The sequence below is a fragment of the Calliphora vicina genome, chromosome 1, assembly GCF_958450345.1.
Source record: "Calliphora vicina chromosome 1, idCalVici1.1, whole genome shotgun sequence".
NCBI classification, from domain to species: Eukaryota; Metazoa; Arthropoda; class Insecta; order Diptera; family Calliphoridae; genus Calliphora; species Calliphora vicina.
Window position 1 is genome coordinate 75,957,906 of NC_088780.1, and position 260,431 is coordinate 76,218,336.

At 32.0% G+C, this 260,431-nt stretch overlaps 2 protein-coding genes and 1 long non-coding RNA gene across 3 annotated transcripts; all 3 read left to right on the forward strand.

Moving 5' to 3' along the window:
* Nucleotides 1–9,006: 9,006 nt before the first annotated feature.
* Ent2 (Equilibrative nucleoside transporter 2) lies at nt 9,007–176,695 on the forward strand. The gene is made up of 7 exons (XM_065514981.1): nt 9,007–9,152; nt 67,344–67,483; nt 74,160–74,305; nt 90,822–91,054; nt 137,224–137,395; nt 176,102–176,399; nt 176,462–176,695. Exons 1-7 carry the CDS (start codon nt 9,030–9,032, stop codon nt 176,598–176,600), a joined length of 1,251 nt encoding a protein of 416 aa, XP_065371053.1. The 5' UTR covers nt 9,007–9,029; the 3' UTR covers nt 176,601–176,695.
* Nucleotides 176,696–186,857: 10,162 nt separating this feature from the next.
* Nucleotides 186,858–187,458, forward strand: LOC135949430 (uncharacterized). Its single transcript, XR_010575869.1, has 2 exons — nt 186,858–187,162; nt 187,225–187,458. It is a non-coding gene; the product is annotated as an uncharacterized LOC135949430 (long non-coding RNA).
* A 29,036-nt stretch (nt 187,459–216,494) lies between these two features.
* On the forward strand, nt 216,495–217,016 carry LOC135950596 (uncharacterized). Its single transcript, XM_065500129.1, has one exon. It carries the CDS (start codon nt 216,495–216,497, stop codon nt 217,014–217,016), a length of 522 nt encoding a protein of 173 aa, XP_065356201.1.
* The last annotated feature ends 43,415 nt before the right edge of the window (nt 217,017–260,431 follow it).

The window sequence follows — 260,431 nt, forward strand, 5'->3', positions numbered from 1 at the left end:
CACTTGAATTTCGCAAGGGGGACTTACATATAACGGGTCTTTTAAGATTTTTTGTTGCTCGCCATAATGAGTAATCCGATTGTGGGGTTGCGTCCAGGCTTTCTAAATATTTATTCAATGATTCCATTTTTCGAAATTCCAAGAGCTTTTTAAGTCTTTTTATACAATCTTTAAGCTTCGATTTTAGTTGGGGGGATCTGTGCAATTGCCACTCTCTTCGAAATCTTCTTTTTTCATTTAAGAGCCGTTCGACATCTGCAGAATTAATTCTATTATATCTGAATTTTCGGGGTGTTTGGGTAGCATGTTGAGCAGCCATTCTGAGATTTTTATCGAAATTGATAAGAGAGTGATCGATGTTTTCTGGTGTTCTTAGCGGTATGTTTTCCGAGCAATGTGTACTGAGATATTTTTTATATTTGAGCCAATTTATTCTTGTGCCTGCCATCGCTAAATTACCAGTCGGGGATACAATTTCTAGGGGGCTCAATAAAGTAATAATAGTGGGTGAGTGATCTGAAGATAGTTCCAGCGAGGATTCAATTTGAATCATTTCTCTAGGGATATTTTTCATCACGCTAAAATCAATAACATCCGGTATTTTTCGTGGGTCAGTAGGCCAGTAAGTAGGTTGGCCGCTCGAAAGCACATGCAAACCCATTTTAGAAATTGAGTCGAACAAAACACGACCTTTAGGGGTAATCAGTCGTGATCCCCAGAATGTGTGCTTAGCATTATAATCGCCAGCAGCCAGGAAACGGGGGCCTAGTGATTTAAAAAATCTATTATATTGACTTTCTGTAATTGAGAATCTTGGGGGTGAGTATATCGATGAAATCACTAAGTTTCGATGAAAATCTTCAAGACAGATTGTAGTAGCTTGAAGATAATCTTCGCAAAAATCACACATTAAGTAGTGTTTTATTCGAGCTTTTATTAAAATTGCCGAGCCTCCGCATGCTCTACCTCTGGGATCTTTGGTGTCATATATTACATATCCATTTATTCGAAAGGAACTTCTGGACGTCAAATGAGTTTCAGAAACCAGCATTACATCAATTTGTTGGTTTCTTAAAAAATATTCGAGTTCATTTTTGTGTTGGCGTATGCCGTTTGCATTCCAAAAACATATTCTTAGGCAGTTCATGGTCTGTTAAGCACAGCCTGCAATAACATTGATTGCATCTTAAGCATTTCTTGCATCATGTTACTCATTGAGTTTGTAAAGTTATTTACCGATTGCACAAGAGTTTCTATTGTAGATTCTAGTCGGGTAAAATTGAAAATTGGCGTTTGCTCTCTTACCTCTGGGTTCATATTTTCGTTTTGGGGTTGACGGACTTGCGGCTGAGTTTGGTTGTTTCTAAGTACATTTGCATATGTTACTTTGTTGTCATATGTCTGTTGCAACGGGGGGTAGTTCAAATTGATGTTATTTAATGGCTGAGCGGGGAAAATCTTTGGTTTCTGGCTTTGTGATTTTTTAACAATTGAGTAGACAGGACAACCCCTGTAGTTTGCTGTGTGGTTACCTCCGCAATTGCTGCATTTTTTTATTTTAGGATCGTCTTTAGATTTGTTACATTGGGATGTGTTATGCAACTCCCCGCAAATGACACATACTGGTGGCAATTTGCAATATGCCTTGGTGTGTCCATATTCTTGGCAATTCATACATTGAACGGGGCCAAATCGTTTGTGTGGTTCTTCTACCGTAATTTTACGATGCAATAAGTACTTCAAGTTATATATGGGATGTGTTTCATTTTTTTTCAGGTTTATGTCACCGGGTTCAAGTTCAACACGGAAGAGTGGTTGGGGTATTTTTTCGCGATTTCTAATATTTATCACATTTTTTGTCTTATAGCCTTTATCTTCTAAGCTTTGCTTTATTTCGAGTGGTTCAACATTACAGTCAATACCCTTTATTACAACTTGTAGACCCTTGCTTCCTTTCAGCTGATAAGTGTAAAAACTTTTCTTTTGAGTTTCAAAATATGTTACAACCTTTCTATAATCGTTTTCACTATTGACCTGTATTTTAGTTTCATGAATCGTGCCTTTCTTGATTGGGATTACGTAAAAAGAGTTCTCTCCTATTAATGAGATCAGGCTCTGAACCAGTGGATTCGAATTATTTTCTCTCAAGTAAATGGGGGGTGGTTTTGTAGAATGGATTTTATTTACTGGTTCATTAGTTTCACATTCCAGAATAGAAAAACGATTTTCATTGTTTAGTCTATGAGGTTCACTATCCTTATATAATTTGGCCAAGGGTGCCGCTTTCGAGGACTTGGGACTTCGTGCCCGTTTTAAAACTGTAATATACCGGTCCATTCCAACCTGTATTTGGGATTTATTTTCATTATTTAATGGTTGACTAATCTTGGGTACAGCGCCGCTTAATGGGTTAATTTTATTTGTAGTTAGTGTGGTGGAATTCATATCTGAAGCTGATATAGCTAGCATACTTTCAGGCATAGATAAAATATTTTTATTTTCTGATTGAGTTGAATTTTCTTTTGTTTGACAATCATTAGTTGTTGTCAATGCGGGGGGACAAGAACGAGCGCGGTTAACAGGTTTGGCTGTTAAAAACAAGTTGTCATCTATTCTTCTGTTTGTTTTGTTTATATTTTTTTCGTCTACATTAACTGTAACGTATGCATTTCTGCCGTTTACACTTAACCTTCGCTCACTGTTTTCGTTGAAGAGACTCATTTAAGAGTATTTGTAATTACTTTCGTTAACACTCTTGATCTTTATTTAATAGTCAATGCACAAAAAAGGTTCAAAAAAAGAAAAAAAAATATAAAGAATTTTTTTTTTTACTTATTTGTCTTTTAGTTGTTGTTTTGATTTTTTATTTAATAATATTATTAAAAAAAGCGTCCTTTCGCGTAAATAATAAACAGGTGATATTTATATTCCGATAGATACATTAAAATAACGAGTTAACTCGGAGTAAAAATAAACACGTCCGAACTGAACTAGAACTGAACTGATACTACTGAACTGATTAGTCTAACACCCACCTTAAAGTCCGATGTCCGTCTGGTTGGCTGTCCATGTAAACCTTGTGCGCAGAGTAAAGGTCGCAATTTTAAAGATATTTCGATCAAATTTGGTACATATTATTTTTTAGGCCCAAGGACCAAGACTATTGAAACTGGCTGAAATCTCCATTATTTCACCTAACCCCCATACAAATGTCCTTCCGAAATTTGATTTTATCGGTCATAAATGTTTAATTTATAAATGTATCTCCACAAATTGCGCTCCAAATAAGTTTTATATATACAAAATTCATGTCACCAAATTTTGTTATGATCGGTCCATAATTAGTCATAGCTCCCATAGAGACCCGCTTCCGAAAATCACTTTAACGTGCATAAATCGCTTAAAAATGTTGGTATACTCACAAAATTCAACATAGTAAACTTTCATATAGACATAAATTACACGACCTAATTTCATTGTGATCGGTCCATAATTAGTCATAGCTCCCATATAAGGCCCACTTCCGAAAATCACTCAAAAATATAAATTATTGAAATTTTGAAAGAAAAAGGTTTTTGCTCTTTTACTTAGTGTAGGGTATTATATGGTCGGGCTTGACCGACCATGCCTAACAATACGACACTTGTTAACATCAATTCAACTCAAGCTACCACACATAATAACTAGAGTTGGGTTTATTAGCTCAGTGAAGTGACCGCTCTTTTCAGCTCAGCTCACTGAAATGAACTAGGTCGCTCTTTTAGCTCATTAGCTCAGTATGTTGTATAATGACCATTTCATTTTGAGAATTGCTTGTAGTGAATTAAATCAATTATTTCTGTTGTTAGTTGTAAAAACACACATTCTTTTGACAATTAGAGATTTATGCGTGAAATAATTGATTAAAATTTTAAAAAATAAAATTGTATTTTATTTAAACTAATATTTTTGAGGAAAAAAGTGTTAATTTTTTATTATTTATAATTTCCGATGCTAACTAAATGTTTAGACAATATTTGTTAAGCAGAACATTCACTAACTATAAGGTATTATTTTACCACAAAATAATAAAATTACCAAAAAACTCAAGATATTAACTGGAATTTGAAAAAGGAAAAATATTTTGATGATCTGATAATTGTGATCCAAAATAAAAATGTGACAATAACTAAACCAAAATTAATATTGTTGCAATTTTTTTGGGTGTTTTCACATTTACATAATGTTAGTTATCAATTGGCAAAATATATATTTTTTACAACTTATATATATATGATCAACAAAATTTCTACTAAAAATACGAAAGAAAAATTGTTTTGTGATACAATTTGTATATTTTCAACATTAACTTAATTATTTTATGATATAACAATATATAAATAGAATTTCTGAATTTAAGGAATAAGATTTTATAAATCTAATATAGGGATAAACATTATACACTCCAGAAATGTGTTAAATATGAATATTATGCCCCAAATAAAAGTTGCTCCTAACCCTTTGTGGACCAAGGCTTTAAACCCTTGTAAAGGTTTTATTTTTTTATGAAATATTGAATGGGAACATGAAATAATTCACCCTTTTTCTGGGTGAATTATTTTTTTTTTGCCAATAGGCAAAAAAATATATTATTCCAAAGATGATAGTGTACTTCAAAGTACTTTTGGGCAAAAAGGGACAAAATAAGTTTTGTGTTCCATTTTGTAAGCTTATTATTGTTATGGTACTTATAAGTACGTCGGTCGACAAAGTCGAATACTATTTTCTAAAAATTATATAATATATGTCCAAATTTATCTTAAAAAGATAATTAAAGCATGTTCATTTTTATACTTATAACTCAAATCAGTCCGTATCTAACAAACACAAAATAGTTGACCAATCGTAATTTCAAAGAACAACTTATTTCGAATATTTATGTTACAAAACTAACTCCTAAATAATTATCGTTATGGCTTAACTAGAACATTTTATTTGTCGTTAACCTACCGACAAATTTCGTTATCTACCGACTATTTTTAACGAAAATAATCGGTAAAATTTAATTCGGAATATCTCTTAACGATAAATATTGTTAACTAACGAATTTTGATTACTTAACGAAGTACACTTAAAAAGTTACAGAATTGAGGTACAGTACTTTGTATTTTTTTAATTATGTGTTTTGTTAGATATAATCCCACTAATGTATTTTTGAAATAGTAATTTTTTACTAATTACATACTTTCAATTACAATTATTATTTTAACAATAACAATTATGTATTTCCCTTTTTCATTATTTTTTTTATGAAATTTACTTACAAACTGTAGCAATACTCTTTCTTTATTTCATTCTACATCACCATACCATAAATAAATTCACATTCATTCAATAGCACACATACAAAAATTCCTTCATGAAAACAAAAACAATTTGAATAACTCTAATAATTCTTGAAACAAAAATATATACGCGGCAGCATACGATCATATACATAACAAACCTACATTCGAATGATCGTTTTATTTTTGTTTTATTTTTGTAATGTCAGTGAGCGAAAGAATGTTACAGAATTGACGAGTAAAGTGAAACACGTGAAACATTGAAGATGACAAATGAATGTGCTTGTGCAGCTCTTTCATGAGTACTGAAAGAAACATGAGCATAAAACAAAACCGCTCAGTTGAATACGCTTAGTGCTGAGCTGAAAACGCTCAGTATGATGAATGATTCACTTCGCTCAGTTGAGTGAATAGCTCAATTGAACTAGGTCATTCATGAGCTACACAACTCTAATAATAACAGCAACATCAATAGTTATAGGCATGACATATTACAACACGGTTTTCGTGGCGCAATGACATGCTTTTTATGTTCGAAAATACAAATTAAAGCTTAAAGTCCCACCTATTCAACAAAGAAAAAATATTACAGAAACACTCATCCATTCAAAAGAAATACTCATTGATCCAAAATTTTTCACTGTGGCACGTACCATAGAGAACATAGAGCGGAAACTCGAAAAAACTCAAACAAAAAAATTACTCAAAAAAGTTACACATACGAGTGTTGTTTTTGTTTTCACATAGTTTTTTTTACTAATACATTCTCACCACTTAGGTTTTTGACAACTGAGTTAGGTCTTTTACAGGAGAGTTTCCGCTCTATGTGTTTTCTCTATGGCACGTACATTTTGTAAATAATATTCAAAACAAAAAATGAGTTGAGTGCAAAGCAATGGATTACTCATTGTGGGTGACAAATAGAGTCACTCATGCAGGGCTCTAGTATGTACATCTATTTCGTTCGCCTGAGACTTATCGTCATATGTAAACATGCACTTACATATTTACACTATAAAATAGTTTGATGTTTTTTTGTTTTTAATATATGGTGCATAATTGTTTTTTGCTTTTATATTAGAGATAACAATACACAGTGGTTTAGAAAAGTTTTATTTCGGAAATGATTTGGTAGCTTTTAAACCATATACAATCAAATAACTATAGCACTTTTCATTTATACTAATACATATATACCTTGGGCCTATTTCACTAAGCTACAAGTTCACAATTACAAGTGTTTTTGCCTGTAAAATTGTGAACATGTGAATAATTGTGTTTCTTCAAAATACAATTACATGTTTGTAGCTACAAGTGATTTTTACAAGTCAGAAGTCTACAAGTCATACTTCTACAAGTGGTTTTGTTTTACAAAACCAAATTTGTACTTGTAAACTTGTAGAAAAAAAGCTTAGGATCGACGGAGACCCTCAGAAAAATGTTTACAAGTTACAAGTGAATGATAAATTGAAGTAATTTTTGATTTTTAACTATTTTTTAATAAAAATTACCACCGAAATAAAATAATTATTTCGGTGGTACATTAAACATTTTTTGGGTTAGTTTCGGATTAAGCTGAATATTATTTTTTGGACGAATAATCTGTTTGGTTTAGGTCAGAGTCTAATATTTAACCTTCAGCAAATCCACAAACCTTGCACCCTTTTTAAATATTTAACGCTTTTTGGAAATTTGTATAGTATTTCAATATAATCATCATAAATCTTATTCTCAATATCACATTCGTCAGCACTTTCAACACCACATTTACCATTACTTTAGGTTATGTTTCAATTCCAAAGTATTGATATACATATTCTAGTAAAATCCAAGGTTTAAGCATAATGTCCATTTCCAAAAGTTTCTTACTACATTTGACACTTTATCCCATAAGTATTTTATTGCAATCACTTTCAATATTACTTCATTTTAAGATAACATTTTGATTATAATTATTTATTTTAACATAGCGCGGTATATTATTGTGTTGGATTCATAAAATAATATTATTGTTACTTTCAAAATAAAAATTGTCAATACAATTTCATATTGTAGTCTCAGTAGAGCAAGTTTTAGACGTCTGACATTTAAAAATGCGATTATTAAAACATATAGTATCTATATTAAAGAAATAGATAATAATAATTTAAATTTATATCTGCCTATTTAACATGTCTTGTTTTTAAATACGGAATAGTATAAGAGATTATTTCATTACAGGCATAAATTTAGAATTCAGAAATATTACAACCCATTATTCGTTATTCGAAAATGTTGATTTGTGTTGTATTGGTAATATAATTATGGCCTTTAGTATAAAATAATTGATAAACATTTTAAGTCAATCGAATAATGGGAAACCGTGTCAAAAATCTATTGAATGTTATAAAATTCATTAAATTTCTTTTATTTATACAAAAATTGCAATTTAAAGATATAAATCATAAATATCAGATAAAGGATTTTAAGCAATTTTCCACATTATATATTATCAAATTTACCGACCTACATTTCTGTTTGTAAAAATATTGTAAACAAATAATTTTGCATTAATGAATCAAAAAAAAAATAATACAAAAAATCAAGAAAGGCCTTAACATTTGCAAAAAGTGGCAATGTTTGTTTGTTTGGGAATGGTAAATAACTGACCTTTTACAAGTACTAGATATATTAGTGAAAATTTTATAAAAAAAATTTATTCTGAATTTTTTAAAATAAAAATATAATTTACGTAAACTTTGTTATACCAAACATAATAAAATGTTGGACATATGGAAATAGAGCAAAAGATTCATAAATCAATAGTTTGATTTTCATATTTACAAGTATGTACCAAAATTACAAAAACGGGGATACATTGTTAAAATAATAAGCGTCTCAATCAAATTTAGGAACTTAAAAAATGGACGTTTTTACATCATTCTCGTTTGACTTATAACTTTACGGTACCGTGAAATAGCTCCCAAATGAAATAACTCCCAATGAAATTATTCCCATCAAAAATTAAATAATTCCCAAATTTTACCCCAAAGGGAAAAATTAAATTACTCCAAATAATCGGCGGTTTCATAATTTTAAAAATATTAGTCCCAAAAAAGCAAAATAACTCCCAATGAAATAAATCCCAATAGAAATGAAATAATTCCCAATCCGAAGCAATTTATTTATGTAATCTAAAAAAAGGAACTACAAAAGTGAAATTATTCTTCGCTTACCAAAAATTTTTTGCATTGAGGACCTATGGCGTAGCGCAAAGTTTTACTCCTCTGGGATGTGTCAAAAACTGGCTTCACTGAGAAAATTTGTTTTGCATTTGGGAGTTATTTCACGATACCTATCTTTACAGTATTCTTTTTTGCAGATATTTTCAAGTACATACCTACTTTTTAAATACAAAAATTTTATAAAAATAAAGTTTTTCTAAACCACTATGCAATAGTTCTAATCTAAGTATATACAAGACCGTTTAAACTGATTGCAGCATGTTTTCTCGAATAGGACTGAATAAACATTTGTGATAAGTCATTGTGCCTAATAAATCTCATTTATTTCGTGTTTTACAATATCTATTATTAATGTTTATTATTTATTTGACTCTGTTAAGTAATATATCGCTTTTTAATGGAATTTACAATAGTTTTATTTAGTTTAAAGTTAACATTGTACATAATTAATAAAAAAAATCTTTATATTTTAGGATTGAAAATGGAAAAATTAAATGAGTGCTTTAAACCACCTAAAGACAAAATGAGAATAGTGTTTTTTATATTTTTAATTCATGGACTTGGAACTCTTATGCCCTGGAATATGTTTATAACAGCAAAAAGTGTAAGTAATCATAAGTATTGAACATATACATTAGGGTTTTTTCACGAAAAATCGTATAGCAGAAACGAAATCTATGGAAAATTCTAAGAAATTTTCGCCAAGAAACCATAGGTCTAAAATCAAATCCTATCTTGCGCATTTCGTAATTTTTCTGATTTTTTATTTTTTTATGTATTAAAAATCATATAAAATGTTTAGTTACTATTAAAGAAGAATTTTTCAATGGTTACAGTTCTCATTTCTTAGTAAAAAAAACTCATATTTAATAGTAATCACCCATTTCTTAACATTTTATTTGATTTTTAATACATAAAAACACCTTCCTTGGATAAAAGACGAAATGCGCAAGATAGGATTTGATTTTAGACCAATGGTTTCTTAAGGAAACTTTCTTAGAATTTTCCGTAGATTTCGTTTCTGCTGTACGATTTTTTACTTTTAAATCGTCCATACAAATCGGCCCAGCCTAATATACATATAATATATATATATGTATGTGTTGTGTTAATTAGTGGTATAACTGCAACCGTATCGGCGAAGGAAAAATGTTAAGAAATGCCGAAAAGTTTTTAAAAATAAATTGTTAAATATTTCTAAAATTAAAACCAAACTTGTGTTATATTACACTATGCGATTGTGAAATAAAAGTAGGTTAACCATCTGATAAATAAAATCGATGTTAGTTCGATTTAAATTTGTATGGCCCCTTGCACAGTGGTATAGAAAATTTTTTTGTTTGGAAATAATTCGGTATCTCGGGAACTATTCACAAGGTTGGAGCTGAGGTGTTTTCTAGTTAACTTACGTTTGTTCAGCTGTCTAGTGCTAATAGGGGCCAGTGCGTGTCCCCTCAAAGTTGGTCACCTCGGGTCTCATTTTTTTTTAAAAATCGCCAAAAATCTATTTATGATCGTAATGAGCTAATATTTAAAATATAAGATTAAGGTTCCTACGCTACAATATTCAGATTTGTTGTGATGCCCAAATTTGTTGCTAATTGAATTCTATTATATCCATATATTTTTTCGGTCTAGCAACAGATATTCGGTTGGCAAAGAAGCATTACGGTTGAAATAACCAACTTTTTTCACTCAACTCAAACCACAGCACGATGGGTTTTTGAGGCAAAAAGTCCTTTTTTCAAGTCAATCCTTTAAATAATAACGGAATTTTATATTTAACACTTTGAAACACTCAAATATTAAAAAATTAAAGTCAGGTGGCAACTCATGTCGACATGCCGCACAGTGGGAAATATCACCAATCTAGCTTATAAAAAATCGTATCTTTTGTACTATTGATCTGAGGAGTAAGAAATGTATGAAGCGATTGTAGCTAATAGAGTGATATTTAAATATATTGTATTTGTAGACACCCTGTTTCATTACAGGGTGCACCAAAAGGAAGATTTTAGTGGAAATTACAACTTTAAGTTCAAAATAAATCAGAATTTTTTGTTAAATAAAACTCAACTCAAATTTTGAAAAAAAACTCTTGTTTATGATGGGGTTTCGCGCGTTTTGAATTATTTAAAAATATGAATTTTCATTGAACATTTTTTAAAAAAACCTCTTGTTTATGATGGGGTTTCTCATGATTTGTTATCTGTATGAAACAAACAGCCTTATTAGACAGTAAAAGACCATAAAATATTGGAAAACCCTTAATTGCTTAAAAATCAGATGCACAATAATTTCACTGCCTGTATTAGAAATTAAAAATTTCCATTTGGGAATTTATATTAAAAACAAATTTTAGTTTTTTATTGTCGTTTCAATATAAATTCCTAAACGAAAATTTTTATTTTACTTTCAAAAAACAGTCAAAAAACCCATAAAAAACAAACACTTGAATATCGCCCACAAGATATATTTATTTAACCCTATTATTAGGGTGGGTCGATTCTTTTTCATAAAAAATCGTATAGCAGAAACGCATTCTACGGAAAATTCTAAGAATTTTTCCCCAAGAAACCATGGGTCTAAAATCAAATCCTATCTTGCGCATTTCGAATTTTATCCAAAAAAAAAACTATTGAAAAAAATATATATACTGAAATATTATTGAATAAAAGTCGAAATGCGCAAGAAAGGATTTCATTTTAGACCTATGGTTTCTTGAGGAAACTTTCTTAGAATTTTCCGTAGATTGCGTTTCTGATATACGATTTCTCACTTTTTTATCGTCCATATAATTCGACCCGGCCTACTATTTATATATGTAAATATCTCAATTTTAAACACTCCTATTGTACTATTGTGGTGGAATTAAGGACGGCTACACCAGTATCCATACTGGCTGAGTTTCCCTAACAATATGAATATATATAGGAAATTAAATGTATTATACAAGAAATTAAACGTATTTACAAATGTAAATAGTGCCAGGGTTCGTATAAAAATATTGGTGCCAGAGCCAGAGGGTTAAACAATTGCTTAAAAGTATACTTTGTGGCAGTCAATTTTTTGTCCAGACTTAATTTATTAGGTCTAGTTTCAAATTCAAAAATTTGTTTGGCGGCAATCAGAGGTACTTTTTTCTAATCCCTTTTCACATTAAGAAATTTTGTCAAAAATATACTTTTATCGGCCATTTTCACAATGTACGATTATTTCATTTTAACCGGAAAATTACCTAACTGTCGGTTTGTTTAACGGGGACCATTTAACCAACGGTTACCGATTTACGTTTCACCATCATTTGATTACTTAAACAAAGCATTCAGTAGAAAGTATGGCAATAATGCATACATTTGTTTACGAAAAATAGTGTAATGAAAGATTGAAATATAAAAAATTGTCTAAAATTTGTGTTTTATTAGTTGTATAATAAAAAAACGTATAAAACTCAAAACTATTAAGGTACCTAACTGTAAAATTTACAATATAATAGGTATTGCGCATTTTTAGCAAGAAACAAACTGAACAATAATTACTGAAAACCAACAAGGAAAAGTGTACATTTGTTGTTTGGTTTGTAAGTGAAATATCCGGTGGTATCTAGATCACCCCGTGCAAAATTTTCTTATCTTCGCTTTACACTTTTAAAAATTATAAATATTACAAAAATATAAATGTTTTTCCATGTTCTTTTATTTTATTTCATACAATTAAGATGCTAACCGGCGAAATTTGTTCGGTTATATTTAACAGCAACTTTGTTGTTAAATAGTGTCAATTAAGAATTAATCGTACATTGTGAAATTCAAATTAGCCTAACTTGCGGTTAAAGTTCACGTTAACTTTTAATCGTACATTGTGAGAATGGCCGTATATATTTAATTGCAAAAGGTATTACTAAAATCATTTTCACTACAACAAATCATATCCTCGTAATCTTTAGAACTTGTTTTATCCAAAAATAAAGTGTAGCTCAATAAAACTTTTGATAATACATTGGGTGAAACATGAAACCAAAATCCCTCATGAACGTACTACTTATTCATTGCATATATTTAGGGCCCTGTATTTTCATAATTAACATATCAATCGAAAAATGTTGAATGCATTTTTTAGTAGCAACTATCATAGAATTATTCTATGCCCAGCAAAAAGGAATCCAAAATAAGCATATTTCACAGCTTTAAAATTAACCTGATTTCATCGAATTAAATATGTGCAAACAATTGTGCACATAGATTTTAGAGCTGCTGAGAAGCAATAAAATCTTACAGACCCAGTGATTGCCTAACAAGAAGCGCTGATATTTTCTAAGTTCTTCACAACCTATACGAATAGCTTAATGTATACCTTCCAAAATCATTTTTGTAAGGCAATAATTTTAGGATGCAATTAATGTAGCAGTAGAAGATGCAGTAATCATATTTATTGCTTCCAAATCCAGAATATTTTTTGCTGGGTGCTATAGGTTTATAAATTTAAAAAAAAACAAGTAAGAGAGCTATATTCGGCTGTGTCGAATCTTATATACCCTTCACCAAATTATACTTTAAAATACATTTTTTTAAATATTTTTAGGTAAACAAAATTTAATTTTTTGAAATTGTTTTTTAATTTTTTTTAAAAAAAGTTTTTTCCAAATTTTTTTAAATTTTTTTTTTAGTTTTTTTTTTGGAAAAAAAATGTATGACAAAAAAAATTTTTGATGAAAAAAAAATTCGGGTTAAAAAATGTTTTTCCCGATTTTGACCCATTGTAGGTCCAACTTACTATAGCCTTATCTACATCGTTGCAATGGACTTTGAAATATCTATCATTGGATATCCATTTTGTCTATATTAATGACTTAGTAATCCAGATATAGATCAAAAATAGGTGAAAAATCGAGGTTGTCCCGGTTTTTTGCTCATATCTCCGTTATTTATGGACCGATTTTGCTGATTTTAAATCTGACAGAATTATTGAAGATTTGGATCCCGAAGATATCTGGGGTCTTCAGAAAATTGATTTCAACAGACAGACGGACATGGCTTAATCGACTCCGACTTTATAGGGTCGGAAATGAAAAATGTAGAAATTACAAACGGAATGACAAACTTATATATACCCTTCTCACGAAGATGAAGGGTATAAAATGACAAACTTATATATACCCTTCTCACGAAGGTGAAGGGTATAAAACAAATATTTTTTATAAGCTAGATTGGTAATTTTTCCCACAGTGTGCCGAGCTGCCAAGTTTTGCTTTGCTACATTTTCTGACATTCAATCATAATGAAACAACTAAGAAATTTTAGTCGTCAAACAAAAACTTTTAAAATTATAAACATTTTGTAAAATGGAAAACACTTGTAAATGTATGTAAATTAAAATGTTATTAAAAATTTCAAAAAAAGTTAGATGTGGTAAATATTTTTTTGTGTCAACATGCGTTGTCTTTTTTGTGAAGTTTTTGTTGTCGTCCATATATTCTTTGGAATATAAATAATTGTATCCGAGCGTATCCGTGAATCAATTTATATGTGGGGAAAGGTAATACTATATTTTTTTGGAAAAACGATCTTCAGTAATCTGCCGCTGTTCATAAAAATTTATTTCCAGATAGCGTATAACTTCAAAATTTGGATATTTATAATCTACACCTCCATAGTGGGGAGGGTATATTGGGTTAGTGCTGATTTTTATAAAGTGCAAAAATATTGTCCCAGCACCCACCTTATAGTACACCAATCTGCTCAGGATCACTTTCTGAGTCCATTAAGCGATGTCTGTCTGTCCGTCCGTCAGTACGCCTGTCCTTCTGTCAATGTAAACCTTGTAATCAAACTACAGGTTGCAATTTTAAAGATAATTCGATTGAATTTGGTTAGAATCGGTCCATTATTTCTCCTAGTCCTCATACGATTGCCCTATCTGAAAATAGTTAAGCTCTCATTAAAATCTTAGTTATGTTATATTAGATATCCAAACCAAATCGCACCACCAAATTTTGTGACAATCGGTCCTTAATTACACATAGCTCCCATATGAGGCCCAGTTCCGAAAATCACTCTAACCAGCATATATGTATCTCTTAAAAATGTGGGTATTCCATTAAAATTCAATACAAATAAGTTATATAGTGCCGGACTTAAATATTCACACAGCATACAGATTTATCTTTAATCTTCCATATTTTTTAAACGAAGGTCACAACTTTTGTACGGGTTTCAAAAACATATTTCTTTTCATATAATTTATTGAAATATATGGAAAAACTAAACATAAGTTGGCACATTTCAGAAAAAAAAATTAACTAATGTTTCGAAGTTCGATTTTAAGGGGACAAAAATATTCACACAGTTTCTTATTTTTAATAAGAAAATATTTTTCTTAATAGTTTAATATTTTGTGGAGTAGCCTATCTTTTCTATGACTTCTTTTAATCGTCTTGGCATTGAATCGACCAATTTTTGGTGACGTCAGCTCCAATATTTTGCCATTCTTGTGAAAGGACTTCTTTAAGTTGAGTCTTAATAATAATATGGTCCTTTCCTAGACGCCCGCCCAATTTATCCCACAGATGTTCTATGGGATTCATGTCAGGTGATTGCGGAGGAGTCGGGAGAATGTGGGGAACATGATGCACTATCCATATTGGACCTCATGGGCTGTGTGTTTGGGGTCATTGTACTGTTGAAAGTAGAAATGTTCCCAAGCTTTAACTTTAGAGCGCATTGTAGTAGGTTTTCTTTTAAAATATTAAGGTACACTGTTTGTCCATTGAACCGTCGATAAAAACTAAGTTTCCTACACCAGATGCAGCCATACAACCCCACAACATGACACCTCCTCCACCATGTTTGACAGTGTTTACTACATTGTTCTTTTCCAATTCAGTGTTTGGCCTTCTCCAAACTGTTACTCTGCCGTCCGATTGAAAAACTATTTTCTTATTAAAAATAAGAAACTGTGTGAATATGTTTGTCCCCTTAAAATCGAACTTCGAAACATTAGTTAATTTTTTTTTCTGAAATGTGCCACTAGGGTTTTTATCCCGGGAATTCCCGGGACAAATTTCCCGGGAATTTTGCCAATTTTTCACTACCCGATTCCCGGGATTTTTAGTCGGTATTCCCAGGTATTAAAAACTGACGAAACTACAAAGAAAACATGTTAGAACTCTATTTTTTTTTTTTAAAAAAGTGAAAAGTTTATTTTTTACAATTTTTCGTTTATATCTCGGCAACAATAGACCACTTATTATTATTATTATTTATTTGGGGGTTTTCGAATGAACATTTAAAAAAGCATATGGAAAGCTGCACGATCTAGAAATAAAGGTGAATAATCTTCAATGTCAAGATGGACCAGTGTGAATTATACCACAAACCTCTAGTAGAACAAAGTACCCTACTTTTGATGGCGGCACACCATTTGGTAATTTGAAGTATAGAATTGATTTTGGCCTTGAAAGGAAACACAGCAATAGTCCTTGGTAACAATGTCAGCTTTATAATGAGTGTGTTTTGCAGATGTTGTATTATAAAAATTCACCTTTGAATCCAATAATTTGGAAATTTTCGATATCAACATAAATTTTATCTCTTAACTATTATGAAATTTTTTTTAATTCATTTTGAAAATGACTAAAAGTTAAATAAAACTGAATGAAGAAAAAACATTTTAACTCAATTTGTAGTAGATTTGAATCAACAAAAATTTAATCATTCAAAGTTTAAATAAATAAAGTTATTAATTAACTTAATTAATTCAATTTAAATAAAGCCTTTGAAGGAAGCTAAAGAATTAGATATTGGGAATGGATTTATGAAATGAAAGGCTGACATTTTTTAATTACGGATTAAGATTTTAGTGAATTAAGCTCAAATTGAATTAATTACTACGAAGTTCTATATATAATGATTATAACACTAAGTTTGTATATGCAATTTTGCTATAATATCCATAGTTTACAGTATTATTATATATTATAGCCGGGTACCCGGGAATGTAGAGAAAAATTTTACCGCTTCCCGGGAATCAAAAAAGATTGGGAAATTAAAAACCATAGTGCCAACTTATGTTTAGTTTTTCCATATATTTCAATAAGTTATATGTAAATAAATATTTTTTTGAAATCCGTACGAAAGTTGTGGCCTTCGTTTAAAAAATATGGAAGATTAAAGATAAATCTGTATGCTGTGTGAATATTTAAGTCCGGCACTGTATATACAAAATTCATGTCACCAAATTTTATAACGATCGGTCCATAATAGTCATAGCTCCCATATAAGGACTACTTCCAAAAATCATTTTAGATTTCTTACATATGTTGGTATTCAAATAAAATTCAACATAAATAAGTTTCATATACATAGAAAACATGTCACCTAATTTTTGGGCGATAACTATGGTAGCTCCCATATACATTTTAAAATAAAATTGTTTATATTCATCTTCCAATTATCGCTTAATTTCAAGATCAGCCTATAGCCATGCATATATTTCCTAACACTTGAGGTGGGTGTGGCAGTAGGCGGATTGACTTGAAATGATTACTTAAGTCTTTGGTGAGCATTTATGTGACTTAATTGAAAGTCAGATACTTATTATTTTCCAGAGATCTTCAACCGCCTTTGCACTTTAATCCACCTACTGAAAATAAACATGGCACTGCCCGATTGACTTAAATTTTTTACTGAAGACTTAAAAACTCATTATTATCATATGTACGAAATTTGAAAGGTCTAGCTGTTTCCTGTGATTTATTGCATAAAAAACTGGTCATTGGCCCCATCGTGCACAGTAGAAAAATTCGGTTATTAAAATTGAATCAAATTTTATTTTTTCGTTCTTGAAGTAATTATTAACATTTCAACTTTTAAGGATATCCAAATTTAGAGAAAATAATAATGAAAGTGGTTTAAATTTGATTATCTACAAGATGATTTGAAATATTTCTCTTTCAAAACTAACTACGATTCTTCTATAGATGGTTTTTTAGATGTGGCGGGCCTTCAGAGGGTCGACCCCTTTTACATGTTACAACTTTGGATGCGTGTAACTATTTATAAGGACGAGATAACTGTTAGCAAGTTTTTTTTATTATATATTATTATATTTAGAATTTTATATAATACAGCTGATATTTCTAAAAAAACATAATAAGATCGAGCAAAATTAAAAAAAATAAATCAATAAACCTAAATATTTCTTCAACTAATAGGGACAACCTACACATGTAAGCTTATTTTTTGTAGATCTTCTCAAGGACTATTTATATATTAAGTTTCAGCTCATTCGGATCATAAATGAAAAAAAATTTGAGACCCGAGGTGACCAACTTTGAGGGGACACACGTTGGCCCACAAACAAACGTAAGTTAACTCGAAAACACGTCAGCTCTAACCATGTAACAATATATCCAATAGTATCTGTGATACCGAATTATTTCCAAAAAAAGTTTCTAAACCACTGTGCCTTGAGGTTGGGCTAATTTTTTTTAAAATATATAATGCAATTTTTAAACTTATGTCAACTGACATATTGCTCTTAAATAATTCTCGAAAATAGTTTATTTATTTAAAATATAACTTTTATATACCAACATAACATCAAATAGTCATATCAATAAATAATAAAACGTCTTTCGTCCCAAAAAACTCAGCGGTTATTTTAAAAATGTATATTGTTACTAAAATACAGAGTCGTGTTTATCAGCGTTGTCTGTTGACGTAATAGTTTCCGTGTTGGCATTAATTTGATGAAACTTGGTGCACACAACCAAGTTTCTGTGTTGACACTTATTTGGTGAAACTTGCTGCACACAACCCAAATATTAATCACAACAATTTTATTGAAATCGGACCATGTTTTCATCTACACTATTTCCAATTGTATTTCAGAAGTTTATAATTGTATTTCAAATATTTCCAATTGAATTTCAGAAATTTTTAATTTTTTTTCAGAATTTTCTAATTGTATTTCAGAATATTACAATAATATTTCAGAAGTTTCCATTTTATCTCTTATAGCTTAACAACAAATATATACGTATGTCAAATAAAAAAGAATTGTTTAAAATGCATTTAAATTTAAAAAATTAAAAAAGCGCTTTTTCGCTAGTTTTTGGTGAAAAAATTACTTTTTTTCTTTTTAAGTTATCTAAAAATTTTTAAGAAGATGTATAAGCAATTTATACTTTTTGAAAAGCTAAGGCCCTAATTTTATAAAACGCAACGCCTCCATTTTCTTTGCGTTGCATTAAATTACAGTTTGCAAATCACTGCGTTCAAGCAAGTGACTGTTCGCGTTGTAACATCTGATTCTTACGTTATTGTGATTGCAGTTGTTTGAAATTGTACATTTTATACAACGCAACGCTTACTTTTTTTGTCACTTTGATTGTCAAATTTAACGCTTCAATTTTCTTGGCGTTAGTGTAAAAAGTGGTCAAATATTCTTAAAAAAATAACAAATATTTAAACATTTTTAAATATAATTGTTTCTGAAATAAACATACTTATGTAACTACTTTAGGTCTGGACTAGCATCAAATGTCTGCCCAGTAACGCAATTATGTAAGTTTTTATATATTCCTACCGATGCACAGTGTGGTAGATCGCAAATCTAACTGGACAAAATTAATAATAATATAAAAAATTTATGACAATAAAATCACCATAGCCTTTTTAATCATAAACCAAAGTCATACAAAAAATACACTTCTCTTTGAAATCTTAATGTACCTGTTGATAACTACTGACTTTAAAGCTTAGTTTTTCCTAATCGGAGCTAAAAACCAAAAAAACAAAACATGAATTACAGTTCTCTATTGTATTGAGAAGCTCATTAAATGATCAGAAGGAATGTTGCCAGACATTTATTTTTTAATTTTGTCCAGCTAGATTTGTGATTTACCACAGTGTGCGATGTCGTTAAGTAACGAAAAATATCAGTTGCTCTAACAAATTTAATATTCAGTATTTGAAGTTAACGATTTCTCTTGGTAATACATATTAACGACGAATATAGTTAAAAATATAAATTTCAATATTTTTAAAATTAAAAAAATCATTTTTATTTATTAAAATGTTTAGTGTATTTTCGTATTGGTAGATAAAATTGTAGTCGTGTGAATAAATAATCGCATTTATATTTAAAAATCAAACACCAGCTCCCCCAAATACATATATTCGCTAAACCTACTGAAAACAGAAGAACAAGAGTTTTTTTTCTAAAAAATCCATATGTCTATGCCACCACAAGTGATCATTGATTCAGAATTTAGATATTTGTTGTTATAAGGACCGTCGAAAAATTCGGATGAATTTCCTTCTAAGAAAACGGTCTTAAAAACGATTTTTTAGCTTTTATATAAGTTTATACTCGTATCACATCGCTAAATAAATTGCTCACTAGGAAATTTGAATATAGGGATAAACATTATACACTACAGAAATGTGTTAAATAAGGATAATATGCCCCATATAAAAGTTGCTCTTAAAAGTCGAATACTATTTTTTAAAAGCAAATGATAATTAAGGCAAGTTAATTTGTATATTTAAAACTCAAATCAGTCTGTATCTAACGAACACAAAAAGGTTGACCAATCGTACTTTCAAATATTTATGTTACAAAACTAACTTCTTAACAATTATCGTTATGGCTTAACTAGAACATTTTATTTGTTGTTAACCTGACAAATGTCGTTATTTACCGACTATTTTTAACGAAAATAATCCGTATAATTCATTTCGGAGTATCTCTTAACGATAAGTATTGATAACTTATGAATTTTGATAACTTAACGAAAAAATTTTGTCGTTAAAAAGTTAGAGAATTCCGGTACTGAGCTTCCACATTTTTGGGATTTTTCAAAACATTCACGATTAAAAATATTGATGACATTTCCTCAGGATCTTGTGTTGATCAATTATTATACAATGATCGAGCTCGATTACTTGGTTTGGCGGTCATCAACTCTCATCACTTATGTACTCATAAATCTCTTATCATATCCTTATCAGGTTAAAATTCAATATAAATAATCCTTATACAGGTAAGCCTCGATTTACGTGGTACTTTATTTACGCGAATTCGGTATAACGCGAACTCAAATTAGCAACCATTTTTTCAAATACGCGATTTTTTTTACACGATTTTTATATAACGCGGCAAAAAACAACAAGAAACGAAAAAACACAAGCGAATAACAGATTTCTTTTTTGAAAACATCGTTAATTTTTATGAATTTTTTGTTATGTTTTCATCTCTTTTATGTATTAGAATATTTTGTTTTTTTAGTTGACATTTTTTCCTTAATTCTCGATAAGAAATAATTTTTTTAGTTGAGTTTTTTTTACTTTACTTTTGTTTTAAGTAAGTTTTTAAAAGTACAAATAAAATAAGTTTACTTAAAGTATATAGGTTAGGTTAGGAAGGGGTGTACACAATGTGCACTTCCACTCGGAGACCTTGAGGTCCATTGTGATTCTCTTCAAATAGGTTGACAAAGAGGATAGCCTTAGAGTAATATAAGAGACCAAAGTACCGCCTGTTGAAAAGAGAAAGGAAGAAAGAAAGATAGATCTTTTCACGGATTTGGAATCGCTGTAGAACGTCCCTTAAATAGCCACCCTATTCCCTTAATGAAACCTAGGATGTTGCTTAGTTTGCAGCCAGCAACACTACCAAGTTCGTCCAGAAATCTATTTCCTAGCCATCTATGTCTGTGACCCTGTAACCTAGGGCAGTTGCACATAATGTGCTCTACTGTCTCTAGTTCCTCTGCATCCCCACACACTCTACAGAAGTCCTGTGTGCCATTATCCTATTTACCCTTAAAGGCTCCAATTGAGCAATGGCCGGTTATCACTCCTACTAGAATCCTGAGATTATACCTATCCAACTCTATCAGTGTTCCATAAGGCATTGGACACTTTGCAATCTGACCTACTGCCCCAGGATTGATTTGTATAGTCGCGGAATTTTTCGTAAATTAACCTATAGTAGTAACAAATGGGTGGTTTAACATCCCGTTCCCTAGCATCATGATCCAGATCAGAGCCATGTCTAGCCAGTTCATCTGCTACCTCATTTCCCTGTATATAACAGTGCCCTGGTACCACTACAACACAATCTTACTGAGTAGTGTACCAATAGCTCCTCTAGAGCTCTCCTACAGTCTTTTACTAGGTTGGTGTGTATTAAATGACACTCCAGAGCCTTTAGTGCCGCCTGACTGTCTACGTATATTGTCACGGCAGCCCCTCTATCGACGTGTGCCTTTATCAACTCTGTGGCTTTCCATATCGCGAAGATCTCTGCCTGGAAGACGCTACACTCGTTAGAGAGTCTATATGAGCGCTTGATGTCATATTCGACCAAATATACCCCGGCCCCTGTACCAGAGTTCATCTTGGAACCGTCAGTGAAAACTGCGCACACATCACACATCAACAGTTGATCGGATCCAACCCACTTATCCCTAGTGGGGAACTTTACTGGGGGTGATGCACCGAAGCTAAAGGTCGCGATCTTATAGTCAGAGATTCCAGATGGAATAATGTCATAACCAATAAGACCTGTCTCATACAATATCATAGTGTGACCTATCCGCAAGGGTTTTCCCAAAGAAGACTCTGATAGTCTGAGTAAGTTCCTTGCTGCCACACTCTAAACATAGTTCTCAATGGGTAGTAGGTTTAGGATTATATCCAAGGCCGCCTGCTGGGTGCTACCTAAGGCACCTGTGATGCCCAGACATGCACACATTTGAGCTTTATTGAGTATAGCCCTGTAGCTACGTTTCCTCATTGCCTCCCACCATACTGTGCAACTATAAGTAATAATAGGTCTAACAACAGAAGTGTAGATCCAATTGACCATACTAGGTCGCAAGCCCCAGTTATTACCAATTGAGTTCCTGCATGTATAGTAGGCATTGAGGCCCTTTTTTAATCTCTCCTGCGTATTTATTTTCCATGACCGTTTATTGTCAAGGAAGGTTCCTAAATAGTTGGCTCCCCCTGATAAACTCAGCTCAACACCGTCTAATTTCGGCAAATTGAAGCTCTCTACCTTGTACTTCCTAGTAAATAACACCAATTCCGCCTTTGATGGGTTTACACCCAGCCCGTTAGTTTTCGCCCAGGACGAGAGATCGCCAGCGATTCCTGCATGATGTCACTGATAGTTGAGAGAAATTTTCCCTTGATCAGGATCACCACATCAACCGCATAGGCGACTATCTTCCTACCCTTAGATTAGAAGGTCCTAAGAATAGAATTAACCGCCAGTAACCACAAAAGAGGAGAAAGCATTCCACCTTGTGGTGTTCCTCTGGTAACCCGTCTTCTAATCACATCGTCCCCTAGGGTTGAGTTGATAATCCTGCTTTCCAGCTTTAAGATTATCCAACTCACTAGGAAGTCGTTAACCCTAAGTTCTACTAACGAGTCCCTAATTGCTTCTGTCCTAATGTTGTTAAAGGCGCCTTATATATCAAGAAACGCAGCTAAAGTATATTCCCTATGCTTCAGACTGTGCTCTATACAGCCGACCACCTCATGAAGCGCACTCTCAACAGACTTACCCTTGAGGTAGGCATGTTGAGCGTTGCTAATGAGGTGAGTATCTACATTGCTCCTTAGATGTAGATCTATCAGTCGTTCTAATGTCTTCAGAAGAAAAGACGATAGGCTAATATGTCTAAAATCCTTCGGTTTCGAGTGGCTGGCCTTACTGGCCTTAGGTATTAAGACAACCTTGACCTCCCTCCACCCGCACGGCAGATACTTCCTACTGAGACAACTCTTGAAGATATCCGCTAAAAGGAATAGTGCTGTGTCCGGGATGTTACATAGCATCGCTGAAAATACTCCATCCGGACCCGGTGATATGTACGGGTCGAAATTTCACCGCCCAGGCTAGTTTTTTTCCCTAGTGACTATTTCCTCAATTTGTCTAGAGTCATGACTAGTACCCACAGGCATATTAACCCAATGATCGTCAGCCCTAGTGCCTATACCTTCACATCACATGTTTCCGAGCTAGATTCCGTCCATGAGTTGTCAGCTCTTTGAATGTACCCTATGACCTTTGGGTCTTTGGATAAAATTCTCCGAAATCTTGACAGCTCATTGACGCTATCAACGGATTCACAATAATTCCTCCATGAACTCCGCTTCACTCTTTTCAGATCTCCCTTGTTATTATTGAAGCGCACCTTGTAGTTGTTCCAGTCTCCTTGTAATCCAGTGAGCTTCGTCCTATTAAAATATTTCCTAACCGTCGACCACTGAACTCGAAGTTCCTTAGTCCACCATTTTGGCTGTTACGCCTCCCGGGAAATTTTATTGGGCAGGATGATTCATAGCTCTCATTTAGTAAACGAGTGAACATGTTCACCGTATATTCCAAATTGGATGGTATCAGTTCACATGAAGTAGACTGTTCCAATCCAATACGAACCTTATCATAAGGATATCTAAATGGTACCCTTGCAGACGAGTTAAAATCCAAGGTGAAGGTAATCCTACTATGATCCGAAAAGGAACAGTCCGTGGATACCCTCCAATCTCTAACGATATTATCAAAGTATATATCGTCGGACGTAACTACATTTTTATTGTTTTTACAGGATACGTTATAAAATCAATAATAATAGAGTATTCTTGGCAATTGTTCAATCAATCAAAAACTCGATTTTGAATTTTTGTGTAGTTACGTCCGCTTTCATTTAAGGTAAGGATATGTATGTATGTACATATGTGTTTTCTATTTAACGCGATTTTTAGGTCCCAATTTATTTTTTTTTTGTTATATGACTGATGAATTGTTTTACGCGAAATAAAAAATTATTTGCACAACAAACAGCGTAAATGGAGGCCTACCTGTATACAGTATCGACATTTATGAAGATTGGTCATTTCAATTCCGAAAGAAAATAAATATCTAAAACATATTTATCATACATACTACAAATATTATCGGTACATATTTTTCCATACCTCCCATATAAAGTTCAATCCCAAAAATCACTAAAATACTCATAAATTGCTTACAAATATAGTTGTCAAGTTGAAATTCGATACAAAAAAATCGTAATTGGTCAATTTTACCTATATCAGTAATTTGTATCCGAGAATAATACTACGACATTTTTTAAATATCGGTCAAAATTTGCCTTAGCTTCTATATAAGGTCCACATAACACTCTTGTGAATATAATAATAAATAATAATAAGTACATAGAAATCGGGATACAATATTTTATGGCGACAGGCCCATAATAGGTCATGTGTCCACATAACACTCTTGTGAATATAATAATAAGTACATAGAAATCGGGATACACTATTTTATGGCGATAGGTCCATAATAGGTCATAGCTCCAAAATAAGTTCGATAAATACATTAACTTATGTGTGTTAATTTATTTTTCAAGAAGGCAGAAATCATACTGTAGGATTTATTGACTATCGGTCCATAATTATACATAGCTCCTATGGCACATGTGTAAAATTCAATAAACGGGAATACTTCTCGAAATCCTTTGATATAACCATATGCAAATTTCAGTCAGAATAAAAGCGTACTTTTGAAAGTTGTTTAAATATATTTGTATACCCTTTTGTATAGGGTTGCCAGTTTTATTTTTGCAAAAAGCGGGACAATTTAAAAAATTGGTGAAAAATGGCGGGATTTTCAAAACTTACGTGGGACGAAAGATAATAAATTATACCTCAGCTATCTTAACACGATCGGATTTCACTATTAAGTGCGAATGGTCTTGCATCATTGCAAATGCAAAATTTTAAAAAATTTTTGTGTATTTTGTTATTGGATTACGGTAAAATTTTGCATTTGCAATTATGCTGAACCATTTGCACTTAATAGGGATCTCCGCTACTGTATTTTCCGAAAATGTAAATTTACGAAATAAATGTGTAAATCTTATAATAGATTTAAATAAAAGAAAATTTCGTCCTGTATAAAAAATACGTAACATGTTTTGTTCGTTTGTTTGCTACTTTAACTTGATTTGGAGATTTGCCTTAAAAAAAATAAAAAAAATATATTGGAAAATATTGCGATCCAAAATAACTGCACATCTTTTGAGGCCAAGAACGAATCAAGCCAATATCAGATACTCTGTTCCAAAGTGAAGCGTATTGCAGAGAGAACGTTCTGCTTCAATCGAAACAAATAGAAGTCGAACGGGGCAACGTTTGGATTATAAAGCGGATGAGTCAAAACTTCCCAACCACTTTATTTTAAATGGTTTTTAACAGGTACTGCAGCATTTCAGACATAAAAAAATCGTCATTCAACGTGTTTCAGCTTCAATTCGTATGTCCCTGCTTTTGGCTGAATCCTGCTTCCTGCAAACGTTATGAGTTTTACAACTATCATTTGTTGAGTTTGACAACTATCTTCATTGAGTATCGCCTCCAATTCTTGGATATTTCAGTCGCGGACAACCAGCCAGACATAATGATTTTTAATTATTCGAGTCGATTGATCATTAATCAGTCGATTGATCGTTCAAAAAATAACTATTTTCTGAATAAATATTTGCTCACGGGAAATACATACATATCAGTTCCACTTAATTGTTTGATTTTTTTATTAATTTTTCGGGAATTACGAATCCCGAGCGGGACGCGGGATTTCATGACTAAAAGCGGGACATTCCCGCGAAAATCGGGACATTTGGCAACCCTACTTTTGAATACTCTTTTTCTTCACTTGTGGTGTATAAGAAAAATGTTGATTTAATGGATAATGAAAAGAAATTATTAAGTATATAAATTGTTAAACAGCACACGTTATTCATATTAAAAATGGCAAACTCTGTTGAAAATGTTAAGAATCCATTATAAATTGCTGAAATTGATAACATTTTTAAACATTTGAATACTCGAGCATGAGTTATTGAGAACTAAATCAAGTATGAACGATTATGGAAGGTACCAACAATTTGTATGTGCTTAAATTGCCTACATCTTCAACCTGTGTAGTTAATTTTGTCATAATATTCCTGCCAATTTTTTCGAACTGATTTTACTCATTTTCAACAGCAAACATTTCACATCATTAGTGTAATATAGGTATATATAAGGCAAAATTTATTTTTTACTGGCTATACAAGATTGAAAAGGGCTAAAATTCAGAATCGACTGGTGAAATCAGATTTGCAATATATTCAACCGTTTTTGCTCTACTTAAAAATGTGCTCAAAATGCGCGTCTTTAGGTGCATTGAACCACCACAAGGAGTGAAAATTTTCCAGAAAAATAATAATACCCGGAAATCAAATTTTTTAAATTAACTCTAGTATGTATATCCACTAAGCAGGGATTTTTGGGAATTTGAATGTTTTGTAGGTAAAAAAGGGTAAATTCGGTAGGATATCTTCTAAACTAATACATATACAAAAAAACTCAAAAATGCATCTTACTCCATTTTAAAAAAAATGCTGACAGGTGTTTCGTGTTTTTCGAAATATGGATCTTTTAAAGAAATTAACATAAACCAAAATTTTAAATCATATTTGGGACTTTTTGGAAATTCGAACGTAAGGTATAAAAATTGTGTTTATTTTTTCAATATAATTTTTTCTTGGGCATATTAACTCAGATTTGAATCGTTTGAGACATTTGGCAAAATGGAGTATTTTTAAATTTCACACTTGATCGAATGGTAATTTTTTAAATTATATAACTTTAAAAAGTTACAATTAGCTGATATGTATCTGAGTAAAGTTAGACTTAGGAATATTTATGTGCGAAAATGTGAGAACTGAACTTTAGGTACTTTTACGTTCTTCTAATAGTACCTTTTGTATTTTCTTTAATAATGGACCTAGAAATATGAAATTAAGTATGTACGCATCTGCTCAAAATAATAGATACACCAAAATTTATTTTTTAAAAACGAAAAAAAATAATGGTATATTGTAAAATTATAAAAAAAATTCAGTCGATTTTTATTTATAGTTAAAAGGAGAGTAAAAAACAAAAACAAAATATTTCATAATTAATAATAAATATTATAAAGTAAATTAAATTTCTTAAATTTCGAAAAATTTGGTGCTCATAATAATAGATACATTTTTAAAAATTCTTATTAAACAAAAGCTAATAAATTTTATCTTAAAAAAATTAGTTTATTATTAAAGTAAAGCTAGTATCCAGTATATCCACCTTTGTTTTGTAAAACTTTCTCCACTCTTCTGGGCATACTGGATATCAAGTTCTGACACTTCTCCAATGGAATCTCGTACCATATTTTTTGCGTTTTCTCCCATAAATCGTCTTTATTTTTGAAAACTTCCTTCGAAAGCCTTATCTTTAATTCACTCCACAAGTTTTATATTGGGTTTAAATCAGGGGATTGGCTGGGCCAGCTTAAAACAGGTACGTTATTCTCCAAGAACCAGTTTTTAACTAATCTTGAACTATGTTTTGGGTCGTTGTCCTGCTGGAATGTCCATATTAATGGCATATTTTCCGATGCATATGGAAGCCTTACGTTTTCCAATATGTCTCTATACCCACTAGCATTCATGGTATCTTCTATTCGGAATATCGGACCAACACCATTCCATGAAAAGCAACCCCAAACCATTATGTTTCCCCCGCCATGTTTTACCGTCTTTTTTGTAAATTTAACGTGGAATTCTTTTCCTTTTGGTCGGCGTACATTTCTTTGGCAGTCGTTTCCAAACAAATTTATTTTTGTTTCGTCGCTCCATAAAATATTTCTCCATTTTTTTTCGCCTTCACACCCGGACCATTGTAAGTGCTCTTTAGCAAATTCTAATCTTGTCTTGATATTTTTTTGGCGCATTAGTGGCACTTTTCTGGCAATTCTTCCCGGCAATTTAGCTTGTAAAAGACGACGACGAACTGTTTGTGGACTGATTTCGTTACATAGCTCCGCAGAAATAGCTTTCGATGATATGAAAGGGTCTTTTTTAACCATAAGGACGATCCGCCTATCTGTTTCTGGACTGGTTTTCTTTGGTCTACCGCGAGTTTCTCTTTTTTGTTTTTTAGATAAAGCATTTTGGACAAAATGTAAAGATCTTCCTATGCTCTTTGCTATTTCCCGTAATGATATTCCTTGATTTCTCATCGTTTGAACAATTTTTTTCTCATCTTCGGTACAATGATGATTTCGTCCCATTTTCTTCAAAAGAGTCCTATTTTTTATAAAATTGTTGCTAAAATTTAAATTATACTTACTGTTTCACGTAAATAGGAACAAAAAATTGCACAAAAAAAAAAATTGTATATAAACAAATTACAAATTACTGATGTGTATCTATTTTTATGAGCAAATAATTTTTTGTAATTCAAATAAATTCGTTTTTAAAAATCAACATGAAAGCAAATAGTTACCAGATTTTTGACTGACATGACATTGCCAGATAGAAATTTTAATAATATGATGTATTCTTAACGCTTGCGAGGAAATTTTCAATGTTACCGCCATTTAAATTTTTTCCAATTAGGTGTATCTATTATTTTGAGCAGATGTGTATATTAGAGTGACAGCCGATTTTTTTTTTAGATTTCAAAGAGTGCCGGGTGGAATATTGTGACACTAGGCCTAAATGTTAAGTGCTGAAAATTTGAGATAAAATCGGGCAACGATTTCTGGACGCGCATCGAGGTCAAAGTTTAGATATATGCAAAATTTTACTGTTAATATGGAATAAATAGGTGAAACTCGTTAACTTTCTGCATTGTTTTCTAGAAATGTGTAGATTTATTTATATTAATGAATATTACATTAAAATTTTTTTTTTGGAAATTAACCCTGTATCTCCTTTGGTTCAAAATGACCCAAAAACTGTATTATCGCCAAAATTAGAGAAAAATGCAAATTTTTCAGTTTTTGAAAAAATTTGCTACTAAATAAATACTTTTGCAATTGAATGCAAAAGAATCGTAATATGTACGTAATTATCGTTGTAATGAGATATAAATGACAAAATTTGATTAAAAAATTTTAAAGTTATTACAAATTCGCCAGACTATTAACGTGTTTCAGGCCACTTGAACAAAAAATTTAGGAAAAAAATTAAGATATTTCCAGAAAATTTAAAATAAAAGCTCATTTTTACTTAAAATATGTCCATATTTACTTGTATATGAGTTTTTGTCTTCGTAGGATACCGTTAACCTATACACAGGTATGGCCAAAAAAAATATTTTTTTTTAACGGCTGTTTCAAAACTCCATTTTCAAATTTTTAAAAATTTTGTTAAACAAATTTCAGATTTTTTCGATCATCACACTGGGGTTTATTGAGATCAAAATAGGGAATAAAAATATGAAAAAATTATGTCAATACCTCTTACAGTTTTTCCGTACCTGCGATTTAAATTTTGCGTTTTTCAAGAAAAACTATTTTTTTGTCCATATTTAGGCGAATGAGTCCAATTTCCTTACTGTTATAAATTTTAAGTAAAACCTATTCATAATATTATAGTCCTTAAAAATTTTTAAAAATTTGAAAATGGAGATTTGAAACAGACGTTAAAAAAATAATTTTGTTTGGCCATACCTGCGAATAGGTTAACGGTATCCTACGAAGACAAAAACTCATACACAAGTAAATATGGATATATTTTAAATAAAAATTAGATTTTATTTTAATTTTTCTCGAAATATGTTAATTTTTTTTAATAAATTTTTTGTTCAAGTGGCCTGAAACACGTTAATGGTCTGGCGAATTTGTAATAACTTTAACATTTTTTAACCAATTCTTGTCATTTATATCTCATTACAAAGATAATTACGTACAAATTTCGATTCTTTTGCATTCAATTGCAAATTTTTTCAGAATTTTGGCGATAATACAGTTTTTGGGTCATTTTGACCCAAAGGAGATGCAGGGTTAACTTCGAAAAAAAAATTTTTAATGTAATATTCATTAATATAAATAAATCTATACATTTCTAGAAAACAATGCAGAAATTTAACGAGTTTCACCTATTTATTCCATATAAATAGTAAAATTTTGCATATATCTGAACTTTGACCTCGATGCGCGTCCAGAAATCGTTGACCGATTTGGCTCAAATTTTCAGCACTTAACTTTTAGGCCTAGTGTCACAATATTCCACCCGGGACTCTTCAAAATTTTAACAACATTTTTTTTCCATACAACTGATTGTCGCTCTAATGTATATGGTTGCGAGTGATGAAGATTCCGAGGGGGAGACTTTGTGGTACTTTTTGAATACATTTTTAATAATGAAGCTTGAATCATGAAATTAGACACATATCATCCTTAATGAATAAGAATACGCCAAAAGTGTATTTAATGGTGTAAAAACTTGAATAATAAAACTAGAGTTTACGGGTTTGAGTGATTGTATGTCACTCTTTTGAATGTTAGTAAGACATTAATATATTTATTAAAATTAAAACCTTAAGAACTAAAAAGACAACTAATCTAGAAAATATGCATATGTGATAGCAGAGTACGGAAATAAACAAATCGAAACGTTTGCTATTGTTTTGTTTTGTTCTTTTCAGAGAGTAAAACAAAAACCAAACATAAACAATGAGAATGATTGTGCCATTTTGTTTTGTATTGTTTTTGCTCGTGAGCGCAAACTGTACATTAATATAAACGTACGTAGCTAGAAAAGAGTAAGAACAATATTGAAACATTCTGATAAAAAACGTTTAACAAACGTTTGGTAATTGATTTACTCATTATAATAGAGAACACAGTACAAAAAAAAAACAAAACGAATAAAAAATACGTTTCTCTATCTGTTTTGTACTCAAGTGTACGATTGTAACCATCATACAAAAATAGAAGGTAATCTCACTTTCACTTTTTGTTGCCATATTAACGTTCTGACGTTTACTGGAATTATGAAAAATCGTGCTACCATAATCATCCTTAAAATCCCTTTGTTTAAAATCAAATTTTGTATGCAAATTTTGCCTTAAAACATTGTTTAAATTTAATTTTTTTTTTATAAATACGGGTGTTAAACTAAAGAATTTCGTTTTTGAAATAATTATAAAATAAAAAAGAAAAAACTATTTGAAATAAAAAAAAAACACAAAAAGTTACTGCCTAAAGATTCAAAATTAAACATATGTTTAATTATCATAATGGAAAACGATGTAAAATATTGCATTTTTTGTTTTGCAACAAAATAAGATGAACATGTATAATATTGCTAAATCCGGCAAAGTCTGAGGTGGGACATCCCTCATAATATTCGTCTGCAAATTGGCCAAGAATACTTCTTCTGGCTCTATTTTGGCTCAAAAAATCAAGATTCGGGGAAATTCCGTTTCTCTTATTTATCGATTTTGTAAAAGTTGATTTCTTCAGACTTACGGTCAAACTCTCAGGCGGACATCGTCTCCCCTTATCCAGTAGTGGTCAAATTAATATACACTGGTGCATATTCCTATAAACGCACACTACTTTTTTTAAAAGATTGTAAAAATTAAACATGTACATTAGAGTGTCCCAAAAAATTTTTTTTTGTAATTTTGGAAGGCATACCTTATATTTTTTTATATATATAAAACTATTGTTAAATATGAAATTTTGTCTTTCTATCATGATTGCAACCCGTGCCAACTTGCGATTTAGTTTTGAGGTGCATTTACAAGGGGGAAATTCAATTTTTTCAGTTTTTGTAAAAATGTTGCCATTAAATAATTACTTTTGCAATTTAATTTAAAAGAATCGAAATTTGTACGCAATTGTCGTTATAATAAGATATAAAACACAAAAATTGGTTAACAAATGTTAAAGTTATTAAAAAATCGCCAGGCATTAACGTGTCTCATGCCACTAGAACAAGAAATGTAGAAACAAAATGAACATATTTTGAAAAATATTAAAATAAAAGCTCATTTTGACTTAAAATATATCCATATTTACTTGTATATGAGTTTTTGTCTTCTTAGGATACCATTAACTTATTCGCAGGTATGGCCAAAAAAAAATAATTTTTTTAAGGTAGTTTCAAAACTCCATTTTACTTAAAATAAAAGCTTATTTTTACTTAAAATATATCCATATTTACTTGTATATGAGTTTTTGTCTCCTTAGGATACCATTAACCTATTCGCAGGTATGACCAAAAAAAATAATTTTTTTAACGGCAGTTTCAAAACTCCATTTTAAAATTTTTAAAAATTTTGTTTAACAAATTTTAGAATTTTTTGATCATCATTTAGTGACAACATAATAGGGAATAAAAATGTGAAAAAAGTACCTACAGTTTTTCCATTTTTTAAGTAAAAGCCATTCAGAATATTATAGTCCAGGTAATTTTAAATATTTGAAATCGTGAAGGTCAAAGATAATTTTTTCAATATTTGGAATTTCTAAAGGAAAGATAGCGAAATGTTATATATTTTGTATGCCGATGTTTATGAAACTTAAGAAGAATATAACATGATGTCTAGTATTTATAATAACAGCACAAAAATTAAAATTAACCCTTAATAGCACTTGGGGCTAAAAAGACACTCAACTTTTAAAATCACGAAAAACTCATTCAATATGAATGGTGCTAACTTTAATGTTTTTCAGAGTTAAATAAACTCAATCAATCAAGTTATTTTTTAAATTTAATAAATCAAAAGTACACTAAAGGGTTAAAATCAATTTTATTATTCAAAAATCCTCAATAAAATATTAATTACGTTATTAAAGCAAAAATCAGGTATAAAAAAACTTGTTTACTTTCAAAAAGTACCGTTAAGTTGTCTCTCATTAAAAAAGTTAATTTTTGCTTTTGGATGAGAACAACAAAGATAGTATAACAAAAATACATAAACAAATTAAGTGCGTTTATAGGAATATGCACCAGTGTATGTATATTATAAAATTACAAAGCGAGGCAAACTTATGTAAAACCTTACTTATGGTGAAGGATATAATAAAACTTTTACATAATGCATTCTAAAATTTATAAAAGCTTATGTGTAATGTTTATTTCAACATGGACATAGATGTATGGATGAAGCTATATTATCTAAGAAGAATTTAAATGGTCGGTTACATGTTTCTGATTTGACAAAATCTGGTGGTTAACAAAATTTACAAAAGAAACAAATAATTTCATTAAATATGTATCTTTTAAGAATTAATATAAATTACACTATAAAATTAAACATTTCTTAAACGTTATTTCCCTTATTCCATATGTGGCATCGATTTTTTTTTTTGATTACAAAAAACAAATTTCAAATAATTCCAATAAACTTCAAAAATATTTTTGAATCATGATTGTAACGTCAAAGTTACAATCAGATATATGCAAAATTTTACATTTATATGGAATAAATAGGTGAAACTCGTTAACTTTCTGCATTGTTTTCTAGAAATATGTAGATTTATTTATATTAATGAATATAACATTAAAATTTTTTTTTGGAAATTAACCCTGTATCTCCTTTGAGTCAAAATGATCCAAAAACTGTATTATCTCCAAAATTTGAAAAAAATGAAAATTTTTCAGTTTTTGTAAAAAATTTGCTACTAAATAAATATTTTTGCAATTGAATGCAAAAGAATCGAAAAATATCCAATATCTCCTTTGAGTCAAAATGATCCAAAAACTGTATTATCTCCAAAATTTAAAAAAAAAAATGCAAATTTTTCAGTTTTTGTAAAAAAATTTCTACTAACTAAATACTTTTGCAATTGATGCAAAAGAATCGAAAAATTTTGTTAAACAAATTTCAGAATTTTTTGATCACATTGGGATTTATTGAGATAATAATAGGGAATAAAAATATGTAAAAATTATGTCAATACCTCTTACGGTTTTTCCGTAACTGCGATTTAAATTTTGCGATTTTCAATTAAAACTAATTTTTTGTTCATATTTTGGCGAATGAGCCCAATTTCTGTTATTAATTTTACGTAAAACCTGTTCAGAATATTATAGTCCGGGTAATTTTAAATATAGTCTGAAACTTCTACTAAAATCGGAAGACGTTAAATTTTCTCGGAATTTCTAATGAAAAGATAGCGAAATGTTATTTATTTTTGGGCCGATTTTGATGAAATTTAAGAAAAATATAACATGAAGTCTAGTATTTATAACAACAGCACAAAAATTTAAATCGCAGGTACGGAAAAACCAGGTACGATTTAAGGGTTATGCATTAAACACATTCAAGACAGCAGGCTACCAACTAAAATGCACACGTTTATATGAAGACGATTATTTTGACGACAGCACAGCTACACGGCCACACGACTACTCATGCCGATGTAGCCGAATTAGGTTATTTTCTATTTTTGACAATTACAAAACAGAAATAGTGTTGCTAATATAATAAAAAATGTAAATCAAATTAGTGCTTAAAAAATATATTTTTTTTTACTTAATTAAGAGAAGTTTCTGATAACCATATTGAAATAAATTAATAACAGGTACATAATTAATTATAATGCGGAGGCCTGCACTCTTCGTCACAATGTGATATAGTTGAGAATGGTCTCAGTAGGAAATATGGTAACTGCGGTGGAGATCATTCCTCTAATTATCGCGGATGCCCGGTCTACAAGGAGTTACTAAAAAGATTAAGAGAGAGGCAAAAGCTGTTGAGAGGTGAAATAGTTGAATCAACACCTACAAATTCGGTATCTACATCTAGACCACTAAGCTCTGGAGTAGATTTTTCAAATGATAAAATAAATGCGGCTCATCCAGTATCACAGGAAAATGGCCAGGGAGCTACAATTAATGCTGGAGCCAGCTCATACGCCAGTATTTTAAAAACGGGTTATCAAAAGCCAAAAGTCCCCCAAAATATGGGAGGGTTGGAAAACCTTATGCAAACACTTACTGAGAATATTTCATTTCATTTATTGTAATATTTAAAGCCACATTTGGCCAATTATACTAATACTAATATACATTCAATATCAATATTAATACTAAATATTACTAAGTTTAACAAATTCATATGCCTTAAAAAATAAATATGTATATACATTATCAAATAAATTTAAAGATATTAGAACTATGGCCCCCAGCCAAAAAAAAAAAAAGCAGTATAAAATATTTCCTCTCTTAATCAAAATATGACTTCATACAATACAAGAGCTTCTGAGAGCATAGAACCAAATGATTCAAATTCTATTAACAAGAAAATGAATTTTTTGAAGATATGTTTCTGGAATGCAAATGGTTTAAACCAGCACAAATCGGAAATTTCCCATTTTATGTTAAATAAAAGCATCGATGTGATGTTAATTTCGGAGACACATCTTACAAATAGATATAACTTTAATATATCAGGATACTCATTTTATTACACAAACCATCCGGATGGTAAGGCACATGGCGGTACCGGTATCATAATTAGAAACCGATTGAGTCACTATGCCCTAGATGCGTTTTCAAAGGATTATATGCAAGCAACATCTATTCGCCTTAAATACCCAGCTGGAGACTTAACTCTGAGCTCTATATATTGCCCACCACGTTTTTCGATGACCAATGAGAAATTTGAAGAATTCTTTATAACACTAGGAGATCGGTTTCTGGCATGTGGAGACTACAATGCCAAACATACATATTGGGGTTCGCGATTGGTAAATCCCAGAAGTAGACAGCTGTATAAAGCTCTAGTTGATCGCAAAAATTGCTTAGATTTTGTGTCTCCTGGACACCCAACTTATTGGCCAACTGATCCTAGAAAAATTCCTGATCTAATAGACTTCGCCATATGCAGAAATATTATTCGGAATGCAATATCCACAGAAATATCCTATGATCTATCTTCTGACCACTCTCCTGTAATTATTAATTATTGTGAGAGACCCAACATCCCAAGATTTCCTAAGGACTCTTTGTATTTTAAGACAAATTGGCTAAAATATAGGAAATATATCAGCAGTCATATCCACACAAATCCTAGTTTGCACTGTGAGGAAGACATAGATAGGACCGTCAATGACTTCACGTCATTGATTGTTTCGGCTCTGGAACACTCTAGGTGCCAGATCCCTCCAAAAACTAATACGCCTATTTCAAGTTCGGATATTGAAAGACTTCTTCTCGAAAAGAGAAGACTCAGAAGAGAATGGCAACATAATAGATCACCTGCTGCAAAGCAGAGGCTGTCCGCAGCAGTACGAAAACTGAAAAGAGCCCTTTATTTAGAAGAGGATCACATAAACGAAAATTATATTAAAAGTTTGACGAGTACAAAATACACAAATTTCTCTCTTTGGAAGGCAACGAGGAACATTAAGCCACCGGTAGAGGCACAAAGCGCTTTAAGAAAAGCTGACGGAACCTGGGCACGAAGTGCTATAGAAAAAGCCTCAGTATTTGCTGAACATTTAAGTGAAGTATTTCAACCCTTATTCTCCACGGCAAATGAGTTTGAACTAGAAGAACTGCCAGCGTCAACAATGGCTAATGCAGCCCAATTCGATATTAGTCCTGAGGATGTTAATAGAGTAATTAAAAATAAATTAGACTTGAAAAAATCACCGGGATTTGATTTAATAACGCCATCAATGATTAAGAACCTACCAAATGTGGCAATAATTGTGCTATCTATATTGTTTAATGCGATCTTGAAACTAGGAATTTATCCAAAAAATTGGAAAATTTATCAAATAATAATGATACCTAAACCGGGTAAAGATTTAACCCTGCCATCTTCTTATAGACCTATTAGCCTACGCTCTTGTTTGTCGAAGCTATTCGAGAAAATATTCCAGGAAAAGATAATACCTTTTTTGAATGATGGAAACATTATCCCAGTACACCAATTTGGTTTCCGTGAACATCATGGCACCATTGAACAGGTCAATCGTTTAACTGGAGAGATTAGAAAATCTTTTGAATTAAAGAAATATTGTTCTGTCGTCTTTTTAGACGTTGCTCAGGCTTTTGACAAGGTATGGCATAAGGGTCTAGTACATAAAATCAAATGTTTACTACCACTATGTACTCATAAATTGCTGGAGTCTTATTTATCGAATAGACTTTTCAGAGTAAAGTACAATGATTATGTGACGAGAGAATACAAGATTGGAGCTGGCGTTCCACAGGGAAGTGTACTAGGGCCTACGCTATATTTGATTTACATCTCCGACCTGCCTACGTGCGATAAACTAACAATTTCAACATTTGCTGATGATACCGCCATTATTAGCTCAGACGAAAACCCACTCATGGCATCTAGTCAATTACAGAATTACCTCGTACGTGTGGAGTCATGGTTGAAAAACTGGCGAATAAAGGTAAATGAGCTGAAAAGTAAACATGTTACGTTCGCTCTAAGGAGAGGAAATTGACCACCTGTCACACTCAACAACGTTAATATACCGCAGTCTGATTATGTCACCTACCTTGGTATTCATCTAGATAGACGGCTTATTTGGCGCCGGCACATAGAAACCAAGAGACTTCACATGAAGTTAAAAGCCTCTAGCTTTCATTGGTTAATCAGTGACCAATCAAAATTAAGCCTTGAATATAATGTCATCCTGTATAAGACCGTTTTAAAACCAATTTGGACATATGGAATTCAATAATGGGGAATGGCTAACAACATTGATTATTGATCTTATACAGAGGGCCCATTCTAAAATACTTAGGACCATGACGGGCGCACCATGGTACATAAGAAAGGAAAACACCCACAGAGACCTAGAAGTGACATTGGTAAAGGAAGAGTTCAAGAAAGTCCGTGAGAAATATATTGTGAAGCTGCGAAACCATCCCAATACGCTTGCAAGACAACTTGTGCAGACCCAAACCCGATCCAGGCTCCGTAGAGCTGATCTACCACCCCGCTAAGATGAGTGACAGTTTACCATTATGGCTCTCCTGCTGAAGAGCAAATAGTTTTAATTTTAGTTATAAGATTTAAATACTTATTGTAAGGTCAAAACAGACAGATTCAATAAATCAATAAAGCGTTAAAAAAAATATATATACATATATATTTTTTTTTAACGCAACAAGCAGCATCGATTTAAGCACAATGTTTGCGGCTATTATGGAAAAGATGGAAGGAATGCAAATGAAACTTCTGGAAACTATTAAAGTAAACAACGAGAAGCTTCTAGCTGAACTTCGAGTAAACAACGAGAAGCTGTTAACTGAAGTTAATGAAACTTTCAGAGTAGACAACGATAAACTTCTAACAGAACTTCAAGAATCTTCTAGAGCTACAGATAAGAAAATTCAGAAAGTGTCTGATGTTATTGACAACAGAGTGGATGGCATTGATAAAAAGGTGTCGGACTTGAATAACGTTCAATGTCAAGAAGTGGCAGTTGTAGAGGCTTTAAATGAGAAACAATGTTATAACTGTGGTGAAATTGGTCATATTCAGCGAAACTGTAGAGCACCAAGAAAGCGAACCAGATATGTTTCACCGCTAAGAAACAACCAGCAGTCGTATCAAGAAGCATTACAAGAACCACTTTTAAAAAGAGCTAGCACTGAGGGAGAGGATTTGGTATGGGCCCGTGAGGAAGTGGAGGATTATGGTTTGTTGGTGTTGGAACCAGCGGATGTGAGAAGTGGCCATGTAACAATGGAGGCTCTCGTTGAACAGTGCAACGACGGAATGGTTCCTGTTGGAGTGCTTGATCTGTCCCGCAGAGAAAAGATCACCAGGCCGGGTTCCAAGATGGGTGAAGGTGCTTCAGCAGAAAAAGAAATGCATGAACTCGTTCGGAGACGAATTAAAATTACAAATGACCAAGTGAAAACCAGATATAGCTCACAACGTAATAAGGGTTTGTCATCCAAATTAATGAATCACTGCAAAGGACCACATAGGGTAATTAAGAAATTGGACGACATGGTTTATAGAATACGGAAATGTGGAAGACCGATATCGGAAATTAAAGTTTAACATCTGAAACGACTAGCTGCATATGGGAGAAGTGAATCTATGCCTATTCGGGACGAACAGGCTTAAGCGGGGGGCAGTGTTACGAAATTGTACTTGAATTCAAATATAACGATTTTAACGGCTGATTTAAAAGTACCATAATGCTTTCAAGTAACAGTGCTGTAAAACTGTAACATATCTGTGGGTATTGTTAAATAAAAGCTTTCAGTTGATTTGATTGTAAGTTGGCAACGCTGTATTCGAGTTCGAATAATCAGTTAAAGAACATTGTAGAAAGTACACCACAGATGGCGTATGATCTAGAATATTCGAACTTTGACAGTTAAAGAGCTTTCTAGATGGTAATGCAGTGTTATAAATAGTGGCAGAGGTTGCAGTCGTTAGTGAGTTGATCAGAGACGCTTTTCGAAGAAACATCATCTAAGTGCCTTAAAGTGTGTTGTGTTTGTTTCAAGTAAATTCGTGTACATTATAAATTGTGTCTGTAATTCTGAGAATTTATAAACGTGTATAAAAAAAACATTGTGTGGCTATTTAATTCTGTTGTTGTTGTACATTTTAAAGAAATAAAGAGTTGTTACAATTTTCAAACTACTAAACGGCTTTTATTTGCAATCAAAAGTATCCGGTTTATTTAAAGGAAATAAACCAGCGTTTTGAAAAGGTTAAAACGTAACAATATGTTCTTCAGGATTCCATACAAGCATTCCACTTCAATAACGACCAAGCAACTATATTCACAGTAGTTATTTACTACATGAAAGAAGAAAACCTGGAACACAAAAGTATGGCAATCATATCCGACGATTTAAAACATGACACCGTTGCAGTTTATGAGTACCAGAAGATAATACTAAATTATCTAAAGTCAAAATTTACAGTAGAAAAGGTATACTACGTTTCGGACGGAGCTCGTCAACATTTTAAAAATCTTCGCAAATCTTACAGCTCGTGAAAAAGATTTTGGAATGCCAGCTGAGTGGCATTTTCATCCTACTGCTCATGGTAAAGGAGCATGTGATGGTATTGGAGCAAACCTCAAAAGAAATGCAGCGAAGTATAGCCTCCAGTGCTCTCATCAAGATCGCATCTTAGATGCGACTGCTTTATTCCATTGGGCAAAGAATTATTGTAAAGAAACTAAAATAGTTTTTAGTAGCAAAGAGGATCATGAGGAAACATTGAAAACACTAAAGAGCAGATTCGATGCTGCGGTAACAATCGATGGCACTGCTCAATACCATGCTTTCATACCGCTTGTCGATGGAAGACTCAAATTAAAAAAGTTTTCTGCATCTACTCAATGCGATTTCTTTCCAAAGCCAAAAAAGAAGCCAGCAGCGAAATCAGTAGCTGAATCTAATAACGCCAAGAAAGGATTGACAAAAAAAAGCAGCTAATAAAGGTGACAAATAAGGAGGATAAAAGTATGGATATTTGAAAATTTAAAAACTTCATAAATTAAGTGTAAAAATAGTTATTATATAAATTGATCTATTGTGATTAAGATTAAATTTTACTAAATTATTCATCTTTTTATTATTATTATTATATATTAAATTAATTATTATTACAAATAAATAACAAAATTAAATTATTCAACATTTCCATAGAAAAAAAGTGATTTTTATTCCTGAGGTTAACATATTATGGGTATTACAGTATCGAGGCTATGAAATTTTAGTTGTGTATGTTACATACCATCGGAAAGGCTAATGTGTCTAGTTTCTCTGCGTAAGTTTAATTTTAAAGGTTTACACACAAATATGAAAAAAATTAAAATAGTGCAAATTTAAAAACCTTTGTCTTGAGTTACAAAACATTTATTTTGATAGATATCCCACTCGCATCCCACTAAGCGACCAAAAAGGTTTTAAAGGAAAAGACCTAAGCTTTCTTTTGAGAAAAAAAAAATTAATAAAAAAAGAGTCCATTTTGGAAAAACAAAGTCAAAAAGTTTTTGATTTTTCAAAAAAAAGTAAAAAATTGTATGTCTTGAGTTACAAAACATTTTTTTTATAGATATCCCACTCGCATCCCACTAAGCGACAAAAAGGGTGTTAAAGGAAAACACATAAGCTTTCTTCTGAGCAAAAAAAAAATTAAAAAATGGGTCCATTTTTTTAAAAAAAGTCAACAAAGTTTTTGATTTTGCAAAAAAATTCAAAAATTTTAAATCTTGAGTTACAAAATATTTTTTTGATAGATATCCCACTCGCATCCCACTAAGCGACCATATAGGTCGCTTAGGAAAAGACCTAAGCTTTCTTAAAAAAATAAAAAAAAAAAATAAAAAGGACCCATTTTGAAAAAAAAAGTCAAAAATATTTTTGATTTAAAAAAAAATAATCAAAAATATTTTATTAAATTTTTTTAATTTTTTTTTCGAAAGATTGCATAAATAGCTATCTAAACTATTTGGGACACATTTTGCTAAGAACAATAGGTAATAAGTTATATGGATAAAAAAAAACACCTGTTTGGCCAAAATGTCAAATTTTTACCTCCTATAACTCAGAGAGTTCTTGACCGATCTTGTTGAAAAATGGTGTCCGAATTACTATCCAATAGAACTAACATTGGTGCAAATTTCATCGCGATCGGAAGACATCGATTTCAAAAGTTGGTTCACTTGACGTGAAATGCCCCATGTATATATTTTTAATCAAAATAATTGTTTCAATCTTAATTACATCGGAATTATGTACGGTTATTTTTATTAAAGTGGTACCACTGAATTATAAATCAGCTGTTTACTTTGTAGCTGTCGTCTTTAAAATAATGCAGTAGTTGCCACACGACTACAACTGCAGCCAGCAGAATTTGTGTTCGTGTAGTCGTGTAGCCTGTTGTCTTGAATGTGTTTAATTCATTAACGACTTCCGATTTTAGTAAAAGTTTCAGATTATATTTAAAATTACCCGGACTATAATATTCTGAACAGGTTTTACTTAAAATTAATAACAGTAAGGAAATTGGGCTCATTCGCCAAAATATGGACAAAAAATTAGTTTTTCTTGCAAATCGCAAAATTTAAATCGCAGGTACGGAAAACCGTAAGAGGTATTGACGTAATTTTTTCATATTTTTATTCCCTATTATGATCTCAATAAACCCCAGTGTGATGATCGAAAAAATCTGAAATTTGTTTACAAAATTTTTAAAAATTTGAAAATGGAGTTTTTAAACTGCCGTTAAAAAATTTAATTTTTTTGGTCATACCTGCGAATGGGTTAACGGTATCTTACGAAGACAAAAACTCATAAACAAGTAAATACGGATATATTTTAAATAAAAATTCGATTTTATTTTAATTTTTCTCCAAATATGTTAATTTTTTTTCCTAAATTTCTTGTTCAAGTGACATGAGACACGTTAATGGTCTGTCGAATTTTTAATAACTTTAACATTTTTTAACCAAATTTTGTCATTTATATCTCATTACAACTATAATTACGTACACATTTCGATTATTTTGCATTCAATTGGAAAAGTATTTAGTTAATGGCAAATTTTTTACAAAAACTGAAAAATTATCATTTTTTCAAATTTTGAAGATAATACAGTTTTTGGGTCATTTTGACTCAAAGGAGATACAGGGTTAATTTCAAAAAAAAAAAATTAATTTAATATTCATTAATATAAATAAATCTACATATTTCTAGAAAACAATGCAGAAAGTTAACGAGTTTCACCTATTTATTCCATATAAATAGTAATATTTTGCATGTATCTGAACTTTGACCTCGATGCGCGTCCAGAAATCATTGTCCGATTTGGCTCAAATTTTCAGCACTTAATTTTTAGGCCTAGTGTCACAATAAAATAAAAAAAAATCGGCTGTCACTCTAATACGCATGTGTAACAAAGAACATATTGTTACGAAATTGTACTTGAATTCAAATATAACGATTTTAACGGCTGATTTAAAAGTAGCCTAATGCTTTCAAATAACAGTGCTGTAATAGCAAACTGTAACATATCTGTGGGCATTATTAACATTGAATAAAAGCTTTCAGTTGACCATTGCTTGTAAGTTGGCAACGCTGTTTGCTGCAACCGTATATTCGAATTCCAATATTCAGTTAAAGAACATTGTAGAAAGTACATCACAGATGGCGTATGTATTAGAAATCTCTAGACAGTTAAAGATAAATCTAGAGTGCAGATGGCAGTGTTATAAATAGTGGCAGAGGTTGCAGTCGTTAGTCAGTTTATCAGAGACGCTTTTCGAATAAACATTGTAACGACGGAATTTCTCCTCAACATTGTCCAGGGTCGTTATTAGAATTTATTAAAAATAATAACACAGTATATTTTTTTTCATACTACGTTATAAACTTTTATTTAAACAAAATACATTATTTTATCTAAAACCGTACGCGGGGTGGGGAAACAACACTAATTGATCCATTTAGCAAAAAGGCAGGGCATACAAACTCTACCCAATTGTTAGGTAATAGTCAAACAAACATATTACCTAGCGATCAGCCCAAAACCAACTGATCTTGTTCTGTGGTTTGTGCCTGCCTTTTATACACATAGTACAATTACACAGCCACACACATACATACACACTGTTGACTACTAGTACTGTTTTATACAACTCTGTTGGTAGAGTATAATTAATAATTAATACATCGACACATAGATGGCGTAACAAATAAATTTAAATTAACGGATAATTAAATTGTAATTTTAAATTGTATTTTAGCAAAAGAGAAGATAATAAAATAAAATAAGACTAAAATAATTAAATGTGTGGGCCAAAATAAATGTGTGACTTTGCGTCCTCACATTCGGTTGGGTTGGATTTGTAGCCGGTACACGCTATGGTCATCAAAATCCGATGTATCTATGGCTGCGTTGATGAATCTTGTTTCGAATTGGGCCGTCTATGGTAAGCCCCGATGTACGTCGTGGTAAAATATAAATTATTGTTTTCGTGCGTTATATTTATAGTTGTTGTTTGCTGATTAGTGTCTGGCACAATGATGGTTTGTCGGACTGTGCACCGAAGAAATCTCTGTGTCCGTGGCACGTATGGTACATTTCTAGAGATAGAGGGTTGATAATAACATAGCTTCTTCTCAAATTCTCGCGAGTTGGTTGGAATTTCTTCAGCTTTCGAAAGCTGATGTTGACGGACCGATACTTGTTCTCCTATTTGCGGCTTCCATATACGACGTCTCAAGTTATAATGCCGTTTTTGATCCTGTGAAGCCTAGGCTAGATTACTTCTTACTATCCGAAAAATTTCCTTTAGTTGTACTGATCTCTCCTTTGGGTTTAGTGTTGGTGCTCCTGTGCCTATGGTTACTGTATCGTATAGTGTACTTGGTAACCGAGGTTCTCGACCTTGTACAATGTATGCAGGTGAATAACCGGTTTATTCAGAACAGCTTGCATTTATGGCTAAGGTGATTTCAGGAAGAAGTTCATCCCAAATGGTGTGTTTGTTCTTCGATAGCTGCGATATCATCGTTTTTATCGTTCTGTTGACGCGTTCCGTAGGATTTTGTTGTGGTGTGTAGTGTGCCGTTAATTGTTGCGTTACACCAATTTCTTCCAAGTATTTCTGAAACGCTCTACTCGTGAATTGTGAGCCATTATCCGTGATAGCTATTTTGGGAACTCCGAATCTAGATAATACACGTTCTCTGAATGCTTTTATTAGGTTTTCCGATGTTGCTTTCCGTAGGGGTATGATTTCCGTCCATTTTGAAAATCGATCGATGATAACGAGTAACATGGTATTTCCATGTTTAGTACGTGGTAATGGTCCAACAAAATCGAGACAAATGGTAGTCCATGGTTCCTCTGGTATTCTGACTAACATTTCTCCTGCTGGCTTTTGTTGGCTGATTTTATATTTTTGACACGATGAACATTTTCTCACATAACGACTGATGTCTCTGAATAGGCCTGGCCAATAGTAACGATTACAAACGCGATTTATTGTTTTCCGGATGCCGAGGTGGCCGGCTGTTGCGTCGTCATGATTTTCCTTCAAGACACGTTCTCTGAGATTCGTTCCCACACAAAGTTTCCATGGATGGCAATCTTCATCACATTGGTTTCTTGGAAAATGTCTGTAAAGAGAATTGTTTATGATTAAATAATCGGAGTATTTTTCGGGATTCTCTTTGACATCTTTAAATTTTCGCTTCAACCACGGGCATTCTGTTGTCTGTTCACTGGTTACCATACGTTGAAAAATGTCTAAAGGTTGTCGAGATAAAGCATCGGCAACCACATTTTGAGATCCTTTTCTATACTGGATTGTGAACTGGTATTGCTGGAGTTCTAAAGCCCAGCGGTCTGGTCTGCCTGTTGGTGATTCAATCGAATTTAACCATTTTAACGACAAATGGTCGGTGATTACAACAAATGTATATCCTTCCAAATACATTTTCATTTTACGTATTCCCCATACGATGGCGAGGCATTCCTTCTCTGTAGTTGTATAGTTTTTCTCCGCTTGATTTAAGTGACGACTTGCGTAGGCAATTACTCGTTCCGACCCGTCTATCTCCTGGGTGAGCACTGCTCCAAGTCCGTAATCGCTGGCATCGGTTTGTAGTTGAAACGTTTTCGAAAAATCTGGGCAAGCTAATATAGGGGATTCGGTGGGTTTGCATTTCAAGTCTCCGAATGCTTTTTGTTGTTCCGAACCCCACTTAAAATGTCTTCCCTTTTTCAATAAAAATGTTAATGGTTGTGAAATTTTTGCGAAGTCTGGAACAAAGCGTCTGTACCAGGAGGTGATTCACAGAAATCTTCGTACATCCTTCACATTTTTCGGGGTTGGTATTTTGATGATAGCTGCAATTTTGTCGGAATCGGTTTCGATACCTTCTCCGCACACGACATGACCAAGGTATTTAATTTCCCTTTTGAAGAACTCACATTTTTCGGAATTTACTACCAATTTTGATCTTCTTAATCGATGAAATACTTCTTTTAGCTGTTGAATATGTTGGTTAAAGGTACGACTCGTAACGATGATGTCGTCCAAATACGCGAATGCATGAGGTTCCATCTCTGCTCCAATAACGTAATCAAGGGTTCGTTGAAATGTGGCTGGCGCTGAATGTAGTCCGAATGGCATCACTCTCCATTGGTATAGACCACGGCCAGGTACGATGAATGCTGTATATTTTCTGCTCTTTTCAGCCATTGGTATCTGCCAATAACCGTTTTCCAAGTCGATACAGCTGATGTATTTTGCTTCTCTTAATCGGCCCAGAATATGATTAATACGCGGTAGAGGGTAAGCATCGGTGATGGAACGATTATTAAGTTGACGAAAATCCATACAAAGTCTCATGAGCCATTCTTCTTTTTGGCTAGCGTTATGGGAAGCTATATGGACTGGTAGAGGGTTCTATATATCCTTTTGCGAGTAATTTATTGATTTCCGTATCACTGTTTGACTGCATCGCCGGGTTGCGATTTGAGTATCTTATTTTTATGGGACGGTCATCCTTCATGACTATCTTATGCTCCGTTAGATTCGTAGGGCCGTGAATATCTCTAAATTTCTGCAATTCCTCTTCGATAAATGCATTAAATGTTTCTTGATTTTCTGCGTCTTTGTCATTATTAGTAGTCCTGTCTGTCATTGAAATGGATACACTTACCGGATTAGGTACAACTTGTGGTTCATCATGTTGGGTATGTGTTCCAGGTCAATGGTAGCGTTTATGGTTTTTACTCCAATTTTAATAATTACACTTAGAGCCAGTTTTTGACTTCGTATTTAAATATGAATTATATTTAAGTTCTATTTAAATACGAAAATGAGTTTCTCAGTGCTTTTTTAAATGATACTTAAATGGCCAACGTTGGTCATTTAAATTCTATTTAAGTTTCATAAACTACCATATGTTTTTGACAGCTGACTTTTGTTGTTTGGTTTTTCTTTCACTCTATTGTAGTAAAAAAAAAACCAAACAACAGCGTCTTGCTAAAAAAAAGCGTCTTGCAAAAACTACAATTCCGATGCGGGGCAATTGGAGCTTCTTTTGTGCATTTTCCTACCAATAATTTTATTGTTTAATAAACTTTTATTTCTTATTGGGCAAAATGTATCAATTTTTGTTTTGGTTGAACAGCTGTTTTAAGCAAAACTATCGATAAATTGTTGATATTTAGTAGTGCTACCATACTTTTATCTTATTTAAATAAGACAAATTATGTAGCACTGAAAAACTCAAACTATATTTAAATACAACTTAATTTTAAGTAAAAATTAACTAAATACGTATTTAAATGACAAGTCAAAAACTGGGCATTATTATTATCACATTACACTTATTATTATCACATCGCATTTTCTAGAATTTCTTCATTCCTAGAATTTTGGCTATGTTGACCAGATTGGTTTAAATTCCATTCGATGGAATTATAATTGTTGGGCGTTTGATTTGTCATCATCCGATGTTGTTCATATCGAGGGGGTTGAGGATTTATTGGTGGATTATTTGTCGTGGGTATTCTTTCGAAATCATCGGCGAGGGATAGTAGTTCCTTCAAGTTGGTAAAATCCCTCCGATTAATATACCACAAATAGTTGGGATGCGCGTTACGATAAATCCGCTCCAACTTTTGTTCCTCAGTCATATCTGCATGTCGCATTAAATTCTGCAGAGCCAGGACATAATCTTTAAAAGTTTCCCGAGATCGTTGACATCTTCTTCGGATATCATCTTCCAGCTTTTCAAAATATCTAGAAGTAAGGACAAATTTTAAAAAATCTGATTTGAAAGAGTCCCATGTGTTCCAATGTTTGTTGTTATTTCGGAACCATATCGATGCCTTTTCCTTACACAACTCTGGCATAGGTCTTGGTAAGAAATTTATCGAGACCGTATAGTTCTGACATTTCCTCTAGTCTTTCAATGAATATGAGGGGATCCTTTCCTCCATCATAACGTATACCCCATTTTCGAACTAACTCAATCATGTTGATTAATTGAGTTTCCCTATTTTCCACTTTATGTACGGTTGTATCGTATCCATCTGTTTTCCTGGCATTAATATTTGATGACGTGCCTGATTCCATTTTTAGTGGGCTCGATTCTCCGTTTATTAATAATTTGGGAGCTTTCGATGGTGACACTGTTGGATTTGGAGAGTTACCTGAGGAACTTTCATATTTTGCCTGCAATTCCAGTAAACGATGTAATTGGTCAGGAGAGTGTGGGCTACCAATAAATTGTGCCATCGCCTTCTCATCTCGTCCACGCTGCCAGCCGGTAGTAGGATACCAAGTCATCCTTGCGTAATGTGTAGGCGCAGGAAATTTTTAACATGATTGACAGTATTATTTTTCTTTTAAACAAAACCTTTCCGCGATGCTAAATTTATATATATTTTTATAATTTCCGAGCCAATTTATTTTTTTTTTTGATACGCGTTAAATATAAATTTATTTACATTTATGACGAACACGACATTAACATATGGGGCATTTCACGTCAAGTGAACCAACTTTTGAAATCGATGTCTTCCGATGAAATTTGCACCAATGTTAGTTCTATTGGATAGTAATTCGGACACCATTTTTCAACAAGATCGGTCAAGAACTCCCTGAGTTATAGGAGGTCAAAATTTGACATTTTGGCGAAACAGGTGTTTTTTTTATCCATATAACTTATTACCTATTGTTCTTAGCAAAATGTGTCCCAAATATTTTAGATAGCTATTTATGCAATCCTTCGAAAAAAAAATTAAAAAAATTTAATAAAATATTTTTGATTTTTTTTTTTAAATCAAAAATATTTTTGACTTTTTTTTCAAAATGGGCCCTTTTTATTATTTTTTTTAAGAAAGCTTAGGTCTTTTCCTAAGCGACCTATATGGTCGCTTAGTGGGATGCGAGTGGGATATCTATCAAAAAAAATATTTTGTAACTCAAGATTTAAAATTTTTGAATTTTTTTGATAAATCAAAAACTTTGTTGACTTTTTTTTAAAAAAATGGACCCATTTTTTAATTTTTTTTTGCTCAGAAGAAAGCTTATGTGTTTTCCTTTAACACCCTTTTTGTCGCTTAGTGGGATGCGAGTGGGATATCTATAAAAAAAATGTTTTGTAACTCAAGACATACAATTTTTTACTTTTTTTTGAAAAATCAAAAACCTTTTTGACTTTGTTTTTCCAAAATGGACTCTTTTTTTATTAATTTTTTTTTCTCAAAAGAAAGCTTAGGTCTTTTCCTTTAAAACCTTTTTGGTCGCTTAGTGGGATGCGAGTGGGATATCTATCAAAATAAATGTTTTGTAACTCAAGACAAATGTTTTTAAATTGATTTTTTTTTTTATATTTGTGTGTAAGTGTTTCTAAAACTTTAAAAATAAAAACCACAACAACTGACCGATAATAGCCACTGGAGGGGTGCAATATGAGGCCGACCGCTATTAATTTTCCACCCCCAAAATTCGTCTGAGTTTTGTATCTTGCGGCTTTTTTAGTCAATCCTAGAGGTAGTTTTCAGCGCACGTGATTTTCATTGTTAAAATATCAGGTGCCCCAGAAACAAATTTTTGGAATCAAGTGGAAATATTTTATGGCCCTTCTCCGAAGTACCAGTTTATTTATTATTTTATGACATTTGACTTTAAGAAGTGGGTGGAGAGGTAGAAGTTGACAGGTAGGTTATTTATATGGTGGTTTATTTTTATTATTATTTGTAACATTTGGTTAAACTAGGTACTTTAGTATGTAAGCCTTGACCCTAATAAAAGATTTTAGACTCATTCATTAAAACGTACTACCTATATGATCTTAAAAAACTATTTATTGTCATTCTGAAGACATACGGAAATCAGTTTTTTAGAAACAGCGTTAAAGTTAAGACGTGTGTTATTTACATAAATACTTACAAAATTCAAAATGTCTACGACTTCTAAAAAGGCTAAGGTTGAAAATGAAATTTATTCGTCTTTTTGTTTTAATCCCTTTAACAAAATGAAGCACATATCATCAGATATGCGAAATATTTCCGACGGCTTATTAAAAAAATTCCCTACGCTGTCAAAACGATTGAAAATTTGTGGATCATGCAGGAAAGAGCTCGGAAAGTTGAACGAATTACCGAATTTGAATAGTAATGAGCCTTGCGTTGAAGTTATTCCAGATGAAGACAAAAGTAATTCCGAGAATGAAGACAGAACTGTTGATGATGATGGTTATTCTAACTTTTCAAATTCAACGAATGAGTGTCGAAACCAATACCATAAGGATGCAGTAGAAGTTCTTGACAGTCGACTGACCGCTCTCACTGTGAACAGATCTCACAAGCGCTACCAATTGCATTGTTTGTTAAAATATACACACGTGTACAAAAATCGTTTAGTTTTCAATTATTCTCATAAAAAAAAATCGAATTGATTAAATATAGAAACATTAATCCGGATTAAAGCCTATAATAATTATAATGACTGAACCTCCGGATCGCGGTGGTACAGGACCACATATAAGTTTTGACCAAACCAAACAATTAACTATTCTTACACCCGGGGAAACATTTTTGATAATGGAAAGAATTGATAGTAGTGACAATCTTGCCAAAGTCTCACCCTTTTTAATAAAAAAGGTTATAGATTATGTTGCAGAAGGAGAGGTTCAACAATGTAAAAAGCTACTCAACGGTTCTATACTTATCCAAACAAAAAATTTTATTCAAGCTAATAAGTTAATAAAACTTATTGCACTATCTCCAGAAATAAAAGTAAACATAAGAGAACATCCTGGTCTCAATTACGCAAAGGGAATAATATATTCTAATGACTTACGTGGAATCAATGAAACCGAAATCTTAAACGAATTAAAAAGCCAAAATGTAACATATGTAAACAAAATACTAAAAAATGTTAATGGCAATTTAACTGAAACAGGGCTTATCATAATTACATTTGCTTCAACCAATCTTCCATCCGATATAGCCATCGGTTATGAAAAATGTAGAGTAAGAACTTACATTCCATTGCCGCTAAAATGCAAAAACTGTGTTCAATTCGGACATGCTGCTAAAGACTGTAAAAATGAAAAAACCTGCTCTAACTGCTCAAATACTTTCCACATTAGTGAAGAATTAAAAGAAAAATGCACAAATCCACCATCATGCATAAACTGTAAGAACTCCAATATAGAAGATTTTAACCACCCAACAAATGACAGAAGCTGCCCAATATTTCTAAAAGAAAAAGAAATTCAGGCCATCGCAACCTTAGAAAAAGTTGGGAAGAAGAAAGCTGCAGCTATATATAAACAACGTCATCCTCAGCAGAGTACACTTTACTCTACAGTAGCTAAATCTAACTTTGACAAACCCTCATCCTCCTCCTGTAATTCGGCACCATCAACAGACATCAAAAAACCACGATTTGTAAAAAACTATTCTGACATCATAATTCAGCATCTGAAATGGAAACTGACCAGATAAGTAACTCATCCCAAACACTAAAAGGAAATGACCCAATAATTTTACCAAAAAATGCGTCAAACAGATTGAAAAAACAAATAAAAGAGGCAACTCGAAAATCTAGCAGAATTATTAAAAAATAATTGAAACATGTCAAAATTTAAATACTCTTCGTGGGCTTATATGCGAAATCCTTTATCTTCCATATACATTGTATGGGAGATGGATAATTTCGAATATAAGCCCCCGTCTTATATTATCAAAACCATTCATAAATTCATTGTAAATATTTCACATCTATTTGCTCTTATAATTTATTCCATATCATTCTCATTGTTCATAATTCAATTCAAAATTAAAATGTGTAAATGCTGTAAATATTCTTCAAATTATATTCTCTTATATTTCACTCTCACAATGTTTTCTCTCTTTAAAGTAATAAATATTTCACGTTCTCAAGTAACGGCTGTTCTTAATGAATTTACGCATATTAAAAATGTAACTTCTATATTTAAAATTAATATTATAAACTTATACCAAATGTACATCAATATGTCAAATCATATCTACTTAAAAACTCATCTTTCTGGTTTATTAGTTTACTCACATTTATACATATTTATAAAATATTTCTCTTTAATCCGCTCTCTTATTTTAAGCTATTTAATTTCATCACAACTCATATACATATATATATTATTAAGGCTGTTCTTTTTTTGTTATTTAATGACATTAACTGTATATATAATCAAATTATTAAATATGCCAGTAAATTATAATGTCTTTTAACATAATACAATGGAATATGAACGGCTATCTAAATAATTTTAATGAACTACAAATTCTAATCAAATCATACAATCCAAAAGTAATTTGTATCCAAGAAACCCACATTCATTCTCTAACTAACTACCCCATTCCCATTAACTTTTCTATGTATGCTTCTAACACATCACTTACCAGGTATGGAGGAGTGGCAATACTGGTTCATAAATCTTTACAACAAAAGGAAATTAGGGTACCAATGGACTTTAACACGGTATGTGTTGAGATAACATCTAAAAGTAAATTTAAAATTTTTAGCTCGTATTTACCACCTTCGCCAAATTTTAATAGTAGAAATCTTGACAATGTTTTTACATCGAATACACAATCACTTGTTACAGGTGACTTTAATAGTCCACACAAAATTTGGGGCTCTAACTCCAACAGTCGTACTGGTACTATTTTGGCTAACTTTATCAACACATCTGATTTTGTCTTACTAAACGATAAATCTCCTACGCACCTGAACACTCATGGAACATTTTCACATATAGACATAACATTTTGCTCCCCAAGTCTAGCCTCCCAAGCGGAATGGAAAACAACAGACAATCTTTTTGGAAGTGACCATTTTCCGATAATTATTTCACTATTTCCTGCAAATATAGATTATAGGTCATTAATTAAGCCAAAATTCAACGTGAAAAACGCTAATTGGCCTAAATTTCAGAACTACTGCAATAGTTTCGAAACCAAGAGACCGTTATCTACAAATATTAATAGGGAAACAGCAAACATATGTAAAATAATAATAGAGGCAGCTAATATATCCATTCCTCAGTCCCGATATAGACAAAGAAAGGTCCCATGGTGGAATAGGGAATTAGAAGAACTTAAAGTAGAAAAGAATAGACTCTGGCATATTTTTAAAAGAAACATTAACCAAACCAATCTTCTGAACTATAAAAAATCAAATGCTTTGTATAAGAGGGCAATTAAAATAGCGAAAAGAGAGTCTATTTCTCTGTTCACGTCTACAATTAACCCAAATACCCCACTTGACAGAATATGGGCAAATATTCGTAACTTCACCGGATACAAAACAACACACAAAATACACTGCATATGTAAAATAGATAATCCGAATGTTATGATAAACGATAGAATGGAAATGGGACAGGAATTTGGCAGATTCCTGTCAGATAACTCCTCAGATTCAAACTTTTCGCATAACTTCAGAGCAAACAAACATAGCTCAATACAAAATTACACCCCAACTACAGCATGTCCAAGTGCACTTACAATAGAAGGCAATATAAACTTCACCGAACTCTCCTCAACCTTGGGTAATCTAAGGGGAAAAACTCAGGATTAGACAGGATTTCGTATCCAATGTTAAAAATGCTACCATATTCACTGAAACAAAGGGTTTTAAGCTTATTTAACAATATATTTCTAAATTATATTCCTCAACAATTCAAAAATAGTGTAATCATACCCATTCTTAAGCCCGGAACAGATAAGACTATGATAAAATCTTATCGTCCCATTTCTCTAAATCCCTGTTTATCTAAAGTTTTGGACAAAATTGTGGCTACTAGGTTATGGTGGTTTGTTAATACCAACAATCTACTGAGTAACCGACAATTTGGTTTCAAAAGGGGAAGCTCGACAACTGATAGTCTACTTTATGCAGACTATCAGATTGCAAATTGCCTCTCGTTACGGAAACATGCAACTGTAATCTCGCTAGACTTCGAACGAGCTTTTGACAAAATAGGGCTTCATCCAATACTGAATCAGCTTGCCGAGTGGAGAGTGGGACCTAATATTATTAGATATGTTATGAATTTCATGAGTAAGAGAAGAATAATTGTCCGTATAGACAATTGTTATTCGAAATCTTTTCCCCTACACAATGGAATCCCCCAGGGTTCGCCGTTATCTGTCATTCTTTTCGTAATCGCCTACAACAAACTATGTTCGGTCATATCACTACATAAGGAAATTGACTTTTGTGCCTATGCCGATGACTTTAATTTAATAATAAGAAGCGACAGAAGAAAAAGTTTTGTGCTGAACTTGGACGACCTCTTTAAAGATATAGGCGAATGGTGTGATGGATCTGGTGCCACACTCTCTTCTACAAAGTGTAAATATCTTCACGTTTGTAGATTAAAGGACTGCAATGTTAGGATACAAGCATCTAACATAGCAATAACTCGAGTTGACACACTAAGGATACTAGGAATTATGATAAATAAGAGCTACAGGTGGAATGATCATATAGACTATCTTACTTCTTCACTGACACAACGACTTAACATTGTAAAATGCTTGTCCAATTCGCGATTTAATTGTAACTCAGCCTCTCTCATTTCGATCTCTAAAGCCCTTATACTTTCTAAGATTAATTACGGTCTACCAGTTTTTGGATATGCACCCAAATCCCAAATCAGGAAACTTGAATGCATAATGAACTCAGCAATGAGAATTGCTTTGGGCGCATTTCGATCTACACCAATCACAAACATGCTTTTTGAAACAAAGGTTAAACCCCTGTATACTCAGAGGGAAATTTCAACAACAAAACTTTATCGAATCTTTTTGTATGAAACAAATACACTGCTCACGCAATTAGCGAAGAAGGTAAAACGATCTAAGAAAATACCCAAGGTGCCATCGATCATTTACAGAATTATACAAAACTGCAATAAACTCGACATACCTTTGCAAAATAATACTCCTAAATCGAAACAACTCCCACCTTGGTCGTTTCAATCAACATCAATTAATATTACTTTACATGAGCGATCTAAACCTGATACAAACTCTACTCAATACAAAATTATGTTTGCGATGATTGAAGATGAATTAAGAGATTACAAATTCTTATTTACTGATGGATCGAAAACTGACAACTCGACGACCTATAGTGTTACAACAGGGAATAGTATAATTAAAGTCTCTAATATTCCAACCCATAGCTCCATATTTTCGGCAGAACTTATAGCTATTCATGAGGCAATATTACATGTAAAGGGAAAAAGAGGAAAATTTGTAATTTGCTCTGATTCCCTTTCTGCATTGAAATCAATACAGAATATATCGAATAACGACTACTACGTTTCACAAATTAGGAATACCCTTACTGAAAAATTTCCAGACTTAAAACTGGTCTGGGTACCTGGTCACAATGGTATAAAGGGAAATGAATATGCAGACTCTTCAGCAAAAAATGCTGCTAAACATCCCTTGTATTCCACACAAAATATTTACCGTAAAGATCTGGACTTACTGATTGAAACTAAATATTCAGAAGAAGATAGAAATAATATTTTCAACTTAACTTCATCATGGTATAGAAGAATCAACAGTGAACATAAAACAATTTACGATTTCATGCATAGTTGTCAAACTAATGCTAAAAGACTAGATTGCATTAAATTTGTACGACTTCGCCTGGGTCACACTAGAGCAACACAAGAATCACTATTCAATTCCAATGGTACACCTTTTTGCAATTGTGATATTTCATTTCCAATACAACCTTCCCACTTTCTTTGTGATTGTCCAAAAACTCGTAATTCCCGGATAAGTATTTTTCAAAACTCAGATCCTTTATATCCACTGTCTCACCCTTCCTTTGAAAATATGGAGCTACTAATCAAATTCCTAAAAAAATCAAATCTTTATAATGTAATATAAAACCTACTTTCTAACTCTAATATTGTAACTTTACCTAAATTATTTTAAGCATATTGAGCTGAAGGCCTATGTTGCTATTGCTCACAATAAAATATTTTATCCTATAATTTGCAATTATATGATAAATCTGTATAAATAAATAAATAAAATAGAAGTTCTTGAACAAATAAAAGAGAAATACAAAACGTCACAGAGTGAAGCTGAAAGAATTCAACTTCTCACGCTTGCTCCAAGAACATGGAGTTCTGCAAAAACAATGACTGAGTTTGGAACGTCTCAACGAAAAGCAAGAATTGCTAAACAATTGGTTGCTGAGCATGGGATTCTCACACTCCCAAACAAAAAGAAGGGAAAAACTTTGGAGTGCGATACTAAATCTCTAATAACTCAGTTTTATCAGCGAGATGATATGAGTCGCCTGATGCCAGGGATGAAAGACAGGAAGCAGCGGAACTCACACAGTATGTGTTTGTATTTACCATGAAAATGTTAAATTGATGTTGAAGGAAATCAACTTAAATTACTTAAAAGATGATTCATCAGAAGATTTACACCATTACCGCGATTGCCTTAAATTGACTATGTGCCCTAATGCTACAACTTCTTGCCATTCAGGTGAATGTTCGAATTGCCCGGAAACCACATCCATCAAAGAAAATTTAATCAACTCTTTTGATCGAGAATGTATTGAGGAGTTAAAATTTGAATCTTGGCTTCAGACTGAAAGATGCACACTGAAAACCATAATTTTAAATGTGGATGATTTTGTGGAAGAACTGTGTAGAGGATTGCTAAATTTGAGAACCCATGACTTTTTAGTCAAAGAGCAGTGGTCATTCTTCAAGGACTTGAAAACACATTTGAAGTCTGGTGAATTCATTATTTCATTTGATTTCGCAGAGAACTATAAATATGTTCTTCAGGATTCCATACAAGCATTCCACTTCAATAACGACCAAGCAACTATATTCACAGTAGTTATTTACTACATGAAAGAAGAAAACCTGGAACACAAAAGTATGGCAATCATATCCGACGATTTAAAACATGACACCGTTGCAGTTTATGAGTACCAGAAGATAATACTAAATTATCTAAAATCAAAATTTACAGTAGAAAAGGTATACTACGTTTCGGACGGAGCTCGTCAACATTTTAAAAACAAAAGTAGCTTCGCAAATCTTACAGCTCATGAAAAAGATTTTGGAATGCCAGCTGAGTGGCATTTTCATCCTACTGCTCATGGTAAAGGAGCATGTGATGGTATTGGAGCAAACCTCAAAAGAAAAGCCTCCAGTGCTCTCATCAAGATCGCATCTTAGATGCGACTGCTTTATTCCATTGGGCAAAGAATTATTGTAAAGAAACTAAAATAGTTTTTAGTAGCAAAGAGGATCATGAGGAAACATTGAAAACACTAAAGAGCAGATTCGATGCTGCGGTAACAATCGATGGCACTGCTCAATACCATGCTTTCATACCGCTTGTCGATGGAAGACTCAAATTAAAAAAGTTTTCTGCATCTACTCAGTGTGATTTCTTTCCAAAGCCAAAAAAGAAGCCAGCAGCGAAATCAGTAGCTGAATCTAATAACGCCAAGAAAGGATTGACAAAAAAAAGCAGCTAATAAAGGTGACAAATAAGGAGGATAAAAGTATGGATATTTGAAAATTTAAAAACTTCATAAATTAAGTGTAAAAATAGTTATTATATAAATTGATCTATTGTGATTAAGATTAAATTTTACTAAATTATTCATCTTTTTATTATTATTATTATTATTATTATTATATATTAAATTAATTATTATTACAAATAAATAACAAAATTAAATTATTCAACATTTCCATAGAAAAAAAGTGATTTTTATTCCTGAGGTTAACATATTATGGGTATTACAATATCGAGGCTATGAAATTTTAGTTGGGTATGTTACATACCATCGGAAAGGCTAATGTGTCTAGTTTCTCTGCGTAAGTTTAATTTTTAAGGTTTACACACAAATATGAAAAAAATTAAAATAGTGCAAATTTAAAAACCTTTGTCTTGAGTTACAAAACATTTATTTTGATAGATATCCCACTCGCATCCCACTAAGCGACCAAAAAGGTTTTAAAGGAAAAGACCTAAGCTTTCTTTTGAGAAAAAAAATTAATAAAAAAAAGAGTCCATTTTGGAAAAAAAAAGTCAAAAAGGTTTTTGATTTTTCAAAAAAAAGTAAAAAATTGTATGTCTTGAGTTACAAAACATTTTTTTATAGATATCCCACTCGCATCCCACTAAGCGACAAAAAGGGTGTTAAAGGAAAACACATAAGCTTTCTTCTGAGCAAAAAAAAAAATTAAAAAATGGGTCCATTTTTTAAAAAAAAAGTCAACAAAGTTTTTGGTTTTGCAAAAAAATTCAAAAATTTTAAATCTTGAGTTACAAAATATTTTTTTTGATAGATCCCACTAAGCGACCATATAGGTCGCTTAGGAAAAGACCTAAGCTTTCTTAAAAAAAATAAAAAGGGCCCATTTTGAAAAAAAAGTCAAAAATATTTTTGATTTAAAAAAAAAAATCAAAAATATTTTATTAAATTTTTTTTTTCGAAAGATTGCATAAATAGCTATCTAAACTATTTGGGACACATTTTGCTAAGAACAATAGGTAATAAGTTATATGGATAAAAAAAACACCTGTTTCGCCAAAATGTCAAATTTTGACCTCCTATAACTCAGAGAGTTCTTGACCGATCTTGTTGAAAAATGGTGTCCGAATTACTATCCAATAGAACTAACATTGGTGCAAAGACATCGATTTCAAAAGTTGGTTCACTTGACGTGAAATGCCCCATATATATTTTTTTTCAATTATTTCGTAGAGATTTGTGAGTAAATGTTTAATGTGCAACGCGTATTACAGTGCATTTCCGCGATTATAAATTTATATTTATTTTTAAAATAAATTTATTTATGATGAACACGACATAAACACAGTTGACGTAATATGGATATTTTGCTAATATCATAAATATTGTCCGTATATTAGTTAATTTTTTTTATTTTGCGATAATCCATTTATTGAAGCCCGATTAACTGTTATTTAATATTTATGATTTTTTCTTTAGCAGAAGTACCGTTTTTATTTCACACTTAGTAACACGCACGTTGTCCAGGGTCGTTATCAGAATTTATTAAAAATAATAACACAGTATTTTTTTTCATACTACGTTATAAACTTTTATTTAAACAAAATACATTATTTTATCTAAAACCGTACGCGGGGTGGGGAAACAACACTAATTGATCCATTTAGCAAAAAGGCAGGCCATACAAACTCTACCCAATTGTTTTATTATAGGTAATAGTCAAACAAACATATTACCTAGCGATCAGCCCAAAACCAACTGATCTTGTTCTGTGGTTTGTGCCTGCCTTTTATACACATAGTACAATTACACAGACACACACATACATAGACATACACACTGTTGACTATTAGCCATGGTTGACTACTAGTACTGTTTTATACAACTCTGTTGGTAGAGTTGTAGTTAATAATTAATACATCGACACATAGATGGCGTAACAAATAAATTTAAATTAACGGATAATTAAATTGTAATTTAGTATTTTAGCAAAAGAGAAGATAATAAAATAAAACAAGACTAAAATAAATAAATGTGTGCGCCAAAACAAATGTGTGACTTTGCGTCAACTGAGTGCTTTAAAGTGTGCTGTATTTTTCAAATGAATTCGTGTACATTATAAAGTGTCTGTATTTCTGAGAATTTATAATCGTGTATAAAAAACATTGAGTGACTATTTAATTCTGTTGTTGTACATTTTTAAATAAATAAAGAGTTGTTACAATTTTCAAACTACTAAACGGATTTTATTTGCAATCAAAAGTATCCGGTTTATTTAAAGGAAATAACCAGCGTTTTGAAAAGGTTAAAACGTAACAATTGGTGTCAGAAGTGGGATTGCAAATTAATAAGCATGAAGTTTGAGGAACTAAAAGTTGAACAACTTTTAGGAGCTACCAACAGCAGTTAATAAGGCAGAATTGCAGAAAAGGCTCATAGATGAATTCAAGCGGCATGATATTGATATTGGAACTTACGAGTATAAAGATGAATTGGAAGTTTCTACCCGTTTAACAACAAGCAGCATGGATTTAAGCACAATGTTTGCGGCTATGATGGAAAAAATGGAAACAGCCAACCAGAAACTTCTAGCTGAAGTCAAAGCTGACGTTCAATAAATCCGCTCTAACGAAAAACTTCTTGCTGAAGTTAAAGAAGAAAACAAAATAATGGAAATAAAATTTGAAGAAACTTCTAGAGCGACAGACGAGAAGCTTCAGCAAATATTGGAAGTTATAAACAGCAGAGTGGATGGCATTTAGAAAAAGGTGTCCGACTTAGAAAGCTGTTTAGCAATACAATCCATAGACGTCAATAAAAAACTCTCCGACTTAGAGATTGGTGTCGACAATAAACTGCACGATCTGCAAATAAAAGTTAATAATCTTCAATGCTAAGATGGACCGGTTCGTGTTATTTCAGAAGCATCTAGCAGAATAAAGGCCCCTAGTTTTGATGGCAGCACACCATTTAATGTTTTCAAGTTCCAGTTTGCCATTAGAAACATGTGGAACAATGTGGAACAAAAAAGCTATAGAATTGATATTGGCCTTAAAAGGGAATCCAGCAGTAGTTCTTGAAATCAGTAGTTCTTGAAGCAACAGAAATTGTTATGATGACATAATGGAGGCGCTACAACGTAAGTACGGTGGCGAACATAAAAAATAATTATACCGAATGGAATTACGTGGTAGAGTGCAGAAGGCTAATGAGACACTACAAGATTTTGCGTTGGAAATCGAGCGTTTGCTACAGCTCACTTATCCATTTGAAAACAATCCATTTTTGGACCATATCAAGATAGAGGCATTCGTCAATGGCATTCGCGATCCTGAAATAAAACATGCGGTTTGTGCTCTACCTAAACCATCATTTGCTGAAACAGTCTCATTTGCACTGGCGCAAGAAACGGCGAAAATAATTTCAAAACCGCAAATATGCAAGGTGCGCAATATCGAGGTTGTTGCTGAAGACGAGAGAAATATAGTCGACGAATTAAAAAAGGTCTTGGAGGCGTTTAATGATAAGCATAGCAAGAGTAAAATGTTATAATTGCGGTAAATCTGGTCATATTCAACGAAACTGCAAAGCACCGAGAAAACGAACCAGATCTGTTTCGCCTCCAAGAAACAACCAGCCGTCAAATCATCAATCGTCACAAGAATCACCTTTAAACTAAAACGAGCTAGTACTATGGGGCAAGAGCTAGCTCCCACATCTGAGGGCCCCACAATCTCCATATCAGCTAGTGGATACATCAACGGTCAGAAGCACATTTTTACTATAGACACAGGAGCGTCGCAGTCCAACGTCAAGCCCGATTTAGTGAAGAACTCAATTGAACCATTACGTGGGGTAAGTCTGTGCACAGCTACTGGGGAGCCCGCCACTGTCTATGGTAAAGTAAATGTGAAATTAACCATTGCCAATGTTAGCGTCAATCATGTATTTATTGTTGCCGATATTGTGGACGAAGTAATCATTGGTGCTGATTTCATGATTTCTCACGGCATTACTTTGGATATGTGACAAAAAGTTATGATTTGGCGAAATGTGGAAATACCCCTTGACGTCGGCTATAAAAATAGGACTCAAGTAAGAAAGCTAGTTACCGTCGAGCATCAGAGACTACCACCACAGTCAGAAACTTTAGTATGGGCCTGTATGGAGGGAGATTGTGAGGACAACAGTTTGTGGGTGGTAGAACCAGCAGAAATAAAAAGTGATCTTATAACAGCAAAAGCCCTCGTTAAACCCTGCAACAACAAAATAGTTCCTGTAAGAGTGCTTAACCTGAACAGCTATGTAAAAGTCGTTAAGCCAAATTTCGAAATAGGTCGATGCACTTCAGCAGAGGCAGTTATCAATTGCGAGAAAAACCCGAAACATGCCAATAAATCCACAAAGGAACACGAGCTACTAGCGGAATATGTGGGGAAATGGGTAGGAGGATTAGCGCCGCCCGACAGTAAGAAGGTCAAACAGCTTCTGAAGAAACATACCACGGTCTTCGCCTTAAAAAGTCAAAGCCAAGGTAGAACGGCAATTGTAAAGCATCAAATAAATACTGCCGAAGCGAGGTCCATAAAGCAGGCGCCCAGAAGTATTCCTCTAGCAAAACGAAGTGAGGTGAAGGAGCTGGTTAACGAAATGGAGCGGGATGGAGTAATCGAACCATCTTCAAGTCCTTGGAGCTCGCCTGTTGTGTTAGTTAAAAAGAAAAACGGCAGCACTAGATTTTGCGTCGATTATAGAAAGCTGAAAGACGTTACCAAGAAAGACAGCTACCCGTTACCAATAATTGACGACACCCTGGACACATTAGCTGGAACTTGGTGTACCTTGATGACATAATTGTCATGGGGAAGTCTTTCGATGAACACTTGAAAAACCTTGAAGAAGTCCTTAAACGAATAGCTGCGGCTGGACTAAAACTTTGCGTAAAGAAATGTGCATTGTTCCAGAAAGAAGTTAAGTATTTAGGGCATCGCGTAACAGCAGACGGCATATCAACAGATGAAGATAAAATACGAGCCGTAAAGGACTGGCCTCGTCCGAGAAATCTTCACGAATTACGCAGTTTTCTAGACCTTTGCACGTCTACCGACGATTTGTACCAAATTTTGCCAGTGTTGCCGCAAGCCTACATGAGCTAACGCAGAAGTCGCGAGCGTTTAGTTAAAGGAATTGTTGTGTACAGCACCAATTTTGGCATATCCCATCCCAGGGGCGAAGTTTGTGCTAGACAGCGATGCGAGTGGATACGGAATAGGCGGTGTGCTTTCGCAGGTGATCAACGGGACGGAAAAGGTCATAGGCTACTACAGCCGAATATTTTCCAAGCCTGAGAGAAATTACTACGTAACGCGACGTGAACTCCTTGCAGTATTGGAGTGTGTGAAGCATTTCCACAAGTATTTGTATGGTCAGCACTTCCAACTGAGAACCTCAGTTGGAAGTGCTGTATCACTGTATCGCAAAGAAATGACCCAATACTGTAAAAAATAATATCGGCAAAAGGCCAGCCCGCAATGAAATATCGGCCGAAAGTCCACTGATGAAATCATATTGGGCCCTATGCAATAGTCTACAATTGTTAAATGGCTGCTTATACCGCATATGGGAAAGTGCTGACGGTAAAACAGTGACAAATATAATTGTTGTACCATCCTCTAAAATAAATGTGATTCGCCAGACCTATGTGGAGTGGTGGTCATCTTGGTGTGACAAAAACCTTAGAGAAGCTAAAACAACATTTTTATTGGGTTGGTTGTCAGCAAGCAGTAGCCGATTGGGTAGCCAATTGTCCGCAATGCATAGCAGCGAAGGGCCCAGTAAGAAGAAGTCGTGGACAACTTCAGCAGTATAACTCAGGTGCGCCATTCGAGGGGATTGCGATGGATGTAGCAGGCCCTTTCCCTGTCAGTGATGCTGGAAACCGTTATGTTTTAGTGGTTATGGATTATTTCAGCAAATGGCCAGAGGTATATGCAATACCCAATCAGGAAGCTAAAACGGTCGAGCAGCGAATTCTGAGGAATTTAATGAAGGCCAACTTGTACTGCTGTATAACCCACAACGCAAGAAAGGATTGTCTCCCAAACTACAAACCCATTGGGATGGACCATACAAGGTGATTAAGAAATTAAACGACGTGGTGTACAGAATACAGAAAGAAAAGAGCCCGAGATCTAAAATGAAGGTCGTACATCTAGAACGACTAGCTGCCTATGGGAGAAGTGAATCTATGCCTATTCGGGACGAACAGGCTTAAGCTTGAATTCAAATATAACGATTTTAACGGCTGATTTAAAAGTAGCCTAATGCTTTCAAATAACAGTGCTGTAATAACAAACTGTAACATATCTGTGGGCATTATTAACTTTGAATAAAAGCTTTCAGTTGACCATTGATCGTAAGTTGGCAACGCTGTTTGCTGCTACCGTATATTCGAATTCGAATATTCAGTTAAAGAACATTGTAGAAAGTACACCACCGATGGCGTACATATGTATTAGAAACCTCTAGACAGTTAAAGAGAAATCTAGAGTGCAGATGGCAGTGTTATAAATAGTGGCAGAGGTTGCAGTCGTTAGTCAGTTTATCAGAGACGCTTTTCGAATAAACATCAACTGAGTGCCTTAAAGTGTACTGTATTTTTCAAGTGAATTCGTGTACATTATAAAGTGTCTGTATTTCTGAGAATTTATAAACGTGTATAAAAAAACATTGAGTGACTATCTAATTCTGTTGTTGTACATTTTTAAATAAATAAAGAGTTGTTACTAAACGGCTTTTATTTGCAATCAAAAGTATCCGGTTTATTTAAAGGAAATAAACCAGCGTTTTGAAAAGGTTAAAACGTAACAATATTATTAAGAATATATGTATACAGAAATATAAATTAGTTTTATAAAATCCATGTTCAAGTAATTTGAACAAATGGTACTTTTTAAATTTTCCATAACAATGAACCTAGAAAACACAAGGGAGAGAGACTTATTTTTTAACGCTTTATTTATTTATTGAATCTGCCTTTTATAGAAATTACAATACGTATTTAAATCTTATAACTAAAATTAAAACTATTTCCCTTCATGGTTAACTGGCACTCATCTTAGCGGGGTGGTAGATCTGCTCTACGGAGCCTGGATCGGGGTTTGGATCTGCACAAATTGTCTTGCAAGCTTTACAATACATTTCTCACGGGCTTTATTGAACTCTTCCTTTACCAATGTCACTTCTAAGTCCCTGTGGATCTTTTAATTTCTTATATACCATGGTGCTCCCGTCATGGACGTAAGAATTTTAGATTGGGCCATCTGTATATACTGGTGTTGCTAGCCATTCCCCATAATTGAATTCCATATGTCCAATTGGTTTTAAAACGATCTTATACAGGATGACATTATATTCAAGGCTTATTTTTGATTGGTCACTGATTAACCAATGAAAGCTAGAGGCTTTTAAAGCCATGTGAAGTCTCTTGGTTTCTATGTGACGGCGCCAAATAAGCCGTCTATCTAGATGAATACCAAGGTATGTGACATAATCAGACAGATGGGCAATTTCCTCTCCTTAGAGCGAACATAACATATTTACTTTTCAACTCATTCACCTTTATTCGCTAGTTTTTCAACCATGACTCCACACGTACGAGATAATTTTGCAGTTGAATAGATGCCATGATTGGGGTTTCGTGTGAGCTAATAATGGCGGTATCATCAGCAAATGTTGAAATTGTTAATTTATCGCACGTAAGTCAGAGGTGTAAATCAAATATAACGTAGGTCCTAGTACACTTCCCTGTGGAACGCCAGCTCTAATTTTGAATTCTATTCTTAACTCTGAAAAGCAATTTATGAGTACATAGTGGTAGTAAACATTTGATTTTATATACTAGACCTTTATGCCATACCTGTCAAAAGCCTGAGCAACGTCTAAAAAGACGACAGAACAATATTTCTTTAATTCAAACGATTTTCTAATCTAATCTCCAGTTAAACGATTGACCTGTTCAATGTTGCCATGATGTTCACGGAAACCAAATTGGTGTACAAATTTATGTAATGTAGAAACATACGTACATTTCTTTTTTTCTTTATTCGAATAGCACTTTTTATATTTTCACCACCAATGAACATAGAAACATTATGTTAAGCTTATATGGGCCCGAGCGAGTGGGAATTTACAAGTAGTGGCATTATGGAACTTTTTCTTTATTCCAACGGTACTTTACTTTTTGAATTTTTCTATAGTAATGGAATTATTTACATATGTATATGAAATTAATCATATATGCTCCTTAGTGAGTAAAAGTTAAAACTCAAATATATGGTACTTTTTCTTTATTCTAATAGTAGATTTTGTATTTTCTTCACCAACGAAACCAGCAACATGAAATAATGCTTAAATGGATCCGATCGAGTGGAAATCCTCAAGTACTTTTTCTTTATTCTAACGCAATAATTCCATTTTTTTTGGATAATATAGAGTAAGTTCAAGTAATATAGAATAGGCGGGTAATGTGGTATAGCTACTTTTCTCTAAAACTAAGAGCATAGGAGTAACGGTACCAAGCGGTACAATAGTTTTATGATCTAAGCAATTTAACAGTGCGTGAGTGTATTTCATTTTTGCAGGTGATGAAAATAGGTAGTTGTAAAAAATAAGTGAGGTGCTGTGGTTTGAAATCTGTTAAAAATTAATTTTTTTCTAAAATCATGCGTTTTAAACTTCATTAATTTAATTTTAAAGTCAAATGGGAATATTTTGCTATTGAAGAATACATACAACAATATAGCATATTAAGTGTATATGTTTAATTTTATAATAATTTCAATAAACCATGTGGTCGGCTAATGTGGAATAGCCAAAGCATTTCAAACAAATAATATGTCAAAGAAAGGTGAAGTAAGAAAATGGGCTATCTGAGAAACAACGAGATGGGCATTATTTTCGCATCAGTCATTCAATGTCTCCTACGAAGCGAAGAATGTATTGAGGAGCTTCTGGTAAGCTTGGTCAGAAGCCAACTTTAACCGCATCCATTGAAGATGATTTAAATAAAACTAAACTCCGCTATTATGTTTTGTGAAGTGGGGTGTAAGTTTTCTTTTAGTGTAGATGTCACCACATTTGTTGTGCATGCAGATCATTGAACTTATTGGGGCACACGACATACATTTGGTGATGTGTATTATTATGGTGCATCACAGATGTATTTCTGTAATAAATTTCAATGGGATGGAAAATAAATTGTATTAGATATGTAGTTTAGTAATTGTCTATTTTAATTTTTGTTTAATAATTTATAAAATAAACAAACAAATAATTTTTATTTTTTATGTTTTTTTTCTTCTAGTACTTTGTTGACTTCAAACTAGTTTCAAATGAAGGCAACACGTCATCTGCGTATGCAAATAACTTTATGCAGTACATTGGATTTGCCTCCCAGATACCAAATTTAATATTTAACTGGTTAAATATTTTTGTTCATTTGGGGTAAAGAAAACTTACCTGAAAGTAACCAAACGTCACAGCCATCCCGAGTCGATTTAAATAAAATGTAGTTGCAAACAATTTAACCTTCTACAATTATTCTATCATGGTTTATACTATATTTCCGACGCACAGTGTGGTCGATCGTAAAAATGGTAATAAATTTGAATATTTTAAACCACTGGTCAGATTTTAAATTGATGTATACACGAATCGTAGAGGAGGGAGGACATAGGCTTAAAGAAAATTATATTTGCGACCACCCTGATAGAATACAATGTGATATACAGTAAAGTAGACCACCTCTGGTTAGGAAAACTTTGTACTGTTTTTAACTGGCACGAATAAATTTCAATAAATGAAACATAATAAATCCAGTGGGAAGGTAAAGAAATTCCTGTTTATTTCACTATTATAATTTTTTATTTAAAAGAAATTTATGTCTAAATTTTGAAGTTTTCGTTTTTTACAATGACTATCTTTTTTCGCAAATATCTTCGGTAATGAATATCCAAATGTATTTCTAAAAATATCCTCTTATTTAATAAATCATTACGGCTAGTCGTGAAAAATAATCAAAGTCAACATTTTAAAATGAGTTTGAAAAATTTATAAATTCTTTCAAAATAATACATTTGTTTTAAAAATTATTTTTTCTGTTATTGATTAAAAACATAAGAATCTTTTTAAATTTCAAAAATTATTACGATACCTTAAACGTGCATTTTTTATGAGCTTTTAAATCCAACAACAAATAAAAATTTGTCCAAAATAATACACTTTTGACAAATTTGACATGTGACTAGTATGTTTTTACTACTTTATTTATTGTACTAATTGAAGTGATTTATGTAGATTCACAAGGTCTCTTATCAGTCATATTGTCATAATGTCCTAATATGTCTCGACTCGGCAGCTCGGCTTAACCGACTCTTAGGCATTCGGCGCGCCGAATTTTTATGTAAATTTCAACTTTAGACAACATATTCTAAAATCGCATAGCTGCTTTCAAAAAATTAAGACCAGTTTTGTATGTCCCAATCTGTTCTTCAATATCATGCAAAGGGATTTCATAGCCCCGAGCTTGGTACCTTCAATAGATCCAAAAATCAAAAAAATCCCAATTTTGGGATTTTTGGAAAGTTTTTTGTTAATTGTTGGATTGTCATTAACAATTCACAAATATCTTTTTCACTTTTGGATTTGCATCGAACGTTTCTATATAAGTGTAAAATTTCATTAAAAACGATTCATAAACAAAACTTTTATTGCATTTTAAAATTTTAAATTTTCCAAAAAAATCAGCTATAATTTTTTATTCGCATATTTTTGATAAAAGTCTTCAATAACTTTTTTAATTCTTAAAAATTTTGTACATTTTTGAAAAGAGGACATAATTTCCTACACGCTGATATATAATATGTATATCTTTTCTTTTCCGCTAGTCAAATTTATGGATTACGAAAAAGAAAATATATACAATGTATATATTTTCTATGAATCGTTTTTAATGAAATTTAACACTTATATAGAAACGTTCGATGCAAATCTAAAAGTGAAAAAGATATTTGTGAATTGTTAATGACAATCCCACAATTCCCAAAATTGGGATTTTTTTGATTTTTGGATCTATTGAAGGTACCAAGCTCGGGGCTATGAAATCCCTATGCATGATATTGAAGAACAGATTGGGACATACAAAACTGGTCTTAATTTTTTGAAAGCAGCTATGCGATTTTAGAATATGTTGTCTAAAGTTGAAATTTACATAAAAAATAGGTCTACTTCGGAAGGCTCTGGACCACGCAATAATACGAATTTTGATATTATTTTGCTTTTATAATATTTCCCGAAATGTTATCTTTCAGAAAAATATAAACACATTATTTATTTTTTTCTCATTTTCTGTATAATTTAAAATTAATGTAGGTACTTTTTTCGAAAAAAAAATGGCGAAAAAACGACGTTTTTATTTTTTTAAAGTTTGAATGCACATAACTTTTGACTCAGTAGATATTTTTTAACAATTCTTTCTTAAGATTATTAATAAATTTGTTGTTAATTCAAAAAAAGATACTTCAAGAAAATCGGGAAAGAATTGGATCCGTTATAAGCAAAATGGCAAGGTAGGCAAAAAAAAATAAAATTTTACTTTTCAAATGCGAATAACTCGTAAACTATAAGAGATAATATATGGCTAAAGCAATGTTTTTTGTAGATTCTCGTCTAGTACATTCCATATATATACAAATCTTTCAAATCGGATCGCAAACAAAAATTTGGCATCATTTTTAATTTTTGATATACCCGAGGTGCCCCACTTTGGGGCATTGTGGCTCGGCCCCCCTTGGTTGTTTAAGCCCAAATTCAAAACTTAAACTTATCGACACCTCCTCTATAGCCAGGGGAAATTTTAAAATCGGGCTATTCGTTTAGAAGTTATAGATTTATTTCCACTTTTTTTTTCAGATCCCCCACTGTGCGGCGCAGGTCTCTGCTGGTAGGTTACGATAACACAATAAACATAGCATACAGAGTAGTATTATTTTAGGACATTTTTTGCTTGAAAAACAATAAAAACCATTGTGAAATATTAGGACATTAGACAATATGACATGATAAGAGACCTTGTGAATTGACCAATTATATATAGTTTTATACTTTATTTAAATTAAAGCCCTTCTGTAAAAAAATTGTAATTTTTACAATTTCTTTTTTTTTTGGATTGGAAAGCTTATAAAAAATTTCTGTAGGTGTTAAGGTTGCTTGATGTTTTTGCGGATATTTTATTTTTTACCCATACATGCACACAAACTAAAAAAAAGTTACTATTTTTCAAGGTTAGCAACCGAAACGAATAACGGTATCGGTATTAATTTTATTATTATTTCGGTATCGGTATTTAAATTATATCGGTATACCGGTATAAAACGAATATATCGGTACAAAATTAAATGGGTCAAACCTAACAAAAAGTTTATAAAATCTAATTACACTATGCACGAAATTGACACTTTTTTCTGTCAAGAAGGACACCCAGTGGTACGTTGAATTCAGTGGTGCTAACCGGTTTTTTTAGGTAAGCTCGTATTTTCGATATATACCGTTATTTTGAAAATGGGGGAGGTTGCGCAACATATTTATTTGCGTAACTAAAAAACGGTTTAGTTTCTTGAATAAACTGAAAAATCGAAATTCCGCAAATTACCTTTATGAAAGGCTTAACTTGTTTTTAATCTTCGCAGTAGTTTTAGAAATATAAAATTTTGGAAAATGCATATACGCTCTTAATTTTTTACACGTATAGAAAACGAAGTTCCAAATAAAACAAGTCCTAAATAATTAAAATCTATCCACAACTTTTAGTTTTATTCACAAAAGATACATAACTCGTAGTGCAGTGTTCTTCTATGTTTAGTACTGCAATAGTCGACAATGCAGTGCCGTTTTTATACAACGGCAAGATTCTGTAAATTTTCTGTTTGTTGTTGATTTTGAATCCATACATTTGACTAGTGAAAAAGACATATATATACCTTATCTTATATTATATATCAACGTATAGAAAATTGTGTCTGCTTTTCAAAAATATATACAATTTCTAAGAATTAAAAAAATTATGGAAACTTTTTGTAAAAATATGGGAAAAAATTTAAAATGTTATTAGGGGATATTTCCTTTATCTTTTGTGTATAAAATCATTTGTAAATAACCTCCGTAAATAACGATACCACTGAATTCAGCGTACCCGAATTAGTTTAACCTACCGGGTGCCCCGCTTGACAGTTTTTTCAACTGGGAGAATCCATATCAAAACGGACAGAAAACTGCTATTTTCTTCGATTGAATGAAATTTACCACACATATTACGGTTCCAAAGGGTTTCTCAAATCAATGACTTTTTAATCGGAAACCCATTCCATTTCAAAAATATCGCGATTAAATTGTATAAAATTATATACACATAATTTTGAAACTACTCAAAGACCAGCATAATTTTAGATTTCATTTTAAAATGGTGTAAATAAAATAGTTTACTTCCAAAAAGTTAAAGATACATTTTCAGAGTATATATTTCAATGTAAAAAATATCAAATGCCGCGGTGTTAAAAATTGATGACACCTAAACTCTCTGCTATATTCGTGCAAAAAATTTCGATGGAGACTCGATTAGTACAGGAGTTATAAGGAAAAACGTTATTAAAAGTACGTTTTTTTTCATATAAATTAAATTTTTCATATAATTACTTTTGAATCGTAATTGTCGTTGTAATGAGATATAAAATACAAAAATTGGTTAAAAATGTTAAAGTTATTCAAAATTTCCCAGGCCATTAACGTGTCTCAGGCCACTAGAACAAGAAATGTAGGAACAAAATTTTCATATTTTGAGAAATATTAAAATAAAAGCTAATTTTTACTTAAAATACATATATCCATATTTACTTGTATATGAGTTTTTGTCTTATTTGTTGGCCATATTTTAGCGAATGATACCAATTTCTTTACTGTTATGAATTTTAAGTAAAACCTATACAGAATATTATAGGCCGATAACTCTTTTACTAAAACCGGATTTCCATTTTTGCACTGTTATTGTACATTTAAGACCTTAAAGTATATTTTTCGCAACTTTCATTAAAATCGGCACAAAAATATATAATATTTCGCCATCATTCTTCTAGAAATTCCAAATAATGCTAAATTTTACATTTGACCTTCACGATATAAGGGTTAAAGTTGTCCGGTTTTAGAAAACTTTCAGAATATATTTTGAGTTATCTGACCTATAATATTCTGTATAGGTTTTACTTAAAATTCACAACAGTAAGGAAATTGGTATCATTCGCCAAAATATGACCAACAAATTAGTTTTTCCTGAAAACCGCAAAATTTAAATCGCAGGTACGGAAAAACTGTAGGAAGTATTGACATATTTTTTCATATTTTTATTCCCTATAATATTCTCAATAAATCCCTGTGTGATGATCAAAAACTTCTGAAAATTGTTTAACAGAATTTTTAAAAATTTGAAAATGGAATTTTGAAACTGCCGTTAAAATATTTAATTTGTTTGGTGATACCTGCGAATAGGTTAACGTTATCCTACGAAGACAAAAACTCATATACAAGTAACTATAGATATTTTTAAGTAATAATTAGCTTTAATTTTAATATTTCTCAAAATATGTTATTTTTGTTTCTACATTACTTGTTCTAGTGGCCTGAGACACGTTAATGGCCTGGGGAATTTTGAATAACTTTAACATTTTTTAACCAACTTTTGTATTTTATATCCTGAGATACGTTAATGGCCTGGGAATTTTGAATAACTTTAACATTTTTTAACCAACTTATTAATGGCAAAACTGCCCTTAGTTTTTGAAAAATCGAAAATAAAAATATAAGGTCCACCTTAATGCTTTACACCAACCAATTAGAAATATTAGTTTTGAAACTCTGTAATTATCAAATAGTTAGGAATTTTGAAATTTTTTGATATCTGTGAACTTTGCTAATTTGGGGGAAAAATAATCCGTAGCACGTTTTCAGCTATCTGGTAAGATTTAATTTGATTTCTTTAAAAGACCAAGATAACTTCCACTAAATGGAAGCTATACGGTAATAATTCAAAAGCGTTGTTCGAAACTTTCATGGTAATAGAAAACGTAATAAATACTAACTTGCAAATAATAAAGAATATTTAAGTCAATGAGGATTTGTTGTATTCCTTTTACTTATTTATGGATTACATTATAAATAAAAGTTTCAAAGCAATAACGTGTAGACACTTATTCCGTTTGATAATTTGGTAACACCGACATTTTTATTTAAATCGGCCTAGGAAACTGGTATTAAAATAAATGGCAAGAAATACAATTTATTTCAATATTTATTTTTCAATAAAAAAGCATTGTCTAATAAAATTTAAAGTCACATTTAAGTTTGACTCACAGGGGAAATATCATGTTATCTGAAATCATAAGCTACGCAAATCGTAGCTTACGACCTTTCAAAAAGGTCGAATCAGTAATTTAGAAGTTTTGTACTTCTTACCATTTATTTTGCCATCGGTGCAACTGTACACTGCTCATTGATCCAAAATCAAAATATTTTGTAAATAATTAGAGCGTTTCTTACTGGTTTAATTAGTATGTCATTTTACAAACTCGTATTGGTTATGTGGTTCAAAGTATTTAGTTTACCTAGGACATGCAAATTTTTTATACGTTTGAAAATTTTATGTAAGTTTATATGATTTTAATATAATTTAATTAAAAATTTTAAGATATTTGTTTAAAGTTTTACTGGACCAATAGAGTTTACGTGCGAAACTAAATTGTAGTCTAAATTAAATTATTTCATATCCATTCATATCTTTTTGATACCACATTAAGGGACTTAACATTGCTGTCTTTTAGATTTTAGTGTTAAGATATGAATTAAAATTTAAATAATATGTTCAATTAATCAAAGAAGCCGTTCCCAATGCCTTCTAAATTAAACCCATTGTATGTAAAAATAATTAAAAGTAATCCTTGAAGGAATACTATTTTGATACACTAATGTGATCGTATTATCCTTTAAGAAATGGCTGATTTATTTTAAAAATATTTTGATTCCGCGCCATAAAAATGTTTAATATATGTGTCTGTAACGTAATATTTTATATTTTTAGGGGTGATCTCACCAAACGCATAGTGTATAGTATATTGTTTGAGTTGGTAATTTTTATCATTACGGTTTTACTAGCTATTTTGGATTCTTCTAACTGGCAGGATGTCTTTTTCTGGATCACAATGATAAGTGTTGTGTTATTAAACAGTAAGTATTATTTTCTAAAATATTTAAAAGGAAACTATTTTAAGTAAATATTAAACAAAGTAAAAGTACATATAATTATTTAAAATTAATTAATTGAAATGTATTGTTAACCGAGCTTCAAATTAATTCAATTTGAGCTTAATTGACTAAAATATTAATACGGAATTAAAAAATGCCAGCCATTCATTCCATTCACTCCATTCCCAAATCTACTTATTTAGCTTTATTCGAATTCCCAATGGAAGTAATTCATAACAGAATTATTTCAACCATTGAATTAAAAAATGTTTGTTAATTCAAATCACAAATTTAATTAAATATTTTTCGTCATTACGTTTTTGATTTGCTTTTAATCATTTACAAAATGCCTTTTTATAACAGATAACATTATAAACAAGATTTTTTTTGTTTCGAAAATGTCGAACCAATTAATCCACAGTGGGGGAACTGAGAAAAAAAGTGGAAATAAATGTGTATCTTCTAAACGTATAGACCGATTTTAATAAAAATTCCCTTGGCTATAGAGAAGGTGGTGATAAGTTTAAGTTTTGTATTTGGGCTTATAACACCAAGGGGGCGCCGAGACGAAATCGCTTATAGTTTACGAGTTACTCACATTTGAAAAGTAAAATTTTATGTTTTTTGCTAATAACGGATCCAATTCTTTCCCGATTTTTTTGACAAAATTAAAATTTCTACCCCAACCAATTTGAAAAGCTGGTGGAAGATTTGGAAAATAATCCATCTCTTGCCAAAGGACTTCACAGGGCCACTTTTCCTAAAAATTTTAAGGAACAGAGGGAAAGTGTTGCGATTGCGCTAAATATACTGAGCCCCTTGGAGGCAGCTGTGGCAAATCTGCACCAATTGCTGAAAATAATAACATCAAAAATACCACGACAGCCGGTTCCACACACCGGAATGAAACGAGTTCACTCGGCCAAGGGCTTTCAACTCAGCAAACACTGTTGCTACAACAACAATAATAATATCAACACTATCAACAACAAAGCATCAAAAACCAATTCTCAAAACCCCTTAAGAATGTTCGTCCTTGGTCACTGGAATCCGAATCGGAATGAAAATCATTTTATTTTAATTATTTATAACCAGGGAAACCGGAAATATGCTCTAAAAAATGCGTTTTAAGCGCTTTAAATATGCAGTAAAAACTTTAAAATATGCTCTTAAAATTTAAAAAATATGCTCTTAAAAAAAAATAAACTTTTACATAATTTTAACCAAAAAATATAACCTTATTTAATAAAAATCAATACAATTCAATTCTAAAAAGTTAAAGTAACATAAAATAAACAAAAATAACATGAACTAAAACAAGTATAACAAAATAAATACAACATAACTTAAGCAATGAAAAGGTCTCGAGAGGTATTTTTTGATGATATTTTATATAAATATAAAGTCACTTCTTCAATTAAGGTTATTATTGCAATAAATTACAAAATATTGACTTAAATTTTCAAATAAAAATCGTTGTCTATTGGATCCGAAAACATTTTTATACATAGAAAATGTGCTTTCGACAAAAACTAATCAATATATTAATAAAATTTAAACAAAAATCTATGAGTTCTTTTATCTTTTTGCTGATGCTGACCCAGCGGTACCAGGTCTCTTTCGGATCCTTGCAGGTTCATTTCGGTTCCTTGCAGGTCCTCCACAAAGTTAAAATTTTGTAAATAACTTCCTGAGCCCTTATTTTCAATATTTCATAAAAAAATAAAACTTTTACAACGATTTAAAGTCTTGGTCCACAAGGGGTTAACCAGTTTGTTTTCTTGTTAGGGAAACAAGAGTAATAGTTTTCCAATTTATTTGGAACTTCTAATAAGGTTAAAACTGTAGGCGAGTGGTCTGACGAGAGGTCCAGCGAAAGGGATCGCTGAAATTAATCCTCGTTCTATATTCTTATTGAGGTGTGTAGGCCAATAAGTAGGTTGGCCACTAGATATGGCATCTAGTCTGTTAGACGATATTATTCTAACAGTTGCCTCCCTCTAGGAGTAATGAGGCGAGAGCCCCAAAAAGTATGTTTTGCATTGTAATCACCAGCTGCTATAAATCTTGGCCCTAGAGTTTTAAAATATTCGAGAAACTGCTCTCGATTAATATTATACCTAGGAGGACAATATATTGAAGATATTGTAACTCTACCATCAGGTACATTTATAGATGTGGCCTGGATGTGGTCCGTTTTATATTCTGGCATTTGGAAATGCCTAATATCCTTTCTCACTAATATAGCTGTTCCACCACAAGCGGATGTTTTGTATCATAAGTATAGTATCCGTAAATTCTGAAACAGTTCTTTATGGTAAAGAATTCTTACAGAATTCATTTTTTATTTAGCAGGATCTGCTTTGATTCTGCATCAATTGTTGAAACATATTTTGCATGTTCGCCATGAAACTGTTCATGGTTTGAATTAGATTCTCAATAGAGCTTTGAGAGTTAGTGTCGGGTACTGGTACACCCTCTTTTAATGCATGTGCATATGAAAATAATGGGGCATTATTTCCATTGCTTCTTTTCATTTGGGTAACTGAACCCTCATTTGTCGTATGGGCATACGATTTATTTTGATTATTTTTTTTTATGATACTTCTATATTGAGCGCTAGAAGCATCAGGAAGGCTTGGAAAGTTGGAAGCCTTATATTGAGCATATAAAGGTCTTCTTGCCTTCGTTGATTCCTGTATGCGAATAAGTTTGTCTCGTGAATATTTCCTTTACGCAGAGTGACCACGTAGAAATTCTCCTTACCTACAAGTTGGGACAATTTGTTCACCAAAACATTTGTAGTACATATGTAAACATATGCTTTGCGGGTATTTTTTTACTTTGTTGATTATCAAGAATTGCAAAACAATTTTGACTTACCGGATTTTACTTCGTCTGTTTTGGTTCCAATTTTGATGTCCTTGGACTGGACTTGTTATAGTGATGTAACTGTCCATTCCTGTTAGGATTGTTCCCGTATTTTTCACTATACTTCGAGTATTTTTTGGTTTTTATAGAGTTAATATTTTCATTTCATATAAGTTGTTTGTTTATTTATATTTTCTTTTAATCTGTCTTCTAAACAATAGTTTTGTTTTGGCGCACTAGAGAGAGGAGATCTCTCGTTTGTTGTTGTTCTTACACTTAAATAATTTTTATGATCTTTTGAATCATATGTATTATTATTGTTATATGGAGAGCTCACAACAATGTATGCATTATTTTCACTGCTGCTGAGCAGTGGTGTTAGGTGTGACGATTTTACGTCATTTTGACGATTTTTTTGAGTAAATTTAGTGATTTGACGTTTGACGATTTCTTTTGTAAATTCGCTAACATGCCGACGATTTTTCCACTTAAATTTTAATTTTCTTGAAATTTATGTAAAACTAAAGATTTCTCAATGTACAATTGAAATTTAAAATCAATTTGTTGTAGATAGAGATGCTAATCGGGACTGATTTTAGAAAATCTCGGGGTTTGTTAAAGAATCCCGAAATCCCGACCCGGGGTTTCGGGATTTTCGGGAAATCTAAATTATAAGAAAGAAAACGTACATAATTATGTCTTTACAATTGAAAGTAATTTTTTATTTAGCAATTAATTTTTATTACACACTAAAAAGCATAATTCATAAATAAATCACATTTGATTGCAATAAATTGCATGAGTACATTATATGAGATGAAATAACACTAAAGTATGCATATTAGGGTTATAACCAAATTTTGGTCCTAGTACCACGCAATAGCAAATGTTGTGTTATTTACAATAACATTTTTTTCGGGTCATTTTGGAATAAAAACCTCATCCACAAAAACGAATTTTTAAAGTCAAAATTTTCTCAAATTTGTATTACTTTTTGTATTTTTTTTATAGTAAAACAGCGGATTCTTTACCGCAAATTTAAAATATGTGTATGTAGATTCGAGCCATGTTGATATATTTATTAAAAAAATTATTTGCGTTGCTGGATAAAAAAAAAAAATAAAAAAAAATTATCTTCAAACTTTACCGCGTTTTGTGGATGAACTTTTTTGACAACAGCGGAAAAGTAATACAATTTTTAAAATAACTTTCAAAGGTCTATTCGAATATGCTAAGGCCATTACATATTACAGTACCTTAGTAAAAAATTGTGTTTATTTTAAATAGCTTCTTAAGAATACTATTTCCATCTATTGCCATCATCTGCCATTCTGGAACGAACAAATCTGCAAGCATTTTCCTTTGTTCCTTCAGAAATAAAATGAACCATTTCTTTTGCAAGTTGCAAATCTACATTATAATTTGGTTTCGTTATAGTTATTTGTGTTTTTTACATTTATTAATAATTGAACCACTTATTGTTAGTTCATTAAATAATGAAGATACAATAAATAAATGATGAAAAAAAAAAAAAAAAAAAAAATTAATAATGGCCCATAATCATAGTCAAAAATAAAGAATACTTTAAGAGAATTAAACTCTACTTTACTTAAGAGTGGACTTTAGGTCTATCATAGACAAGTATACTTCTGACGTTGAAGTCGACTCTAATTATAAAACTAGCTGGAGCTATTATTAACTCGTTTAACAACAGCATCCACTGTTCTTCGCCAAGTAAAAAAGTTCGGCAAAAAGTAAACAAATATTTAAGTTAGAAGATATTGGCAGAAATTTTGCAATTACTGAATAGTTAATAATAAAATTAGTACAGTAGTTTTGACTTACCTGCCTTTCACTTAAGAGCATTTTGCATATAAGTGCACAAAACTTGTGTTTTGTATATTTATTTACCAAACTCCATATAAATTCGTTAATTTAAGTGCATTGTTCATACCTGCACATATAAGATAAGTGCATAATACTTTTGGAAGCTATAACTGTTTTTCATTTAATTTAGCTGCCTAATACAAAATTAAATCAAAACAAATAAGAAAAATACGATTTTAATTTGACGTTATTTATAGACGGAAAAATCTCAAAGCTTCGTGTAAATTATTTGCCGTTAGCTGCTTTTTTGGGCAGTAAACTGTAAATGCACTTACCAGCATCAATGAGCAGGTAAGTGCATTGAGGTTAACTGCATTTTTAACTTACCTGCACAAAATTTCGTGCAAAGTTGATTGTGCAGGTAAGTCAAAATTACTGTACCAAAATATCCAAAATATGATTTTAATCTTATCTTTCCCTGCCAAAAATTACTATCCAAAAAGTGTCCCAAACGTATCATCTTGAAGTTGAAACTCATCGAATATGATATCGCTTTCTTATCGTAATAGTGTCACAGTGCGGGAAAAAACGTGCCACGCATATGATAGCTACCAATTCTATCCATTTAGTGTATTATTATTATATCTAAATTTATGTCTAAAAAGTGTCCAGAGAGAATATAATGTTTCCAATTCTGCTTCTTGAATTAAAATGGAAATATTTTATTGCATTCCAGTTATGAAAACACTATGCAAATACTTATTTACATTAAAAATAAATAAAATAATGATATAACTTAACTTAATATGACTTTAATTAAAAATTAAAGTATAAAAAATTATATAAAATAAGTTTCACTAATTAATTTAATACGTATTTACATTTAAAGAAAAAAATTCACTAGTTATTGCATTAACTCTATACCTTTAAAAAAAACTTTATTTATTGATACACTTTTAACAAACACTTCAATTACAAATATAATTTAAATTAATCACTAACTATTTAATAAAACTTTATTTATCACTATTTAATTTAAACTTAAGTTAAAACACACACTTTTTATTTAACTGTGATTTTTAACGGTGATTTTAAAATTCATAAATATACTGAGTATTCTCATGTTCTTCTTCTTTCTTTTAAAATGTAAACAGTAAAAAGTCGGTATTAATGTAATGTATACTAAAATGTATCGTTTTTGTATCATAATGTAATTTTTAATATTACCTATTAAGTTAATTTTTAGGGATCTTTGTTTGTAACTAAAATGTACTTTAAGATGAGCATAATTCGATAGTAATGTAATTTATTTTTGTAAAATTTTTTTTATATGCTGAGTAACATTTTTGCGACACAAAAGAGACACATTTTAGTATACATATCGAAAATATAACTTCCAATTTAATTGTCCCGGTTACTTCTATCGTTTATCTTTTTTTGTTTTAATTTTCTATATCAGCGGTTCAGCGGTGCCACTTGTCTGTATTTTGTTGTATGTTGTATGAAAACATTTTCATGAAAACATTTGAGGTGGCACTCAGTTAAAGTCGGTTCAATTTAAAACACACTTTAATTTTGACTAGTTGCTAAATAATTAAAAGCAGGTTTTTATTTTAAAGTTGTTTCTAAAAAGAACCGACTTTAGTGTTTGACTATGATTATGGGCCAATATCTTTTAGCCTTTGAGCAATCGATTTTCATCTGATATAAAATCAATTTCGTTTGAAGAGGATTTAAATTGAGTTTTGTTAGATAACTTACCAAAAAAAGGTGAAGAATTGATTTTCCAGAGCCCCACTCAAGGAAAATACAGCTTTCCTTTATTAATTATGTTGTCGCAGGCGTTGAGCTTAATAACATAGCTGAACATCACTTTGCGATATTCGGACATGTAGAATTCCCCGTTTGGCATCTCTAGTTGTAGATACAAATAAGAATGAACTATTTTTCTGGTAGGTATTGTCGAGTACAATAAAAAAATGTTTTTGCTTGAGGAATACATTAAGATTTATCAAAGTAACTTTTTTTTTTGTTCATCTTTTATTTATTGTATCTTCATTATTTAATGAAATAACAATAAGTGGTTCAAATCTTATATCCAATAATTATTATTTAATTAGTCCAGCCAGTGCCGGACGAAAAAATTTTGTATTCATGGTTGTTTTGGTTAAATTGGCATTCTTCCTTCTAGATTAGGTCTGCTGTGTCCCTCCTTCTTAATCGAGTGTGGCCACGGTTATCTAATATGATGAGGGTCAGCGGGTTTGGGTAAACTTCAAGCTTTTTAAATATTTTTGTACATTTTTCGAGATTTCAGTTTTTACAATGGGCACGTTTAGATCTTTGTGTATATTCGTATTTTTGATATACCAGGGGGCAACTGTGATCATTCTTTGAAACTTGTTTTGGCGTCTTTGGATCTTTTCTACATTTGACGCTGAGGCCGTGCCCCATAACTGTATGCCATAACACCATATCGGTTTTATGATCATGTTATAAAGTAGAAGTTTACAATCTAAACTAAGCGTAGAGTTTCTGCCAATAAGCCAATTAATTTGAATTGATTTAAATTTCATTTGAGTCAACTTTGCATCTATATGACTTTTCCATGTAAGGCGACGATCGAGATGTATTCCGAGGTATTTCACTTCCGATTGTTGAATTATTGTTTGGTTATTGATTTGAATAGGGGGGCATGATTCTATACGCAATGTAAATTTTATGTGTGTACATTTTTGCTCGTTTTCCATTGTTTTAACCATTTTTCTAATTCAAATATGTGGTTTTGTAAGTAACGAGACGCTTGTTGAGGGTTTTCATGAATGCTTAGAATAGCAGTAGCATCAGCAAATGTTGATGTATGAGTGCGATTGTTAGTTGGCATATCAGACGAATATATCAAATATAAAAAAGGTCCCAGGATACTACCTTGGTGGACTCCAGCTTCAATGGGTTGTGCAGTACTTAAAAAGTTTCCCTCTTTAACCTTAAAGTTCGACCAGTTAAATAGCTTTCCAACAGCTTATGTGTATTTGCGGGTAAATTTTGACTCAGTTTGTATATTAATCCAGCATGCGATACCTTATCAAACGCTTGAGAGATGTCTATGATGAGTGCGGAACAGTATTTCTTTTCTTCAAACGTTTTTCTCACCATATTTACAAGTCTATGGGTTTGTTCGATAGTACTGTGTTTTCTCCTAAATCCAAATTGATGATTCGGAATACAATTGTTTTCAGTTAACATCGGGTACAACCTGTTCATAAGTATCTTCTCAAATAGCTTTGATATATTAGACAATAGGCTGATGGGTCTGTATGATTCCACCTTTGTGTGATCTTTTCCCGGCTTGGGTATCATGGTAACCAGCGAAACCTTCCATTCTGGAGGATAATATTCAAGTCGTAATATAACATTAAAAATAAAAAGAATTATTTTTATTGCTATCCGGGGTAGCTCCATAAGCATCTTGTTGCTGATCTTGTCCATACCAGGCGCTTTCTTGGGATTTAAATCAACAATAGCATTTTCGATCTCTCGAATCTCAAAACATAGGGGTACGGCTGCTCTAAAATGGGGTGCAACAGGTGGCAACTCAATTGCTTCGTTTGATGTGTTCGGTGTAAATACTTTTTTTAAATGATCAACAAACAGATTCCCTTTTTCAGTATCATTTCTTGCCCAACCACCACTTGAATTTCGCAAGGGGACTTACATATAACGGGTCTTTTAAGACTTTTTGTTGCTCGCCATAATGAGTAATCCGATTGCGGGGTTGCGTCCAGGCTTTCTAAATATTTATTCAATGATTCCATTTTTCGAAATTCCAAGAGCTTTTTAAGTCTTTTTATACAATCTTTAAGCTTCGATTTTAGTTGGGGGGATCTGTGCAATTGCCACTCTCTGCGAAATCTTCTTTTTTCATTTAAGAGCAGAATTAATTCTATTATATCTGATTTGTCGGGGGGTTTGAGTAGCATGTTGAGCAGCCAGTTTGAGATTTTTATCGAAATTGATAAGAGAGTGTCGATGTTTTCTGGTGTTCTTAGTGGTATGTTTTCCGAGCAATGTGTACTGAGGTATTTTTTATATTTGAGCCAATTTATTCTTGTGCCTGCCATCGCTAAATTACCAGTCGGGGATACAATTTCTAGGGGGCTCAATAAAGTATCAATAGTGGGTGAGTGATCTGAAGACAGTTCCAGCGAGGATTCAATTTGAATCATTTATCTAGGGATATTTTTCATCACGCTAAAATCTATAACATCCGGTATTTTTCGTGGGTCAGTAGGCCAGTAAGTAGGTTGGCCGCTCGAAAGCACATTCAAATCCATTTTAGAAATTGTATCGAACAAAACACGACCTTTAGGGGTAATCAGTCGTGATCCCCAGAATGTGTGTTTAGCATTATAATCGCCAGCAGCCAGGAAACGGGGGCCTAGTGATTTAAAAAATCTATTATATTGAATTTCTGTAATTGAAAATCTAGGGGGTGAGTATATTGATGAAATCACTAAGTTTCGATGAAAATCGTCAAGACAGATTGTAGTAGCGTGAAGATAATCTTCGCAAAAATCACACATTAAGTAGTGTTTGATTCGAGCTTTTATTAAAATTGCCGAGCCTCCGCATGCTCTACCTCTGGGATCTTTGGTGTCATATATTACATATCCATTTATTCGAAATGAACTTCTGGACGTCAAATGAGTTTCAGAAACCAGCATTACATCAATTTGTTGGTTTCTTAAAAAATATTTGAGTTCTTTTTTGTGTTGGCGTATGCCGTTTGCATTCCAAAAACATATTCTTAGGCAGTTCATGGTCTGTTAAGCACAGCCTGCAATAACATTGATTGAATCTTAAGCATTTCTTGCATCATGTTACTCATTGAGTTTGTAAAGTTATTTACCGATTACACAAGAGTTTCTATTGTAGATTCTAGTCGGGTAAAATTGAAAATTGGCGTTTGCTCTCTTACCTCTGGGTTCACATTTTCGTTTTGGAGTTGACGGACTTGCGTCTGAGTTTGGTTGTTTCTAAGTACATTTGCATATGTTACTTTGTTGTCATATGTCTGTTACAACGGGGGGTAGTTAAAATTGTTGTTATTTAATGGCTGAGCGGGGAAAATCTTTGGCTTCTGGCTTTGTGATTTTTTAACAATTGAGTAGACAGGATAACCCTTGTAGTTTGCTGTGTGGTTACCTCCGCAATTGCTGTATTTTTTTATTTTAGGATCATCTTTGGATTTGTTACATTGGGATGTGTTATGCAACTCCCCGCAAATAACACATACTGGTGGCAATTTGCAATATGCCTTGGTGTGTCCATATTCTTGGCAATTCATACATTGAACGGGGCCAAATCGTTTGTGTGGTTCTTCTACTGTAATTTTACGATGCAATAAGTACTTCAGGTTATATATGGGATGTGTTTCATTTTTTTTTTCAGGTTTATGTCACCGGGTTCAAGTTCAACACGGAAGAGTGGTTGGGGTTTTTTTTCGCGATTTCTAATATTTATCACATTTTTTATCTTAAAGCCTTTATCTTCTAAGCTTTGCTTTATTTCGAGTGGTTCAACATTACAGTCAATACCCTTTATTACAACTTGTAGACCCTTGCTTCCTTTCAGCTGATAAGTGTAAAAACTTTTCTTTTGAGTTTCAAAATATGTTACAACCTTTCTATAATCTTTTTCACTATTGACCTGTATTTTAGTTTCATGAATCGTGCCTTTCTTGATTGGGATAACGTAAAAAGAGTTCTCTCCTATTAATGAGATCAGGCTCTGAACCAGTGAATTTAAATTATTTTCTCTCAAGTAAATAGGGGGTGGTTTTGTAGAGGTAATTTTATTTACTGGTTCATCTGTTTCACATTCCAGAATAGAAAGACGATATTCATTGTTTAGTCTAGCAGGTTCACTATTAGAGTTGTGTAGCTCATGAATGGCCTAGTTCAATTGAGCTATTCACTCAACTGAGCGAAGTGAATCATTCATCATACTGAGCGTTTTCAGCTCAGCACTGAGCGTATTCAACTGAGCGGTTTTGTTTTATGCTCATGTTTCTTTTAGTACTCATGAAAGAGCTGCACAAGCACATTCATTTGTCATCTTCAATGTTTCACTTTACTCGTCAATTCTGTAACATTCTTTCGCTCACTGACATTGAAAAGTGAGTGAGTATTGTGTCCTACAAAAATAAAACGATCATTCGAATGTAGGTTTGTTATGTATGTATATGATCGTATGCTGCCGCGAATATATTTTTGTTTCAAGAATTATTAGAGTTATTCAAATTGTTTTTGTTTTCATGAAGGAATTTTTATATGTGTGCTATTGAATGAATGTGAATTTAAAAAAAATACTATTTCGAAAATACATTAGTGGGATTATATATGCGCAAGATAGGATTTGATTTAGACCAATGGTTTCTTGGGGATAATTTCTTAGAATTTTCCGTAGATTGCGTTTCAGCTATACAATTTTTTACTTTTTGATCGTCCATACAAATCGACCCGGCGTAATGTACATATATTACACTGCGGAACAGAGATTTTGGTGCCCGAGATTTGAACTACCTTTTGTACACGTTGATGAACCCTCATTACTATGTTATACTTGTTTTTTTTCCAGTCAGCTCGCGTTTTCGAAATATCGCGGTTTTTATATTTTCATCGAATACCCAATTTTTTTGTGTTTTTCTTCAAAATTTTGGGTAATGCAATTCAGAATGTGATTTTTTTTAGCATGAGACAGGTCTACATAAACATATGCTTCTTTTGAATATAATAATTCTAATGGATATTTTGGCATATTTGTCTGATCTTTCAGGAAAGTTGAAATTTGACTTTTTTAGCTTTATCTTTAATAAAATTGTGCATTATGAAAATTTTAAATAAAAATTTATCGCTGCACATTCAAGGCATTATAGCGAATATAGTTTTTAATTAAAATGAAAAATTAGTTAAAAATTTAATGAAATATTTAGATAATATCCCGAAATTTTACATCCTAAAAAACAATTTTTTTTATAAATAAATTTTTAGGTAGTCATTAGTCTTATTTTTTAATACACATTTAAATCTAACTACAGGAATGTAAATACTTCATTTGACGTTTTTAAAATATTGCGAATTTTGAATTTACGTGATTTACAGCGTTTTTGTTGAAAATATCTTAAATTTTTTTTAAAAAACACTAGTATTTTACAGAAAAAAATAAATTTTTACAAACATTTATTTATTTCTACATTATATATCCAGGAATTGTCTATGTTGCGAATTTGAATACCAAAGTAAGCAAAATAGAATTGAAGAACAGTGTTGTAATTGATTTTCGCTGATCTTTTAACATATATTCGTCACAAATGTACAAAACATATTAGGATCTTTAACACAGCATCTCATCTTATTAGCCATAATGAAATAATATAACAAGAGAAATTATATTTATAAAAAAAACAGGTGTAAAACATTCAAGTTACGAACATTTATATAGTTTTTTAATATGAAATACATATGAAAAATACTGTAAAACTTTGAGTTATTTGCCAAATAGTTTAGTATATTTTCAGCGAATTTTCAATATTTTTATATAAATTAGTTTACTGATAAGTTTTTATTGTATATAGTGAAAAAGTAAATTTTCAACATCCTTGCGATATCACCAATATATCCTGAAACTTTGATAAACAAAATTGATGTCAAAGAAAAGATAATTTTGTGTAGAATACCAGTACGAAGATGCGTTTTTAATTTTAGTCTCCATTTATGAAATAACCCAACAAAAAGAGAAAAAAATACAGAATAACCAAAAAAATTAAAATCGCGATATCTTAAAAACAAGAGCTCCTCAAAAAAAACTAAATATAGTTTTGACTATGTAATGTCCCATACATGTTTTATCAAAAACATTTTCCGCGGCACCAAACCAAAATGTCAATTTTGTTCCTCTGTGTTATTTAACTGACAACTTATTTTTTTTTTTTTTTTAGTATCTTTTTTCTTTATTGAATCTTTCTTATTAGAAATTTACAAATAAGTATTCAAATCTTAACCTAAACTAAAACTAAAATTGTTATTGCCGCTGCAATATCCAACATGAGTGCTCGTTAAATTATTATCTGGCCAGATCCAGTGTTTCCAATCGCCTCAGTCGTCTATGACCCTCAAATGACATCAACTCCCTGGCGAGGGGGTTTGGATGATCCATTAGTTTTGAAATGTATTTTAGACTGGAGAGTTTGATCTCCTCGCGTATTATGGGGACATTGAGATCCCTATGGATATTACTATTGCGAATGTACCATGGGGCACCTGTTATTATCCTTAACAGTGCTGACTGCTTTCTTTGCAATTTTTCAACGTTAGATGAGGAGGCTGTTCCCCATAGCTGAATGCCGTATAGCCATATCGGTTTTATAATTGTTTTGTACAAAAGCACTTTGTATTCCAAGTCTAGAGCAGATCGTGGGCCAATTAACCAGTACAGTTGGACTGACTTTAATTTTATTTGCGTAACCTTGGCTTCAATATGGTGGGACCATGTCAAACGGCGATCAAGATGGATACCGAGATATCGCACATGGCTCTGTTCTGGGATTTTGATATTATTTATCTGTATGGAAGGGCAACTTTCTCGTTTTAAAGTAAATGTAACGTGAATACATTTTGTTGCATTGACCTTAATTTTCCATTTGTCCAGCCATTTTTCCAAATCGCCGATGTGAGACTGGAGTTGTTCAGAAGCTATTACGGGGTTTTCATGTGTACTTAAAAAAGCGGTATCATCCGCAAATGTAGATGTGTGAGTCAGTGCGCTCGTGGGCATATCTGCAGTATATAAAATATATAGGAACGGCCCTAGAATACTTCCCTGTGGTACACCAGCGGATATTTTTCGACGTGTTGAGATCACATCCTTTGATCTGATTTGCAAAGATCTTTCTTGTATGTAATTTTTAAGCAGTTTATGTACGTTCGCAGGTAGTAATCTAGTAATTTTGTGTATTAGTCCATCGTGCCAGACTTTATCGAAGGCTTGAGATATGTCAATAAATAATGCGGAACAATACTGCTTGCTCTCGAAGGTTTTCCGAATAAGTGTAGTTATCCGATGTACCTGTTCGATAGTACTATGTTTCCTTCTGAAACCAAAACAGTTGCCTCCTCTAGGAGTAATAAGGCGAGAGCCCCAAAATGTATGTTTTGCATTGTAATCACCAGCTGCTATAAATCTTGGACCTAGAGTCCTAAAATATTCGAGAAACTGCTCTCGATTAATATTATACCTAGGAGGACAATATATTGAAGATATTGTAACTCTACCATCAGGTATATTTATAGATGTGGCCTGGGTGTGATCCGTTTTATATTCTGGCATTGGGAAATGCTTAATATCCTTTCTCACTAATATGGAGAGAGAGAAATTGTTGTACTTCATTCTTATGTTGGCTAAGGCCGTTAGCATTCCAAAAACAAATTCTTAGAGAATTCATTTTTTATTTAGCAGGATCTGCATGAGCATGCTTTGATTCGGCATCAATTGTTGAAACATATGTTGCATGTTCGTCATGAAACTGTTCATGGTTTGAATTAGATTCTCAATAGAGCTTTGAGACTTAGTGTCGGGTACTGGTACACCCTCTTTTAATGCATGTGCATATGAAAATAATGGGGTATTATTTCCATTGCTTCTTTTCATTTGGGTAACTGAACCCTCATTTGTCGTATTGGCATACGATTTGTTTTGATGATTATCATTTATGATGCCTCTATATTGAGCCCTAGAAGCACCAGTGTTTGTTTTCATTTGGGTAACTGAACCCTCATTTGTCGTATGGGCATACGATTTGTTTTGATTATTGTTTTTTATGATACTTTTATATTGAACACTAGAAGCATCAGGAAGGCTTGGAAAGTTAGAAGCCGTATATTGAGCATATAAAGGTCTTCTTGCCTTCGTTGATTCCTGTATGCGTAGGAATACTGGGCATCCACGGTAGTTTGCGGTGTGATTTTGACCACAGTTACTACATTTTCTTATATTATCTGTTTTTGAGTGGGGGCATTCTTGACTTTTATGAATATCTCCACATCTTACACATACAGAAGGTAATTTGCAGAATGTTCGGGTGTGACCGAACTCTTGGCAATTAAGGCACTGAGGTGGACCTTTGCGCTTAATTGGTTCTTCTACAATTATTTTACGATTAAGAAGATATCTTAAACCGTATATTGGATGAGTGTCACCCTTTTTCTTTAATTGAGAAGAGTTGAAAGTGATTTCAACTCTAAAAATTGGTTGAGGAATTTTATTCTTATTTATTATGTTGTGAATGGACTTCACTTCAAAGCCTTCAGACTCTAGCGCCTTTTTAATATCATCAGTTGGCTCAGAACTATCTATACCTTTGATGACTACTGTCAAACCTTTTGCACTTTTCAGTTGATATGTATAATAGTTTATTTTCTCGGAATCGAAATTATCAACAATCATTCTGAAATTTTTTTCCGAATAAGTTTGTACCTTTGTCTCTTGAATATTTCCTTTACGTAGAGAGACCACGTGGAAATTCTCCTTACCTACAAGTTGGGACAATTTGTTCACCAAAACATTTGTAGTAGGTTCGCGCAAATATAGAGGAGGTGGATTATAGTTTTTTAAAGGCTTTGCGGGTTTTTCTTTACTTTCTTGATTGTCAAGAATTGCGAAACGATTTTGACTTACCGGATTTTTCTTCGCCTGTTTTGGATTTGGTTCCAATTTTGATGTCCTAGGACTGGACTTGCGTTTAGTTATAGTGATGTAACGGTCCATTCCTGTTAGGATTTTTCCCGTATTTTTCACTATACTTCGAGTATTTTTTGGTATGGCACCAGTATTTTTTAATGTAAAACTCGATTGATTTTGCTTATCATCACCGGTTTTTATAGAGTTAATATTTTCATTACTACTATTTGTGACATTGATCACAGTAGCATTACTATTTTCAGCAACCATTTGAGTTGTTGTTTGTTTTTCTATAATTTCTTTTATGTTGTCTTCTACACAATTGTTTTGTTTTGGCGCACTAGAGATTGGAGATCTCTCGTTTGTTGTTGTTCTTACACTTAAATAATTTTTGTGGTCTTTTGGATCATATGTATTATTATTGTTGTATGGAGAGCTCACAACAAAGTATGCATTATTTCCATTGCTGCTGAGCCTCCTTTCACTTGTTGGAGAGTAAGAGAAACTCATACACAAACACACAAACACTACACTCTTTATTTAGGGTTTTATTTATGTTGTTGTTTTTTTTTATTACTTTTGCTTTGTTTTTTTTCTGATTGTTAATATTTGCATTAACAAACAGTTTTTTTTATTTTTTTTGGCTGTTTAAATCAATATTTAAATATATTTATAAGTATTTAATAAGCGTCCATTCGCTGTTACTTATCTTTGTATATATTTTTTTTTTGTATTTATCTTCACAATTATTTTATTTATTTATTTGTGAGAGCGATATAAAACACGTCTATCCACTGTAAACGGCAGATTGATCAACTTATTTGAAAATAATTACATAGATCTATATATTGTATGGTATATTGATGTTCTCAGAGGAGTTCAGCAATGAATATTATTATTTATTTTATAAAATGTGCTTAATATCTTTGGATAGATTATCTGTAATTTGTTAGTTGTTTGGAATATTTTTAATTTAAATAAATATTTTTTTATTATATTTTCCTTAACTATAAAATAGATATTCCCTAAAAATATTAAATAAAATCTTTATTTTTTATCACAGTGGCCAATGGAATATATCAAAACACAATATATGGTATGGTTGCGACATTACCCATAAAATATACTGGAGCTGTTGTGCTGGGATCTAATATTAGTGGACTTTTTGCTGCAATAGTACAAATTTGTAGTACTTATATATTTTCCTCGTATAGAACATCAGCTATTTACTATTTTATAACAGCAATGCTTATATTACTTATTTGTTTTGATACATATTTTGCACTTCCACTAAATGTAAGTATATTTATAGATATTTTTTTTTTTAATATCAAAATGGCCCTAGCATAGTCGATCATTGAAAGTTATATAAAGAAATGGTTTACTATTTCGAGGTTGTCAAAAAAGTTCACACACAAAACGCGGTAAATTTTGGAGATAATTTTTTTCTTTTTTTTTTCTAAAAAACGCAAATAGTTTTTTTTTTATAAATATCAACCTGACTCGAATCTATATTTAAATTTTTAGGTAACTGTTTTACTACAAAAAAATAAAAAAAATAATACAAATTTGAGAACATTTTGACATTAAAAAATCGTTTTTGTGGGTGACGTTTTTATTCCAAAATGACCCGAAAATTTTTTATCGTAAATAACACAACATAACGGTAAATAACATACAGTAGCCCAATAAAGTCTACATACAGGAATTCAAATTAAATTTCTTTCGTTGAAAGCTGCATTTGTAAGTTAAAAGTAATGAAATATATTTGTTAAAAACATAAATTCACACTAAAAAAAATTAAATCAACATCACTTAAGTCGGGTTTAGCAACATTTCCTATTACGCCGAAAATTTCACCGTTATTAGAATTTTTGATTCTGAGTCAAATAACGATTTTTTTGTTGGTTTTTTGGGCTTTAATGTTCATAATATTATGAAATTTAATAGCCCCGCCCACCCAAAAGTAGGCGTGGCCGAGAATAAATTTTTCATTATTTTACTCAGAATCAATAACTTGAATAACGGTGAACTTTTGGGCGTTATTTGATTTTTTTTTTGCTAAAATCGACATAAGACATGTATTATTATATATCTCATAAAAAAAACTAAAAAAACTGCTTTAAATTAAAGAAACATAATATTTTTTCCTGTATGTAGACTTTCTTGGGCTACTGTAGATACTACGGTGCACAGTGGTATGAGAATAAAAAAAATATGGAAATAAATCTCTAACTTCTAAACCCTTACGCCGATTTGAATGAAATTTCACATGGTCCTACCCCTGGTCCCACCAGGAGCGGGACCAGGGGTTCCCAAAGTAGGGCACCTCGGGTATGTTCAATTTTTAAAATGATCCTAATTCTTCGTTTGTGTTCCGATTTAAAAAAAAATTACACATGTAGAATCTCCTCATCGAGCACTATATAAAACCTCAATTATCTCTTATAGCTTAGGAGATATTCGCACTTGAAAATTTAATTTTCAACATTTTTACCCACCCTACTCCAGTTTTTTGGTGACCGCGGTTCCAAATATTCCCCGATTTTATCCATTATTCTTTTATAGGATTAACAATAGATCTATATATCAAATAAAGAAAGAAGTGTTTAAAAATCATGGCTGAGTCCAAAGTTACATGCATTTGAATTTAAAAAAATTAAAAGCGATTTTTCGCAATTTTTTGGGAAATAAGTACTTTTATTCTTTTAAAGTTATCTAAAAAAATTCTAAGAGGATGTATAATGAATTTCTACTTTTTGAAAAGCTAACTTTACGCCAAATATTTTAAATGAAAAAAACATTTATAATTTTTGATACCGACGGGATCAGGTCCATTCAAAAAATGCCTATTTTTTATGTAAAATTCAACTTTAGGGCAAAAATTCTCAAATCGCGTACTCGATATCAAAATATAGTAACCTATTTTAGATGACCCAATAAGTTCTTAGTTATCTTGTAAAGGGTTCCGATAACCCCGCCCCTGGTATGGATATTATAGCCAAAAAACGAAAAAATACTTGATAACAAATTTCAAAATTTGTTTTTATTTTTCCATTTTAAATAGAAAAATCTACATAACTGTGAAATTTCATTAACAAATATTCATAAATAAAAATTTTATTTCAATTTGAAAAATTTGTATCTATGCAAAATTTAGTAGACAAAATTCCCTATCCATTTATATATAACATATTAGTTTTCAGTTTGTGATCTACTTTCATAGTTAACAGACGTATTAAACCTTTTACGCAAGTGAATTTTTTCTTTCTAAACAAACATTTATTTAAAAACAATAAAACAACAAAATACTTCAATTTTAAAATTCCAATCCCCAAAAACAAATAAGTGCATTGCTTAAAAAAAAGAAAAACAATTATTGGTGCTAACTAATTGTTGTTACATTAAAAAACAACAACAACATGGATGCTGATACTGATGAAGCTGAAGCAGGCAGTGAATCGAATGACAATAGTTATTTAAACTGGCAGCAAGTAAACAAAAGACCGCAAAAAAGAAATCTGAATGAATCCCCAAAAATTTACAAAAACAAAAGACAAACACTGCAAAGCGATGATGTCCCCTCAACCAGCAACAGATTTGCATGTCTGCAAAACAATGATGATAATGGTAATGATGATGATAATGACGATAATGAGGAAACAACAACACCAAAGCCTCCACCGATATACATTCCTGATGTAGTTAACGTTAGCAATATGATAAGTAATATATCTAAAATTATACCTCAAAAAGATTTTAACTATAAATAGTTAAGAGATAATCAAATTAGACTTATGATAAAAACCGTAGATTCATATAGAAAAGTTATTAAATATCTAGAAGGTCGTAATATAGGATTTCATACTTATCAAATTAAACAGGAACGATCGTATAGAGTTATTATAAAAGGACTTCATCACTCGACCCCTCTTGAAGACATTAAAGCCGAACTTATTTTGTTAGGTCATCAAGTACGAAGCGTGACAAATATACAAAGCAGAATTACCAAAGAACCTTTATCGATGTTCTATGTTGATTTAGACCCAAACCCAAACAACAAGGAAATTTTTGACTTAAAAACCATTCAAAATGCAATTGTTAATGTTGAGGCGCCCAGAAAAAAAACTGAAGTAGTACAATGTCATCGTTGTCAACTTTTTGGACATACAAAGTCGTACTGTAACCGGCCTTTTAATTGTGTTAAATGTGGACTTAATCATCCAACAGCAGAATGTAAGAAAGATGTAAATACCGCCGCTCGCTGTTTTAATTGCCTGAAGAGTCATACCGCCAATTACAGAGGTTGCCAAGTTTACCAAAACTTAATTTTAAAAAGAGCACAAAATCGAAATTTTAATAACAATTTTAATCATAATACTGACTTTTCGGCAAACCCAACTGATTTTCCTCAACTGGGAAATCGTAATGTTGGACATGAAAACTCTAATCATCCGTCTCCTACCCAACAACCCAGCAACAATCAAACTTATTCTGAAGCATTGCAAGGCAATAACAATAATAATGTCAGCAGTAGCACATTAGATAGAATTGAAGCTATGTTAGGAAATCTCATCAATATGATAACAATGTTAATTTCGAAACTATCCAAATAAATTTACGTATTGCAATATGGAATGCCAATGGGCTTTCTAATCATAAAACTGAAATTGAAACTTTTATTAACCTCCACTTCATTGACATGCTATTAATATCCGAGACACATTTTACTAATAAATCATTTTTTAAAATCAATGGCTTTGACCTCATATGTTGCAATCACCCAGATAATAGAGCTCACAGATACTTTAGATGACTATAAGATGCCTCATATACAAGCAACTGGTATAAATAAAGTCAAATAATTGTGATATTAATATATATTCTGTGTATTTTCCACCCCGACATAATGTAAAATATCAAGATTATCAAGATTTCTTTGGAATACTTGGGCAAAAGTTTTTTGTTGCTGGAGATTTTAATGCCAAACACCCATGGTGGGGTTCAAGATTAAGTAATCCTAAGGGCAAGGAGCTCTATAAATGTATCTTGAAAAACAAATTCTCAGTTCTTTCTACTGGAAGACCAACTTATTGGCCAAGCGACCCTAGAAAAATTCCTGATTTACTTGATTTTGTCGTATATTCTGGTATTTCAAGTAATCTTTTAGACATCATAGATACGGATGATATGAGTTCTGATCATACACCACTAATAGTGAACTATGATACATTATTTTTAAATGACACATCATGCTATTGTACTTCTTCCAAAACTGACATGGATTCTTACAAATATTGGATAGAAAAAAATATTAATCTTAAAATAAGAATTAAAGAATATCATGAGTTGGATAACGTTGTAGAAAATTTTACAAATTTAATTCATGAAGCAGCCTACTTATCAACACCATCAAAAATACATACCAACAAAGTCATAGTTTCTGCAGAGGTTAGACGACTTATACAGAATAAAAGAAGATTAAGGAGAATATGGAAACTAACCAGAAACCCAGTGGACAAAACAAACTTAAACCGAGCATCAAATGATTTGAAAGAACTTTTAAATGAGATTAAAAATCAACAATTTAGTACTTATTTAAAAAATCTAACTGCACAAAACAATGAAAATAATGAACACAGCTTATGGAAAGCAACCAAATTTTTTAAAAAACCTGTTAAAAGAAATGTGCCCATTAAAGATCTCAATGATTTGTGGTGTAAGTCCGATCGTAGCAAAGCACATGCTTTTTCACAATACCTTGAATCGACTTTTCAACCATTTTCGTTTAACAGCACAGATGAAGTAAATAATATTACATCCTTTTTAAATAGCCCATGTCAAATGGATCTTCCTATAAGACACATAACACCCAAAGAAGTTGAAGTGGAAATATCGAAGCTTAAAAATAAAAAATCTCCTGGATACGACAAAATTGCTCCAAAAGATATTAAAATGTTACCGAAAAAAGCAATTCTTCTCCTAACATTGATATACAATTCAATTATGAGACTGCACCACTTTCCTTCACAGTGGAAATGTGCCGAAATTGTGATGGTGCCAAAACCAAATAAACCAGAAAATGTTATCACCTCTTATAGGCCGATTAGTCTCCTGTGCTCTTTTTCCAAAATATTTGAAAAATTATTTTTAAAAAGAATGCAAAAAATATTGGACAACAAAAGAATAATTCCGGAATACCAATTCGGCTTTCGGCAAAAACACGGAACGCCTGAGCAATGCCATCGTATTGTAAATCTTGTGAGAAATGCTTTGGAAACCAAACAATATTGCTCTGCAATATTCTTGGATGTCAAGCAAGCTTTTGATAGAGTGTGGCACACTGGATTACTTTTTAAATTGAAAGAAATACTACCAGCCCCTTTTTATTTGGTTCTCATGTCTTATTTAAAGAACCGGTCTTTTTATGTAAAGGTAAATAATATCATTTCTGAAAGTTGTGATATCAACGCAGGAATACCGCAAGGTAGTGTATTGGGACCCGTGTTATATACAATATACACTTCAGATATGCCAACATGTGATGAAGTGACAGTTGCTACTTATGCAGATGATACTGCTTTAATTGCTTGCAATAGTTCCTCCACAGAAGCCTCAAGAATAGTCCAGCATCATATCGACCTTATTTCTAATTGGCTAAAAAAATGGAATATAAGCGTAAATCCAGAAAAATCGTCCCATATTACATTTGCTCTAAAGAGGGGTGATTGTCCACCAATATTCATTGATGGTCAAGAAATACCAAAATGTAATTCTGTAAAATATCTCGGAATGCATTTAGACAGACGGCTAACCTGGAAAGACCACATAAAAGCCAAAAAAGATCATCTTAATATAAAAACAAAACGAATGTATTGGCTTCTTGGCAGACAATCTGAACTGAGTTTAGAAAACAAAATATTACTTTATAAAACGATACTTAAACCTATATGGACCTATGGAATCCAGTTATGGGGTACTGCTAGTAACTTTTTTTTTTTTTTTTTTTCTTTTTTCATAATCTTTATTTACAATCTATCCCACTATTGAGGATAATAAGCAAATTTGATATAATAATATTAAAAAAGTAATTGTTGATCTCCAGTGAGAACAACAACATTTATACAAAACATTTTCTTTTTCTCAATTATTTTGAAAGATAGATATTATACTAAAATAATCTTACATATCAATAAATATATTTACATGATACAAATACCGATAAATAAATAATAATAATTATCGAAATGGTAAGTCAAGTATATAATATCGCTTCAGTCTTCTCACTTCTTCAGTATCATCTAGTAGAGATATCGCTAGTGGGTTGCAGTGGTTACTTAATCTAATAAGATAGTTTTCGCTATATTTCTTTATTTCATTGTTGACTTTTGGTACGTTTAGGTCATTGTGTATAGTTTGATTTGAAACAAGCTTTGGAGCATTCACAATTAGTCTTAATGTTTTATTTTGATAGCGCTGAAGAATTTCAACATTGGAGTTACTGGCAGTTCCCCACAATTGAATGCCGTAAGTCCACACCGGTTTAAGTATTGTTTTATATATTATTAATTTTGTTTCAATGCTTACTTGTGACCTAGGGTGTAGAAGCCAATAAAGACGTTTAGTTTTGATATTAAGATGCTCTTTTTTTGCCTTTATGTGAGCCTTCCATGTAAGTCTTTTGTCAATATGAAGACCAAGATATTTAACGCTGTCTTTTTTGGGAATTTCACTACCGTTAATAAATAATTGTGGACAATCTCCCCTTCTTAAGGTAAACACAACATGTGCAGATTTTTCAGTGTTCACTTTAATATTCCATTTAGATAACCAAACATCTATCTGGTTGAGTTCGTTTTGAATAAGATTTGAAGCATTTGTTGGACAGGAACTAGATGCTAAAATTGCGGTATCATCTGCGTATGTTGCAACTAAAACGTTATCTGTTAAAGGCATGTCAGAAGTAAATATCGTGTATAGAGTTGGTCCCAGAACAGTGCCTTGCGGAACACCTGCTTTAATATCGTAAATTTCCGAAAAATCGTCGTTTACTTTAACATAAAAGTTTCGATCACTTAAATATGATTTCAGCAATAAATAATAGGGTGTTGGTAATAACTTTTTCAGTTTGAAGAGTAAACCAATATGCCAGACTTTGTAACTTGCTGGATATCCTAGAAGACACCAGAACAGTATTCTTTTCTTTCTAAGGAATTTCTAATAAAAGCCACAATACGATGACACTGTTCAGGAGTGCCATGTTTATGCCTGAAGCCAAATTGGTGTTCAGGAATAATATTGAATTGATTCAGGAGCGGTGACAATCTATTCATAAATATTCTTTCAAATATTTTGGAGAATGTTACCAACAAACTAATAGGTCTATAAGATGTGACAGCATTTTCTGGCTTGTTTGGTTTGTTTACCATGATTATTTGCGCGCATTTCCATTGTGATGGAAAATGACTAAGCCGCAGTATAGAATTAAAAATCAACGCTAAGAATATAATAGCTTTTTTAGGTAAATATTTAGCGATCCTTCCGCTGATGCCATCATATCCTGGTGTTTTGTTATTATTTAACTTGTTGATTTCTACCTGTACCTCATTCGGCGATACATGTTTCATCGGCCAATCCATTGGGCAAGCACTTTCTAAAAAGTCGATTATTTGATTAACGTTGGTACTATTGCATAAGTGATGTGGCTGAAAAGTGTTTCGAAGATGTAAGGCAAACGCTTCAGCTTTGCTTTTATCTGTTTTGCACCAATCACCATTATCATCCTTGATGGGAGTATTTCTTTTTATGGGGCGTTTTAAGTACTTTGTAGCTTTCCATAAACTAAATTCATCAGCTTTTGAAGCACCCAAATTTCTTAGAAAGTAGTTGAGTTGGTCTGTCTTTTGTTCAGTAAGCCGTTTTTTTAAATCCTTGGATGCCTTATTAAATCGTTGCTTGTCTATGGGATTTCTACTAGATTGCCAAATTCTTCTTAATATTCTTTTATTTCTTATAAGATTTCTTATTTCATTGGTTATAACCATTCTGTCTTGACAATTAGCACTTTCATCCCTAGGTGTAGATAGGAAACCTGCCTCATGTATCAAGTTGTTAAAATTTTCAACAACTTCATCTAATTCTTCCGGAGATTTAATCGGTATATTAAGGTTTAAATTTCTTTCAATCCAAATTTTAAAAGAATTAAAATCAGTTCTTCGGTTTATAATTTGATACTTTTTCGAGTTACTCTGCAAAAAAATATTAAAGTTTAATAGTATTGGCGAGTGGTCAGAGCTAAGTTCATCACAAAATTCATTAGATATATTTAAGAACTGACTAGAAATACCGGAATACACAAAAAAATCCAAAAGGTCTGGATTTCTTCTTGAATCCGTGGGCCAGTAGGTTGGACTTCCGGTTGATAATACTGAGTAGTTTTTGTTGATAATGCAGTTGCGTAGCTCAATGCCTTTTGGATTTTGGACTCTTGATCCCCACCACTGGTGTTTAGCATTAAAGTCGCCACCTACTATAAACCTAGGTTCCAAAAGATTAAAGAAGTCTTGAAAATCTTGGCAGTTTACATTAAAGCGTGGTGGAAAATAAATGGAACATATTGATATGGGTGTCAAATTACATGCTATCTTAATACAAACTGCTTGAAGAAAGGGTTGACATATTATGTTGGAGACTTCATACCTTATTGAAGATTTAATAAGAATTGCAGATCCGGCATGGGCATTATCATGTGGTTGATTAGCATTTATTAAATCATAATTCCTTATCTTAAAAAACGTTCTGCTAGTAAAATGTGTTTCTGATACAAGTAATATATCTATATAATTAGACTTAAGAAAAAGTTCAACTTCATTGGCGTGGTTGGAAAGCCCGTTTGCATTCCATGCTGCAATACGAAGATCTAATTGCATAATTTTGATATGAGAATTGTTATCATATTAAAAAGTTTATTTGTTAGCTCAATTTGATTTTGAAGTAGGATTTCAATTTTTTCAAAAGGACTGTTATTTGAATTTTGTTGTGAATTTTTTAAGACATTTGCATATGAACCTTGATCTTGTTGATTATTGTTGTCAATTATTGACGTAAATGTATTAATATCGGGCACATAGTTTATATTGCGAGGTCTTCTAATATAATTGTTGTTCTGTAGTTTTTTCCTTAATGCCTGGCGGTATACTTCACAGCCTTTATAACTAGCTGGATGACTTTTTAAACAGTTTACGCATCTTTGTGGAGTATCATTCGGCTTCGTGCATTCAATAGTAAGATGACCGAGTCCACATTTTACACAATTCATTTGCTTCTTGCAATAGGTTTTTGTATGGCCAAACTCTTGGCAGCGGTGACACTGAACAAGGTCATTATATTTTTTTGGTGGAACTATCGAGACAATTGCGTTATTTATATGTCTGATATCATATATATTTTTATTGTTATGGTTTGGTTCCAGATCAATATAAAACATGGATAGAGGAGTTTTAGTAATCCTACTTATAATATTCGTGACCTCTCTAACTTGATGTCCTTGACTTTCAATAGCAAGTTTAATGTCTTTAGTAGGTGTTGTGTGGTGTAAATTTTTTAATACAACTCTATATGACCTTTCCTGTCTAATTTGATAGGTATGAAAGTTACGTTTATTATCATTTAAATATCTAACTAGTATTCTATACTTATGAATGTCGCTAACCATTACTCTTATTTGACCATCTCTAAGAGTCTTATAGTTAAATTCACTGGCTCCGATTGCCTTAGATATATCGTTAGTCATTGAATTAATATTTGCCACATTTGGTATAATTATTGGTGGAGGTTTTGGTAAATTTACTTCTGTATCTTCATTATTATCTTCACGTATATTAACATCATTATCTTCGGCGTCTTCATCATCACTTTCATCACTGCTTAAAACTGAAAACTGGTTTTGACTTAAATGCTTATCTGTTGTTGCAATGTTTTTAAGATTTGTTGCTTGTTTTGAAGTACTAGGTTGTTCATTACCGAGTTTAGTCATATTGTTATTATTGTTTATCAATTTGTTTGCACTGTCGTAATTTAAGCTTGAAGGTATTTTGTTATTGTTTGGCCGTTTAGGTTTGAACATTTTTGGGGATTCTGTTAAACGTCGTTTTTGTAATTTTGGCGGTGGAACTGTCTGCCAGCTCACATCATTGTCTTTTTTATCACTGTCATCATCCATAATGATGAACAGTGCAAATTGTTTTTTATTTTACAATAATACTTTTTGTTAAACAATATAAATTGTTTTTGTAAGAAGGAATGTTTGTTTTTCAATATTATTTTACACACTTTTATTTAATACTTGTTAAGGGAGATCAAAAAAAATTCTTGTACATGCGTACTCGATCGCAGTCAGAACAAGACTGCTAGTAACTCAAATGTCGAAATTTTGCAGCGATATCAATCTAAGACTCTTAGAATGATAGTTAATGCTCCCTGGTTTGTAACTAATGATAATATTCACAAAGACTTGGACATCCCTAAAATAAAACATGAAATTAATAGATTTAGCTCCAATTACCTACAACGACTTAGTTACCATACTAACGTACTTGCAATAAGTTTATTAGACGAATGTGATGAGATAAAGAGACTAAGAGATATCACATATTGGATCTACCTTATAGGAGATAAGCATTTAACTTTGTAAATAATGTAAATATGTAGTATAAAGCTGATGAAGATTTATTAAATATATTTAAACTAAGTTAGTTATAATATAACTTTTTAAGATGTTTTAAATCCAAAGGGGTTTAAAACAAATGTAATTTATTATACTTAAGAGAATTTGCTTATTGTTGTAAAATAGATTGCAAATAAATTTTGATGAAAAAAAAAAAAAAAAATTATATATAATATGTCTACATTGTCTTTTTTGCGTGACAAATTAATTAGGGATAACTAAACAACTCGCAGAGAATTTACCTAGCACTGTTATTTACATTCATAAAAATGTTTTTATGTAGGCAACATGCTTTTTTATGAATTTCTATGTTAGGTAAATTCTCTGCGAGAATTAACAAATATTCATAAATAAAAATTTTATTTCAATTTGAAAAATTTGTATCTATGCAAAATTCAGTAGACAAAATTCCCTATCCATTGATATATAATATGTCTACATTGTCTTTTTTACGTGACGAATTAATTAGGGATAACTTAACAACTCGCAGAGAATTTACCTAGCACTGTTATTTCCATTCATAAAAATGTTTTTATGTAGGCATGCTTTTTTATGAATTTCTATGTTAGGTAAATTCTCTGCGAGTTGTTAAGTTATCCCTAACGTAAAAAAGACAATGTAGACATATTATATATCAATGGATAGGGAATTTTGTCTACTGAATTTTGCATAGATACAAATTTTTCAAATTGTCTACTTTTCAAAAATATATATAACTTTTTACAACTAAAAAAATCATGGAATTTTTTTTTGAAAAATATGACAAAAAATGCTTTTTATTGAATTTTGCATAGATACAAATTTTTCAAATTGAAATAAAATTTTTATTTATGAATATTTTTTAATGAAATTTCACAGTTATATAGATTTTTCTATTTAAAATGGAAGAATAAAAACAAATTTGGAAATTTGTTATCAAGTATCCCGCAATTCCCAAAAAAAATCTTGAAAAATCCCAAAAATGGGATTTTTTCGTTTTTTGGCTTAATATCCATACCAGGGGCGGGGTTATCGGAACCCTTTACAAAATAACTAAGAACTTATTGGGCCATCTAAAATAGGTTACTATATTTTGATATCGAGTACGCGATTTGAGAATTTTTGCCCTAAAGTTGAATTTTACATAAAAAATAGGCATTTTTTGCCCTAAAGTTGAATTTTACATAAAAAATAGGCATTTTTTGAATGGACCTGATCCCGTCGGTATCAAAAATTATAAATGTTTTTTTCATTTAAAATATTTGGCGTAAAGTTAGCTTTTCAAAAAGTAGAAATTCATTATACATCCTCTTATAATTTTTTTAGATAACTTTAAAAAAATAAAAGTACTTATTTCCCAAAAAATTGCGAAAAATCGCTTTTAATTTTTTTAAATTCAAATGCATGTAACTTTAGACTCAGCCATGATTTTTAAACACTTCTTTATTTATTTGATATATAGATCTATTGTTAATCCTATAAAAGAAAAATGGATAAAATCGGGGAATATTTGGAACCGCGGTCACCAAAAAACTGGAGTAGGGTGGGTAAAAATGTTGAAAATTAAATTTTCAAATGCGAATATCTCCTAAGCTATAAGAGATAATTGATAGCCACGACGAGGTTTTATGTAGTAGGAGATTCTACATGTGTAATTTTTTTTAAATCGGAACACAAACGAAGAAATAGGATCATTTTAAAAATTGAACATACCCGAGGTGTCCTACTTTGGGAACCCCTGGCCCCGCTCCTGGTGGGCTCATGAGGTCCAAATTCAAAACATAAACACGACTACACTTCCTCTTTATGTGAAATTTCATTCAATTCATAAGGGTTTAGAAGTTACAGATTTATTTCCATCTTTTTTTATTCTCATACCACTGTGCGGTGGTATGTATTCCGATGAAATTGTGGATCGTTCTTGTCACTTACAATATGAGAAAATTTAAATGCACAGGTTCTAAATCGTAGAAATTTGCGATAATACAGTTTTTGGGTCATTTTGACCCAACGGAATTATAGGGAAATATAATGGTCCAGTGGCGGCGCTATGGGGACACAAAGTAGGGTACCTTTGACATGTAAAATTTTTAAACACGTGCAATTTTTTTGTGAAATTTCATTCAATTCATAAGGGTTTAGAAGTTACAGATTTATTTCCATCTTTTTTTGTTCTCATACCACTGTGCGGTGGTATGTATTCCGATGAAATTGTGGATCGTTCCTGTCACTTACAATATGAGAAAATTTAAATGCACAGGTTCTAAATCGTAGAAATTTGCGATAATACAGTTTTTGGGTCATTTTGACCCAAAGGAATTATAGGGAAATATAATGGTCCAGTGGCGGCGCTATGGGGACACAAAGTAGGGTACCTTTGACATGTAAAATTTTTAAACACGTGCAATTTTTTTGTTTCCCATCCGATTTCAAAGGTTTTTATATTTTTGGAAAGCGCTCGGCTAGGTCTTGAAAATGCATGCGTGTGCTATATACCTCTTATAATTTCCGAGTTATAAGAATTTCAAAATTTAAAATTTTGACAAACATTGGTACGCCTTTTTAAAAATATAGGTCGGACTTTTGGACCGAATGGACTCGAATTTTTTTGTTGGTTAGAGAACTAAATTAAGAATAACATACAAAAGATTTCAGAGCAATATCAATTTAAAAACCTACCAAATGTGGCAATAATTGTGATTTCTATATTGTTTAATGTGATCTTGAAACTAGGAATTTATCCAAAAAATTGGAAAATTTCTCAAATAAAAATGATACCTAAACCGGGTAAAGATTTAACCCTGCCATCTTCTTATAGACCTATTAGCCTACTCCCTTGTTTGTCGAAGCTATTCGAAAAAATTTTACAGGAAAAGATAATACCTTTTCTGAATGATGGAAACATTATCCCAGTACACCAATTGGGTTACCGTGAACATAATGGCACCATTGAACAGGTCAATCGTTTAACTGGAGAGATTAGAAAATCTTTTGAATTAAAGAAATATTGTTCTGCCGTCTTTTTAGATGTTACTCAGGCTTTTGACAAGGTATGGCATAAAGGTCTAGTACATAAAATCAAATGTTTACTACCACTATGTACTCATAAATTGCTGGAGTGTTATTTAACGAATAGACTTTTCAGAGTTAAGCACAATGATTATGTGACGAGAGATTAGAGCTGGCGTTCCACAGGGAAGTGTACTAGGACCTACGCTATATTTGATTTACACCTCCAACCTGCCTACGATAAACTAACAATTTCAACATTTGCTGATGATACCGCCATTATTAGCTCAGACGAAAACCCACTCATGGCATCTAGTCAACTACAGAATTACCTCGTACGTGTGGAGTCATGGTTGAAAAACTGGCGAATAAAGGTAAATGAGCTGAAAAGTAAACATGTTACGTTCGCTCTAAGGAGAGGAAATTGCCCACCTGTCACACTCAACAACGTTAATATACCGCAGTCTGATTATGTCACATATCTTGGTATTCATCTAGATAGACGGCTTACTTGGCGCCGGCACATAGAAACCAAGAGACTTCACATGAAGTAAAAAGCCTCTAGCTTTCATTGGTTAATCAGTGACCAATCAAAATTAAGCCTTGAATATAAAGTCATCCTGTATAAGACCGTTTTAAAACCAATTTGGACATATGGAATTCAATTATGGGGAATGGCTAGCAACAACAGTATTGATCTTATACAGAGGGCTCAATCTAAAATTCTTAGGACCATGACGGGAGCACCATGGTACATAAGAAAGGAAAACATCCACAAAGTCCTAGAAGTGACATTGGTAAAGGAAGACTTCAAAAAAGTCCGTGAGAAATATATTGTGAAGCTGCGAAACCATCCCAATACGCTTGCAAGACAACTTGTGCAGACCCAAACCCGATCCAGGCTCCGTAGTGCAGATCTACCACCCCGCTAAGATGAGTGACAGTTTACCATTATGGCTCTCCTGCTGAAGAGCAAATAGTTTTAATTTTAGTTATAAGATTTAAATACTTATTGTAAGGTCGATAACAGACAGATTCAGTAAATCAATAAAGCGTTAAAAAAAATATCAATTGTGGATTCAAAAATAAACTATTTTCAATTTAAATATTCAAAAAATAGTTGATTTTGTGCAAAAAGGTGACTTAACTCTTTTTAGTATGAAAAAGTGCAATATTTTTGATGGACGGAGTTTTAAAATTGCATATTTTTGAATCTAATTGAGATATTAACTTGAAATTTTTTTGTAAGACCAAAAATTAACTTATCTAAACAAAAAATATAACTCGGAATAAATGTTGATCAAATTGGTCCTAATATTTGCAATTCTATTTAAATTTTGATACAAATTTTAGTTTTAGAATCTCAATAAATATGTAATATGTAATAAAATCTTTATTTATTAACAAAACTCAATGAAAATTCAACGTTTTTTAAAATTGTCATTCTAAATAACAAAATGTAAGAAAACTTATCAAAAGGTCAAAGGGAACCCGCAATTCCTAAAAAAAAAATTCATCCCAGCTTTGGGATTTTAGAACATTTTTTTTTTAACGCTTTATTGATTTATTGAATCTGTCTATTTTGACCTTACAATAAGTATTTAAATCTTATAACTAAAATTAAAACTTTTTGCTCTTCAGCAAGAGAGCCATAGTGGTAAACTGTCACTCATCTTAGCGGGGTGGTAGATCTGCTCTACTAGAACATGTAGCCCAAAATTGAAATACTCGAAAGGACATGTTTTTTATACCAAAATGTTCTTCGTAAAGATACCTTATAGTAAAATATAAAATTGTTATACAGTAAAACTTTGATAATACGGATAATTGATTGCAGACCCTAATCCGGAATATCAAATTATCCGGACTACCGAATAAAATTATTAAACATTGTTCTTGTATTAAAAATGCTTTTAAAACACATATCTAATATATATTATATTTATGTATTATTTAAATAAATGATTACATTTAAAAGGAACATTTAGTCCCGTTTTCTCAATGTATGTTACTAAATGTCGACATAAATTTATTAGGCCGATAAACTGTTCGTCAGCAATTTTGGTTTTCTCAATATACTGACAAAAACATTATTTTTAGATGGCAATACCTCTCAAAATAGATGTGAAAGTTGGGAACCCTGCATTCAAGTGATAACATGTTTACATAAATCAGCTGTTTAATGTGGCCATCGACAGCCGGAATCTTTTGAAAAATTCATTATCCTGCATGTCTGCCAAATAGTTAGGCCTGGCATGATAAACTCTTTCAGCATTCACTTGGAACTCGTGTTCTTCGAGTTCATCCTCTATCAAATTAATGTTAATTCCTCTATTAAACTTTTTTTTATAAAATCTACTTAATTTCGTTTGCAAAAACACAAACACATAAAAACTATGAACAGCAGTCAGCTGATTGAATTTATCTGTACGATTGTCGATCTTGGCATTGAATCGACAAATTTTTGGTAACGTCAGCTCCAATATTTTGCCATTCTTGTGACAGGACTTCTTTAAGTTGAGTCTTACTAATAATATGCAGCTTTCCTACATGTCTGCTCAGTTTATCCCACAGTTGTTCTATGGGATTCATGTTAGGTGATTGCGGAGGTGTCGGGAGAATGTGGGGAACATGATGCACTATCCGTTTTCGGACGTCATGGGCTGTGTGTTTTACTGTTGAAAATAGAAATGTTCCCAAGCGTTAACTTTAGAGCGCATTGTAGTAGGTTTTCTTTTAAAATATTAAGGTACACTGTTTGTCCATTGAACCGTCGATGAAAACTAAGTTTCCTACACCAGATGCAGCCATAAAACCCCACAACATGACTCCTCCTCCACCATGTTTGACAGTGTTTACTACATTGTTATTTTCCAATTCAGTGTTTGGCCTTCTCCAAACTGTTACTCTGCCGTTGGTCGATTCAATGAAAAGGCGATTAAAACAAGTAAGAGTGCTATATTCGGCTATGCCGAATCTTATATACGCTTCTCCTTTGTTGTGGATGCATTATTATTTTTTACAATAATTAGTATATGGGGCATTTCACGTCAAGTGAACCAACTTTTGAAATCGATGTCTTCCGATCGCGATGAAATTTGCACCAATGTTAGTTCTATTGGATAGTAATTCGGACACCATTTTTCAACAAGATCGGTCAAGAACTCTCTGAGTTATAGGAGGTCAAAATTTGACATTTTGGCCAAACAGGTGTTTTTTTATCCATATAACTTATTACCTATTGTTCTTAGCAAAATGTGTCCCAAATAGTTTAGATAGCTATTTATGCAATCTTTCGAAAAAAAAAATTAAAAAAATTTAATAAAATATTTTTGATTTTTTTTTTAAATCAAAAATATTTTTGACTTTTTTTTCAAAATGGGCCCTTTTTATTTTTTTTAAGAAAGCTTAGGTCTTTTCCTAAGCGACCTATATGGTCGCTTAGTGGGATGCGAGTGGGATATCTATCAAAAAAAATATTTTGTAACTCAAGATTTAAAATTTTTGAATTTTTTTGCAAAATCAAAAACTTTATTGACTTTTTTTAAAAAAATGGACCCATTTTTTAATTTTTTTTTTTGCTAGGTACTTTAGTGTGTAAGCCCTTCTTGACCCTAATAAAAGATTTTAGACTCATTCATTAAAACGTACTACCTATATGATCTTAAAAAACTATTTATTGTCATTCTGAAGACATACGGAAATCAGTTTTTTAGAAACAGCGTTAAAGTTAAGACGTGTGTTATTTACATAAATTCTTACAAAATTCAAAATGTCTACGACTTCTAAAAAGGCTAAGGTTTAAAATGAAATTTATTCGTCTTTTTGTTTTAATCCCTTCCGACGGCTTATTAAAAAATTCCCTACGCTGTCAAAACGATTGAAAATTTGTGGATCATGCAGGAAAGAGCTCGGAAAGTTGAACGAATTACCGAATTGGAATAGTAATGAGCAGGGAAACCAAAATATGCAAATGCATGTTTTTTCTGGTGAGTCTAGTGAGCACATGGATAAGATATTTACACGTTTCAGAACTATTTAAGAATTTTGGCATCGATTTGTTAGTGCATATTTTTGCATATTTTACCCTTAAATACATATTTTTGCATATATTTGTTTTAAGAGCATATTTATGTCATATTTTGCGATTTTAGAGCATATTTTACTGTTTAATAGCATATTTTGAGTTTATCTAAAACAAATTTTGTCTTACTTATTTTTCGCTGTTGTGTTACAGGTTTTTACTTCCTTTGTTTAAAATTCAAAATTGAATAGATGGCTTTTCACCAAAAAAAAAATTTTAAAAACAGAAAAAAATTTTTTATTCAAAAAATTAAAAAACTGAAAAAAAATGTTCACCTAAAAAAAAAAAATTTTTTTTTTCCAAAAAATTAAAAAACTGAAACAAAATTTTTGTTCACCTAAAAATATTTAAATTTTTTATTTTGAAGTATAATTAGGTGAAGGGTATATAAGATTCGGCACAGCCGAATATAGCTCTCTTACTTGTTTTAATATAAAATAAGCACTATTTTAATAATAGCTCCATCTAAATATCAAATTTTAGTTCTAATTCAAACTTAACCGTTCGAAGTGTTAAAGAAATATTGTCTTTTAAATTTGCTCCTCTAATATCAGTTGATGTCGAAAGAACATTTTCTATGTATAAAAATGTTTTTTTTTATGTTTTTTTAAGAGCATATTTTTTAAATTTTAAGAGCATATTTTAAAGTTTTTACTGCATATTTAAAGCGCCTAAAACGCTTTTTTTAGAGCATATTTCCGGTTTCCCTGGTAATGAGCCTTGCGTTGAAGTTATTCCAGATGAAGACAAAAGTAATTCCGAGAATGAAGACAGAACTGTTGATGATGATGGTTATTCTAACTTTTCAAATTCAACGAATGAGTGTCGAAACCAATACCATAAGGATGCAGTAGAAGTTCTTGAACAAATAAAAGAGAAATACAAAACGTCACAGGGTGAAGCTGAAAGAATTCAACTTCTCACGCTTGCTCCAAGAACATGGAGTTCTGCAAAAACAATGACTGAGTTTGGAACGTCTCAACGAAAAGCAAGAATTGCTAAACAATTGGTTGCTGAGCATGGGATTCTCACACTCCCAAACAAAAAGAAGGGAAAAACTTTGGAGTGCGATACTAAATCTCTAATAACTCAGTTTTATCAGCGAGATGATATGAGTCGCCTGATGCCAGGGATGAAAGACTGGATGTCTGTACGAATCGATGGCAAGAAAGTTCAAATGCAGAAGAGAATGGTTCTCTGTAACCTGAATGAATTATTCGCAACATTTCAATCTGAATACGAGGATGTCAAAATTGGATTCACAAAATTTACACAACTGAGGCCAAACATTGCGTTTTGGCAGGAAGCAGCGGAACTCACACAGTATGTGTTTGTATTTACCATGAAAATGTTAAATTGATGTTGAAGGAAATCAACTTAAATTACTTAAAAGATGATTCATCAGAAGATTTACACCATTACCGCGATTGCCTTAAATTGACTATGTGCCCTAATGCTACAACTTCTTGCCACTTAGGTGAATGTTCGAATTGCCCGGAAACCACATCCATCAAAGAAAATTTAATCAACTCTCTTGATCGAGAATGTATTGAGGAGTTAAAATTTGAATCTTGGCTTCAGACTGAAAGATGCACACTGAAAACCATAATTTTAAATGTGGATGATTTTGTGGAAGAACTGTGTAGAGGATTGCTAAATTTGAGAACCCATGACATTTTAGTCAAAGAGCAGTGGTCATTCTTCAAGGACTTGAAAACACATTTGAAGTCTGGTGAATTCATTATTTCATTTGATTTCGCAGAGAACTATAAATATGTTCTTCAGGATTCCATACAAGCATTCCACTTCAATAACGACCAAGCAACTATATTCACAGTAGTTATTTACTACATGAAAGAAGAAAACCTGGAACACAAAAGTATGGCAATCATATCCGACGATTTAAAACATGACACCGTTGCAGTTTATGAGTACCAGAAGATAATACTAAATTATCTAAAATCAAAATTTACAGTAGAAAAGGTATACTACGTTTCGGACGGAGCTCGTCAACATTTTAAAAACAAAAGTAGCTTCGCAAATCTTACAGCTCATGAAAAAGATTTTGGAATGCCAGCTGAGTGGCATTTTCATCCTACTGCTCATGGTAAAGGAGCATGTGATGGTATTGGAGCAAACCTCAAAAGAAATGCAGCGAAGTATAGCCTCCAGTGCTCTCATCAAGATCGCATCTTAGATGCGACTGCTTTATTCCATTGGGCAAAGAATTATTGTAAAGAAACTAAAATAGTTTTTAGTAGCAAAGAGGATCATGAGGAAACATTGAAAACACTAAAGAGCAGATTCGATGCTGCGGTAACAATCGATGGCACTGCTCAATACCATGCTTTCATACCGCTTGTCGATGGAAGACTCAAATTAAAAAAGTTTTCTGCATCTACTCAATGCGATTTCTTTCCAAAGCCAAAAAAGAAGCCAGCAGCGAAATCAGTAGCTGAATCTAATAACGCCAAGAAAGGATTGACAAAAAAAAAGCAGCTAATAAAGGTGACAAATAAGGAGGATAAAAGTATGGATATTTGAAAATTTAAAAACTTCATAAATTAAGTGTAAAAATAGTTATTATATAAATTGATCTATTGTGATTAAGATTAAATTTTACTAAATTATTCATCTTTTTATACCCTTCACCTTCGTGAGAAGGGTATATATAAGTTTGTCATTCCGTTTGTAATTTCTACATTTTTCATTTCCGACCCTATAAAGTATATATATTCTGGATCCTTATAGATAGCGGAGTCGATTAAGCCATGTCCGTCTGTCTGTCTGTCTGTCTGTCCGTCTGTCTGTCTGTTGAAATCAGTTTTCTGAAGACCCCAGATATCTTCGGGATCCAAATCTTCAATAATTCTGTCAGACATGCTTTCGAGAATTTTGCTATTTAAAATCAGCAAAATCGGTCCACAAATGGCTGAGATATGAGGAAAAAACCAAGACAACCTCGATTTTTGACCTATTTTTTTACCTATATCTGGATTACTAAGACATTAATATAGACAATATGGATATCTAATGATAGATATTTCAAAGACATTTGCAACGACGTATATAAGACCATAGTAAGTTGGACCTACAATGGGTCAAAATCGGGAAAAAAATTTTGAACCCGAATTTTTTTTTTAAAAAAAAAAATTTTAAAAACAAAAAAAAAATTTTTAAAATTTAAAAAAAAAAAAAAATTTTAAATTTAAAAAAAAAAAAATTTTTTAAATTTAAAAAAAAAAAAATTTTAAAATTTAAAAAAAAAAAAATTTTAAAATTTAAAAAAAAAAATTTAAAATAACAATCGAAAAATTTTTTTTTCCAAAAAATTCAAAAAACAACTGGAAAAAAAGTTAAATTTTGTTTACCTAAAAATATTTAAAATTTTGAAGTATAATTTGGTGAAGGGTATATAAGATTCGGCACGGCCGAATATAGCACTCTTACTTGTTATTATTATTATTATTATATATTAAATTAATTATTATTACAAATAAATAACAAAATTAAATTATTCAACATTTCCATAGAAAAAAAGTGATTTTTATTCCCGAGGTTAACATATTATGGGTATTACAGTATCGAGGCTATGAAATTTTAGTTGGGTATGTTACATACCATCCGAAAGGCTAATGTGTCTAGTTTCTCTGCGTAAGTTTAATTTTTAAGGTTTACACACAAATATGAAAAAAATTAAAATAGTGCAAATTTAAAAACCTTTGTCTTGAGTTACAAAACATTTATTTTGATAGATATCCCACTCGCATCCCACTAAGCGACCAAAAAGGTTTTAAAGGAAAAGACCTAAGCTTTCTTTTGAGAAAAAAAATTAATAAAAAAAGAGTCCATTTTGGAAAAAAAAAGTCAAAAAGGTTTTTGATTTTTCAAAAAAAAAGTAAAAAATTTTATGTCTTGAGTTACAAAACATTTTTTTTATAGATATCCCACTCGCATCCCACTAAGCGACAAAAAGGGTGTTAAAGGAAAACACATAAGCTTTCTTCTGAGCAAAAAAAAAAATTAAAAAATGGGTCTATTTTTTTAAAAAAAGTCAACAAAGTTTTTGGTTTTTCAAAAAAATTCAAAAATTTTAAATCTTGAGTTACAAAATATTTTTTTTGATAGATATCCCACTCGTATCCCACTAAGCGACCATATAGGTCGCTTAGGAAAAGACCTAAGCTTTCTTAAAAAAAATAAAAAAAAGGGCCCATTTTGAAAAAAAAGTGAAAAATATTTTTGATTTAAAAAAAAAAATCAAAAATATTTTATTAAATTTTTTTAATTTTTTTTTTCGAAAGATTGCATAAATAGCTGTCTAAACTATTTGGGACACATTTTGCTAAGAACAATAGGTAATAAGTTATATGGATAAAAAAAACACCTGTTTGGCCAAAATGTCAAATTTTGACCTCCTATAACTCAGAGAGTTCTTGACCGATCTTGTTGAAAAATGGTGTCCGAATTACTATCCAATAGAACTAACATTGGTGCAAATTTCATAGCGATCGGAAGACATCGATTTCAAAAGTTGGTTCACTTGACGTGAAATGCCCCATATATGTATGTATGTACATTGCCCACTTTCAGCGTACAGCATCCTAAATTTATCAAGAACACTTTTAAAAATTGTAGAAGTTACAAACGAAACAAAAAACCAAAAAACACAGTATAAACAAGTAAGAGTACTATATTCGGCCGTGCCGAATCTTAAATACCCTCCACCTAAATATGATGGTATAAAAACTGAAATAATATAACAATTGTTAGAAAGACTAGTTTACGCAGAAGATATTTTATTTCAAATGTATAAAAAATTGTATCTAATTCAGCAATTTGTAACTGAAATTCCTATTAGAACGTATGAAATATAATAATTTATATATTTAATAATCAGTTAATACGTTTGGATCAACATTTTTCCCTTTTAACATCAAGTGAAGAAACAGAGTATAAAAAAGGGTATACAAATATATACTGACCCACGAAAAATACCGGATGTTATTGATTTTAGCGTGATGAAAAATATCCCTAGAGAAATGATTCAAATTGAATCCTCGCTGGAACTATCTTCAGATCACTCACCCACTATTATTACTTTATTGAGCCCCCTAGAAATTGTATCCCCGACTGGTAATTTAGCGATGGCAGGCACAAGAATAAATTGGCTCAAATATAAAAAATACCTCAGTACACATTGCTCGGAAAACATACCGCTAAGAACACCAGAAAACATCGATCACTCTCTTATCAATTTCGATAAAAATCTCAGAATGGCTGCTCAACATGCTACCCAAACACCCCGACAATTCAGATATAATAGAATTAATTCTGCAGATGTCGAACGGCTCTTAAATGAAAAAAGAAGATTTCGAAGAGAGTGGCAATTGCACAGATCCCCCCAACTAAAATCGAAGCTTAAAGATTGTATAAAAAGACTTAAAAAGCTCTTGGAATTTCGAAAAATGGAATCATTGAATAAATATTTAGAAAGCCTGGACGCAACCCCGCAATCGGATTACTCATTATGGCGAGCAACAAAAAGTCTTAAAAGACCCGTTATATGTAAGTCCCCTTGCGAAATTCAAGTGGTGGTTGGGCAAGAAATGATACTGAAAAAGGTATTTACACCGAACACATCAAACGAAGCAATTGAGTTGCCACCTGTTGCACCCTATTTTGCAGCAGCCGTACCCCTACGTTTTGAGATTCGAGAGATCGAAAATGCTATTGCTGATTTAAATCCCAAGAAAGCGCCTGGTATGGATAATATCAGCAACAAGATGCTTATGGAGCTACCCCGGATAGCAATAAAAATAATTCTTTTTATTTTTAATGCTATATTACGACTTGAATATTATCCTCCAGAATGTAAGGTTTCACTGGTTACCATGATACCCAAGCCGGGAAAAGATCACACAAAAGTAGAATCATACAGACCCATCAGCCTATTGTCTAACATATCAAAGCTATTTGAGAAGATACTTATGAACAAGTTGTACCCGATGTTAACTGAAAACAATTGTATTCCGAATCATCAATTTGGATTTAGAAGAAAACACAGTACTATCGAACAAACCCATAGACTTGTAAATATGGTGAGAAAAGCGTTTGAAGAAAAGAAATACTGTTCTGCACTCTTCATCGACATATCTCAAGCATTTGATAAGGTATGGCATGCTGGATTAATATACAAATTGAGTCAAAATTTACCGGCAAACACACATAAGCTGTTTGAAAGCTATTTAACTGGTCGAACATTTAAGGTTAAAGAGGGAAACTTTTTAAGTACTGCACAACCCATTGAAGCTGGAGTCCCCCAAGGCAGTATCCTGGGACCTTTTTTATATTTGATGTATTCGTCTGATATGCCAACTAACAATCGCACTCATACATCAACATTTGCTGATGATACTGCTATTCTAAGCATTCATGAAAACCCTCAAGAAGCGTCTCGTCACTTACAAAACCACATATTTGAATTAGAAAAATGGTTAAAACAATGGAAAATTAAAGTCAACGAGCAAAAATGTACACACATTACATTTACATTGCGTAGAGAATCATGCCCCCCTAATCATATCAATAACCAAACAATAATTCAACAATCGGAAGTGTAATACCTCGGAATACATCTCGATCGTCGCCTTACATGGAAAAGTCATATAGATGCAAAGTTGACTCAAATGAAATTGAAATCAATTCAAATTAATTGGCTTATTGGCAGAAACTCCACGCTTAGTTTAGATTGTAAACTTCTACTTTATAACATGATCATAAAACCGATATGGTGTTATGGCATACAGTTATGGGGCACGGCCTCAGCGTCAAATGTAGAAAAGATCCAAAGACGCCAAAACAAGTTTCTAAGAATGATCACAGTTGCCCCCTGGTACATCAAAAACGCGAATATACACAAAGATCTAAACGTGCCCATTGTAAAAACTAAAATCTCGAAAAACGTACAAAAATATTTAAAAAAACTTGAAGTTCACCCAAACCCGCTGGCCCGCAACATATTAGATAACCGTGGCCACACTCGATTAAGAAGGAGGGACACAGCAGACCTAATCTAGAAGGAAGAATGCCAATTTAACCAAAACAACCATGAACACAAAATTTTTTCGTCCGGCACTGGCTGGACTAATTAAATAATAATATTAGATATAAGATTTGAACCACTTATTGTTAGTTCATTAAATAATGAAGATACAATAAATAAATGATGAAAAAAAAAAAATATATTTAGACAAATTTCAAAATATTTGGTCGTGGGACTTATATGGGAGCTATGGCCTATTATGATTTGATTGTCATAAAATATTTTAACGTGATTTTTATGGACTTATATGGGTGCTGTGGCCAATTATGTACCGATATTCACAAAATTCAGTATTATGATTTTTGAATACAAATTACTGATCTGTGTACTAATTTGGTTTAATATATGGAAGCTATAACCTATTATGGGCCTAAGTAGTTGAGGGCTATTTTTGTACAAAATTCATATAAACAACGCTATTAACAAGAGTGGACCTTACATGAGAGCTATGCCGAATTATGGACCAATATTTAAAAAATCTTGTAGCTCGATTCTTGGATACAAATTACTGATCGGTGTAAAGTTTTGGTTCAGTACAGATTTTTTTTGGATATTTGTGCAGGTTAATGTGTTTTCCTGAAGTAGTTCTTATATGGAGGCTATGACCAATAATGGGCCTACCATCATAAAATTTGGTACATCGATTTTTGTATATATTGAATAAATTTTTTTTGGAATTTCAACCTGATAACTATAATTGTAACAAATTTATGAGGATTTTAGTGAATTTCGGGAGTGGACCTTATATGGGAGCTATGGCTAAATATGGACCGATATTCAAAAAATTCAGAAGTATGATTACTGGATACAAATTACTGACCTGTGCGTTATTTCATTTTGATATCGATATGTTCTAAATATTTTTTAAGGTTAATATCTTTTTCGGAAATGGGCCTTATAGGGGAGCTATGACCAATTATCGGCCAATCTGCATACAATTTAGTACAGTGATTTCTATGTATATGAGTATTATTTGTGTCGAATTTTAGCATGATAAAGATATTTATAAGAGATTTATGAGTACTTAACTGATTTTCGGAAGTGGACCTTATATGGGAGCTATGGTCAAATATGGACCGATATTAACAAAATCCTGTAGTATGATTTGTAAGTATAAATTATAGATCTATGTAAAATTTTGTTTTGATATTGATATTTTTTAGATATTTATGTAGATTATTGTGTTTTTCGGAAGTGGTCCTTATATGGGAGCTATAACCAATTATCGGCCGATCTTCATAGAATTAGGTACAGCGATTTTGGTATATATGGGGAATATTTATGACGAATTTCAATTTAATAGCGATATCTATAAGACATTTATGCTTATTTAAGTGATTTTCGGAAATGAACTTTATATGGGGGCTACGGTCAAATATGAGTTGTAATTTAAGCACGAAACTTATTTCTCCTGAATTTTGTGTGGATACTGCAATTTTGTAGGCATTTACAGACCTAATAACCATATTTCGGGAAGAAATTTGTATGGGGGCTAGGAGAAATCATGGACCGATTCTTATAATTTTCGCCAGAGTTAGTCCTTTTAACATAAAAATAACGTGTGTGCAATTTTATCGTATTATCTGCAATATGTTTGCACAAATAAGGAAAACTATGTTAAAATTATCAAGTTTTTTTTAGGTTGTCTCACATTTTGGTTCTAACTCTGGTTCCACTGAACCGATTTTGCTGATTTTCAATACCAAACTGCTTAGGAGAACAATAAACATTTTTTTTTGCAAGTCTACCAATTTTGTTTGCCTAGTTTGGACATGAGCGTGTTTTACACAGACAGACAGACAGACGGACGGACATGGCTCAATCGACTTAGAATTTCATAAGGATCAATAATATATATGGGGGATTTCATGTCAAGTGAACCAACTTTTGAAATCGATGTCTTCCGATCGGGATGAAATTTGCACCAAGGTTAGCTCTATTGGATAGTAACTCAGACACAATTTTTCAACAACATCGGTCGAGAACTCTCTGAGTTATAGGGGGTAAAATTTTGACAATTTGGTCAAACAGGGGTTTTTTCTTATCCATGTAACTTATTACCTATTGTTCTTAGCAAAATGTGTTCCAAATAGTATAGATAGCTATTTCTTCGAGCTATTTATTTTTTTTTTTTCTTAAAATAAAGTTTAGATATTTTCCTTGAACACCTACTTGGTCGCTCAAAACATAAAATTTTTGACTTTTTTTGCAAAATCAAAAACTTTGTTGACTTTTTTTTTCAAAATGGACCCTTTTTTAATCTTTTTTTTTAGGTCAAACAAAAGCTTAGATATTATCCTTGAAGACCCTTTTGGTCGCTTAGTGGGATGCGAGTGGGATATCTATCAAAATAAATATTTTTTAACTCAAGACTTACAATTTTTGACTTTTTTTTTTGCCAATACGATTTTTTTTCCAAATGGGCCCTTTTTTTAAAATTTTTTTTGTAGTCAAAAGAAAGCTTAGGTCCATTCCTTTAAGATATTTTTAGTCCCTTAGTGGGATGCGAGTAGGATATCTATCAAAATAAATATTTTGTAACGCAAGACATACAATTTTTTAATTTTTTTTTGCAAAATCAAAATTTTTTTCCAATATGGGCCCTTTTTTAATTTTTTTTTTTGCTCAAAAGAAAGCCTAGGTCCATTCCTTTAAGATATTTTTAGTCCCTTAGTGGGATGCGAGTGGGATATCTATCAAAATAAATATTTTGTAACGCAAGACATACAATTTTTTAATTTTTTTTTTGCAAAATCGAAATTTTTTTCCAATATGGGACTTTTTTTTAAAAATTTTTTTGCTCAAAAGAAAGCTTAGGTCTTTTCCTTTAAGACCTATTTTGTCACTTAGGAAGATGTGAGTAGGATATCTATTAAAATAAAAATGTTGTAACTCAAGACATTCAATTATTGACTTTTTTTTTGCAAATTCGAATTTTTTTTCAAAATGGGCCCTTTTTTAAAAATTTTTTTTTAGTCAAAAGAAAGCTTAGGTCCATTCCTTTAAGATATTTTAGGTCCCTTAGTGGGATACGAGTGGGATATCTATCAAAATAAATATTTTGTAACTCAAGATATACAATTTTTGATTTTTTGGCAAAATCAAAAACTTTTTTGACTTTTTTTTAAAATGGGCCCTTTTTGTAATTTTTTTTTTTTCTATAAAGAAAGCTTAGGCCTATTCCTTTAAGATGGTTTTGATCGCTTAGTGGGATGCGAGTGGGATATATATCAAAATAAATGTTTTGTAACTCAAGACATACAATTTTTGTGTTAAAACATTTATTTTGATAGATATCCCACTCGCATCCCACTAAGGGACTAAAAATATCTTAAAGGAATGGACCTAAGCTTTCTTTTGAGCAAAAAAAAAAATTAAAAAAGGGCCCATATTGGAAAAAAATTTTGATTTTGCAAAAAAAAATTAAAAAATTGTATGTCTTGCGTTACAAAATATTTATTTTGATAGATATCCTACTCGCATCCCACTAAGGGACTAAAAATATCTTAAAGGAATGGACCTAAGCTTTCTTTTGACTACAAAAAAAATTTTAAAAAAAGGGCCCATTTGGAAAAAAAATCGTATTTGCAAAAAAAAAAGTCAAAAATTGTAAGTCTTGAGTTAAAAAATATTTATTTTGATAGATATCTCACTCGCATCCCACTAAGCGACCAAAAGGGTCTTCAAGGATAATATCTAAGCTTTTGTTTGACCTAAAAAAAAAGATTAAAAAAGGGTCCATTTTGAAAAAAAAAAGTCAACAAAGTTTTTGATTTTGCAAAAAAAGTAAAAAATTTTATGTTTTGAGTTACAAAATATTTATTTTGATAGATATCCCACTCGCATCCCACTAAGCGACCAAGTAGGTGTTCAAGGAAAATATCTAAACTTTATTTTAAGAAAAAAAAAAAAAAAAAAAAAAAAATAGCGTATTTTAAAAAAAAGTCAAAAAAGTTTTTGATTTCGGAAAAAAAATATTAAAAATTTTTTATTTTTTTTTTTAAATATTTTTTTTCGAAAGATCGAAGAAATAGCTATCTATACTATTTGGAACACATTTTGCTAAGAACAATAGGTAATAAGTTACATGGATAAGAAAAAACCCCTGTTTGACCAAATTGTCAAAATTTTACCCCCTATAACTCAGAGAGTTCTCGACCGATGTTGTTGAAAAATTGTGTCTGAGTTACTATCCAATAGAGCTAACCTTGGTGCAAATTTCATCCCGATCGGAAGACATCGATTTCAAAAGTTGGTTCACTTGACATGAAATCCCCCATATACTTTTTTGGGTCTCAGATGAATATTTCTCAATGTTACACACGGAATGACAAACTTATATATACCCTCATTCACCACTTATGGTGGTGGAGGGTATAAAAACAACAACAACGCCAAACGAAACAAAACACCAAAAGAAAAAACAAAATACGCAAAGCAATGAAACCAATACACATCCAAACATACGTTTAGTTGTATAAAAACAACAACGCCAAAAAAAATCAAAACACAAAAAAAAAAAACAAAAGCAAAATACGCAAAGCAACATCCAAACATACGGTTTGTTGCTTTTTTGTCAAAGCATGCAATAAATTATGTTTTTTTGATGAAATTTTCAGAGGTTGTCTCGGATTTTTGCTCATATCTCCGTTATTTGTGGACGGATTTTGCTGATTTTAAATAGCAAAATTCTCGAAAGCATGTCTGACAGAATTGTTGAAGATTTGGATCCCGGAGATATCTGGGGCCTTCAGAAAATTGATTTCAACAGACAGACAGACAGACGGACATGGCTTAATCGTCTCCGCTACATATACTTTATAGGGTATAAAAAAGTCATTAAAAATATATGCTACTCCACAAAATATGAAACTATTAAAAAAAACTATTTTCCTATTAATAATTAGAAACTGTGTGAATATTTTTGTCCCCTTAAAATCGAACTTCGAAACATTAGTTATTTATTTTTTCTGAAATGTGCCAACTTATGTTTAGTTTTTCCATATATTTCAATAATTTATATGTAAATAAATATTTTTTTGAAACCCGTACGAAAGTTGTGGCCTTCGTTTATAAAATATGAAAGATTAAAGATAAATGAGTATGCTGTGTGAATATTTAAGTGACACTAGGCCTAAAAGTTAAGTGCTGAAAATATGATCCAAATCGGACAACGATTTCTGGACGCGCATCGAGGTTAAAGTTCAGATATATGCAAAATTATGAAACTCGTTAACTTTGTGCATTGTTTTACATTAAAAAAAATTTTGGAAATTAACCCTGTATCTCCTTTGGGTCAAAATGACCCAAAAACTGTATTATCGCTAAAATTCGGGAAAATGCTAATTTTTCAGTTTTTGTATAAATTTTGCTACTAAATAAATACTTTTGCAATTGAATGCAAAAGAATCGAAATTTGTATGTAATCATCGTTGTAATGAGATATATATGACAAAATTTGGTTTCATTAAAATCAGCCCAAATATATAACATTTCGCTATCTTTTCATTAGAAATTCCAAATATTGAAAAATTTTACCTTTGACCTTCAAGATTTATTGGGCTCATTCGCCAAAATATTGACAAAAAATTAGTTTTTCTTGAAAATCGCAAAATTTAAATCACAGGTACGGAAAAACTGTTAGAGGTATTGACATAATTTTTTCTTATTTTTATTCCCTATTATGATCTCAATAAATCCCAATGTGATGATCAAAAAATTATGATCATGGCAATACCTGCGAATTGGTTAAGGGTATCCTACGAAGACAAAAACTCATACACAAGTAAATAAGGATATATTTTAAATAAAAATTAGCTTTTATTCTAATTTTTCTCGAAATATGTTAATTTTTGGTCTGCCGAATTTGTAATAACTTTAACATTTCTTAACCAAATTTTGTCATTTAAATCTCATGACAACGATAATTACGTACATATTTCGATTCTTTTGCATTCAATTGCAAAAGTATTTATTTAGTAGCAAAATTTTTACAAAAACTGAATTTTTTTGATCCATTCATCTGCAGTATAAATGTAGATATTTTATTTGCAAATAAATAAGAACAGGCAGGTTATGTAGGTTGGAGAAACTTGAAGAACTAACATTAGTAAGTGCTACCGAGCGAAGCTACCGAGTTAAGTCACCTTTTCGCCCAAAAAACAGCAAAAATCAACTATTTTTTGAATATTTAAATTGAAAATCGTTTATTTTTGGATCCACAATTGATATTGCTCTGAAGTCTTTTGTATGTTATTCGTAATTTAGTTCAAAAGTCCGACCAATATTCTTAAAAAAGGGGATTAAAGTATGGCACAATTTTAAAATTTCAATTTTGAAATGCCTATAACTCGGAAATTAGAAAGAGATAAATAGCATACGCAAGCATGTTTTTTCAAGACCTAGTCGAGCGCTTTCCAAAAATATAAAAAAACTTTGAAATCGGATGGGAAACAGATAAATTGAACGTGTTTAAAAATTTTACATGTCAAAGGTACAATACTTTGAGCCCCCATAGCGCCACCCCTGGATCATTTGTAAGGCACATTTTAATAACTTAAACTCGAATACTCCTTGGCTACGCCCATGTCAAATTTTATCCTGATCGGATTTATTTCCAAAAAATTTTGATTCTGCCCCACTGTACATTGCAACACATTGTAACAAAATCGTATAAAATTTTTTGTTAAATATCTCAAGAAAATCTACACAATTTCCACAACTTGAGCAAATTCGTAGAATCGCTATTATAATAAGTGCGCTAGTGACAGCCGATTTTTTTAGTTTTCAAAGACTGCCGGTGGAATATTGTGACAATAGGTCTAAAAGATAATTGCTGAAAATTTGAGCCAAATCGGACAACGATTTCTGGACGCACATCGAGGTCAAAGGTCAGATATATGCAAAATTTTACTATTTATATGAAATGAATTTGTGAAACCTTAACTTTCTCCATAATGTTACAGAAATATGTAGATTTATTTATATTAATGAAAATTACAGCAAAAAAAAACGTTTTGGAGATTAACCCTATATCTCCTTTGGGTCAAAATGATCCACAAACTGTATTATCTCTAAAATTCGTAAAAAATGCAAATTTTTCAGTTTTTGTAAAAATTTTCCTACTAAATAATTACTTTTGCAATTGAATGAAAGCGGCACCCTTGGCTAAATTATATAAGGATAATGAACCTGCTAGACTAAACAATGGAAATCATTTTTCTATTCTGGAATGTGAAACAGATGAACCAGTAAATAAAATTAACTCTACAAAACTACCCCCTATTTACTTGAGAGCTGCTTTTCTCTAAAACCAAGCTTTTAGAGTTTTATGATCTCAGAAAATTCACATTAGGTGAGTGTACTTAATTTTTGCAGGTCATAGAAATAGTCAGTTGTAAAAAATCAGCATTATCTTATGGTAGACTTTTTTTTGTGACCCGTTAAAAATAATTTTTTTTCTACAATCACGTGTTTTAAATTTTATTAATTTAATTTGAGGAGCTTCTGGTAAGCTTGGTCGGCCGCCAACTTTAACTGCATCCATTAAAGATTATTTAAAAAAAACGCAACTCATTTACAAATTAAAATACTATGTATCGGTTATGCTGTTTGGTATACAATATTAAAAGAACATGGTGTACCACATTACCCGCCAATTTTTTCAATGGCTTGTTTATGGGTGTTTTCTCTTTTTCCCAAATTTTTCTGAAACTTGAACTTAAAAGAATTTTTTACTTTCAAGGATGTAAAACTAACACTTGTAGTAAAACACCAGCTGAAAACTGTTCCAATCGAATTAAGATTCTAAAAATTATAGTCAAATAAAAAATAGGTATACCACATTACCCGAACTTACTCTAATGTTGAACCACTCGAAATAAAGCAAAGCTTAGAAGATAAAGGTTTTAAGACAAAAATTTGATAAACATTAGAAATCGCGAAAAAAAAACCTCCAACCACTCTTCCGTGTTGAACTTGAACCCGGTGTCATAAATCTGAAAAAATTAAACACATCCCATATATAACCTGAAGTATTTATTGCATTGTAAAATTACAGTAGAAGAACCACATAAACTATTTGGCCCGTCCAATGTATGAAATGCCAAGAATATGGACATACCAAGGCATACTGCAAATTGCCACCCGTACACTAAGGGAAAAAACGTGCTAAAATCAAGATTTTATGTCCGAAATCAAAGCATTTCAATCTTAATAGTCTGTGAAATGCGAAAATTCTTAATTCAAGAAAAAAATCTTATTTTTTTACGATAGCTTATTTTAAGATCGTATTTAAGATTGTGTTCTTATTTACAATCTTAAATTAAGAATACATTTAGCAAATTTTTTTTTCTTAAATTGTTAAGAATGTAATCTTTCTAATTAATATTGAATTAGAATGTCGAAATAAAATTATTATATTTTTATTTATATTTAATGTATTATAATACATACTTAAAATTATATCAACTTTGGTCTTACATGATGGCTTAATATAGAAAATAAAATCCATACAATTTTATACACAAACAAGATTTAATGGAATTTTTAATAAGAAAAGACATAAATTTTTATTTGTCATTAAATTTTTTTTTTTTATTTTAATGAAGTTACTTAAATCAAACCTTTTTTTATTGATATTTTTGAAAAAAAATAAATTAGTTACGCCTTTTTTATATTAAGCCATCGATATGTTCTTCCAATATTGATTGGATATAAATGTAAAGGAAGGCTAACAAAATCAGAAATTTTAATAATATAAATTTTACTAAGAAAAAAACAACTTCATACGATTGGAAGTGTTTATCGAACTCTTTTAAGGATTGCGTTGCAAATAACATAAACTTGAATTAACAAAATTTATCTTTTCCTGGGTACATGTAAGGCAAAATAATTTAATCTGAAATTAGCAATCGAAAACAACTTTCTTACCAATTCCGGCACTCTTGAATGACTTATTTTTAGCCACCTTCGTAGTAACTCAAGACTTCCTATTTTTGCCAAATCTTTCTGGACACCCTGTATGTGAGTTTCCATTTATGACAAAATTACTTCCAATCAGCACTATCTCTGCTCAAGTATAGTTTATAAGCAGCTGCAACTGATTCATCAATTTCAGAACTTTGCATTTGATTTGTTGATCCCATTTCAGCAATTTCTTCTTCATCCAAACGAGATGAGCTTGTATCTAGGCTATTGTTGTTGAATAATGCAGCTTTAATAATAATTTTGTAATAAAATCTATAACGAAATTACCTTAAGTTCATTCCTAGTGGGAAAAACTTCGCAAATATCGCAATTTTACACGACTAGAATCTACAATGAAACTCTTGTGCAATCGTTAAATAACTTTACAAACTCAATGAGTAACATGATGCAAGAAATTCTTAAGATGCAATCAATGTTATTGCAGGCTGTGCTTAACAGACCATGAACTGCCTAAGAATATGTTTTTGGAACGCTAACGGCATTTGTCAACATAAAAACGAACTCGAGTATTTTCTTAAAAGTCATGAAGTTGATATAATGTTAGTTTCGGAAACCCATTTGACGTCTAGAAGTTTATTTAAGATAAATGGATATGTTTTTTATGGCACAAATGATCCAAGAGATAGAGCATGTGGAGGCTCTGGAATTTTAATTAATGGTGTTTTCTTTTCTGACACAAAATGTTGCCTATATATTTTGTACCATTTATTAAATGTTACCCATACCCTCATAATGTGTTAATTTTTAACGATCACAATAGAACAAAAATCATTACCATTTATGCAATTTTCTTTTATGTAGCTTCGAAATATTATAAATCTATACTTTTTGCTTACATAAAAAGTGGTGCATTTCTAACCCTTTGATAAAATTGAGGGTGAAACATGTAGCATATATTCAGGGTTTTAGGGTAACATTATTAGAAAAGAACACGATAAAACTACATTTTTTTCAGAAAAGAACGCAAAGAAGGGTAAAAGGCAGAATAAATGGATCATTTATGCCAGAAAAGAAAACACCATAAAACCCGTATCAAACAACATTCAATGTGTTATATTTGTGAAGATTATGTTCAAGCTACGACAATCTGTATGGATGATTGCTGTAGAAACCTATTAATTTCGTCGATATATTCACCTCCAAGGTTTTCGATTACTGAAAACAAATATGAACATTTTTAAGAATCACTAGGACCCCGATTCCTGACAGCTGGCGATTCCCGAAAAGTCGCGCTTTGTTTAATACAATTTCTAAATTGAATTTGAATGTGCTGTCGAGCGGAGAACCAACATACTGGCCTACTGACCCAAGCAAAATACCCGATGTCATTGATTTTGCAGTTACAAAAAATTTACCAATGGAAGTAATGCAGGCAGCGTTGCCGCTTTGGTCCAATTGGACCAAAATTGGTAGTTTCAAGTTAACAAATTGACTTTTGGTAGTTTGGTTGGTTTGTTCCGATATTTGTCGTATTTTGGTAGGCTACGATATTTCTTAATACATAAGTGTTTTTAAGAACAAAATAATTGAAATAATAACGAAAAAAAAACTTATATTATGCCAAAATAATAAAACTACATATTTACAAAATATGAAGATAGCATTTTCTTAAATATTTAGTTTAGTCAGGTAAATGTGTATTTATTTAGTAGTGTTGAGTTCAAAAAATGCCAAAGGGCTCTCAAAACTTTTATTTTCTAATAATATGTGTTAAACTCTGCTTCAATATTTCAGTTTCATCTGACACTTTAAATATCCAATTATGGAAATTAGGACGCTTAATTTATTTCTATATAAAAATTATTTGTGTTGAATTTTTTCGGGATACCAACAGTTTTAGGATTTTTATGCTCGTTTAAGTAATTTTCGGAAGAGGGCCTTATATGGGAGCTATGGTCAATTATGAATTGAATTTTTAGGTGTAATTTATTTGCAAAAATGTTATTTAATATCTATATAAATCAAGCATTTATGACGTATAATGTCTTATTTCTGGAGGACATTTATATGGGGCTATGTGAAATACATGGACAGCCAGCCAGACAGACGTGCGGAAGGACATCGTTAAATCGACTCGAAAATAAAATCTCGAAAACTGAACGATTTTAACATATTTATGATTGTAGTGTTATTAAATAACTTTCTTCCTCTGGGTAATTTTATAGCAGCAATAATATAATTTTAAGTTAACTATTAATTTTGAAACGAATCCATATAGCATTTCTAAAATATTTTAAAATTGGTAGGTTTTGGTAGTTTTTAATTAGAAATTTGGTAGGAAAAATATTTTATGAGTGGCAACGCTGAGGTTAAATCTTCATAATGCATTAAACACATTCAAGACAACAGGCTACACGACTACACGAACACAAATTCTGCTGGTTACAGTTGTAGTCGTGTGTCAGCTACTGAATTATTTTAAAGACGACAGCTACAATTAAACAGCTGATTTATAATTCAGTGGTGCCACTTTAATAAAAAATAACCGTACAAAATTCCAAAGTAATTAAGATTGAAACAATTATTTTGAGTAAAAATATATATATGGTTATAATCAATTATGTACTTGTTATTAATTTATTTCAATATGGTTATCAGAAACTTCTCTTAATTAAGTAAAAAAATATATTTTTTTAAGCACTAATTTGATTTACATTTTTTTATTATATTAGCAACACTATTTCTGTTTTGTAGTTGACAAAAATAGAAATTAGCCTAATTCGGCTACATCGGCATGAGTAGTCGTGTGGCCGTGTAGCTGTGCTGTCGTTAAAATAATCGTCTCCATATAAACGTGTGCATTTTATTTTTGACAGATTGAAGTTGGTAGCCTGCTGTCTTGAATGTGTTTAATGCATTAGAATTATACTCGGATCACTCACCCACCTTCGTTACTCTATTGAACCCCCGAGAAACAGTATCCCCGACTGGTCATTCTGCAATATCAAGCACGAAAATAAATTGGTTAAAATATAGAAAATATATTAGCACACTCAGTACAGAAAATATATCGCTAAGAACACCGGAAGATATCGATATCTCAATCGAAAATTTTGAACAAAACATAAAACTTGCTGTTGAACACGCCACTCAAATAACCCAACAAATAAGATACAATAGACTATATTCTGCAGACATTGAACAGTTATTAGCTGAAAAAAGAACAGTTCGTCGAGAGTGGCAACTCTATAGATCCCCTCAACTTAAAACGGAGCTTATAAAATATCGCAAACGTCTCAGTATGCTTCTTCACAAACGCAAAACTGACTCAATTAATAAATATTTGGAGAACTTAGATGCCACCCAGTACTCCAATTACTCTCTATGGCCAGCTACAAAAAAATTAAAAATACCTGTTATGAGCAGACCTCCTCTACGTAATTCTAGTGGAGGCTGGGCGAGAAACGATACTGAAAAAGGAAACCTGTTTGTTAGTCATCTAAAGAATGTATTTTCCCCAAACGAGTCAAACGACATAATAGAGTTACCACCTACTTTACCCCATATTACTGCAGCTGAACCACTTCGTTTTGAGATTTCAGAGATTGACAAGGCTATTGTTGATTTAAACTCCAAAAAATCACATGGTATTGATAAAATCAGTAACAAGATGCTCCTCGAGCTACCCCAAATTGCATTAAGAATAATCGTATATATTTTTAATGCTATATTACGCCTTGAATATTATCCACCAGAATGATACCTAAGCCGAGAAATGATCACAGTAAAGTAGAATCATATAGACCCATTAGCCTATTGTCAAATATATTCGAAAAACTGTTAATGCACAAGTTAAAGCCGATAGTGAAACATTTTGATTATATTCCAACTCATCAATTCGAGAAAAACATAATAGTGCATTTACACCTACGCCATAAACATGTTATAAGTTGTTTATGGTGATAAACTAGTTTGAGATACTTGTTTATCCATACAAAACAAAAACATGTTTGTAACTTGCTTTTGAGATAAACTAGTTACAAACAACGAGTTTTTGCTAATGCAACTCTGTTTTTCAACATTTTTCTGGCAACGCTGGTAACATTTGACATTTGCTCAAAAATATAAAAACAGTTTTCTTTTAAAAAATAGCCAAACTGTAAGAAAAAGTTTAAAAAAATTATTCAAAATTGTTTTTTATATAAAATGGACAACGAAAATGAAAGGTATGTGTACATTAGAGTGCTCCAAGATTGTATGGACGAAAAAAACTTTCTAGGTACAGGCCGTCCCCCCTCTAGAATTGTTCTGTGTATTGTAGAAACACGTTGTGTCAAATATTAGGATGATAGGATAACGTTAACTGGTGGCGCAACGGCGCTGAAGTTTTGAGGTGCATTTTTACAGTTTTTGTAAAAATTTTGCCATTAAATAATGACTTTTACAATTTAATTTAAAAGAATCGAAATGTGTACGTAATTGTCGTTATAATAAAATATAAAAGACAAAAATTGGTGAAAAAATGTTAAAGTTATTAAAAAATCGCCAGGCCATTAACGTGTCTCAGGCCACTAGAACAAGAAATTTATGAACAAAATTAACATATTTTGAGAAATATTAAAATAAAAGCTTATTTTTACTTAAAATATATCCATATTTACTTGTATATGAGTTTTTGTCCTCGTAGGATACCGTTAACCTATTCGCAGGTATGACCAAAAAAATTAAATTTTTTTAACGGCAGTTTCAAAACTCCAATTTCAAATTTTTAAAAATTTTGTTAAACAAATTTCAGAATTTTTTGATCATCACATGGGGATTTATTAACAACATAATAGGGAATAAAAATGTGAAAAAAGTATGTCAATACCTCCTATAGTTTTTCCGTACCTGCGATATAAATTTGTCAAATGTCAATTTTTTCAATATTTGGAATTTCTCATGGAAAGATAGCGAAATATTATATATTTTTGGGCCGATTTTGATGAAACTTAAGAAAAATATAAAATGAAGTCTAGTATTCACAATAACAGTACAAAAATGGAAATTAACCCTTAATAGCACTTGGGGTCCAAATGACCCTCAACTTTTAAAATCACGAAAAACACATTCATTTTGACCCCAAGTACTCTTAAGGGTTAATTTCCATTTTTGTACTGTTATTGTGAATACTAGACTTCATTTTATATTTTTCTTAAGTTTCATCAAAATCGGCCCAAAAATATATAACATTTCGCTATCTTTCCATGAGAAATTCCAAATATTGAAAAAATTGACCTTTGACCTTCACGATTTAAGGGTTAAAGTTTTCCGATTTTAGTAAAACTTTCAGACTATATTTAAAATTACCTGGACTATATTATTCTGAATAGCTTTTACTTAAAAATCATTACAGTAAGGAAATTCTGGTCATTCCCCAAAATTTGGCCAAAAAATTAGTTTTTCTCGAAAATCGCAAAATTTATATCGCAGGTACGGAAAAACTATAGGAGGTATTGACATTTTTATTCCCTATTATGTTGTTAATAAATCCCCATGTGATGATCAAAAAATTCTGAAATTTGTTTAACAAAATTTTTAAAAAATTTAAATTGGAGTTTTAAAACTGCCGTTAAAAAAATGTAATTTTTTTGGTCATACCTGCGAATAGGTTAACGGTATCCTACGAGGACAAAAACTCATATACAAGTAAATATGGATATATTTTAAGTAAAAATAAGCTTTTATTTTAATATTTCTCAAAATATGTTAATTTTGTTCATAAATTCCTTGTTCTAGTGACATGAGACACGTTAATGGCCTGGCGATTTTTTAATAACTTTAACATTTTTTCACCAATTTTTGTCTTTTATATCTTATTATAACGACAATTACGTACACATTTCGATTCTTTTAAATTAAATTGTAAAAGTCATTATTTAATGGCAAAATTTTTACAAAAACTGAAATAATTGCATATTTTCCCCTTATAAATGTACCTCAAAACTTCAGCGTCGTTGCGCCACCAGTTAACGTTATCCTATCATCCTAATATTTTACACAATGTGTTTCTACAATACATAGAACAATTCTAGAGGGGGGACGGTCAAAATTCGCAATTTTATTTTTTTGGAGCACTCTAGTGTACATGTATGTACGTGCAGCAACGTTTTTACTTAACAACGTCCATTTTTATTAAATTTTTTTATATTGAAGTCAGCTGTTTTATGACTTGTCAAAAATAAACCACTTAGCTGCCTAAAATACTGATTTAAACGGTATAGTTTATGAAAGTAGCTTATGATCATAAACTAGTTTAAAAATTACAAGTGTAAATGCACTATAACACCATAGAACAAACTCACAGGTTGGTAGATATCATATCCAAGACATTTGAAGAAAAAAAATATTGTTCTGCACTCTTCATCGACGTTTCGCAAGCCTTCGACAAAGTATGGCATGAAGGATTATCGATAAAAATAAAACAATATTTACCAGTGAACACACATAAGCTTCTAGAAAGTTATTTAAGTCATCGAAAGTTCGTTCTTAAAGAGGGAGACTTCATAATTTCACCACAGCCTATTGAAGCAGGCGTATTCAAAGGGTCCCTTCCTATATTTGCTATATACTTGTGATATGCCTACAAACAGTCGAACCCACATATCAACTTTTGCTGATGGCACAGCTATACTAGCCATTCATGAAAACCCCCAAGAGGCATCTGTACTTTTACAAGACCATATACTCGACATAGAAAGGTGGTTAAAACAATGGAGAATAAAAGTAAACGAGCAAAAATGTATACATCCCACTTTCACATTGCGTAGAGAATCGTGCCCTCCAATCCTAATAAATAATCATATAATACCTTAACAAACTGAAGTTAAATATCTAGGTCTGCATCTAGACCGACGTCTTACCTGGAAAAAGCATACGAAATTGACTCAAATGAAGTTAAAATTACTACAAATTTACTGGCTAATTGGTAAAAACTCGAGATTGAGTTCAGATTGCAAACTTTTGTTGCAGCTCAACAATAAAACCCATATGGTGCTATGGAATTCAATTAGGGGGCACGGCCTCAGCTTCTAATATTGAAAAAAAATCAAAGATTCCAAAATAAAATATTAAGAATTATAACAGCAGCACCTTGGTAAGTGAGAAATATTAACATTCATAAGGACCTAGGTGTCTTCCTGGTGAAAAATAAAATAAAAAAACAAGCGGAGTCATATTTGAAAAAGTAAGAAGTTCACCCAAACCCACTTGCACGAACATTAATGAGAAGTAATGGCTACATCCGACTAAGAAGAAGGAATCCAACAGACCTGCGCTGATGATAGGATCTATAAATTAAACATAATTTTTCGTCCAACTGTGGTGGGACGTAAATAAAAATTAATATTTAGATTTAAGATTTGAACAAATTATTGATAGTTCACATTATTTTGTGAAGATACAATAAATAAAATACGAAAAAAAATTTAATGAAAAAGAATCGAAATGTGTACGTAATTTTTGTTTTAATGAGATATAAATGACAAAAATTTGTTAAAAAATCTTAAAGTTATTAAAAATTCGACAGACCATTAACGTGTCTCAGGCCACTTGAACAAGAAATTTATGAAAAAAAAATTATCATATTTTGAGAAATATTAAAATAAAAGTTAATTGTTACTGAAATTTATTTTACAATGTTATTTAAAATCGACGATTATAGCTATGAAATAAGCAGATAACACTATTTGAAACAAATGAGCTTTAAATAAAACTTTGTAGTTTTTATGTAAGTCACACGAGTTTTTAATAAAATAATTAGTTATTTTTTAAAGAAAACAATATTTAATATATTTGCTGAATTCACAACATTTTGTATCGTGTATCTTGTATTTAATACACTTTTTGTTAATTAGTTTGTGAACACTCATTATATATTGTATGAATGTTTTTGAATGAGTAGTAGTATAACATCCCAGCGGTAAATGAAACAAAATACTTAGATAATAATCGAAACGTCAGGATGATATTCTAAGCGAGCAATCTAAGTACTTAAAGTATAATCTAGCGTAATCCAACACATCATGCACTAATTATAACTTCGATTACGATTTACGGCCATTTTCACAATGTACGATTAAAAGTTAACGTGAACTTTAACCGCAAGTTAAGCTAATATGAATTTCACAATGTACGATTAATTCTTAACTGACACTATTTAACAACAAAGTTGCTGTTAAATATAACCGAATAAATTTCGCCGGTTAGCATCTTAATTGTAAGAAATATAATAAAAGAACATGGAAAAACATTTATATTTTTGTAATATTTATAATTTTTAAAAGTGTAAAGCGAAGAAAAGTAAATTTTGCACGGGGTGATCCATATACCACCCGGATATTGCGCTTACAAACCAAACAACAAATGTGCACTTTTCCTTGTTGGTTTTCAGTAATTGTTGTTCAGTTTGTTCTGTAAATTTTACAGTTAGGTACCTTAATATTTTTGAGTTTTATACTTTTTTTTATTATACCACTAAGAAAACACAAATTTTTATTTTTTATGCCGTCTTTTAGACAATTTTTTATATTTCAATCTTTCATTACACTATTTTTCGTAAACAAATGTATGCATTATTGCCATACTTTCTACTGAATGCTTTGGTTAAGTAATCAAATGATGGTGAAACGTAAATCGGTAACCGTTGGTTAAATGGTCCCCGTTAAACAACCCGACAGTTAGTTAATTTTCCGGTTAAATGAAATAATCGTACATTGTGAAAATGGCCGTTAAGCGGATAGTCAGCAGCTATTAAATTGTTTTTTGTTTTTATTTTTCAATACACTAAAAATAAATAAAGTGACAATTAATATTTATTTACATGTTAGTTTAAAGTTGGTATTATGGTGAAGGTGTTGATTTTAGTGCCGCAAAATTATAAATAAATTAAATGAAAATGGAAGTTTTTTCCTCCAGATATTTATATATGAAAATATACAAAAGTATTCTTTCAATTACGAAATCAGCATGCATTAACTTACACATGCAAATAGGATTGTAATCTACATTTATTACATTCTAATTTGCAAGTCTTTATAGGCGTATCATCAAGTTCGCTTAGAACTCCGCTTTTAATGTAAATTAAATAGTAGTGACACCTACTGATATTGTGGCTTACATTCTAAGCGAGAGCACACCGATTAGGCAGCCTATGGCACTTTTATATTAAATCTAAGTGGGAAAATAAGCGAAAGAATCACCAATGACTGCTACGAAATATTGCTTACATAACCGCTTACGTAATGTGTATTTTTACCGCTGGGATATAGCCCGACTCTCAATTTTTTCAAATTACTCTCTCATATATACGGATCAAAAATCTGTAACTTTTGAATGGATGAGGATTTTTGTTGTTGAATAGATGGGACTTTAAGCTTTAATATGTATTTTTGTATCATAAAAATCAAATTATTGTATTGAAAAATAAAAACAACATAAATTTAATAGCTGCTGACTATCCGCTTAAATCGTAATCGAAGTTATAATTAGTGATGTGTTGGATTACGCATAGATTAGTACTTAGATTGCTCGCTTAGAATGCAAGGCATTTTTTTAGGTGCTTTTGCTAATTTCAAACAAGCAATACAAACACTGGTTTTGTGAATTCAGCAATTATGGATAAGTAAAATATTAAGAAACATGTTATCATGTTAAAAGAATTTGAAATAATAGTGAATTAATTTGACATTAAACCATTTTGAAATGCAACAAACAATTAATCTTTACCCGCATGTTTTAAATAATCATAAAAATAATCACCCTTATTCTATTTGGCGTCATCGACATCGTCGTCAATATCGAGTCAAAAAATGGTATATGTTACGCCGATATCTATAACAATTGGAAACTTTTGACAGCGTTTTCTACTTTAACACGACTTATAAAAGTATAAAATTCTATCAAAAGTTTCCAATTGTTATCGATATCGGAGAAACATATACCATTTTTTGACTCAATATTGACGACGACGCCAAATAGAATAAGGGTGATTGATATTCTTTTGGAATACGAAGAACTTTGTGGTTATAAGGAAGTTTATACATAAAGCTAATCTACTTTCTAAAATTTTCCACAGAATTTGTTTTTTTTAGGAAGCTGTATTACGTGGGTCTATAAAAAAAAACTTGCTTACTTTCTCAGGATATACTTCAAATCGTTTCAAATGTAGGTTATGCAAGTTTTCGATAAACGTGTTGCTTTCTTGTTACATTTTGTTTTACAACATTATCTGTTGTAGAAAATCCTAAATATTGCATCCCCTTCATACGTTTTTCTTCTATACTAGTCTTCTACGACAAGACACTACACAGAGAATAGAGATTCGCGATAGCAACCGAATTTGTTGCCAATCGAATGATTCGGTTGTACACATAGAATTTTTCGGTTCAATCAACAGAAAGACAGTTGACAAAGAAGAATTTCGATTAAAGCAACCAAATTTTTGTTACCCCTTTTAAAATTCTATAGCCGCAACTGTAAAATTCGGTCACAAAGGTAGAATCATTCGATTGGCAACAAATTCGGTTGCTATCACGAATCTGTTTTCTCTGTGTATATTATGGTTAATATGTTCATTCTTGGAATCTTGAATAAATTTTTAGTTACAAATTTAACTGAACAGCAAACTTATTATAAGATCGTCCTCGTCTTCTTTACCCATCTTCGCTCGGTAGGTAGTTACTAATGATATGTAATGAAAAAATTACACAATTTATATCAATTTGGTTCTTATTAAGAAAATGTGAAGTGAAAAGGAGGCAGTAAAATTTAGTTCTTTGAGTTTTCCTAAAAATTGTCCATACTTAGTTCTTCAAGTTTCTCCAAAAATGTCTCTTATTAAGAAAAATCCATCTGCTGATTTTGATATAGTACTAGTTGACCGCCCGGTAGCATTTACTAAAGTTAGTTCTTCAAGTTTATCTGTTCTTATTTATTTGCAAATAAAATATCTAAATTTGTACTGCATACTTTAGGGGGCTTTTATATTACATTTGACTGGACTCAAAAAAAAAAATTCCGAGTTTTACCCGGAATTTTTTATTTTTTTCTTTACAAACCATCTCCTAGAAAATTTCGAATCGAATAAAAAAAATCAACCAAATCGCTCCAGCCAATCTCACGTGATGCCATTACATACATGGACCATTTCATTTTTATATATATAGAAGATATTCATTTTGTTGGTTGATCAAAAATTACAACGTATATGTACATATATATTTTATAAAAAACAACTTTTATTATCACTTTTTTGCTAACAAAATAACTTGTGTGTTAGATAGCACAAACACAATATTTCTTGCTGACAAGTGCATAGGTTTTGTCAAAATTGAATTTGTCAAATAAAAAATAAACAAATTTTATTTTGACATCTTTTAGATTGTTTTAATGGGATGTTTATTTTTTAAGTTCTTTTTAGTTGATACTCACCTGATTACTTTTTATCTTTTATTTATTATTTTTATTAACGTTGATTTTAGGAAAATTTTGCTTAGAAATGTTGCTTTTCAGAATTAAAGAGATTTTAATTTTTGTTGCAATTTTTAAATTTGTTATTTTTCATGTCAACACACAATGTGAATAATCTTTGACAATACCGTTACCAATGTAAACACAAATCATTTGTTATTTTTGCACATTAACTAAAAAACGGCCGTTAAATTTAAATTATATTTGAAAAAGAACAACGGTTTAATAGAGCTTTATCCAAATTTCATTATATGAAATCTTTTTATTCACATTTTCATTCATGTTTTGTGATTTAAAATTTTTTTTCATTGAAAATAAAATTTATTATTTTTTCAAAATAAATTCAGTTTGACAAAACCCAAGCATTTTCAAAATAGATAAACAAAAATCAGCTGTGTTATTGATTTCACCTTACTTAGTGCATCCTGCCCTCGATATATAGATTAATTTGAATTGTAACTTTAATTTCAGTGATGCCAAGTAAAAAAGGCACTGAATACAGGGGAGAACTTTGTGATACTTTTAATGGCTATTTTTAATTTTAAGCTACTGATTAGAAACGGTTAAAGATAATTTCATCCTGAATTAAATTATTTATAAAATGTACAAAATTTCAATTATAGAAATCAAAAATTGTTATTTTTAATTTAAATTAATTATAGACATCTGTATTTAGAAGTATTCGCGATTATATCGGTAACGGTAATTACAGTTATTTTGGTAACGGTTACTTAGTTGACAATCAAGGTTGTCTACCCACCTTGATTTTCAGTAATAACTAACATAGAAAAATAAAATAAGATCGTATGTCCTGAATGAAGTACACGCAAATAAAGAATTATGGCCATTTGATTCTGACTGAAGTAAAAACCCATAAAGAGGGAATTAGCAGGAATTAAAAAAACATGTTTGTAGACAGACTATTTGTATATGAGAAATGACAAAAAAGAACTCTTGGTGTTCATGTTATGGAACTCTTTACAATTTTCGAAATCGTGATTAACCAAAAATAATTTAAATATTGACAATCACATTAGATTCACTTATTTTAACAATTCCGCTAACGAAGTGTTTTAAATGTTCTACATACATTAAAACAAAAATTATTCGATTTTTTTCACTTTCAGAAATTTTATAGATATTATGAAATAAGGAGACTCAAAGAAGAAAAACCATTGTGTAATTCGGAAGCAACAAAAGTGCCTTATTTAAAAATTTTGAAGGAATCATTTCCTCAGCTTTTTAACATATTTTTTACCTTTTTTGTGACACTTGCTATTTTTCCTGCTATTCATTCTGGTAAGTAAACTTATTCATCTTTAATTTAGTAACATAAAATATTATTAAAATGTTTAGCTGAAAGTAATAGCTAAACTTAAAATCTAACGAGTGCTTAATTCCTAAAAAAATTTAATAGTTCTTAAACATACGTAACTATTAAATAGATGTTTCGTCACAATTTAAAAAATAAAATGTTTTCCATTCAATTTCACTAGATGTCAAAATAATTGAGAAATTGTTGCAAACTGTTATTTAAAACAATTAATAAATAATTGGGGGATTCAAACGGTCTCCTATTAGGTCGTATTATCATAATGTCATAAAATATTTTTTTAGTTTAAACAAATTTTTGTTGGGTTTTAAACAATAAAGTTATAAACTAATAGGACTTTTTGAGCAATGTTTATTGGTTTGTCATAAAATAACACTTTTTTTTGTTTGCAGAACAACAAGAATTTGTTTAAACTAAAAAATATTTTACGACATTATAACCTAATAGGAGACCGTTTGAATCCCCCAAATAAATTACCAAAACCATGACAATTTACAAATAATCCGTGTGTTCGATTATTTGAATCGACTTTTTGGTCGGAAAAACGACGACTGTTATAGGATTAATTGGCGATTAGTATACACATAACCGAATGACTATTGGCATACTACGATTGGATAATATAAAATCTGTAAGCGTAAAGGAATTAGAAACAAAGGGTCTAGTTTGACGGTCAGCATGTATCAATGAGAATGATTAATAAAAATAGATATTTATGTGTACTGGATAAAACCTCTAAAAGGAAACAAAGGTTCTAGAAATTGTAATTGTTTCGTGTGTTCAGCCTGCGCTTGAAATCATGATTATGCAGTCTGTTCAAAGGTAATAGTGATGGTAATATAATTTATAATCATAAATCTGACTACCCAAAGTGCCCCAGTCGGCCAGAATATTTAGAGATCCGGAATCGAGTAACATAAATCTAGGGCGACCAGCAGAAGAAATAATATTTTTTTTTATTTTAACGAAGACAAACATAAATTTTCTCAATTACCAAGGCAAGAACACCAAAATAATACACGTGATTTACGCACTTATGGTAATCTGTATGTAGTTAAGAATGAAAATGATGAAGATAACATTTCCAATGAAAGACTTTGTAAATATTTTTTGATGCTGCTTTGCAGAGATGTCAAAATAAGTATGACAAGCTACGAGTTTTGGGTATGATGCTTCAGTATGCCATATAATTCAATTTGTGTACACAACACTCATGTGATGCATTGGGCATTGGTTGGATATCACATTCAAAAAACCGGCAACTTTAAAAAACCGGTTTCCGGTTTAACCGAAAAGGTGTGTTTTTGAAAAAACAGGTTTTGATTTTTATCTTTTAAAAAACCGATTATCCGGTTTCGGTTTTTGTCTTCAAAAAATTCGGTTAACCGGTTTATATTAAATTTTTATTCAATATGAAAAATACGCTAATTTAAAATGTTTGAATTATTAAGTAATAATTTTATATATTTCACGAAATATTGTCAATATTTATAAAAATGGTATCATAATTTTTCAAAAATATGTTTAAATGAGCTTTTGAAAATATATTTCATTAAAACCGGTTAACCGTCTTACAAAAACCGGTTTTTCAAAAAACCGAAATGTTAAAGAAAACCGAAACCGGTCGAGTTTACAAAGATGAAAAAACCGGTTGACCGGTTTTCGGTTTCGGTTTTGTATACTCTAGTTGATACCGAAAATCATAAGGAGTACTGATGAGAGCGTTTCAATTCAAGGCTGATTTGGATAAATTAACCTCTTTTTATATTTGGTGATCTGAGTATGTATGTTTGAGCAGGCGATATCCCTATACATTTAAACTACATTTACCCCTCCTTTTCCTGACTGTCGAATTTTTGCCAACTTTTTTGAAACCAAACAACAGAAAAATTAACCAACTGATATATTTATATGCAAAAAGAGACTTCTTTTGTCACAACTGAAAGTACCTCCGACCGAAGTCATTCAATTAAATACGATGTACGGCCTCCTTTATATTGACATTAGAGAACGTGACCGCCGTGAAAGTTTTAATACTCTCGAATAATTGATTTCTGCCAGCCGAGAAGCAGAGATGTTTTTCTTATAAAGCCAACCGTTGGCAACAGCTACAAATCGCTGCAGTTTTTGCCGAATAACTCTATAGAAACATGCTTTGTCCCCTTTTACAATGCAGAAATTGAAAGGCAGACAGACGGAGTTTGTGGGCGAGGAGTTGAATAGGTAGAGCGTGTTTTACACAGGTTTAGGTTAGTTCAAAAGAGAATGAGAAAAATGTCTGCCTTTCAGTTTCTGCATTGTAAAAGAGGACTTTAAAAATAAAAACAAGTAATGAGCAAAAGAATAATCAACAGGTTACACAACGAAACCAACCAGTGGTGGACCAGGTGTATACAGATCGAACTGCAATACTTGCAATGGAAGTGGTAAGGACAGTATTTGTCCTTCAACTCGATATCGACCACTATTGTTGGACATTCAGTGCCGAAGACACACGTGGACGTTTTTTGACTTAAAGGTGAAACTATATTCGATAGTGGTGCTAAAACTAGTGTTGCGAGTCTTTAATTAAAGAAAATACTGACTGCGAATAAATGTGTGTTTCAAGGCGTTCGTGCAGAAATTACACTTGCGGATGGCTCTACCAATACAGGAAAGGTTACGTCTACCATTTGCAATGAGATTATTGGCAGCAGAAACGCAAAATAAAATTAATTTACCTTCAAAATGCCGCGATAAACAGAACGCTTATTGGTGCTCAACATGACCCAGAAGTATTGGTATTTCGAGGATTAACCTAAGCTAAAGTTTCCCATTTCGAATTTAATGGAAACAAAAATTTGTACTATGTAACTGCGGTCACGCCACCAAAAAAAGCACGCAAAATTTAAAAAAAGGGACACAATGTTCATGTTAGAATTCGTGTGTGCATACCGCGAACTAAATTCTATTATAAAACCTGGTCGTTACCCTTTCCCAAGAGTGGCAGATATACTGCACGAGGCGAAAGCTATAAACTATATGTCAACCATAGATCTACGAAGCGTTTACTGGCAAATTGGTGTTCACCCTTTGAATCAGGATAAAACAGCTTTCGTAACTCCTTTTGGTATGCCATTTGAATTAGGAAATGTTCCTGCATCATGCCATCGATTAATTGATCGACTGGGACATAATTCTATTGACATAGAACAAAGAAAAATATATTTTGATGAAAAAGTATAACATTATTAAACAAGTTTGTTATTTTTTAATATAAATGTAACGTTGTTCTCATTGATATCTATATATTTGTTGCAATTAGTTTGTGTCTAAACTTTTTGTGTGGTATATATAACGCTTTGAAATTACATATATTTGTGTCTAGTGATAAATACAAAAATTTGCAAAAGCAATTTTGTTTAACAAAAAAAAAAAAGAAAAACAACTGGTTTAAAAAAAATAAAAAGTGTTAATTCCTTTTGTTTGTTTTAAAAGAGCACATGAATTCTCATGATGAGAGGATGCTCAGTATGAACGGCAGAAATGCCTACATATTTCTTAACGGGGAGAGTGTCCAAAACAAAAAATAAATGATCCCAGCTACAACAAAAATTATTTAACCGCCAAACCAGCTGAGAGAGCACGCTCTTGTTCCCCCGTGATACAATTACACGAACAAAATAATACACAAACAATATCACCAACCAATTTATGTTTAGAACAAAGCATAAAAGAAAATATGAAAAATTTAAATACAACAACAACTATACCAGTTTTAAAAAACACAGACAAATACTGTTAATAAACAAGCTTGTGATCCACTAACAAAGAATAGAGAGAGTTTGAATGTTTTTAACACTAAACCAGTGATGTTCAAAAATAAAAATGAAGATATTTGGTGAGAGAGCTACCCAGCAAACATAATGTCAAACACTTAAAATAATAACAAAATGAAGAAAGTTTAAATTTAGAATTTTTGTCAAATAAAACCAATTTATTAAATGAATATAATTTAAATTTTAAGGAAATGAAAGAATATACATTATACGGCCGAAATACTCTCAAATTTTTTATTTATTTTTAACTTTGTTTTTTTGTGTTCAATTGTAATTGAAACGCGTGTGTTTGCTATGCTTCATCCAAAAACCAACCAACAACAATGCTTATTGAATTTCGGAAAAAATGAGACATTTATTACGCTCTTTAAAAGAGCGTAACAACTGTGTTTAAATTTTTTAAACAATTGTTGTATGGGATGAACATCACTGCACTAAACAAACCACAATAAACAATGATGATACACTGAAGGGCGCTATACCAAAAAAAAGATAAGTACATTGAAATCACCAGTACTACCAGGTATGCTTAGATATGTAAATATTAATAAAAGAAAATTAAGTCCCCAAAATAATGGAACGTCTGTCAAGAAACAGAAGATAGTTGATAATCCCTTGATAGGCAATCGTTTCGCACTCTTGAGCGAGGATAATAATAATAAGAGTATAAAAGATGGTGCTTACGAAAAGAAATCATTAAAGCCACCACCAATATATCTGCGTGAGTCCAGCTAGAATAATTTTGTCAAAACATTTGTTGAACTCATTGGAAAAATTAATTTCCATATTAAAATGAAATAAATTCCAATAAAAAAAGGCGGTGGGCAATAGTCGTATACACTGAGGATTTTTATAGAAAAATCTCTCAATACCTAAATGATAAAAAAAATAATTTTTATACCTATCAACAGAAATTTTTAATTTGTATTTGTTTTTATTAAGTGCCTTTCTAATACAACAAGATACAATATCTTATAAATTATAGCATTAGAATCCGATATGTTATTAATAATTAGAGTAAAATTTTCACTTAATATTAATTAAACATAATATAATAAATAGATAAAACAAATTGAACATTAATAATTATAATTTTAACATTGCTAGTTTAATAAATACATAAAGAAATAAACAAAAAAATATATACTTAATATGGAATATTAATATACAGAATTTTGAACTGTTAAATAACAAAATTTTACTGGTAATATTTCATTAGTAATTTTTTAAATTTTATTACGTTGCTAGTGAATTGTATGTTCGTGGGAAGATGGTTCCAGAGATAAATAGTAAAAATGAAAAATTGATGAGAAGATGCTGTATGTCGATACCTAAAGGTCCTAATGGAATTATTTCTTGGTGATGAAGTAAATGTTATCTTTTCGTATAAGTAGTTGGGTTCTTTAGTTGTAATAATTTTGTGCAGAAAAACAAGATTCTTTAGCTTCAAATATTCATCAAGAGAGATTCCAAATATACGTTTAGAGTACAGTGATACACTTTCAAATCTTGTTAAACCAAATATATAACGAGTTATGTTATTAAATGTTGTGTTAATTTTCCTCTTGTCATTACTACTGCAGCTAGCAAAAATTTCGGATGAATAAAGGAGCGTGGGAATTAAATATGTTTTAGCTAACAGCATTCTTATCTTTAGTGGCGTAGGATGATGACTAGACCATAAACTTCTGAGCATACTATATGTTCTTCCACAAGCTTGATTAATATGATCAGTCCATGTGAGCGAGCTATTAAATATAATTCCTAGATTCCTGACAGATTTAACCAATTCTATTTTAGAGTCTCCAAGATATATATTTGTTTCCTCGCTGATCACAACAGTTTTTTTTGCAAATTATTAAACATTTAGACTTCTTAGGATTAAGTCGTAAACCATTGGCTGATGCCCAATTAAATATTTTACCTAAATCATAGTTAAGTTCATTGACTTTATGCCGAATTGATGTTTTTAAGCAACTAAGATATAGTTGAACATCGCCTGCGTACATCTGTATACGAGTGTTCTGAATTTGTTGGGGTAAATCATTAGCATATAATGAGTATAAAAGTGCACCAAGTATTGAGTATTGCTCAGACACCTCTTGATAGTATCAGATGACTGGAAACAGTTCCATTGTTTGCAACCGATTGAAGTCTGTTGGACAGGTATGATGATATTAACTTTGATGCCGTTAAAGAAAAGAAAAACATTTTTGTTAGTTTCATTATCAGTGTTCGGTGTTCAACGGTGTCAAAAGCCTTTGAATGATCCAACAAAACCAGAAAAGTTACTTGACTATCATCTAAATTTCTGCGTATGTTTTCAACTACTTCAGTTAGAGCTGTTGTGCAACTATGTTGTGATCTAAAACCAGACTCTCTATCAGTTAATAGCATTTTTTTATAAATGTATTTAGTGATTTGTTTATGTAAAAGACGCTCAAAAACCTTAGAGAGCTAAGGAAGGATAGAAATAGGTCGATATTCTTTATCAGCTTTAGGTACTGGGATAACTTTGGCATACTTCCATTCAGCTGGGAATGTGCTTGTGGTAACGATTGTATTAAACAGGTGATTAACGTGACGAACTATCCATGGTAATATTAGTTTTATAAAACGGGGATGTATGTCATCTAGACCAACTGCGTTAGATTTAACAGCTTGGAAACCCTCAATTATGTCAGATAAACTGAAACACTGGAAATAAAATAAATTAGAAGGATTTAAAGAGTCAACAAAAGAATACTGGTCATAAAAGTTGGTTTGCACCGGAGGTTGTAAAATATTAACAAATTTCTTGTTCAATTCATTAACATCCACATCATTTCTACGAATCTGCTTTCCAATAATGCCAATGTCCCTAATTTTCTTCCATGTTTGCTTAGTATCAATTGCCGTGTTAAATTTATTACCATAGTATATTCGTTTTTCATCTCTAATTTTGGCAGCAACTGTCTTTCTAGCTATACGAATCTTGGAGTAAGGCACTGGTTCTGTAGCGTTTCCATCTATGATACAAGTTATCACGACGTTCTATTAGTACTTTTATTTCAGTACTAATAGAACGGAAGAGGAACATGTTTATTAAATATATGGAGAACACTATTATTAAGGAAGTTAACTTGATCACTGACAGTTGGTATATAGTAAATAAAATTCCACGAGGTATTGTTAAGGTCTTCTTGAAGTGATGTCATGTTTATATTTTTGTAGTCCCGGAAGGAGTATTGTTGGTTATATTTAATTACATTGAAATTATAGGACATAAAAATTAGATCATGGTTAGAGAAAACTGGTACTGCTAATTGCTCATAATGCATTATGTTAGATGTTTTATCTACAAAAAAGAGATCCAGTAGGGTATTATTAGATGTAGTATAGTGTGTGGGTCTAGAGCTATTTACAGCAAATAAATTGAATGAAGTCATGACAGAACAAAGATTAGACCCAGAATGTGTTAATAAGTTGCCATTAAAATCACCTGATATAATAATATTAGAATAAGAAACAGAAAGCAATTCTAGAGCAGTAATAAGCGAATCCAATTTAATATTTTTATTTGGTCTGTATACACATCCAATTAGTAATTTTTCATAATTTGCGTTTAGTTCTATAAAAATGTATTCAACATCATTCTCTGCTTTAAATGTTCGAACAATTTTACTTAATATGTTACACTTTATGTAAATTGCAACTCCACCTGCATTACCATCACGATCACATCGGAAAATATGATACCCACGTAAGTCGACTAGTTTATCGTTATGTGCATCAGTAAACCATGTTTCTGAAACACATATGGCATCTAAGTCAGAATCTTCAAAAAGATAGCGAAATTCATCAATTTTGCGATATAAATTTTGAGCGTTTATATGACAGATGTTAAAAGCTGAATGCTGTTTCGCTAATATTCTAATCATGTTATAGTTACCATCTCTGGGGCCAAAATGGTCAATTAATAAATTTGTCATTTTCGTTCACTAATGCAACGCAATTAAATTTAAAGTAATATTTTAGATTAACTAATATAAAAATTATAATTATAGAAATTAAAAAAAGTTTTAAAAGAAAAAACAAAAGATATATGAAATGATATGTCAGATTCTTAATCTCGAAAAAGCTGGTCTAATTCCTCCATAAACTCTATTAAGATTGGGTCATCAGCATTGAATTTTCTAATGTACACAAGTCCTCTCAGCGTATATGTAGCTTGAATTTTCCGTTCCTTTTTCATGGACAATGCAGCCTTAAATATCTTGTGATTATGCGGTGTTAAATTTTCATTTACATATATAGGATGATCATTTTGCATGCCCACATGGTTCAAAGTCAGTGTTGTTTTATTATCACGTCTATATTTTGCTATTGACTTCAGTAAGAAATTTTTATCAAAAGGAGAGTGCAATTTTGCAACTATTACTTCATCACTGGGAGTATATGGTTTATTGTTCTTGTAGATTTTCTGAAGTCTATATATATTTTCAACCCTCGGAGAACGAATTTCTAATTTGTGACAAATATTACCGAATATATCCATGAGGTTTTCAACTTCCATTTGAGGTACACCAACAATTCTAATACTACTAGCTACTACAGAATTTTCATGCGTTAGTATCTTTTTCCTCAAATTAGAAATTTCAGTATTCATATATTCGATTTGGGAGCACTTCTTTTCGAGATTATTAACTCTCTCAGTAACGTTGTTTAATATTTCCTTGAAACTTTGAAACTTAGTTTCAACTATTGAACGGATTCTTTGTTAACTTTCTGTTATAAGATCCTTTATATAGTCAAAGTGTTGTTTCTCACTATCTTTTATAGAATTTTTTATTATTTGGGCTGTTAAAGTTTCACTTTCACGAATTAGAGCAACAAGAAAGCTTTTATCTCCACTAGATAAGCGAGGTGCTTTTGTACCATGCTCAATGGGGGAGTCAGTGGTTGGGCCTATGGGCCTTTTCGATGATGGTGATTGACTGTATGATGTACTGATAGCGGTTATATCCATTGTGAATTATTGTGTTATTTAATTGGTTTTTGTTTACGTTTTAATTCCAATTATAAAGATTTATTTAGTTTTTTTATGAATTTTATTGTGTCTTTGAAATGTTCGCTTGGTTATTTCGGAAAAAAATATATTTTAAAAATAACGGAATTGTATTTAAGACAATACCATACGATCACATTTACTTCAGTGACTTTTAAACTGTGGTTTAACTAGGCAGCACTTTTTTAAATAACCAGTATTTGCATAAGTGAAACAGCTGGTGTTGTTTACAATTTCAGGTTACTGTTTTTTGTTATTGTTTTCTTTTACTAATAGTTGTCTCTTTTACATCATTTGAGTGATTTTATTTAAGATTTTATAAATTTTTATTGAAATAAAATATTTTAAAATAATGTTTATCCAAAAAACAAGTTGTAAAAGACCGATCACTTCAATTTCCCGGGAAACACAATAGATCCAATAGTCATGCAACTTAACTTGAGACGTATCAACACAGTTTTTACAAGGAATTTTAATATTATTTAAGAGCCGGTAAGAAACTCAACTGTTGTGTTACTTTGTAATTTTTAATGTAGTAAAGGGTTGACAGTTGTCATTAAAGGCATAGAGTCCAGTGTTGAGACTAATGATATCAAGGAGGCCCTGCAAGAATTGGGCTACGAAATAAGAGCTGTAGTTAATATCTTTAATAAAGATAAAATTCCTCAGCCAATGTTTAGAGTCGAGTTGGAGCCAGAAAAAGATAAATTGAGGGGAAATGAAACTCACCCAATTTACTTAACACGATATCTGTTAAATCGTAGAATAACCATTGAGGAGCCTCTTAAAAGAAATCGTCCTGTTCAATGTGGCAATTGTAAAGAGTTTGGACATACTAAAAATTATTGTACATTGCGAACAGTGTGTGTGGCATGCGGAGACCTTCATTCTTCATCACAATGTGATATCCTAAAGAATGGTCTCAGAAGAAAATGTGATAACTGTTGTGGCGATCATTCAGCCAACTACTGCGGGTGCCCAGTTTATAAGGAGTTATTAAACAGATTAAGAGAGAGGCAAAGGCTAACAAGGGGGAAAACATCTGAAGTACCAGCCTACAAATTTGAAAACATCTATCCACCAGTCAATTCTGAAGTTCCGCTTTTGAACAACAAGCAGCCTCAACTCAATTAAATTCACAATCCACTCAAATTGATCAGCCTAAGAATGTAGCAGGTTCTTATGCCAATGTTTTTAGAACGGGTTTGCCAGCAACCTGGTGTTCCCCAAAATACAGGAGGGTTGGAAGCACTTATGCACGCGCTTACCCAGAATATTACCTCTCTTAATCAAAATATGACAAACTTTATGTCATCCATGCAAAACACAATACAAGAGTTTTTAAGAGCGCAGAACCAAATGATACAAACCCTCTTAACAAAAAAATGAATTGTTTGAGACTGTGTTTCTGGAATGCGGATCCAAATGATACAAATCCTCTTAACAAAAAAATTTGTTATTTGAGACTATGTTTCTGGAGTGCAAACGGTTTAAATTACCATCATCCTGGTGGTAAGGCACATGGTGGCACTTGTATTTTAATTAGAAATCGTTTAAAACATTATCCCCTAGATGAATTCTCAAAAGACTATATGAACGCAACATCCATTCATCTGGAAAGTTTCGCTGGAGATAAATATAAGCGCGATCTATTCCCCCCACGCTTTTCAATGACCAAGGAGAAGTTTGAAGAATTCTTTAGCACGCTAGGAGGTCGCTTTCTGGCATGTGGCGCCTATAATGCCAAACACACTTACTGGTGCTCTCGACTAATGAATCCCAGAGGCAGACAGCTTTATAAAGCATTAGTTGATCGCAAAAATGGCCTGGATTTTGAGTCCCCTGGACAACCAGCATACTGGCCTGCTTATCCTAAAAAAATCCTGATCTCATGGACTGCCATAAAATATTAATCGAAATTCAATATCTACAGAAATGTCATATGATTTATCTTCACAAAATAGATCACCTGCTGCAAAGTAAAAAAAGCAGACAGCTGCTGCTAGTAAAAATCTGAAGCGCTTCAATTAGAAGAGGATCGAATAAATAGAAATTACATTCAACGTTTGACAAATACCAAACACACAAATTTTTCCCTTTAGAAGGCAACGAAAAATATCAAGCCACCTGTAGAGGGGCCAAGCCCTTTAAGGAAAGCTGACGGTACCTGGGCTTGCAGCACGGAGGAAAAGTCTAAAATATTTGCCGATCACTTAAGTACAGTCTTTCAACCAAACTCGCCAACAACTGATTTTGAACTTGAAGAGCCACCTGTGTCAACATTATCTAATGATGACATATTAGCTATAAGCCCAGAAGACATTAACGAAGTAATCAAGGAAATCACCTGGAAATGATTCTGTTACACCTACTATGAATAAAAACCTAATGAGTGTGGCAATAATTGTGCTGTCTACAATATTTAATGCGATCTTTAAACATGGAGTTTTTCCGACAAATTGGAAAACTTCTCAGATAATAATGATACCAAAGCCAGGTAAAGACTTGACCGTACCATCCTCCTATAGACCAATAAGCTTGCTTCCTTGGTTATCGAAACTATTCGAAAAAGTGTTCCAAAGGAAAATCATACCATTTTTAAATGAGAAAAATATAATCCCAGTTCATCAATTTGGTTTTCGGGAACGCCACGGAACAATCGAACAAGTTAATCGTATAACCGGAGGGATAAGAAAATTCTTTGAATTAAAGAAATATTGTTCAGCAATATTTTTGGATGTCGCTCAAGCCTTCGACAAAGTATGGCACAAAGGCCTGGTATATAAAATAAAATGTTTGCTGCCACCATCTACTCATAAACTATTGGGATCTTATCTGTCGGACCGTATATTTACAGTTAAGTACAACGATTACGTGACAAGAGAATATAGGATTGGAGCAGGAGTACCACAAGGAAGTGTTCTTGGACCTACCCTCTATTTGATTTACACCTCTGATTTGCCTACGAGCGATGAATTGACTATTTCTACATTTGCTGATGACACCGCAATTATTAGCTCTCATGAAAACCCATATATAGCATCTAGTATACTAGATGGCTACTTAAGATGTGTGGAAACATGGTTAAACAAATGGAGAATACGTGTAACTGAGTTCAAAAGCAAACATGTTACGTTCACACTGAGGAGGGGATGCTGTCCACCGGTCACACTTAACAATGTTAATATACCTCAGTCCGATTATGTTACATACCTTGCTATTCACTTAGATAGAAGACTTACTTGGCGCCGTCATATAGAAACCAAAAGACTTCACATGAAGTTAAAAGCATCTAGCCTTCACTGTTTAATAAGTGACCAAACAAAGTTAAGCCTGGACTATAAAGTCACCCTGTATAACATCATTTTAAAACCAATTTGAACATATAGAATCCAATTGTGGGGAACGGCCAGTAATTCCAGTATTGAGCTTATACAGAGGGTCCAGTTGAAAATTCTTAGCACCATGACGGGTGCACCATGGTACATAAGAAATGAAAACATAGTGAAGGATGAGTTTAAGAAAGTCCGCGATAAATATATACAGAAACTGCAATCCCACCCAAATCCGCTTCTCGCACAGAGCCAAACTAAGGTGAGAGCCCCGCTAAGGTGAGGTCCATGCATCAAGCAATGCTCTCTTTTAGTTATAAGATTTAAACACTTATTGTTAGGCCTAATGATATAGGCAGATTCAATAAATAAATAAAAAGTTAAAAAAAAATGTATTAATTAAATAAATATTGAAAAATGGCATGTAACATTTACATAATATATTATTATATGATCATATTGTAATCTGAAAATACATTGTAAAAGGGATTTACGACTTCTCGTTCGCTTTGCTTTGTTTCAAATATAATTGAGTTGTCATATATGCAATTTCAGAAAACAATCGACAATATATTGAAAACCATTATTTGACACAAAATAAAATAACTATGCAGTGGTGTAGTGAGTATAACTAAATAATTTTTTTTTTTTATTTTTTATTTTTATAACTACATAATTCTATAAATAACTCTACTAAAGAATATAAAAGATTTCTTTTGTGTCATCGCGAAAAAAATAAGTAGTCTTTTCGGCAAATTCTACTTATTTTTCTACCAAAAAGCGAGTAAGTATGAGTGAAAATATATGTAATTATTAGATTCTTATACACAGACGACAATAAATAAAAAGTGAATGAATTTCACATGTCAGTTCGTACAAATATCAGAAAATGTAAATAGTGAGCCGCAATTTTGTATTGAGTTGCTTACGTTATCGTTCGTATTTGTTTTCTTTCGACTGAGAATATTAGAAAGCCGTAAAACAGGTGTGGGTCGTTTGAAAAGACAACGTTCGACATAGTGGGCCAGGCTGTAAATATTTAAGCTGCTAACATTAATATTGAAAGCTCTAGAATTCGAATATACGAGTTAAGAACAATCTAGGCTACTCAGATGCAGATGGCACTGTCTACAAATAGTGGCAGAGATTGCAGTCGTGAATGAGTTTATTTATTATAAGCGTTTAAGAGTTAAGATCAACTGTCTTGTACATAGTGTTGTTATTGTTGTATATTTGAATATATAAAGAGTTGTTACAATTTTAAACTACTTAACTGTTTTTATTTGCAATCAAAAGTATCCGGTTTATTTAAAGGAAATAAACCACAGTTTTTAAAAAGTAAAGACGTAACAATATGTACATTAGGGTGACCAGATCTCATATGGGGAAAAAATTTCGGAAATTTGACACGGGTTAGGTTATTGTAAAAATTTTGCCATTAAAAAATTACTTTTGCAATTTAATTTAAAAGAATGACATGTGCACGCAATTGTCACTTTAATTAGATATAAAAGACTAAAATTGGTTAAAAAATGTTAAAGTTATTAAAAATGTGTTATTAAAACGTGTCTCAGGCCACTAGAACAATAAATGTAGGAATAAAATTAACATATTTCAAGAAATAATAAAATAAAAGCTCATTTTTACTTATTTGACTTTTTGTCTTCGTAGAATATCGTTAACCTATTCGGAGGTATGACCAAAAAAAAATAAATTTTTTTAGCCGCAGTTTCAAATATCCATCTCCAAATTTTGTTAAACAAATACCTATTAAGGGTTAATTTTAATTTTTGTGCTGTTATTGTAAATACTAATTTGATATTAGAAAAACTGATCTTAAAAGAGGTAGTTATGAAGGCATTAGATGATAAGCATAGCAGAGCTAGAATCAATGGTTAAACTGCGGTAAAGTCCGTCACATCCAGCGTAACTGTAAAGCTCCAATAATGCGAAAACGGAAAGGAGGAGACAGCAATGAGAAAAAACATGGTCATATGGACATACTGACAAGACGGCAACCATGAAAACAAACGGCGCACGGTGGCTCATATCTCAATTTCATCGGCCAAAAGTCCAACTTTTTGTTAACTCCGATTTCAAAAATTTTAATGCCATTCAATAGTAAACACATTGAAACTAAGTAGCCAAAATTAGATAAAAATATTGTCAATTGTGTGCGTGGAATGCTGTTAAAGTCAAATATTTTATGTCATTTTATAAAAATGTGATTTTTGTAAATTTGATCAGAAGTAAATTATCATTACTCGCAAACTATTATAGATAATTGGATGATTTTTCTTTTGTTATGTTGGTGGATAATAGTCTTTAAGAGCTGATATGATTTGTCATTGTACCGTTTTAACCAAATTTGAATTTCAGTGGAGTAAAAGTGCTTAGGGTCAGAAGGGGTTAAATAAATTTTACAACCAGGAGAAAGTCCAAAGTGTCCGCAAAGTACAAGTCGCAATTTTGAAGATATTGCGATAAAATTTGGTACATAAATTTTTTTCGGCCCGAGGACGAAGTCTATTGAAAATTACTGAACTCGGTCCACTATTTCACCTAGCACCCATACAAATGTTCTCCCGAAGTTATACTTTATCGGTCGTAAATGGTTAATTTATATATGTATCTACACAAATTTTGCTCCAAATAAGTTTTATATAAACTGAATTAATGTCACCTAATTTTATGATGATCGGTCCATTATTAGTCATAGCTCCCATATAAGACTAGCTTCCGAAAATCACTTTAACGAGCATACATCTCTTAAAAATGTTGGTATAAACATAAAATTCAATAGAAATAACATTCATATAGACGTAAATCACACGACCTAATTTCATGATGATCGGTCCATTATTAGTCATAGCTCCCATATAAGACCCTCTTCCGAAAATCACTTTAACGAGCATAAATCTCTTAAAAATGTTTGTATAAACATAAAATTCAATAGAAATTACATTCATATGGACGTAAATCACACGACCTAATTTCATGGCGATCGGTCCATTATTAGTTATAGCTCCCATATAAGACCCGCTTCCGAAAATCACTTTAACGAACATAAATCTCTTAAAAATGTTGGTATAAACACAAAATTCAATAGAAATAACTTCCATATAGACATAAAACTCACGACCTAATTTCATGGCGATAGGTCCATAATTAGTCATAGCTCCCATATAAGACCCGCTTCCGAAAATCATTCACGAAAATAAATTATAGTGTAGGGTATTATATAGTCGAGCTTGACCGAACATACTTCCTTACTTGTTTTTATGTGCTGATAACTTTTTTAATAAGTATAGCTGATTCAAAAAATTTGCATTTTCATACTAAATGCTATAAAAAATTAAAAGTTCAACTTTAACCTTAAATTGCGCAACAACTGCTGAACCGATTTTAATGAAATTAAAACTGGAGAAAAATTCAAGAAGTTATCTGTCCACCAAAAAAAATTTCTAAAATATCTCTATCGGTTCAAAAGTTACAGAGTGTTGGCCGATGAAAATGAGCCACTGTGCGGCGTACAAAGGTCGAAGATAAGGAATGAGTCATTAATGTTTGAATGATGCGCTCGGATTCCAGTAACGATTGGTGTGTGGCGCAAATAAGTGACACCTTACTGGCAAAAATTATTTTGGCTAAAGAAGACAAAAGGCCTAGCCGCAATGAAATCTTAGATGAAAGTCCATTGATGAAATCGTATTGGGCCCTGTGGAACAGTCTGCAGTTAATAAATGGCTACCTATACCGTTCTGACGACAAATCAGCGAGAAATCTAATTGTGGTGCTGTCCTCTAAAATCAACGAAGTAATGAATGAATTCCATGGGGTCCCAGAAAAGAACAAGGAGTTACCGATTGGATATCAAATTGTCCACAGTGCATAGTCGTGGACAACATCAGCAGTACATCTGAGTGCAGGCAGACTAAAATACCCAACAACAAAATGAAAGCGATCGAACTGAAATCTCTGAAGAATTTAACGAAGGCCAGCTTGTACTATTGTATGACGCACAACGTAGGAAAGGACTGTCTTCCAAACTACAAACCCATTAGATTAAGAAATTTAACGACGTCGTCTAAAGAATACAGAAATTCAAGTGCCCGATATCTAAAATGAGGGTTTTACATTTGGAACGAATAGCCTATGAGAAAGGTGAATCAATGCCTATTCGGGACTAACAGGCTCAAGTGGGGGACAGTGTTACGAATTTACATTAGCGATTTGAATTTAACGGTCTGTAACGGCTACTTGCTACTTGTTTATAAATATTTCCATTAGTAGAAACTTGTTGATAATACGCAGTTATTAACATTGTTTGTAAGTATGGCAACATTAACATTGAAGCTGCTAAAAGCTATAGAAATAGAACATTCATGAATCTACTAAAAGGAAGATGGCGCTATGTATAAATTGTGTCAGCAGTTGCAGTCGGTAGTTGTTTATCATAGGCGCTATTACAATTAACATCAACTGCATTCTTGTACATTATAAAGTTTGTAATTTAAGTTTGAATTCCTGTAAATTATAAACGTGTATTAGTATAAAAACACATAGTGACTATTTAAACTGTTGATGTGTAAATTTTAATAAATAAAAAGTTGTGACAATTAACTACTAAACTGCTTTAATTTGCAATCAAAAGTATCCGCTTTATTTAAAGGCAATAAACCACAGATTTTAGGAAGGCAATACGTAACAATATATAAATTCTAAGTCTGCAGCTCATTTATTAAAAATAAACATAAAATTGTCAATTTTATCCGTTTTTATCCCCTTGAAGGTTGACATTTGATAAGGTACCTTCCGAATACGTATTTCTGTGACCATAGAGTGCTAAATTAAAAATGTTTCTGTTTTAAAACAAATAACCAATGTTTTAAAGCAAAAGGTACCAATTTTTCCCATTTTTTAATTTTTATCTCTTTATGGTCTATGTTATCAAAAAAGATATAGTCCATTGATACTTCCAAGTAATGATCTATATATGTTCAAAATTTCAATAAAATTGGTTCTGACGTTTAGTTTCGATTCTTTAAGAACTAAATGTACCCATTTTACAGGTTTTCCCCTATTTTATTCCCTTCCAAGTATTGAAAAAAGATATAGCCTAAGTATCGGCGCTTCCAAGTAAGGATGTATCAGCGTTCCAATTTTAAAAAAATAGGTTCAGAAGTTTAATAGGCTCCAAGTTTTACCCGGAATTTTTGATTTTTTTTTACAAACCATCTGAAATGTCGAATCGAATAAAAAAATCAGCCAAATCGCTGCAGCCGCACTGTGGTTCCAAATCAAAATCTAGGTGGACAAAATTATAAAAATCGGTATCTTCAGAATTTGAAAAAACTAAGTTTTTTCGGAAGCTTACAATCTGCTCTCCTCCAGTACAAATGGGTTTTTCAATTGGACATTTCGTTTTCTCGACAGAAGCGCCAGAAGTTCAAAAAATGTTAATCATATTTTCGTTAAATTTGTTTTAATATTTTACTGCTTTACTAAATTACATATACCTCAATTGTTTTACCATATAGAAATTCATACTTCAAAACATAGATAAACATTGATATAGGCTTTTATTAAGTTATATCTTCTATTTATGGGCCTCTCCATTTTCCTGTTATAATTCTTTAAACTTGAGTCTCAAATATACTGATATTTTTTTTTTTCTAAGAATATTATAAGCTTGCCAAAAAAAAGACCGTCGAAGCCCGTCCAATGACTATATACGTCATTTAAAGAAACTTCTGGGGAATGTCTTTGTGAAAATATTGTAACATACATAGACCATTTAATTTTTATATATAGGGCATTTCATGTCAAGTGAACCAACTTTTGAAATCGATGTCTTCCGATGAAATTTGCACCACGGTAGTTCTATTGGATAGTAATTCATACACAATTTTTCAACAAGATCGGTCGAGAACTCTCTGAGTTAGAGGGGGTCAACATTTGACATTTTGACCAAGCAGGTGTTTTTTCTTATCCATGTACAGTAGGGTGGCCCTTAATAAACGAAAGTTGGATTTTGGCCATTCTCACCCCCAGTTTGGTAAACATTAGTAAAAAAAATCATCCTGAAATTTTCAAGCCCTCTGAAGTTTTGAGATGCATTTACAAGGGGAAAAAATTAACTTTTTTTTCAGTTTTTGTAAAAATTTTGCCATTAAAAAATTACATTTGCAATTTCCTTTAAAAGAATAGAAATGTGTACGTAACGTTAAAGTTATTAAAAATTCGGCAGGACATTACCGTGTCTCAGGCTACTAGAACAAGAAATGTACGAACAAAATTAACATATTTTGAGAAATATTAAAATAAAAGCTCATTTTTACTTAAAATATATCCATATTTACTTGTATGTGAGTTTTTGTCTTCGTAGGATACCGTTAACCTATTCGCAGGTATGACCAAAAAAATAAAACTCCTTTTTCAAAACTCCTTTTTTAAATTTTTAAAAATGTTGTTAAACAAATGTCAGAATTTTTTTATCATCTCATTGGGATTTATTGAGAATATAATAGGGAATAAAAATGTGAAAAAATTATTAAAAATATCTCTTATAGTTTTTCCGTACCTGCGATTTAAATTTTGAAATTTTCGAGAAAAACCAATAATTTGGCCATTTTTTGCGAATGAGCTCTATTTCCTTACTGTTGTGAATTTTAAGTAAAACCTATTCAGTATATTATAGTCCAGATAATTATAAATAAACTCTGAAATGTTTACTAAAATTGGAAAACCTTAAATCGTGAAGGTCAAATGTTAAATTTTTCAAAATTTGGAATTTCTAATTTAAAGTTATAGAAATGTTATTTATTTTTGGGCCGATTTTGATGAAACTTAAGAAAATTATAACATAAACTCTAGGGTTTATAATAACGGCACAAGAATGGAAATTAACCCTTAATGGCACTTGGGGTTAAAATGACCCCAAACTTTTAAAATCATAATTTTTTTATGGTTTTAGAAGTTTCGTGTCATTTTAACCCCAAGTGCTATATAGGGTTAATTTTTCTGCTTTTTTTGTAAATACTAGGCTTTGAGTTATATTTTTGTTAAGTTTCATAAAAATCGGCCCAAAAATATACAACATTTCGATATCTTTCCAAGAGAAATTCCGAATATTGAAAACATTGACATTTGACCTTCACGATTTAAGGGTTAAGGTTTTCCAATTTTAGTAAAACTTTCTGAGTATGTTTAGAATTATCTGGACTATAATATTCTTAACAGATTTTACTTAAAATTAATAACAGTAAGGAAATTGGGTTCATTCGCCAAAATATGGCCAACAAATTAGTTTTTCTCGAAAATCGCAAAATTTATTTCGCAGGTACGGAAAAACTATAGGAGGTATTGATATACTTTTTTCACATTTTTATTCCCTATTATGTTGTCAATAAATTCCAATGAGATGATCAAAAAATTCTGAAATTTGTTTAACAAAATTTTTAAAAATTTGAAAATGGAGTTTTGAAACTACCGTTAAAAAAATTGTATTTTTTTGGTCATACCTGCAAAAAGGTTAACGGTATCCTACGAAGACAAAAACTCACATACAAGTAAATATGGATATATTTTAAGTAAAAATGAGCTTTTATTTTAATATTTCTCAAAATATGTTAATTTTGTTCCTACATTTCTTGTTCTAGTTGCCTGAGACACGTTAATGGCTTGGCGAATTTTTAATAACTTTAACATTTTTTGACCAATTTCTGTTTTTTATCTCTCATTAGAACGACAATTACGTACACATTTCTAGTCTTTTAAATTAAATTGCAAATGTAATTTTTGAATGGAAAAATTGTTACGAAAACTGAAAAAAATGCATTTTTTCCCCCTTGTAAATGCATCTCAAAACTTCAGAGGGCTTGCGGCACGTCTTAACCCCAACCGATTTACCTAAAATTGTTTCTGGATTATTTTTTACTAATATTCACCAAACTGGGGGGTGAGAATGGCCAAAATCCAACTTTCGTTTATTAAGGGCCACCCTAATGTACAGTGGTGGCCAGGTAATTAAGACAAAAATTGTTTGCTAAATTCCATTTGATTCTCAATTATTTTTATTCAACTGTGTCAATTCATACATATTCACCACGAACACAAGATTTGTCTACAACTTGACCAAACATTTTTTTAGATTAAATATAAAATGCAAACTGTTTCTTTAATCTAGTACGAAACTGTCGTAGGCGTATGACATTTACGCCAACCACGATAAGGGTGATTTTCTAACATTTATATCATTATATTTTTATTATTATAAAATATTCGGACCAAATTTCGTATTTTTAGTTCCATTAGTTTCGGTCATATCATGTTATTAACAGCGGATGTTCGCTGAGGGTGGGTCAACGTATTTCCACATATCTTTGTCCACATATCGAGCCCTTAGCGCCAAATTATCGTAAGCGACATTTTCTAAATTTTGTTTTTATTGCAGACATTAAAATTTTATGGACCGACTGAAATTTTAGCGTTCTCAAAATATCAAAATTGTTAATAACTTCAAAATATAGGGGGTAAGATTTTATAGTAAGTCAATGTTTACATTTTACAGTAAACGAATTTTATCGTAAGCGACACACAGTGGTAAGAAAAAAAGAGGGAAATAAATCTGTAACTTCTAAATGGTTAGATTGGTTTGAATGAAATTTCACATGCGCAAAGAAGAAGTGTTGTTGAATTTAAGTTTTGAACGTGGACCTCATGGGCCCACCAGGAGTGCGACCAAGTAGGACACCTCGGGTATATTACACTTTTAAAACGATCCTATTTCTTCGTTTTAGTTCCGATTTCAAAAATTGCACACATAGCATCTTCTTATCGAGCACTACAAAAAACCTCCTCGTACCTATCAATTATCTCTTATAGCTTAGGAAATATTCGCATTTTAAATTTTCAACATTTTTGCCCACCCTACTCCAGTTTTTTGATAACAGCGTATTTAAATATTTCCCGATTTCACAACACATGTATGTGTCAAATAGAAAACGAATTGTTTAAAAATAGTGACTAAGTCCAAAGTTATATGCATTTGAATTTAAACAATTTTAAAAAAGCGATTTTTAGCTAATTTTTTGGGAAAATTAACTTTTTTCTTTTTAAGTTATCGCAAAAAATTTCCAAGATGATGTATAAGTAATACTTTCTGAAAGCTAAGTTTTCATAAAATATTTTAAATGAAAAAAATTTAAATATTGTTGTTACCGGGGGACCAGTAGCCCGTTTCTGTATTTCTCGAATCGAAAAACTTTCCGCATTAAACGATTGTTTTTTCTCTCACAAGTGTTTCTGTATCTTGAGTTTGCGAGAATTATCTGTCATTTAAATAATTTTCCAGCAATTATTGGAAGGATGTGAGAAAAAGTGTTTCTGTAACAATATTTTGCGAAAAGTTTCTCACAAGAACTGTCAAAACAAGTCACATTTGAAATTGGTGTGAGAAAAACTAAATTTTAAAAAATATATATATACTTTTTGTTTTATATTTAAATGATGACAATCAATAAAACACAATTGTTATATTTTGACATTTTAATTTGTTTTAGCCTTTCACTGTTTTGGTTTTATTATAATTTCTTTCTTTCGTTGACGTTTGTCTTGCATTTGACACTTAATTACTGGAAATATTCCAGTAAGAACAGAATCTGTGTTGTCTGTTTTCGCATTCAAATACAGAAACACTTTTTTCTCGCACATCGAGAAACGATGGAATTTTTTGTTTCACCCTCATGTGAGAAGTTTTCCGATGCGAAAAATACAGAAACGAACTACAGGTTCATTCAAAAAACACAAATTTTTTATGTAAAGTTAAAATTTAGAGCAAAAAATCTCAAATTGCATATTCGATATCAAAATATAGTAACCAAAAACTAAAGATTCTCATTTTTGGAATTTTTCAACAATTTTTTGGGAATTGCGGGATTGCTGATAATAAATTTCAAAACTCGTTTTTATTTTTCCATTTTAAATAGAAAGATCTACATAACTGTGAAATTTCATTAAAAACTATAAATAAAAATTTTATTTCAATTCGAAAAATTTGTATCTATGCAAAAATTCATTAAAATGAATTTTTAATTGTCAAAAGTTATAAATATTTTTGAATAATAGACAAATAGCTTGAACGAAATTATATTATATCGCATCATAACATTTTTAATTCTATGTATACATTTCAAAATAATCAAAAAAACCTTCTCCTGTAAAATTTATGTTTTGTCGCTTACGATAATTTGGCGCTAAGGGCTCGATATGTTGTACCGATTTTTCCAAACATTTTTGAGAAACTAGAAATATTAATAATAAATTTCATACCCTTAGGTCCATTTGTTTTGGCTCTATCGCACTTAAAATTCAGTTAATGAAAAAAAAATGAAGTATTTGTCTTAAATAGCTGGCCACCACTGTAACTTATTACCTATTGTTCTTAGCAAAATGTGTCCGAATTAGTGTGGATACTTTATAATTTATATACTTTGTACTTAATACACTTTATAAATAATTTAATTTTTAAGTTTTCATTGAGTTTTAATATTTGAAAAATGTTTGTGTTAGAATATAAAATATATAATTATTGATTTTTCACAAATCCCATTTTCTTAATAAAATTATCATTATTATTATAAAAATATAACCACCACATATTGGCGATCCTGCCAGGAGCATATATTTAAACCATATAAAAGTTACGATAAGAAATTCAATACGCAAGATTTAATCGCAAATGTTGACCAGTTACGAGAAGAAATTCAATACTCAAGATTTTTAAAATACCAATTTCAAATATTGTTTCAAAATATATGAAAGCACTTATAGTAATTATTGGGCAAGTTTATCAATATTGAGCAATATTATTGGATTTCAAGCTACATATATGTATATACGAACTACGAACAATTTATGAATAGTAATTTACGAGAAGCTTATTAGTCAAGAGGATGATACTCAAAATTTACTATTAAGGAAGGATAATAAAAGAAATGAAAGATTTATCTAAAATAAACTGTCACTGGTATATATTAAAAATAACGTTTATTTATTTGTTAATTTTGTTAAACATTTAGTTGTTTGTTATTTTGTTAATTGGTTTGTTTATATTATTTTTAATACCATTGTTAACTCTTCTGCCGAATAATGTTGCCAATTCATTCACCATCGCGCAATACTTCCCAAACTCAAAACAGTAGTAGTATACAACAGGTTTCAAATGATAGCACAAATCCTAACACCACACAACAAATACATACTCCTCAAACACAGAACCCTCCTTTAGCCAGTTGTTTTCCACAATCAAATTACGATCTGTGTGCTACTTCAGTCAAACTTCCTCAGTTTTGGACAAATTGTCCTGACGCGTGGTTTATTCATGCAGAGATGCAATTTACAACCAAGGGCATATCTATAGATAAGACAAAATATATTTTTTTTTTTCATCATTTATTTATTGTATCTTCATTATTTAATGAACTAACAATAAGTGGTTCAAATCTTATATCTAATATTATTATTTAATTAGTCCAGCCAGTGCCGGACGAAAAAATTTTGTGTTCATGGTTGTTTTGGTTAAATTGGCATTCTTCCTTCTAGATTAGGTCTGCTGTGTCCCTCCTTCTTAATCGAGTGTGGCCACGGTTATCTAATATGTTGCGGGCCAGCGGGTTTGGGTGAACTTCAAGTTTTTTTAAATATTTTTGTACGTTTTTCGAGATTTCAGTTTTTACAATGGGCACGTTTAGATCTTTGTGTATATTCGCATTTTTGATATACCAGGGGGCAACTGTGATCATTCTTAGAAACTTGTTTTGGCGTCTTTGGATCTTTTCTACATTTGACGCTGAGGCCGTGCCCCATAACTGTATGCCATAACACCATATCGGTTTTATGATCATGTTATAAAGTAGAAGTTTACAATCTAAACTAAGCGTGGAGTTTCTGCCAATAAGCCAATTAATTTGAATTGATTTCAATTTCATTTGAGTCAACTTTGCATCTATATGACTTTTCCATGTAAGGCGACGATCGAGATGTATTCCGAGGTATTTCACTTCCGATTGTTGAATTATTGTTTGGTTATTGATATGAATAGGGGGACATGATTCTCTACGCAATGTAAATGTAATGTGTGTACATTTTTGCTCGTTGACTTTAATTTTCCATTGTTTTAACCATTTTTCTAATTCAAATATGTGGTTTTGTAAGTGACGAGACGCTTCTTGAGGGTTTTCATGAATGCTTAGAATAGCAGTATCATCAGCAAATGTTGATGTATGAGTGCGATTGTTAGTTGGCATATCAGACGAATACATCAAATATAAAAAAGGTCCCAGGATACTGCCTTGGGGGACTCCAGCTTCAATGAGTTGTGCAGTACTTAAAAAGTTTCCCTCTTTAACCTTAAATGTTCGACCAGTTAAATAGCTTTCCAACAGCTTATGTGTGTTTGCCGGTAAATTTTGACTCAATTTGTATATTAATCCAGCATGCCATACCTTATCAAACGCTTGAGAGATGTCGATGAAGAGTGCAGAACAGTATTTCTTTTCTTCAAACGCTTTTCTCACCATATTTACAAGTCTATGGGTTTGTTCGATAGTACTGTGTTTTCTTCTAAATCCAAATTGATGATTCGGAATACAATTGTTTTCAGTTAACATCGGGTACAACTTGTTCATAAGTATCTTCTCAAATAGCTTTGATATATTAGACAATAGGCTGATGGGTCTGTATGATTCTACTTTTGTGTGATCTTTTCCCGGCTTGGGTATCATGGTAACCAGTGAAACCTTCCATTCTGGAGGATAATATTCAAGTCGTAATATAGCATTAAAAATAAAAAGAATTATTTTTATTGCTATCCGGGGTAGCTCCATAAGCATCTTGTTGCTGATCTTGTCCATACCAGGCGCTTTCTTGGGATTTAAATCAGCAATAGCATTTTCGATCTCTCGAATCTCAAAACGTAGGGGTACGGCTGCTCCAAAATAGGGTGCAACAGGTGGCAACTCAATTGCTTTGTTTGATGTGTTCGGTGTAAATACTTTTTTTAAATGATTAACAAACAGATTCCCTTTTTCAGTATCATTTCTTGCCCAACCACCACTTGAATTTCGCAAGGGGGACTTACATATAACGGGTCTTTTAAGATTTTTTGTTGCTCGCCATAATGAGTAATCCGATTGCGGGGTTGCGTCCAGGCTTTCTAAATATTTATTCAATGATTCCATTTTTCGAAATTCCAAGAGCTTTTTAAGTCTTTTTATACAATCTTTAAGCTTCGATTTTAGTTGGGGGGATCTGTGCAATTGCCACTCTCTTCGAAATCTTCTTTTTTCATTTAAGAGCCGTTCGACATCTGCAGAATTAATTCTATTATATCTGAATTTTCGGGGTGTTTGGGTAGCATGTTGAGCAGCCATTCTGAGATTTTTATCGAAATTGATAAGAGAGTGATCGATGTTTTCTGGTGTTCTTAGCGGTATGTTTTCCGAGCAATGTGTACTGAGGTATTTTTTATATTTGAGCCAATTTATTCTTGTGCCTGCCATCGCTAAATTACCAGTCGGGGATACAATTTCTAGGGGGCTCAATAAAGTAATAATAGTGGGTGAGTGATCTGAAGATAGTTCCAGAGAGGATTCAATTTGAATCATTTCTCTAGGGATATTTTTCATCACGCTAAAATCAATAACATCCGGTATTTTTCGTGGGTCAGTAGGCCAGTAAGTAGGTTGGCCGCTCGAAAGCACATTCAAACCCATTTTAGAAATTGAGTCGAACAAAACACGACCTTTAGGGGTAATCAGTCGTGATCCCCAGAATGTGTGCTTAGCATTATAATCGCCAGCAGCCAGGAAACGGGGGCCTAGTGATTTAAAAAATCTATTATATTGACTTTCTGTAATTGAGAATCTTGGGGGTGAGTATATCGATGAAATCACTAAGTTTCGATGAAAATCTTCAAGACAGATTGTAGTAGCTTGAAGATAATCTTCGCAAAAATCACACATTAAGTAGTGTTTTATTCGAGCTTTTATTAAAATTGCCGAGCCTCCGCATGCTCTACCTCTGGGATCTTTGGTGTCATATATTACATATCCATTTATTCGAAAGAAACTTCTGGACGTCAAATGAGTTTCAGAAACCAGCATTACATCAATTTGTTGGTTTCTTAAAAAATATTCGAGTTCGTTTTTGTGTTGGCGTATGCCGTTTGCATTCCAAAAACATATTCTTAGGCAGTTCATGGTCTGTTAAGCACAGCCTGCAATAACATTGATTGCATCTTAAGCATTTCTTGCATCATGTTACTCATTGAGTTTGTAAAGTTATTTACCGATTGCACAAGAGTTTCTATTGTAGATTCTAGTCGGGTAAAATTGAAAATTGGCGTTTGCTCTCTTACCTCTGGGTTCATATTTTCGTTTTGGGGTTGACGGACTTGCGGCTGAGTTTGGTTGTTTCTAAGTACATTTGCATATGTTACTTTGTTGTCATATGTCTGTTGCAACGGGGGGTAGTTCAAATTGATGTTATTTAATGGCTGAGCGGGGAAAATCTTTGGTTTCTGGCTTTGTGATTTTTTAACAATTGAGTAGACAGGACAACCCCTGTAGTTTGCTGTGTGGTTACCTCCGCAATTGCTGTATTTTTTTATTTTAGGATCATCTTTAGATTTTTTACACTGGGATGTGTTATGCAACTCCCCGCAAATGACACATACTGGTGGCAATTTGCAATATGCCTTGGTGTGTCCATATTCTTGGCAATTCATACATTGAACGGGGCCAAATCGTTTGTGTGGTTCTTCTACCGTAATTTTACGATGCAATAAGTACTTCAAGTTATATATGGGATGTGTTTCATTTTTTTTCAGGTTTATGTCACCGGGTTCAAGTTCAACACGGAAGAGTGGTTGGGGTATTTTTTCGCGATTTCTAATATTTATCACATTTTTTGTCTTATAGCCTTTATCTTCTGAGCTTTGCTTTATTTCGAGTGGTTCAACATTACAGTCAATACCCTTTATTACAACTTGTAGACCCTTGCTTCCTTTCAGCTGATAAGTGTAAAAACTTTTCTTTTGAGTTTCAAAATATGTTACAACCTTTCTATAATCGTTTTCACTATTGACCTGTATTTTAGTTTCATGAATCGTGCCTTTCTTGATTGGGATTACGTAAAAAGAGTTCTCTCCTATTAATGAGATCAGGCTCTGAACCAGTGGATTCGAATTATTTTCTCTCAAGTAAATGGGGGGTGGTTTTGTAGAATGGATTTTATTTACTGGTTCATTAGTTTCACATTCCAGAATAGAAAAACGATTTTCATTGTTTAGTCTATGAGGTTCACTATCCTTATATAATTTGGCCAAGGTTGCCGCTTTCGAGGACTTGGGACTTCGTGCCCGTTTTAATACTGTAATATACCGGTCCATTCCAACCTGTATTTGGGATTTATTTTCATTATTTAATGGTTGACTAATCTTGGGTACAGCACCGCTTAATGGGTTAATTTTATTTGTAGTTAGTGTGGTGGATTTCGTATCTGAAGCTGATATAGCTAGCATACTTTCAGGCATAGATAAAATATGAACATATTATTACAGCACTTCCACAAGAAGTAATTATAACTGTTCTAGATATCATTCAGAATCCACCACCTAATAATCTTTACAATAATCTAAAAAAGGTATTAGTAGAACGACATTCACTGAGCGAAACTTCCCGGTTAGAGAAAATTTTGTCCGACTGTGAAATGGGTAACAGAAAACCATCCGAATTTTATCGATCATTGTCTCTTTTAGCTGGAAATAGTTATAGTCCAGATATCTTGAAGAAATTATGGTTGAGGAAACTCCCAAAAAGTCTTAATGTAGCTTTAACGGAATCCAATCATAACGACATTTCAGAAATGATACAATTAGCAGATAAGATATGGGAAGTTATGTTTAATGGCGAAGTGGCCAATATTAAAGAACACAACCCAACAAACATTGAACATGTAGTCGAAAATTTGACGAAATCTTTGTGTGAAAATATAACTAAACTATGCGTTGAAGTTAACTCTCTTAAAATGGAGTTAAATGACAGGCAATCACGTTCTTCCTATCGAAATAGGTATAGGAGAAATTCACGTTCAAGAGTTCGTTCTACTAGCAGAGATTGGCTTTGTAGATTTCACTACCGATTTGGGGATAAAGCTATTCGTTGCGAACAACCCTGTTCTTATAATAAAAATTCGTCAAACTAATATCTCCCATTGTTGAGGCGACAAACAATGGTGATGTAAACTCAATGTCTCGTCGCCTTTTTGTTTTTTATAAGATCAATAAATTAAATTTTCTAATAGATAGTGGAGCAGAAGTTTCAGTTTTACCTTCTACTAAATTCCAAAATAGCAACAAATTATCTGACATTGTTTTAACCGCGGCTAACGGATCTAATATTTCTACGTATGGAAAAAAACTTCTTACTATAGATTTAGGCTTACGATGAGAATTTCCTTTTATATTTCTTATTGCCAACATTTCGAAACCTATAATCGGTGCAGATTTTCTACGGTCTTTTAATTGATGTAAAACACAAAAGGTTATTAGATTCCCTTACGAATTTAAAGGTAAATGCAATATCATCCACATGTAATATATCATTACCTAAATTATTTGCCGTTGATAATAAATACACTCAATTATTATGAGTTTCCTTCATTAACTGCGGAACCAGATTACACTAAACCTGTGAAACATTCAACGGTCCATAGATTGAATACCGAAGGTCGCCTTCCATTTACTAAACCTCGAAGGTTAGATCCCATAAAATATAAATATATAAAGCGATCCTGCCAGGAGCATATATTTAAACCATATAAAAGTTACGATAAGAAATTCAATACGCAAGATTTAATCGCAAATGTTGACCAGTTACGAGAAGAAATTCAATACTCAAGATTTTTAAAATACCAATTTCAAATATTGTTTCAAAATATATGAAAGCACTTATAGTAATTATTGGGCAAGTTTATCAATATTGAGCAATATTATTGGATTTCAAGCTACATATATGTATATACGAACTACGAACAATTTATGAATAGTAATTTACGAGAAGCTTATTAGTCAAGAGGATGATACTCAAAATTTACTATTAAGGAAGGGTAATAAAAGAAATGAAAGATTTATCTAAAATAAACTGTCACTGGTATATATTAAAAATAACGTTTATTTATTTGTTAATTTTGTTAAACATTTAGTTGTTTGTTATTTTGTTAATTGGTTTGTTTATATTATTTTTAATACCATTGTTAACTCTTCTGCCGAATAATGTTGCCAATTCATTCACCATCGCGCAATACTTCCCAAACTCAAAACAGTAGTAGTATACAACAGGTTTCAAATGATAGCACAAATCCTAACACCACACAACAAATACATACTCCTCAAACACAGAACCCTCCTTTAGCCAGTTGTTTTCCACAATCAAATTACGATCTGTGTGCTACTTCAGTCAAACTTCCTCAGTTTTGGACAAATTGTCCTGACGCGTGGTTTATTCATGCAGAGATGCAATTTACAACCAAGGGCATATCTATAGATAAGACAAAATATATTTTTTTTTTTTTCATCATTTATTTATTGTATCTTCATTATTTAATGAACTAACAATAAGTGGTTCAAATCTTATATCTAATATTATTATTTAATTAGTCCAGCCAGTGCGGGACGAAAAAATTTGTGTTCATGGTTGTTTTGGTTAAATTGGCATTCTTCCTTCTAGATTAGGTCTGCTGTGTCCCTCCTTCTTAATCGAGTGTGGCCACGGTTATCTAATATGTTGCGGGCCAGCGGGTTTGGGTGAACTTCAAGTTTTTTTAAATATTTTTGTACGTTTTTCGAGATTTCAGTTTTTACAATGGGCACGTTTAGATCTTTGTGTATATTCGCGTTTTTGATATACCAGGGGGCAACTGTGATCATTCTTAGAAACTTGTTTTGGCGTCTTTGGATCTTTTCTACATTTGACGCTGAGGCCGTGCCCCATAACTGTATGCCATAACACCATATCGGTTTTATGATCATGTTATAAAGTAGAAGTTTACAATCTAAACTAAGCGTGGAGTTTCTGCCAATAAGCCAATTAATTTGAATTGATTTCAATTTCATTTGAGTCAACTTTGCATCTATATGACTTTTCCATGTAAGGCGACGATCGAGATGTATTCCGAGGTATTTCACTTCCGATTGTTGAATTATTGTTTGGTTATTGATATGAATAGGGGGACATGATTCTCTACGCAATGTAAATGTAATGTGTGTACATTTTTGCTCGTTGACTTTAATTTTCCATTGTTTTAACCATTTTTCTAGTTCAAATATGTGGTTTTGTAAGTGACGAGACGCTTCTTGAGGGTTTTCATGAATGCTTAGAATAGCAGTATCATCAGCAAATGTTGATGTATGAGTGCGATTGTTAGTTGGCATATCAGACGAATACATCAAATATAAAAAAGGTCCCAGGATACTGCCTTGGGGGACTCCAGCTTCAATGGGTTGTGCAGTACTTAAAAAGTTTCCCTCTTTAACCTTAAATGTTCGACCAGTTAAATAGCTTTCCAACAGCTTATGTGTGTTTGCCGGTAAATTTTGACTCAATTTGTATATTAATCCAGCATGCCATACCTTATCAAACGCTTGAGAGATGTCGATGAAGAGTGCAGAACAGTATTTCTTTTCTTCAAACGCTTTTCTCACCATATTTACAAGTCTATGGGTTTGTTCGATAGTACTGTGTTTTCTTCTAAATCCAAATTGATGATTCGGAATACAATTGTTTTCAGTTAACATCGGGTACAACTTGTTCATAAGTATCTTCTCAAATAGCTTTGATATATTATACAATATGCTGATGGGTCTGATTCTACTTTTGTGTGATCTTTTCCCGGCTTGGGTATCATGGTAACCAGTGAAACCTTCCATTCTGGAGGATAATATTCAAGTCGTAATATAGCATTAAAAATAAAATGAATTATTTTTATTGCTATCCGGGGTAGCTCCATAAGCATCTTGTTGCTGATCTTGTCCATACCAGGCGCTTTCTTGGGATTTTAGAAATTGAGTCGAACAAAACACGACCTTTAGGGGTAATCAGTCGTGATCCCCAGAATGTGTGCTTAGCATTATAATCGCCAGCAGCCAGGAAACGGGGGCCTAGTGATTTAAAAAATCTATTATATTGACTTTCTGTAATTGAGAATCTTGGGGGTGAGTATATCGATGAAATCACTAAGTTTCGATGAAAATCTTCAAGACAGATTGTAGTAGCTTGAAGATAATCTTCGCAAAAATCACACATTAAGTAGTGTTTTATTCGAGCTTTTATTAAAATTGCCGAGCCTCCGCATGCTCTACCTCTGGGATCTTTGGTGTCATATATTACATATCCATTTATTCGAAAGGAACTTCTGGACGTCAAATGAGTTTCAGAAACCAGCATTACATCAATTTGTTGGTTTCTTAAAAAATATTCGAGTTCGTTTTTGTGTTGGCGTATGCCGTTTGCATTCCAAAAACATATTCTTAGGCAGTTCATGGTCTGTTAAGCACAGCCTGCAATAACATTGATTGCATCTTAAGCATTTCTTGCATCATGTTACTCATTGAGTTTGTAAAGTTATTTACCGATTGCACAAGAGTTTCTATTGTAGATTCTAGTCGGGTAAAATTGAAAAATGGCATTTGCTCTCTTACCTCTGGTTTCAAATTTTCGTTTTGGGGTTGACGGACTTGCGGCTGAGTTTGGTTGTTTCTAAGTACATTTGCATATGTTACTTTGTTGTCATATGTCTGTTGCAACGGGGGGTAGTTCAAATTGATGTTATTTAATGGCTGAGCGGGGAAAATCTTTGGTTTCTGGCTTTGTGATTTTTTAACAATTGTGTAGACAGGACAACCCCTGTAGTTTGCTGTGTGGTTACCTCCGCAATTGCTGCATTTTTTTATTTTAGGATCATCTTTAGATTTGTTACATTGGGATGTGTTATGCAACTCCCCGCAAATGACACATACTGGTGGCAATTTGCAATATGCCTTGGTGTGTCCATATTCTTGGCAATTCATACATTGAACGGGGCCAAATCGTTTGTGTGGTTCTTCTACCGTAATTTTACGATGCAATAAGTACTTCAAGTTATATATGGGATGTGTTTCATTTTTTTTCAGGTTTATGTCACCGGGTTCAAGTTCAACACGGAAGAGTGGTTGGGGTATTTTTTTTCGCGATTTCTAATATTTATCACATTTTTTGTCTTATAGCCTTTATCTTCTAAGCTTTGCTTTATTTCGAGTGGTTCAACATTACAGTCAATACCCTTTATTACAACTTGTAGACCCTTGCTTCCTTTCAGCTGATAAGTGTAAAAACTTTTCTTTTGAGTTTCAAAATATGTTACAACCTTTCTATAATCGTTTTCACTATTGACCTGTATTTTAGTTTCATGAATCGTGCCTTTCTTGATTGGGATTACGTAAAAAGAGTTCTCTCCTATTAATGAGATCAGGCTCTGAACCAGTGGATTCGAATTATTTTCTCTCAAGTAAATGGGGGGTGGTTTTGTAGAATGGATTTTATTTACTGGTTCATTAGTTTCACATTCCAGAATAGAAAAACGATTTTCATTGTTTAGTCTATGAGGTTCACTATCCTTATATAATTTGGCCAAGGTTGCCGCTTTCGAGGACTTGGGACTTCGTGCCCGTTTTAATACTGTAATATACCGGTCCATTCCAACCTGTATTTGGGATTTATTTTCATTATTTAATGGTTGACTAATCTTGGGTACAGCGCCGCTTAATGGGTTAATTTTATTTGTAGTTAGTGTGGTGGATTTCGTATCTGAAGCTGATATAGCTAGCATACTTTCAGGCATAGATAAAATATGAACATATTATTACAGCACTTCCACAAGAAGTAATTATAACTGTTCTAGATATCATTCAGAATCCACCACCTAATAATCTTTACAATAATCTAAAAAAGGTATTAGTAGAACGACATTCACTGAGCGAAACTTCCCGGTTAGAGAAAATTTTGTCCGACTGTGAAATGGGTAACAGAAAACCATCCGAATTTTATCGATCATTGTCTCTTTTAGCTGGAAATAGTTATAGTCCAGATATCTTGAAGAAATTATGGTTGAGGAAACTCCCAAAAAGTCTTAATGTAGCTTTAACGGAATCCAATCATAACGACATTTCAGAAATGATACAATTAGCAGATAAGATATGGGAAGTTATGTTTAATGGCGAAGTGGCCAATATTAAAGAACACAACCCAACAAACATTGAACATGTAGTCGAAAATTTGACGAAATCTTTGTGTGAAAATATAACTAAACTATGCGTTGAAGTTAACTCTCTTAAAATGGAGTTAAATGACAGGCAATCACGTTCTTCTTATCGAAATAGGTATAGGAGAAATTCACGTTCAAGAGTTCGTTCTACTAGCAGAGATTGGCTTTGTAGATTTCACTACCGATTTGGGGATAAAGCTATTCGTTGCGAACAACCCTGTTCTTATAATAAAAATTCGTCAAACTAATATCTCCCATTGTTGAGGCGACAAACAATGGTGATGTAAACTCAATGTCTCGTCGCCTTTTTGTTTTTTATAAGATCAATTAAATTTTCTAATAGATAGTGGAGCAGAAGTTTCAGTTTTACCTTCTACTAAATTCCAAAATAGCAACAAACTATCTGACATTGTTTTAACCGCGGCTAACGGATCTAATATTTCTACGTATGGAAAAAAACTTCTTACTATAGATTTAGGCTTACGATGAGAATTTCCTTTTATATTTCTTATTGCCAACATTTCGAAACCTATAATCGGTGCAGATTTTCTTAGTAAATACGGTCTTTTAATTGATGTAAAACACAAAAGGTTATTAGATTCCCTTACGAATTTAAAGGTAAATGCAATATCATCCACATGTAATATATCATTACCTAAATTATTTGCCGTTGATAATAAATACACTCAATTATTATGAGTTTCCTTCATTAACTGCGGAACCAGATTACACTAAACCTGTGAAACATTCAACGGTCCATAGATTGAATACCGAAGGTCGCCTTCCATTTACTAAACCTCGAAGGTTAGATCCCATAAAATATAAAGTAGCTAAGATGGAATTTGAATTTTTAGTCAAAGCAGGAATATTGCAACGATTAGATGAATACGGATTTAACATAAAACCGGGTAAATGTACTTTCGGAGTGGATAATATAAATGTTTTGAGTCACAATATATCCGAAAAGGGTATTCAACCATCAGAAGAAAAGGTTACAGCTATAAGACAGTTTGAGCGTCCACTATCGGTTAAACAGATGCAAAAATTTGTTGGTATGGTAAATTACTACCTCCCAATTTAGCGCATAAAACCGCGATCTTACATGAATTAATCAACGATGCCATTAAAAAAAAGACGTAAAGATTTAATATGGAACGATATTGCTATCAATACATTTGATGAAATTAAAAATAGTTTTGCGTCTCGTGTTCTACTAAATCATTACAATAAATTTGCAAATTTAACATTAACTGTTGACGCTTCAAATGTTGCGGTGGGTGGTGTTTTACAACAAGTTTTTAATGGTAAGGTTGAACCCTTGGCATTTTTCTCAAGAAAACTTACTACGGCAGAAACAAAGTATAGCACATTTGATCGCGAATTACTAGCTATATATTTATGTATTAAGCAATTTAGATACTTATTTGCAGGTCGTATTTTTGTAGTTTATATAGATCATAAACCTCTAAGTTTTGTTATGAACTAAACTAGACATTTAGAGTACATTTCCCAATTTACCACAGATATTCGATATATCCGTGGCGAGTCGAACGTGGTAGCTTATAGCCTTTCTAGACCTTTTGATATTGATATTTTAGCGGAAAGTGAGTTGAATTTGAACAAATTACTTCAGGAGCAACAAAACGATTCAGAAATAGCAAGGCTAACAGAAGATAAAAGTAACTCTAGTAATTTGAAACTAATACATATACCACTCATTAATGCAGGAATTTGGTGTGAGTTGTCGCACAATAATACTAGGCCTTACGTACCTTTAAACATGAGGAAACTTGTGTTTACAAAATTACATAGCATTTCACACCCAGGCACTCGTTCAACTAAGCGTTTGATAACACAAAAATACTTTTGGCCTGGTATGAGTAAACAAATAAATGAATGGTCCAAAGAGTGCATAGATTGTCAACGATCAAAAGTTCATAAACATACAAAATCTCCGGTAATTGCAATACCAAAAGGAAGTTTCGAACATATACATTTAGATATTGTAGGTCCACTGCCTCCATCTAATGGTTATAGGTATTTACTTACTTTAATAGATCGTCATACGCGCTGGCCTGAAGCTTACCCGTTAAGAGATATAAATACAAAAACTGTAGTGGATACTATTGTGAGGAACTATATTTCTAGATTTGGCATACCATTAAAAATAACTACAGATCAAGGTAGTCAATTTACATCACATATGTTTTCGGAATTGTCAAAATTTTTAGGTAGTCAGAACATTACAACTTCTACATATCATCCTCAAGCTAAAAGGACTCTTCAAGGTGGCACGATGAACTTCCAATAGCCCTATTGGGATTACGTTCTATTTTTAAGGATGATTTAAAAGCAACTCCAACTGAAATGACATACGGACAAAATATTCGTCTACCGGGAGAAATAGTTGTTCATGAAAACCAATTTGATGCTTCTGATACCTTGTTTAAGTTAAAAGAACATTTTAAAAATGTTAGATCAAATATTATTCATCACACAGATTCTGAATCAGGTTTTTTTATTCCTAAGGATTTCAGAGTTGTAAATTTGTTTTTCTACGTGTAATAAACAAAAGATCGTTACAGCAACCGTATGAGGGTCCATACAGATTAATAGAAAAGAATAAAAAATGTTTTAGAATTGAGAAAGATGGACAAATCATATCTGTACCTATAGATCTGCTGAAACCAGCTATCACAGATAATAATTTAAAAGACTCTATTAATACAACACGTAAATCTAAACATGTTACTTTTAATTTATTGGGCATTGATTTTCATATTTACAAGTATGTACCTACATTGTTAAAATAATAAGCGTCCCAAACAAATTTAGGAACTTAAACAAGTAAGAGTGCTATATTCGGCTGTGCCGAATCTTATATACCCTTCACCAAATTATACTTCAAAATTTTAAATATTTTTAGGTAAACAAAATTTAATTTTTTTTCCAGTTGTTTTTTGAATTTTTTGAAAAAAAAATTTTTCGATTGTTATTTTAAATTTAATTATTTTTTTTTTTAAATTTAAATTTTTTTTTTTTAAATTTTAAAAATTTTTTTTTTTTTAAATTTAAAAATTTTTTTTTTTTAAATTTTAAAAATTTTTTTTTTTTTTAAAAAAAATTCGGGTTCAAAAATTTTTTTCCCGATTTTGACCCATTGTAGGTCCAACTTACTATGGTCTTATATACGTCGTTGCAAATGTCTTTGAAATATCTATCATTAGATATCCATATTGTCTATATTAATGTCTTAGTAATCCAGATATAGGTAAAAAATAGGTCAAAAATAGAGGTTGTCTTGGTTTTTTCCTCATATCTCAGCCATTTGTGGACCGATTTTGCTGATTTTAAATAGCAAAATTCTCGAAAGCATGTCTGACCGAATTATTGAAGATTTGGATCCCGAAGATATCTGGGGTCTTCAGAAAACTGATTTCAACAGACAGACAGACAGACAGACAGACGGACAGACAGACAGACAGACAGACAGACAGACAGACAGACAGACAGACAGACAGACAGACAGACAGACAGACAGACAGACAGACAGACAGACAGACAGACGGACATGGCTTAATCGACTCCGCTATCTATAAGGATCCAGAATATATATACTTTATAGGGTCGGAAATGAAAAATGTAGAAATTACAAACGGAATGACAAACTTATATATACCCTTCTCACGAAGCTGAAGGGTATAAAAATGGACGTTTTTACATCATTTCCGTTTGACTTATAACTTTACGGTACCGTGAAATAGCTCCCAAAATGAAATAACTCCCAATGAAATTATTCCCATCAAAAATGAAATAATTCCCAAACTTGCAAAATGAAATAACTACCAAAGGGTAAAATGAAATTACTCTCAATAATCGGCGGTTTCATAATTTTAAAAATATTAGTCCCAAAAAAGCGAAATAACTCCCAGTGAAATAAATCCCAATAGAAATTAAATAATTCCCAATCCGAAGCAATTTATTTATGTAATCTAAAAAAAGGAACTACAAAAGTGAAATTATTCTTCGCTTACCAAAAATTTTTTGCATTGCGGGCCTATAGCGTAGCGCAAAGTTTTACTTCTCTGGAATGTGTCAAAAACTTTTTTTGCAAAATATAAATTTTTTCCATAATGGGCCCTTTTTTAATTTTTTTTGATAAAAAGAAAGCTTTCTGTTTTTCTATAGCGAACGAGTGCTTTGAGTGGACGTTTTACATGTATTTTGTTTTTGTCACAATAACAAAACACATGTTAAATTTCTACTCAAAGTACTCGCTCGCTACAGAAAAACAGCATATAAGTATTTTCCTTTAAGACCTATTTTATCGCTTAGTGGGATGTGAGTGGGATATTTATCAAAATAAATATTTTTAATATTTTTTTTTTGCTATAAAGAAAGCTTAGGTCTATTCCTTTAAGATGGTTTTGGTCGCTTAGTGGGATGCGAGTGGGATATATGTATATCAAAATAAAATTATTTAAATAAAGGTCCCATTTTGAAAAAAGTTAGATTTTGCAAAAAAAAGTCAAAAATTGTATGTCTTGAGTTACAAAATATTTATTTTGATAGATATCCCACTCGCATTCCACTAAGCGACCAAATAGGTCTTCAAGAACAATTTCTAAGCTTTATTTTAAAAACAAATCAAAAAAGTTTTTGATTTCAGAAAAAAATATTCAATTTTTTTTAAATATTTTTTTCGAAAGATTGAAGAAAGAGCTAATTGTGACACATTTTGCTAATGGATAAGAAAAAAAACCTGCTTGGCCAAAATGTCAAATTTTGACCCCCTCTAACTCAGAGAGTTCTCGACCGATCTTGTTGAAAAATTGTATCTGAATTACTATCCAATAGAACTAACCTTGGTGCAAATTTCATCGGAAGACATCGCTTTCAAGATATATAGATATGGATTTCAATATGATTGGTACAAAACAAAAGTAAAGAAATGCAAAAAAGTTCTTAAATTAAAACAAAGGTACAAACTATTATTATAATTTATATATTTATTTTCTGACGGAATAATTAATATTAATATCTCTTACGAGGTATTATGATATTTTTTAATCACTTTTTTCTTCAGGTTAATAGTTACTTATCTTTTATTTTCAGACATCAAACCGCACTCCGATGATTTTTTCATACCTAAGGACCTTTTTACACCCATTACATGTTTCTTAACATTTAATTTATTTGCTATGTTAGGAAGTTTAACAACATCTTGGATTCAATGGCCTAAACCAAATTTACTATGTATACCTGTTCTTCTTCGTGCTATGTTTATACCGCTATTTATGTTTTGCAATTATTTACCAAAAAGTACAATGAGATCGCTTCCGGTATTAATTACTAACGAATGGGTTTACTGGCTCATAGCAATCGTCATGTCTTTCACTTCAGGTTATTTAAGGTAACATTTGTTGAAAAGCTTTAATAAACTAAATATGCATTATAATTCAAATTTTATTTCAGTTCTTTGGGTATGATGTATGCTCCTCAGACAGTGTTACCGAAATATCAAATTACAACAGGAATGTTTGCTGCCGCAATGTTGATAACAGGCATTTTTTCAGGAATTCTATTCTCCTTCATTTTACCTTCATTTGTTTAATTTATTAAAAAATGTTGTGTGTATAAACACTTCAATTAAATAATAAGCAATAAAGAAATAAAAGATGTTAATTATATAGTCGTCGGTGAGCGAAACGAATGTGTTTATTTGTCTACCTCAGCATTTTGTTAGTTTCAGGATTTTGATGGTGACAATCCTTTAACGCGAAAATATTCTTTAACAAATAACACAATCAAATTCAATTAATCACACATGGCAAATATTTGGAAAAAAAGACATAACCACTAAATAAAATATATTTTAATTATTATATTTATTTCAAAAACTCCTGTGGGATATCTGTCAAAATAAATATTTTGTAACTCAAGACATATGTCCATTTTTTTTTTTGCAAAATCAATTTTTTTTTCCAAAATGGGCCCTTTTTTAATTTTTTTTTGATCAAAAGAAAGCTTAATGTGCTGTTTTTCTATAGCGAACGAGTGCTTTGAGTGAATGTTTTACATGTATTTTGTTACAATAACATGTTAAATTTCTACTCAAATTACTAGCTCGCTATAGAAAAACAGCACATAAGTATTTTCCTTTAAGACCTATTTTGTCGCTTAGTGGGATGTGAGTGGTATATTTATCAAAATAAATATTTTGTAACTCAAGACATCCTTTTTTTATTTTTTGCAAAATCGAAATTTTTTTCCAAAATAGGTCCTTTTTTTAATTTTTTTTGCTCAAAAGAAAGCTTAGTTGTTTTTCTTTATGTCGTATTTGGTCGCTTAGTGGAATGGGAGTGGAATAAATATCAAAATCAATGTTTTGTAACTCAAGATATACAATTTTGGATTGTTTTTGGCAAAATCAAAAACCTTTTTTGACTTTTAAAATGGGCCTTTTTTAATATTTTTTTTTGCTATAAAGAAAGCTTAGGTCTATTCCTTTAAGATGGGTTTGGTCGCTTAGTGGGATGCGAGTGGGATATATGTATATCAAAAGAAATTTTTTTAAAAAAAGGTTCCATTTTGAAAAAAAAAGTTAGATTTTGCAAAAAAAAAAAGTCAAAAATTGTATGTCTTGAGTTACAAAATATTTATTTTGATAGATATCCCACTCGCATCCCACTATGCGGTCAAAAGGGTCTTCAAGGAAAATATCTAAGCCTTTGTTAAAAAAGGGTCCATTTTGAAAAAAAAAAAATTTTATTTTTTTTTTGCAAAATCGAAATTTTTTTCCAAAATGGGCCCTTTTTTAATTTTTTTTTTTTTGATCAAGAGACAGCTTAATGTGCTTTTTTTCTATAGCGAACGAGTGCTTTGAGTGGATGTTTTACATGTATTTTGTTACAACTATAGCGAGCTGTTAAATTTCTACTCAAATAACTAGCTCGCTATAGAAAAACAGCACATACGTTTTTTCCTTTAAGACCTATTTTGTCGCTTAGTGGGATGTGACAAGACATACATTTTTTTATTTTTTTTTTTAGCAAAATTGAATTTTTTTTCCAAAATGGGCCCTTTTTTATTTTTTTTTTGATCAAAAGAAAGCTTAATGTGCTGTTTTTCTATAGCGAACGAGTGCTTTGAGTGAATGTTTTACATGTATTTTGTTACAATAACATGTTAAATTTCTACTCAAATTACTAGCTCGCTATAGAAAAACAGCACATAAGTATTTTCCTTTAAGACCTATTTTGTCGCTTAGTGGGATGTGAGTGGTATATTTATCAAAATAAATATTTTGTAACTCAAGACATCCTTTTTTTATTTTTTTTTTTTGCAAAATCGAAATTTTTTTCCAAAATAGGTCCTTTTTTAATTTTTTTTGCTCAAAAGAAAGCTTAGTTGTTTTTCTTTATGTCGTATTTGGTCGCTTAGTGGAATGGGAGTGGAATAAATATCAAAATCAATGTTTTGTAACTCAAGATATACAATTTTGGATTGTTTTTGGCAAAATCAAAAACTTTTTTGACTTTTAAAATGGGCCTTTTTTAATATTTTTTTTTGGTATAAAGAAAGCTTAGGTCTATTCCTTTAAGACAACTGGGAGAACGTTGCTCGTAACGATTCTGTGAGAAAATCACATTAAGGCGATATATGTATATCAATAGAAATTTTTTTAAAAAAAGGTCCCATTTTGAAAAAAAAGTTAGATTTTGCAAAAAAAAAAAGTCAAAAATTGTATGTCTTGAGTTACAAAATATTTATTTTGATAGATATCCCACTCGCATCCCACTAAGCGGTCAAAAGGGTCTTCAAGGAAAATATCTAAGCCTTAGTTAAAAAAGAGTCCATTTTGAAAAAAAAAAAATTTTTTTTTTTTTTTGCAAAATCGAAATTTTTTTCCAAAATGGGCCCTTTTTTAATTTTTTTTTTTTTTGATCAAGAGACAGCTTAATGTGCTTTTTTCTATAGCGAACGAGTGCTTTGAGTGGATGTTTTACATGTATTTTGTTACAACTATAGCGAGCTGTTAAATTTCTACTCAAATTACTAGCTCGCTATAGAAAAACAGCACATAAGTATTTTCCTTTAAGACCTATTTTGTCGCTTAGTGGGATGTGAGTGGTATATTTATCAAAATAAATATTTTGTAACTCAAGACATCCTTTTTTTATTTTTTTTTTTTGCAAAATCGAAATTTTTTTCCAAAATAGGTCCTTTTTTAATTTTTTTTGCTCAAAAGAAAGCTTAGTTGTTTTTCTTTATGTCGTATTTGGTCGCTTAGTGGAATGGGAGTGGAATAAATATCAAAATCAATGTTTTGTAACTCAAGATATACAATTTTGGATTGTTTTTGGCAAAATCAAAAACTTTTTTGACTTTTAAAATGGGCCTATGCGGTCAAAAGGGTCTTCAAGGAAAATATCTAAGCCTTTGTTAAAAAAGGGTCCATTTTGAAAAAAAAAAAATTTATTTTTTTTTTGCAAAATCGAAATTTTTTCCAAAATGGGCCCTTTTTTAATTTTTTTTTTTTGATCAAGAGACAGCTTAATGTGCTTTTTTTCTATAGCGAACGAGTGCTTTGAGTGGATGTTTTACATGTATTTTGTTACAACTATAGCGAGCTGTTAAATTTCTACTCAAATAACTAGCTCGCTATAGAAAAACAGCACATACGTTTTTTCCTTTAAGACCTATTTTGTCGCTTAGTGGGATGTGACAAGATATACATTTTTTTATTTTTTTTTTAGCAAAATTGATTTTTTTTTCCAAAATGGGCCCTTTTTTATTTTTTTTTTGATCAAAAGAAAGCTTAATGTGCTGTTTTTCTATAGCGAACGAGTGCTTTGAGTGAATGTTTTACATGTATTTTGTTACAATAACATGTTAAATTTCTACTCAAATTACTAGCTCGCTATAGAAAAACAGCACATAAGTATTTTCCTTTAAGACCTATTTTGTCGCTTAGTGGGATGTGAGTGGTATATTTATCAAAATAAATATTTTGTAACTCAAGACATCCTTTTTTTATTTTTTTTTTTTGCAAAATCGAAATTTTTTTCCAAAATAGGTCCTTTTTTTAATTTTTTTTTGCTCAAAAGAAAGCTTAGTTGTTTTTCTTTATGTCGTATTTGGTCGCTTAGTGGAATGGGAGTGGAATAAATATCAAAATCAATGTTTTGTAACTCAAGATATACAATTTTGGATTGTTTTTGGCAAAATCAAAAACTTTTTTGACTTTTAAAATGGGCCTTTTTTAATATTTTTTTTTGCTATAAAGAAAGCTTAGGTCTATTCCTTTAAGATGGGTTTGGTCGCTTAGTGGGATGCGAGTGGGATATATGTATATCAAAAGAAATTTTTTTAAAAAAAGGTTCCATTTTGAAAAAAAAAGTTAGATTTTGCAAAAAAAAAAAGTCAAAAATTGTATGTCTTGAGTTACAAAATATTTATTTTGATAGATATCCCACTCGCATCCCACTATGCGGTCAAAAGGGTCTTCAAGGAAAATATCTAAGCCTTTGTTAAAAAAGGGTCCATTTTGAAAAAAAAAAAAAATTTATTTTTTTTTTGCAAAATCGAAATTTTTTCCAAAATGGGCCCTTTTTTAATTTTTTTTTTTTTGATCAAGAGACAGCTTAATGTGCTTTTTTTCTATAGCGAACGAGTGCTTTGAGTGGATGTTTTACATGTATTTTGTTACAACTATAGCGAGCTGTTAAATTTCTACTCAAATAACTAGCTCGCTATAGAAAAACAGCACATACGTTTTTTCCTTTAAGACCTATTTTGTCGCTTAGTGGGATGTGACAAGATATACATTTTTTTATTTTTTTTTTAGCAAAATTGATTTTTTTTTCCAAAATGGGCCCTTTTTTATTTTTTTTTTGATCAAAAGAAAGCTTAATGTGCTGTTTTTCTATAGCGAACGAGTGCTTTGAGTGAATGTTTTACATGTATTTTGTTACAATAACATGTTAAATTTCTACTCAAATTACTAGCTCGCTATAGAAAAACAGCACATAAGTATTTTCCTTTAAGACCTATTTTGTCGCTTAGTGGGATGTGAGTGGTATATTTATCAAAATAAATATTTTGTAACTCAAGACATCCTTTTTTTATTTTTTTTTTTTGCAAAATCGAAATTTTTTTCCAAAATAGGTCCTTTTTTTAATTTTTTTTTGCTCAAAAGAAAGCTTAGTTGTTTTTCTTTATGTCGTATTTGGTCGCTTAGTGGAATGGGAGTGGAATAAATATCAAAATCAATGTTTTGTAACTCAAGATATACAATTTTGGATTGTTTTTGGCAAAATCAAAAACTTTTTTGACTTTTAAAATGGGCCTTTTTTAATATTTTTTTTTGCTATAAAGAAAGCTTAGGTCTATTCCTTTAAGATGGGTTTGGTCGCTTAGTGGGATGCGAGTGGGATATATGTATATCAAAAGAAATTTTTTTAAAAAAAGGTTCCATTTTGAAAAAAAAGTTAGATTTTGCAAAAAAAAAAAGTCAAAAATTGTATGTCTTGAGTTACAAAATATTTATTTTGATAGATATCCCACTCACATCCCACTATGCGGTCAAAAGGGTCTTCAAGAAAATATCTAAGCCTTTGTTAAAAAAGGGTCCATTTTGAAAAAAAAAAAAATTTTATTTTTTTTTTGCAAAATCGAAATTTTTTTCCAAAATGGGCCCTTTTTTAATTTTTTTTTTTTTTGATCAAGAGACAGTTTAATGTGCTTTTTTTCTATAGCGAACGAGTGCTTTGAGTGGATGTTTTACATGTATTTTGTTACAACTATAGCGAGCTGTTAAATTTCTACTGAAATAACTAGCTCGCTATAGAAAAACAGCACATAAGTTTTTTCCTTTAAGACCTATTTTGTCGCTTAGTGGGATGTGACAAGACATACATTTTTTTATTTTTTTTTTAGCAAAATTGAATTTTTTTTCCAAAATGGGCCCTTTTTTAATTTTTTTTTGCTCAAAAGAAAGCATAGTTGTTTTCCTTTATGTCCTATTTGGTCGCTTATTGGAATGGGAGTGTAATAAATATCAAAAATAATGTTTTGTAACTCAAGATATACAATTTTTGATTGTTTTTGGCAAAATCAAAAACTTTTTTGACTTTTAAAATGGGCCCTTTTTTAATATTTTTTTGCTATAAAGAAAGCTTAGATCTATTCCTTTAAGACAACTGGGAGAACGTTGCTCGTAACGATTCTGTGAGAAAATCACATTAAGGCATTGTTCAGCTTTTACAGAATGTGTACGGAAAGATATTTTCAAATTGTTTTGGGAGATGTCCTGGGAACAAAAGCGTGTTTATATGTTACCAGCCTTGTTAGCTTCATAGAAAAGAAAAGATGTTCTGAAAATACGATACGATCTAAATCAATATTATATTTTTTGAGAATTGATTCAAACCGTTAACAAGTATGCCGTAACATGTTTCTCTCAACATTGGGATTAAACGAGAAAATGGTTTGTAATTGGGTTAATAATAGTGATAAGCACGGCACACAAATTAGTTCCGAAAAAGCTTCAAACCTGCGCATCCAATCTAAACGAAACACAGTGACTGGTCAGCAATAAAAAAAAGTGACTTTTTAAAGAAATGGCTAGGCGAGTTCCCAAAAATGTATATAAGTGAAGAATATGAACTTCTTGAACAAAGGACCAAAAAAAAACATTGAAGACATTGTCCCTAGGTACCTTTATAAACAAAGAATTGCAATAAATAAAAAAAATGGGAACACTTACAATATTTAAAAAAGTTTATTCCTTCCGATTCTCACCAATTTTATGATAGTTTACCTTACAAAATGTGATACTTATTTTTATTTCACTATATTTTTCGTTTGTCCTTAATTGTATAGCGATATATAAAATCACAAACAATGGTGATGTAAACTCAATGTCTCGTCGCCTTTTTGTTTTTTATAAGATCAATAAATTAAATTTTCTAATAGATAGTGGAGCAGAAGTTTCAGTTTTACCTTCTACTAAATTCCAAAATAGCAACAAATTATCTGACATTGTTTTAACCGCGGCTAACGGATCTAATATTTCTACGTATGGAAAAAAACTTCTTACTATAGATTTAGGCTTACGATGAGAATTTCCTTTTATATTTCTTATTGCCAACATTTCGAAACCTATAATCGGTGCAGATTTTCTTAGTAAATACGGTCTTTTAATTGATGTAAAACACAAAAGGTTATTAGATTCCCTTACGAATTTAAAGGTAAATGCAATATCATCCACATGTAATATATCATTACCTAAATTATTTGCCGTTGATAATAAATACACTCAATTATTATGAGTTTCCTTCATTAACTGCGGAACCAGATTACACTAAACCTGTGAAACATTCAACGGTCCATAGATTGAATACCGAAGGTCGCCTTCCATTTACTAAACCTCGAAGGTTAGATCCCATAAAATATAAAGTAGCTAAGATGGAATTTGAATTTTTAGTCAAAGCAGGAATATTGCAACGATTAGATGAATACGGATTTAACATAAAACCGGGTAAATGTACTTTCGGAGTGGATAATATAAATTTTTTGAGTCACAATATATCCGAAAAGGGTATTCAACCATCAGAAGAAAAGGTTACAGCTATAAGACAGTTTGAGCGTCCACTATCGGTTAAACAGATGCAAAAATTTGTTGGTATGGTAAATTACTACCTCCCAATTTAGCGCATAAAACCGCGATCTTACATGAATTAATCAACGATGCCATTAAAAAAAAGACGTAAAGATTTAATATGGAACGATATTGCTATCAATACATTTGATGAAATTAAAAATAGTTTTGCGTCTCGTGTTCTACTAAATCATTACAATAAATTTGCAAATTTAACATTAACTGTTGACGCTTCAAATGTTGCGGTGGGTGGTGTTTTACAACAAGTTTTTAATGGTAAGGTTGAACCCTTGGCATTTTTCTCAAGAAAACTTACTACGGCAGAAACAAAGTATAGCACATTTGATCGCGAATTACTAGCTATATATTTATGTATTAAGCAATTTAGATACTTATTTGCAGGTCGTATTTTTGTAGTTTATATAGATCATAAACCTCTAAGTTTTGTTATGAACTAAACTAGACATTTAGAGTACATTTCCCAATTTACCACAGATATTCGATATATCCGTGGCGAGTCGAACGTGGTAGCTTATAGCCTTTCTAGACCTTTTGATATTGATATTTTAGCGGAAAGTGAGTTGAATTTGAACAAATTACTTCAGGAGCAACAAAACGATTCAGAAATAGCAAGGCTAACAGAAGATAAAAGTAACTCTAGTAATTTGAAACTAATACATATACCACTCATTAATGCAGGAATTTGGTGTGAGTTGTCGCACAATAATACTAGGCCTTACGTACCTTTAAACATGAGGAAACTTGTGTTTACAAAATTACATAGCATTTCACACCCAGGCACTCGTTCAACTAAGCGTTTGATAACACAAAAATACTTTTGGCCTGGTATGAGTAAACAAATAAATGAATGGTCCAAAGAGTGCATAGATTGTCAACGATCAAAAGTTCATAAACATACAAAATCTCCGGTAATTGCAATACCAAAAGGAAGTTTCGAACATATACATTTAGATATTGTAGGTCCACTGCCTCCATCTAATGGTTATAGGTATTTACTTACTTTAATAGATCGTCATACGCGCTGGCCTGAAGCTTACCCGTTAAGAGATATAAATACAAAAACTGTAGTGGATACTATTGTGAGGAACTATATTTCTAGATTTGGCATACCATTAAAAATAACTACAGATCAAGGTAGTCAATTTACATCACATATGTTTTCGGAATTGTCAAAATTTTTAGGTAGTCAGAACATTACAACTTCTACATATCATCCTCAAGCTAAAAGGACTCTTCAAGGTGGCACGATGAACTTCCAATAGCCCTATTGGGATTACGTTCTATTTTTAAGGATGATTTAAAAGCAACTCCAACTGAAATGACATACGGACAAAATATTCGTCTACCGGGAGAAATAGTTGTTCATGAAAACCAATTTGATGCTTCTGATACCTTGTTTAAGTTAAAAGAACATTTTAAAAATGTTAGATCAAATATTATTCATCACACAGATTCTGAATCAGGTTTTTTTATTCCTAAGGATTTCAGAGTTGTAAATTTGTTTTTCTACGTGTAATAAACAAAAGATCGTTACAGCAACCGTATGAGGGTCCATACAGATTAATAGAAAAGAATAAAAAATGTTTTAGAATTGAGAAAGATGGACAAATCATATCTGTACCTATAGATCTGCTGAAACCAGCTATCACAGATAATAATTTAAAAGACTCTATTAATACAACACGTAAATCTAAACATGTTACTTTTAATTTATTGGGCATTGATTTTCATATTTACAAGTATGTACCTACATTGTTAAAATAATAAGCGTCCCAAACAAATTTAGGAACTTAAAAAATGGACGTTTTTACATCATTTCCGTTTGACTTATAACTTTACGGTACCGTGAAATAGCTCCCAATGAAATTATTCCCATCAAAAATGAAATAATTCCCAAACTTGCAAAATGAAATAACTACCAAAGGGTAAAATGAAATTACTCTCAATAATCGGCGGTTTCATAATTTTAAAAATATTACTTAGTCCCAAAAAAGCGAAATAACTCCCAGTGAAATAAATCCCAATAGAAATTAAATAATTCCCAATCCGAAGCAATTTATTTATGTAATCTAAAAAAAGGAACTACAAAAGTGAAATTATTCTTCGCTTACCAAAAATTTTTTGCATTGCGGGCCTATAGCGTAGCGCAAAGTTTTACTTCTCTGGAATGTGTCAAAAACTTTTTTTGCAAAATATAAATTTTTTCCATAATGGGCCCTTTTTTAATTTTTTTTTGATAAAAAGAAAGCTTTCTGTTTTTCTATAGCGAACGAGTGCTTTGAGTGGACGTTTTACATGTATTTTGTTTTTGTCACAATAACAAAACACATGTTAAATTTCTACTCAAAGTACTCGCTCGCTACAGAAAAACAGCATATAAGTATTTTCCTTTAAGACCTATTTTATCGCTTAGTGGGATGTGAGTGGGATATTTATCAAAATAAATATTTTTAATATTTTTTTTTTGCTATAAAGAAAGCTTAGGTCTATTCCTTTAAGATGGTTTTGGTCGCTTAGTGGGATGCGAGTGGGATATATGTATATCAAAATAAATTTTTTTAAATAAAGGTCCCATTTTGAAAAAAGTTAGATTTTGCAAAAAAAAGTCAAAAATTGTATGTCTTGAGTTACAAAATATTTATTTTGATAGATATCCCACTCGCATTCCACTAAGCGACCAAATAGGTCTTCAAGAACAATTTCTAAGCTTTATTTTAAAAACAAATCAAAAAAGTTTTTGATTTCAGAAAAAAATATTCAATTTTTTTTAAATATTTTTTTCGAAAGATTGAAGAAAGAGCTAATTGTGACACATTTTGCTAATGGATAAGAAAAAAAACCTGCTTGGCCAAAATGTCAAATTTTGACCCCCTCTAACTCAGAGAGTTCTCGACCGATCTTGTTGAAAAATTGTATCTGAATTACTATCCAATAGAACTAACCTTGGTGCAAATTTCATCGGAAGACATCGCTTTCAAGATATATAGATATGGATTTCAATATGATTGGTACAAAACAAAAGTAAAGAAATGCGAAAAAGTTCTTAAATTAAAACAAAGGTACAAACTATTATTATAATTTATATATTTATTTTCTGACGGAATAATTAATATTAATATCTCTTACGAGGTATTATGATATTTTTTAATCACTTTTTTCTTCAGGTTAATAGTTACTTATCTTTTATTTTCAGACATCAAACCGCACTCCGATGATTTTTTCATACCTAAGGACCTTTTTACACCCATTACATGTTTCTTAACATTTAATTTATTTGCTATGTTAGGAAGTTTAACAACATCTTGGATTCAATGGCCTAAACCAAATTTACTATGTATACCTGTTCTTCTTCGTGCTATGTTTATACCGCTATTTATGTTTTGCAATTATTTACCAAAAAGTACAATGAGATCGCTTCCGGTATTAATTACTAACGAATGGGTTTACTGGCTCATAGCAATCGTCATGTCTTTCACTTCAGGTTATTTAAGGTAACATTTGTTGAAAAGCTTTAATAAACTAAATATGCATTATAATTCAAATTTTATTTCAGTTCTTTGGGTATGATGTATGCTCCTCAGACAGTGTTACCGAAATATCAAATTACAACAGGAATGTTTGCTGCCGCAATGTTGATAACAGGCATTTTTTCAGGAATTCTATTCTCCTTCATTTTACCTTCATTTGTTTAATTTATTAAAAAATGTTGTGTGTATAAACACTTCAATTAAATAATAAGCAATAAAGAAATAAAAGATGTTAATTATATAGTCGTCGGTGAGCGAAACGAATGTGTTTATTTGTTTACCTCAGCATTTTGTTAGTTTCAGGATTTTGATGGTGACAATCCTTTAACGCGAAAATATTCTTTAAAAAATAACACAATCAAATTCAATTAATCACACATGGCAAATATTTGGAAAAAAAGACATAACCACTAAATAAAATATATTTTAATTATTATATTTATTTCAAAAACTCCTGTGGGATATCTGTCAAAATAAATATTTTGTAACTCAAGACATATGTCCATTTTTTTTTTTGCAAAATCAATTTTTTTTTCCAAAATGGGCCCTTTTTTAATTTTTTTTTGATCAAAAGAAAGCTTAATGTGCTGTTTTTCTATAGCGAACGAGTGCTTTGAGTGAATGTTTTACATGTATTTTGTTACAATAACATGTTAAATTTCTACTCAAATTACTAGCTCGCTATAGAAAAACAGCACATAAGTATTTTCCTTTAAGACCTATTTTGTCGCTTAGTGGGATGTGAGTGGTATATTTATCAAAATAAATATTTTGTAACTCAAGACATCCTTTTTTTATTTTTTTTTTTTTGCAAAATCGAAATTTTTTTCCAAAATAGGTCCTTTTTTTAATTTTTTTTGCTCAAAAGAAAGCTTAGTTGTTTTTCTTTATGTCGTATTTGGTCGCTTAGTGGAATGGGAGTGGAATAAATATCAAAATCAATGTTTTGTAACTCAAGATATACAATTTTGGATTGTTTTTGGCAAAATCAAAAACTTTTTTGACTTTTAAAATGGGCCTTTTTTAATATTTTTTTTTGCTATAAAGAAAGCTTAGGTCTATTCCTTTAAGATGGGTTTGGTCGCTTAGTGGGATGCGAGTGGGATATATGTATATCAAAAGAAATTTTTTTAAAAAAAGGTTCCATTTTGAAAAAAAAAGTTAGATTTTGCAAAAAAAAAAAGTCAAAAATTGTATGTCTTGAGTTACAAAATATTTATTTTGATAGATATCCCACTCGCATCCCACTATGCGGTCAAAAGGGTCTTCAAGGAAAATATCTAAGCCTTTGTTAAAAAAGGGTCCATTTTGAAAAAAAAAAAAATTTATTTTTTTTTTGCAAAATCGAAATTTTTTCCAAAATGGGCCCTTTTTTAATTTTTTTTTTTGATCAAGAGACAGCTTAATGTGCTTTTTTTCTATAGCGAACGAGTGCTTTGAGTGGATGTTTTACATGTATTTTGTTACAACTATAGCGAGCTGTTAAATTTCTACTCAAATAACTAGCTCGCTATAGAAAAACAGCACATACGTTTTTTCCTTTAAGACCTATTTTGTCGCTTAGTGGGATGTGACAAGATATACATTTTTTTATTTTTTTTTTAGCAAAATTGAATTTTTTTTCCAAAATGGGCCCTTTTTTATTTTTTTTTTGATCAAAAGAAAGCTTAATGTGCTGTTTTTCTATAGCGAACGAGTGCTTTGAGTGAATGTTTTACATGTATTTTGTTACAATAACATGTTAAATTTCTACTCAAATTACTAGCTCGCTATAGAAAAACAGCACATAAGTATTTTCCTTTAAGACCTATTTTGTCCCTTAGTGGGATGTGAGTGGTATATTTATCAAAATAAATATTTTGTAACTCAAGACATCCTTTTTTTATTTTTTTTTTTTGCAAAATCGAAATTTTTTTCCAAAATAGGTCCTTTTTTAATTTTTTTTTGCTCAAAAGAAAGCTTAGTTGTTTTTCTTTATGTCGTATTTGGTCGCTTAGTGGAATGGGAGTGGAATAAATATCAAAATCAATGTTTTGTAACTCAAGATATACAATTTTGGATTGTTTTTGGCAAAATCAAAAACTTTTTTGACTTTTAAAATGGGCCTTTTTTAATATTTTTTTTTGCTATAAAGAAAGCTTAGGTCTATTCCTTTAAGATGGGTTTGGTCGCTTAGTGGGATGCGAGTGGGATATATGTATATCAAAAGAAATTTTTTTAAAAAAAGGTTCCATTTTGAAAAAAAAGTTAGATTTTGCAAAAAAAAAAAGTCAAAAATTGTATGTCTTGAGTTACAAAATATTTATTTTGATAGATATCCCACTCGCATCCCACTATGCGGTCAAAAGGGTCTTCAAGAAAATATCTAAGCCTTTGTTAAAAAAGGGTCCATTTTGAAAAAAAAAAAATTTTATTTTTTTTTTGCAAAATCGAAATTTTTTTCCAAAATGGGCCCTTTTTTAATTTTTTTTTTTTTTTGATCAAGAGACAGTTTAATGTGCTTTTTTTCTATAGCGAACGAGTGCTTTGAGTGGATGTTTTACATGTATTTTGTTACAACTATAGCGAGCTGTTAAATTTCTACTGAAATAACTAGCTCGCTATAGAAAAACAGCACATAAGTTTTTTCCTTTAAGACCTATTTTGTCGCTTAGTGGGATGTGACAAGACATACATTTTTTTATTTTTTTTTTAGCAAAATTGAATTTTTTTTCCAAAATGGGCCCTTTTTTAATTTTTTTTTGCTCAAAAGAAAGCATAGTTGTTTTCCTTTATGTCCTATTTGGTCGCTTATTGGAATGGGAGTGTAATAAATATCAAAAATAATGTTTTGTAACTCAAGATATACAATTTTTGATTGTTTTTGGCAAAATCAAAAACTTTTTTGACTTTTAAAATGGGCCCTTTTTTAATATTTTTTTTGCTATAAAGAAAGCTTAGATCTATTCCTTTAAGACAACTGGGAGAACGTTGCTCGTAACGATTCTGTGAGAAAATCACATTAAGGCATTGTTCAGCTTTTACAGAATGTGTACGGAAAGATATTTTCAAATTGTTTTGGGAGATGTCCTGGGAACAAAAGCGTGTTTATATGTTACCAGCCTTGTTAGCTTCATAGAAAAGAAAAGATGTTCTGAAAATACGATACGATCTAAATCAATATTATATTTTTTGAGAATTGATTCAAACCGTTAACAAGTATGCCGTAACATGTTTCTCTCAACATTGGGATTAAACGAGAAAATGGTTTGTAATTGGGTTAATAATAGTGATAAGCACGGCACACAAATTAGTTCCGAAAAAGCTTCAAACCTGCGCATCCAATCTAAACGAAACACAGTGACTGGTCAGCGCAATAAAAAAAAAGTGACTTTTTAAAGAAATGGCTAGGCGAGTTCCCAAAAATGTATATAAGTGAAGAATATGAACTTCTTGAACAAAGGACCAAAAAAAAACATTGAAGACATTGTCCCTAGGTACCTTTATAAACAAAGAATTGCAATAAATAAAAAAAATGGGAACACTTACAATATTTAAAAAAGTTTATTCCTTCCGATTCTCACCAATTTTATGATAGTTTGTTTACCTTACAAAATGTGATACTTATTTTTATTTCACTATATTTTTCGTTTGTCCTTAATTGTATAGCGATATATAAAATCACTTAATTCTAATAATTATAATGTATGTAATTTTTTGCATAATAAATTTGTTGTATATTTTTTCTTTAGTTTTTACAAATTTATATTTCTATCTTATAACACAGCAATTATTGGACTTGAACGGGACCATATACATATGAAACCTTATGTCATATATAGTAGAACTGCGTTTTTAGTTTTTCACACATTTTACATTTTTTGGCACCAAAGTTAACAGCATTTTGAAAAACAAATTCGCTTAATGAACATAAAACTTTTAAGACGGAAATAGAAGACTTTTTAAAAACAACAGTTAGCTATTTAGAAAATCGTTACGACTTTGACTCCTCTTTTTTAAAAAGTATAATTTTTAAATTTATAAAATGCATTATTTTCTTGGGAAGATTTACAAAAAGCTTGAAATATCTGAAGAAATAGATAACGATAAACTATGTATCGATTACGGCTCCTAAACAAATATCAAGAGATTTGTCAATTGATATGGTTCTATTTTATTTATCAGATGTGAAAATAATGAATTAGAGAATTTTAGAAATGCTATATGTTGCGTATTTTCAATATCAGTAAGCAACACTTTTTGTGAAAGAGTTTTTCCTATTTTAAACAATCATTATACTAAAGAAAAAAAACCGAATGTCATTGGACCTGGTTTGAGCTGAAATATTAATACAAACAAATTTAGAGGAATCTTGTACAGATTTTCAAAATTGTTTACAAAGTTTTGGAATTGGCCAAATCCGTAAGCTCAAAAACGAAATAAAATGGCAATGTTTTTAGTATTTAATATATAACTTTTAATTCTTTCGATTTTGCAATCGATATTGTGCCATCGATTTTTCGATAGTTTTTGGCATGAGGAAAAAAATTCTAGTACGACATATAACGATTTCGATGAAATTTGTTGTGTGTGTTTGAGTGGGTCCCTGGATGGTTTCGATCAGTGGTGGCCAACGAGAGACTGCTTAAAATGCGTATGTAGTAGTGAAAAAATAAAAGAGTACACAAATGGAAATGCGTGTACTTTGCACTGAAAAAATTTTATGAAATTGTTTTTGTTTTGAGTTTACTTTGTGTTTTTACTCAGAGCCAGCGTTGCCATTCATAAAATATTTTTCCTACCAAATTTCAGATTAAAAACTACCAAAACATACCAAAACCTACCAAATTTTAAATATTTGTGAAATGCTATTTGGATTCCATTCAAAATTAATAGTTAAATTAAAATTATATTATTGCTGCTATAGCATTACCCTGAGGATGAATATTATTTAATTACACTACAATCATAATTATGTCACATCTAAAAATTGTGTGTGAATCGTTTTATAATTGACCATAAGGCCCATTTCTAGAACTTATTTTAAGGAGCATAAAACTCCTAAAAGTGTTGGTATGCCGACAAAATACAACACAAATAAGTTTAATGGCGATCGGTACATAATTGGTAATAGTAAATTATTGAAATTTTATAAGAAAAATGTTTTTGCTCACTACTTATAACTTCTTTTAACATGACTACACACAATTTAAATAATATGTGTTATAATTTTGAAATATTTAAAATGTGTAAATTAAATGTATAATACGTTAAAAGTTTTAGTATTGCATACGTACACATTTACTTGAATAAACTAAAAATTAAAGATAATTCTGTCTTCATATTTTATAAATAATTTTATTATTTTGGATTAACATAGTTTTTTTGTTAAGTTTTTTGTTAATTTGTTCTTAAAAATACATATTCAAAAAACCTACCAAAATGCGACAAAAATCGGAACAAACCAACCAAACTACCAATAGTCAATTTGTTAACTCAAAACTACCAATTTTGGTCCAATTGGACCAAAGCGGCAACGCTGCTCAGAGCATTCGTATTGCGTATGTATTAGTGAGAATAACATAACTACCCCGGGGTAGTGTTTGGCCACCAACGATTTAGATTCACAATTGACCTATATGGGAACAATGGGCATGGAACCTCCCATACAAAGTAAAAATTTATTATTGCACATGTGGAGTACTATTATAGTAGAAGTCTTCAAACTTTGTGTGTCCTATGGCAGAACAACGTTTGCCGGGACAGCTAGTATATATATTAGAGTGCTCCAAAAAAATAAAATTGCGAATTTTGACTGTCCCCCCCTCTAGAATGGTTCTATGTATTGTAGAAACTCGTTGTGTAAAATATTAGGATAATATGATAATGTTAACTGGTGCCGCAACGACGCTGAAGTTTTGAGGTGCATTTATAAGGGGAAAAAATTTAATTTTTTCAGTTTTTGTAAAAATGTTAGCATTAAATAATTACTTTTGCCATTTAATTTAAAAGAATCGAAATGTACACGTAATTGTCGTTCTAATAAGATATAAAAGACAAAAATTGGTTAAAAAATGTTAAAGTTATTAAAAAATCGCCAGGCCATTAACGTGTCTCAGGCCACTTGAACAAGAAATGTAGAAACAAAATTAACATATTTTGATAAATATTATAACAAAAGTACATTTTTACTTAAAATATATCTATATTTACTTGTATATGAGTTTTTGTCTTCGTAGGATACCTTTAACCTATTCGGAGGTATGACCAAACAAATTTAATTTTTTTAAAGGCAGTTTCAAAACTCCAATTTCAAATTTTTAAAAATTTTGTTAAACAAATTTAAAAATTTTTTGATCATAAAAATATTGTTACGAAAAATCGCGTAACAGCAGACGGCATATCAACAGATGAGGATAAAATACGAGCCGTAAAGGACTGGCCTAGTCCGAGAAATCTTCACGAATTGCGCAGTTTTCTAGGCCTTTGCACGTACTACCGACGATTTGTACCGAATTTTGCCAGTGTTGCCGCAAGCCTACATGAGCTAACGCAGAAGTCGCGAGCGTTCCTGTGGAGTGAATCTCAAGAACAGGCATTCCTTCAGTTAAAGGAATTGTTGTGTACAGCACCAATTTTGGCATATCCCATCCCAGGGGCGAAGTTTGTGCTAGACAGCGATGCGAGTGAATACGGAATAGGCGGTGTGCTTTCGCAGGTGATCAACGGGACGGAAAAGGTCATTGGCTACTACAGCCGAATACTTTCCAAGCCTGAGAGAAATTACTGCGTAACGCGACGTGAACTCCTAGCAGTATTAGAGTGTGTGAAGCATTTCCACAAGTATTTGTATGGTCAGCACTTCCAACTGAGAACCGATCATTCTGTCCTCAGGTGGTTGTTGCAATTTAAACAACCTTAAGGGCAACTGGCTCGTTGGATTGAGCGGCTTCAGAGCTATGACTTTAGCATCGAGCACCGGAAGGGTTTGAAACACGGCAATGCGGACGCGCTCTCAAGACGGCCTTGCAACGTGGAATGCAAGCATTGCGCAAAAGCCGAGAGAAAGGAATGTGTCATTGACGTTCGACTAATGCATATAGAGTCCAGTGCAGATTGGTCTGTATCGCAGAGAAATGACCCCATACTGTCAAAAATAATATCGGCAAAAGAAGAAGGCAGAAGACCAGCCCGCAATGAAATATCGGCCGAAAGTCCTCTGATGAAATCATATTGGGCCCTATGGAATAGTCTACAATTGTTAAATGGCTGCTTATACCGAAAGTGCTGACGGTAAAATAGTGACAAATCTAATTGTTGTACCATCCTCTAAAATAAACGAAGTAATGAAAGAGTTTCATGACGGGACCAGTGGTGTCATCTTGTTGTGACAAAAACCTTAGAGAAGCTAAAACAACGCTTTTATTGGGTGGGTTGTCAGCAAGCAGTAGCCGATTGGGTAGCCAATTGTCCACAATGCATAGCAGCGAAGGGCCCAGTAAGAAGAAGTCGTGGACAACTTCAGCAGTATAACTCAGGTGCGCCATTCGAGCGGATTGCGATGGATGTAGCAGGCCCTTTCCCTGTCAGTGATGCTGGAAACCGTTACGTTCTAGTGGTTATGGATTATTTCAGCAAATGGCCAGAGGTATATGCAATACCCAATCAGGAAGCTAAAACGGTTATAAGCGTATTTGTCAACAACTGGGTGTGTCGATATGGTGTTCCACTGGAGTTGCACTCGGATCAGGGTAGAAATTTTGAATCCGCCGTATTCAAGGAAATGTGCGACTTATACGGAATAAGAAAAACCAGAACAACGCCACTGCATCCTCAATCTGATGGCATGGTCGAAAGATTCAATCGCACCCTGGTGGAATATTTAAGAAAAGTGGTCAGTGCACACCAGAAGGACTGGGATGAACACATACCAAAATTTCTATTGGCATACAGGACAGCTGTTCATGACTCAACCTCTCGAACACCTGCAAAAATTGTCTTCGGGACAGAACTCAAGTTACCTGGTGATTTAGAATTCGGTATTAAGCCCTCATCAAATAATGAAAACACTTCCCAAGAGCAAGATGACTTTAACGAACTTCAAGAATTCGTACGCAGACGAATAAAAATGACCAGCGACAAAATGAAAGCCAGATACGATCGAGCAGCGAATTCTGAGGGATTTAATGAAGGCCAACTTGTACTGCTGTATAACCCACAACGCAAGAAAGGACTGTCTTCCAAACTACAAACCCATTGGGATGGACCATACAAGGTGATTAAGAAATTAAACGACGTGGTGTACAGAATACAGAAAGAAAAGAGCCCGAGATCTAAAATGAAGGTCGTACATCTAGAACGACTAGCTGCCTATGGGAGAAGTGAATCTATGCCTATTCGGGACGAACAGGCTTAAGCGGGGGGCAGTGTTACGAAATTGTACTTGAATTCAAATATAACGATTTTAACGGCTGATTTAAAAGTAGCATAATGCTTTCAAATAACAGTGCTGTAAAACTGTAACATATCTGTGGGCATTATTAAATAAAAGCTTTCAGTTGATTTGATTGTAAGTTGGTCGATTTCGAATATTCAGTTAAAGAACATTGTAGAAAGTACACGACAGATGGCGTATGATCTAGAATATTCGAACTTTGACAGTTAAAGAGCAATCTAGAGTGCAGATGGCAGTGTTATAAATAGTGGCAGAGGTTGCAGTCGTTAGTGAGTTTATCAGAGACGCTTTTCGAATAAACATCAACTAGTGCCTTAAAGTGTGTTGTGTTTTTTTTCAAGTAAATTCGTGTACATTATAAATTGTGTCTTTATTTCTGCGAATATGAAACGGGTTAACGTTTTCCGATTTTAGTAAAACTTTCAGACTATATTTAGAATTACCTGGAATATAATATTCTGAATAGCTTTTGCTTAAAAATCATAACAGTAAAGAAATTCGGCTCATTTGTCAAAATATGGCCAAAAAAATAGTTTTTCTTGAAAATCTCAAAATTTAAATCGCAGGTACGGAAAAACTATAGGAGGTATTTTCATACTTTTTTCATATTTTTATTCCCTATTATGTTCTCAATAAATCCCAATGTGATGATCAAAAAATTTTGAAATTTGTTTAACAAAATTTTTAAAAATTTGAAATTGGAGTTTTGAAACTGCCTTTAAAAAAATTAAATTTGTTTGGTCATACCTCCGAATAGGTTAACGGTATCAACGAAGACAAAAACTCATATACAAGTAAATATGGATATATTTTAAGTAAAAATGTACTTTTATTATAATATTTATCAAAATATGTTAATTTTGTTTCTACATTTCTTGTTCTAGTGGCCTGAAACACGTTAATGGCCTGGCGATTTTTTAATAACTTTAACATTTTTTAACCAATTATTGTCTTTTATATCTTATTAGAACGACAATTACGTGTACATTTCGATTCTTTTAAATTAAATTGCAAAAGTAATTATTTAATGCCAAAATTTTTACAAAATTTGAAAAAATTGCATTTTTCCCCTTGTAATTGCACCTCAAAACTTCAGCGTCGTTGCGGCACCAGTTAGCGTTATCCTATCATCCTAATATTTTACACAACGAGTTTCTACAATACATAGAACCATTCTAGAGGGGGACGGCCTGTACCTACAAAATTTTTTTCGTCCATACAATCTTGGAGCACTCTAATACATAGCTGTTAAATAATGATTACTAATCATAATCTATATATATAAAAGAGTAACGTTACTGACTGACTGACTGACTGACTGATTCATCATCGCACAGCCCAAACGGCTGAAGCTAGAATCACGAAATTTTAACTGTGGGTTCCTCCCTCTCCAAAACGATCCGATAAGAAGGGATTTTTGGAAATTCGAACGTTTAGGGGGTAAAAAAGGGTAAAAACGGGTAAATTCGGTAACCTTATATCTTCAAAACTAATAAAGATACAAAAAAACTTAAAATAGCATGTTACTCCATTTAAAAAATAAGCTGACAGGTGTTTCGTACTTTTTGGAAATTCGAAACTTTTAGGGGAGAAAACGGGTAAAAACTGTATTTTGGTACTTTTTTTGCACCCTATGTATCTTTTAAACCAATAAACATAGAAACAAATTTTAAATCGTATTCTTTAATTAACAAAAAATAAAAAATATAAGTTTGGTACTTTTTGGAAATTCGAACCTTTAAGGGATAAAAATTGTGTTAATTTTTGGTACTTTTTCATAAAATATGTTTTTCTATAATTTGACATAGACATACGAATATTTTATTATGAGCTCCCACCACGTTACAGAAATTTATTTGAATGAAATTGTACCACCTCAATGGGGATAAAAAAGGTACCAAAAAGGGGATAAAATCGGGAAAATATATTATATTTGAAATTATTAAGCCAATTTTGATAATTTTTTTTAACGTTGGTTCCTGGATTCATACAAAAATTAACTAACAGCGTGTTATTTGCAACTCGAGTACCAAGGTGTATATTGGGCCAAATCCGGGTAAACAGTTTGGTACTTTTTTTAAAACATATTTATTCTTGGGCACATTAACACAGATTTTAATATTTTGATACATGCCTATAGCATAAACAATTTTGGCAAAATGGAATATTTTTAAATTTCAAACTTGAGGGGTGTTCAAGTAAGAAAAGGGAAATTGGTACTTTTCTCCTAATGGTACTTTTTTAAAATTTTAAATTATTTCAGTTATCGACATTAAAGTTAGCTGATATTTATTTGAGTGAAGTTAGTGTTAGGAATAGGGGATAATATTTAGGTACCAAAATGTGTGAACTGAACTATAGGTACTTTTTTGTTCATCTAATGGTACTTTTTTGAAATTTCTATAATAATGGACTTAGAAACATGAAATTAAACATATATGGTCCTAAGTGAGTGAGATTCTAGCGGGGGACTTTTTGGTACTTTTTCTTTATTGGAATGGTACTTTTTGTAATTTCTTCACCAATGAACCTAGAAACATGAAATAAAGCTTATATATAAACCGAGTGAGTGGAAAACCACAAGTGTGGGTTTTTTTGGTACTTTTTCTATATTCTAATGGTACTTTTTTGAATTTTCTATAACTATGGACTTAGAAACATGAAATTAAGCATATATGGTCATAAGTGAGTGAGAATTCTAGGGGGAGACTTTTTGGTACTTTTTCTTTATTCTAATGGTACTTTTTGAATTTTCTATAACTATGGACTTAGAAACATGAAATTAAACATATATGGTCCTAAGTAAGTGAGAATTCTATGGGGAGACTTTGTGGTACTTTTTCTTTATTCGATTGGTACTTTTTGTAATTTCTTCACCAATGAACCTAGAAACATGAAATAAAGCTTATATGGAACCGAGTGAGTGGGAAACTACAAGTGGGTTGTTTTTGGTACTTTTTCTATATTCTAATGGTACTTTTTGAATTTTCTATAATATAATGGACCTAAATATGAAACTAAGCGTATATGGTCATAAGTGATTGAAAATTCAAGCGGATACCTCATGGTACCTTTTGTTTATTCTAATGGTACTTTTTTTTAATTTTCTATAGCAATGGACTTAAAAACATGAAATTAAGCATACATGGTCCTAAGTGAGTTAGAATTCTAGGGGAGACTTTTTGGTACTTTTTCTTTATTCGAATGGTACTTTTTGTAATTTCTTCACCAATGAACCTTGAAATATAAAATAAAGGTTATATGGACCAGAGTGAGTGGGAATCCGCAAGTGTATACTTTGGATACCCCACCACAAGTGGGGGATTTTTCGTACATTTTATATATTCTAATGGTACTTTTATTGAATTTCCTATAATAATGGACCTAGACTTTCCAAAAAATCGAAGAATTTCAAAACCGAGGTTTCGGTTTTAAAAAATTAAAAACCGATCGGTTTCGGTTTTGTGATAATTTATTAAATCTTAAGTATTATAGAAACAAAATTAGTTGATAATATAGGAAATGATATACAAATCTAAAATTCAAGCTTGACGGGTTATGGTTTAGTGAATGCGAATTTAAAAGTGATAATCAATGGTACTATTTCCTTATTGCAATGGTACTTTTTGAATATTTTATAATAATAAACATAAAAATTTAAAATTAGGAACACATTTTGCATTTTCTATAATAATGGACCCAGAAATATGAAATTAGACATTTACAATTAGATTCACAAAGTGAGACTTGATAGTACTATTTCTTTCTTCTAATTGGGGTGGCGAAGCGCACCGGGTCAGCTAGTAATTACTAATTAGATTATTTTTTTTCAAAAGGTGAAGTAATGATTAAATTACGATTATATTCAGATTCGCACGATTATTAATTGATTACGATTACAAATAATCAAGATTACTTGCGATTACGAGAAAATAATCAAAAGTAATCAAAAAATAATCGACTATTTTCAAAGATTACTTTTGATTATTTTAGATTATTTTCCAAAAATTTAGCATTTACATCATTTTATTTTGAAAAATTTGCATTTAAAACGTGAAAAAATAAAAAAAGTAATAGGCCGCCAACATTCGGACTCGAACCGGGATTTCTAAAGCGATAGAGCAAGACACATACATTTGACCTATCGAAATAATTCGTATTGTCAGAGTTATATTGTGGAATTTTATGGGGATAATTTTTGTGGAAGATCTTAATCCTCTATCTCTTCCGTTAGCAAGTTGTTTTGATTTTATTCAGAATTTTATAGCAAAACTAGCTTATATTTTTAAAAAAATTCAGCACTCCATAGGCTCACCATTCTTACCATTTCAACAGAGTTTGTCATTTATATATAGATGTTGAGCGAAACGTGTAATGTTAACCAATTAAATCACACAGAAAACAGTTCGGTTGGAAATCGTTTACAATTGTTAATATTTAATTAAAAGGACTAAAAGTTTATTACAACTATGGAAAATGTATTAATTCAACATATTTTCCATATTTACAGCTAAAAATATACATTTGTAATTGTATTACGATTCCAACAATTGTTAAATTGATTTGTGTGAGATTAAAATAAATTGAAGTTATTCGGTAACTTCAACCGATGTGAATTCGGGTTTTAATAGTAAATATGGTGGTTACAATCAAATTCTCGGTTGTATTAAAATATTTTCTCCTAAAAGTATGCTTTTTGACTTTTTTTTTCCAAAATGGACTCTTTTTTTATTAATTTTTTTTCTCAAAAGAAAGCTTAGGTCTTTTCCTTTAAAACCTTTTTGGTCGCTTAGTGGGATGCGAGTGGGATATCTATCAAAATAAATGTTTTGTAACTCAAGACAAAGGTTTTTAAATTTGCACTATTTTAATTTTTTCATATTTGTGTGTAAACCTTAAAAATTAAACTTACGCAGAGAAACTAGACACATTAGCCTTTCGGATGGTATGTAACATACCCAACTAAAATTTCATAGCCTCGATACTGTAATACCCATAATATGTTAACCTCGGGAATAAAAATCACTTTTTTTCTATGGAAATGTTGAATAATTTAATTTTGTTATTTATTTGTAATAATAATTAATTTAATATATAATAATAATAATAATAAAAAGATGAATAATTTAGTAAAATTTAATCTTAATCACAATAGATCAATTTATATAATAACTATTTTTACACTTAATTTATGAAGTTTTTAAATTTTCAAATATCCATACTTTTATCCTCCTTATTTGTCACCTTTATTAGCTGATTTTTTTTTGTCAATCCTTTCTTGGCGTTATTAGATTCAGCTACTGATTTCGCTGCTGGCTTCTTTTTTGGCTTTGGAAAGAAATCGCATTGAGTAGATGCAGAAAACTTTTTTAATTTGAGTCTTCCATCGACAAGCGGTATGAAAGCATGGTATTGAGCAGTGCCATCGATTGTTACCGCAGCATCGAATCTGCTCTTTAGTGTTTTCAATGTTTCCTCATGATCCTCTTTGCTACTAAAAACTATTTTAGTTTCTTTACAATAATTCTTTGCCCAATGGAATAAAGCAGTCGCATCTAAGATGCGATCTTGATGAGAGCACTGGAGGCTATACTTCGCTGCATTTCTTTTGAGGTTTGCTCCAATACCATCACATGCTCCTTTACCATGAGTAGTAGGATGAAAATGCCACTCAGCTGGCATTCCAAAATCTTTTTCATGAGCTGTAAGATTTGCGAAGCTACTTTTGTTTTTAAAATGTTGACGAGCTCCGTCCGAAACGTAGTATACCTTTTCTACTGTAAATTTTGATTTTAGATAATTTAGTATTATCTTCTGGTACTCATAAACTGCAACGGTGTCATGTTTTAAATCGTCGGATATGATTGCCATACTTTTGTGTTCCAGGTTTTCTTCTTTCATGTAGTAAATAACTACTGTGAATATAGTTGGTTCGTCGTTATTGAAGTGGAATGCTTGTATGGAATCCTGAAGAACATATTTATAGTTCTCTGCGAAATCAAATGAAATAATGAATTCACCAGACTTCAAATGTGTTTTCAAGTCCTTGAAGAATGACCACTGCTCTTTGACTAAAAAGTCATGGGTTCTCAAATTTAGCAATCCTCTACACAATTCATCCACAAAATCATCCACATTTAAAATTATGGTTTTCAGTGTGCATCTTTCAGTCTGAAGCCAAGATTCAAATTTTAACTCCTCAATACATTCTCGATCAAAAGAGTTGATTAAATTTTCTTTGATGGATGTGGTTTCCGGGCAATTCGAACATTCACCTAAGTGGCAAGAAGTTGTAGCATTAAGGCACATAGTCAATTTAAGGCAATCGCGGTAATGGTGTAAATCTTCTGATGAATCATCTTTTAAGTAATTTAAGTTGATTTCCTTCAACATTCCTTCAACAACAATTTAACATTTTCATGGTAAATACAAACACATACTGTGTGAGTTCCGCTGCTTCCTGCCAAAATGCAATGTTTTGGCCTCAGTTGTGTAAATTTTGTGAATCCAATTTTGACATCCTCGTATTCAGATTGAAATGTTGCGAATAATTCATTCAGGTTACAGAGAACCATTCTCTTCTGCATTTGAACTTTCTTGCCATCGATTCGTACAGACATCCAGTCTTTCATCCCTGGCATCAGGCGACTCATATCATCTCGCTGATAAAACTGAGTTATTAGAGATTTAGTATCGCACTCCAAAGTTTTTCCCTTCTTTTTGTTTGGGAGTGTGAGAATCCCATGCTCAGCAACCAATTGTTTAGCAATTCTTGCTTTTCGTTGAGACGTTCCAAACTCAGTCATTGTTTTTGCAGAACTCCATGTTCTTGGAGCAAGCGTGAGAAGTTGAATTCTTTCAGCTTCACTCTGTGACGTTTTGTATTTCTCTTTTATTTGTTCAAGAACTTCTACTGCATCCTTATGGTATTGGTTTCGACACTCATTCGTTGAATTTGAAAAGTTAGAATAACCATCATCATCAACAGTTCTGTCTTCATTCTCGGAATTACTTTTGTCTTCATCTGGAATAACTTCAACGCAAGGCTCATTACTATTCAAATTCGGTAATTCGTTCAACTTTCCGAGCTCTTTCCTGCATGATCCACAAATTTTCAATCGTTTTGACAGCGTAGGGAATTTTTTTAATAAGCCGTCGGAAATATTTCGCATATCTGATGAGCTGTGCTTCATTTTGTTAAAGGGATTAAAACAAAAAGACGAATAAATTTCATTTTCAACCTTAGCCTTTTTAGAAGTCGTAGACATTTTGAATTTTGTAAGTATTTATGTAAATAACACACGTCTTAACTTTAACGCTGTTTCAAAAAAACTGATTTCCGTATGTCTTCAGAATGACAATAAATAGTTTTTTAAGATCATATAGGTAGTACGTTTTAATGAATGAGTCTAAAATCTTTTATTAGGGTCAAGAAGGGCTTACATACTAAAGTACCTAGTTTAACCAAATGTTACAAATAATAATAAAAATAAACCACCATATAAATAACCTACCTGTCAACTTCTACCTCTCCACCCACTTCTTAAAGTCAAATGTCATAAAATAATAAATAAACTGGTACTTCGGAGAAGGGCCATAAAATATTTCCACTTGATTCCAAAGATTTGTTTCTGGGGCACCTGATATTTTAACAATGAAAATCACGTGCGCTGAAAACTACCTCTAGGATTGACTAAAAAAGCCGCAAGATACAAAACTCAAATTTTGGGGGTGGAAAATTAATAGCGGTCGGCCTCATATTGCACCCCTCCAGTGGCTATTATCGGTCAGTTGTTGTGGTTTTTATTTTTAAGGTTTTAGAAACACTTACACACAAATATGAAAAAAATCAATTTAAAAACATTTGTCTTGAGTTACAAAACATTTATTTTGTAACTCACTCGCATCCCACTAAGCGACCAAAAAGGTTTTAAAGGAAAAGACCTAAGCTTTCTTTTGAGAAAAAAAATTAATAAAAAAAGAGTCCATTTTGGAAAAAAAAAAGTCAAAAAGGTTTTTGATTTTTCAAAAAAAAGTAAAAAATTGTATGTCTTGAGTTACAAAACATTTTTTTTATAGATATCCCACTCGCATCCCACTAAGCGACAAAAAGGGTGTTAAAGGAAAACACATAAAAAAATTAAAAAATGGGTCCATTTTTTTAAAAAAAGTCAACAAAGTTTTTGATTTTGTAAAAAAATTCAAAAATTTTAAATCTTGAGTTACAAAATATTTTTTTTGATAGATATCCCACTCGCATCCCACTAAGCGACCATATAGGTCGCTTAGGAAAAGACCTAAGCTTTCTTAAAAAAAATAAAAAGGGCCATTTTGAAAAAAAAAGTCAAAAATATTTTTGATTTAAAAAAAAAAATCAAAAATATTTTATTAAATTTTTTTAATTTTTTTTTCTCGAAAGATTGCATAAATAGCTGTCTAAACTATTTGGGACACATTTTGCTAAGAACAATAGGTAATAAGTTATATGGATAAAAAAAAAACACCTGTTTGGCCAAAGGTCAAATTTTGACCTCCTATAACTCAGAGAGTTCTTGACCGATCTTGTTGAAAAATGGAATTACTATCCAATAGAACTAACATTGGTGCAAATTTCATCGCGATCGGAAGACATCGATTTCAAAAGTTGGTTCACTTGACGTGAAATGCCCCATATATGTAAATGCAAAAAAGGCACAGGTATAAGTACAACATGAGCAATAGGAAATTAACTGCAACAACATCAACTTATATACACAAGTAGGTAATTATTATATAAAATTACTGTATGTGTGTAACTGCAGTATAAATGCATAATGCAACAACAATTTATGTAAAAATCATAAACGAATACATAAATAGGTTCAATCGTGATCGTGATTGATTTTGTAGCAGGAGAAAAAAGGATAAAGAGGAATGATAGAAAATGTAAGAATCAACAAAAGAAAGGATAAGAGTTAAAAAGGGATAGAAAATGCAACAACCAGATTATGGAAAGACACATGCATGAAAGCAAGAATAATTTACCACTACAAATGAATACAAAGAGGTTATAAATAACAGGAGATACGAAATTTAAGAAAGTTCCTGAAAATATAATTCTGCTATGGAGAAAATTTTACTGTATACAAATATCAAGTGAGAGCGTAAATGATCGACTTTGTTTGTGTTTTTAAATCAATGATGTTCATTTCATTGTGCTTTCGCGCTGAGTAACAACACACATATTCTTGTTCTCTTTATGTCTCATTTTTTCAGAAATTCATTAAGCATTGTTGTTGGTTGGTTTTTGGACGAAGCAAAGCAAACACACGCGTTTCAATTACAAATGAACACAAAACAACAAAGTCAGAAATAAATAAAAAATTTTAGAGAATTTCGGTCGTATAATGTGTATTCTTTTATTTCCTTAAAATTTAAATTACATTCATTTAATAAATCGGTTATATCTGGCAAAAATTCTAAATCTAAACATTCTTTATTTTGTTCTTATTTTAAGTGTTTGACATTATGTTTGCTGGGTAGCTCTCTCACCAATACATCTTCATTTATATTTTTGAACATCACTGTTTTAAATGCTCATTCATATGTATCCATTCGTAGTATTTCTAACAGGAGAACAAAAAAACAAATAAGCAACAGAGAACAAATTATGCAACGAAGGCATACAAAATTTTTACATAGGCACGAGTGCAGCAGGAGAAAAAGGAAATACAGCAACAACTACTTAACTACTATAGTAACTATATAACTGAGGTATACCTCAAGTAATTTTGAAATACAACTGTTGTATGTGTGTCCTCTAGCTGCATAAAGCAACAACAACACATTCAAAAAATAGGAACAAATACAAAGCAAAGGAATTTCTAGACATGTGGTGGAGTACAGTTGCAATTACCCTGCCAACAATTACTATCCAAAAAGTGTCCCAAACGTATCATCTTGAAGTGCGGGAAAAACGTGCCACGCATATGATACCTACCAATTCTATCCATTTAGTGTATTATTATATCTAAATTTATGTCTGAAAAGTGTCCAGAGAGAAGATAATGTTTCCAATTCTGCTTCTTGCATTAAAATGGAAATATTTTATTGCATTCCAGTTATGAAAACACTATGCATATACTTATTTACATTAAAAATAAATAAAATAATGATATAACTTAACTTAATATGACTTTAATTAAAAATTACAGTATAAAAAATTATATAAAATACTAGCTGACCCAGTGCGCTTCGCCACCCCAATTAGAAGAAAGAAATAGTAATATTAAGTCTCCTGCACACTCGGGTCCATATAATCTTTATTTCATGTTTCTAAATTCATTGGTGAAGAAATTACTAAAAGTACCATTCGAATAAAGAAATAGTACCAAAAAGTCTACCCCTAGAATCCTAACTCACTTAGGACCACATATGCTTAATTTCATGATTCTAAGTCCATTGTTATAGAAATTTCAAAAAAGTACCATTAGAATATAGAAAAAGTACCAGAAAGTCCACACTTGTGGTTTCCCACTCACTCGGTTCCATATAAGCTTTATTTCAGGTTTCTAGGTTCATTGGTGAAGAAATTACAAAAAGTATCATTTTTTTTTTTTTTTCATAATTTATTTATTGTATCTTCATTATTTAATGAACTAACAATAAGTGGTTCAAATCTTATATCTAATATTATTATTTAATTAGTCCAGCCAGTGCCGGACGAAAAAATTTTGTGTTCATGGTTGTTTTGGTTAAATTGGCATTCTTCCTTCTAGATTAGGTCTGCTGTGTCCCTGCTTCTTAATCGAGTGTGGCCACGGTTATCTAATATGTTGCGGGCCAGCGGGTTTGGGTGAACTTCAAGTTTTTTTAACTATTTTTGTACGTTTTTCGAGATTTCAGTTTTTACAATGGGCACGTTTAGATCTTTGTGTATATTCGCGTTTTTGATATACCAGGGGGCAGCTGTGATCATTCTTAGGAACTTGTTTTGGCGTCTTTGGATTTTTTCTACATTTGACGCTGAGGCCGTGCCCCATAACTGTATGCCATAACACCATATCGGTTTTATGATCATGTTATAAAGTAGAAGTTTACAATCTAAACTAAGCGTGGAGTTTCTGCCAATAAGCCAATTAATTTGAATTGATTTCAATTTCATTTGAGTCAACTTTGCATCTATATGACTTTTCCATGTAAGGCGACGATCGAGATGTATTCCGAGGTATTTCACTTCCGATTGTTGAATTATTGTTTGGTTATTGATATGAATAGGGGGGCATGAGTCTCTACGTAATGTAAATGTAATGTGTGTACATTTTTGCTCGTTGACTTTAATTTTCCATTGTTTTAACCATTTTTCTAATTCAAATATGTGGTTTTGTAAGTAACGAGACGCTTCTTGAGGGTTTTCATGGATGCTTAGAATAGCAGTATCATCAGCAAATGTTGATGTATGAGTGCGATTGTTAGTTGGCATATCAGACGAATACATCAAATATAAAAAAGGTCCCAGGATACTACCTTGGGGGACTCCAGCTTCAATGGGTTGTGCAGTACTTAAAAAGTTTTCCTCTTTAACCTTAAATGTTCGACCAGTTAAGTAGCTTTCCAACAGCTTATGTGTGTTTGCCGGTAAATTTTGACTCAATTTGTATATTAATCCAGCATGCCATACCTTATCAAACGCTTGAGAGATGTCGATGAAGAGTGCAGAACAGTATTTCTTTTCTTCAAACGCTTTTCTCACCATATTTACAAGTCTATGGGTTTGTTCGATAGTACTGTGTTTTCTTCTAAATCCAAATTGATGATTCGGAATACAATTGTTTTCAGTTAACATCGGGTACAACTTGTTCATAAGTATCTTCTCAAATAGCTTTGATATATTAGACAATAGGCTGATGGGTCTGTATGATTCTACTTTTGTGTGATCTTTTCCCGGCTTGGGTATCATGGTAACCAGTGAAACCTTCCATTCTGGAGGATAATATTCAAGTCGTAATATAGCATTAAAAATAAAAAGAATTATTTTTATTGCTATCCGGGGTAGCTCCATAAGCATCTTGTTGCTGATCTTGTCCATACCAGGCGCTTTCTTGGGATTTAAATCAGCAATAGCATTTTCGATCTCTCGAATCTCAAAACGTAGGGGTACGGCTGCTCCAAAATAGGGTGCAACAGGTGGCAACTCAATTGCTTCGTTTGATGTGTTCGGTGTAAATACTTTTTTTAAATGATTAACAAACAGATTCCCTTTTTCAGTATCATTTCTTGCCCAACCACCACTTGAATTTCGCAAGGGGGACTTACATATAACGGGTCTTTTAAGATTTTTTGTTGCTCGCCATAATGAGTAATCCGATTGCGGGGTTGCGTCCAGGCTTTCTAAATATTTATTCAATGATTCCACTTTTCGAAATTCCAAGAGCTTTTTAAGTCTTTTTATACAATCTTTAAGCTTCGATTTTAGTTGGGGGGATCTGTGCAATTGCCACTCTCTTCGAAATCTTCTTTTTTCATTTAAGAGCCGTTCGACATCTGCAGAATTAATTCTATTATATCTGAATTGTCGGGGGGTTTGGGTAGCATGTTGAGCAGCCATTCTGAGATTTATATCGAAATTGATAAGAGAGTGATCGATGTTTTCTGGTGTTCTTAGCGGTATGTTTTCCGAGCAATGTGTACTGAGGTATTTTTTATATTTGAGCCAATTTATTCTTGTACCTGCCATCGCTAAATTACCAGTCGGGGATACAATTTCTAGGGGGCTCAATAAAGTAATAATAGTGGGTGAGTGATCTGAAGATAGTTCCAGCGAGGATTCAATTTGAATCATTTCTCTAGGGATATTTTTCATCACGCTAAAATCAATAACATCCGGTATTTTTCGTGGGTCAGTAGGCCAGTAAGTAGGTTGGCCGCTCGAAAGCACATGCAAACCCATTTTAGAAATTGAGTCGAACAAAACACGACCTTTAGGGGTAATCAGTCGTGATCCCCAGAATGTGTGCTTAGCATTATAATCGCCAGCAGCCAGGAAACGGGGGCCTAGTGATTTAAAAAATCTATTATATTGACTTTCTGTAATTGAGAATCTTGGGGGTGAGTATATCGATGAAATCACTAAGTTTCGATGAAAATCTTCAAGACAGATTGTAGTAGCTTGAAGATAATCTTCGCAAAAATCACACATTAAGTAGTGTTTTATTCGAGCTTGTATTAAAATTGCCGAGACTCCGCATGCTCTACCTCTGGGATCTTTGGTGTCATATATTACATATCCATTTATTCGAAAGGAACTTCTGGACGTCAAATGAGTTTCAGAAACCAGCATTACATCAATTTGTTGGTTTCTCAAAAAATATTCGAGTTCGTTTTTGTGTTGGCGTATGCCGTTTGCATTCCAAAAACATATTCTTAGGCAGTTCATGGTCTGTTAAGCACAGCCTGCAATAACATTGATTGCATCTTAAGCATTTCTTGCATCATGTTACTCATTGAGTTTGTAAAGTTATTTACCGATTGCACAAGAGTTTCTATTGTAGATTCTAGTCGGGTAAAATTGAAAATTGGCGTTTGCTCTCTTACCTCTGGGTTCATATTTTCGTTTTGGAGTTGACGGACTTGCGGCTGAGTTTGGTTGTTTCTAAGTACATTTGCATATGTTACTTTGTTGTCATATGTCTGTTGCAACGGGGGGTAGTTCAAATTGATGTTATTTAATGGCTGAGCGGGGAAAATCTTTGGTTTCTGGCTTTGTGATTTTTTAACAATTGAGTAGACAGGACAACCCCTGTAGTTTGCTGTGTGGTTACCTCCGCAATTGCTGCATTTTTTTATTTTAGGATCATCTCTAGATTTGTTACATTGGGATGTGTTATGCAACTCCCCGCAAATGACACATACTGGTGGCAATTTGCAATATGCCTTGGTGTGTCCATATTCTTGGCAATTCATACATTGAACGGGGCCAAATCGTTTGTGTGGTTCTTCTACCGTAATTTTACGTTGCAATAAGTACTTCAAGTTATATATGGGATGTGTTTCATTTTTTTCAGGTTTATGTCACCGGGTTCAAGTTCAACACGGAAGAGTGGTTGGGGTATTTTTTTTCGCGATTTCTAATATTTATCACATTTTTTGTCTTATAGCCTTTATCTTCTAAGCTTTGCTTTATTTCGAGTGGTTCAACATTACAGTCAATACCCTTTATTACAACTTGTAGACCCTTGCTTCCTTTCAGCTGATAAGTGTAAAAACTTTTCTTTTGAGTTTCAAAATATGTTACAACCTTTCTATAATCGTTTTCACTATTGACCTGTATTTTAGTTTCATGAATCGTGCCTTTCTTGATTGGGATTACGTAAAAAGAGTTCTCTCCTATTAATGAGATCAGGCTCTGAACCAGTGGATTCGAATTATTTTCTCTCAAGTAAATGGGGGGTGGTTTAGTAGAATGGATTTTATTTACTGGTTCATTAGTTTCACATTCCAGAATAGAAAAACGATTTTCATTGTTTAGTCTATGAGGTTCACTATCCTTATATAATTTGGCCAAGGGTGCCGCTTTCGAGGACTTGGGACTTCGTGCCCGTTTTAATACTGTAATATACCGGTCCATTCCAACCTGTATTTGGGATTTATTATCGTTATTTAATGGTTGACTAATCTTGGGTACAGCGCCGCTTAATGGGTTAATTTTATTTGTAGTTAGTGTGGTGGATTTCGTATCTGAAGCTGATATAGCTAGCATACTTTCAGGCATAGATAAAATATTTTTATTTTCTGATTGAATTGAATTTTCTTTTGTTTGACAATCATTAGTTGTTGTCAATGCGGGGGAACAAGAACGAGCGCGGTTAACAGGTTTGGCTGTTAAAAACAAGTTGTCATCTATTCTTCTGTTTGTTTTGTTTATATTTTTTTCGTCTACATTAACTGTAACGTATGCATTTCTGCCGTTTACACTTAACCTTCGCTCACTGTTTTCGTTGAAGAGACTCATTTAAGAGTATTTGTAATTACTTTCGTTAACACTCTTGATCTTTATTTAATAGTCAATGCACAAAAAAAGTTCAAAAAAAGAAAAAATATAAAGAATTTTTTTTACTTATTTGTCTTTTAGTTGTTGTTTTGATTTTTTATTTAATAATATTATTAAACAAAAGCGTCCTTTCGCGTAAATAATAAACAGGTGATATTTATATTTATTTTCCGATAGATACATTAAAATAACGAGTTAACTCGGAGTAAAAATAAACATTAAAAAAGTATCATTAGAATAAATAAAAAGTACCAAAAAGTCTCCCCCTAGAATTCTCACTCACTTAGGACCATGTATGCTTAATTTCATGTTTCTAAGTCCATTATTATAGAAAATTAAAAAAGTACCGTTATAATAAAAAAAAGTACCATGAAGTATCCGCTTGAATTTTCACTCACTTAGGACCATATACGCTTAATTTCATATCCATTATTATAGAAAATTCAAAAAGTACCATTAGAATACAGAAAAAGTACCAAAAAGCAGCCACTTGTGGATTCCACACACTCGGGCCCATATAAGCTTTATTTCATGTTTCTAGGTTCATTGGTGAAGAAATTACAAAAAGTACCATTCGAATAAAGAAAAAGTACCAAAAAGTCTCCCCCTAGAATTCTCACTCACTTAGGACCATATATGCTTAATTTCATGTTTCTAAGTCCATTGTAATAGAAAATTCAAAAAGTACCATTAGAAGAATGAAAAAGTACCTATAGTACAGTTCTCACATTTTGGTACCAAAATATAATCCCTTATTTCTAACACTAACTTCACTCAGATACATGTCAGCTAACTTTAACGTCGATAAGTGAAATAATTTAAAATATTAAAAAGGTACCATTAGGAGAAAAGTACCAATTTCCCTTTTCCTCCTTGAACACCCCTCAAGTTTGAAATTTAAAAATATTTCATTTTGCAAAAGTTGTTTTTGCTACAGACATGTCTCAGTCGATTAAAATCTGTGTTAATGTGCCCAATAATAAATATGTTTTAAAACTGTTTACCCGGATTTGGCCTAAAATACACCATGGCACTCCAGTTCCAAATAACAATCTGTTAGTTAATATTTGTATGAATCCAGGAACCAATGTTAAAAAAATTATCAAAATCGGCTTAATAATTTTCCCGATTTTATCCCCTTTTTGGTACCTTTTTTATCCCCATTGCGGTGTTAAAATATTATTAAAATAATTTTCTGTATCGTGGTGGGAGCTCATAGTAAAATATTCGAATGTCTATGTCAAATTATAGAAAAGCACAATTTTTATACCTTAAGGGTTCGAATTTCCAAAAAGTACCAAACATATATTTTTTGATAAGTAAAGAATACGATTTAAATTTTGTTTCTATGTTTATTGGTTTAAAAGATACATAGGGTGCCAAAAAAATTACCAACATACAGTTTTTACCCGTTTACTCCCCCGGATTTACCCGTTTTTACCCCCTAAACGTTCGAATTTCCAAAAATCCTTTCTTAGTGAATCGTTTTGGGAAGGGAGGAACCCACAGTTAAAATTTCATGATTCTAGCTTCAGTCGTTTGGGCTGTGGGATAATGAATCAGTCAGTCAGTCAGTCAGTAACGTTACTCTTTTATATATATATATATAGATAATTAATGATGTTATTAACCGCGTACGTAAGTGTTGCAAAATATTTAATAAATCGAATGATAAACAAATTAGAAATGTTCACTGACAATGATATCAAACTTTGGACCGATTCCCTTTATTGTGTAATTCGCCAAAACCACTTTATTAAGCAAAGATTCGGCAACGTTGATACCCTTGATGTATAATACAATTTGTTATAAATAATTTAGAAATAGTGAATAATTAATTTACTAAAGAATTAGTTACTCAATTTAAAACCCGAATTAATGAACGACATAAAAAAGTTCTGAATACGTTTATATTGTATTTGAATTCAGGATCATGTCCAACTAGCTTAAATTTTTTAAAGCATAGCTCCAAGACGGAAACTAAAGGGGTTGCTAGTCAATTGTTTTGTGGATTGTTCGGGAGTTAATCTGATCAGAATATATCTGATGAAAATTTAATGATGGACTTTCGAATGTTTTTTAACATTATCAATTCTTGAATTGTCAACTTTAACTTTATTTTTTGTTTTTCTTTAACTTCATTCTTTATTTTTTTAAAAAAATTTAAATTAATCGAATAATTCGATTAATTTTAAACGTGTGATCGAATTATTCGAACAAGTTAATTAAATCAATTATTTCTGTTGTTAGTTGTAAAAACACACAGTCTTTTGACAATTATAGATTTATGCGTGGAATAATTGATTAAAATTTTAAAAAATCAAATTGTATTTTATTTAAACTAATATTTTTGCGGAAAAAAGAGTTCATTTTTTATTATTTCTAATTTGCGATGGTAAGCAAATGTTTAGACAATATTTGTTAAGCAGAACATTCACTAACTATAAGGTATTATTTTACCACAAAATAATATAATTAACAAAAAAACTCAAGATATTAACTGGAATTTGAAAAAGGAAAAATATTTTGATGATCTGATAATTCTGATCCAAAATTAAAATGTGACAATAACTAAACCAAAATTAATATTGTTGCAATTTTTTGGGGGTTTTCCCATTTACATAATGTTAGTTATCAATTGGCAAAATATATATTTTTTACCTGACTTTTACAACTTATATATATATGATCAACAAAATTTCTACTAAAAATACGAAAGAAAAATTGTTTTGTGATACAATTTGTATAAAAATATTTTCAACATTAACTTAATTATTTTATGATATAACAATATATACATAAATAGAATTTCTGAATTTAAGGAATAAGATTTTATTGTTTTACGAAATAAAAAATAACGTAAAACTGTCATTCCAAAAAACAGCGAAAACCCACGATAGGTCGCTCATGGCAGCTGACAAATGTTCTGTTGATGTAGCAGTATAGTAAAAAAAGTGCATAAGATATATGTTTTCTAAAAAAAAGTGATTGAAAATTTCAATATCTCAGTTAGATTTAAAAATATTTACACTAATGAATAATCGTTATTTCGTATTACATACTTGACAATAAAATAACTAGCAGCATCCAAATAGCCAAAAAACAAGAAATATCAATGCAACCATAGCAAAGCAACCAAAGAAATGTAAATTGCTGCCAGAGAAAATTGATAGCACAACAAAACAAAAACGAATGCTGACGCGCAATATTAGTTCGGCAAAAAAGTGTGTATGCTGCTATAGCACGAACATATATTTTGGTTGTTGTGCTACAATAACGAGTTGACAACTGGTTGTATCTGCTACTAGAAATTGCAAACTAACTTTGCAATTTGTATAGTAATATATGAATAGTAACAGCAATTTATATTAGCAGAGTTATACAAAATTATAATAGTAACTATATTTTTAGTATGCAGATTGATAAAAATGTATATTTACTGCAATTGACGGCTAATATAGTAGCAATTGTAAACCCTGATTGAAATAATATTGCTAATTTAATTAAGAATATCAGTACTTTGTATTTTTTTAATTATGTTTTTTTAGTAGATATAATCCCACTAAAGTATTTTTGAAATAGTATTTTTTTTACTAATTACATAATTTCAATTACAATTATTATTTTAACAATAACAATTATGTATTTCCCTTTTTCATTATTATTTTATGATATATACTTACAAACTGTAGCAATACTCTTTCTTTATTTCATTCTACATCACCATACCATAAATAAATTCACACTCATTCAATAGCACACATATAAAAATTCCTTCATGAAAACAAAAACAATTTGAATAACTCTAATAATTCTTGAAACAATTCATACAAACGTTGTATCATATCAAAGCAAAAATATATTCGCGGCAGCATACGATCATATACATACATAACAAACCTACATTCGAATGATCGTTTTATTTTTGTAGGACACAATACTCACTCACTTTTCAATGTCAGTGAGCGAAAGAATGTTACAGAATTGACGAGTAAAGTGAAACATGTGAAACATTGAAGATGGCAAATGAATGTGCTTGTGCGCTCTTTCATGAGTACTGAAAGAAACATGAGCATAAAACGCTCAGTGCTCAGTTGAAAACGCTCAGTGCTGAGCTGAAAACGCTCAGTATGATGAATGATTCACTTCGCTCAGTTAAGTGAATCGTTCAATTGAACTAGGTCATTCATGAGCTACACAACTCTAAAAACCAGAAGTGTATACTTTTTAGTACTTTTTCTATATTCTAATGGTACTTTTTTGTATTTTCTATAACAATGGATTAGAAACACGAAATTAAACATATATGGTCCTATGTGAGTGAGAAGTCTAGGGGGAGACTTTTTGGTACTTTTTCTTTATTCGAATGGTACTTTTTGTAATTTCTTCACCAATGAACCTAAAGCCATGAAATTAAGCTTATATGGACCCGAGTGAGTGGGAAACCACAAGTGGGGGATTTTTGGTACTTTTTATATATTCTAATGGTACTTTTTTGAATTTCCTATAATAATGGACCTAGAGTTTCCAAAAAATCGAAGAATTTCAAAACTGCGGTTTCGGTTTTAAAAAATTAAAAACTGATCGGTTTCGGTTTTGTGATAATTTATTAAGTATTATAGAAACAAAATTAGTTGATAATATAGGAAATGATATACAAATCTAAAATTCAAACTTGACGGGTTATGGTTTAGTGAATGCGATTTTAAAAGTGATAATCAATGGTACTGTTTCCTTATTGCAATGATACTTTTTGAATATTTTATAATAATAAACCTAAAAATTTAAAATTAGGATCACATTTTGCATTTTCTATAATAATGGACCCAAAAATATGAAATTAGACATTTACAATTAGATTCACAAAGTGAGTCTTGATAGTACTATTTCTTTCTTCACCGGGTCAGCTAGTATTTAATAAATTATCACAAAACCGAAACCGGTTTTGAAATTCTTCGATTTTTTGGAAATTCTTGGTCCATTATTATGGGAAATTCAAAAAAGTACCATTAGAATATATAAAAAGTACCAAAAATCCCACATTTGTGGTTTCCCACTCACTCGGGTCAATATAAGCTTAATTTCATGGCTTTAGGTTCATTGGTGAAGAAATTACAAAAAGTACCATTCGAATAAAGAAAAAGTACCAAAAAGTCTCCCCCTAGAATTCTAACTCACTTAAGACCATGTATGCTTAATATCATGTTTTTGTCCATTGCTATAGAAAATTAAAAAAAGTACACAAAAAAGGGTGGAGTAACATGCAATTTTAAGTTGTTTTGTATCTTTATTAGTTTTAAGATATAATGTTACCCAATTTACCCTTTCGTTTTGTGGAGTGAGGAACCCACAGTTAAAATTTCATGATTCTAGCTTCAGTCGTTTGGGCTGTGCGATGATGAATCAGTCAGTCATTCAGTCAGTAACGTTACTCTTTTATATATATAGATTAATTTTTACATCCAAAAATAAATTGTCGTTTTGTTAATGCAAATATTAACAATCACAAAAAAAAAACCCAAAGCAAAAAGTATTACAAAAAAACAACAACATAAATAAAATCTTAAATAAAGAGTGTAGTGTTTGTGTTATTGTGTATGAGTTTCTCTTACTCTCCATCAAGTGAAGGGAGGCTCAGCAGCAATGGGAAAAATGCATACATTGTTGTCAGCTCTCCATACAACAATAAAAATACATATGATCCAAAAGATCACAAGAACTATTTAAGTGTAAGAACAACAACAAACGAGAGATCTCCACTCTCTAGTGCGCCAAAACAAAACAATTGTGTAGAAGACAAAATAAAAGAAAATATAGAAAAACAAACAACTCAAATGGTTGCTGAAAATAGTAATGCTACTGTGATCAATGTCACAAATAGTAGTACTGATAATATTAACTCTATAAGAACCGGTGATGAAAACCAATTAAGTTCAATGCTGAAAAATACTGGCGCCATACCAAAAAATACTGGTGCCATACCAAAAAATAATCAAAGTATAGTGAAAAACACGGGAAAAATCCTAACAGGTATGGACCGTTACATCACTATAACTAAACGCAAGTCCAGTCCTAGGACATCAAAATTGGAACCAAATCCAAAACAGGCAAAGAAAAATCCGGTAAGTCAAAATCGTTTCGCAATTCTTGCCAATCAAGAAAGTGAAAAAACACCCGCAAAGCCTGTAACAGACTACAAGCCACCTCCCCTATATTTGCGCGAACCCTCTACAAATGTTTTGGTGAACAAATTGTCCCAACTTGTAGGTAAGGAGAATTTCCACGTGGTCTCTCTGCGTATAGGAAATATACAAGAGGCAAAGACACAAACCTACTCGGAAAAAATTTCAGAATAGTAGTAGATAATTTCAATTCCGAGAAAAGAAACTACTATACATATCAACTAAAAAGTGCTAAAGGTTTGAAAGTAGACATCAAAGGCATAGATAGTTCTGTGCCTACTGATGATATAAAAAAGGCGTTAGAGCAGGGAAAGGCAACCTATACTATTGCATTTTACGATTGTATTAGTTATACACTCTCTCCACGAAACGGTGTTGCCAGTAAACTTTCGTCGCTTTTCCCCAATTAAAAATGTAAAATATTGTTCATCATACATCTTTAAATGTTGGGACATATTTTTTTTCACTGGCAACGCTGATTCTTAAATTGTGCGATAAAAAACGATACACAACCTGCTTGTTTGAGTTCTCAAGCTAGACTGATTAAAAGTTGTTTATTTCTCTACAATGCGTGTGCACACGTACGTAAGAGAAGAGTAAATGAAAAACGCGGCGCCCATGTTTTGTCATTCCCTGCGTTAGAGTCTGAAGGCTTTGAAGTGAAGTCCATTCACAATATAATAAATAAGCACAAAATTCCTCAACCAATTTTTAGAGTGGAAATTACATTCAACTCTTCTCAATTAAAGAAAAAGGGTGACACTCATCCGTTATACGGTTTAAGATATCTTCTTAATCGTAAAATAATTGTAGAAGAACCAATTAAGCGCAAAGGTCCACCTCAGTGCCTTAATTGCCAACAGTTCGGTCACACCCGAACATTCTGCAAATTACCTTCCGTATGTGTAAGATGTGGAGATATTCATAAAAGTGAAGAATTTCCCCACTCAAAAACAGATAATATAAGAAAATGTAGTAACTGTGGTCAAAATCACACCGCAAACTACCGGGGATGCCCAGTATTCCTACGCATACGGGAATCAACGAATGCAAGAAGACCTTTATATGCTCAATATAAGGCTTCCAACTTTCCAAGCCTTCCTGATGCTTCTAGTGCTCAATATAGAAGTATCATAAAAAAATAATCAAAATAAATCGTATGCCCATACGACAAATGAGGGTTCAGTTACGCAAATGAAAAGAAGCAATGGAAATAATGCCCAATTAATTTCATATACACATGCATTAAAAAAGGGTGTACCAGTATCCGACACTAACTCTTAAAGCTCTATTGAGAATTTAATTCAAACCATGAACAGTTTCATGGCGAATATGCAAAATATGTTTCAACAATTAATGCCGAATCAAAGCATGCTCATGCAGATCTTGCTAAATAAAAAATAAATTCTCTAAGAATTTGTTTTTGGAATGCTAACATAAGAATGAAGTACAACAATTTCTCCACCTTCAGGAAATTGATGCACTACTCGTTTCTGAAACACACTTTACCATAAAGAACTGTTTCAGAATTAACGGATACTATACTTATGATACAAAACATCCAAGTGGGAGAGCTTGTTGTGGAACAGCTATATTAGTGAGAAAGGTTATTAGGCATTTCCCAATGCCAGAATATAAAACGGACCACATCCAGGCCACATCTATAAATATACCTGATGGTAGAGTTACAATATCTTCAATATATTGTCCTCCTAGGTATAATATTAATCGAGAGCAGTTTCTCGAATATTTTAGGACTCTAGGTCCAAGATTTATAGCAGCTGGTGATTACAATGCAAAACATACATTTTGGGGCTCTCGCCTTATTACTCCTAGAGGGAGGCAACTGTTAGAAGCAATATCGTCTAACAGACTAGATGCCATATCTAGTGGCCAACCTACTTATTGGCCTACAGACCTCAATAAGATTCCCGATCTAATTGACTTCGCTGTAATCAAGAATATAAAACGAGAATTTATTTCAGTGATCCCTTCGCTGGACCACTCTTCAGACCACTCGCCTACAATTTTAACGTTATTAGAAGTTCCAAGTAAATTGGAAAACGCTTACTCTTGTTTCCCTAACAAGAAAAAGAAACGGGTTTAAGTAGAAAATGAGTGTTAGCTCATACTTGCCAAAAGAACATCTCATTGAAAAATTAATATGAAATACAATCCGCTGTCGATATATTTGTCCACGCCCCCAGTCATCCTGGGGAATTACAGACATTCAAAATGTCCTAAAAACATTGAGTCTCTTATCAAAAAAAAAGAGAACACTCAGACGTCAATGGCAACAATCGCGATCTCCGAACGTAAAGGCTAAACTTAATCAGTGTCAAAGAAGACTTCACGTCGCCTTAAAGATTAATAAAGAATATAACCTGAGAAATTATCTTAAAAACTTAGACCCTACTAAGAAAACAGAATATAGTCTGTGGAAGAATGTATTTACCCCAAATGATACAAATTCATATATTAGAGATAATGTCATAAATAATGTGGTGCCAGCCCCACTAAAATTCCGGTTCTCTACAGAGAAGACGACAATCAAAGGTCTTAAGGCTGGAAAATATTAGAGATGCTAATCGGGACTGATTTTTGAAAATCCCGGAGTTAGGGGTTTGATAAAGACCCGGGGTTTCGGGAAATCTAAATCCCGAAAATTATAAGAAAGATACGTACATATGTACATTAGGGATATAACTGATTTTAGCAAAATTTTTGGCATACCACCACGTGATGGCCAATGTTGTATAAGTAATGAAATGATTTTTTTAGGTCATTTGGAATCAAAAACATCACGCACCAACAGCAATTTCTAAAATAAACCAAATTTTTTTTTCACTGAAAGATTATATAAATAATTTCATATTTTTTTTTAAGTGTGAGGGATACTTCACTTATTTAAAAATTATATTTTGTAGTATGTCCGCAGTTGTTATTAAAATAAAATATATTGATGAATAGAAAGTGGTCTCTCAAATCGTTTTTTCGTCTTTTTAGACAAAATTCCTTTTTTCCAAAAAATAAAAAAATCTTGCTTTAGTAATTTTCCTCTAACTCAAGCAATTCTTAACGGATTTGAACCTAATTACATACATTAGAAAGCTAATTAAATTTTCTAAATATTTCTTGAAGCAACATTGCCATCTTGTTCGATGGTTTTTTATTCATAGCATTACAAATTCAGATTTTCAAATACGAACTTATAATTTTTTGTTTTCAATTTTGCTTACTTTTTCTTATATAAAAAGGCAAGGACTTTATATTCTGTAAATGCAGTATTGTAGAAAATTTAAAAAATTATACAAAAGTATGTAAAAGATATTGTATATAAATATTAAACGCATTTGAACTATATTTGCAATTTTGGAACTATATTTGCAAAAAATGTATTTTATTAACTGTTTGTTTATTTGCAGTGTAAACTAATAATTTTTTTTGATAAATAAATAGCTTCTTAAGAATACTATTGTATCTGTCATTCTGGAACGAATTTTGATTCCGACATATGCTGCTACCGACAAACGGATTTCATATTTGCAAAACCATTTGCAAGTACTTGTAACAAATCTGCAAGTCTTTCCTCTTGATCATTCAGAAATAAAATGATCTATTTCTTTTGTAAGTTGCATTTATTTTTTTACATTTATTAATAATGGCCCATAATCATAGTCAAAAATAAAGTACATTTTAAGAGAATTAAACTCGACTTTACTTAAAAGTGGACTTTAGGTCTATCATAGACAAGTTAAAGTATACTTCTGACGCTGAAGTCGACTCTAAATATAAAACTAGCTAAAGTTGTTTTTAACTCGTTTAACAACAGCATTATTAGTACAACAAATTAGTACCAAAATATCGTAATTATGATATTAATCTTATCTTTTCCATTTTTCCACAACAAACAACTTTCTTTCTTTAGATGTCCCGGTTACTTTTATTGCTTACGTTTTTTGATTTTTTTTAATTTTGTATGTTGCTGTTCAGCGTTGCACTTGTCGTTTTTTGTTGTATATTGTATGAACAAATTTTCTACATTTGCGGTGGCACCCAGTTAAAGTCGGTTCAATTTAAAACATACTTTAATTTTGACTATGGTTGCAAATTAATAAAAAAACCGGTTTTTTTTAAAGTTGTTTTTAAAAAGAACCGACTTTAGTGTTTGACTATGATTATGGGCCAATATCTTTTAGCCTTTGAGCAATCGAAATATTTTCATTTTGTTCGAGCTTCTCATCTGGAATAAAATCAATTTCATATGAAGATGATTTTAATTGAGTTTGGTAGTTTGGCAGGCGTTGAGCTTAAACAACTTTGCTTAACATCCCTTTGCGATATTCGGACATGTAGAATGTCAAAATACATGAAAAATGCACACAAAAATTACTATTTACCTTATTTAATAAAGAAAAATCCCGGGGTATGAAATTAAAAAATCCCGGTCTTCGGGGTTTAAGAAATCCCATTATTCTTTATTAAATAAGGGAAATAGTAATTTTTGTGTGCCTTTTTCATGTATTTTGACATTCTACATGTCCGAATATCACTTAAATGACATCATACCGTCCCATTAGCCTATTGTCAATATTCTCAAAATTTTTTGAAAATTGCATTATTCCTGACCATCAATTTGGTTTCAGAAGGAAACATAGTACTATCGAACAGGTACATAGGATAACTACACTTATTCGGAAAACCTTCGAGAGCAAGCAGTATTGCTCCGCATTATAGATCAAAGGATGTGATCTCAACACGTAGAAAAATATCAGCTGGTGTACCACAGGGCCGTTCCTATATATTTTATATACTGCAGATATGCCTACGAGCGCACTGACTCACACGTCTACATTTGCGGATGATACCGCTTTTTTAAGTACACATGAAAACCCCGCAATAGCTCCTGAACAACTCCAGTCTCACATCGGCGATTTGGAAAAATGGCTGGACAAATGGAAAATTAAAGTCAATGCAACAAAATGTATTCACGTTACATTTACTTTAAGACGAGAAAGTTGCCCTTCCATACCGATAAATAATATCAAAATCCCAGAACAGAGCCATGTGAGATATCTCGGTATCCATCTTGATCGCCGTTTAATATGGCAAGGGGGTTTGGATGATCCATTAGTTTTGAAATGTATTTTAGACTGGAGAGTTTGATCAAACTCTCCAGTCTAAAATACATTTCAAAACTAATGGATCATCCAAACCGCCTTGCCAAGGAGTTGCTGTCATTTGAGGGTCATAGACGACTGAGGCGATTGGAAACACTGGATGTGGCCAGATAATCATTTTACGAGCACTCATGTTGGACATTGCAGCGGCAATAACAACTTTAGTTTTAGTTTAGGTTAAGATTTGAATACTTATTGTAAATTTCTAAAAAGAAAGATTCAATAAAGAAAAAAAGATAAAATAAAAAAAAATTTACTGCCAAGTTATTTTTTTGTAAATTTTTAAATTTTTCTTCTTCATTTTTTATTGAATTTATACATTTTAATCATTAGGCAATTATGTTTTTTATGAAATTTGACAAATATAGAAATTATTTTTAGTTAATAAAAATTTGTTCAACACATTTGAAAGTTCTTTAGCAACAATAGGTATATGGGGCATTTCACGTCAAGTGAACCAACTTTTGAAATCGATGTCTTCCGATCGCGATGAAATTTGCACCAATGTTAGTTCTAAATTTGACATTTTGGCCAAACAGGTGTTTTTTTATCCATATAACTTATTACCTATTGTTCTTAGCAAAATGTGTCCCAAATAGTTTAGATAGCTATTTATGCAATCTTTCGAAAAAAAAATTAAAAAAATTTAATAAAATATTTTTGATTTTTTTTTTTAAATCAAAAATATTTTTGACTTTTTTTTTCAAAATGGGCCCTTTTTATTTTTTTTTAAGAAAGCTTAAGTCTTTTCCTAAGCGACCTATATGGTCGCTTAGTGGGATGCGAGTGGGATATCTATCAAAAAAAATATTTTGTAACTCAAGATTTAAAATTTTTGAATTTTTTTGCAAAATCCATTTTTTAATTTTTTTTTTGCTCAGAAGAAAGCTTATGTGTTTTCCTTTAACACCCTTTCTGTCGCTTAGTGGGATGCGAGTGGGATATCTATAAAAAAATGTTTTGTAACTCAAGACATACAATTTTTTACTTTTTTTTGAAAAATCAAAAACCTTTTTGACTTTTTTTTTCCAAAATGGACTCTTTTTTTATTAATTTTTTTTTCTCAAAAGAAAGCTTAGGTCTTTCCCTTTAAAACCTTTTTGGTCGCTTAGTGGGATGCGAGTGGGATATCTATCAAAATAAATGTTTTGCAACTCAAGACAAAGGTTTTTAAATTTGCACTATTTTAATTTTTTTCATATTTGTGTGTAAACCTTAAAAATTAAACTTACGCAGAGAAACTAGACACATTAGCCTTTCCGATGGTATGTAACAAACCCAACTAAAATTTAACTCCTCAATACATTCTCGATCAAAAGAGTTGATTAAATTTTCTTTGATGGATGTGGTTTCCGGGCAATTCGAACATTCACCTAAGTGGCAAGAAGTTGTAGCATTAGGGCACATAGTCAATTTAAGGCAATCGCGGTAATGGTGTAAATCTTCTGATGAATCATCTTTTAAGTAATTTAAGTTGATTTCCTTCAACATCAATTTAACATTTTCATGGTAAATACAAACACATACTGTGTGAGTTCCGCTGCTTCCTGCCAAAACGCAATGTTTTGGCCTCAGTTGTGTAAATTTTGTGAATCCAATTTTGACATCCTCGTATTCAGATTGAAATGTTGCGAATAATTCATTCAGGTTACAGAGAACCATTCTCTTCTGCATTTGAACTTTCTTGCCATCGATTCGTACAGACATCCAGTCTTTCATCCCTGGCATCAGGCGACTCATATCATCTCGCTGATAAAACTGAGTTATTAGAGATTTAGTATCGCACTCCAAAGTTTTTCCCTTCTTTTTGTTTGGGAGTGTGAGAATCCCATGCTCAGCAACCAATTGTTTAGCAATTCTTGCTTTTCGTTGAGACGTTCCAAACTCAGTCATTGTTTTTGCAGAACTCCAGCAAGCGTGAGAAGTTGAATTCTTTCAGCTTCACTCTGTGACGTTTTGTATTTCTCTTTTATTTGTTCAAGAACTTCTACTGCATCCTTATGGTATTGGTTTCGACACTCATTCGTTGAATTTGAAAAGTTAGAATAACCATCATCATCAACAGTTCTGTCTTCATTCTCGGAATTACTTTTGTCTTCATCTGGAATAACTTCAACGCAAGGCTCATTACTATTCAAATTCGGTAATTCGTTCAACTTTCCGAGCTCTTTCCTGCATGATCCACAAATTTTCAATCGTTTTGACAGCGTAGGGAATTTTTTTAATAAGCCGTCGGAAATATTTCGCATATCTGATGATCTGTGCTTCATTTTGTTAAAGGGATTAAAACAAAAAGACGAATAAATTTAATTTTCAACCTTAGCCTTTTTAGAAGTCGTAGACATTTTGAATTTTGTAAGTATTTATGTAAATAACACACGTCTTAACTTTAACGCTGTTTCTAAAAAACTGATTTCCGTATGTCTTCAGAATGACAATAAATAGTTTTTTAAGATCATATAGGTAGTACGTTTTAATGAATGAGTCTAAAATCTTTTATTAGGTTCAAGAAGGGCTTACATACTAAAGTACCTAGTTTAACCAAATGTTACAAATAATAATAAAAATAAACCACCATATAAATAACCTACCTGTCAACTTCTACCTCTCCACCCACTTCTTAAAGTCAAATGTCATAAAATAATAAATAAACTGGTACTTCGGAAAAGGGCCATAAAATATTTCCACTTGATTCCAAAAATTTGTTTCTGGGGCACCTGATATTTTAACAATGAAAATCACGTGCGCTGAAAACTACCTCTAGGATTGACTAAAAAAGCCGCAAGATACAAAACTCAGACAAATTTAATAGCGGTCGGCCTCATATTGCACCCCTCCAGTGGCTATTATCGGTCAGTTGTTGTGGTTTTTATTTTTAAGGTTTTAGAAACACTTACACACAAATATGAAAAAAATCAATTTAAAAACATTTGTCTTGAGTTACAAAACATTTATTTTGATAGATATCCCACTCGCATCCCACTAATCGACCAAAAAGGTTTTAAAGGAAAAGACCTAAGCTTTCTTTTGAGAAAAAAAAATTAATAAAAAAAGAGTCCATTTTGGAAAAAAAAAGTCAAAAAGGTTTTTGATTTTTCAAAAAAAAGTAAAAAATTGTATGTCTTGAGTTACAAAACATTTTTTTTATAGATATCCCACTCGCATCCCACTAAGCGACAAAAAGGGTGTTAAAGGAAAACACATAAGCTTTCTTCTGAGCAAAAAAAAAAATTAAAAAATGGGTCCATTTTTTTAAAAAAGTCAACAAAGTTTTTGATTTTGCAAAAAAATTCAAAAATTTTAAATCTTGAGTTACAAAATATTTTTTTTGATAGATATCCCACTCGCATCCCACTAAGCGACCATATAGGTCGCTTAGGAAAAGACCAAAGCTTTCTTAAAAAAAATAAAAAGGGCCCATTTTGAAAAAAAAGTCAAAAATATTTTTGATTTAAAAAAAAAAAAATCAAAAATATTTTATTAAATTTTTTAAATTTTTTTTCGAAAGATTGCATAAATAGCTATCTAAACTATTTGGGACACATTTTGCTAAGAACAATAGGTAATAAGTTATATGGATAAAAAAAACACCTGTTTGGCCAAAATGTCAAATTTTGACCTCCTATAACTCAGAGAGTGTCCGAATTACAATCCAATAGAACTAACATTGGTGCAAATTTCATCGCGATCGGAAGACATCGATTTCAAAAGTTGGTTCACTTGACGTGAAATGCCCCATATAACTATTGACATTTTTTGCGAATATGCAAATTGGCATAGCATAATCGAATAGAGCATTAAAAAATATGAAAAAACACGGTATTATTTTTTCGCTATTGTTAAAAAAGTTCACGCACCAAACGCAATAAAGTTTTTCATGCATTATTTTCAATTATTTTGAAATACAATTTATTTTATTCTAATAATAACCGCGGAGATACTTCAAAAGATAATTTTTAAGTATACCTCACACGTGCAAAAAAAAATATGTAATTATTTATATAATTTTTCAGAGAAAAAAAAATTTGTTTTATTTTAGAAATCAGTGTTGGTGCGTGATGTTTTTGATTCCAAATGACCTAAAAAAATGATTTTCATTACTTATACAATATTGCCCGTCACGTGGTGGTATGCCAAAAATTTCGCCAAAATTAGTTATATCCCTAAGCAACAATTAACAAATATTGGTATAATTACCGCCACGACACTTGCTGCTTCACGTGATATTCAGCCTTATCATGTAAGGCATAGTCGTTTGACGACAACGACAGTTTCTTACCAGATTAAAGAAATTATTCCACCTGTTTCATTAATCAAGTACGAAACTGTCGTTGTAGTAAAACGCCTACGCCCTACATGATAAGGCTGATTGTTCTGAAACAACTGCAGACTCTTTTTCTTTGTTGTGGTGCTTGCGGTGTTCTCATACACTGGAGCTCCATACAACAACGTGGAGTTAGTTATTCGACTTTGACGTGGTCCACAGATATTTGGCATCATAGGAACCAAGGCATTATTCACTCCAATTGCTTTCGTAAATGCAAGTTAAAGCTTACCAATCGATTTCAAATAAAAAATAAATTAAGGCGCGACCAACTGCGCCGTTCAAATCAAACACTCAAAGGATTTATTCAAAAATAATGTTTATTAGTATTCCTTTAATTCTTAGTAACAAATATTTATTAATAATCACTTTAATTTTATTTAATCTGACTGCCCAAAAATTGTTCTTTCCTTCAACTTGCAATCTATGTGGATACGTTGCATTGCAATGTGCAAGAAATTGGATATGCTTGATCTGCACATATCCGGATGCGCGTGTAGAAGTCATGGGAACAAATAATTATGCTGACACTGCCAACTTCATTAAGTTGTAGTGTTGTCATTGTTGCTAACTCCTCCCACCTTAAAAATCTGCGTCCCGCATATCACTGTAGATGGTTTAAACGAGGGGCAAGTTACTTGTGGGGTTTGCACTACCGGCAGGTTGTGTCGTCTTGTTAACCTGTACCACAATGTCCCGAAACAAATGACCACTACTATTATCGTACCAATGTGGCTTCCAATTGTCAGATTTGACTTAATTTTCAGGTATTCAATAGTATCAATATTTTGCAAGCTCATGTTATGGATTTGGTTCATGTCCACCACCAATCTTTCAGTTGCAACAGTTGTGAGAATGGAAGGTTGCATTCTAGAGATGGATGTACTAGAATATGATTCCTTATCTAGCAAAATATTTTCGTTAAACAATCAGGTAGGTACCGTTGAGCAACTCTTTATGTTCTTGTATCGTATTAACGCCGATGTAGTTAGTTAGGAAAACTATATCTGAAGTTATCATCTCAGCAATTTGATTATTAATCTTTATGTATTGGCAGTTGGCGTTTCCCCCTTTAAGCAGATGTGGTACACAAGTACCTTCACCTAACTTGTCAAGAGAGGATTCCTGACTAGGTTGCAAGTGTTTTTGTACTAACATTGTTACGTTGTTGGTAATTGTTGCATAGTTATCGAGGTTTATGAGGTGAACCAATTTTAGATTACCGTTTATCATAAAAGCATTTCCAGCTCGTACTGTTACAATAGGAGCATCGTAACGGAAAAGCTTGAGAAGTAATTATACTCGTGGTAGAAAGTAATAGAATGGCTGATAGTAAAAACATATTCCTGTAAATATATATTCTATGGTTAATAATGTTCGGGCAAGGCCCCTTTTTTATATTCATAAATTATTATAAGTTTTTGCGTAATTGGAATAATTTACGGGCATAACCGTTCTAAAAATAGAATTAATAAGAAGCTTAAAAGTAATTGTTAGTATGGGTGGATAGTATCCTTCCTTTTTTTATTATATTATATGTATATATTATTTTCCTTCTCTCTTTCTTATTTCTAAATCTAAGTTATATCCTGTTTCTCAAAGTGTTCATGGGGATTTGAACCCCTGCGTAAATATACGCCTACCACTATAATTTAGAACACTATTTGTCAAGCAGAAATGCCTACATATTTCTTAACGGGGAGAGTGATCAAAACAAAAAAATAAATGACCCCTGCTACAACAAATATTATTTAACCGCCAAACCAGCTGAGAGAGCACGCTCTTGTTCCCCCGTGATACAATTACACGAACAAAATAATACACAAACAATATCACCAACCAATTTATGTTTAGAACAAAGCATAAAAGAAAATATGAAAAATTTAAATACAACAACAACTATACCAGTTTTAAAAACACAGACAAATACTGTTAATAAACAAGCTTGTGATCCACTAACAAAAAATAGTGAGAGTTTGAATATTTTTAACACTAAACAAACCACAATTAATAATGATGGAACACTGAAGGGCGCTATACCAAAAAAAAAGATAAGTACATTGAAATCACCAGTACTACCAGGTATGCTTAGATATGTAAGTATTAATAAAAGAAATTTAAGTCCCCAAAATAATGGAACGTCTGTCAAGAAACAGAAGATAGTTGATAATCCATTGATAGGCAATCGTTTCGCACTCTTGAGCGAGGATAATAATAAGAGTATAAAAGATGGTGCTTACGAAAAGAAATCATTAAAGCCACCACCAATATATCTGCGTGAGTCCAGCTCGAATAATTTGGTCAAAACATTTGTTGAACTCATTGGAAAAAATAATTTCCATATTGTTCCAATAAGAAAAGGCGGTGTGCAAGAGACGAAAATAGTCGTATACACTGAGGATTTTTATAGAAAAATCTCTCAATACTTGAATGATAATAAAAGGAATTTTTATACCTATCAACTGAAAAGTAGTAAAGGGTTGACAGTTGTCATTAAGGGCATAGAGTCCAGTGTTGAGACTAATGATATCAAGGAGGCCCTGCAAGAATTGGGCTACGAAGTAAGAGCTGTAGTTAATATATTTAACAAAGATAAAATTCCTCAGCCAATGTTTAGAGTCGAGTTGGAGCCAGAAAAAAATAAATTGAGGGGAAATGAAACTCACCCAATTTACTCAACACGATATCTGTTAAATCGTAGAATAACCATTGGGGAGCCTCTTAAAAGAAATCGTCCTGTCCAATGTGGCAATTGTCAAGAGTTTGGACATACTAAAAATTATTGTACCTTGCGAACAGTGTGTGTGGCATGCGGAGACCTTCATTCTTCATCACAATGTGATATCCTAAAAAATGGTCTCAGAAGAAAATGTGGTAACTGTGGTGGCGATCATTCAGCCAACTACCGCGGGTGCCCAGTTTATAAGGAGTTATTGAACAGATTGAGAGAGAGGCAAAAGCTAATAAGAGGGAAAACATCTGAAGTACCAGCCTACAAATTTGAAAACACCTATCCACCAGTCAATTCTGAGGTTCCGCTATTGAACAAGCAAGCAGCCTCAATAAAATTAAATTCACAATCCATTCAAATTGATCAGCCTAAGAATGTAGCAGGTTCTTATGCCAATGTTTTGAGAACGGGTTATCAGCAGCCTGGTGTTCCCCAAAATACGGGAGGGTTGGAAGCACTTATGCAAGCGCTTACCCAGAATATTACCTCTCTTAATCAAAATATGACAAATTTTATGTCATCCATGCAAAACACAATACAAGAGCTTTTAAGAGCGCAGAACCAAATGATACAAATCCTCTTAACAAAAAAATGAGTTATTTGAGACTATGTTTCTGGAATGCAAACGGTTTAAACCAACACAAATCAGAGATATCCCACTTCATGCAGAATAAAAACATCGACGTGCTATTGGTTTCGGAAACTCATCTTACCAATAGGTATAACTTTTATATTTCGGGTTATACATTCTACTGTACAAATCATCCTGATGGTAAGGCACATTGGTATTTTAATTAGAAATCGTTTAAAACATTATCCCCTAGATGAATTCTCAAAAGACTATATGCAGGCAACATCCATTCATTTGGAAAGCTTTGCTGGAGATTTAAATATAAGCGCGATCTATTGCCCACCACGCTTTTCAATGACCAAGGAGAAGTTTGAAGAATTCTTTAGCACGCTAGGAGGTCGCTTTCTGGCATGTGGCGACTATAATGCCAAACACACTTACTGGGGCTCTCGACTAATGAATCCCAGAGGTAGACAGCTTTATAAAGCATTAGTTGATCGCAACAATGGCCTGGATATTGTGTCCCCTGGACAACCAACATACTGGCCTGCTGATCCTAAAAAAATTCCTGATCTCATAGACTTTGCCATAACAAAAAATATTAATCGAAATTCAATATCTACAGAAATGTCATATGATTTATCTTCTGATCATTCCCCAATTATAGTTTCTTATTACGGGAGGACTAACATTTCAAAATTTCATACTGAAACATATTACTTTAAAACAAATTGGCTTAAATATAAGAAATATATAAGCAGTCATATCCACACAGATCTTTGTATTCAGTGTGAGGAAGATGTAGATAAAAGTGTCAATGACTTTACGTCATTAATTGTATCGGCTCTAAATCATTCAAAGAGTCAAATATTTCCTAAAACTGATATGCACATTTCCAACTCAGATATTGAACGACTTCTTTTAGAAAAGAGAAAACTCAGAAGAGAATGGCAACAAAGTAGATCACCTGCTGCAAAGCAGAGGCTGTCTGCTGCTAGTAAAAATCTGAAAAAGGCCCTTCAATTAGAGGAGGATCGCAGAAATAGAAATTACATTCAAAGTTTAACAAATACCAAACACACAAATTTTTCCCTTTGGAAGGCAACGAAAAATATCAAGCCACCTGTAGAGGGGCAAAGCCCTTTAAGGAAAGCTGACGGCACCTGGGCTCGCAGCTCGGAGGAAAAGGCTAAAATATTTGCCGATCACTTAAGTACAGTCTTTCAACCAAACTCGCCAACTACTGTTTTTGAACTTGTAGAGCCACCTGTGTCAACATTATCTAATGATGACATATTAGATATAAGCAAAGAAGACATTAACGAAGTAATCAAGGATAATATAATATTAAAAAAATCACCTGGAAATGATTCTGTTACACCTACTATGATTAAAAACCTACCGAGTGTGGCAATAATTGTGCTGTCTACAATATTTAATGCGATCTTTAAACATGGAGTTTTTCCGACAAATTGGAAAACTTCTCAGATAATAATGATACCAAAGCCAGGTAAGGACTTGACCGTACCATCCTCCTATAGACCAATAAGCTTGCTTCCTTGCTTATCGAAACTGTTCGAAAAAGTGTTCCAAAAGAAAATCATACCATTATTACATGAGAAAAATATAATCCCAGTTCATCAATTTGGTTTCCGGGAACGCCACGGAACAATAGAACAAGTTAATCGTATAACCGGAGAGATAAGAAAATCCTTTGAATTAAAGAAATATTGTTCAGCTATATTTTTGGATGTCGCTCAAGCCTTCGACAAAGTATGGCACAATGGACTGGTATATAAAATAAAATGTTTGCTGCCACCATCTACTCATAAACTATTGGAATCTTATCTATCGGACCGTATATTTACAGTTAAGTACAATGATTACGTGACAAGAGAATATAGGATTGGAGCAGGAGTACCACAAGGAAGTGTTCTTGGACCTACCCTCTATTTGATTTACACCTCTGATTTGCCTACGAGCGATGAATTGACTATTTCTACATTTGCTGCTGACACCGCAATTATTAGCTCGCATGAAAACCCATATATAGCATCTAGTGTACTAGATGGCTACTTAAGATGTGTTGAAACATGGTTAAACAAATGGAGAATACGTGTAAATGAGTTAAAAATCAAACATGTTACGTTCACACTGAGGAGGGGATGCTGTCCACCTGTCACACTTAACAATGTTAATATACCTCAGTCCGATTATGTTACATACCTTGGTATTCACTTAGATAGAAGACTTACATGGCGCCGTCATATAGAAACCAAGAGACTTCACATGAAGTTAAAAGCATCTAGCCTTCACTGGTTAATAAGTGACCGATCAAAGTTAAGCCTGGACTATAAAGTCACCCTGTATAAAATCATTTTAAAACCAATTTGGACATATGGAATCCAATTGTGGGGAACGGCCAGTAATTCCAGTATTGAGCTTATACAGAGGGCCCAGTCGAAAATTCTTAGGACCATGACGGGTGCACCATGGTACATAAGAAATGAAAACATCCACAGGGACTTGGAAGTGCCACTAGTGAAGGATGAGTTTAAGAAAGTCCGCGATAAATATATACTGAAACTGGAATCACACCCAAATCCGCTTGCTCGGCTTCTCGCACAGAGCCAAACCAGATCAAGGCTTTGTAGAGGAGATCTACCACCCCGCTAAGATGTGGTCCATCCATCAAACAATGCTCTCTTTAGAGAGCAATTAGTTTTAATTTTAGTTATAAGATTTAATCACTTATTGTTAGGCCTAATGATATAGGCAGATTCAATAAATAAATAAAAAGTTTAAAAAAAAAAAAAAATTTGTCAAGGATATACATATGGGGGATTTCACGTCAAGTGAACCAACTTTTAAAATCGATTGAAATTTACACCAAGGTTAGACCTATTGGATAGTAATTCAGACACAATTTTTCAACAAGATTGGTCCAGAACTCTCTGAGTTGTCTTCCCGATCGGAAGACATTGATTTTAAAAGTTGGTTCACTTGACGTGAATCCCCCATATAATATATTCTTATCATAGATATTCCTTATTTCCCTTAAATATTCGTTTCGAATGTAATTCCGTATATTTTCGTTTTCAATAATTTTCATAATTTGTTATATTTCCGCTTTGAGCGTATTTTATCAGTAGGGCATTTACAAGATTCATATTATTCTCATTATATTTCCATATTTAGAGCATATCTAAAGAAGTAGAAGTTGTTTTTTCCATTAAAAGAAAAAAGTTTTTGAATTTATTTAATATTTTTTATATTGGCCTTGTACCACTTGCTGTACGAATTATGACTTTATTATCATTTTCTACAATCTTTTTTCTATACACCGCTTTGTTCTTGGCCTTTATATTCTTCATTAAGTTTAAGGCTTTCCCGATAATACGTTTTCTTTATTCTCATGGTACCCTTGGGGAATTGAACCCCTCCGCAATAATTTTGGGACCATTTGTTTATATTTTTTGTATGGACTGTAGATTCCGTATTATCCCTTTTAGTTTCAAGCGTTGATGGTTTAATTGCAAGAAACCTACTCATGGTACGAAAATCTACTATGACTCATGACAGTGAGGACATCAGTACCACGAACCATCGTCCCAAAAAAGGAAGAAATCGTATTAATGGGGGCCATTAAGTTCCAGTTAAATTTTCCCAATTTTTCTTATCTTGTAATGTCACCTTACTTCCAATAAAGATTGTCTTAAATGTGCAATGTCACTGCTGATGCCGCTCCAACCTTACGTCAATGCTGGGTTGCCCAAGCCTTGACATTTTCAATTTTTAGTTATTTTAAATTTTTAGTTATTAGTATTTTTAGTTATTAGTATTTTCAATTTTTAGTTATTAGTATCTATTACATAATTTTTTATTAATACTTCTTTATATTTTTTTTGTTTTAGCTAGAAGAGCTTGGCAAAATTTCATTTCTTATATGATTTTTATTCTTCTGTTTGAAGTTTTTGAAAATTGATATGTTAGGTTACGTGGGTTGCTCGCAATTTAGCGAGTTCACTCGGAGGCCTTGTGGCCCATTGTGATACCCTTAGAAATACTATTCCCTTATGCTGAAAATTCGTACATAAAGTGAGAATAGTTTCCCTCCCTAATTTCGTTGACTATGTGATTCCTGTGGTCCCCGTGGGAACCAACCGGTACTTCTAATAAATCTGATCATATTTACTAGTGACATATCTCTGAGACAGTCCAGATCATGGAAAAGAGCTCTACCAAGATGTAGTAGTCTATGCTCTTGTAAGGCTGGGCATTCACATAGAAGGTGATGTACCGATTCCTCCTCCTCTTCATCTAAACAACTTCTACAATAGATATAACGTGGGTAACCCATACGTTCCGACATATGTCCAATCATACAGTGCCCAGTAATTATACCCGTAAGAAGCCTGATCGAATTCCTGCTAAGAGACAAGAGAGTCCTAGTTCTATCCTCTGTCAGATTGGGCCAGAGCATTCTGGATATTCTACAAGTGATGATATTTGACCACCTGAGTTCCGTCTCGCTCGAAGCCCATTCATCTATCAATCTCGATACTGTCACCAGGGGAGTGTGAATATCCCTTTGCGCTAGAGATACATCCAGGGACGACCCGTTGGTTGCGCACTCATCAGATACTTCATTTCCCCGGATGACCTCGTGTCCTGGAACCCACATCAACTCGACGTGATGTTGTGTCAGTTGTGCCAGTGATTTGATACAATTGAGAAGACATTTCGACCTGATCACGTTGGAGTTAAGAGCCTTGATTGATGCAAGGCTGTCCAAGTAGATACGTATAGTCGAATTTTCGAGATTCAGTTCCCGGATTCTTCTCGCGGCATAAATCTCTGCCTGGAAAACCGTGCAGGTATCGGGTAATCGAATAGACATCAAAAGGTCCAGCTCATCTGAAAAGATTCCCGAGCCCGTGTTTCTTTCTGTCTTTGAACCATCAGTGTAGATTGAGATCACGTCATCCCTTAGGACTGAGTTCGCGGCCCAATCATCCCTTGTCGGTATTTTGGTCTTAAAAGTTCTGTCAAAATTCGGTGTAGGTATTATGTAGTCCGTTTCCTGCCCTATGATTGGCCTGCCTATCTTTTGTAGGATGGTGCCATGACCAATACGATCATGCTTTAGTCCGCTCGACTGTTTAAGTCGTAGAGCAGACTTAGCAGAAATGCATTTGATATATATATCAAGGGGAGTTATATTTAGTTTCGTCTCTAGACTGGCCTGAAGGGTAGAATTCATAGAGCCAGTAATTGCAAGACATGCTAATCTTTGCACCTTGTTTAGAATAGAAAGATGAGTCTTAGTGTCTACCAATCTTCACCAAACAAGAGCCCCATAGGTCAAAATAGGTCTTATGACCGCGGTGTACATCCAGTGTACAATGTATGGTTTAAGACCCCATCTCTTCCCAAAGGTTTTCTTACATATATAGAAGGCACATAAAGCCTTCTTCATTCGACTCTCAGCATTACGTTTCCACGAGAGCTTAGAGTCCAAAATTACTCCAAGATATTTGGCTTCGCTTGAAAACTTCAGAAAAGTACCATCCAGTCGTGGAGGTCTGAATTCTGGAGTTTTATATCTCCTGGTGAAAAGAACCAGTTCGGTCTTGGCAGGATTAACACCTAGTCCGTTTTCCTTGGCCCATGATAGCAGAACTCTGAGAGCTGATTCCATAAGTTCACTTATTGTGGGAAGAAACTTACCCTGAAGAAGAAGCAAAACGTCGTCAGCATATGCGACTACATTGGTACCTATTCTGCTGAGCCTGAAAAGGTTTTTATTTACGACGAGATTCCACAGAAGTGATGACACCACCTTGTGGTGTGCCTCTTGTCACAACTTTCCTTGTCCTACCAATGCCCATATTAGAGTTAATGGCCCTGCTCCTAAGCATATTTTCTGTCCAATTTCTTATCCGCTGATCAACACCTAGGTCACCCAATGCATCAACTATTGCGGATATGTTCACATTATTAAACGCACCATCTATATCCAAGAAAGATGCCATAACATACTCCTTTTTGTCAAGGGTCCCATCTATAGTTCCGACAACGTCATGCAAGGCAGTCTCCACCGACTTCCTTTTGAGGTATGCGTGCTGTGCCCTACAGAAATTATCAGGGGAGAGGATGTTCCTGACATGGATATCGACCAATCTTTCCAGTGTTTTCAATAAAAACGATGACAGACTGATCGGTCTATAGTCCTTGGCGGTACTGTGGTTTACCTTTCCCGCTTTGGGGATAAATACCACTGTAACCTCTCTCCATTCTTTAGGAATGTATCCTGTTGCCAGGCTGAAACGCTCCCACAGAAACGCTCCCAAGATTCCTTCTTTGCCCGTCTGGTTTCCCTCTTGAAAGTGTTGAAGCTTTGACGATAATCGTCCCAGCTCAACAAGTCTTGGTCCCTCTTCGCCTTATTAAAAAGTTTTCTACATTCCTTCCTTAGCTGTCTAGGATTAGTCTAGTCTAGGATTCCACCATGGTTGCCGGAATTTCCTAGGTCCCTGCCGCTCCCTACACGAAGCATAGTAGGCTTCCCTTAATGGCCTGGATAGAAACTCTACCGAGTCGTCCATGTCCCGTGTACCATTTAGTCCATCCATTGCTGGAGGTGGTATGGTATCACTAAGATTACTGAATTTGACCCAGTCGGTTTTCCTAGGATTTCTATCCAGTGTAAGCTGTATCGTAAAAACTATCCTGTGGTGATCGGAGAATGAGCACTCGATTGAAACTCTCCAATCAAGAATTCTAACTGAGTCAGTGTTTCCTACCAAAGTAATATCAATGACCTGCTCCCTGATCCTATTGAAGAACGTTGGTCTATTAGCCCTATTGCAAACACTTAGGTTAGTAGATAGAAGGTATTGAAGTAAACACTCACCCCTGTCATTTATATCCGAGCTCCCCCACAGAGTATGATAGGCATTTGCATCGCATCCTATGATGAGATCATGGCCCCTTGTCTACAAGTGTGCGTACGGCACGTGAGGGCGGATTAACTTCTTCGTATGGTAGGTACGCAGATGATATGATTAGGGTTGGTAACCCTTGTCGCTCTAGTGTAACTACCGTTAAATCACCAGAACTGTAATTAGATAGAAGGAAAACCTTAATGTCTTTCCTGACCAAAATACAGCTCCTTACTTTACTTTCAGGCGTCGGAGAAAGGAGCACATAGTTTCGTGACCGGACGCCTCGAACTTTACTGGCTACAAGCCAGGGTTCCATGATGCGCAGAAATCGTCCGATGCTGCTTCGGAGTGGTGCAGATTAATCTGTACTGACGTAATGACGCCTTGCGAAGAACGCAGGAGTCGGAGTGAATCTGAACCGATTTTGATCCAGAGATCCTTGCCTTCTCCTCTGTGCCAAGTTCCTTGTTCTGACGCTTTATAAGTGTTAGCGTGGCTTCGTCCTCCAAAAGAGGAGGAGGAACCCACACTCTCACCGTCGTACGAAAAGGTACTTGATCCAGTGGAACGATTTCGATTATTGCATTGGGCCAGAGTTCGCCAACTCCTCGGATACAGTTTCTGAGAAAGCCTAGAGCCTTCTCGTTACCACACCCGATGATCTTGACACCCTTTAACCATTTGGCGCCGTCGAATGCAGTGAAGGAATCATCCGGACTGCATGCGAGTTCACCTGACCTTTGCCGCTTAATACTAGGCCTGCTAGCTGGACCTTTGGCAACCGTCGCGGATCCTCGAGTAGAGGAGATTGCGGACAGCACCTTGGGTGTTGTGCTAGTAGACTTCGTCGTGCCGCATTGGTCATCACCTCTCTTTGGTCCCGACGTGTCCCTCTTTGATGTAGATGGGAGTACATCAAGATCCTCCGAGACGGTGATCGTGTTCGTTCCAGTGCTGGCATGGGGCACATGTTTATATGTGATCACCTGCCGGCTCTGGTTTGGCTCGGTCGTAGTCTTGACTGACCTGACCTCCACAACAGTAGTATTTAGCATAGCCTCATACTTCTGTATCTGGTCAAAGACGCGGGATCTCGTGACTCCAACGTCCTGACATACCGGAGAGAGCGTTTGTAGCCCGCCAACCTTTTCCGTTCGTCCTGTTCTGAGTCCTGTTTCTTGTTTTTCTGTTCTGTGTCTCCCTTTGCAGGGTCATGGTCCTCCGGATTGTGTACGTCTTCCTTCGCTTTTAGCGGCTCGGAGGATACCATGAGTAAGTCCTCCTCATCAGTCTCATAAAGGTTTAACCCTTTCAGACCTGAGAGGTTGTAGTCACTGTCGTCCAAAGTCACTCTTTCCTGTCTTGTCAAAAAACTGTTCGGTTTGTCGTTAACCCCAGTAGCATCACCGACTACCAGACCCGGGTATTCGTCTGATTCGTCGCAGTCACAGTAGCTCCAGTGGCACTCAGACTGGAGCTATGGTGTACGGTACAGATGAATTCCCAAGATTTTTATAAAATTTTGAATGTTGAACTCAAAAAAAGCACTTTCGTTATCTATAACTATGTCTTTTGGAGTTGTGAATTAGTGCAGCAGTTCTAGGATTTTTCAGCGTCGACCAATTTTTTTATATAGAAGAGTTTGGCGAATTTTGAAAATTTGTCTAAACATGAAATAAATTTCTCGCCCTGAATCTCGAAAATATCGATATGTAGGATCTCGCAAGGTTATGACGGTATCGGGGTCGCTTATAACTGAGGCACGTATGGATTTTGTAAATGTCACAAGTTGCCACGAATTGTTGTATCACTGGCAGTATCTGTGATCGATGTTAAATTGTTGATCTGAGTCTTCAGGCGCGATAATGCATCAGCAACGTAATTTGATTTACCTGGTTTATAAATCAATTCGTGACCGTATTCTTCAATGCGGGCTTTCCATCTTTTCGACTTCGCGTTGAGGTTCCGGTTACCCAAAGCATAGGTAAGCGGTTGATGGTCTGATTATGCCATTGTCTAGGAGCTCTTGTATTTGCTTGTTCACGCATGTTGACTGGATAGCAGCACGTAAAAGATTATGTTGTCGATTAGGCGTTCTTTAAAAAATTTTCCAGAAATTTGTTTAATTATTATAATGTTTCCACCAGGCGAATGAACGATAATGGGTTTTTAAATTTTTGATGCTTGGTCTATAAATTGTGGAGAAATTATATTTTTGTTGGCCCTCGTGTCCACGAGGAACCGTAGGCATTTGGAAATGTTCGCTCTTCTTCTTCTGTAACTTCGGGAAGCTGCATGTGATATAAATGCTGCTATTTCCTTGGCATGTTGTCCGAATTTTCACGCCTCTTGAAGTTATTATTTCGTGGCCTATTTGACTCACCTGCCTTGAGTGAACAGATGGGTCAACTTCTATTCTTGCATGTGGCCTCGACGTGGTTGGACGCTGTGGTGGCGTATTCTGACGGAATTGATTGCTCCCACCCCTAGCAGGGTTTTGTCCCCCATAGGTACAAATGTGTTCCCACTAGAATGTGGGTAGTTTCTATAATTTGTTGACTGGGGAGCGGCCCTCACAGGTGTGTATACTTTTGGCCTGACAGTCATATTTTGCAGGGTTAAACTAGCCTTATACGCCTCTGGCAAAGTGCTCGGTTTTTGATCAGTAACAGTGTAGAAAGTCCTCCATCCAGTCCCCGGATGAATACATTCAGTGCCTTGTCTCGGTAAGTTTCTATTGATGACTAACCATCGCTTAAAATGCATCCACGGTGCGGCCCCCTTGCATTAGCTGAAACTAATGCCATGTTTGCGTCACCACGCACTTCGTTCCTTATACCTTTTAAAATTGTTCGATACAGTGCACTATAGGAAATTTTACCCATTTTTTGGCCATAATTAATTACAGCCAAACGGCTGGACCGATTTAAATAATTTTTTTGGATTCGAATTTTTGAAGACTCTTAAAAGGGAGGGAGGGACCATTAAAACTTTTCCATGCACTGAAAAAAAAATTTCAAAGACAAAAATAAAATTAACTAAAAATTTCTTCCAAACTGTGTTTACCGGATTGTATGTTCCTGGATCCAGTCCATACCTGTAACTCTTAGGTATTTGCCTAAACTTTTTTCTTCTATTTTGTTTTTTGAGTGTAAACTAACTTTTGATAATAAAATAAACTTAGTTATGTTTAAAATTTTAATTTATTCATCAATTTGATTTTCTAATTCTAAATTATCAACCATATTTAAAAAACAAGGGTTCAAAAGACCGCTCGATTCTATTTCTTCATCTTCACTTTCCGATTGCTCTTCATCTGTTTGGTAATTTTCTAAAGAAATAGGATAAGATTTCAGCATATTGACAAAATGTTAATTGCGGTCGACCAGGCTTCAATTTAGTGGGGGCAGGGTGCACTTTATCTATTTAAGCCAATCAGCATGTTGTTTATTAAGATTATTTAAACTCCTATAACTTTTACTCCATTTGGTTCTTATATTTGCACAAAACATTCGTGACTGCTCCTCTAAACATTGATTTAGATTTTCTGAACAATCACTTTCATCAATATGTGACAAGAAATATGCATATATTTTTTTTTTTTTTTCAATTTTATTTTTTATTTATTATATCTTCATTCATGAACTAACAACAAGTACTTCAAATCTTATATCTAATAATTATAATTTAATTAGTCCAGCCAGTGCCGGACGAAAAATTGTTTATTCATTTAGCTTTTATTAAATTGGCATTCTTCCTTCTATTCTTTGGATTAGGTCTGCTGTGTCCCTCCTTCTTAACCGAGTGTGGCCACGGTTATTTAATATGTTGCGGGCCAGTGGGTTTGGGTGAATTTCAAGTTTTTTTAAATATTTTTCTGCATTTTTCGTGATCTCAGTTTTTACAAGGGGCACGTTTAGATCTTTGTGTATATTCGCGTTTTTGATATACAAGGGGGCAACTGTGATCATTCTTAAAAACTTGTTTTGGCGTCTTTGGATCTTTTCAACATTTGACGCTGAGGCCGTGCCCCATAGCTGTATGCCATAACACCATATCGGTTTTATGATCATGTTGTAAAGTAGAAGTTTACAATCTAAACTAAGCGTAGAGTTTCTACCAATAAGCCAATTAATTTGAATTGACTTCAATTTCATTTGAATCAACTTTGCATCTATATGACTTTTCCATGTAAGGCGACGATCGAGATGTATTCCGAGGTATTTCACTTCCGATTGTTGAATTATTGTTTGGTTATTGATATGAATAGGGGGGCATGATTCTCTACGCAATGTAAATGTTATATGGGTACATTTTTGCTCATTGACTTTAATTTTCCATTGTTTTAACCATTTTTCTAATTCAAATATGTGATTTTGTAAGTAACGAGATGCTTCTTGAGGGTTTTCATGAATGCTTAGAATAGCAGTATCATCAGCAAATGTTGATGTATGAGTACGATTGTTAGTTAGCATATCAGACGAATATATCAAATATAAAAAGGGTCCCAGGATACTGCCTTGTGGGACTCCAGCTTCAATGGGTTGGGGACTACTTAAAAAGTCTCCTTCTTTAACCTTAAATGTTCGACCAGTTAAATAGCTTTCCAATAGCTTATGTGTGTTTGCGGGTAAATTTTGACTCAGTTTGTATATTAAACCATCATGCCATACTTTATCAAATGCTTGAGAAATGTCAATAAAGAGAGCGGAACAATATTTCTTTTCCTCAAACGCTTTTCTTACAATATTTACAAGTCTATGGGTTTGTTCGATAGTACTGTGTTTTCTTCTAAAACCAAATTGATGATTCGGAATACAATTGTTTTCAATTAACATCGGGTGCAACTTGTTCATAAGTATCTTCTCAAATAGCTTTGATATATTGGACAATAGGCTTATTGGTCTGTATGATTCTACTTTTGTGTGATCTTTTCCCGGCTTGGGTATCATGGTAACCAGTGAAACCTTCCATTCTGGAGGATAATATTCAAGGCGTAATATAGCATTAAAAATAAAAAGAATTATTTTTATTGCTATCCGGGGTAGCTCCATAAGCATCTTGTTACTGATTTTATCAATACCAGGTGCTTTCTTGGAGTTTAAATCAACAATAGCCTTTTCGATCTCTCGAATCTCAAAACGTAGGGGTACGACTGCTCCAAAATGGGGTAGAACAGGTGGCAACTCAATTGCTTCATTTGATGTGTTCGGTGTAAATACGTTTTTCAAATGATTAAAAAACAGATTCCCTTTTTCAGTATCATTTCTTGCCCAACCACCACTTGAATTTCGCAAGGGGGGCTTACATATGACGGGTCTTTTAAGACTTTTTGTTGCTCGCCATAATGAGTAATCCGATTGCGGGGTTGCGTCCAGGCTTTCTAAATATTTATTCAATGATTCCATTTTTCGAAAGTCCAAAAGCTTTTTAAGTCTTTTTATACAATCTTTAAGCTTCGATTTGAGTTGGGGGGATCTGTGCAATTGCCACTCTCTTCGAACTCTTCTTTTTTCATTTAAGAGCCGTTCGACATCTGCAGAATAAATTCTATTATATCTGATTTGTCGGGGGGTTTGGGTAGCATGTTGAGCAGCCAGTTTGAGATTTTTATCGAAATTGATAAGAGAGTGATCGACGTTTTCTGGTGTTCTTAGCGGTATGTTTTCCGAGCAATGTGTACTGAGGTATTTTTTATATTTGAGCCAATCAATTCTTGTGCCTGTCATCGCTAAAGTACCAGTCGGGGATACAATTTCTCGGGGGCTCAATAAAGTAACAATAGTGGGTGAGTGATCTGAAGATAGTTCCATCGAGGATTCAACTTGAATCATTTCTCCAGGGATATTTTTTATCACGCTAAAATCAATAACATCCGGTATTTTTCGTGGGTCAGTAGGCCAGTAGGTACTTTGGCCGCTCGAAATCACATTCAAACCCATTTTAGAAATTGTATCAAACAAAACACGACCTTTAGGGGTAATCAGTCGTGATCCCCAGAATGTGTGCTTAGCATTATAATCGCCAGCAGCCAGGAAAAGGGGGCCTAGTGATTTAAAAAATCTATTATATTGACTTTCTGTAATTGAAAATCTAGGGGGTGAGTATATCGATGAAATCACTAAGTTTCGATGAAAATCTTCAAGACAGATTGTAGTAGCTTGAAGATAATCTTCGCAAAGATCACACATTAAGTAGTGTTTGATTCGAGCTTTTATTAAAATTGCCGAGCCTCCGCATGCTCTACCTCTGGGATCTTTGGTATCATATATTACGTATCCATTTATTCGAAATGAACTTCTGGACGTCAAATGAGTTTCAGAAACCAGCATTATATCAATTTGTTGGTTTCTTAAAAAATATTCGAGTTCGTTTTTGTGTTGGCGTATGCCGTTTGCATTCCAGAAACATATTTTCAAACAGTTCATGGCTTATTTAGGATAGCTTGTAATAACATGGATTGCATTTTAAGCATTTCCTGCATCATATTACTCATAGAGTTGGTAAAATTGTTAACCGATTTCACTAGGGTCTCTATTGTAGCTTCCAGTCGACTAAAATTAGAAGTGGGATGTTGGTCTGCAAATTCCACATTGATATTAGGGTTATTTTCTTTTCCTATTGGTGGGTTTTGAGCAAAAGTTGGATTCGTTTTTAGAACACTAGCGTATGAACCTTTATTATTCATGGTTTGCGAGATTTGGGGATAATGGGTATCAGCTAGGTTCTTTGATTGCACAGGATAAATACCGGGTTTCTGTGTTAATGTTCTTTTAACTATAGAATACACTGGGCATCCTCTGTAATTTGCTGTGTGATTTCCGCCACAATTGCTGCATTTTTTTACTTTTGAGTCGTTTTTGGATTTATCGCATTGGGTAGAACCGTGCAATTCTCCACACACCACGCAAACAGGGGGTAGTTTGCAATATGCCCTAGTATGACCATATTCTTGACAGTTTAAACACTGGACTGGTCCCGATCTCTTATGTGGCTCTTCTATCGTAATTTTACGATGCAATAAATATTTTAAATTGTAAATTGGGTGTGTTTCATTTTTCTTGAGATTAACATCACCTGGTTCTAGTTCAACTCTAAACATTGGTTGGGGAATTTTCTCGCGATTTCTAATGTTGACTACATTTTTTATTTTAAACTTGTTATGTTCCAAAGCAGCCTTTATATCTTCAGGATCTACACAAGAGTCAATACCCTTAATAACAATTTGAAGCCCTTTGCTACTCTTCAATTGGTATGTGTAAAAACTTTGTTTATTGTTTTCAAATTCGGTAACAACCTTACGGAAATCATTTTCATGATTTACCTGTATCTTAGTCTCGCTTATGTTACCTCGCTTAAAAGGTACAACGTAAAAAGAATTTTCTCCGACCAACGAGATTAAATTCTTAATTAGAGCATTCGAATTTTGCTCTCTCAAATAAATAGGAGGGGGTTTGGACGACTTGGGTAATGTTGGGTGGTCAGCTGCTTCATCTTGCAAAATAGAAAATCTGTTTTCGGTAGTTTTCCTATCAATTTCCCTATCTTTAGGAATTTTTGCGGTTGATGCGATTTTTGAGGATCTTGGGCTGCGTCCTCGTTTCAGTACGGTAATGTACCTATCAATTCCCACTTGGATTTGTGGTTTTTGTGCACTATATTTGGGCTGAACATTTTTAGGTATTGCTCCCGTACTATGGTTAATTGGGTTTGTACTTACTGTGCAGGTTTTTGTTTTAGGGGGTGAATTATTTAGCATACCTTCAGGCGCTACTAAAAGTTTACTTTTGGTTACCATATTTCCATCAACAGCTGTCAACGGCAAATTTTCTTTTGTTGTACAAACACCTTTCGTAAACAAAGCGGGGGATAATGAACGAGCTCGATCACTTTGTTTGGCGGTCAAATACAAGCTGTCATCAACTCTTGTATTTTTGTTTTCTTTCGAATTTTCTTCAACATTCACAAACACATATGCATTTCTGCCGTTCATACTAAGCCTGCGCTCACTATGATTACCACTTGAGAAACTCATAAAGAGTATTCTCTGTTTATTTTTTTGCACTTGTGCTCTTTATTGGTGGAAAAAAGAAAACAAACACCAATATGCATATATGGCGGCTCTTTTTTCATTTTCACCATATTTCTCATGCCATACATTAAATAATTCTGAGTTTTTCACACTGTATATACCTGAAAAAATGCGTTTTTTGAAAAAGTATGCAAATATATGCAGCTGAAATATGAAAAATTCTGTAGGTAATTGACTGTCCTAAAGAACTGTTATGATGTTATAACTAACATCTGCTAACATTTTTTTGTAAGTCCAAATAAAATTCAGTTTCATAATTTTATTATTTCATCGTAAGGTCACTTTAATTTTTCCAATTTAATCGGTCTAATAGCCAAGTTCACCAAGATTTCTCTATAGATTAATAAAGTACTCACTTGCAACATTATTTTCCATTTTTTAATTTTTAAAAATTTTATATATTTATTATGAAAACTTTTATTAGAAATTTTATCAAAATTTGCTGCACTCAATCGTTATATGAAAGCTTATTTAGAAATCGAACATAAAACAACTGATAAAGTGACAAATAATCAACTTTTTTGCAAAATTTAAAAATATATGTTTACTTTGTTATATTTTTATTTATACTAAAGCATAAAAAATGTATTTTTCAAAAATTAAAATTTTTCATTTTGGCCAAGAAATGGCGAAAATTTCCTATAGTGCAGTGGTTTACCCTCCATTATCTGATAGTCCGCTAGTATATCCTGACCATTCTGGATCCATGATACATATTCAGTGGGATCACCTTCAAAAACCTGGAGTTCTAGCAATCGGGTGATTGCCGTTAGTTCCTCTTTTGTCGCTGGAGCCCTAGGTCACAAGGTGGTGCTTCCAGTGTGGTTATTCTTCTTTCCATTCCCTCGATTACCTAAGCGTATATCAACGTTCCCTATTTCATTTATTATGCCGTTTAAAGTGGCTGATAATTCCGTCACACACTTCTTCAAGTCTTCCATATTGAATCGATAACTTTATAAAAAAGAAAATGGTTTTTCTACTTACAATGAAAATGCAATATACATAACACACAACCACTGATTTTTTTATTTTTAGCTTAAAAAATTCAAACAAAATTTTTTTATTTTTCAAATTTAATTTTTTCTTTTTCGATTTTTATTCTTCAAATTGTATTTAAATTTCTCGATTAGAATTTTTTTTATCTTTAACTTATATTTTATTTAAATTTTTCTTTTTCCTTTATTTTTTAATTTTTATTTAACTATTTTCCAATTTTGTTTTCTTTTTTTTTATTAGAATTTTTTTTGCCTTTATTTTTTTTTCAAATTTATTTTATTATTAAAATTAAAAAAACAAATTTTTAGTCTTGATTACGCCTCACGAGAGAACCGTATTTTTCCGTTTTAGCATACGCTTTGATGGAAAACTTGATCGCGTATGCCTACTAAGGTACTCTTGCTCTGATAACCTTCTGTAAAAATTTGGGGATTACCAGGAATATCAGTTTGGCAAAGGAGGGCGTTTCAAATTATTTTTTTGTTATATTAGTTATAGATCTGGAGGGTCCCGTAGGATTCGCAGAACTTTCTCATTTAATTATTATTTTATATTATAAGAACACCACTGTTTTATTTAAGTGGGTCCCTGCTCGGGCGACAGTTAAAGCTTACCAATCAAATAAAAAATAAATTAAGGCGCGACCAACTGCACCGTTCAAATTAAACACTCAAAGGATTTATTTAAAAAGAATATTTATTAGTATTTTTAGAAACAATACTTATTAATATTCCTTTAATTTTTAGTAACAAATATTTATTAATAATCACTTTAATTTTATTTAATCTGACTTAATTAATTATCAAGACTGCCCAAAAATTATTCTTTCCTTCAACTTGAAACCTATGTTGATCACGTTGCATTGCAATGTGCAAGAAATTGTATATGCTTGATCAGCACATATCCGGATGCGCGTGTAGAAGTCATGGGAACAAATAATTATGCTGACACTTCCAACTTCATTAAGTTGTAGTGTTGTCACTGTTGCTAACTTGCATAATCAAGTGTTTCTTAAAACTGAGTCGGTCTTCTAGAATAATACCGAGGTACATGATAGTATCTGAGGATCATATATCTGATGTTCCCACTTTTATTGTCAGAAGAGTCTCACTCTTTTTCCTTCGGCGTATGAGGACCAACTTCGTTTTGTGCTCAGCCAAAAGGTTTGTAGATTTTAGCATCTCTCTGACTGTTTAGTTGGCATATATTTCGACCTCTTTTACGTGCCTCACTTGGACTGTAAACGCAATGTCGTCTGCAAAAACAACAACGGTTGCTTCTACAGGAATCTTCAAATTAAAAATGCCATTGTACACGATGTTCCACAACAGTGGTCCTAAGACCGATCAATGCGGTATTGTAATATTAAATGTTTTCATGCCTATGTCTGTTTTCAATTTTGGTATAATGCGGGTCTTAGTTGAAGTCCCAATGTTAGTGTTCTGTTATATTTTAGAGCATAGATTTAGTACTTCTTCGCCTGTAAAATCTACTTCAATTGTTTGTAATGAATCGGTCCACAGTTCTCCACCGGGGAATAGAACTTTCAGTATATTTTCTATATATCTATATATATATCTGATAGTTGTATCGCGCAATTGTTTTCTTTCAACACGAAGAATGTCCGTTTTTTTTAAAGAAAACCAACAAAAGAAAAACTACTCAAGCTACTCTAGAAGACTACAAAATAGTTTGCGTCTATTTTGATATTTAAATTCGTCCACAATATTTTACCGAATGAAATATTTTACGTTATTAAATGCCATAATCCTAGACAATAACTCAAATATGAAAAGAAGAAAATTCGACCTAAATCGTCTAACAGAATTAATCAACCCAGCAAAAACTTTGCTTACAAATAAGCTGAAAAATATGTGGAATTTGACGATAAGACAAATAGACTTACTATTCTACTGAAATAAGTACTTATTTTTGTTCGCGATGTCCCAAAAGTAAGTACTTAATACATCATTTTTGGCCGGAAATAAGTTGTTTTGTTAGTAGTGTTATTTATATAATTGTGTATTTACAAGCAAAAAATAAAAAAAAATAAGTCGAGTCGAACCAACAACTATCCGTTTGCTAGTCTGCTGTTGTACTCACTACACCACTGCACTATGTGCCCAATTTCTATGGCAAAAATTCAAATGTTCAGCTTTCGCTTATTGAAAAAAAATTTACGGTTCAATTCCTAACACTTCGACGACATAAATGTCAAAAATGTATGCCAATTGGCCAATCAGTTTTTATATAAACAGCTGTGAAAGTTTAAATAAAGTTTTCAAGCTGACAAAAGTAAAAAAATTGAAAAAGTGATTTTTTTAAAAAAATAGTTATAACTAAGATTTTACCAAAATGGATTACATTACCGGAGGTGTGTACTTAAAAAAATTTAATATTTTACTAAATGTTTATATTAAGTGTAAAATTTCGTGTTTTTATTAGTAATATTTTTTGTGAAGTTACGAAAAAGTTGTTTGTTTTCTGTAGTATAAAACTTACGATGCCTGCATTTGCCCAAGGAATGATTCATATGTGGTCAGGCTTCATGACATACTCAAATTTTTTGCAACTACTTGACCGTAGCAAATAATTTTCTTTTTTCTAGAAACATACTAAACTACCTTTAACGAAGCATTAATGTAGCAAGTTTTATAACGATAGCGAATGTCAAAGATATACACAGTTGCTTACCGAAAATTTACTTATAGCGGAGCCCCAAGAAAACGCCAAACAAACGAAGAAATGCTATTCGTAGAAAGTGCTATGAGAATATAAATTGAAATTTTGTTTGAAAATTTTTGGTGAGTAGGTGGGGGACTATAAGAAAAGTGAGGGGAGGGTTTAATGGCAACTTTTTTAATATTTGTGGAAAGTGCTATGAGAATATATATTGAAATCTTTTTTGAAAATGTTTGGTGAGTTGATGGGGGAGGGGTTATGAGTAAAGAAGGGAGGGGGATTATTGTAGTTTTTTTTTTAAATGCTTATTTCTGCAACATAAAGTTTTATGATGCTAGAAATGAAAAAAAATGGGCAAATTGAGAAAAAGTAACAGTTTATGTGTTTTGTTTGTTTATTTTGATTTTTTTGACTTTACTACTTCGAAAGACATTACTTGTAGCTTTGTCAGCGAAGGTTTTGCTGGGAAAGAGATGCAGAGTATTTTATTTTTTGATGTTTACTCACTTGTTATTAGAAGGGGATTCATAGGGCTTCTTGAACACCTTCTAAGAGCAGGCAGTGTGGAATGAGTATCGGGTCTTTTAGAATGAGTAAGTATGCCCTTTAGAAGGCCTTCAAACTGAAATCCTATCATTCAGGCTTGCGGGGTAATGATTACATTGTGTAATATATTACTGGTAAATTACCATTACCTTGTAATTGGATTTTTGCAATTACAATTACTTGTAATGTGTAATTGAGTAATAGCACATTACAATTACATGAAAGTAATTGATAAAAAATGTGTAATGATTACTTTTTAAGTATTTATTACCAAAAATGTATACAAAAAATAAAAAAAAATTAATAGAAACCAAATATATTATGTTATTAATATGTTATGTTATTAAAATGTAAATGCATGTTTTTTCTCGAACGTCCAAATAAAATGTATACTAATTATCTATTAGAATCGCACATTTTGCTGTAAAATGGCATTGATTTGTTAGTGCATATTTTTATTAATAATGCATATTTAGTTATATTAAAGTTCAAAATGCATATTTATGTGCATATTATCCAAGTTTTTAAAAAAAATTTAATTTTTTGTCTTCAATGTGCAACATATTTGTCGAATTTGTTATAGAAATAGCTCCAAATGTTGTCGACTAACTTCTTCATTTCTATGAGCAATTGAAAATTATCATTTCAAAAAATTTCGCTTCAAAAAAGTTTAGAGTTATATTGTTTCATTACAATTTGCAATTTAAATTTTTAAGAGATTTCATTATTGAACGATTTTGTAACTTCATATAGATACCGCAGCCATTTCCCAGCAGTTCTATGAGACTAGTGATTTTACTATAATTTAGGGTGACAGCTAGTTACGTAACTAGCTACGTGATTAGTTATTTTAACACGTGAATGGCCCTTTGATCCTTAGTATTACTTAGAGACGAATGCATTACTTAGATTACTTAAAGGCACTTAAGTGACAATTGTCTTCACGCTAGATTACATGGAATGCATAAAGTAACTAATTGACATCTATCTGCAATACAAATAGCACATATGTGACCCAAAATATATCAATTGGAGTCAGTCAAGTCATCAAACATTAGTCTATAAGGGATAAATTTACTACTTTCTTTACTGCTGGGTTATTACTTTACAGCTCGATCAAAATATTGATGACTTTAAAAGACAATTTTCTGAAAATAAGAAAATAAATAATTGAGGCTTTGCGATAAAGCAAAAAATCTGAACAATTTCTGCCGTTTTCGATTTTTTTTAAAACATAAAAATTTGCTCAATTTCTAGTTTTAACTCCGAAACTACTGAGCCCATTAAAACGCAATAAATAGCGGATTAAAGGTTATGTAACTTTAAACTTTTCTAAGTTTATTTTTGTAATATCGGAATAACCCTTTTTGAGTTATCATAACTTATGTGGACAAACGTCTAAAAAATTCTCGATTTTACAAAAAAAAATGTTTAAAAAAAACTTTTGCATAGAATTTAAAATTTGGACAATAACTACTGGAATCAAAATACATCAAAATTGTGTAGTGGTTTAGAAAGCCTCTAAATTTTTTTCGATTTTGTTGCCTGTGCTATTGTTGAATTTGAAAAATTACGAAAAAAAAATATACATTTTATGAAAGCTTAATTCTTTGCCTCTAGGTACTAAAGTACTAGGATCTAACCTAAACAGTTTTTTTCAAAATAACTCAAAGTTTTGAAGGGGGTTTCAAAATCTTTTAAAACGGTTTTAGTATGTCCTCGCCTAGGCCTACAACCCCCATTAGGCCGATTTTCAAATTCTGATAAAAAGTGTTATTTTGTAGCAGAGTGTTATTATTTAATGTTGTTTAGAAATTTAGAAAAAAATTTAAATGTAATTACCTTTCATGTAATTAGAATTACTTTTGTATCAATTACTTTACCAATTACCAATTATATGTAATTGGTAATTACCATATACCAATTACTAATTACAGTAATTGGTAATTGATAAAAGCCAATTACCAATTACTTGTAATTGGTATTTGTTGGTTGCCAATTACAAAATGTAATTGGATTTGTAATTGGCAAATTTCAATTACAAATTGCTAGTAATTGGTATTTTTCAATTACCAAATACATGTAATGTAATTGGTAATTGAAAAGTAATTGGCAACGCCCAAGTCTGCTACTGATGCATACTCGATTAATTAAATTAGTCTTCAGTTTCCCAACAAAGATTGAAAATCTTGATATAAGCATAATTTGTAAACAACCGTTTTTATTTTTTTTCGAAGTACATATGTATATGGATTTTTAGCAACTTCGAATTCTCTGAAATTCGAAGTACGTATACATTCTAATCATTTCAAAGCGTATAGTCTCGAAACTCCAACTCCATATCGTATATGATTCGTATTTTATATGCCTCTAAATTAGGACATTTACTTCTCAGGACTAAAATATTAACCATTTTTGAAATATGATAAGAGTACTATTTTCGGCCGTGCCGAGTCCTAAATACCCTCCACATAAATATGATGAGAATTATAGAAGTTACATTGGTATAAAGATCCTACTATGTATGAGGATTGAGAAAATGTCATTGAAATACTATTAAATAAATATATGAAATAATATAACAATTGTTAAAAATACTATTTTGCGCAGAAGTTATTTCATTTCAAATGTAAAATATGTAATTATAAATATTTCAAGTGCAGAAACCGATTATAAAAAATATATACAAATATATTCTGTTGAATTTTTGATCGATATAAATGTGCGTTAATATATTTTTGGGTTGTGGGACATACATATGTAGGGCTATGACCTACTTGGCTCAGCAAAGGTTTATTTTGGAGATTTGTGAAGATTAATGAGTTTCCATAAAATTGAGTACAGTGATTTTTATATATACTGAAATTTTTTGTTTCAAATTTCAACTTGATAACTATATTTGTAAGAAATTTATTACGATCTTAGTGATTTTCGGGAGTTGACCTTATATGGTAGGTATGGCCAAATATGGACTATATTCACAAAATCCTGTAGTATGATTTGCAAATATAAATTACGAATAGGTATGGAATTTTTGTTCAATATTGATATTTTTAGATATTTATGCAGCTTAATGTGTTTTCCGTAAATGGTCCTTATATGGTCCTTAAAAATTGAGTACTAAATCCTCGGAAATTTTACATTTTTAAATTCTTTATGCAATTATTTTATATCTTTGACGAAATATTGTCAAATTCTACAATTTTCTATAAAATAAATCAATATTTTTAAAAATAGTATCAAAGTTTTTCAAAAATATGTATGTTTAAATGAGCTTTAAAAAAATATATTTCATTAAAACCGTTAAAGAAAACCGAAACCGGTCGAGTTTACAAGGATGAATAAACCAGTAAACCGGTTTAATATTTAGAAATGTAATTGAATTTAAAGTAATTAAATTACTTTTTATTAAATTACATATCCTTTTTCTCAATTACAATTACTGTTAATTGTAATTTAATTTTTCAAATTACAATTACATGTAATTGTAATTGAGAAATGTCAATTACAATTACTAGTAATTGTAATTGTAATCAAAACTCCTCAAAACTCCTAATTTGAAATTATCAATTGCAATTATACCTAAATTAATTTAATGGAAAATGTAATTGGCATCCCCCAAGCCTGCTATCATTTTTCCCGCTGTGTACATGCAGTTAATAAATACAAACATACATACATGTTTATGCATATGTTTACTATTTTTTTTCTTAAGCTTAGTACTCTGTTCATATTTGCGAAAAATTATGGTTGTTTTTAATTCGTTGGTTTTAATTTCGTGCGAAAAATGTTATGTTAAGCTTATGTTATTTCGTACGGAAAATAATGTTGCCTGATGTATTTCACATGCTTTTAACAAAAAGAACAGACTACTGCTTTTGCGAAATTATTTCGCATATATTTCTTCCAAATATTTTATATGTATGTAGTTTGACAGCATTTCGAACGAAATTTTGAACAGAGTACCTAGCTTTATTTTACAGTTGCTTAATAACGGTTCTATGTGGTGATCATCTACTGCTTTAAAAGACATTGGCGCATATTCATAAACGATCTCCAAGTGTTGACTTTTTTAAGTACCTATTTAAATTATTCACAATTGGTTACTTTCAGCACAATTAGTTAGCACTTAATCATGGGTAAAGTTGTAACTAAATGCCAACTACTAATACAATAAAAAAAAACAGCTGATTGATTTCATTTTAATACATCTATACAAAAAGAAAATAATCTAGTGATGTGTTTTTTTTTTGTCAACAACATTCTATTGAAAAATTTAATTTTACATGCCCTTATTTTAATTGATTTACATACAAACTATAACTATAAATTTTGTATGTACATTTTAAAGAACAAAAATAGTTTTTTAATAGCTTTATAAGCCTTTAAATTAATTACAGTATATATCGATCAAAATATTATCGACATTTTGTTTTCTCTACATGTCAATGCAGTAACTAATTTATGCCATGTTTCCACGGCAGTCTGAATTACTTAATTCGCGTTTTGAATTACGATTGCGAATCAACCTGTTTACATGACAACATTCGTAATTCAGTTTGACATTTATTTATTTCTTCTTCTTGTTTTTTTTTCTTCTGTTTACATGTTTTGTTTTTTTGTTTATTTTGTTTGGTGCGAATTTTAAATTTGTAATTTGGCAATGGATAAAAAAGGTAAGTAAAAACATAAAATTGTAGCATTATTAATTAAACAAATATAATTTAATTATTATTTTCATAATTAGAAAAAAGAAAAAGTGCAAGCAAGTGGGACCAGGGCAGCGTGCGGGCTTTATTAGAGGTGTTGGCTGAAAGAAAATGAACTTAACTTTAATCAGACTTTTTATTTCTTTTAATTTATTTATTTAATACAAAAATCTTTTTCTTTATTTTGTTTTGACATTTTTGTTTGGACAGCTGATTTTGATACATAAATAATCGATAAAAATTAGAGATGACAGTCATTCGTTCGAAATTCATAAGGTAATTCAAACTGAATTACGTACGAACAAGGTAATTCGCACTTGAAATTTTGTATGGCGAATCATGTAATTCAGTTCGTAATTGGGGGTTGAATGACGAATGAGAGCGTGAATGACGAATAATGCCGTTGTGTGAACATTGTATTAGTTATGAATTGTGTATAAGATCTACAACTATCTATGAACTATTTTTTAGTTTCTGTTTTACTAGTTCCGACTTTAGTTATGATTTATGAATATACGCCATTGTAGTCAATTACACTGCGTTACAAATGAAAAAAAATTTAGTACCCGCTTTGAAATGTCATGTTTTCTTATTTATACCTATCGTTTATTAATCATACATACAAATTTTCTTTTCATCACGTCTCATTTTTCTTCCTTAAGAATATACATATTAAAAATTAAAAGGCCAAAACCTATTTTAATGAAATATAAAAATCAACTAGAATATTTTACATTAATCATGTTTATGTTAAGATTTTAATACTTATTGTAAATTTCTCAAAAGAAAGATTCAATAAAGAAAATGATAAAAAAACAAGTAATAGTATTATATTCGGCCGAGCCGAATCTTAAATACCATCCACCTAAATATGATGGTATAACAACTGAAATAAATAATACATTTTATCTTATTTAAGTGATTTTCGGAAGTGAACTTTATATGGGGGCTATGGTCAAATATGGGCCGATCCACAACAAATTTGGTGTTGTGATTTTTTTAAGCTCGAAACTTATTTTTGTGTGGATACTGCAATTTTGTAGGCATTTACAGACCATAGAACCATATTTCGGGAAGAAATTTGTATGGGGGCTAGGAGAAATCATGAACCGATTCTTATAATTTTTACCAGAGTTAGTCCTTTTAACATAAAAATAACGTGTGTAAATGTTGATGGTATTATCTGCAATATATTTGCACAAATAACAAAAATTATTTTAAAATTATCAAGTTTTTTTTAGGTTGTCTCACATTTTGGTTCATAACTCTGTTTCCCCTGAACCGATTTTGCTGATTTTCAATACCAAACTGCTTATGAGAACAATAAAAAAATAGAGAACAAAAATAGTTTTTTAATAGCATTATAAGCCTTTTAATTAATTACAGTATACATATATCGATCAAAATATTATCGACATTTTGTTTTCTCTATATGTCAAAGCAGTAACTAAGCTAGTTATGAATTGTGAATAAGATCTACAACTATCTATGAACTATATTTTATTTTCTGTTTTACTAGTTCCGACTTTAGTTATGATTTCTTTATCGGGATTGGTGATTGGTGACTTAATAGTGAACTTCGCTATTATAAATAACTCGTATGTTAAATCCATTCTAATTCCCGAATAACATTTTAACGATAAATTTGCAGTTGCTTACAAGGCATATTTAACAAGGTGGCTGCGTACGTAACGCCAGCTGACTATTTTTTGCTCTACTCATGTTTTGCCTTCTGAAATGTCAAAAACTTGTTTACAAACATTTTCAAATTTGTTATAAGATTAAAGAGATTATTTTATATTTAAAAAAGTGAGTATTTGTCACCGCTTTATGTGAATAAAATATTTAAAAGTGTTAAAAAAAACTACTTCATTTATAAAATTGTGTTTTTGTGAATTTTTTTTTGACAGTTTACAGGGTTTTACACAAACAAAAATGACTATTGTTCTTGTATTGTTGTAATTGTTGTAGTTACGCTGCCACCTTGTTAATACATCTTGGTTGCTTGTGCATTAAGACTAAACTGGCAACTCGCTTTATTTTGATTTTCTTGCGAAAACAATAAAGCAAGTTTTTTTATTTTTTTGTTTTTTCTTTACTCACTTAAGCCTAGTACCACAAAATATACAGAGGCGACACGGCAAAAAAATATATTTGTCTCTTTCGCTCGAAACAATTTCAACTGGTTTGGTTTTGTGCTTATTTATATATTTTGTTTATTCTAACGCACTGTCTGTATTAAACCGCAAACTTGTTTTCTCTTTCTATCGAAACAATTTCAAAAAAAAAGCTGATTTTAGTGTTTTTGAACTGTCAAATTTGACGCCTCTGTATACTTTGTGCTAGTACACTGTTCATATTTGCGAAAAATTATGGTTTTTTCATGCGAAAAATTTTACATGCTGTTTGACAGCTAGCAATTGGTTTTAATTTCGTGCGAAAGAAGTGCTGCGTATGTTATTTCGTGTGGAAAAATAAGGTTGCCAGATTTATTTAACATGTTTTCCACAATAAAAACAGAGTACTGCTATTGCGAAATTATTTCGCATATATTTCATTCCAAATATTTGATATGTAGTTTGACAGCATTTCGCACGAAATTTTGAACAGAATACCTAGCTTTACACACTACAGTTTGTGTCGGCAAGAAACCAACCAATTGTAGTAAGGAAATGTAAGAAAAGATAAAATCACGGTTTATTGTTGGTGTTTTGTTTAAGCTTTGATATTTTTACAAATAAAGCTTGTGTGTCTGTAATTCTCAAACACTATAGTTTTATTTGAATAATATCTTTAGTTTTTCTAAAGCCTTTTCGGAAAAGGTTTCCTGATGATCTGGCCTAAGCAACCAGTGAAATGCGCATAGGAACTAGCTTATCCCCCAACAATAAATTTCAGTGAATTTATCAAATTAAAAATTGGGAATTTAGCATAAAACAATTTTACTAAAACATTCTAAATTTTGGTTATAAATACGGCTGTTAGTTGTTAATTGTTGTAATAGTTTTAAGTAAACCCTCAAACCATTGTAACGAATTGTTTTATAAAAGTTTCAATAAAGATATTAATAAATATAAAATATAAATTCTTAAAAATTTTATACATTTTCCTATACGTTGATATATAATATATATGTTATCTTTTCCACTAATCAAATTTATGAATTCAAATTCAACAACAAACAGAAAATTTACAGAATCTTGCCGTTTTGTAATATATTTTATGCACTGCATTGCCGACTATTGCAATACTAAACATAGAAGAACACTGCACGATGTAGCTACATAATTACTTAGAGTTATGTATTTTGATAAAATATTAGGGGATACAGTCGTGGAACAAATCTGAGTTGAGGAAAATCTCGCTCGTCATTATCTCTTAAGGACGGTCATGCCGATTTTTGTTGTTTGACTTTCGAGAGTTGTGCGTCTCACCTCGCATTGGTATTGATTTTATGCATCGCATAACTGTTTTCGCAGTTTTGAATCGTTTATGTTAATCCACATGCGTTCGTATAACCTTGATTTGAGGTTATGAAGACACAGTTGATATACATATTTTGTGAAGAGAAACCTGGTGGAGGACCATTCAAAATTCATTGGAGGAGACCCATTAAAACTCAATTGAAGAAACTCTGGTTCTTATACAAGGGTATAAGTCGAGACAGGAAAACTGTGGAATATCCTGACATATAACTTAAATAGTTTGCCATTTAATCTTAAAGTCAAAAAAAAAATATTAGGGGATATTTGTTTTATCTTTTGTAAATAAAATGAAAAGTTGTGGGCAGATTTTAATCATTTAAGGCTTGTTTTTGGAACGTCGTTTTCTATATGTGTAAAAATTAAGAGCGTATACGCATTTTTCAATTTTTAATGCCGTTTTAAAAACCAAATATTTTTAAAACGACTGCGATGATAAAAAAAAAACTTTTTAAGCCTTAATTAAATGTAATTTTATTGCGATTTTGATTTACGCGAATATATGTTGTGCAACCTCCTCCATTTTCGAAATATCGGTATATATCGACAATATGAGCTAACCTAAAATAACTTTTAGCACTACTGAATTCAGCTTACCCGAATTAGTTTAAGTCGCTGGGTGCCCATCTTGACAGAAAAACAAGTAAGAGAGCTATATTCGGCTATGCCGAATCTTATATACCTTGGTTTTTTATTTTTTTGGTGAAAAAATAATTCGAGTTAAAAAAATTTTTTTTCCTGTTTTTACCCATTGTAGATCCAACTTACTATGGTCTTAAGTAGATGAAGAAAGGGGGTTTGATATCGATGAAAATGAAAGGGGGTTTGATATTTTTTCCAAAAAAATACGATGAAAATGACTTCCAGTCGACTAAAATTAGAAGTGGGATTTTCTTTTCCTATTGGTGGGTTTTGAGCAAAAGTTGGATTCGTTTTTAGAACACTAGCGTATGAACCTTTATTATTCATGGTTTGCGAGATTTGGGGGTAATGGGTATCAACTAGGTTCTTTGATTGCACAGGATAAATACCGGGTTTCTGTGTTAATGTTCTTTTAACTATAGAATATACTGGGCATCCTCTGTAAATTGCTGTGTGATTTCCGCCACAATTGCTGCATTTTTTTACTTTTGAGTCGTTTTTGGATTTATCGCATTGGGTAGAACCGTGCAATTCTCCACACACCACGCAAACAGGGGGTAGTTTGCAATATGCCCTAGTTTTTTATTTTAAACTTGTTATGTTCCAAAGCAGCCTTTATATCTTCAGGATCTACACACGAGTCAATACCCTTAATAACAATTTGAAGCCCTTTGCTACTCTTCAATTGGTATGTGTAAAAACTTTGTTTATTGTTTTCAAATTCGGTAACAACCTTACGGAAATCATTTTCATGATTTACCTGTATCTTAGTCTCGCTTATGTTACCTCGCTTAAAAGGTACAACGTAAAAAGAATTTTCTCCGACCAACGAGATTAAATTAGAGCATTCGAATTTTGCTCTCTCAAATAAATAGGAGGGGGTTTAGACGACTTGGGTAATGTTGGGTGGTCAGCTGCTTCATCTTGCAAAATAGAAAATCTGTTTTCGGTAGTTTTCCTATCAATTTCCCTATCTTTAGGAATTTTTGCGGTTGATGCGATTTTTGAGGATCTTGGGCTGCGTCCTCGTTTCAGTACGGTAATGTACCTATCAATTCCCACTTGGATTTGTGGTTTTTGTGCACTATATTTGGGCTGAACATTTTTAGGTATTGCTCCCGTACTATGGTTAATTGGGTTTGTACTTACTGTGCAGGTTTTTGTTTTAGGGCGTGAATTATTTAGCATACCTTCAGGCGGTACTAAAAGTTTACTTTTGGTTACCATATTTCCATCAACAGCTGTCAACGGCAAATTTTCTTCTGTTGTACAAACACCTTTCGTAAACAAAGCGGGGGATAATGAACGAGCTCGATCACTTTGTTTGGCGGTCAAATACAAGCTGTCATCAACTCTTGTATTTTTGTTTTCTTTCGAATTTTCTTCAACATTCACAAACACATATGCATTTCTGCCGTTCATGCTAAGCCTGCGCTCACTATGATTACCACTTGAGAAACTCATAAAGAGTATTCTCTGTTTATTTTTTTGCACTTGTGCTCTTTATTGGTGGAAAAAGGAAAACAAACACCAGAACGAAAATAATAAAAGATAACTTTAATTGGCACTTTTAATATTATATTTTATGACTTAATCAAAAAACGATTGTATATTTAAATATAATTTCGGGTCCATTCGCGTTAAAGATATACATATATATATAAAATATATATATAAAAATATTAAAAATTTTTTATTTTTTTTTAAATATTTTTTTTCGAAAGATCGAAGAAATAGCTATCTATACTATTTGGGACACATTTTGCTAAGAACAATAGGTAATAAGTTACATGGATAAGAAAAATCCCCTGTTTGACCAAATTGTCAAAATTTTACCCCCTATAACTCAGAGAGTTCTCGACCGATGTTGTTGAAAAATTGTGTCTGAGTTACTATCCAATAGAGCTAACCTTGGTGCAAATTTCATCCCGATCGGAAGACATCGATTTCAAAAGTTGGTTCACTTGACATGAAATGCCCCATATACATATATTCTTTTTTTTATATTTAATTTATTTTTAGCCGTCAATATCATCAAAAAAAACGAGATATTTGCGGAGATAGAAAAAAACACGTCCGTTTAGCTTAACTATACGCAGTGTATGTTTTTAAATGAACATAGCAATCGTTTTTAAATATGTTTATGTAAATGTATTTTGTAAAAATTTTGTTCATTCCGAATAAACCAATTACCTAATAAATAACTTTTATTAAATACTTAAAATACTTGAAGTCAATATTTAGATTGTCTTCTAAAACTTTTTTATATTTATTAAGCATTTTTATTTATTATTTATATGTTTACAGTCAAATTCATAATAAAATCTTATTGTAGATTTAAAGCACAAATTTGTTAACAAATACTTCAGCTTTATAAACTTTTAATAAAAGTATTGTATTCATAATCGTTTGTTAAAGGCACAAAAAGTAATGTACTATTTTTTTATCTAAGCTAACAAAATGTATATCTGATTCCAGATATATAAAATTCCATACAAATTCCATACAGACCTTGTACTTCGTATAAGGGCAACGGATGAGTCAACCGTCGGAGGGTTAAGCTAAAATGTATTAATATACAAACATTTTTATATATCGTTAGCTTAGTACGTAAACGTAACAAGTCCACTTTTGATTGAAATTAAGATTTTGATGCAGAAAGATAGTAAAACATAAGATACTTA

Bases quoted from the DNA above. Each gene is read 5' to 3' on its own strand.
- Ent2 (XM_065514981.1), top strand. From the start codon at position 9,030: ATGGAAAAATTAAATGAGTGCTTTAAACCACCTAAAGACAAAATGAGA. The intron at 9,153-67,343 runs GTAAGTAATCAT...TTTTTCTTCTAG, and splicing joins TGTTTATAACAGCAAAAAGT to TACTTTGTTGACTTCAAACT. The intron at 74,306-90,821 runs GTAAGTATTATT...TTTTTATCACAG, and splicing joins AAGTGTTGTGTTATTAAACA to TGGCCAATGGAATATATCAA.
- LOC135950596 (XM_065500129.1), top strand. From the start codon at position 216,495: ATGGTTGCTGAAAATAGTAATGCTACTGTGATCAATGTCACAAATAGT.